At 42.0% G+C, this 248,657-nt stretch overlaps 5 protein-coding genes, 2 long non-coding RNA genes and 1 pseudogene across 7 annotated transcripts in view; 3 read left to right on the top strand and 5 right to left on the bottom strand.

The window, feature by feature from the left end:
- Positions 1 to 5,673: 5,673 nt before the first annotated feature.
- LOC145866976 (uncharacterized) lies at positions 5,674 to 20,050 on the bottom strand. Its single transcript, XM_082971032.1, has 3 exons — positions 20,047 to 20,050; positions 18,941 to 19,728; positions 5,674 to 6,528 (listed from the first exon to the last, which is right to left on the bottom strand). The coding sequence occupies exons 1-3, from the start codon at positions 20,048 to 20,050 to the stop codon at positions 5,674 to 5,676; spliced, it is 1,647 nt and encodes a 548-aa protein (XP_082827158.1).
- A 26,959-nt stretch (positions 20,051 to 47,009) lies between these two features.
- On the bottom strand, positions 47,010 to 58,548 carry LOC145867021 (uncharacterized). The gene is made up of 2 exons (XM_082971066.1): positions 58,015 to 58,548; positions 47,010 to 50,591 (listed from the first exon to the last, which is right to left on the bottom strand). The coding sequence occupies exons 1-2, from the start codon at positions 58,343 to 58,345 to the stop codon at positions 49,630 to 49,632; spliced, it is 1,293 nt and encodes a 430-aa protein (XP_082827192.1). The 5' UTR covers positions 58,346 to 58,548; the 3' UTR covers positions 47,010 to 49,629.
- A 5,031-nt stretch (positions 58,549 to 63,579) lies between these two features.
- On the bottom strand, positions 63,580 to 67,465 carry LOC123733288 (uncharacterized). The gene is made up of 2 exons (XR_006763723.2): positions 66,838 to 67,465; positions 63,580 to 65,025 (listed from the first exon to the last, which is right to left on the bottom strand). It is a non-coding gene; the product is annotated as an uncharacterized LOC123733288 (long non-coding RNA).
- Positions 67,466 to 78,188: 10,723 nt separating this feature from the next.
- Positions 78,189 to 223,420, top strand: LOC145867019 (uncharacterized). Its single transcript, XM_082971065.1, has 2 exons — positions 78,189 to 78,762; positions 223,246 to 223,420. The coding sequence occupies exons 1-2, from the start codon at positions 78,405 to 78,407 to the stop codon at positions 223,296 to 223,298; spliced, it is 411 nt and encodes a 136-aa protein (XP_082827191.1). The 5' UTR covers positions 78,189 to 78,404; the 3' UTR covers positions 223,299 to 223,420.
- On the bottom strand, positions 111,783 to 168,372 carry LOC145866959 (uncharacterized; annotated as a pseudogene).
- LOC145867016 (uncharacterized) lies at positions 133,933 to 137,049 on the top strand. The gene has a single exon (XM_082971060.1). It carries the CDS (start codon positions 134,125 to 134,127, stop codon positions 135,436 to 135,438), a length of 1,314 nt encoding a protein of 437 aa, XP_082827186.1. The 5' UTR covers positions 133,933 to 134,124; the 3' UTR covers positions 135,439 to 137,049.
- Positions 198,434 to 200,583, top strand: LOC145867011 (uncharacterized). Its single transcript, XR_014383192.1, has 3 exons — positions 198,434 to 199,129; positions 199,288 to 199,382; positions 199,611 to 200,583. It is a non-coding gene; the product is annotated as an uncharacterized LOC145867011 (long non-coding RNA).
- A 23,619-nt stretch (positions 223,421 to 247,039) lies between the features above and the next one.
- Positions 247,040 to 248,657, bottom strand: part of LOC123740285 (E3 ubiquitin/ISG15 ligase TRIM25-like) — a 159,326-nt gene continuing 157,708 nt past the window's right edge. The window contains exon 4 of the transcript XR_014383191.1: positions 247,040 to 247,101. The gene's annotated coding sequence lies outside the window, so the exon portion shown is untranslated. The remainder of the gene's footprint in view (positions 247,102 to 248,657) is intronic.

The raw sequence follows: 248,657 nt of genomic DNA, 5'->3' as shown, positions 1-248,657 counted from the left end.
TCCTCTGGGTAACCCCGCTGTCTGAAACACTCATCCAGCCATTCCTCTGAGTAACCCCGCTGTATGAAACACTCATCCAGCCATTCCTCTGGGTAACCCCGCTGTCTGAAACACTCATCCAGCAGTTCCTCTAGATAACCCCGCTGTCTGAAACACTCATCCAGCCATTCCTCTGGGTAACCCCGCTGTCTGAAACACTCATCCAGCCATTCCTCTGGGTAACCCCGCTGTCTGAAACACTCAACCAGCCATTCCTCTGGGTAACCCCGCTGTCTGAAACACTCATCCAGCCATTCCTCTGGGTAACCCCGCAGTCTGAAACACTCACCCAGCCATTCCTCTAGGTAACCCCGCTGTCTGAAACACTCATCCAGCCGTTCCTCTGGGTAACCCCGCTGTCTGAAACACTCATCCAGCCGTTCCTCTGGGTAACCCCGCTGTCTGAAACACTCATCCAGCCGTTCCTCTGGGTAACCCCGCTGTCTGAAACACTCATCCAGCCGTTCCTCTGGGTAACCCCGCTGTATGAAACACTCATCCAGCCGTTCCTCTGGGTAACCCCGCTGTCTGAAACACTCATCCAGCCATTCCTCTGGGTAACCCCGCTGTCTGAAACACTCATCCAGCAGTTCCTCTAGATAACCCCGCTGTCTGAAACACTCATCCAGCCATTCCTCTGGGTAACCCCGCTGTCTGAAACACTCATCCAGCCATTCCTCTGGGTAACCCCGCTGTCTGAAACACTCATCCAGCCATTCCTCTGGGTAACCCCGCTGTCTGAAACACTCATCCAGCCGTTCCTCTGGGTAACCCCGCTGTCTGAAACACTCATCCAGCCATTCCTCTGGGTAACCCCGCTGTCTGAAACACTCATCCAGCCATTCCTCTGGGTAACCCCGCTGTCTGTAACACTCATCCAGCCATTCCTCTGGGTAACCCCGCTGTCTGAAACACTCATCCAGCCATTCCTCTGGGTAACCCCGCTGTCTGAAACACTCATCCAGCCATTCCTCTGGGTAACCCCGCTGTCTGAAACACTCAGACAGCCATTCCTCTGGGTAACCCCGCTGTCTGAAAACACTCAGACAGCCATTCCTCTGGGTAACCCCGCTGTCTGAAAACACTCAGACAGCCATTCCTCTGGGTAACCCCGCTGTCTGAAACACTCATCCAGCCATTCCTCTGGGTAACCCCGCTGTCTGAAACACTCATCCAGCCATTCCTCTGGGTAACCCCGCTGTCTGAAACACTCATCCAGCCATTCCTCTGGGTAACCCCGCTGTCTGAAACACTCATCCAGCCATTCCTCTGGGTAACCCCGCTGTCTGAAACACTCATCCAGCCATTCCTCTGGGTAACCCCGCTGTCTGAAACACTCATCCAGCCATTCCTCTGGGTAACCCCGCTGTCTGAAACACTCAGACAGCCATTCCTCTGGGTAACCCCGCTGTCTGAAAACACTCAGACAGCCATTCCTCTGGGTAACCCCGCTGTCTGAAAACACTCAGACAGCCATTCCTCTGGGTAACCCCGCTGTCTGAAACACTCATCCAGCCATTCCTCTGGGTAACCCCGCTGTCTGAAACACTCATCCAGCCATTCCTCTGGGTAACCCCGCTGTCTGAAACACTCATCCAGCCATTCCTCTGGGTAACCCCGCTGTCTGAAACACTCAGACAGTCAGCTTGTTTGTCATAGTCACTCTGTGTACTACAAATCCTGTGTATGCGACTTTATTGGTTGATGGTGAGGATCTCTTTTAGGGGTGTAGGGTGGAAGCTGTCTACGTGTAACAGGGAAGTCCTGTCCATCGGCTTCCTGTATAGGTCTGTGCTAAAACCACCCCCCTCCCTCTTAGTCAAAATGTCCAGATAACTTGTTTCATGCACATGGAAGGTGAGGGTGAATTTCAGATGTTTACTGCTTGTATTGATGAAGGAGTGGAATCGATGAAGTTCCTCTGCTGTCCCCTGGAATAGATGGAACACGTCATCAATGAAGACTTTTTCAGAGCCTGATGAGGTGCTAGAATGGATTGTTAGGGCTGACAATCACATTTAACCATTTTAAATGTCAACTTCAATGGGCTAGGGACGTCCCAAGGATGTATCTCTACCTAAAAATACATGATCTAAGTGATTGATCGTTGGTATTCAGCAGTCATAAAGCCTTATTTACTTTAATGAACTACTAAAATAGTGATTTTGGCAGACAGCAGCTCTACACTTTATTGACTGACTGATCCATTCATCCTTCCATCCCTCCTCAGCCTTCCTCTCCTCTGAAGACCCAGTGAGGGTGGAGCTAATCTAATAGGAGAGTCAGTCAGAGAGCTGGTTAGGAAGAACACTTCTACAGCCAGATAGGTGAGAGGTCACACATGGTTTAGATGGTAAATATTTATGTCCCCTTAGTGGTTCATCACGTCAGCAAAAGGGAATATGTTCCATCATCTATGTTTATTTACATTAGTGCAAATTGTTCACTGATATTGGTATAATTTCTCACCCCTTTTGGCTGTATGAAGTTAATTTCCCCTCAGACACACACATTTGTTCTTTGATATTATGAAGGTCATTTGTGTCAAATGTACTTTTCCCCACTCATTCACCCCATCTCTTTACATTGCTTATGCATATTCAGTGGCCTGACTGCATCCAGACTATCAAAGGCCCATCCTGGTAGATCTGAACCTAATGCAGCTTGGAGTGATCGGTTGACAGAAGTCATTTAGGTGCCAGGTGTAACTGAGGCCATAGATGCTCCATATCCATTACTTTGAGTGTTTTATATAATATGACTAAATGTGTTTCTGTGTTGCAGGGACAGTCAATAAATGGAACAGCAAGGCCACAGAACATGACATAAGCAGAGCTGTGGGAGACCACCTCAAGCCCCTGGTAGAGCCGGGGGTGGTGTTTACCACTCCACCACGCCTTCAGCAGGCTGAAAAAGTGGGATTGATCTGGTTGATCCATTTGTTTGTTTCGGTTTGCAGTAGTTGAATCCTTTGACGTATTGTTTAATTAAACATTTATCTTCAACAAATGCACTGGGTTGGTTGAAAAGTGATACTAAACGTACATACCAGCACTATTTTGACATAGTGGGAGATATACTGAATTTATACTTTTTTCATAATAAGATGGACCAAGATATGTATTGGTTTTCCAAGAGTCTGTTGATTGTCAGTCATTGGGTTAATTTCTTTTGCAATATGTTCAAATCAAGCTTTATTTATACAGCACATTTCAGACATGGATGCTTCACAGGAAAAAAAATTAAACAATGAAAATAAACAGAAATATTTACCACAACAAACAGAAGATTAACAACTGAAAGACAGATTAGCATTCTAAGGAAAATCCATTGATTAAAATATTAATTGGATGCAACATCCAACCCAAAATATAAGCTTGTTTTATAGGAGGGGCTCTGAAATACACTATGGGGGTGTCCACTGGAAGTTGACTAGTAACAACAACTGGGACCTAAAAGACACCCACCATGAGACCCACTAAATCTGCCCAAGAAGAGGAAAACAAAAGAAAAACCCACACCAAACTTAAAGACAGGAAGCAAACCAAAAAGGTGGAGCAACTAAAGGTGTTGACTCTCCACATGTATCAAGACAACTGGAGCACTGGGCCAGACACTCTTAAATAGAACCTGGACCAGCTCAGGTGAAACACCTTCCCACTAACGAGATGGACAAGCCAGCACAGGTGTAACACATACTGACTAACGAGGTGACACCAATCAGTGCGTCCTACGTGCTAACGAGCTAGACGGGCTAACCAGCTAGACGTGCTAACGAGCTAGACGTGCTAACGGGCTAACGAGCTAGACGTGCTAGACGGGCTAACGAGCTAGACGGGCTAACGAGCTAGACGTGCTAACGGGCTAACGAGCTAGACGTGCTAACGAGCTAGACGTGCTAACGGGCTAGACGGGCTAACGAGCTAGACGTGCTAGACGGGCTAACGAGCTAGACGGGCTAACGAGCTAGACGTGCTAACGGGCTAGACGTGCTAACGGGCTAGACGTGCTAACGGGCTAGACGTGCTAACGAGGTAGACGTGCTAACGGGCTAGACGGGCTAACGAGCTAGACGTGCTAACGAGCTAGACGGGCTAACGAGCTAGACGTGCTAACGGGCTAGACGTGCTAACGGGCTAGACGTGCTAACGAGCTAGACGTGCTAACGAGGTAGACGTGCTAACGAGCTAAAGTTCAACCTCAAAACATAAATGGAAAAACCAAAGCCTGTAACACCTTCCCCCTTAAGACAACAAATATATCCTATATTTCTTTTGGACAAGTTTGCTCACCACCAACAGAAAACAACTTCCATTTCACATTATAATCAACTAAAATGATTCCCTTCTACAATATAAACATGGTGTCTACTGGCTTTCAACAATTAAAAACAAGAAAAAAAATGTCTAAATAATATACAGCATCTTTTCTCCTTCATCTTTCGTTCTATACAATCCTTCCTTAGCTTCTAGAACTCTCGTCCTCTTGGAACGAGCCCAAACAAAACTCATCTCCAATAGGACACAGACATGTCTGATTTCAAGAGGAAACTCCTGCAATATCTGTACTAACTTTCCACCTCACTGCAGAGCTTCTCTCTCTTTTCAGGGTTCACTAGATAGGCATGTTGTTGGATCGGGGCCCAGTCCCCAATGTCATGCTCCAGTACATTTGGGTTGGCACATCTGGGAATGAACCCTGATATTCTAAAAGCAGGGCAACAATGTCAATATAATTGTACCAAAAAAATTGTCAGTTGGTTGAATAATCATGATTACTAAATGTTACATGAAATGAAAATATGAAATAGCCCCAATGTCAAAACACAGTTTTAACGTGTCCAAATCAATAACCAATATGCAGAAACAGTTTGGGATGAATTGAAAACCTAAACATAAAATGTGCTATATACACAAACATCTGCCACAATAATCATATTACTTGTATTTTTTTTAAACAAGCACCTTGTTTTGACAAGTAGCAATAAATCACTGATAATCGATTAGGGGGGAAATCAGGTTGTACGTGCTGTTGAAACTAACACAACTAAAAAAAACACATGGAAATGGGAGATATGTTTTACCTCACTGATTAGAGGACAACCTGCAGAAGACAGTCAGCTACATTTTGGAGTGATGCATTTAAATGTAGGGGTCACTAAACAAAGGAACACTTACTTGTCATAACTCATCGATATCATGTTGAAATCAATTGTGCGAGAGGAGGGAGATGAGGTTGCACGTCCTGTTAAACTAACAGCTCAAAAACCACACGGAATCTGGGAATAATGTGTACATCCCTGGTTAGAGGACAATTTGTAGAAAACAGCCAGATACATTTTGAAGTGTTGCATTTTGATTCAAGTGGGTCACCAATGCTGTAAATGTAACACAGCTCTTTTTTTGTTAGTCACTTTTTGTTAAATCACATAAATAGTAACTCTTCCAATTCAGAGCCTGGATTTCCCCCCTGAGGCTAATATCCATATCATGTTGAAATCAATAGAACAGGGGACAAACGTTCAGGGTTCTACATTGTGACATCATTAAAATATATTGATATAATTTAACAACTCCTTCATGTATTTTCTGATATTTGATCAGAGGTCTTTTATCAGATTATCTCTGGTCACAGCTATAAGGCTGTGTGTGTTCTCTGGTGTACAGTCAGAGAGCCAGATCGACCAAAACTCTTCCCACATTGATTACAGCTATAAGGTTTCTCTCCTGTGTGTATTCTCTGGTGTACTGTCTGCTCTCCAGATCGACCAAAACTCTTCCCACATTGATTACAGCTATAAGGTTTCTCTCCTGTGTGTGTTCTCTGGTGCACTGTCAGAGAGCCAGATCGACCATAACTCTTTCCACACTGATCACAGCTATAAGGTTTCTCTCCTGTGTGTATTCTCTGGTGTCGAGTTAGTGTGCTAGGTGCAGCAAAACTCTTCCCACATTGACCACAGCTATACGATTTCTCTCCTGTGTGTGTTCTCTGGTGTAAAGTCAGAGAGCCAGACATACTAAAACCCTTCCCACATTGATCACAGGTATAAGGTTTCTCTCCTGTGTGTGTTCTCTGGTGTGATATCAGGCTGATTGACTGAGTAAACCTCTTCCCACATTGACCACAGCTATAAGATTTCTCTCCTGTGTGGGTTCTCTGGTGTAAAGTCAGAGAGCCAGACGTACTAAAACTCTTCCCACATTGATCACAGCTATAAGGTTTCTCTCCTGTGTGTGTTCTCTGGTGCACTGTCAGATCTCCAGATTGACCAAAACGCTTCCCACACTGATCACAGCTATAAGGTTTCTCTCCTGTGTGTGTTCTCTGGTGTAATGTCAGCTGGCCAGATTGAACAAAACTCTTCCCACATTGACCACAGCTATAAGATGTCTCTCCTGTGTGGATTCTCTGATGAATTTTAATGCCTGATGAGGTGAATCTCTTCCCACAGTCAGAGCAGCAGTGAGTTCTCTTCCCTGTGGATGTCTGCAGGTGTTTATTGAGGTGTTCTGATCTGGAGAGACTCTTCTCTGCCTCTTCAGCATCATGAGGTTGTTGAGGCTCCCCAGAGGATCCACGATAGTCCCGTATCTCTCCTGTGTGAACAACAAAGTCAGACAGATGATTAAAGGCCCACAACAGCGGAAATCCACTGTAAAAGGTGATGCCAACAGCGGAGCCATGATGTTGGACAACAATTGACGTCTGTAATGAATGTTACAATTATTTGATATTTGCCTTAAAATGAGCAAGAATAGTCATATTTTGTCTTGTTTTCACATTAGTAGTAACATCAATGATTGTAGGCTAGAAATAAGTTATTCATGTTGTTGAAACTCTAAGCAGTGTGCCAGACGACTTTTGGTCTCCAATATAGGCCCCTTTCTGTGTTTGCTAAAATTGCGGCACGAGGGCAATTTGATTGCAGAAACTCCTCCCTGCTAATGAGGAAACCACTAGTTATGGATGTAGTATATCTGGTAATGAGGAAACCACTAGTTATGGATGTAGTATATCTGGTAATGAGGAAACCGATAGTTACGGATGTACTATATCTGCCTGGAGCAAAAATGGTGAGCAAAGATTTTAGTTTTTCACAATGTATTCTGAATGTGAATGGGGGAAACTCAGGGGAGTAACCTCCATTTCCAGGTTGCTTATGAATGCATTTCACACTACCTTGGATTAAAATTGTAAGGATATTTGAATGTCCTGTTTAATATAATGCTTGCTAAAGCATTAAGAATTATGTGTAATTATTGAAGAACCACGTTAATGACAGTATCCATTTGGGTGTTGTCAATAAAGTTAAGATTTTATTTATTTATTTAACCAGGTAGGCCAGTTGAGAACAAGTTCTCATTTACAACTGTGACCTGGCCAAGATAAAGCAAAGCAGTGCGACAAAAAAACAACAGAGTTACACGTTGGATAAACAAACGTACAGTCAATAACACAATAGAAAAATCTACATACAATGTGTGCAAATGGAGTACGGAGGCAAGGCAATAAATAGGCCATAGTAGCGAAATAATTAAAATTTAGCAAATTAACACTGGAGAGATAGATGTGCAGATGATGATGTGCAAGTAGAAATACTGGTGTGCAAAAGAGCAAAAAAACGTAAATAAAAACATGGGGATGAGGTAGGCAGTTGGATGGGCTATTTACAGATGGGCTGTGTACAGCTGCAGCGATCGGTAAGCTACTCAGATAGCTGATGCTTAAAGTTAGTGAGGGAGATATATGTCTCCAACTTCAGCGATTTTTGCAATTCGTTCCAGTCATTGGCAGCAGAGAACTGGAAGGAAATGCGGCCAAAGTAGGTGTTGGCTTTGGGGATGACCAGTGAGATATACCTCCTGGAGCGTGTGCTATGGGTGGGAGTTGCTATGGTGACCAGTGAGCTGAGTTAAGGCGGAGCTTTACATAGCAAAGACTTATAGATGACCTGGAGCCAGTGGGTTTGGCGACGAATATGTAGCGAGGGCCAGCCGACGAGAGCGTACAGGTCGCAGTGGTGGGTGGTATATGGGGCATTGGTGACAAAACGGATGGCACTGTGATAGACTGCATCCAGTTTGCTGAGTAGAGTGTTGGAGGCTATTTTGAAAATGACATCGCCGAAGTTAACCTGTTAGGGCTAGGGGGCAGTATTGACACGGCTGGATAAAAAACATACCCGATTTAATCTGGTTACCACTCCTACCCAGTAACTAGAATATGCATATACTTATTACATATGGATAGAAAACACCCTACATTTTCTAAAACTGTTCCATACAGGCCACTTCCTGTATGGAATCTTCTCAGGTTTTTGCCTGCCATATGAGTTCTGTTATACTCACAGACACCATTCAAACAGTTTTAGAAACTTTAGAGTGTTTTCTATCCAAATCTACTAATTATATGCATATTCTAGTTTCTGGGCAGGAGTAGTAACCAGATTAAATCGGGTACGTTTTTTATCCGGACGTGAAAATACTGCCCCCTATCCCAAACAGGGTAAACTATCATTATGACATCATGGATGAATTCTAGAATATACTATATAGCCTAGAAACCTGGTTAAACTATCATTATGACATCATGGATGAATTCTAGAATATACTATATAGCCTAGAAACCTGGTTAAACTATCATTATGACATCATGGATGGCCAGTCCTTGTATTCATAGTGTAGTGAATTCAGGGGGAGGCCCTGAGCTGAACTCAAACCTGGGTCCAGTGACTGTCAAGCCAACACCTTATAACTGTTACGCCAAGATGTCTGAACTTCTTGACGAGGTCCCTATGAATTTGAGAGTGGTTACATTTCTCCTTCCCCCATCCCTCAGCTGTTTACCAAACCAAGTCTCTGGGCAGCCATTTTGTTTCTGTTTTAAAACTAGGTTGCCCCTTTAAAAAAGCCACACAACAATCAACCAATCTGCAGTTCATACAACAACAAAGCTGTAATTCCACCACTGTTTTGGTTATAAGATGATTATGGGGTTGGAGAAATGTAACTACTCTCAAATTCATAGACTGACCTATGGATGCAAGGACTGACCATCCATGATATCAACATTATAGTTTTAACCATGTTGAGGCTATACAGTGTTGGTTTACATTGTTTCTAAACATTGGAGTAAAAAAAGTTTCTTTGGGGGTTCTGATGGGGTACAACAGTTGAACTAAGCTCATGAGGCATGTGTTATATTCTTCAAGAATCAATGGCTATAAATTAATAATTATAAAGTCACAATATGGATGTAGCAATTGCAGATTTCCCCTTTAACACCACACATCAGTTCAACAACTGCAGAGTTTGTGACTCTGTATTTAAGACAGTACTTACTAGTGTTTATCAGGGCCCGTTCATTGTTAAAACCATTGGATGCCTTAACATGCCTTTGGGAAACCGGGCCCAGATATACAGTTTCCTCCTCTTCTTCCTTTTTCGATGTGACAGTCATCTCCCCCTCCTCTTCCACTCCATAAACTGCATCTTCCTCTTCTTCTTTTACTGTAACATCCTCTTTCACTCTGAACGCATCTTCCTCTTCTTTTACTGAAACGTCTTTCTCTTCTTCTTTCACTGTAACAGCCTCACCCTCTACTTGTTTTTGTATTGAAACAGCCTCCTCTTCCTCCTCCTCTTTGACGAGAGCTTCTTTCTCCGTCCAACAGACCTCTTCTTTAGCAGGAGGAGAGTAGCTTAGTGAACTCATGGTCGGAGATGTTAGCTAGCTAGGCTAGTGCTAACTTAACCAGCCCGCTAGCTGAATAATAACAACAACACCGTAAATATGAAATTAAATCGGATAACTAACTAGACGACAGAAGTGGGTTTAAAACACAGTGGCTAATATACACGAAAGCATCTAAAGAGCTTTATTGGTTTGGCTATTTTGTCTAGCAAGCTACTGAGGTGGCTGACTAACTGTTGTTGCTGTTGAAAGAAGCGTTCCGTCCACTAGATTTTACGTCACAACAACAGCATTACCTTAAATTCCCACACCGCCATCTGCTGACTGGAGTGGGTAACATAGTTGAGTAAAATGTTTATTTTATTGTCAGACAAAAAGTTAAACGGTAGGAACTTCCTGAATTGGAATTACCCCTCTACACATGTACTGCACTGGAATTATCCCATTGGCTGGCAGAAACGTGCAGTTTCGTTTTTTTTGGGCCATCAAAGCTGTGTCAGGGATTTTTGTGATTGGTTCCATTTCAGTCACATGTGCATAAGGGAGAGGTGGTGTCTGATGTCTGCAGGTCAATGCAACTGAGAAATATGATCCTTGTAATTACTCTCTGTGAATATCAGCAGTGGGAATGATTGTGAAATATGATCCTTGTAATTATTCTCTGTGAATATCAGCAGTGGTAATGATTGTGAAATATGATCCTTGTAATTATTCTCTGTGAATATCAGCAGTGGGAATGATTGTGAAATATGATCCTTGTAATTATTCTCTGTGAATATCAGCAGTGGTAATGATTGTGAAATATTTAGTTCATTTCATCAGAGCAACATGATAATTAATGATTTCTGAACAACCATTTTTTATTTAATGTCTATTAAGAATATCTGATCAACTTTATTTCACTTGGTGATGTTTCATTATAGAGAACATAACAATACATGACATCTACAGTGGTGATGTGTCATTATAGAGAACATGACATGACAATACATGACATCTACAGTGGTGATGTTTCATTATAGAGAACATAACATAACAATACATGACATCTACAGTGGTGATGTTTCATTATAGAGAACATGACATAACAATACATGACATCTACAGTGGTGATGTGTCATTATAGAGAACATAACAATACATGACATCTACAGTGGTGATGTTTCATTATAGAGAACATAACAATACATGACATCTACAGTGGTGATGTTTCATTATAGAGAACATAACATGACAATACATGACATCTACAGTGGTGATGTTTCATTATAGAGAACATGACATGACAATACATGACATCTACAGTGGTGATGTTTCATTATAGAGAACATGACATGACAATACATGACATCTACAGTGGTGATGTTTCATTATAGAGAACATGACATAACAATACATGACATCTACAGTGGTGATGTTTCATTATAGAGAACATAACATGACAATACATGACATCTACAGTGGTGATGTTTCATTATAGAGAACATGACATGACAATACATGACATCTACAGTGGTGATGTTTCATTATAGAGAACATGACATGACAATACATGACATCTACAGTGGTGATGTTTCATTATAGAGAACATGACATAACAATACATGACATCTACAGTGGTGATGTTTCATTATAGAGAACATAACATGACAATACATGACATCTACAGTGGTGATGTTTCATTATAGAGAACATGACATGACAATACATGACATCTACAGTGGTGATGTTTCATTATAGAGAACATGACAATACATGACATCTACAGTGGTGATGTTTCATTATAGAGAACATAACAATACATGACATCTACAGTGGTGATGTTTCATTATAGAGAACATAACATGACAATACATGACATCTACAGTGGTGATGTTTCATTATAGAGAACATAACATGACAATACATGACATCTACAGTGGTGATGTTTCATTATAGAGAACATGACATGACAATACATGACATCTACAGTGGTGATGTTTCATTATAGAGAACATAACATAACAATACATGACATCTACAGTGGTGATGTTTCATTATAGAGAACATGACATGACAATACATGACATCTACAGTGGTGATGTTTCATTATAGAGAACATGACATAACAATACATGACATCTACAGTGGTGATGTTTCATTATAGAGAACATGACAATACATGACATCTACAGTGGTGATGTTTCATTATAGAGAACATAACAATACATGACATCTACAGTGGTGATGTTTCATTATAGAGAACATGACAATACATGACATCTACAGTGGTGATGTTTCATTATAGAGAACATAACATGACAATACATGACATCTACAGTGGTGATGTTTCATTATAGAGAACATAACATAACAATACATGACATCTACAGTGGTGATGTTTCATTATAGAGAACATGACAATACATGACATCTACAGTGGTGATGTTTCATTATAGAGAACATGACATGACAATACATGACATCTACAGTGGTGATGTTTCATTATAGAGAACATGACAATACATGACATCTACAGTGGTGATGTTTCATTATAGAGAACATAACATGACAATACATGACATCTACAGTGGTGATGTTTCATTATAGAGAACATAACATGACAATACATGACATCTACAGTGGTGATGTTTCATTATAGAGAACATAACATAACAATACATGACATCTACAGTGGTGATGTTTCATTATAGAGAACATAACAATACATGACATCTACAGTGGTGATGTTTCATTATAGAGAACATAACAATACATGACATCTACAGTGGTGATGTTTCATTATAGAGAACATAACAATACATGACATCTACAGTGGTGATGTTTCATTATAGAGAACATGACAATACATGACATCTACAGTGGTGATGTTTCATTATAGAGAACATAACATGACAATACATGACATCTACAGTGGTGATGTTTCATTATAGAGAACATGACATAACAATACATGACATCTACAGTGGTGATGTTTCATTATAGAGAACATGACAATACATGACATCTACAGTGGTGATGTTTCATTATAGAGAACATAACATGACAATACATGACATCTACAGTGGTGATGTTTCATTATAGAGAACATGACATAACAATACATGACATCTACAGTGGTGATGTTTCATTATAGAGAACATAACATAACAATACATGACATCTACAGTGGTGATGTTTCATTATAGAGAACATAACATGACAATACATGACATCTACAGTGGTGATGTTTCATTATAGAGAACATAACATAACAATACATGACATCTACAGTGGTGATGTTTCATTATAGAGAACATAACATAACAATACATGACATCTACAGTGGTGATGTTTCATTATAGAGAACATGACAATACATGACATCTACAGTGGTGATGTTTCATTATAGAGAACATAACAATACATGACATCTACAGTGGTGATGTTTCATTATAGAGAACATAACATGACAATACATGACATCTAAGTAGCTGAATATGATTATGGACTAACAGTCTAAAGGACACAACTCATGTTATTCTGGTTAAACAGTGGGAGACTAGTTTATTATGGACTAACAGTCTGAAGGACACAACTCATGTTATTCTGGTTAAACAGTGGGAGACTAGTTGGACTAACATTTTGGACACACTTATTCCATTTTTTACATTTTTTTTTAAACTATTTTCTACATTGTACAATAATAGTGACAACAATAACACTATTGGCATTCTCTCAACCTGCTTCATGAGGAATTCATCGGGAATGCTTTTCCAACAGTCTTGAAGGAGTTCCCACATATGCTGAGCACTGGTTGGCTGCTTTTCCTTCTTTTCCTTCTCTGCGGTCCAACTCATCCCAAACCATCTCAATTGGGTTGAGGTCGGGTGATTGTGGAGGCCAGGTCATCTGATGCTACATATCGCTGTCCTTCTTGGTCAAATAGCCCTTACACAGCCTGGAGGTGTGTTGGGTCATTGTCCTGTTGAAAAACAAATGATAGTCACACTAAGTGCAAACCAGATGTGATGGAGTATCACTGCAGAAAGATTACAGGTAACTTATTAGATATTTTGTAGTCATGTTGGGCGAGTTGGAACCGGTGTTTTTCTGGATCAAACACGCCAAATAAATGGACATTTTGGAGATATAACGACGGAATTAATCGAACAAAAGGACCATTTGTGATGTTTATGGGACATATTGGAGTGCAAACAAAAGAAGATCTTCAAAGGTAAGGCATGAATTATATCGTTGTTTCTGAGTTTTGTGTCACGCCTGGCGGGATGAAATATGATTGTCTGTGTTTGTTTGATGGGGTGCTGTCCTCAGATAATCGCATGGTTTGCTTTCACCGTAAAGCCTTTTTTGAAATATGACACCGTGGCTGGATTAACAAGAAGTCAAGCTTAAATTTGACATATTGCATGTGTATTTTCAAGAATGTTAAATATTTACAATTCTGTAGTTTGAATTTGGTGCCCTGCACTTCACTGGATGTTGGCCAGGTGGGAGGCTACCGTCCTACGTACCCTAGAGAGGTTTAAATAGCCATCACGTCAGCAAAAGGGAATATGTTCCATCATCCATGTTTATTAACATTAGTTCAAATTGTCCACTGATATTGGTGTAATTTCTCACCCCTTTTGGCTGTATGAAAGTTAATTTCCCCTCAGACACACACATTTGTTCTTTGTTATTACCCGAGCCACTGCCTGTTCAGCCTGCTATCATCCAGAAGGCGAGGTCAGTACAGGTGCATCAAAGCTGGAACTGAAAGACTGAAAAACAGCTTCTATCTCCAGGCCATCAGACTGATAAACAGCTTCTATCTCCAGACCATCAGACTGGTAAACAGCTTCTATCTCCAGGCCATCAGACTGTTAAACAGCTTCTATCTCCAGGCCATCAGACTGTTAAACAGCTTCTATCTCCAGGCCATCAGACTGTTAAACAGCTTCTATCTCCAGACCATCAGACTGGTAAACAGCTTCTATCTCCAGACCATCAGACTGTTAAACAGCTTCTATCTCCAGACCATCAGACTGGTAAACAGCTTCTATCTCCAGGCCATCAGACTGTTAAGCAGCTTCTATCTCCAGGCCATCAGACTGTTAAACAGCTTCTATCTCCAGGCCATCAGACTGTTAAGCAGCTTCTATCTCCAGGCCATCAGACTGTTAAACAGCATCACTAACACAGAGGCTGCTGCCTACAAACACAGACTTGAAATCATTAGTCACTTTAATAATGTTTACATATCTGGCATTACTCATCTCATATGTATATACTGTATTCTACACTATTCTACTGTATCTTAGTCTATGTATTACTCATCTCATATGTATATACTGTATTCTATCCTATTCTACTGTATCTGTCTATGTATTACTCATCTCATATGTATATACTGTATTCTATCCTATTCTACTGTATCTGTCTATGTATTACTCATCTCATATGTATATACTGTATTCTATCCTATTCTACTGTATTTTAGTCTATGTATTACTCATCTCATATGTATATACTGTATTCTATACTATACTACTGTATCTTAGTCTATGCATTACTCATCTCATATGTATATACTGTATTCTATACTATTCTACTGTATCTGTCTATGTATTACTCATCTCATATGTATATACTGTATTCTATACTATTCTACTGTATCTGTCTATGTATTACTCATCTCATATGTATATACTGTATTCTATTCTACTGTATCTGTCTATGCAGCTCTGACATTGCTCATCCATATATTTATATATTCTTATTCCATTACTTAGATTTGTGTGTATTAGGTATTTGTTGTGAAATTGTTAGATATTGCAGCACTGTGGGAACTAGGACAAGCATTTCGCTACACCCACAATAACATCTGCTGAACCCCTGTATGTGACCAATAAGATTTGATTTATTATGAAGGTAATTTGTGTAGAATGTATTTTCCCCACTCATTCACCCCATCTCTTTACATTGCTTATGCATATTCAGTGGTCTGACTGTGTCCAGACTATGTCAAAGGCCCTTCCTGGTAGATCTGAACCTAATGCAGCTTGGAGTGATCGGATGACAGAAGTCACATGTAGGTGCCAGGTGTAACTGAGGCCATAGATGCTCCATATCCATTACTTTGAGTGTTTTATATAATAAGACTAAATGTGTTTCTGTGTTGCAGGGACAGTCAATAAATGGAACTGCAAGACCACAGAACATGACATAAGCAGAGCTGTGGGAGACCACCTCAAGCCCCTGGTAGAGCCGGGGGTGGTGTTTACCACTCCACCACGCCTTCAGCAGGCTGGAAAAGTGGGATTGATCTGGTTGATCCATTTGTTTGTTTCGGTTTGCAGTAGTTGAATCCTTTGACGTATTGTTGAATTAAACATTTATCTTCAACAAATGCACTCGGTTGGTTGAAAAGTGATACTAAACGTACATACCAGCACTATTTTGACATAGTGGGAGATATACTGAATTTATACTGTTTTCATAATAAGATGGACCAAGATACGTATTGATTGTCAGTCATTGGGTTAATTTCTTTTGCAATATGTTCAAATCAAGCTGTATTTATACAGCACATTTCAGACATGGATGCTTCAAAGGAAAAAATAATAAAACAAATGAAAATAAACTGAAATATTTACCACAACAAACATAAGATTAACAACTGAAAGACGAATTAGCATTCTAAGGAAAATCCATTGATTAAAATATTAATTGGATGCAACATCCAACCCAAAATATAAGCATGTTTTTAGGAGGGGTTCTGAAAGACACTATGGGGGTGTCCACTGAAAGTTGACTAGTAACAACAACTGGGACCTAAAAGACACCCACCATGAGACCCACTAAATCTGCCCAAGAAGAGACAAACAAAAGAAAAACCCACACCAAACTTAGACAGGAAGCAAACCAAAAAGGTGGAGCAACTAAAGGTGTTGACTCTCCACATGTATCAAGACAACTGGAGCACTGGGCCAGACACTCTTAAATAGAACCTGGACCAGCTCAGGTGAAACACCTTCCCACTAACGAGATGGACAAGCCAGCACAGGTGTAACACATACTGACTAACGAGGTGACACCAATCAGTGCGTCCTACGTGCTAACGAGCTAGACGGGCTAACGAGCTAGACGTGCTAACGAGCTACACGTGCTAACGAGCTAGACGGGCTAACTAGCTAGACGTGCTAACGAGCTACACGTGCTAACGAGCTAGACGTGCTAACTAGCTAGACGTGCTAACGAGCTACACGTGCTAACGAGCTACACGTGCTAACGAGCTAGACGTGGTAACGAGCTAGACGTAAAGTCCAACCTCAAAACATAAATGGAAAAACCAAAGCCTGTAACACCTTAAGACAACAAATATATCCTATATTTATGTTGGACAAGTTTGCTCACCACCAACAGAAAACAACTTCCATTTCATATTAAAATCAACTAAAATGCTTCACCTCCTGTCAACAATTAAAAACAAGAAAAACACACTTATTTCTAAATAATAATATACAATTGAAATATTTTTTTCTCCTTTTTCTCTTCTTTCTATAGAATCCTAAAACTCACTAGCTTCTAGAACTCTCGTCTTCCTAAAACTCACTAGCTTCTAGAACTCTCGTCTTCCTAAAACTCACTAGCTTCTAGAACTCTCCTCTTCTTAAATCCCACTAGCTTCTAGAACTCTCGTCTTCCTAAAACTCACTAGCTTCTAGAACTCTCGTCTTCCTAAAACTCACTAGCTTCTAGAACTCTCGTCCCCTTGGAACGAGCCCAAACAAAACTCATCTCCAATACGGAAAAAGTCAAAATAAATTGTGATCAAATGTACACCCCTTGGTTAATATGTATTGGCAATAATTAACTTAATGGTGAGGCATGGAATAATAAAACATGTATATTTTGTTTGAAATATGAGGTGATGTGAGACATGCTTCTTCAGTAGTGGAATAAAGACAATTAACGCTTGAATGTTGTGAAGAAATACTGGAGTGATGTAGGATTGTTAATAAAATTGATTACAGACCAAATGATTATACTGCGTCCATGTGTATTTATTTCTTTATTTTAACCTTCATTTAACAGTAACCGAAAGGTTGCTGGATTGAATCGCGAGCTGACAAGGTAAATCTGTCGTTCTGCACCTGAACATGGCAGTTAACCCTCTGTTCACCGGTAGGCAATAATTGTCAATAAGTCAGTTATGAACAAATTCTGATTTACAATGACGGCCCAACGCTCTAACCACTAGGCTACCTGCAACTAAAGTTGAAATGAAGTTTTTTTCAAGTCACTGAAAAAACGGGGCATAGTCTTCTTTTCAACGTCTTTTCAATTACATGTTGCTAGATGGGATAGCCCGATGTCAAAACACAGTTTTAACGTGTCCAAATCAATAACCAATATGCAGAAACAGTTTGTGATAAATTGAAAACCTAAACATAACATCTGCTATATACACAAACATCTGCCACAATAATCATATTACTTGTAATTTTTAAAACAAGCACCTTATAAACTGCACCAGAAACGCTGTTGTTTTGACAAGTAGCAATAAATCAATGATAACGATTAGGGGGGAAATCAGGTTGTACGTGCTGTTGAAACTAACACAACTAAAAAAACACATGGAAATGGGAGATATATTTTACGTCACTGACTAGAGGACAACCTGCAGAAGACAGTCAGCTACATTTTGGAGTGATGCATTTAAATGTAGGGGTCGCTAAACAAAGGAACTTATTTGTCATCACTCATCGATATCATGTTGAAATCAATTATGCAAGAGGAGGGACATGAGGTTGCACGTCCTGTTAAAACGAACAGCTCAAAAACCACATGGAATCTGGGAATAATGTGTACATCCCTGGTCAGAGGACAACTTGTAGAAAGCTGCTAGCTACATTTTGAAGTGTTGCATTTTGATTCAAGTGGGTCACCAACATGGTAAGTGTAACACAGCTCTTTTTTTGTTAGTCACTTTTTGTTAAATCACATAAATAGTAACTCTTCCATTTCAGAGCCTGGATTTTCCCCCTGAGGCTAATATCCATATCATGTTGAAATCAATAGAACAGGGGACAAACGTTTAGGGTTCTACATTGTGACATCATTAAAATACTCCTTCTACAATGTTAAAACATTCTACATTGTGACATTAATTCATTGATATCATGAAACAATTCCATCAATTCCAATTCCAAAAAAAAACTCCATGTATTTTCTGATGTTTAATCAGAGAACGTTTTTGAGAGTATCTCTTCCCACATTGATTGCAGCTATAAGGTTTCTCTCCTGTGTGTGTTCTTTGGTGTCTGGTCCACATGCTAAAGTAAGCAAAACTCTTCCCACATTGAGCACAGCTATAAGGTTTTTCTCCTGTGTGTGTTCTCTGGTGTGCTGTCAGGCCGCCAGGTGAAGCAAAACTCTTCCCACATTCATCACAGCTACATGGTTTCTTTCCTGTGTGTGTTCTCTGGTGTGATATCAGGGCGATTAAAATAGGAAAACTCCTCCCACATTGATCACAACTGTAAGTTCTCTCTCTTGTGTGTGTTCTCTGGTGTATAATAACATTCCTAGATTTATAAAAACTCTTCCCACATTGATCACAGCTATAAGATTTCTCTCCTGTGTGTGTTCTCTGGTGTGATATCAGGCTGGTTGACAGAGGAAAACTCTTCCCACAGTCAGAGCAGAAGTAAGGTTTCTCTTTTGTGTGATTTCTCAGGTGTATTTTGAGTTCTGATGAAGATTTAAAAAATGTCCCACAATCAGAGCAGCAGTGAGAATTATCCCTTGTGTGAATTCTCCGGTGTAGTTTAATGCCTGATGAGGTGCATCTTTTGCCACAGTCAAAGCAGCGGTGAGATCTTATCCCTGTGGTTCTCCGCTGGCGTTTCTTGAGGTGTTCTGATCTGGAGAGACTCTTCTCTGCCTCGTCAGCATCATGAGGTTGTTGAGGCTCCCCAGAGGATCCACGATAGTCACGTCTCTCTCCTGTGTGAACAACAAAGTCAGACAGATGATTAAAGGCCCACAACAGCGGTAATCCACTGTAAAAGGTGATGCCAACAGCGGAGCCATGATGTTATACAACAATTGACGTTTGTAATGAATGTAATGATTACTTGACATTTGTCTTAAAATGAGCAAGAATAGTCATATTTTGTCTTGTTTTGACATTAGTAGTAACATCGATGATTGTAGGCTAGAAATAAGATATTCATGTTGTTGAAACTCTAAGCAGTGTGCCAGACGACTTTTGGTCTCCAATATAGGCCCCTTTCTATGTTTGCTAAAATTGCCAAAACTGACCCATCTTGCGGGGTCAGGTGAAAAATGGGTGTCTGATTATTTCTGGCTGGGTACTCTCCTGACAATCTAATGTTTTGCTTTCGTTGTAAAGCCTTTTTGAAATCGGACAGTGTGGTTAGATAAAGGAGAGTCTTGTCTTTAAAATGCTGTAAAATAGTCATATGTTTGAAAAATGGAAGTTTTCGGATTTTTGAGGAATTTGTAATTCGTGCCCTATCATTGGATATTGGAGCGGTGTTCCGCTAGCGGAACATCTAGATGTAAGAGGTTAATATCTCAATGTTCAAAGTTTAGCCCGAATCCAACAATAGTCATAAAGTTACACTCCCTTTCAACTTCGGTACAACATACTATGGGGAAATACAATCATTCCTCAACTGACCCAAACAGATACTAAATTAAACGGCCCCTGGCAGACCACCCAGACCTGACCCCGTAAGATTGTTGTCAATTTATTAATTGTCTTTTGTTTGAAACACTCCTGTCAATGTTGAGTAAGGACGCACACCTGAATACACATATAGAAGTAGGACTAGTCTACCTGGTTACCCATATAGAAGTAGGACTAGTCTACCTGGTTACACATATAGAAGTAGGACTAGTCTACCTGGTTACACATATAGAAGTAGGACTAGTCTACCTGGTTACCCATATAGAAGTAGGATTAGTCTACCTGGTTACACATATAGAAGTAGGACTAGTCTACCTGGTTACACATATAGAAGTAGGACTAGTCTACCTGGTTACACATATAGAAGTAGGACTAGTCTACCTGGTTACCCATATAGAAGTAGGACTAGTCTACCTGGTTACACATATAGAAGTAGGACTAGTCTACCTGGTTACACATATAGAAGTAGGACTAGTCTACCTGGTTACACATATAGAAGTAGGACTAGTCTACCTGGTTACACATATAGAAGTAGGACTAGTCTACCTGGTTACACATATAGAAGTAGGACTAGTCTACCTGGTTACACATATAGAAGTAGGACTAGTCTACCTGGTTACACATATAGAAGTAGGACTAGTCTACCTGGTTACACATATAGAAGTAGGACTAGTCTACCTGGTTACCCATATAGAAGTAGGACTAGTCTACCTGGTTACACATATAGAAGTAGGACTAGTCTACCTGGTTACACATATAGAAGTAGGACTAGTCTACCTGGTTACCCATATAGAAGTAGGACTAGTCTACCTGGTTACACATATAGAAGTAGGACTAGTCTACCTGGTTACCCATATAGAAGTAGGACTAGTCTACCTGGTTACCCATATAGAAGTAGGACTAGTCTACCTGGTTACACATATAGAAGTAGGACTAGTCTACCTGGTTACCCATATAGAAGTAGGACTAGTCTACCTGGTTACACATATAGAAGTAGGACTAGTCTACCTGGTTACCCATATAGAAGTAGGACTAGTCTACCTGGTTACACATATAGAAGTAGGACTAGTCTACCTGGTTACACACATAGAAGTAGGACTAGTCTACCTGGCCTGTGTGCAAATGTAGGTCTATAAATGTGCCCATTTGGGGATGTCTGATAGTATTTCTGATTGTCTTAATGCACCACCACTAATGAGTTGTGGAGCTTCTCAAAACAAATGTTTCTTCACCTCAAACAGCAACTGCACCTCAGTGACGCTCAAGGTCCTAAACGATATCTTAACCGCCATCGATAAGAAACAATACTGTGCAGCCGTATTCATTGACCTGGCCAAGGCTTTCGACTCTGTCAATCACCACATCCTCATCGGCAGACTCAATAACATTGGTTTCTCAAATGATTGCCTCGCCTGGTTCACCAACTACTTCTCTGATAGAGTTCAGTGTGTCAAATCGGAGGGCCTGTTGTCCCGACCTCTGGCAGTCTCTATGGGGGTGCCACAGGGTTCAATTCTTGGGCCGACTCTCTTCTCTGTATACATCAATGATGTCGCTCTTGCTGCTGGTGAGTCTCTGATCCACCTCTACGCAGACGACACCATTCTGTATACTAATGGCCCTTCTTTGGACACTGTGTTAACAACCCTCCAGACGAGCTTCAATGCCATACAACTCTCCTTCCGTGGCCACCAACTGCTCTTAAATACAAGTAAAACTAAATGCATGCTCTTCAACCGATCGCTGCCTGCACCTGCCCGCCCGTCCAGCATCACTACTCTGGACGGTTCTGACTTAGAATATGTGGACAACTACAAATACCTAGGTGTCTGGTTAGACTGTAAACTCTCCTTCCAGACTCACTATAAGCATCTCCAATCCAAAGTTAAATCTAGAATTGGCTTCCTATTTCGCAACATAGCATCCTTCACTCATGTTGCCAAACATACCCTCGTAAAACTGACCATCCTACCGATCCTCGACTTCGGCGATGTCATTTACAAAATAGCCTCCAATACCCTACTCAATAAATTGGATGCAGTCTATCACAGTGCCATCCGTTTTGTCACCAAAGCCCCATATACTACCCACCACTGTGACCTGTACACTCTCGTTGGCTGGCCCTCGCTTCATACTCGTCGCCAAACCCACTGGCTCCAGGTCATCTACAAGACCCTGCTAGGTAAAGTCCCCCCTTATCTCCGCTCACTGGTCACCATAGCAGCACCCACCTGTAGCACGCGCTCCAGCAGGTATATCTCTGGTCACCCCCAAAGCCAATTCCCCCTTCGGCCGCCTCTCCTTCCAGTTCTCTGCTGCCAATGACGGGAACGAACTACAAAAATCTCTGAAACTGGAAACACTTATCTCCCTCACTAGCTTTAAGCACCAGCTGTCAGAGCAGCTCACAGATTACTGCACCTGTACATAGCCCATCTATAATTTAGCCCAAACAACTGCCTCTTCCCCTACTGTATGTATTTATTTATTTTGCTCCTTTGCACCCCATTATTTCTATTTCTACTTTGCACTTTCTTCTACTTCAAATCTACCATTCCAGTGTTTTACTTGCTATATTGTATTTACTTTGCCACCACGGCCTTTTTGTCATTACCTTCCTTATCTCACCTCATTTGCTCACATTGTATATAGACTTATTTTTCTACTGTATTATTGACTGTATGTTTGTTTTACTCCATGTGTAACTCTGTGTTGTTGTATGTTGTCGAACTGCTTTGCTTTATCTTGGCCAGGTCGCAATTGTAAATGAGAACTTGTTCTCAACTTGCCTACCTGGTTAAATAAAGGTAAAAAAAATAAAATAAAATATCAATGTCCCTGTTTTATTAGATAGTACTCACTGTATTTACTGGTGTTAATCAGATCAATGTCCCTGTTTTATTAGATAGTACTCACTGTATTTACTGGTGTTAATCAGATCAATGTCCCTGTTTTATTAGATAGTACTCACTGTATTTACTGGTGTTAATCAGATCAATGTCCCTGTTTTATTAGATAGTACTCACTGTATTTACTGGTGTTAATCAGATCAATGTCCCTGTTTTATTAGATAGTACTCACTGTATTTACTGGTGTTAATCAGATCAATGTCCCTGTTTTATTAGATAGTACTCACTGTATTTACTGGTGTTAATCAGATCAATGTCCCTGTTTTATTAGATAGTACTCACTGTATTTACTGGTGTTAACCAGATCAATGTCCCTGTTTTATTAGATAGTACTCACTGTATTTACTGGTGTTAATCAGATCAATGTCCCTGTTTTATTAGATAGTACTAACTGTATTTACTGGTGTTAATCAGATCAATGTCCCTGTTTTATTAGATAGTACTCACTGTATTTACTGTTGTTAATCAGATCAATGTCCCTGTTTTATTAGATAGTACTCACTGTATTTACTGGTGTTAATCAGATCAATGTCCCTGTTTTATAAGATAGTACTCACTGTATTTACTGGTGTTAATCAGATCAATGTCCCTGTTTTATTAGATAGTACTCACTGTATTTACTGGTGTTAATCAGATCAATGTCCCTGTTTTATAAGAGAGTTCTCACTGTTTTTACTGGTGTTAATCAGATCAATGTCCCTGTTTTATTAGATAGTACTCACTGTATTTACTGGTGTTAATCAGTTCTCCAGTCTTCTCTTCTTCGTCCTCCTCTAATGTGACAGTAATCTCCCCCTCTTCATCCTTCATTCCAAAAACGTCTTCATTTTCTTTCACTTCCTCCTCTTCTTTCACAATAACATCCTCCTCCTCTTTCACTCTGAACGCGTCTTCCTCTTCTTTCACTGAAACGTCTTTCTCTTCTTCTTTCACGGTAACAGCCTCACCCTCTACTTCTTGTTGTATTGTGACATCCTCCTCTTCCTTCTCCTCTTTCACGACAATGTTCAGCCCCAGAGCTTCTTTCTCCGTCCAGCAGACCTCCTCTTTAGCAGGAGGAGAGTAGCTTAGTGAGCGCATGGTCGGGGATGTTAGCTAGCTAGGCTAGTGCTAACTTAACCAGCCAGATAGTTGCAACGTAAATATTAAATTAAATGGGGTAGCTAGTTGTTTACACATAAGTATGTTTAAATCACAGTTGCAATTAAACCTGGAAAGTGTCTAAAGAACTTGAATGTTCAGACTTTGTTGGCTAGCGAGCTACCGAGGTGGCTGCATTTGTTGAAGAAGCGTTCCGTCCACTAGATTATACGTCACACTAGAAACATCGCCTGAAAGACACATATCGCCATCTGCTGTCTGGAGGGAGGAAACGCAGTTGAGGAGGGAAAACTATTTTTATTCTTCATTGAATTATAATATTATAAAGCAGTTTAGGGAAACGTTTTTTTCCTCTCCATTAAATATGAATATTATATCAACACGTATAAAGAGCAACAAGTGTTGTTTGATTAGTTCAGATTTTTTTATGAGAATTTTAAACAAACTCTACATCTACTCCACATCTGTATTTCTGATTCAGTCAAATAACTAGATATCAAAATAAGCACCTAGTTATTGATACCCTTGATAATGATGAGCAAAAATTACTGTATGAAATAAATAAATTAACTTTACCCACTACCAGGATATTTTAGCCCAAAACCTGGTTACCTCTCTGCTAGGAGGCTGAAACTTGGCCATAAGTGGATCTTCCAGCAAGACACATCAACATCCACAAAGAAATGGTTAATTGGGCACAAAATCAACATTTTCAATGGCCATCTCAGTCTTCGGACTTGAACTCCATTGAAAACCTGTGGTTTGAATTGAACAGGGCAGTCCATAAGACAGACTAAATAAATCAAAGACCTGGAGAGATTCTGTTTGGAGGAAGGGTCTAAGATCCCACCCAATGTGTTCTCTAATCTCATTAAACATTTCAGTGTCGTTATCCTCCCAAGGGGAGGGTGCTGGAGTATTGAAAACATGGGCGGCAATAATTCAGACCCCAGCCTTTTGAGAATTACATGTTAAACTAAATCTCTTTCTCTGAGCAATTCTATTAGTATAAAATAATATAATTTCTTTATTTTTTACATACAATATAGCTCAGTATTTTAATTATTTATTTAATAGAGTCGTTTATCTCATCTTTATCAAGGGTGTCAACAATTTTGTCCCCCACTGACCTCCATACTGCTGCTACATGATGTAACAATACATCATGTAGATGTATATAATGAACAGACTAGGTCTATACTGGTCCTACATGGTGTAACAATACATCATGTAGATGTATATAATGAACAGACTAGGTCTATACTGCTCCTACATGGTGTAACAATATATCATGTGGATGTATATAATGAACAGACTAGGTCTATACTGCTCCTACATGGTGTAACAATACATAATGTAGATGTATATAATGAACAGACTAGGTCTATACTGCTGCTACATGGTGTAACAATACATCATGTAGATGTATATAATGAACAGACTAGGTCTATACTGCTCCTACATGGTGTAACAATACATCATGTAGATGTATATAATGAACAGACTAGGTCTATACTGCTCCTAAATGGTGTAACAAAACATCATGTAGATGTATATAATGAACAGACTAGGTCTATACTGCTCCTACATGGTGTAACAATACATCATGTAGATGTATATAATGAACAGACTAGGTCTATACGCTCCTAAATGGTGTAGCAAAACATCATGTAGATGTATATAATGAACAGACTAGGTCTATACTGCTCCTACATGGTGTAACAATACATCATGTAGATGTATATAATGAACAGACTAGGTCTATACTGCTCCTACATGGTGTAACAATACATCATGTAGATGTATATAATGAACAGACTAGGTGTATACTGCTCCTACATGGTGTAACAATACATCATGTAGATGTATATAATGAACAGACTAGGTCTATACTGCTCCTACATGGTGTAACAATACATCACGTAGATGTATATAATGAACAGACTAGGTCTATACTGCTCCTACATGGTGTAACAATACATCACGTAGATGTATATAATGAACAGACTAGGTCTATACTGCTCCTACATGGTGTAACAATACATCGTGTAGATGTATATAATGAACAGACTAGGTCTATACTGCTCCTACACGGTGTAACAATACATCGTGTAGATGTATATAATGAACAGACTAGGTCTATACTGCTCCTACACGGTGTAACAATACATCATGTAGATGTATATAATGAACAGACTAGGTCTATACTGCTCCTACACGGTGTAACAATACATCATGTAGATGTATATAATGAACAGACTAGGTCTATACTGCTCCTACACGGTGTAACAATACATCATGTAGATGTATATAATGAACAGACTAGGTCTATACTGCTCCTACACGGTGTAACAATACATCATGTAGATGTATATAATGAACAGACTAGGTCTATACTGCTCCTACATGGTGTAACAATACATCATGTAGATGTATATAATGACGAGACTAGGTCTATACTGCTCCTACATGGTGTAACAATACATCATGTAGATGTATATAATGAACAGACTAGGTCTATACTGCTCCTACATGGTGTAACAATACATCACGTAGATGTATATAATGAACAGACTAGGTCTATACTGCTCCTACATGGTGTAACAATACATCGCGTAGATGTATATAATGAACAGACTAGGTCTATACTGCTCCTACATGGTGTAACAATACATCGTGTAGATGTATATAATGAACAGACTAGGTCTATACTGCTCCTACACGGTGTAACAATACATCGTGTAGATGTATATAATGAACAGACTAGGTCTATACTGCTCCTACACGGTGTAACAATACATCATGTAGATGTATATAATGAACAGACTAGGTCTATACTGCTCCTACACGGTGTAACAATACATCATGTAGATGTATATAATGAACAGACTAGGTCTATACTGCTCCTACACGGTGTAACAATACATCATGTAGATGTATATAATGAACAGACTAGGTCTATACTGCTCCTACACGGTGTAACAATACATCATGTAGATGTATATAATGAACAGACTAGGTCTATACTGCTCCTACACGGTGTAACAATACATCATGTAGATGTATATAATGAACAGACTAGGTCTATACTGCTCCTACACGGTGTAACAATACATCATGTAGATGTATATAATGAACAGACTAGGTCTATACTGCTCCTACATGGTGTAACAATACATCATGTAGATGTATATAATGAACAGACTAGGTCTATACTGCTCCTACATGGTGTAACAATACATCATGTAGATGTATATAATGAACAGACTAGGTCTATACTGCTCCTACATGGTGTAACAATACATCATGTAGATGTATATAATGAACAGACTAGGTCTATACTGCTCCTACATGGTGTAACAATACATCATGTACATGTATATAATGAACAGACTAGGTCTATACTGCTCCTACATGGTGTAACAATAGATCATGTAGATGTATATAATGAACAGACAAGGTCTATACTGCTCCTACATGGTGTAACAATACATCATGTAGATGTATATAATGAACAGACTAGGTCTATACTGCTCCTACATGGTGTAACAATACATCATGTAGATGTATATAATGAACAGACTAGGTCTATACTGCTCCTACATGGTGTAACAAAAGTTTGGGGTCACTTAGAAATGTTCTTGTTTTTGAAAGAAAAACACTTTTTTTGTCCATTAAAATAACATCAAATTGATCTGAAATACAGTGTAGACATTGTTAATGTTGTAAATGACTATTGTAGCTGGAAACAGCTGATTGTTTATGGAATATCTACATAGGCGTACAGAGGCCCATTATCAGCGACCATCACTCCTGTGTTCCAATGGCACGTTGTGTTAGCTAATCCAAGTTTATCATTTTAAAAGACTAATTGATCATTAGAAAACCCTTTTGCAATTATGTTAGCACAGCTGAAAACTGTTGTGCTGATTAAAGAAGCAATAAAACTGTCCTTATTTAAGCTAGTTGAGTATCTGGAGCATCAGCATTTGTGAGTTCGATTACAGGCTCAAAATGGCCAGAAACAAATCATTTTCTTCTGAAAATTGTTAGTCTATTCTATTTCTGAGAAATGAAGGCTATTCCATGCGAAAAATTGCCAAGAAACTGAAGATCTCGTACAATGCTGTGTACTACTCCCTACACAGAACAGCGCAAACTGGCCTAACCAGAATGGAAGGAGGCCCCAGTGCATAACTGAGCAAGAGGACAAGTACATTAGTGTCTAATTTGAGAAACAGACGCCTCAGAAGTTTTCAACTAGGTGCTTAATCAAATTGTACCCGCAAAACACCAGTCTAAACGTCAACAGTGAAGAGGCGACTCCGGGATGTTGGCTTTCTAGGCAGAGTTGCAAAGAAAAGTCCATATCTCAGACCGTTTAAAAAAAGGAAAAGATTAAGATGGGCAAACTAACACAGACATTGGGCAGAGGAAGATTGGAAAAAAGTGTTATGGACAGACGAATCTAAGTTTGATGTGTTCGGATCACAAACAAGAACATTCGTGAGTTCCAGAAAAAATGAAAAGATGCTGGAGGAGTGCTTGACGCCTTCTGTCAAGCATGGTGGAGGCAATGTGATGGTCTGGGGGTGCTTTGGTGGTGGTAAAGTGGGAGATTTATACAGGGTAAAAGGGATCTTGAAGAAGGAAGGCTATCACTCCATTTTGCAAGGCCGTGCCATACCCTGTGGACGGCGACTAATTGGAGCCAACTTCCTCCTACACCAGGACAATGACCCAAAGCACAGCTCCATTTAGGGAAGAAGCATTCAGCTGGTATTCTGTCTATAATGGAGTGGTCAGCACAGTCACTGGATCTCAACCCTATTGAGCTGTTGTGGGGGCAGCTTGACCGTATGATACGTAAGAAGTGCCCATCAATCCATTCCAACTTGTGGGAGGTGCTTCAGGAAACATGGGGTGAAATCTCTTCAGATTACCTCAACAAATTGATAACTAGAATGCCAAAGATCTGCAAGGCTGTAATTGCTGCAAATGGAGGATTCAAAGTTTGAAGGACACAATTATTATTCCAATTAAAAATCATTATTTAAAACCTTGTCAAAGACTTGACTATATTTCCTATTCATTATGCAACTCATTTCATGAATGTTTTCATGGAAAACAAGGACATTTCTAATTGACTCCAAACTTTTGAACGGCAATGTAGGTTCAACAGGTTTGAGCACCGAATCGCATGCGCAGTGTGGCCTTTTTGTAATCTACTAAACCACTGGCCGTGTTCGAGAGCATCAAATCCATGCTGCATTGTGGGTAAATGGTCACTGGCTGACTGATTTATAAATAATAATGAGTAGTTATTTATGATGTAAGGTGATTTGTAGATCAGTCAGTCTGCAGTCGCCTGCAGTGTCGAACAAGCCCAATACCAAACCAATCAGGTGGTTGTTTGATCAAATGAAGCTTCAGACGCCATTGATGACGTGCTGCTGATAAAGTGATACAGGCATCGGTACACTGCTTTGAAGTTTACTGCTTAGCGATTTGGACGCAGGCCTCGTAGCTCCGGTATCAAACATAACATCCCTAATGAAAAGTTGTCAAAACAAAAAGTAGCAAGCAGGTTGATTTCCTCTGTCGATTTGAGCCCACAGCAAGAAGGCACCAGAGCCTACCGTGCTAACGGGTTCCCTCTAGATAACACAACCACACAGTTCATGAAAGGTATGAGGTGAAGCTTGAGCTAGATATCGACCTTCCTGTTCCCGTCCCTCAAGTCAGTGAGTCAACACAGGAAGGAGCAATGGATGGATAGTTCATTTATTTCCAAAGCTGCAATGATGGGACACACACAGTATGGATGAATGATCAGTAGTGACGGGATATAAATAGCACTCCGATAGTAATTCTCCACAAATCTGCCGTATAATATACTAACAAAAAACAATCAAGATGTCTGTCAAAGTTATTATGATCATATAGTGGATTTAACAGTTCCTAATAATTCCTAATTTACTATAATAAAATAAATACATAGTTTCCATGTGTAATCTCATATTCACAACAGAATAAACTGTCATCCATTTTAGTATAAAAATATATCAAATTAACCTGAAATATTACTCAATGTCCCCCTCTGGTGGTGAACAAGTATAATCCACCTAAACTAACAGAACCGGGGTGATAAACTGGCTGGTGTTCATGAGTTTATAAAACATATACTTTATACATGTCATAAATTACCTGCATTGATGAGACACACAGTGTGGATGAATGATCAGGATATAAATAGCACTCCTAAAGAAGATGCAGTGAGGATGAATGATCAGGATATAAATAGCACTCCTAAAGAAGATGCAGTGTGGATGAATGATCAGGATATAAATAGCACTCCTAAAGAAGATGCAGTGTGGATGAATGATCAGGATATAAATAGCACTCCTAAAGAAGATGCAGTGTGGATGAATGATCAGGATATAAATAGCACTCCTAAAGAAGATGCAGTGTGGATGAATGATCAGGATATAAATAGCACTCCTAAAGAAGATGCAGTGTGGATGAATGTTCAGGATATAAATAGCACTCCTAAAGAAGATGCATTTTCCAGTTTGCTACCAACTTGATAGAGGGAACTTTAGCATAAAACCCACATGGAAAACTGAGATTCGGCAAATAACATATAAAAAGAGGCCAAACCAACAACAGAAGTTACTAAAACATAAATTGCTAATTTATGATGTAAAAGGTGGATTTTATGATGTAATGTCAACTTTATACATTTCTATCCCAGGACCACTCAATTTCCAAATTCTCCATTAATCTGCTTTGGATTACCCAGAATCACATTGGGTTACCCAGAATCACATCCTTTATCACTGACTGTAATGTAAACACACAAACAGCGATTTAAGGTACTGCATCTCAGTGCTAGAGGTGTCACTACAGACCCTGGTTCAAAACTAGGCTGTATCATAACAGGCTGTGACAGGGAGTCCCATAGGGCAGCGCACAGTAGCCCAGCATCGTCTGGGTTAGGGTTTGGCAGGGGTAGGTCGGTCATTGTAAATAATAATTTGTTCTTAGCTGGCTTGCCTGGTTAAATAATGGTTAAATACATTTTTTAAATGTAACTTCATTACACCGTTACACTGGCATACAAACTCGGTAGCATAGAGTTGATAATACATATGACGTTGGGAAATAGTGCATTGTGGGGTTTGTAAAAGATTTCCCGAAATAAGTTAATACATTTGTAATAACGCAAAAACATAACTGTTTGTACTTATAGGGAACCATATCGTGACTACAACTAGCTTACTAAGTCTTTAACCACACTGTGTTGTTACGCTGGTGAGTAAAAACTCATGCTTCCTACACTTTAACTTTTTGTCTGAAAATAAAGTATACATTTTACTCTACTGCGTTACCCACTCCAGTCAGCAGATGGCGGTGTGGGAATTTAAGGTAATGCTGTTGGTGTGACGTATAATGTAGTGGACGGAACGCTTCTTTCAACAGCAGCAACAGTTATTCAGCCACCTCTGTAGCTTGTAGACAAAATAGCCGAACCAATAAAGCTCTTTAGGCGTTTTCGTGTATATTAGCCACAGTGTTTTAAACCCACTTCTGTCGTCTAGTTAGTTATCCGATTTAATTTCATATTTACGGTGTTGTTGTTATTATTCAGCTAGCGGGCTGGTTAAGTTAGCATTAGCTTAGCTAGCTAACATCTCCGACCATGCGTTCACTAAACTACTCTCCTCCTGTTAAAGAAGATGAGGCCTGCTGGACGGAGAAAGAAGCTCTCGTCAAAGAGGAGGAGGAAGAGGAGGCTGTTACAATACAAAAACAAGTAGAGGGTGAGGCTGTTACCGTGAAAGAAGAAGAGAAAGACACGTTCAGAGTGAAAGAGGAGGAGGATGTTACAGTAAAAGAAGAGGAAGACACGTTCAGAGTGAAGGAGGAGGAGGATGCAGTTTATGGAGTGAAAGAGGAGATGACTGTCACATCGAAGAAGGAAGAAGAGGAAGAAACTGTATATCTGGGCCCGGTTTCCCAAGGGCATCATAAGGCATCCAATGGTTCTAACGATGAACGGGCCCTGATTAACACTCGTAAGTACTGTTTTAAAAACAGAGGCACAAACTCTACACTTGTTAAACTGAGGTGTTAAAGGGGAAATCTGTAATTGCTACATCCATTTTTTTTCTTTAAAATTATTTAATTATAGCCATTGGTTCTTGAAGAATATAACACATACCTCATGAGCTTAGTTCAACTGTTGTACCCCATCAGAACCCCAAATAAGCTTTTTTTTACTCCAATGTTTAGAAACAATGTAATCAACACTGTATAGCCTCAACATGGTTAAAACTATAATGTTGATATTATGGATGGTCAGTCCTTGCATCCATAGGTCTGTCTGTCTGTAGTTACATTTCTCCAACCCCATAATCATCTTATTACCAAAACAGTGGTGGAATTACAGCTTTGTTATTGTTTGGACTGCAGATTGGTTGGTTGATTGTGTGGCTTTTTTAAAGGGGCAACCTAGTTTTAAAACAGAAACAAAATGGCTGCTCAGAGACTTGAGCTGTGTTCGAATACTCATACTAACCATACTATATATTATGCTTATTTGTCATAGTGTGGATATAGTTAGTATGCCAAAAGTTCCCGGATGTGGTACTACAGTCGCCAAAATACGAAGTATATATGCAGAGGACACTATTTCTGTGCTTTTAGGGCCCATAATGCAATTCTTCAGGAAATGGGCGGGGCTTGAACTATTTTCAGATTTGAATTTTTTTTTGGAAAATATGCAGCCGAAGTCCGACGAGAGAGTGGATACAAATGAACTGCTTTAACTAATTATGACAAATGTTAAGAGAATGTTGAGCAATGTAACGATATGTTGGCTACGTTATCCTTACAAACCGCATAGCATATCTTTACAGCAGTATGTACCAGTATGTTAGCTAGCTACGCTGTCCTTATGAACCACATAGCATATCTTTACAGCAGTATGTACCAGTATGTTAGCTAGCTACGCTGTCCTTATGAACCACATAGCATATCTTTACAGCAGTATGTACCAGTATGTCAGCTACAGTTGAAGTCAGAAGTTTACATACACTTAGGTTGGAGTCATCAAAACTTGTTTTTCAATCACTCCACAAATTGTTTGATAACAAACTATAGTTTTGACAAGTCGGTTAGGACATCTACTTTGTGCATGACACAAGTAGTTTTTCCAACAATTGTTTACAGATAATTTCACTTATAATTCACTGTATCACAATTCCAGTGGGTCAGAAGTTTACATACACTAAGTTGACTGTGCCTTTAATGTTGGGGATAGGGGACAGTATTGAGAATTTTGAAAAAAATATGTGCCCATTTTTAACTGCCTCCTACACCAACTCAGAAGCTAGGATATGCATATTATTGTTCAGGTTTGGATAGAAAACACTCTGAATTTTCTAAAACTGTTTGAATGGTGTCTGTAAGTATAACAGAACTCATATGGCAGTCAAAACCCTGAGACAAATTCTGACAGGAAGTGGATACCTGATGTGTTGAATTACTTTTAAGCCTATGCCATTGAAACACACAGGGGCTTATTAATCATTGAGCACTTCCTATGGCTTCCACTAGATGTCACCAGTCTTTACAAAGTGGTTTGAGTCTTCTACTATGAAAACTGACCGAACAAGAGACTTGGAACGTTGGTCATAAGCGGATGGCCGATACTACTCTGGCGCGCGAGTGCATGTTGGGTACCCTCGTTCCAATACGTTTTAAAAGAGAATGCAATCGTCCGCCTTGAATATTATTGAAGTTCTGATTGAAAAAGGCCCTAACGTTTTATGCTATACAACGTTTGACATGTTTGAACGAACGTACATAATTTTTTTTCCCTCTTTGGTGAAGACATGTCCGGCGGGCGACGTTCATGTTTTTGAGTAGCCTACAGGACGCGCTAACAACACGGAGCTTTTTGGACATAAATTATGAGCTTTTTAGAACAAAACTACATTTGTTATGGACCTGGGATTTCTGGAAGTGCCTTCTGATGAAGATAATCAAAGGTAAGGGAATATTTACATAGTATTTTTGATTTTAGATCTCTCCAACATGGCGCCTAGTCTGTATCGCCAAGCCTATTTTTCTGAGCGCAGTACTCAGATTATTGCAAAGTGTGATTTCCCAGTAAGGTTATTTTTAAATCTGGCAATGCCGTGGCGTTCACGAGATGTTAATCTATAATTCTTTGAATGAAAATATAATATTTTACCAATGGTTTCAAATAGTAATTATTTAATTTGTTGTGCTGATTGACTGGCGGTATTGGAGGGAAAATATTTTCTCAACATCAACGCCATTGTAAAATGCTGTTTTTGGATATAAATATGAACTTGATAGAACAAAAAATGCATGTATTGTCTAACATAATGTTCTAGGAGTGTCATCTGATGAAGATTGTCAAAGGTTAGTGCATAATTTTAGCTGGTTTTCTGCTTTTGGTGACGCCTGTCTTTGCATTGAAAATAGCTGTATGTAATGTTTTGTCAAAGTACTGTCCTAACATAATCTAACTTTATGCTTTCGCCGTAAAGCCTTTTTGAAATCGGACAACGTGGTTAGATTAAGGAGATGTTTATCTTTCAAAGGGTGTAAGATAGTTGTATGTTTGAGAAATTTGAATTATGACATTTAATTGTTTTCAAATTTGGCGCCCTTGATATTTCACCTGCTGTTGATAGGGTGTACCAGGGGTGGGACGCTTGCTAGTAAAACTAAATGTATGCTCTTCAACTGATCGCTGCCCGCACCCGCCCGTCCAGCATCACTACTCTGGACGGTTCTGACTTAGAATATGTGGACAACTATAAATACCTAGGTATCTGGTTAGACTGTAAACTCTCCTTCCAGACTAACATTAAGCATTTCCAATCCAAAATTAAATCTAGCATCGGCTTCCTATTTCGCAACAAAGCCTCCTTCACTCACGCTGCCAAACATACCCTCGTAAAACTGGCTATCCTACCGATCCTTGACTTCGGCGATGTCATTTTCAAAATAGCCTCCAACACTCTACTCATCAAACTGGATGCAGTCTATCACAGTGCCATCCGTTTTGTCACCAAAGTCCCATATACCACCCACCACTGCACCCTGTATGCTCTCGTCGGCTGGCCCTCGCTACATATTCGTCGCCAAACCCATTGGCTCCAGGTCATCTACAAGTCTTTGCTAGGCCGCCTTAACTCAGCTCACTGGTCACCATAGCAACACCCACCCATAGCACGCGCTCCAGGAGGTATATCTCACTGGTCATCCCCAAAGCCAACACCTACTTTGGCCGCATTTCCTTCCAGTTCTCTGCTGCCAATGACTGGAACAAATTGCAAAAATCGCTGGAGTTGGAGACTTATATCTCCCTCACTAACTTTAAGCATCAGCTATCTGAGCAGTTTACCGATCGCTGCAGCTGTACACAGCCCATCTGTAAATAGTCCATCCAACTGCCTACCTCATCCCCATGTTTTTATTGACTTTTTTTGCTCTTTTGCACACCAGTATTTCTACTTGAACATCTATCACTCCAGTGCTAAATTGTAATTACTTCACTACTATGGTCTATTTATTGCCTTGCCTCCGTACTCCATTTGCACACACTGTATATAGATTTTTCTATTGTGTTATTGACTGTTCGTTTGTTTATCCCACGTGTAACTCTGTTGTTTTTGTCGCACTGCTTTGCTTTATCTTGGCCAGGTCACAGTTGTAAATGAGAACTTGTTCTCAACTGGCCTTCCTGGTTAAACAAAGGTGAAATCTTAACTTTATTGACAACACCCAAATGGATACTGTCATTAACGCGGTTCTTCAATAATTACACATAACTTATAATACTGTAGCAAATAATATATTAAACATTACATTCAAACGAGCCTTACAATTATAATCTAAAGTAGTGTGAAATGAACTCATAAGCAACCTGGTAATGGAGGTTACTTCCCTCAGTTACCCCCATTCACTTTCAGAATACATTGTGAAAAACTAAAATCTTTGCTCACCATTTTTGCTCCAGGCAGATATAGTACATCCATAACTATCGGTTTCCTCATTAGCAGGGAGGAGTTTCTGCAATCAAATTGCCCTCGTGCCGCAATTTTAGCAAACACAGAAAGGGGCCTATATTGGAGACCAAAAGTCGTCTGGCACACTGCTTAGAGGTTCAACAACATGAATATCTTATTTCTAGCCTACAATCATCAATGTTACTACTAATGTGAAAACAAGACAAAATATGACTCTTCTTGCTCATTATAACCTCTATGGGCTAGGCGGGACGAATTCGTCCCACCTACGTAACAGCCACTTGAAGCCTGTGGCGCGATTTTCAAAACCTTAAAAATCCTATTACTTCAATTTCTCAAACATATGACTATTTTACAGCTATTTAAAGACAAGACTCTCGTTAATCTAACCACACTGTCCGATTTCAAAAAGGCTTTACAACGAAAGCAAAACATTAGATTATGTCAGCAGAGTACCAAGCCAGAAATAATCAGACACCCATTTTTCAAGCTAGCATATAATGTCACAAAAACCCAGAAGACAGCTAAATGCAGCACTAACCTTTGATGATCTTCATCAGATGACAACCCTAGGACATTATGTTATACAATACATGCATGTTTTGTTCAATCAAGTTCATATTTATATCAAAAAACAGCTTTTTACATTAGCATGTGATGTTCAGAACTAGCATACCCCCCCCCCCCCCCCGCAAACTTCCGGGGAATTCGCTAACATTTTACTAAATTACTCACGATAAACGTTCACAAAAAGCATAACAATTATTTTAAGAATTATAGATACAGACCTCCTCTATGCACTCGATATGTCCGATTTTAAAATAGCTTGTCGGTGAAAGCACATTTTGCAATATTCTAAGTACATAGCCCAGGCATCACGGGCTAGCTATTTAGACACCCGGCAGGTTTAGCGCTCACCAATATCAGCTTTACTATTATAAAAGTTTGATTACCTTTTGTTGTCTTCGTCAGAATGCACTCCCAGGACTGCTACTTCAATAACAAATGTTGGTTTGGTCCAAAATAATCCATCGTTATATCCGAATAGCGGCGTTTTGTTCGTGCGTCCCAGACACTATCTGAAAGGGTAAATAAGGGTCGCACGCATGGCGCAATTCGTGACAAAAAAAATCTAAATATTCCATTACCGTACTTCGAAGCATGTCAACCGCTGTTTAAAATCCATTTTTATGCCATTTTTCTCGTAGAAAAGCGATAATATTCCGACCGGGAATGTCCATTTAGCTAAACTGAGGAAAGTAAACAAAGCTTTCGGTCGACGCGGGCACGAGCCTGAGTCTCACAGTACTGTAACCAGCCACTACCCAAACGAGCTACTTTTTTTTCAGCCAGAGCCTGCAAAGCCACGATTCAGCTTTTTACCGCCTTCTGCGACCCTATGGCAGCCGTAGGAAGTGTCACGGGACAGCTAAGATCCTCACTCTTCAATAAACAGAGACAAGAAGAACGACACCTTGTCAGACAGGCCACTTCCTGCATGAAACCTTCTCAGTTTTTTGCCTGCCAAATGAGTTCTGTTATACTCACAGACACCATTCAAACAGTTTTAGAAACTTTAGGGTGTTTTCTATCCATATGTAATAAGTATATGCATATTCTAGTTACTGGGTAGGAGTGGTAACCAGATTAAATCGGGTACGTTTTTTATCCAGCCGTGAAAATACTGCCCCCTAGCCATAACAGGTTAAGACAATTGTCAAATAATTTTAACATTCATTACAGATGTCAATTGTTGTATAACATCATGGCTCCGCTGTTGGCATCACCTTTTACAGTGGATTTCTGCTGTTGTGGGCCTTTTAATCATCTGTCTGACTTTGTCGTTCACACAGGAGAGAGACGGGACTATCGTGGATCCTCTGGGGAGCCTCAACAACCTCATGATGCTAACGAGGCAGAGAAGAGTCTCTGCAGATCAGAACACCTCAATAAACACCTGCAGAGATGCACAGGGAAGAGAACTCACTGCTGCTCTGACTGTGGGAAGAGATTTACTTCCTCATCAGGCATTAAAATTCATCAGAGAACACACACAGGAGAGAAACCTTATAGCTGTGGTCAATGTGGGAAGAGTTTTGGTCGATTTTGCAGTCTGACTCAACACCAGAGAATACACACAGGAGAGAAACCTTATAGCTGTGTTCAATGTGGGAAGAGTTTTGGTCAATCTGGCCATCTGACTCTACACCAGAGAACACACACAGGAGAGAAACCTTATAGTTGTACTCAATGTAGAAAGAGTTTTGTAAAATCTACAGATCTGACAGTGCACCAGAGAATACACACAGGAGAGAAATCTTATAGCTGTGACTAGAGATAATCTGATAGAAGTACATACATGAAGGAGTTGTTTCATGATATCAATGAATTAATGTCACAATGTAGAATGTTTTAACCTCTATGGGCTAGGTGGGACGCAAGCGTCCCACCCGTGGTGCACTCCATCAACAGCAGGTGCATTTCAAGAGCGGCAAATTTGAATCCAAATAAATGTCAAAATTCAAATTTTTCAAACATACAACTATTTTACACCCTTTGAAAGATAAACATCTCCTTAATCTAACCACGTTTTACGATTTCAAAAAGGTTTTACGGTGAAAGCATAAATTTAGAGTATGTTAGGACAGTACATTTACAAGAGTTGTGTGTAATGTTTTGTCAAGTCAAAGACAGGGTCACCAAAACCATAAAACCAGCTAAAATGATGCACTAACCTTTTACAATCTCCATCAGATGACACTCCTAGGACATTATGTTAGACAATGCATGCATTTTTAGTTCTATCAAGTTCATATTTATATCCAAAAACAGCGTTTTACTATGGCATTGATGTTGAGGAAATCGTTTCCCTCCAATAACCGGCAGTCAAGTCAGCATCACAAATTAAATAATTAAAATTAGAAAACATTGGTAAAATATTATATTGTCATTTAAAGAATTATAGATTTACATCTCTTGAACGCAATCAACTTGCCAGATTTAAAAATAACCTTACTGGGAAATCACACTTTGCAATAATCTGAGCACTGCGCCCAGAAAAATACACGTTGCGATACAGACTAGACGTCATGTTGGGGAGATCTAAAATCGAAAATACTATGTAAATAATCCATTACCTTTGATTCTCTTCATCAGATGTCACTTCCAGGTATCACAGGTCCATAACGAATGTAGTTTTCTTCAAAAAAGCTCATCATTTATGTCCAAAAATCTCCGTCTTGTTAGCACATGATCTAAGCCCGCCGGACTTCACTTCATGAACGAGGGGAAAAAATATATTTACGTTCGTTCAAACATGTCAAACGTAAAGCATGTAGAACACAACTTTCACAGCAGGTGGCTGCCGTCTTTGACTCCCCCCAGGAGGGAGTGGGTCCTGTGAACAGACCTAAGGTGTCATCCTTTTCTCAATGTGGCCGTGAACCAGACCAGGCACCATCTATATCTGAGGGTGAGACATTAGAGAAGGTTTTGACTTTGTTAGAGAAGGCTCTGGTCAGCAATACTCAGTCTGTGAACAGAGGGCCCCGTAAACAGTTCCACAAACGTCAGCGTGAGTTCGCCGTCTGTGGAAGCACTAATCACTGGACCAAAGCTCACTGTCAGATGCACCAGCTGTGCTTCAAGTGCTTCTCTCCGGGCCACATGAGCTTTGACTGTAGTGAGGCTGGCCAGCGACAGAGCCCTGGATGTGGACAGACTGGCAGGTCTCAGGAAAACTGGAATGCCTCCATTCTGAGGAGGGCAATGTGGGGCAGTCTTGTTTTTCCTCCACTGATGATGATATCAAATCTGTTTATTCTTACTTTTGTGAGTCAGTACCCAAGAACAACACAGTCATTTTTCAGAACACAATGAGAATTACTCAGAATGACAGTTTGTTTTACACCTCTGTGCCAGTACAGGATAAAGTTGAGCTGAAGGGGATGTTAGATAGTGGGTCCATGGCTACTACTCTGCGCGCAGATATTGTACCTCGGTTGAGGGAGGCAGGAGTGGTAGAGGGGAACTTTCTAGCTCCTTCAGATATCATCCTGGTGGGTTGTGGTGGGAAGCAAACTAGCCCAGTGGGCATGTGTGATTTAAAAATGCAGCTTTATGGTTTCAGCTATGTAGTCCCAGTGCTTATTGTAGATGGGCAGGTTGATGAACTCATTGTGGGCACTAATGTGTTGAAGTCTTTGATTAGACAGTTCAAATCAAATGACAGCTACTGGCGGGTGGTGGGTACACCAGGTTCCTCTAGCCAGTGCGATGACAGCCACTTCCTGCGTCTCCTGTCAAATCTGGAGAGATGGAGAGGAGACTCTATCCCAGATAAAGTAGGCACCATTAAGTTGAAGAGAGCAGTAACGCTCCAACCCATGAGTGAGCATCTGGTGTGGGGCCGCCTACCCCCAAAGACAAAACTCTCTGTGGGCAGTACTGTTGTCATCTCGTTGTGTGAATCGACACATACTAGTGGGGAGAGTAGTTACGCCTCTGTGGGGGGATGGATGGCTACCTGTGAAGATAGTGAATCCAACAACATCACCAGTTACCCTGAGACGAAATGCTAAAGTGGCGGATGTGTATCCTTGCATTGCATTAGAGGATTTTGATGATGTCAAGCAGCAAGCAGCTTACCAGAACGTGGCAAAAGTTCAATGTGACAGCTCACACGGCAGTCTGACAGCTAAGAGTTCAGTTAGTGGCAGTGTAGTTCATGGCAACAGTACACTGAGCAATCTTGGACTTCAAGGCCTGTCTGTTGAGGAGTGTCCAGTTTCACAGTTCTGGAAGGATAAACTTGTCAATTTAATTGGGAAGTATGACAGTGTTCTCTAGACATAGCCTAGATTGTGGTGAGGCAAAGGGGTTCTGCCATCGCATACGGCTGACTGATGACCGCCCATTTCGATTACCTTATCGTAGGCTTTCTCCAGCTCATTACCAAAAACTCAGGGAAACACTGGATGATATGGAGGAAAAGGAAATCGTCAGAAAATCCAGCAGTGAGTATGCCTCACCATTGGTGCTGGTATGGAAAAAGAATGGGGACTTGCGCCTATGTACTGACTTTAGGTGGTTAAATGCCCGCACTGTAAAGGACGCTCATCCCCTGCCTCATCAGGCTGATGTACTGGCCGCGCTGGGAGGTAATGCCTTCTTCAGCACAATGGACTTGACGTCAGGGTATTATAACGTGCCACTGCATGAAGAGGATAAGAAATACACTGCCTTTCCTCTCCTTTAGGCCTGCATGAGTACAATCGGTTGCCTCAGGGCCTCTGCAACAGCCCGGCTACGTTCATGAGAATGATGCTGACCATCTTTGGTGACCAAAACTTTCTAAGTCTCCTTTGTTATTTGGATGATCTGATGGTTTTTGCTAAGACTGAGGAAGAGAGTCTGCAGAGATTTGAGATGGTTTTTCAGCGGTTGCAGGAGCACAATCTTAAACTGTCTCCGTCTAAGTGCAAGTTTTTGAGGAGGTCTGTTAAGTTTTTGGGTCACATCATTTCTCAGGAGGGTGTAGCCACTGACCCTGCTAAAGTTCAAACTATTTTGAACGTGACTGAGAGCGAGATGATGGAAGCTGATGGTGTCACTCTATCAACACTACATTGAGAATTGTTACATGGTTGCTAGGCCATTGTTTCAGCTAACTACAGGTTAGCTGAAACAGGAGGAGGAGGCCTGGAGGAGGAGGAGGCCTGGTCCCTCTCGCAGGCTCACTGCTGCAGACTGGACTGCCGAATGTCAACTCGCTTTTGAAGCTTTGAAATCAGCACTAGTTGACCAGGCACTGCTGGCTCATCCAGATTTTTCTCAGCCATTTTTACTTTCTGTGGATGCATCTACTAGTGGTTTGGGAGCTGTACTATCCCAAGTGCAAGATGGGACGGCAATAGCCAGGCCAATAGCTTTTGCTAGTAAATCTCTTAATCATGCACAATCCAAGTATCCTGCTCACCGGCTGGAATTTCTAGCCATGAAATGGGCCATTCATGATAAATTTAGCCATTGCCTGCGAGGGCATAAGTTTACTGTGTGGACCGACAACAATCCACTCAAATATATTCTTACAAAGCCGAGACTTGATGCATGTGACCAGAGATGGGTCGCAAAGCTGGCACCCTTTGACTTTGATATCCAGTACATACCGGGTCCCAAGAATGTCATTGCTGATGCTTTGAGCAGAGAGCCATTTGTCCGCTCCACAGTTCTGCACCGACTGACAAGAATTCCATATGATGTCCTGCTGGAGGAAGCCAGAGGTCTTCGAGTGGATGATGTTCAAGACATGTTCCGCCTCTCCTGTGAACAGCCCGAGGCTGGCTGTGGAACGTCTATGGCTCCTGGGAGTGAGTTAAGTAGAGCTGGAGACGATGTCAGTGGGTTGGTTTCCTGTGAAGAGGTGTCTGCTGTCCTCCATGCTCACCGCCGATGGGATGATGGTGCCACGGTGAGGGCCATTTCACATGCGCAGCACCTTGAGAAGTTGATGTCCATGGGTCAGAGCCCTTTACCTGTCTTTACACACAAGGAGCTGTATGATAACCAGTCACTGGATCCTGTCATCAGCAGAGTCATGTTCTTTGTAGATAGAGGCCGGCGCCCATCTAGGAGAGAGCGAGTCCTTGAAGCTAATGAAACAGTTTATACTCTAAGACAGTGGGGAAAACTCACCACGCGGTTAGGGATTCTGTATCGTGTCTCAAAACACCCAGTGAGTAAGAAGAAAATATTCCAGTATGTTGTACCTGTGTCTTTGAGAGGCCTTGTGTTGAAGGGAGTTCATGATGACGCTGGTCATCAGGGTCAGCAGCGCACATTGTGGCTTACGAGACAGCGGTTTTACTGGGACTCTATGGAAAAGGATGTCAAGGAATACGTGGCCCACTGTAAGAGATGCGTGTTGAGTAAAGCACCTGAGCCTGAAGCAAGAGCTCCACTTGTCTCCATTGTGACAACGGCACCTTTGGAACTTGTGTGTATTGATTTCTGGACTGCAGAAGATTCAAACAACAAGTCTATTGATGTGTTAGTAGTGACTGATCACTTTACTAAGCTGGCATGTGTGTATCCGTGTCCAAACCAGTCTGCTAAGACTGTGGCTCGTGTTCTCTGGAATAATTTCTTCTGCGTTTATGGGTTCGCTGATTGTATCCATTCTGACAGGGGTGCTAACTTTGAAAGTTCACTTATTGCAGAATTACTTCAGTTCTCTGGTGTTGGAAAGTCCCACACCACACCTTATCATCCCATGGGGAACGGTCAAGCAGAACGTCTAAATCGCACGCTGGGTGGGATGATTAGAGCTCTGCCAGCTAGGTCCAAGGCTAAATGGCCTCAGATGTTGAACACATTGACATTCTCCTATAACTGCACTGTTCACGAGACTACTGGGTTTCCGCCCTTCTTCTTGATGTTTGGACGCACCCCTAGGTTGCCAGTAGATGTTATGTTTGAAAGTGTGCTGTTGGATGGGGACACGGTCGATGTGGATAAGTATGTCCAGTCTTTGGGTGAGGATCTGAGAGAAGCCATGACATTGGCTCAGCAGCATGCTAGTAAGCAACAAAAGAGACAAGCTGAGGCCTACAACAGACGGTCGAAGGGTCATTCGGTAGAGAAGGGAGACAGAGTTCTACTTGCTAACAAGGGAGAGAGGTGCAAGAAGAAACTGGCTGATCGCTGGGACAGTGCGGTGTACATAGTTGTTGCGAAGAACAGCTCACTGAACACATATCGTATACAGCACCCTACCACTGGACGCATCAAGACGGTGCATAGGAACCTGATTATGCCAGTCAACTTTCTGCCTTTGCCTTCTTGGGAGGAACCTGAGAGTCACGGATATCTATCGGGTGGTGACGTGTTCTCTGGGATGTCTGCAACGTCCAGCAAAATGGATGGGAGTGACGCAAGGACTGTTCACTGGGTAGCCTTCCTGAGTCTTCTGGGAGGATATTCCAAGAGGATGGTGAAGTCCCAGTTGATGGAAGTGAAGTGGAAAGGCCATATGACGTCCCCTTCAGTGAGGTGTGCTCAGTAGAAGTGGACCAGAGAGAGATCCCCAAAGCCTACAAGAGTTCTGATGGCGAAACTCCATTCAGTGGGGATGGTGCTGTGACAGATGTTGTTAACTTAGTTGAAGATGCTTTGTCAGTGTGGTCTGTGGCAATCTACCAGGATTCTGATCAGTCGTCTGACACTACTAGTGTTGAGTCTGTAACTGAAAGTGTGCTAGCTCCGGATAGGCCGAGTTGTAGTATTCCCCAACCTGAGGTTAGACCTCTGAGCACGGTTAGTGCTGTCCGTGACATTCCTGCTAGGTTTTTGGGTGAGGGTGTTCGGACTAGACTAGGTAGATTTATTAAGCCAGTGAATAGGTTAATCCAAACTATGTCTACACAGGAAATGAAACCGTTCTTGGTTTCTCAGTGACGGTAGGATATTGCCTACCTTTTCATTTTTTGGGGTGTATATGGTAATCTAACTGGGTCTTAGAGTGATTTGTGGGTTGGTCTAAAAATTTTGACAATTCATGTAACTTTGTGTGTAGTTCATCAGCATAAAATGTATTTGGCATTTTTTGTATACGGTTGAATAAGGGATTAGCTACCTCTTATTTTTCCTAATCCTTCGCGGGATAGCTTTCCAGCTGATCGACCATTTGTGGGTCTAGATTTAAGGGACTACACTGGGTTACTCCGTCGCTCTGTGGGTGTGAATTTTTTTTTCTTTCTTTGCTTTGTTACCTTCGAGGTAATGTGTTTTGTTTTGTGCCTATAATCTAGTGTAAAACAATGGGGGTGAATGTAGTAGAGTGATGTTGTTCCCCTAGATTATGCACCAAGTTGCACGCAAGGACAGTTCAAGTAGGCCAGGTCAAGAGGGGATGTTAATAAGTTAATAACAATAATAATAATTCAATGTGTTTTCTTTATTTAATTACAGCAGCATAGTTAATGTTATTTTTCCGTGTACAAACATTTTTTGATATCTATATTGTAAATACACCTAATTGTAAAAGTTTGTATATTTTGGTTTGGTCCATCGCGGGTTATCCGTACTTACGTACCCTTTTATCGTTCTCTTTTGCCGGACCTTCAGCTAGCAAGGTGCCCGAGAGCTGTGACTGCACCGAGGGCTAACATATTGTGTGTTGTCTCTTCGTGTGCAGGACCAATAAACATGATTCAACCATCATAATTCCAGTTGTGGCAGTGTCCTGATTAAAAGTACACAACGCAGAACGAACCACGCTACAAACCGGTTTGTAGCGTGGTTCGTTCTGCGCTGTGTACTTTTATGATGGTGAGACAACCATGTCTATGTATTACTCATCTCATATGTATATACTGTATTCTACTGTATCACTCATATGTATATACTGTATTCGATACTATTCTACTGTATTACTCATCTCATATGTATATACTGTATTCTATACTATTCTACTGTATCTGTCTATGTATTACTCATCTCATATGTCTATACTGTATTCTATCCTATTCTACTGTATCTGTCTATGTATTACTCATCTCATATGTCTATACTGTATTCTACTGTATCTTAGTCTATGTATTACTCATCTCATATGTATATACTGTATTCTACTGTATCTTAGTCTATGTATTACTCATCTCATATGTATATACTGTATTCTATACTATTCTACTGTATCTTAGTCTATGTATTACTCATCTCATATGTCTATACTGTATTCTATACTATTCTACTGTATCTTAGTCTATGTATTACTCATCTCATATGTATATACTGTATTCTATACTATCTACTGTATCTGTCTATGCTGCTCTGACATCACTCGTCCATATATTTATATATTCTTATTCCATTACTTACATTTGTGTGTATTAGGTATTTGTTGTGAAGTTGTTAGATATTGCTGCACTGTTGGAGCTAGGAACACAAGCATTTCGCTACACCCGCAATAACATCTGCTGAACACCTGTATGTGACAAATAACATTTGATTTATTATGAAGGTAATTTGTGTAAAATGTACCTTTCCCCACTCATTCACCCCATCTCTTTACATTGATGATGCATATTCAGTGGCCTGACTGTATCCATACTATATCAAAAGCCCATTCTGGTAGATCTGAACCTAATGCAGCTTAGAGTGATCGGAAGACAGAAGTCGCATTTAGGTGCCAGGTGTAACTGAGGCCATAGATGCTCCATATCCATTACTTTGAGTGTTTTATATAATATGACTAAATGTGTTTCTGTGTTGCAGGGACAGTCAATAAATGGAACAGCAAGGCCACAGAACATGACATAAGCAGAGCTGTGGGAGACCACCTCAAGCCCCTGGTAGAGCCGGGGGTGGTGTTTACCGCTCCACCACGCCTTCAGCAGGCTGGAAAAGTGGGATTGATACAGTTTTTCATACTAAGGTGGACCAAGAGTCTGTTGATTGGTCGGTCATAGGGTTCATTAGTTTTGCAATATGTTCAAATCAAATCAAGCTTTATTTATACAGCACATGTCAGACATGGATGCAACACAATGGCTTCACAGGAAAAAACAAATAAAAGACAATGAAAATAAACAAATATTTAGTACACAACAAACAGAAGACGTAACAACTGAAAGACTAATGAGCATTCTAAGGAAATGCCATTGATTAAAATATTCCTTGGATGCAATATCCAACCCAAAATATAAGTGTGTTCTTTAGGAGGGTCTCTGATATGACATGATGCAACACAATGTCTTCACAGGAAAAAACAAATACTTAGTACACAAACATAAGAGGATGAAATGCCATTGATTAAAATATTAATTGGATGCAACATCCAACCCAAAATATAAGCTTGTTTTTTAGGAGGGGCTCTGATAGACACTATGGGGGTGTCCACTGAAAGTTGACTAGTAACAACAACTGGGACCTAAAAGACACCCACCATGAGACCCACTAAATCTGCCCAAGAAGAGACAAACAAAAGAAAAACCCACACCAAACTTAAAGACAGGAAGTAAACCAAAAAGGTGGAGCAACTAAAGGTGTTGACTCTCCACATGTATCAAGACAACTGGAGCACTGGGCCAGACACTCTTAAATAGAACCTGGACCAGCTCAGGTGAAACACCTTCCCACTAACGAGATGGACAAGCCAGCACAGGTGTAACACATACTGACTAACGAGGTGACACCAATCAGTGCGTCCTACGTGCTAACGAGGTGACACCAATCAGTGCACCCAAGACACATTTCAGTTGTACAATCAATAAATCAAATGTATTTATAAAGCCCTTCTTACATCAGCTGATGTCACAAAGTGCTGTACAGAAACCCAGCCTAAAACCCCAAATAGCAAGCAATGCAATGCAGGTGTTGAAGCATGTCAGTTGGCTTTTCATTCAGAGTATCACTACAACTTCCATTTCACATAATCATCTACAATGCTTCACCTTCTACAATATAAACATGGTGTCTACTGGATGTCAACAATTAAAAACAAGAAAAAACACATATTTCTAAATAATAATTTACAATAGTATTATTTTTTCTCCTTTTTCTTTCCATAGAATCCTAAATCCCACTAGCTTCTAGAACTCTCGTCTTCCTAAATCTCACTAGCTTCTAGAACTCTTGTCTTCCTAAAACTCACTAGCTTCTAGAACTCTCCTCTTCCTAAATCCCACTAGCTTCTAGAACTCTCGTCTTCCTAAACCTCACTAGCTTCTAGAACTCTTGTCTTCCTAAAACTCACTAGCTTCTAGAACTCTCGTCTTCCTAAAACTCACTAGCTTCTAGAACTCTCGTCTTCCTAAAACTCACTAGCTTCTAGAACGAGCCCAAACAAAACTCAAATCAAATTGTAATAGTCACATGCGCCGGATACAACACTGGAAAGCTTACTTACGAGCCCCTAACCAACAGCGCACTTTCAATACGGAAAAGAATAAGAGATAAAACTCATCTCCAACACGGAAAAACGTGTCAAAATAAATTGTGATCCATGGCAACTCACTGGTTAAATGGCTAAACGCAAAACACATCTTTTTGACTGCCAACCCTTGAGATAATCAGCAACCAAGTTGTCCTTACCACCGACATGTCTGATTTCAAGAGGAAACTCCTGCAATATCCGTAGTAACTTTCCACCTCACTGCAGAGCTTCTCTCTCTTTTCAGGGTTCACTAGATAGGCATGTTGTTGGATCGGGGCCCAGTCCCCAATGTCATGCTCTAGTACATTTGGGTTGGCACATCTGAGAATGAACCCTGATATTCTAAAAGCAGGGCAACAATTCCAATATAATTGTACCAAAAATTGTCAGTTGGTTGCATGAATAACTATGATTACTAAATGTTACATAATTGTAAATATGAAATATCAAAACCAAATATACACCCCTTTGTTAATATGTATTGGCAATAATTAACTTAATGGTGAGACATGGAATGATAAAAAATGTATATTTTGTCAGGCTGGATGTTTGAAATATGAGGTGATTTGAGTCATTCTTCTTCAGTAGTGGAATAAAGACAATTAGCACTTGAATGTTGTAAATAAATACTGGAGTGATGTAAGATTGTTAATAAAATTGATTATAGGTGTATAGGCTGCAAGTATGTTGAAATTAAGTTGTTTTCAAGTCATTGAAAAAAACGACATCTTTTCAACTACAACCGAACATATATTGGACTTTTAGTCTTATTTTCAACGTCTTTTCAATTCCATTTTGCTAAATGAGAATAGTGCAATGTCAAAACACAGTTGCAACGTGTCCAAATCAATAACCAATATGCAGAAGAAGTTTGGGATATATTGAAAACCTAAACATTTTGAAGTGTTTCATTTTGATTCCAGTGGGTAACCAACATGGTAAGTGTAACACAACTCTTTTTGTGTTAATCACTTTTTGTTAAATCTCATAAATAGTACTCTTCCATTTCAGAGCCTGGATTTTCCCCCTGAGGCTAATATCCATATCATGTTGAAATCAATAGAACAGGGGACAAACGTTTAGTGTTCTACATTGACATCATTAAAATACTCCTACTACAATGTTAAAACATTCTATATTGTGACATTAATTCATTGATATCATGAAACAAATCCTTCATGTATGTATTTTCTGATGTTTGATCAGAGATATTTTACGACAGTATCTCTTCCCACATTGATCACAGCTATAGGGTTTCTCTCCTGTGTGTCTTCTCTGGTGCACTGTCAGATTGCTAGATTGACCAAAACTCTTCCCACATTGACCACAGCTATAAGGTTTCTCTCCTGTGTGTATTCTCTGGTGTAGAGTCAGTTGGCTAGACTGACCAAAACTCTTCCCACATTGGCCACAGCTATAAGGTTTCTCTCCTGTGTGTGTTCTCTGGTGTAATGTCAGCTGGCTAGACTGACCAAAACTCTTCCCACATTGACCACAGCTATAAGGTTTCTCTCCTGTGTGTATTCTCTGGTGTACAGTCAGAAATCTAGATGTAGTAAAACTCTTCCCACATTGATCACAGCTATAAGGTTTCTCTCCTGTGTGTATTCTCTGGTGCACTGTCAGCTCTCCAGATTGAACAAAACTCTTCCCACATTGACCACAGCTATAAGGTTTCTCTCCTGTGTGTGTTCTCTGGTGTACAGTCAGAGAGCCAGATGTAGTAAAACTCTTCCCACATTGATCACAGCTACAGGGTTTCTCTCCTGTGTGTATTCTCTGGTGTACTGTCAGATTGCTCGAGTGACCAAAACTCTTCCCACATTGATCACAGCTATAAGGTTTCTCTCCTGTGTGTATTCTCTGGTGTAAAGTCAGCTGGCTTGATGTAGTACAACTCTTCCCACATTTATCACAGCTATAAGATTTCTCTCCTTTGTGTGTTCTCTGGTGTATTTTAAGTTTTACTGAAGAGTTGAATCTTTTCCCACAGTCAGAGGAGCAGTGAGATTTCTTCCCTGTGGGTCTCTGCTGGTGTTTCTTGAGGAGTTCTGATCTGGAGAGACTCTTCTCTGCCTCGTCAGCATCATGAGGTTGTTGAGGCTCCCCAGAGGATCCACGATAGTCACTTCTCTCTCCTGTGTGAATGACAACGTCAGATGGTTAAATGCCCACAACAAAAATCCACTGTTTATTTGAGGTAAAGGGTGATGCCCAGAGCGTACCCATGAAGTTGTACAACAATTGACGTCTGTTAAATTTGAAAATAAACACAGTCAAGATAGCAACAATAGTCATATTTTGTCTTGTTTTCACATTAGTAGTAACATCGATGATTGTAGGCTATAAATAAGTTATTCATGTTGTTGAAACTCTAAGCAGTGTGCCAGACGACTTTTGGTCTCCAATTTGGGTCCCTTTCTGTGTTTGCGACAATTGCGGCACGAGGGCAAAGCACACACAATTTGGTTGCAGAAACTCCTCCCTGCTAATGAGGAAACCGATAGTTATGGATGTAGTATATCTGGTAATGAGGAAATGTAATGGACTGCTCGCTCCACTCCGGAGCGAGCAGTCGCACTTCGCTTCGCTCCACAGGTAATACTACACTTCTTTACATTACAACGGTTTGGTTTGTTTGATCTGAGCAATTTTTCTTAGCTATCAAAGATAATTGTGTAGTTTAGAGTAATTATCGAGGTTAGCTAGCCAGCCGCGACGCGACGCCTTGTCCTGACTCCAGACTTAGTCAACACACCTAGTCATCAAACCCACTGCTAGCTAGTGGGTTTGCTAGCTAAACAACCGTTACCGATTAGCAGCGCTGTAGATACTAATACATTACAACGGAACGGTTTGACTAGTGCAGTGTTAGCTAGCTAGCTACATAGTTGTCTTTGTCATAGCTTGATAATTGTGTAGTTTAGTAATTATCGAGGTTAGCTAGCCAGCTATTTCCGTCCCCCGCGACGCCATTGTTCCATACCTAGCCAACTATTACCGACGAGCAGCATTGTAGAAACTAAATACATTACAAAGGAACGTCTTGATTAGTGTTATGTTAGCTAGCTACAAAGTTGCTTTTGTATAATAGCCAACCTCTACCGACTAGCAGCAATGTAGAAACTATCACATTACAACGGAACGACTTGATTAGTGTAGTGTTAGTGTTAGTTAGCTAGCATTTTCGTCATTTTAGTCAATAAGATTTTTGCAACGTAAGCTTAACTTTCTGAACATTCGAGACGTGTAGTCCACTTGTCATTCCAATCTCCTTTGCATTAGCGTAGCCTCTTCTGTAGCTTGTCAACTATGTGTCTGTCTATCCCTGTTCTCTCCCCTCTGCACAGGCCATACAAACGCTTCACACCGCGTGGCCGCTGCCACTCTAACCTGGTGGTCCCAGCGCGCACGACCCACGTGGAGTTCCAGGTCTCCGGCAGCCTCTGGAACTGCCGGTCTGCGGCCAACAAGGCTGAGTTCATCTCAGCCTATGCTACCCTCCAGTCCCTAGACTTCCTGGCGCTGACGGAAACATGGATTACCACAGATAACACTGCGACTCCTACTGCTCTCTCCTCGTCTGCCCACGTGTTCACGCATACCCCTAGAGCATCGAGCCAGCGGGGTGGTGGCACTGGAATCCTCATCTCTCCCAAGTGGACATTCTCTCTTTCTCCCCTGACCCATCTGTCTATCTCCTCATTTGAATTCCATGCTGTCACAGTTACCAGCCCTTTCAAGCTTAACATCCTTATCATTTATCGCCCTCCAGGTTCCCTTGGAGAGTTCATCAATGAGCTTGACGCCTTGATAAGTTCCTTTCCTGAGGATGGTTCACCTCTCACAGTTCTGGGTGACTTTAACCTCCCCACGTCTACCTTTGACTCATTCCTCTCTGCCTCCTTCTTTCCACTCCTCTCCTCTTTTGACCTCACCCTCTCACCTTCCCCCCCTACTCACAAGGCAGGCAATACGCTTGACCTCATCTTTACTAGATGCTGTTCTTCCACTAATCTCATTGCAACTCCCCTCCAAGTCTCCGACCACTACCTTGTATCCTTTTCCCTCTCGCTCTCATCCAACACTTCTCACTCTGCCCCTACTCGGATGGTATTGCGCCGTCCCAACCTTCGCTCTCCCTCTCCCGCTACTCTCTCCTCTTCCATCCTATCATCTCTTCCCTCTGCTCAAACCTTCTCCAACCTATCTCCTGATTCTGCCTCCTCAACCCTCCTCTCCTCCCTTTCTGCATCCTTTGATTTTCTCTGTCCCCTAATCCTCCAGGCCGGCTCGGTCCTCCCCTCCTGCTCCATGGCTCGACGACTCACTGCGAGCTCACAGAACAGGGCTCCGGGCAGCCGAGCGGAAATGGAGGAAAACTCGCCTCCCTGCGGACCTGGCATCCTTTCACTCCCTCCTCTCTACATTTTCCTCTTCTGTCTCTGCTGCTAAAGCCACTTTCTACCACTCTAAATTCCAAGCATCTGCCTCTAACCCTAGGAAGCTCTTTGCTACCTTCTCCTCCCTCCTGAATCCTCCCCCCCCCCCCCCCCACTCCCTCTCTGCGGATGACTTCGTCAACCATTTTGAAAAGAAGGTTGATGACATCCGATCCTCGTTTGCTAAGTCAAACGACACCGTTGGTCCTGCTCACACTGCCCTACCCTGTGCTTTGACCTCTTTCTCCCCTCTCTCTCCAGATGAAATCTCGCGTCTTGTGACGGCCGGCCGCCCAACAACCTGCCCACTTGACCCTATCCCCTCCTCTCTTCTCCAGACCATTTCCGGAGACCTTCTCCACTACCTCACCTCGCTCATCAACTCATCCTTGACCGCTGGCTACGTCCCTTCCGTCTTCAAGAGAGCGAGAGTTGCACCCCTTCTGAAAAAACCTACACTCGATCCCTCCGATGTCAACAACTACAGACCAGTATCCCTTCTTTCTTTTCTCTCCAAAACTCTTGAACGTGCCGTCCTTGGCCAGCTATCTCTCTCAGAATGACCTTCTTGATCCTAATCAGTCAGGTTTCAAGACTGGGCATTCAACTGAGACTGCTCTTCTCTGTGTCACGGAGGCTCTCCGCACTGCTAAAGCTAACTCTCTCTCCTCTGCTCTCATCCTTCTAGTCCTATCTGCTGCCTTTGATACTGTGAACCATCAGATCCTCCTCTCCACCCTCTCCGAGCTGGGCATCTCCGGCGCGGCCCACGCTTGGATTGCGTCCTACCTGACAGGTCGCTCCTACCAGGTGGCGTGGCGAGAATCTGTCTCCGCACCACGTGCTCTCACCACTGGTGTCCCCCAGGGCTCTGTTCTAGGCCCTCTCCTATTCTCACTATACACCAAGTCACTTGGCTCTGTCATATCCTCACATGGTCTCTCCTATCATTGCTATGCAGACGACACACAATTAATCTTCTCATTTCCCCCTTCTGATAACCAGGTGGCGAATCGCATCTCTGCATGTCTGGCAGACATATCAGTGTGGATGACGGATCACCACCTCAAGCTGAACCTCGGCAAGACGGAGCTGCTCTTCCTCCCGGGGAAGGACTGCCCGTTCCATGATCTCACCATCACGGTTGACAACTCCCTTGTGTCCTCCTCCCAGAGTGCTAAGAACCTTGGCATGACCCTGGACAACACCCTGTCGTTCTCCACTAACATCAAGGCGGTGACCCGATCCTGTAGGTTCATGCTCTACAACATTCGCAGAGTACGACCCTGCCTCACACAGGAAGCGGCACAGGTCCTAGTCCAGGCACTTGTCATCTCCCGTCTGGATTACTGCAACTCGCTGTTGGCTGGGCTCCCTGCCTGTGCCATTAAACCCCTACAACTCATCCAGAACGCCGCAGCCCGTCTGGTATTCAACCTTGCCAAGTTCTCTCACGTCACCCCGCTCCTCCGCTCTCTCCACTGGCTTCCAGTTGAAGCTCGCATCTGCTTGCCTACGGAGCTGTGAGGGGAACGGCACCTCCGTACCTTCAGGCTCTGATCAGGCCCTACACCCAAACAAGGGCACTGCGTTCATCCACCTCTGGCCTGCTCGCCTCCCTACCTCTGAGGAAGCACAGTTCCCGCTCAGCCCAGTCAAAACTGTTCGCTGCTCTGGCACCCCAATGGTGGAACAAGCTCCCTCACGACGCCAGGACAGTGGAGTCAATCACCACCTTCCGGAGACACCTGGAACCCCACCTCTTTAAGGAATACCTAGGATAGGATAAAGTAATCCTTCTAACCCCCCCCCCCTCCCCTAAAAGATTTAGATGCACTATTGTAAAGTGGTTGTTCCACTGGATATCATAAGGTGAATGCACCAATTTGTAAGTCGCTCTGGATAAGAGCGTCTGCTAAATGACTTAAATGTAAAATGTAAAATATGACTAAAAGTTTGACTAAATGATTTCACTCAGAAACCCTATAACCTGTTGAAATGTATTCGAATTAAGGCTATAATAATGGGTTAATACTGTGCAATACTGTGTGTGAGTAAGACACGGGTACCACTTCAAAAAATGAGCAGGGCAGAGTTGATAAGACGACCTTGGGAAGGAACAGGAGAAGAGGCCTCCTTAAGTTAGGGAGAGAAACAACGGCCTGGGAACGGATAAGGAGACAGGTGGTCTGGGTACTGCTTGGTGGAGTTCTGTACTGGTGTGTGTGTGTGTGTTAATATAAAAGGCTTAGTACATTGTAAGGATTTTCAGAGCTCTCATAAATTAACGTTTAGACCCTTGTAGGCTGGCTATCCGTCTGCTTCATTCAACCAGAATCTAACACACTCTGGGGGGGGCAGACTGAGTAGTTTAATTGAAGTTCGGATTAAGAACATTGATAACTTAATTCACGTAACAGGAAACCACTAGTTATGGATGTAGTATATCTGGTAATGAGGAAACCACTAGTTATGGATGTAGTATATCTGCCTGGAGCAAAAATGATGAGACTTTTGGTCTCCAATATAGGCCCCTTTCTGTGTTTGGACTATAAGGGCGACACAATTTGGTTGCAGAAACTCCTCCCTGCTAATGAGGAAACCACTAGTTATGGATGTAGTATATCTGGTAATGAGGAAACCACTAGTTATGGATGTAGTATATCTGGTAATGAGGAAACCACTAGTTATGTATGTAGTATATCTGGTAATGAGGAACCCACTAGTTAAGGATGTAGTATATCTGGTAATGAGGAAACCACTAGTTATGGATGTAGTATATCTGGTAATGAGGCAACCACTAGTTATGGATGTAGTATATCTGGTAATGAGGAACCCACTAGTTATGGATGTAGTATATCTGGTAATGAGGAAACCACTAGTTATGGATGTAGTATATCTGGTAATGAGGAACCCACTAGTTATGGATATAGTATATCTGGTAATGAGGAAACCACTAGTTATGGATGTAGTATATCTGGTAATGAGGAAACCACTAGTTATGGATGTAGTATATCTGCTAATGAGGAAACCACTAGTTATGGATGTAGTATATCTGGTAATGAGGAAACCACTAGTTATGGATGTAGTATATCTGGTAATGAGGAAACCACTAGTTATGGATATAGTATATCTGCTAATGAGGAAACCACTAGTTATGGATGTAGTATATCTGCCTGGAGCAAAAATGGTGAGCTAAGATTTTAGTTTTTCACAATGTATTCTGAATATTACAGCGCAAGATCAGGAGTGCTACTCAAGGAAACTCACATTAAGCTCTGTGTCTACTCACTAATTCACCACCGTGGGGGAAACTCAGGGGAGTTCTCATAGGCTGACAGCAAAAATAGCCTCCATTTACAGGTTGATGATGAGTACATTTCACATTACTTTTGGATTATAATTGTAAGGCTCGTTTGAATCTCCTGCTTAATATGTTTGTGTTATTGTCACAAATCAACTGATTTATAGTTAAACACTTCAACCAGTTAAATGCTCTTTGGCTAGCTTTTCCATCAGCCTGACAATAAGGGTTTGTACACTAAGTGTTTAACAAATTGGCCCATAACTTCACCTAACAATAACATAGACCTACTGTAGGACCCATAACTTCACCTAACAATAACATAGACCTACTGTAGGACCCATAACTTTATCTAACAACAACATAGCCGTAGGACTATAAATCATTTAATATTTCAGGTGAAACATGGAAATTAAAATGTCTTTGTCATGACATTTCATAACCTGATCACCAAATAATTTTGTGAATAATCCCACTAGGCTACTCTGTAATGTGTTGTCATTCTAAATGTCCTGAATATAGGAAAATAGCTCTGTGTGTTGAACAATAGCCTATCCATCAAGGAACAGTTCTCTACACATTATGAGCTAAGTATCTCTGTTTCCAAACGGACTAACGAGACCCTACAGTAAATCAAGCAGACAATAACACATTATAAACATCAATTTGTTAGGGGTGTTGGATCCAATGTGGAGCACGGCATAACTGTCTTTACCAGAGTAATGAATGAAGAAGCACTTTGGTTGTTGTTGCATGTCGTCATGTTTGTCATGTGACTGTCATTCAGAAAATGATTTCCTGGATCAGCTGATGATAGTTGAACATGTGACTGTAACTAAACAGCTAAAGTATTATGTATTATGTGTAATTATTGAAGAACCACATTAATGACAGTATCCATTTGGGAGTTGTCAATAAAGTTAAGGTCACTCTTGGTTAGAACCATTGGATTAGCAAACTCTGAAATGATTTAGGATTTCTGTATCCATGAAAACTGTTTTTCCAGCGTAACATAAGGAGACACTAAATGTTACGTAGGTAGAGAGCATTTCAGAGATCTGAATACAAACAACTTTCCTAACAGGACAATAACCTAAACCACAAGGCCAAATCTACACTGGAGGAGCTTACCAAGATGACATTGAATGTTCCTGATTGGCCTAGTTACAGTTTGGACTTAAATCGTCTTTAAAATCTATAGCAAGACTTGAAAATGGCTTTCTAGCAATGATCAACAACCAACTTGACAGAACATGAAGGATTTTTAAAAGAATAATGAATATTCACATGAAGATCAGTCTCCTATTGGATGACATCACGACTTCCCATCAAGCCAACTCCTTGAAGGCCTTACTATGACATCACTCACTCCTTCTAGTTTGCAGTTGTTAAAAAAGCACTATTTTGCTCAAAACATTTATTTGTTTCCCATTAGTGTGTTTATACTTTACTGTATTTATATCACTTTTCAACAGGAAAAGTGAACAATTCATACAGTACAAAAACATATTTGAGTGTAGAATGCCCTTTTAAAAATCACACATTAGTTCAACATCTGCAGAGTTTGTGTCCCTGTTTTATTAGATAGTACTCACTGTATTTACTGGTGTTAATCAGATCAATGTCCCTGTTTTATTAGATAGTACTCACTGTATTTACTGGTGTTAACCAGATCAATGCCCCTGTTTTATTAGATAGTACTCACTGTATTTACTGGTGTTAACCAGATCAATGTCCCTGTTTTATTAGATAGTACTCACTGTATTTACTGGTGTTAATCAGATCAATGTCCCTGTTTTATTAGATAGTACTCACTGTATTTACTGGTAATAATCAGTTCTCCAGTCTTCTCTTCTTCGTCCTCCTCTAATGTGACAGTAATCTCCCCCTCTTCATCCTTCATTCCAAAAACGTCTTCATCTTCTTTCATTTCATCCTCCACTCCAAAAACGGCATCTTCCTCCTCGTCTTTCACTCTGAAAGCGTCTTTCTCTTCTTCTTTCACGGTAACAGCCTCACCTTCTACTTGTCTTTGTAATGTAACATCCTCCTCTTCCTCTTTCACGACAACGTTCTGCCACAGTCCCTCTTTCTCCGTCCAGCAGACCTCTTCTTTAGCAGGAGGAGAGTAGCTTAGTGAGCGCATGGTCGGGGATGTTAGCTAGCTAGGCTAATGCTAACTTAACCAGCCAGATAGTTGACTTACAACGTAAATATGAAATTAAATGGGGTAGCTAGTTGTTTCCACATAAGTATGTTTGAATCATAGTGGCAATTAAACCACGAAATTGTCTAAAGAACTTGAATGTTCCGACTTTGTCGGCTAGCGAGCTACCGAGGTGGCTGCAGTTGTTGAAGAAGCGTTCCGTCCACTAGATTATACGTCACACTAGAAACATCGCCTGAAAGACACATATCGCCATCTGCTGTCTGGAGGGAGGAAACGCAGTTGAGGAGGGAAAACTATTTTTATTCTTTCATTGAATTATAATATTATAAAGCAGTTTAGGGAAACGTTTTTTTTCTCTCCATTAAATATGAATATTATATCAACAAGTACAAAGAGCAACAAGTGTTTGATTAGTTCAGATTTTTTATGAGAATTTAAAACAAACTCTACATCTACTCCACATCTGTATTTCTGATTCAGTCAAATAACTAGATATCAAAATAAGCACCTAGTTATTGGTACCCTTGATAATGATGAGCAAAAATTACTGTATGAAATAAATAAATTAACTTTACCCACTACCAGGATATTTTAGCCCAAAACCTGGTTACCTCTCTGCTAGGAGGCTGAAACTTGGCCATAAGAGGATCTTCCAGCAAGACACATCAATATCCACAAAGAAATGGTTAATTGGGCACAAAAATCAACATTTTTAATGGCCATCTCAGTCTTCGGACTTGAACTCCATTGAAAATCTGTGGTTTGAATTGAACAGGGCAGTCCATAAGACAGACTAAATAAATCAAGGACATGGAGAGATTCTGTATGGAGGAATGGTCTAAGATCCCACCCAATGTGTTCTCTAATCTCATTAAACATTTCAGTGTCGTTATCCTCCCAAGGGGAGGGTGCTGGAGTACTGAAAACATGGGTGGCAATAATTCAGACCCCAACCTTTTGAGAATTACATTTTAAACTAAATCTCTTTCTCTGAGCAATTGTATTAGTATAAAATAATATAATTTCCTTTTTTTGTGTTGGTGTAACAATACATCATGTAGATGTATATAATGAACAGACTAGGTCTATACTGCTCCTACATGGTGTAACAATACATCATGTAGATGTATATAATGAACAGACTAGGTCTATACTGCTCCTACATGGTGTAACAATACATCATGTAGATGTATATAATGAACAGACTAGGTCTATACTGCTCCTACATGGTGTAACAATACATCATGTAGATGTATATAATGAACAGACTAGGTCTATACTGCTCCTACATGGTGTAACAATACATAATGTTGAAGTATATAATGAACAGACTAGGTTCTATCCTATTCTACTGTATCTGTATTCTACTGTATTACTCATCTCATATGTATATACTGTATTCTATACTATTCTACTGTATCTGTCTATGTATTACTCATCTCATATGTATATACTGTATTCTATCATATTCTACTGTATCTGTCTATGTATTACTCATCTCATATGTATATACTGTATTCTATACTATTCTACTGTATTTTAGTCTATGCCACTCTGACATTGCTCGTCCAAATATTTATATATTCTTAATTCCATTCCTTTACTTTAGATGTGTGTATTTGTTGTGAAGTTGTTACATATTATTGCACTGTTGTCCTTGAGTGGTCCAGCCAGAGCCCGGACTTGAACCCGATCAAACATCTCTGGAGAGACCTGAAAATAGTTGTGCAGCGATGCTCCCCATCCAACCTGACAGAGCTTGAGAGGATCTGCAGAGAAGAATGGAAGAAACTACCCAAATACAGGTGTGTCAAGCTTCTAGTGTCATACCCAAGAAGACTCAAGGCTGTAATCGCTGTTTCAACAAAGTACTGAGTTAAGGGTCTGAACACTTATGTAAATGTAGGATTGGGCCGTTGTCATCAAACTTCCATGATTAGTAAGAATTAGGGTAGATTTATAGGACTATTGTTTTTATGATTCATACATACTTTCCTAACCCTAAAATGTACCTAAATAATCTACAAGATCAGAGTATTTTTAAATCTACCAGTTGGTGTTGAAACAGAGACGAATGATGACTTTCTTGAATTGATCCCTAGTTTCTGACTCCGTGTATTCTATTGAGTCCGTCAACAAAATTAGAATGAAAAGGTATTTAAAGGCACAACATTCTAATTAAAGGTATTACCGTATTTAAAAGAATGGCTTAAGATGAAATGGACTCTAAACCCTATTGAATGAAAACTCCATGACAAAATCTGTTGGCCAACAACTGTGAGGGTTTTCAGCAAGGTATCAACACATGCAGAGTGTGAGTAAGCAAGACATACATTCCTAAATGGGGATCGGCCCCAGTCTCCTGGTAAAACACCAGAACCCTCCCCCTACAGCATTTATGTTCATTTTGAGAAAGTAGCACTACAGTCTCCGGGTAAAAAACTACTTTTGGGTAAAAATAGATGCAACACCTGTCTATGAATTTGAGAGGTTACATTGATGCTCCAGATACTCAACTAGTCTAAAGCAGACCAGTTTTATTGCTTCTTTAATCATAACAACAGTTTTCAGCTGTGCTAACATAATTGCAAAAGGGTTTTCTAATGATCAATTAGCCTTTTAAAATGATAAACTTGGATTAACTAACACAACGTGCCATAGGAACACAGGAGTGATGGTTGCTGATAATGGGCCTCTGTACGCCTATGTAGATATTCCATTAATAATCATCTGTTTCCAGCTACAATAGTCCTTTACAACATTAACAATGTCTACACTGTATTTCAGATCAATTTGATGTTATTTTAATGGACAAAAAATGGCTTTCTTTTAAAAACAAGGTTATTTCTAAGTGACCCCAAACTGTTGAACGGTAGTGTACATCTACATCCTCCCATGTTGCTGAACCACTGATCAATAACTCCCTATTACAGGAAAAAACACTATTTCCATTGGTTGTTAGTACTGTACTGACCTCTCGTCCTCTGTCTCTCTCGTACTCTGCCTTGTGTATTTATCTTCAAAATATTCTTATAGTCCCAACATAGAACCAAATAGACTTCCCAAAAATAATATGACATTTACTTTATTTCACATTTATTTAATCAGATATGTCAATTGAGAACCAATACGCATTTACAATGACAATCTGAATGAAGAAATACTAATATCAATCTATTTAATAATTAACATGTTTGAAATATCCCAATTATATAGTGAACAACATTTAGGGGTTTACACTTGCATTCAATCAATCTTAAGTTCATAATCAAAACATTTTTTTTTTACTCTTTTAATCCGATTTTCGACATGATCATGTCTTGAGCTGGAAAAAACATGTAGACCTATTTTTCAGTATGATTTCATTCATACAATATTATTTAATGTAGAATGAACAAAAACACAATTTCTCAATCAAAAACATAAGTCAGAACACAGCCTCTCTATTCTCTCATGTGATTTCAGGTCCTCTGACTGGGAAAATGTCTTTCCACAATGAGAGCAGTGGTATGTCTTCTCCTCCTGTGTATGTGTATGTATTCTTTCATGCTCTTTCAGGTACCTTAACCGGGTAAATCTCTTTCCACTGTGGGAGCAGTGGTAAGGCTTTTCTCCTGTGTGTATTCTCTCAAGCTCCTTCAGGCTCCCTAACTGGGTGCAACTCTTTCCACTGTGGGAGCAGTGGTAAGGCTTTTCTCCTGTGTGTATTCTCTCATGCTCCTTCAGGCTCCCTAACTGGGTGCAACTCTTTCCACAATGGGAACATTGGAAAGGCTTTTCTCCTGTGTGTGTTCTCTCATGCCTTTCCACGCTCCCTAACCACCTAAAACTCTTTCCGCACAAGGAGCAGTGGTAAGGCTTCTCTCCAGTGTGTATTCTCTTATGTGTTCTCAGGCTCCCTTACTGAGTAAAACTCTTTCCACACTGGGAGCAGTGATGTTGTCCTGCTGGTTTGGACATCTCAGGGTCTGGTTCCTCTGAAGAACTCTTCCTGCTGTCAGAAGGAGAGTCTGGTCTCTCTCCTGTCAAAGACAAACAGATTATATAATTAATTAAACAGAGACCTGAATGAAACATGATAAAACTTCCTATGATGTTTAATCTCGACTAGATTCCTCAATCACCTGAAGTCAGTTTTCACAAGTATTATTAAACCCACTTCAAAATGCAGGTCTCTGGTGCTTCTTAGGATGTCCAGGCAGGTGATTCACTTCTAACCGAAGTCTTGCAGGTGTTTACATGGTTTTCACATCTGCCAGGTCATCGAAAAATCAAATTTCAGTACGAGTGTATATATATATATATTTTTTTTGTACTTTTACACCTTTTTCTCACCAATTTCATGATATCCAATTGCAACTCCCCTACGGACTCCGGGGAGAGGCGAAGGTCGAGCCATGTGTCCTCTGAAACACGACCCTGCCAAGCCGCACTGCACATCTTGACACACTGCTCGTTTAACCCGGAAGACAGCCACACCAATGCGTCGGAGGAAACACTGTCCAGCTGGCGACCGAAGTCAGCGTGCATGCTGACCACCACAAGGAGTCGCTAGATCACAATGGGACAAGGACGTCCCGGCCAGCCAAACCCTCCCCAAACATAACGCTTTGTATTCAGGATATAAAGTTTGTTTCTTTGCCACATTCTTTTGTAGTATTACTTTAGTGCCAACAGCCTCTCTATTCTCTCATGTGATTTCAGGTCCTCTGACTGGGAATGCTTCCTTCTTTTCACTCTGTCATTTAGGTTAGTATTGTGGAGTAACTACAATGTTGTTGATCCATCCGCAGTTTTCTCATATCACAACCATTAAACACTAACTATTTTAAAGTCACCATTAGCCTCATGGTGAAATCTCTGAGAGGTTTCCTTCCTCTCCAGCAACTGAGTTAGTGACTGGGTATATTGATACACCATCTAAAGTGTAATTAATAACTTCACCATGCTCAAAGGGATATTCAATGTCTGCTTTTTTTTACCCATCCAGCAATACATGCCCTTCTTTGCGAGGCGTTGGAAAACCTCCCTGGTCTTTGTGGTTGAATCTGTGTTTGAAATTCACTGCTCAACTGAGAGACAATACAGATAATTGTATGTGTGGGGAACAGAGATGAGGTATTCATTCAAATATCATGTTAAACACTATTATTGCACACAGTGAGTCCATGCAACTTATGTGACTTGTTAAGCAAAATCTTTACTCCTGAACTTATTTAGGCTTTTAATTAAATGTGTAAACATTTCCAAAAACATAATTCCACTTTGACATTATGGGGTATTGAATCCATTTAACCCCAGTATCTCTACTTGCACATTCATCTTCTGCACATCCTACCATTCCAGTGTTTAATTGCTATATTGTAATTACTTCGCCACCATGGCCTATTTATTGCCTAACCTCTCTTATCCTACCTCATTTACACATGCTGTATATAGATTTTTCTACTGTATAATTGATTGTATGTTTGTTTTACTCCATGTGTAACTCTGTGTTGTTGTATGTGTCGAATTGCTATGCTTTATCTTGGCCAGGTCGCAGTTGCAAATGAGAACTTGTTCTCAACTGGCCTACCTGGTTAAATAAAGGTGAAATAAAAATAAATAAAAATATTTTTTAAATTTAGGCTGTAACACAACGAAATGTGGGACAAGTCAAGGGGTGTGAATACTTTCTGAAGGCACTGTATATATAAAACTCCCCCCACACAGCAATCTAATAGCATCAGTAAAATCTGTTGAAATTAAACCACAGATAAATATACCTAACATAGTACATCTATTAAACAATTCATCACAACACATACATCAGAAATAGTTACACATTATAGAGATCCATTCATGGATGTACAGGTCTGTTGGATAAACGTTCAGAAATGTCCACTGCTGATTTTTTCCAGGCGTCCATAGCGGACACCCTGGCCCTATGAATCCTGGCCGTGGACAAATTCTCAGTCAGAAACACAAGTCAGAACACAGCCTCTCTATTCTCTCGTGTGATTTCAGGTCCTCTGACTGGGAAAATGTCTTTTCACAATGAGAACAGTGGTATGTCTTCTCCTCCTGTGTATTAGTATGTTGGAAAGGCTTTTCTCCTGTGTGTTTTCTCGCATGCTTTTTCAAGCTCCCCGACCACCTAAAACTCTTTTCACATCGGGAACATTGGAAAGGCTTTTCTCCTGTGTGTTTTCTCGCATGCTTTTTCAAGCTCCCCGACCACCTAAAACTCTTTTCACACTGGGAACATTGGAAAGGCTTTTCTCCTGTGTGTATTCTCTCATGCGTTTTCAGGCTCACTAACCACCTAAAACTGTTTCCACAGTGAGAACAGTGATAAGGTTTCTCTCCCGTGTGTATTCTCTCATGCTTTTTCAGGACCCATAACCACCTAAAACTGTTTCCACAGTGGGAACAGTGATAAGGCTTCTCTCCCGTGTGTGTTCTCTCATGTCCAACCAGGGCCCCTAACTGAGTAAAATTCTTTCCACAGTGGGAACAGTGGTAGGGCTTTTCTCCTGTATGTGTTCTCTCATGCATTTTCAGGCTCCCTAACCACCTAAAACTCTTTCCACAGTGGGAGCAGTGGTGTTGGTTAGGCGTCTCTGGGTCTGTTTCCCCTGAGGAACTCTTCCTGCTGTCAGAGTCTGGTCTCTCTCCTGCCAAAGACAAACAGAGTATCTAGTTAAACAGAGACCTGAATGAAACCTGCATTAAATAAAAATGTCTTCCTATGAGGTTTAATCTAGACTAGATCCCTCAATACCCTGAGGTCAGTTTTCACAACATTACATCATTAATAATAAACTTGGTGACGGTGAGATTTAAAAACAAATGATGAAGAGCTCCAAATCTAATCTCTCAGGGAATGTCATGTTTATAGGCTGATCAGAGCTCTATAATAATACATAATGTCATGTTTATAGGCTGATCAGAGCTCTATAATAATAGATAATGTCATGTTTATAGGCTGATCAGAGCTCTATAATAATAGATAATGTCATGTTTATAGGCTGAGCAGAGCTCTATAATAATAGATAATGTCATGTTTATAGGCTGAGCAGAGCTCTATAATAATAGATAATGTCATGTTTATAGGCTGATCAGAGCTCTATAATAATAGATAATGTCATGTTTATAGGCTGATCAGAGCTCTATAATAATATATATTACTATTCCAGTCAGTGTTATAGGCTGCAGTTGATCCATTGTTAATAACGTTTTGTTGGTGTCCCACTTCATCTCTAAAGTAATAATGGACATTACTATCTCTCTAAATTATATTTTTTTGTTTAGCCACACCTTTCCTTCAAAATTGTTATTTTGAAGACTTACAAACTGTCCTTTTGCTATTATGTTCAGTCTCCCCAAAACACTTGTCCTTTTGCTAATATTTTCAGTCTCCCCAAAACGCTTGTCCTTTTGCTAATATGTTCAGTCTCCCCATAACACGTGTCCATTTCATTTCAATAATGCTTCTTATTGTAACGGGCGTCGTATAGAGGGGACCAAAACGCAGCGTGTTGAGTGTTCATTATTATATTTATTTACTCAAAACACTAATGACAAAATAACAAAAGGAAATTATCAACTTACAGTTCTGTCAGGTACAGAGACTAAACAGAATGCAACTGCCCACAAAAACCCAGGAAGAAAAACCCCTACTTAAATATGATCTCCAATCAGAGGCAACGAGGACCAGCTGCCTCCAATTGGAGATCAACCCCCCAAAAAAACATAGAAATAGAAAACCTAGAACTAACACATAGAAATAGAAAACATAGAAAAACACAAAACACCGCCTGTCAAACCCTGACCTACTCTACCATAGAAAATAACCAGTTACTATGGTCAGGACGTGACACTTATTTTATGTATTTCTCCAACATTATTTAGAAATCTGCTTTTTGCGGGTATACACACTCTACGCAAGGCCTACAATGGACACACGTCAAAAATTTCATTTATAACATGTTTGCCATTCTGTGAGACAATTAAGTTGTGATTTTGTGGTGGGGGGACTCTGATGGTATACACATGTTACAGTTAAGTAATAAGGCCAGAGGAAGTGTGGTATATGGCCAATATAGCACGGTTAAAGACTGTTCTTAAGCACGACTCAACACAGAGTGCCCGGATACAGAACTTAGCCGTGGTATATTGGCCATCTATCACAAACCCCTGAGGTGTCTTATTGCTATTATAAACATGTTACCAACATAATTAGAACAGTAAAAATACATGACATACCCGTGGTATACGGCCTGATATACCACGGCTGTCAGCCAATCAGCATTCAGTGCTTTAATCATCCATTTTAAAATGTAGCTTTAACATTATATTATAACATGAATTCCTATAGTACAGAACAACATCTTCAAGTATAGAATTTCAGTAGCATGCTGCTTTAAAACAACACGTTCGTTCAAAACCTTTGGAGAGTTAGAGCCCGTTTTTAAGACAGTACTTACTGATGGTAATCAGATCTCCTGACTCCTCTGTCAATATGACCGTTATCTCTCCCTCTTTCTCCTCCTTCACTCCAAAAACTACATCCTCCTTTCTCTTCCTCCTCTTCTTTTACTGTAACATCCTCCTCCTCTTTCACTCTGAACGCGTCTTCCTCTTCTTTCACTGAAACGTCTTTCTCTTCTTCTTTCACAGTAACAGTCTCACCCTCTACTTCTTGTTTTACTGTGACATCCTCCTCTTCCTTCTCCTCTTTCACGACAATGTTCAGCCCCAGAGCTTCTTTCTCCGTCCAGCAGACCTCCTCTTCTTTAACAGGAGGGGAGTAGTTTAGGGAGCTCATGTTCAGACCTCTTCTTTAGCAGGCGAGGAATACATCAGTGAGTTCATGGTCGGGGATGTTAGCTAGCTAGCTAGTTAGCATGAGCGACTAGTTTAGTGCTAGGCTAACTTATCAAGCCAGCTAGTTGACTAACAATGTACCTATAACATTTTAATGGTGTCTATTAACTAGATGTCAGAAGTATATTTAAAACACAGAGGCAAATATGCACAGAAACAGTCTAAATGTTTCGGCTGTAGGCTACCAAGGTGGCTGACTCGTTGTTGTTGATCCGTTCCGTCCACTAGATTATACGTCACGCTGCAGCATCGCCTGAAAGACGCACATCGCCGTCTGCTGACTGGAGGGAAATGCAGTTAAGATTGTTGTTTTTTTTGCACACAAATTTATTTTTCATTCCTTTCATGAAATAATAATATTATATTGAGACGTTCAAATAGAGCACTGCATATTTTAAGTGAGAATTTAAAACATACTATCATTCACATCTGTATTTAAGGCAGTTTCATATTCATTCATTTAAAGAAACCCACTGGTCACACTGGTTGAATTATCTGTCAGACTAGGAACTCCGCAGCCTAGTTGAACAGTGATCTATGTTCTATGAACGCTGCTGGGAGCAAACTGGAGAGTAGCTACAGGAAAACAAACCTAACTGCATGTCCAGGCCCTGGTATCTGTATTTAAGGCAGTTTCATATTCATAATTTTTTTTTTTTTTATTATTATTTATTTATTTTTTATTTTTTTAGTTTACAGTAATGTATTCGCTAACTATTATTTTATTTTTTTTGTAGTTTTTTAGTTTGCACAGATCTTTATTTAACTTGTTGTAAATAACAGTAACATGCAAAACATAAACATAACATAACATAACAGCCAGAGGGAATCCAAAGAAATTAGAGAAAAAGAAAAAAAACTATTATATCAAATCAAATACAGACATATATCGAATACATTTTTTTGACATATTGTTTTGTATACGTTTTAAAGATTCTACGTACTTTTCCAAATCAGATAAAAAAATTAAGAAAAGGGGCTTTATCTTCATAAATTTTGATTTGTGGATGAAAGATTTTCCTAATAAAATAAAGAGATTTATGACATACTCACGTTCAATTGTGGAATCAGTGTAGTAAAATAATATGTCAAACTTAGTAATATCAATGGTTGTATGCAATTTGCGGCTAAGATATAGTTTTACATCAGTCCAAAACACTTCACTATATAAACAATTACAGAATAAGTGTTCAATAGATTCAGTTTCTAGTTCACAAAAACTGCATTCACTGGTAACGTCAAATATATATTTAGAGATCAAGCTATTACACGGATAGCATCTATGGATTATCTTAAAGGAGATCTCCTTTACTTTATTGGTCACCATAAATCTGTGTGGAGTGAGCCAAGCACGGCGCCAGTTTACATCAAACGATGAAGCCCAACAAAATATAGCAGAGGGAATAGACTTCCTGTAGAAAATATCCCTTATTAAACGATTGTTGAATTTCGTATCTAGTAGACCAATGCCATTCACCTGAATATCGCTTACAATCGGAGATATTCCAAAATATGCATTATTCTGAAGTAAAGTTTTTATCCCACTAGGTATAGCTTTAATAACAGTGTCATATTCCTTGCTTGAAACCTCAAAGTTGTATATTTCCATAAATTCTCTCTGTGTAAATAGATTGCCACTGTTATTAACCAATTGGCTGACAAGAACAATGTTTTTCGAGAACCATTTATGGTTAAATAACATCTTATTTCTATGTAATATTGACCCATTGTTCCAAATAAAACATTTATGAGGTGAAAAGTTGTGTTTATACAACAAAGCCCATCACATTAAAGCCTGCTTGTGAATAACTGTTGTTGCTGTTGAAAGAAGCGTTCCGTCCACTAGATTATACGTCACACCAACAGCATCGCCTTAAATTCCCAGACCGCCATCTGCTGACTGGAGTGGGTAACGCAGTAGAGTAAAATGTTTATTTTAGTTTCAGACAAGTTTAATTGTAGGAAGCATAAGTTTTTACTCACCAGTGTAACAACACAGTGTGGTTAAAGACTTAGTAAGCTAGTCGTATTCACGATATGGTTACCTATAAGTACAAACAGTTATGTTTTTGTGTTATTACATATTTATTCACTTATTTATGGAAATCTTCTAAACTACCCACAATGCACTATTTCTTAACGTCATATGTATTATGAACTCTATGCTACCGAGTTTGTATGCCAGTGTAACGGTGTAATGCAGTTACATTTAAAAAATGTATTTAACCTTTATTTAACCAGGAAAGCCTGCTAAGGACAAATTATTATTTACAATGACGGCCAAACCCCTGCCAAACCCCGGCCAAACCCTAACCCAGACGATGCTGGGCCACTGTGCGTTGCCCTATGGGACTCCCTGTCACGGCCTGTTATGATACAGCCTAGTTTTGAACCAGGGTCTGTAGTGACGCCTCTAGCACTGAGATGCAGTACCTTAGATCGCTGCTCGTGTGTTTACATTACAGTCAGTGATAAAGGATGTTATTCTGGGTAACCCAATGTGATTCTGGTTAACCCACAGCAGATTTCTGGAGAAATTGGAAATTGAGTGGTCCTGGGATAGAAATGTATAAAGTTGACATTACATCATAAAATCCACCTTTTACATCATAAATTAGCAATTTATGTTTTAGTAACTTATGTTGTTGGTTTGGCCTCTCTTTATATGTTATTTGCCGAATCTCAGTTTTCCATGTGGGTTTTATGCTAAAGTTCCCTCTTTCAAGTTGGTAGCAAACTGGAAAATGCATCTTCTTTAGGAGTGCTATTTATATCCTGATCATTCATCCACACTGCATCTTCTTTAGGAGTGCTATTTATATCCTGATCATTCATCCACACTGCATCTTCTTTAGGAGTGCTATTTATATCCTGATCATTCATCCACACTGCATCTTCTTTAGGAGTGCTATTTATATCCTGATCATTCATCCACACTGCATCTTCTTTAGGAGTGCTATTTATATCCTGATCATTCATCCACACTGCATCTTCTATAGGAGTGCTATTTATATCCTGATCATTCATCCTCACTGCATCTTCTTTAGGAGTGCTATTTATATCCTGATCATTCATCCACACTGCATCTTCTTTAGGAGTGCTATTTATATCCTGTCACTACTGATCATTCATCCACACTGCATCTTCTTTAGGAGTGCTATTAATATCCTGATCATTCATCCACACTGCATCTTCTTTAGGAGTGCTATTTATATCCTGATCATTCATCCACACTGCATCTTCTTTAGGAGTGCTATTTATATCCTGATCATTCATCCACACTGCATCTTCTTTAGGAGTGCTATTTATATCCTGATCATTCATCCACACTGCATCTTCTTTAGGAGTGCTATTTATATCCTGATCATTCATCCACACTGCATCTTCTTTAGGAGTGCTATTTATATCCTGATCATTCATCCACACTGCATCTTCTATAGGAGTGCTATTTATATCCTGATCATTCATCCTCACTGCATCTTCTTTAGGAGTGCTATTTATATCCTGATCATTCATCCACACTGCATCTTCTTTAGGAGTGCTATTTATATCCTGTCACTACTGATCATTCATCCACACTGCATCTTCTTTAGGAGTGCTATTAATATCCTGATCATTCATCCACACTGCATCTTCTTTAGGAGTGCTATTTATATCCTGATCATTCATCCACACTGCATCTTCTTTAGGAGTGCTATTTATATCCTGATCATTCATCCACACTGCATCTTCTATAGGAGTGCTATTTATATCCTGATCATTCATCCACACTGCATCTTCTATAGGAGTGCTATTTATATCCTGTCGACTACTGATCATTCATCCACACTGCATCTTCTTTAGGAGTGCTATTTATATCCTGATGATTCATCCACACTGCATCTTCTTTAGGAGTGCTATTTATATCCTGTCGACTACTGATCATTCATCCACACTGCATCTTCTTTAGGAGTGCTATTTATATCCTGATCATTCATCCACACTGCATCTTCTTTAGGAGTGCTATTTATATCCTGATCATTCATCCACACTGCATCTTCTTCAGGAGTGCTATTTATATCCTGTCACTACTGATCATTCATCCACACTGCATCTTCTTTAGGAGTGCTATTTATATCCTGATCATTCATCCACACTGCATCTTCTTTAGGAGTGCTATTTATATCCTGATCATTCATCCACACTGCATCTTCTTTAGGAGTGCTATTTATATCCTGATCATTCATCCACACTGCATCTTCTTTAGGAGTGCTATTTATATCCTGATCATTCATCCACACTGCATCTTCTTTAGGAGTGCTATTTATATCCTGATCATTCATCCTCACTGCATCTTCTCTAGGAGTGCTATTTATATCCTGATCATTCATCCACACTGCATCTTCTATAGGAGTGCTATTTATATCCTGATCATTCATCCACACTGCATCTTCTATAGGAGTGCTATTTATATCCTGATCATTCATCCACACTGCATCTTCTTTAGGAGTGCTATTTATATCCTGATCATTCATCCACACTGCATCTTCTTTAGGAGTGATATTTATATCCTGTCACTACTGATCATTCATCCACACTGCATCTTCTTTAGGAGTGCTATTTATATCCTGATCATTCATCCACACTGCATCTTCTTTAGGAGTGCTATTTATATCCTGTTGACTACTGATCATTCATCCACACTGCATCTTCTTTAGGAGTGCTATTTATATCCTGATCATTCATCCTCACTGCATCTTCTTTAGGAGTGCTATTTATATCCTGATCATTCATCCACACTGCATCTTCTTTAGGAGTGATATTTATATCCTGTCACTACTGATCATTCATCCACACTGCATCTTCTATAGGAGTGCTATTTATATCCTGATCATTCATCCACACTGCATCTTCTTTAGGAGTGCTATTTATATCCTGATCATTCATCCACACTGCATCTTCTATAGGAGTGCTATTTATATCCTGATCATTCATCCACACTGCATCTTCTTTAGGAGTGCTATTTATATCCTGATCATTCATCCACACTGCATCTTCTTTAGGAGTGCTATTTATATCCTGATCATTCATCCACACTGCATCTTCTATAGGAGTGCTATTTATATCCTGATCATTCATCCACACTGCATCTTCTTTAGGAGTGCTATTTATATCCTGATCATTCATCCACACTGCATCTTCTTTAGGAGTGCTATTTATATCCTGATCATTCATCCACACTGCATCTTCTTTAGGAGTGCTATTTATATCCTGATCATTCATCCACACTGCATCTTCTTTAGGAGTGCTATTTATATCCTGATCATTCATCCACACTGCATCTTCTTTAGGAGTGCTATTTATATCCTGATCATTCATCCACACTGCATCTTCTTTAGGAGTGCTATTTATATCCTGATCATTCATCCACACTGCATCTTCTATAGGAGTGCTATTTATATCCTGATCATTCATCCTCACTGCATCTTCTTTAGGAGTGCTATTTATATCCTGATCATTCATCCACACTGCATCTTCTTTAGGAGTGCTATTTATATCCTGTCACTACTGATCATTCATCCACACTGCATCTTCTTTAGGAGTGCTATTAATATCCTGATCATTCATCCACACTGCATCTTCTTTAGGAGTGCTATTTATATCCTGATCATTCATCCACATTGCATCTTCTTTAGGAGTGCTATTTATATCCTGATCATTCATCCACACTGCATCTTCTTTAGGAGTGCTATTTATATCCTGATCATTCATCCACACTGCATCTTCTTTAGGAGTGCTATTTATATCCTGATCATTCATCCACACTGCATCTTCTTTAGGAGTGCTATTTATATCCTGATCATTCATCCACACTGCATCTTCTATAGGAGTGCTATTTATATCCTGATCATTCATCCTCACTGCATCTTCTTTAGGAGTGCTATTTATATCCTGATCATTCATCCACACTGCATCTTCTTTAGGAGTGCTATTTATATCCTGTCACTACTGATCATTCATCCACACTGCATCTTCTTTAGGAGTGCTATTAATATCCTGATCATTCATCCACACTGCATCTTCTTTAGGAGTGCTATTTATATCCTGATCATTCATCCACACTGCATCTTCTTTAGGAGTGCTATTTATATCCTGATCATTCATCCACACTGCATCTTCTATAGGAGTGCTATTTATATCCTGATCATTCATCCACACTGCATCTTCTATAGGAGTGCTATTTATATCCTGTCGACTACTGATCATTCATCCACACTGCATCTTCTTTAGGAGTGCTATTTATATCCTGATGATTCATCCACACTGCATCTTCTTTAGGAGTGCTATTTATATCCTGTCGACTACTGATCATTCATCCACACTGCATCTTCTTTAGGAGTGCTATTTATATCCTGATCATTCATCCACACTGCATCTTCTTTAGGAGTGCTATTTATATCCTGATCATTCATCCACACTGCATCTTCTTCAGGAGTGCTATTTATATCCTGTCACTACTGATCATTCATCCACACTGCATCTTCTTTAGGAGTGCTATTTATATCCTGATCATTCATCCACACTGTATCTTCTTTAGGAGTGCTATTTATATCCTGATCATTCATCCACACTGCATCTTCTTTAGGAGTGCTATTTATATCCTGATCATTCATCCACACTGCATCTTCTTTAGGAGTGCTATTTATATCCTGATCATTCATCCACACTGCATCTTCTTTAGGAGTGCTATTTATATCCTGATCATTCATCCTCACTGCATCTTCTCTAGGAGTGCTATTTATATCCTGATCATTCATCCACACTGCATCTTCTATAGGAGTGCTATTTATATCCTGATCATTCATCCACACTGCATTTTCTATAGGAGTGCTATTTATATCCTGATCATTCATCCACACTGCATCTTCTTTAGGAGTGCTATTTATATCCTGATCATTCATCCACACTGCATCTTCTTTAGGAGTGATATTTATATCCTGTCACTACTGATCATTCATCCACACTGCATCTTCTTTAGGAGTGCTATTTATATCCTGATCATTCATCCACACTGCATCTTCTTTAGGAGTGCTATTTATATCCTGTTGACTACTGATCATTCATCCACACTGCATCTTCTTTAGGAGTGCTATTTATATCCTGATCATTCATCCTCACTGCATCTTCTTTAGGAGTGCTATTTATATCCTGATCATTCATCCACACTGCATCTTCTTTAGGAGTGATATTTATATCCTGTCACTACTGATCATTCATCCACACTGCATCTTCTATAGGAGTGCTATTTATATCCTGATCATTCATCCACACTGCATCTTCTTTAGGAGTGCTATTTATATCCTGATCATTCATCCACACTGCATCTTCTATAGGAGTGCTATTTATATCCTGATCATTCATCCACACTGCATCTTCTTTAGGAGTGCTATTTATATCCTGATCATTCATCCACACTGCATCTTCTTTAGGAGTGCTATTTATATCCTGATCATTCATCCACACTGCATCTTCTATAGGAGTGCTATTAATATCCTGATCATTCATCCACACTGCATCTTCTTTAGGAGTGCTATTTATATCCTGATCATTCATCCACACTGCATCTTCTTTAGGAGTGCTATTTATATCCTGATCATTCATCCACACTGCATCTTCTTTAGGAGTGCTATTTATATCCTGATCATTCATCCACACTGCATCTTCTTTAGGAGTGCTATTTATATCCTGATCATTCATCCACACTGCATCTTCTTTAGGAGTGCTATTTATATCCTGATCATTCATCCACACTGCATCTTCTTTAGGAGTGCTATTTATATCCTGTCACTGTCATCAATGCAGGTAATTTATGACATGTATAAAGTATGTGTTTTATAAACTCATGAACACCAGCCAGTTTATCAGCCCGGTTCTGTTAGTTTAGGTGGATTATACTTCTTCACCACCAGAGGGGGACATTGAGTAATATTTCAGGTTAATTTGATACATTTTGATACTAAAATGGATGATAGTTTATTCTGATGTTGTGAATATGAGATTACACATGGAAACTATGTATTTATTTTATTATAGTAAATTATGAATTATTAGGAACTGTTAAATCCACTATATGATCATAATAACTTTGACAGACATCTTGATAGTTTTTTGTTAGTATATTATAGGGCAGATTTATGGAGAATTACTATCGGAGTGCTATTTATATCCCGTCACTACTGATCATTCATCCATACTGTGTGTGTCCCATCATTGCAGCTTTGGAAATAAATGAACTATCCATTCATTGCTCCTTCCTGTGTTGACTCACTGACTTGAGAGACGGGAACAGGAAGGTCACACTAGGTTGATATCTAGCTCAAGCTTGCAAACGTTAACCACACCTTTCCATGTACTGTGTGATTGGGTTATCTAGAGGGAACCCGTTAGCACGGTAGGCTCTGGTGCCTTCTTGCTGTGGGCTCAAATCGACAGAGGAAATCAACCTGCTTGCTACTTTTTGTTTTGTCAACTTTTCATTAGGGATGTTATGTTTGATACCGGAGCTACGAGGCCTGCGTCCAAATCGCTAAGCAGTAAACTTCAAAGCAGTGTACCGATGCCTGTATCACTTTATCAGCAGCACGTCATCAATGGCGTCTGAAGCTTCATTTGATCAAACAACCACCTGATTGGTTTGGTATTGGGCTTGTTCGACACTGCAGGCGACTGCCAACTGACTGATCTAGAAATCACCTTACATCATAAATAACTACTCATTATTATTTATAAATCAGTCAGCCAGTCACCATTTACCCACAATGCAGCATGGATTTGATGCTCTCGAACACGGCCAGTGGTTTAGTAGATGACAAAAAGGCCACACTGCGCATGCGATTCGGTGCTCAAACCTGTTGAACCTACATTGCCGTTCAAAAGTTTGGAGTCAATTAGAAATGTCCTTGTTTTCCATGAAAACATTCATGAAATGAGTTGCATAATGAATAGTAAATATAGTCAAGACCTTGACAAGGTTTTAAATAATGATTTTTAATTGGAATAATAATTGTGGCCTTCAGACTTTGAATCCTCCATTTGCAGCAATTACAGCCTTGCAGATCTTTGGCATTCTAGTTGTCAATTTGTTGAGGTAATCTAAAGAGATTTCACCCCATGTTTCCTGAAGCACCTCCCACAAATTGGATTGGATTGATGGGCACTTCTTACGTATCATACGGTCAAGCTGCTCCCACAACAGCTCAATAGGGTTGAGATCCAGTGACTGTGCTGACCACTCCATTATAGACAGAATACCAGCTGAATGCTTCTTCCCTAAATGGAGCTGTGCTTTGGGTCATTGTCCTGGTGTAGGAGGAAGTTGGCTCCAATTAAGCGCTGTCCACAGGGTATGGCATGGCTTTGCAAAATGGAGTGATAGCCTTCCTTCTTCAAGATCCCTTTCACCCTGTATAAATCTCCCACTTTACCACCACCAAAGCACCCCAGACCATCACATTGCCTCCACCATGCTTGACAGAAGGCGTCAAGCACTCCTCCAGCATCTTTTCATTTTTTCTGGAACTCACGAATGTTCTTGTTTGTGATCCGAACACATCAAACTTAGATTCGTCTGTCCATAACACTTTTTTCCAATCTTCCTCTGCCCAATGTCTGTGTTAGTTTGCCCATCTTAATCTTTTCCTTTTTTTAAAACGGTCTGAGATATGGATTTTTCTTTGCAACTCTGCCTAGAAGGCCAACATCCCGGAGTCGCCTCTTCACTGTTGACGTTTAGACTGGTGTTTTGCGGGTACAATTTGAATAAGCACCTAGTTGAAAACTTCTGAGGCGTCTGTTTCTCAAATTAGACACTAATGTACTTGTCCTCTTGCTCAGTTATGCACTGGGGCCTCCTTCCATTCTGGTTAGGCCAGTTTGCGCTGTTCTGTGTAGGGAGTAGTACACAGCATTGTACGAGATCTTCAGTTTCTTGGCAATTTTTCGCATGGAATAGCCTTCATTTCTCAGAAATAGAATAGACTAACAATTTTCAGAAGAAAATGATTTGTTTCTGGCCATTTTGAGCCTGTAATCGAACTCACAAATGCTGATGCTCCAGATACTCAACTAGTCTAAAGAAGACCAGTTTTATTGCTTCATTAATCAGAACAACAGTTTTCAGCTGTGCTAACATAATTGCAAAAGGGTTTTCTAATGATCAATTAGCCTTTTAAAATGATAAACTTGGAGAATATAAAATATAGAATATATTTTGATTTGTTTAACACTTTTTTTGGTTACTACATGATTCCATATGAGTTATTTCATAGTTTTGATGTCTCCACTATTATTCTACAATGTAGACAATAGTTAAAATAAAGAAAAAACATTGAATTTGGAGGTGTGTCCAAACAATTGACCGGTACTGAATATGCATTGTGGAGGAGAACTGATCTTAGATCTGTACAAAAGCATAACATCTACAGCAGGAACAACTGTCTGTGTTAAAAAGGCCCAGCTGAATTGAATTGAGCTATTTAAAATGACATATTTGAATGTGAAATGATTTTCGGCTAAAATATCCTGGTTGTGGGTAAAGTTTATTTATTTTATACAGTCATTTTAGCTCATCTTTATCAAGGGTATCAATAACTAGGTGCTTATTTTGATATCTAGTTATTTGACTGAATCAGAAATACAGATGTGGAGTAGATGTAGAGTTTGTTTTAAATTCTAAAAAAAAAATCTGAACTAATCAAACAACACTTGTTGCTCTTTGTACGTGTTGATATAATATTCATATTTAATGGACAGAAAAAAACGTTTCCCTAAACTGCTTTATAATATTATAATTCAATGAAGAATAAAAATAGTTTTCCCTCCTCAACTGCGTTTCCTCCCTCCAGACAGCAGATGGCGATATGTGTCTTTCAGGCGATGTTTCTAGTGTGACGTATAATCTAGTGGACGGAACGCTTCTTCAGCAACTGCAGCCACCTCGGTAGCTCGCTAGCCGACAAAGTCTGAACATTCAAGTTCTTTAGACACTTTCCTGGTTTAACTGTAACTGTGATTTAAACATACTTATGTGTAAACAACTAGCTACCCCATTTAATGTAATATTTACGTTGTAAGTCAACTAGCTGGCTGGTTAAGTTAGCACTAGCCTAGCTAGCTAACATCCCCGACCATGCGCTCACTAAGCTACTCTCCTCCTGCTAAAGAAGAGGGCTGTTGGACGGAGAAAGAAGCTCTGGGGCTGAACATTGTCGTGAAAGTGGAGAAGGAAGAGGAGGATGTCACAATACAACAAGAAGTAGAGGGTGAGGCTGTTACCGTGAAAGAAGAAGAGAAAGACGTTACAGAGAAAGAAGAGGAAGACGCGTTCAGAGTGAAAGAGGAGGAGGATGTTATTGTGAAAGAAGAGGAGGAAGTGAAAGAAAATGAAGACGTTTTTGGAATGAACGATGAAGCGGGGGAGATTACTGTCACATTAGAGGAGGACGAAGAAGAGAAGACTGGAGAACTGATTAACACCAGTAAATACAGTGAGTACTATCTTATAAAACAGGGACATTGATCTGATTAACACCAGTAAATACAGTGAGTACTATCTAATAAAACAGGGGCATTGATCTAATTAACACCAGTAAATACAGTGAGTACTATCTTATAAAACAGGGACATTGATCTGATTAACACCAGTAAATACAGTGAGTACTATCTAATAAAACAGGGACATTGATCTGGTTAACACCAGTAAATACACTGAGTACTATCTAATAAAACAGGGACATTGATCTGATTAACACCAGTAAATACAGTGAGTACTATCTAATAAAACAGGGACATTGATCTGATTAACACCAGTAAATACAGTGAGTACTATCTAATAAAACAGGGACATTGATCTGATTAACACCAGTAAATACAGTGAGTACTATCTAATAAAACAGGGACATTGATCTGATTAACACCAGTAAATACAGTGAGTACTATCTAATAAAACAGGGACATTGATGTGAGTAATATCTTATAAAACAGGGACACAAACTCTGCAGTTGTTGAACTAATGTGTGATTTTTAAAAGGGCATTCTACACTCAAATATGTTTTTGTACTGTATGAATTGTTCATGACGTCCTCCAGGGATTTTTAAACTTTTCCTGTTGAAAAGTTATATATAAATATATAAATACAGTAAATTATAAACACACTAAAGGGAAACTAATAAATGTTTTGCGCAAAATAGTGTTTTTTTAGACAACTGCAAACTAGACGGAGTGAGTGATGTCATAGTAAGGCCTTCAAGGAGTTGGCTTGATGGGAAGTCGTGATGTCATCCAATAGGAGACTGATCTTCATGTGAATATTCATTATTCTTTTTAAAATCCTTCCTGTTCTGTCAAGTATGTTGTTGATCATTGCTAGAAAGCCATTTTCAAGTCTTGCCATAGACTTTCAAGATGATTTAAGTCCAAACTGTAACTAGGCCACTCAGGAACATTCAATGTCATCTTGGTAAGCTCCTCCAGTGTAGATTTGGCCTTGTGGTTTAGGTTATTGTCCTGTTAGGACAGTTTTTTTGTATTCAGATCTCTGAAATGCTCTCTACCTATGTAACATTTAGTGTCTCCTTGTGTTACGCTGGGGAAACAGTTTTCATGGGCACAGAAATCCTAAATCATTTCAGAGTTTGCTAAATCCAATGGTAAAAACCGAGAGTCACCTTAACTTTATTGACAACACCCAAATGCATACTGTCATTAACGTGGTTCTTCAATAATTACACATAATTCTTAATACAGTAGCTGTTTATTTACAGTCACATGTTCAACTATCATCAGCTGATCCACGAAATCATTTTCTGAATGACAGTCACATGACAAACATCACGACATGCAACAACAACCAAAGTGCTTCTTCATTCATTACTCTGGTAAAGACAGTTATGCCGTGCTCCACGTTGGATCCAACATCCCAAACAAATCGATGTTTATAATGTGTTACTGTCTGGCTGATTTACAGTAGGGTCTCGTTAGTCCGTTTGGAAACGGAGATACTTAGCTCATAATGTGTAGAGAACTGTTCCTTGATGGATAGGCTATTGTACAACACACAGAGCTATTTTCCTTTATTCAGGACATTTAGAATGACAACACATTACAGAGTAGCCTAGTGGGATTATTCACAGAATTATCTGGTGATCAGGTTATGAAATGTCATGACAAAGACATTTTAATTTCCATGTTTCACCTGAAATATTAAATGATTTATAGTCCTACGTCTATGTTGTTGTTAGATAAAGTTATGGGTCCTACAGTAGGTCTATGTTATTGTTAGGTGAAGTTATGGGCCAATTTGTTAAACACTTAGTGTACAAACCCTCATTGTCAGGCTGATGTTAAAGCTAGCCAAAGAGCATTTTACTGGTTGAAGTGTTTTTTAAGTGTAAAGCAGTTGATTTGCGACAATAACACAAACATATTAAGCAGGAGATTCAAACGAGCCCTACAATTATAATCCAAAGTAATGTGAAATGCACTCATATGCAACCTGTAAATGGAGGCTATTTTTACTCTCAGCCTATGAGAACTCCCCAGAGTTCTCCCCCATGGTGGTGAATTAGTGAATAGACACAGACCTTAATGTGAGTTTCCTTGAGTAGCACTCCTGATCTTGTGCTGTAATATTCAGAATACATTGTGAAAAACGAAAATCTTCTCTCACCATTTTTGCTCCAAGCAGATATACTACATCCATAACTAGTGGTTTCCTCATTACCAGATATACTACATCCATAACTAGTGGTTTCCTCATTACCAGATATACTACATCCATAACTAGTCGTTTCCTCATTAGCAGATATACTACATCCATAACTAGTCATTAGCAGGGATGAGTTTCTGCAACCAAATTGTGTGCTTTGCCCTCGTGCCGCAATTTTAGCAAACACAGAAAGGGGCCTATATTGGAGACCAAAAGTCGTCTGGCACACTGCTTAGAGTTTCAACAACATGAATAACTTATTTCTAGCCTACAATCATCGATGTTACTACTAATGTGAAAACAAGACAAAATATGACTATTCTTGCTCATTTTAAGGCAAATGTCAAATAATTGTAATATTCATGACAGAAGTCAATTGTTGTCCAACATCATGGCTACGCTGTTGGCATCACCTTTTACAGTGGATTACCGCTGTTGTGGGCCTTTAACCATCTGTCTGACTTTGTTGTTCACACAGGAGAGATACTTAACTATCGTGGATCCTCTGGGGAGCCTCAACAACATCATGATGCTGACGAGGCAGAGAAGAGTCTCTGCAGATCAGAACACCTCAAGAAAAACCTGCAGAGATCCACAGGGAAGAGAACTCACTGCTCCTTTGACTGTGGGAAGAGATGCACCTCATCAGGCATTAAAATGAATCAGAGAATCCACACAGGAGAGAAACCCTATAGCTGTGATCAATGTGGGAAGAGTTTTACTCAGTCAAGCAGCCTGATATCACACCAGAGAACACACACAGGAGAGAAACCTTATAACTGTGATCAATGTGGGAGGAGTTTTACTACATCTGATCATCTGACAGTACACCAGAGAACACACACAGGAGAGAAACCTTATAGCTGTGATCAATGTGGGAAGAGTTTCACTACATCAAGCATTCTGACTGTACACCAGAGAAGACACACAGGAGAAAAACCTTATAGCTGTGATCAATGTGGGAAGAGTTTTGGTCAATCTGGACATCTGACAGTGCACCAGAGAACACACACAGGAGAGAAACCTTATAGCTGTGATCAATGTGGGAAGAGTTTTGGTCAATCTGGAGATCTGACAGTGCACCAGAGAACACACACAGGAGAGAAACCTTATAGCTGTGGTAAATGTGGGAAGAGTTTTGGTCGATCTGCACATCTGACTCAACACAAGAGAACACACACAGGAGAGAAATATTTTGGCTGTGGTTAATGTGACAAGAGATACTCTGATAAAAGGCCTCTGATCAAACATCAGAAAATACATGAAGGAGTTGTTTCATGATATCAATGAAATGAAATCTCACAATGTAGAATGTTTAAACATTGTAGTAGGAGTATTTTAATGATGTCACAATGTAGAATGTTTTAACATTGTAGTAGGAGTATTTTAATGATGTCACAATGTAGAACCCTAAACGTTTGTCCCCTGTTCTATTGATTTCAACATGATATGGATATTAGCCTCAGGGGGAAAATCCAGGCTCTGAAATGGAAGAGTTACTATTTATGTGATTTAATAAAAAGTGACTAACACAAAAGGAGTTCTGTTACACTTACCACGTTGGTGACGCACAGGAATCACAATGCAACACTTCAAAATGTAGCGATCTGTTTTCTACAAGTTGTCCTCTAACCAGGGATGTACACATTATTCCCAGATTCCATGTGGTTTTTGAGCTGTTCGTTTTAACAGGATGTGCAACCTCATGTCCCTCCTCTTGCATAATTGATTTCAACATGATATCGATGAGTGATGACAAATAAGTTCCTTTGTTTAGCGACCCCTACATTTAAATGCATCACTCCAAAATGTAGCTGACTGTCTTCTGCAGGTTGTCTTCTAACCAGTGAGGTAAAATATATCTCCCATTTCCATGTGTTTTTTTAGTTGTGTTAGTTTCAACATCACGTACAACCTGATTTCCTTATTGCTACTTGTCAAAACTACAGCGTTTCTGGTGCAGTTTATAAGCTGCTTGTTTTAAAAATTACAAGTAATATGATTATTGTGGCAGATGTTTGTGTATATAGCACATGTTATGTTTACGTTTTCAATTTATCACAAACTGTTTCTGCTTATTGGTTATTGATTTGGACACTTTAAAACTGTGTTTTGACATTGGGGATATCCCATCTAGCAACATGTCATTGAAAAGACGTTGAAAATATGACTATGCAACCAAATATTTCATATTTACATTTCATGATCAGATTTAGTAATCGATTTATTGATGATATTTATTCATGCAACCAACTGACAATTTTTGGTACAATTATATTGACATTGTTGCCCTGCTTTTAAAATATCAGGGTTCATTCTCAGATGTGCCAACCCAAATGTACTAGAGCATGACATTGGGGACTGGGCCCGTTCCAACAACATGCCTATCTAGTGAACCCTGAAAAGGGAGAGAAGCTCTGCAGTGAGGTGGAAAGTTACTACGGATATTGCAGGAGTTTCCTCTTGAAATCAGACATGCGGACAACTTGGTTGCTGATTGTCTCAAGGGTGGGCAGTTAAAAAGTTTTGTGTTTAGCTAGTGCGTTGCCATGGATCACAATGTATTTTGACTGCACGTTTTTCCGTATTGGAGATGAGTTTTGTTTGGGCTCGTTCCAAGGGGACGAGAGTTCTAGAAGCTAGTGAGTTTTAGGAAGACGAGAGTTCTAGAAGCTAGTGAGTTTTAGGAAGACGAGAGTTCTAGAAGCTAGTTGGATTTAGGAAGACGAGTGTTCTAGAAGCTAGTGGGATTTAGGAAGACGAGAGTTCTAGAAGCTAGTGAGTTTTAGGAAGACGAGAGTTCTAGAAGCTAGTGAGTTTTAGGAAGACGAGTGTTCTAGAAGCTAGTGGGATTTAGGAAGACGAGAGTTCTAGAAGCTAGTGGGATTTAGGAAGACGAGAGTTCTAGAAGCTAGTGGGATTTAGGATTCTATAGAAAGAAAAAGGAGAAACAAATAATACTATTGTATATTATTATTTAGAAATACGTTTTTTTTATTGTTTTAATTGTTGACAGCCATTAGACACCATGTTTATATTGGTGAAGGTGAAGCATTGTAGTTGATTATCATGTGAAATGGAAGTTGTTTTCTGTTGGTGGTGAGCAAACTATAGGATATATTTGTTGTCTTAAGGGGGAAGGTGTTACAGGCTTTGGTTTTGAGGTTTTTCCATTTATGTTTTGAGGTTGGACGTCAGCCCGTCTAGCTCGTTAGCACGTCTAGCTCGTTAGCCCGTCTAGCCCGTCTAGCCCGTTAGCCCGTCTAGCTCGTTAGCACGTCTAGCTCGTTAGCCCGTCTAGCTCGTTAGCACGTAGGACGCACTGATTGGTGTCACCTCGTTAGTCAGTATGTGTTACACCTGTGCTGGCTTGTCCATCTCGTTAGTGGGAAGGTGTTTCACCTGAGCTGGTCCAGGTTCTATTTAAGAGTGTCTGGCCCAGTGCTCCAGTTGTCTTGATACATGTGGAGTGTCAACACCTTTAGTTGTTCCACCTTTTTGGTTTACTTCCTGTCTTTAAGTTTGGTGTGGGATTTTCTTTTGTTTGCCTCTTCTTGGGCAGATTTAGTGGGTCTCATGGTGGGTGTCTTTTAGGTCCCAGTTGTTGTTACTAGTCAACTTCCAGTGGACACCCCCATAGTGTCTTTCAGAGCCCCTCCAAAAAACATGCTTATATTTTGGGTTGGATGTTGCATCCAATTAATATTTTAATCAATGGATTTTCCTTAGAATGCTAATTCGTCTTTCAGTTGTTAATCTTATGTTTGTTGTGGTAAATATTTCTGTTTATTTTTTTCCTGTGAAGCATCCATGTCTGAAATGTGTTGTATAAATAAAGCTTGATTTGAACATATTGCAAAAGAAATTAACATAATGACTGACAATCAACAGACTCTTGCAAAACTAATACGTATCTTGGTCCATCTTATTATGAAAAAAGTATAAATTCAGTATATTTCCCACTATGTCAAAATAGTGCTGGTATGTACGTTTAGTATCACTTTTCAACCAACCCAGTGCATTTGTTGAAGATAAATGTTTAATTCAACAATATGTCAAAGGATTCAACTACTGGAAACGGACACAAACAAATGGATCAACCAGATCAATCCCACTTTTCCAGCCTGCTGAAGGCGTGGTGGAGTGGTAAACACCACCCCCGGCTCTACCAGGGGCTTGAGGTGGTCTCCCACAGCTCTGCTTATGTCATGTTCTGTGGCCTTGCTGTTCCATTTATTTACTGTCCCTGCAACACAGAAACACATTTAGTCATATTATATAAAACACTCAAAGTAATGGATATGGAGCATCTATGGCCTCAGTTACACCTGGCACCTAAATGTGACTTCTGTCATCTGATCACTCCAAGCTGCATTAGGTTCAGATCTACCAGGATGGGCATTTGACATAGTCTGGATGCAGTCAGGCCACTGAATATGCATAAGCAATGTAAAGAGATGGGGTGAATGAGTGGAAAAGTACATTTGACACAAATGACCTTCATAATATCAAAGAACAAATGTGTGTGCCTGAGGGGAAATTAACTTCATACAGCCAAGAGGGGTGAGAAATTACACCAATATCAGTGGACAATTTGCACTAATGTAAATAAACATAGATGATGGAACATATTCCCTTTAGCTGACGTGATGAACCGCTAAGGGGACATAAATATTTACCATCTAAACCATGTGTGACCTCTCACCTCTCTGGCTGTAGAAGTGTTCTTCCTAACCAGTCCCCCAAAACAGCGCTCTGACTGAGCTCCACCCTCACTGGGTCTTCAGAGGAGAGGAAGGCTGAGGAGGGATGGAAGGATGAATGGATCAGTCACTCAATAAAGTGTAGAGCTGCTGTCTGACAAAATCACTATTTTAGTAGTTCATTAAAGTAAATAAGGCTTTATGACTGCTGAATACCAACTATCAATCACTTAGATCATGTATTTTCAGGTAGAGATACATCCTTGGGACGTCCATAGCCCATTGAAGTTGACATTTAAAATGGTTAAGGTAGGGGTTAAGGTTAGGGTTTAGGGTAGTGATGTCCCAAGGATCCCAGAAAGCATTGACCATCGTGCATTATTCTGTCTCTTTTACATAGCAGGTGTAAAATAAACACAGACAAGACAAGTAGGCACGCAGTGCATTATGGTCATTGTAGTTTAAAAATAGCATCTAATTATGTAGGGTGACCATACGTCCTCTTTTTCCCGGACATGTCCTCTTTTTGGACCAAAAAAAATGCGTCCGGCCGGGATTTCTAAATCTCCCAAAATGTCCGGGATTCGGCTTTTGCTTCCTACAGTCGCCATTCATTGTGTGCGTTTTGGGGGTTTTGCATTGCTTTGACCGCTTTCAAGTGCTCGTACTAAGACCGAAACAATTGTTAACGCTGTGATAGCACCACATTCTGTCGACATAGCTCAGAAAGCACTAGAAGACATACCTTACTGTGGTGTTTCTACTGCTTATTCAGTATTTTGATTGGAAGAATGGTGGCGTGCAAAGTAAATTAGTTGAAGTTAAAAACACTCCAAATGAGACAGCTGATACGATCGCGCAATACATCAAAGAAACACTGGAAAATAATGGGATTTTTTCCAAATATATTGCATTTACAGTAGGGTGACCATACGTCCTCTTTTTCCCGGACATGTCCTCTTTTTGGAAAACTAAAATTTGGTCACCCTAAATTATGCCAATCTGTATGTGGGGTTGTTAGAGAAGAATGTGATTGTCAGCCCTAACAATCCATTCTAGCAGCTCATCAGGCTCTGAAAAAGTCTTCATTGATGACGTGTTCCATCTATTCCAGGGGACAGCAGAGGAACTTCATCGATTCCACTCCTTCATCAATACAAGCAGTGAACATCTGAAATTCACCCTCACCTTTGATGCGCATGAAACAAGTTACCCGATGGTTGGACAATACTTTTCTCGTTAATCATCTTAAATACTTAAACTGGAAATCAACCAATCCTCCATTGTTAACGCAGTGGAAAGGTCAAATGCTTTATTATCTACACATGTAAAGTGGGTGAGACGGAGAGAAATAAAATGGTTAGGTTATGGTAAAGTTTATAAAAGATCAAATAAAATATTTTTCCCAAAAATTGTTTTAAGTCCCAATGCAAAGTTACACCTCACTGTTCTATTTTTGGAGTTATTACATAAAACCAATCAGAATTCAGAAGAATGATAAAGGCAGGTGTGATGTAATATGGAAGACCGGTCTATTCCCTGTGATGTAAACAACAACAGAAAGAACTTCAAATTAAACCAATCGTTTAAACCAACGTTTTGGAAATACATAACGCTATCTAACCAAATATCAAAGAATGTTAGCTACTACTATACTAACAAAAAACTATCAAGATGTCTGTCAAAGTTATTATGATCATATAGTGGATTTAACAATTCCTACTAATTCCTAATGTACTATAATAAAATAAATACATAGTTTCCATGTGTAATCTTATATTCACAACATCAGAATAAACTATCATCCATTTTAGTATCAAAATATATCAAATTAACCTGAAATATTACTCAACGTCCCCCTCTGGTGGTGAAGAAGTATAATCCACCTAAACTAACAGAACCTGGCTGATAAACTGGCTGGTGTTCATGAGTTTATAAAACACATACTTTATACATGTCATAAATTACCTGCATTGATGAGATACACAGTGTGGATGAATGATCAGTAGTGACAGGATATAAATAGCACTCCTAAAGAAGATGCAGTGTGGATGAATGATCAGGATATAAATAGCACTCCTAAAGAAGATGCAGTGTGGATGAATGATCAGGATATAAATAGCACTCCTAAAGAAGATGCAGTGTGGATGAATGATCAGGATATAAATAGCACTCCTAAAGAAGATGCAGTGTGGATGAATGATCAGGATATAAATAGCACTCCTAAAGAAGATGCAGTGTGGATGAATGACCAGGATATAAATAGCACTCCTATAGAAGATGCAGTGTGGATGAATGATCAGGATATAAATAGCTCTCCTATAGAAGATGCAGTGTGGATGAATGATCAGTAGTGACAGGATATAAATAGCACTCCTAAAGAAGATGCAGTGTGGATGAATGATCAGGATATAAATAGCACTCCTAAAGAAGATGCAGTGTGGATGAATGATCAGGATATAAATAGCACTCCTATAGAAGATGCAGTGTGGATGAATGATCAGGATATAAATAGCTCTCCTAGAGAAGATGCAGTGTGGATGAATGATCAGTAGTGACAGGATATAAATAGCACTCCTAAAGAAGATGCAGTGTGGATGAATGATCAGTAGTTAACAGGATATAAATAGCACTCCTAAAGAAGATGCAGTGAGGATGAATGATCAGGATATAAATAGCACTCCTATAGAAGATGCAGTGTGGATGAATGATCAGGATATAAATAGCACTCCTAAAGAAGATGCAGTGTGGATGAATGATCAGGATATAAATAGCACTCCTAAAGAAGATGCAGTGTGGATGAATGATCAGGATATAAATAGCACTCCTAAAGATGATGCAGTGTGGATGAATGATCAGGATATAAATAGCACTCCTAAAGAAGATGCAGTGTGGATGAATGATCAGGATATAAATAGCACTCCTAAAGAAGATGCAGTGTGGATGAATGATCAGGATATAAATAGCACTCCTATAGAAGATGCAGTGTGGATGAATGATCAGGATATAAATAGCACTCCTAAAGAAGATGCAGTGTGGATGAATGATCAGGATATAAATAGCACTCCTAAAGAAGATGCAGTGTGGATGAATGATCAGGATATAAATAGCACTCCTAAAGAAGATGCAGTGAGGATGAATGATCAGTAGTGACAGGATATAAATAGCACTCCTAAAGAAGATGCAGTGTGGATGAATGATCAGGATATAAATAGCACTCCTAAAGAAGATGCAGTGTGGTTGAATGATCAGTAGTGACAGGATATAAATAGCTCTCCTAGAGAAGATGCAGTGTGGATGAATGATCAGTAGTGACAGGATATAAATAGCACTCCTAAAGAAGATGCAGTGTGGATGAATGATCAGTAGTGACAGGATATAAATAGCTCTCCTAGAGAAGATGCAGTGTGGATGAATGATCAGTAGTCGACAGGATATAAATAGCTCTCCTAAAGAAGATGCAGTGTGGATGAATGATCAGGATATAAATAGCACTCCTATAGACGATGCAGTGTGGATGAATGATCAGGATATAAATAGCAGTCCTAAAGAAGATGCAGTGTGGATGAATGATCAGTAGTGACAGGATATAAATAGCACTCCTAAAGAAGATGCAGTGTGGATGAATGATCAGGATATAAATAGCACTCCTAAAGAAGATGCAGTGTGGATGAATGATCAGGATATAAATAGCACTCCTATAGAAGATGCAGTGTGGATGAATGATCAGGATATAAATAGCACTCCTAAAGAAGATGCAGTGTGGATGAATGATCAGGATATAAATAGCACTCCTAAAGAAGATGCAGTGTGGATGAATGATCAGGATATAAATAGCACTCCTAAAGAAGATGCAGTGTGGATGAATGATCAGGATTTAAATAGCACTCCTAAAGAAGATGCAGTGTGGATGAATGATCAGGATATAAATAGCACTCCTAAAGAAGATGCAGTGTGGATGAATGATCAGGATATAAATAGCACTCCTAAAGAAGATGCAGTGTGGATGAATGATCAGGATATAAATAGCATTCCTAAAGAAGATGCAGTGTGGATGAATGATCAGTAGTGACAGGATATAAATAGCATTCTGAAGATGATGCATTTTCCAGTTTGCTACCAACTTGATAGAGGGAACTTTAGCATAAAACCCACATGGAAAACTGAGATTCGGCAAATAACATATAAAGAAAGGCCAAACCAACAACAGAAGTTACTAAAACATAAATTGCTAATTTATGATGTAAAAGGGGGATTTTATGATGTAATGTCAACTTCATACATTTCTATCCCAGGACCACTCAATTTCCAATTTCTCCAGAAATCTGCTGTGGGTTACCCAGAATCACATTGGGTTACCCAGAATAACATCCTTTATCACTGACTGTAATGTAAACACACAAACAGCGATTTAAGGTACTGCATCTCATTGCTAGAGGTGTCACTACAGACCCTGGTTCAAAACTAGGCTGTATCATAACAGGCCGGATTGGGAGTCCCATAGGGCAGCGCACAGTGGCCCAGCATCGTCTTGGTTAGGGTTTGGCCGGGGTTTGGCCGTCATTGTAAATAAGAATTTGTCCTTAGCTGGCTTGCCTGTTTAAATAAAGGTTAAATACATTTTTTTTTAAATGTAACTTCATTACACCGTTACACTGGCATACAAACTCAGTAGCATAGAGTTGATAATACATATGACGTTGGGAAATAGTGCATTGTGGGTAGTTTAGAAGATTTCCCGAAATAAGTTAATCAATTTGTAATAATGCAAAACCATAGCTGTTTGTACTTATAGGTAACCATATCGTGACTACAACTAGGCTACTAAGTCTTTAACCACACTGTGTTGTTACACTGGCGAGTAAAAACTCATGCTTCCTACACTTTAACTTTTTGTCTGACAATAAAATAATCATTTTACTCAACTGCGTTACCCACTCCAGTCAGCAGATGGCGGTGTGGGAATTTAAGGTAATGCTGTTGGTGTGACGTATAATGTAGTGGACGGAACGCTTCTTTCAACAGCAACAACAGTTAGTCAGACACCACGGTAGCTTGCTAGACAAAATAGCCGAACAATAAAGCTCTTTAGATGCTTTAGTGTATATTAGCCACTGTGTTTTAAACCCACTTCTGTCGTCTAGTTAGTTATCCGATTTAATTTCATATTTACGGTGTTGTTGTTATTAGTCAGCTAGCGGGCTGGTTAAGTTAGCATTAGCCTAGCTAGCTAACATCTCCGACCATGCGTTCACTAAGCTACTCTCCTCCTGCTAAAGAAGAGGAGGTCTGCTGGACGGAGAAAGAAGCTCTCGTCAAAGAGGAGGAGGAGGAGGAAGAGGAGGCTGTTTCAATACAAAACCAAGTAGAGGGTGAGGCTGTTACCGTGAAAGAAGAAGAGAAAGACATTACAGTGAAAGAAGAGGAAGACGTGTTCAGAGTGGAAGAGGAGGAGGATGTTACTGTGAAAGAAGAGGAAGTGTTCAGAGTGAAGGAGGAGGAGAAGGAGGATGTTACAGTAAAAGAAGAGGAGGAAGAGAAAGAGGAGGATGCAGTTTTTGGAGTGAAAGATGAGGAGGGGGAGATGACTGTCACATTGGAGGAAGAAGAGGAGGTTGGAGATCTGTTTAACACCAGTAAGTACCGTCTCTGCAGTCGTGGAACCAATATGCAGTAAAGGGGTTCTACACTTTAATGTTGTTCTGTAGGAATGGCTGAAGCTTCACTGTAACGTGTAGAACTGTCACATCGAAGAAGGAAGAAGAGGAAGAATCTGGATATCTGGGCCCGGTTTCCCAAAGGCATGTTAAGGCATCCAATGGTTCTAACGATGAACGGGCCCTGATTAACACTAGTAAGTACTGTCTTAAATACAGAGGCACAAACTCTGCAGTTGTTGATCTGATGTGTGGTGTTAAAGGGGAAATCTGCAATTGTTACATCCATATTTGGACTTTTTAATTATTTATTTATAGCCATTGATTCTTGAAGAATATAACACATGCCTCATGAGCTTAGTTCAACTGTCATACGCCATTAGAACCCCAAATGAGCTTTTTTTTACTCCAATGTTTAGAAACAATGTAAATCAACACTGTATAGCCTCAACATGGTTAAAACTATAATGTTGATATTATGGATGGTCAGTCCTTGCATCCATAGGTCTGTCTGTCTAGTTACATTTCTCCAACCCCATAATCATCTTATTACCAAAACAGTGGTGGAATGACAGCTTTGTTATTGTTTGAACTGCAGATTGATGGGTTGTGTGGGTTTTTTAAACAGCAACAAAATGGCTGCCCAGAGACTTGGTTTGGTAAACAGATTAGGGATGCGGGAAGGAGAAGTGTAACCACTCTCAAATTCATAGAGAATGCTATTGTAGCAACCGTAACCAAACACCTAGCGACCTCTTCAAGAAGTTCAGACATCTTGGCGTAACAGTTATAAGGTGTTGGCTTGACAGTCGCTGGACCCAGGTTTGAGTCCAGCTCAGGGCCTCCCCCTGAATTCACTACACTATAAATACAAAGACTGGCCATCCATGATGTCATAATGATAGTTTAACCAGGTTTCTAGGATATATAGTATATTCTAGAATTCATCCATGGTGTCATAATGATAGTTTAACCAGGTTTCTAGGATATATAGTATATTATAGAATTCATCCATGATGTCATAATGATAGTTTAACCAGGTTTCTAGGATATATAGTATATTCTAGAATTCATCCATGAGGTCAAAATTATTGTTTTAAACAGATTGAGGCAATTCATGAATTGGTTTGAAACCTTTGTTTTCTTCTCAAAGTTGGTGCCTCGACGGATTGGTAAAAAATGGTTTGTCATAAAACACTATTTGGCATAACGTGACAGTTTCTAGCGCTCCCATAGGCTCTCAGAAGGCGCCAGAACGTTGAATGATGACTTTGCAGGCCATGGCTGAAAAACAGTAGCGCATTTGGTAAGTGGTCGATCTGAGAACAATGAGACTGGGGCGCGCGTGCACGAGACGACTCCATGTTTACTTTCTCTCTCTTTGAACGAAAACAACGACTCCCGGTCGGAATATTATCGCTTTTTTACGAGAAAAATCGCATAAAAATTGATTTTAAACAGCGGTTGACATGCTTCGAAGTACGGTAATGGAATATTTTGATTTTTTTTGTCACGAAACGTGCCGGGCACGCACCCTTCTTTACCCATCGGATAGTGTCTTGAACGCACGAACAAAATGCCACTATTTGGATAGAACTATGGATTATTTGGAACCAAACCAATATTTGTTATTGAAGTAGAAGTCCTGGGAGTGCATTCTGACGAAGAACAGCAAAGGTAATCCAATTTTTCTCATAGTAAATCAGAGTTTGGTGAGCACCAAACTTGGTGGGTGTCAAATTAGCTAGCCTGTGATGGCCGGGCTATCTACTCAGAATATTGCAAAATGTGCTTTCACCGAAAAGCTATTTTAAAATCGGACATAGCGATTGCATAAAGGAATTCTGTATCTATAATTCTTAAAATAATTATGTTTTTTGTGAACGTTTATCGTGAGTAATTTAGTAAATTCACCGGAAGTGTTCGGTGGGAATGCTAGTCACATGCTAGTCACATGCTAACGTAAAAAGCTGTTTTTTGATATAAATATGAACTTGATTGAACAAAACATGCATGTATTGTATAACATAATGTCCTAGGAGTGTCATCTGATGAAGATCATCAAAGGTTAGTGCTGCATTTAGCTGTGGTTTTGTTTTTTGTGACATTATATGCTAGCTTGAAAAATGGGTGTCTGATTATTTCTGGCTGGGTACTCTGCTGACATAATCTAATGTTTTGCTTTCGTTGTAAAGCCTTTTTGAAATCAGACAGTGTGGTTAGATTAACGAGAGTCTTGTCTTTAAAATGGTGTAAAATAGTCATATGTTAGAGAAATTGAAGTAATAGCATTTCTAAGGTATTTGAATATCGCGCCACAGGCTGCAAGTGGCTGTTGAGTAGCCCATAGAGGTTAACAAACCTCCAAACGAGCTTCAATGCCATTCAATGCAATACCAAACTCCTTCTGTGGCCACCAACTGCTCTTAAACGCTAGTAAAATTAAACGCGTGCTCTTCAACCGATTTTGCCTGCACCCGCCGCCTGACTAGCATCACTACTCTGGACGGTTCTGACTTAGGTATTTCTTGTATTCATATTCTAAGTGTCTGATTAGACATTAAACTCTCCTTCCAGACTCATATTAAGCATCTCCAACCCATAATGACATCTAGAGTCGGCTTCTTATTTCGCAACAAAGCCTCTTTCACTCACGCTGCCAAACATACCCTCGTTAAACTGACTATCCTACCGATCCTTGACTTCTGCGATGTCATATTCAAAATAGCCTCCAACACTCTACTCAGCAAACTGGATGCAGTCTATCAGAGTGCCATCCGTTTTGTCACTAAAGCCCCATATACCACCCACCACTGTGACCTGTATGCTCTCGTCGGCTGGCCCTCGCTACATATTCGTCGCCAAACCCACTGGCTCCAGGTCATCTATAAGTCTTTGCTAGGCCGCCTTAACTCAGCTCACTGGTCACCATAGCAACACCCACCCATAGCACGCGCTCCAGGAGGTATATCTCACTAATCATCCCCAAAGCCAACACCTACATTGGCCGCCTTTCCTTCCAGTTCTCTGCTGCCAGTGACTGGAACGAATTGCAAAAATCGCTGAAGTTGGAGACTTATATCTCCCTCACTAACATTAAGCATCAGCTATCTGAGCAGCTTACCGATCGCTGCAGCTGTACACAGCCCATCTGTAAATAGCCCATCCAACTGCCTACCTCATCCCCATGTTTTTATTTACTTTTTTTGCTCTTTTGCACCCCAGTATTTCTACTTACACATCATCATCTGCACATCTATCTCTCCAGTGTTAATTTGTTAAATTGTAATTACTTCACTACTATGGTCTATATATTGCCTTACCTCCGTACTCCATTTGCACACACTGTATATAGATTTTTCTATTGTGTTATTGACTGTTCGTTTGTTTATCCAACGTGTAACTCTGTTTATTTTGTCGCACTGCTTTGCTTTATCTTGGCCAGGTCACAGTTGTAAATGAGAACTTGTTCTTAACTGGCCTACCTGGTTAAATAAAGGTAACATATATATATATGTGTAACTTTATTGACAACACCCAAATGGATACTGTCATTAATGTGGTTCTTCAATAATGAATAATTACACATAATTCTAAATACTGTAGCTGTTTAGTTAGTCACATGTTCAACTATCATCAGCTGATCCAGGAAATCATTTTCTGAATGACAGTCACATGACAAACATCAGGACATGCAACAACAACCAAAGTGCTTCTTCATTCATTACTCTGGTAAAGACAGTTATGCCGTGCTCCATGTTGGATCCAACATTCCTACTTTGGTCATAATGTGTAGAGAACTGTTCCTTGATGGATAGGCTTTTGTACAACACACACAGAGATATTTTCCTATATTCATGTAACATTTAGTAATGATAATTCTTCATGTAACCAACTGACACATTTTTGGTACAATTATATTGACATTGTTGCCCTGCTTTTATAATATCAGGGTTCATTCTCAGATGTGCCAACCCAAATGTACTAGAGCATGACATTGGGGACTGGGCCCCGTTCCAACAACATGCCTATCTAGTGAACCCTGAAAAGAGAGAGAAGCTCTGCAGTGAGGTGGAAAGTTACTATGGATATTGCAGGAGTTTCCTCTTGAAATCAGACATGTCCGTGGTGAGGACATATTGGTTGTTGATTGTCTCAAGGGTGGGCAGTCAAAAAGATGTGTTTTGTGTTTAGCCAGTGTGTTGCCATGGATCACAATTTATTTTGACTGCATGTTTTTCCTTATTGGAGATGTGTTTTGTTTGGGCTCGTTCCAAGGGGATGAGAGTTCTAGAAGCTAGTGAGTTTTAGGAAGACGAGAGTTCTAGAAGCTAGTGGGTTTTTGGAACACGAGAGTTCTAGAAGCTAGTGAGTTTTAGGAAGACGAGAGTTCTAGAAGCTAGTGGGTTTTTGGAACACGAGAGTTCTAGAAGCTAGTGAGTTTTAGGAAGACGAGAGTTCTAGAAGCTAGTGAGTTTTAGGATTCTATAGTAAGAAGAGAAAAAGTAGAAAAAAATATTTCAATTGTATATTATTATTTAAAAGTAAGTGTTTTTTCTTGTTTTTAATTGTTGACAGCCAGTAGACATCATGTTTATATTGGTGAAGGTGAAGCATTGTAGTTGATTATCATGTGAAATGGAAGTTGTTTTCTGTTGGTGGTGAGCAAACTTGTCCAACAAAAATATAGGATATATTTGTTGTCTTAAGGGGGAAGGTGTTACAGGCTTTGGTTTTTCCATTTATGTTTTGAGGTTGGACTTTAGCTCGTCTAGCCCGTTAGCACGTCTAGCTCGTTAGCACGTGTAGCCCGTTAGCACGTAGGACGCACTGATTGGTGTCACCTCGTTAGTCAGAATGTGTTACACCTGTGCTGGCTTGTCCATCTCGTTATGGTTGAATATTGCATCCAATTGTTAATATTTTAATCAATGGATTTTCCTTGGAATGTTCCGTAGTCTTTCAGTTGTGTAGTAAATATCCGTTTATTTTCATTGTTTTTTCCTGTGAAGCCATTGCGTTGCATCCATGTCTGAAAAGTGCTGTATAAATAAAGCTTGATTTGATTTGAGCATATTGCAAAACAAAGGAACCAATGATTGACAATCAACAGACTTCATTATTTTTTTATTTTATTTAACCTTTATTTAATTAGGCAAGTCGGTTAACCTCTAGAGGACCCCTTCCCGCTCTGATCCCGCTAACGGGATTTATTGATAAGATACCATGGCGGGAAATTCAAAACTGCAAGAATCTAATAATTTCAATTTCTCAAACAATCAACTATTTTTCACCATTTGAAAGATAAACATCTCCTAAATCCAACCACATTGTCCGATTTCAAAGAGGCTTTACGGCGAAGCATAAAGTTAGGTTATGTTAGGAGAGTACATTGAAAATAGCTGTGTGTAATGTTTTGTCAATTCAAAGACAGGCGTCAACAAAAGCAGAAAACCAGCTAAAATTATGCACTAACCTTTGACAATCTTCATCAGATGACACTCCTAGGACATTATGTTATACAATACATGCATTTTTTGTTCCATCAAGTTCATATTTATATCCAAAAACAGCATTTTACAGTGGCGGTGAAATTCAGAATTTTTTTTCCCTCAAATGCTTCCGGTGAAGCAGCGTTACAATTTACAAAATTACTATTCGAAAACATTGGTAAATTATAATATTGTCATTCAAAGAATTATAGATTAACATCTCATAAATGCTACCGCATTGCCAGATTTAAAAATAACTTTACTGGGAAATCACACTTTGCAATAAACCGGGTGCTATGCTAAGAACAATAGGCTAGGATATACAGGTTAGCACCATCTTGGAACCATCTAATATCAATAATACTATTGTAAATAATCCCTTACCTTTGATTATCTTCATCAGAAGGAACTTCCAGGAATCCCAGATCCACAACAAATGTGGTTTCTTTCGACAAAGTTCATAATTTATGTCCAAATAACTCCAAGTTGTTCCATGTTGTTAGCGCGTTCAGTAGGCTCCTCAAAATGTAGGGGGGGGGGGGGGAGTCACGACGAAAAGTTAAAAAAAAAATCTATTTACGTTCGTTCAAACATGTCAAACGTTGTTTAGCATCAATCTTTAGGGCCATTTTTAACGTGAAACATCAGTAATGTTTCAACCCGACCTCTCCTGTGTCTTGAAAAACGTTTTGAAAAATGTCTTGCCTCACCTGAACGCGCATGTGCGCACAATAATGAAGTGACGACATCCCAGGGACGTCAACTTCCCTTCCTTGTCATCCGGTCTCTGTTCATCATAGACGCTTCAAACAACTTTATAAAGATCGTTGACATCTAGTGGAAGCCGTAGGAAGTGCAAAATGAATCCTTTGTCACTGTGTGATCTATTAGCAATGTCTCGAAAATAGTACAGCCACAAAATTCTCATTTCCTGCTTGTATTCTTCTCAGGTTTTTGCCTGCCATATGAGCTTTGTTATACTTACAGACACCATTCAAACAGTTTTAGAAAATTCAGAGTGTTTTCTATCCAAATATGTTAATAATATGCATATCCTAGCTTCTGAGTTGGTGTAGCAGGCAGTTAAAAATGGGCGCATATTTTTTTCAAAATTCTCAATACTGCCCCCTAGCCCCAACAGAACAAATTATTATTTACAATGATTGCCTACCAGGGAACAGTGGGTTAACTGCCTTGTTCAGGGGCAGAACAACATATACTGCTCAAAAAAATAAAGGGAACACTAAAATAACACGTCCTAGATCTGAATGAATGAAATAATCTTATCAAATACTTTTTTCTTTACATAGTTGAATGTGCTGACAACAAAATCACACACAAATAATCAATGGAAATGCAATTTATCAACCCATGGAGGTCTGGATTTGGAGTCACACTCAAAATTAAAGTGGAAAACCACACTACAGGCTGATCCAACTTTGATGTAATGTCCTTAAAACAAGTCAAAATGAGGCTCAGTAGTGTGTGTGGCCTCCACGTGCCTGTATGACCTCCCTACAACGCCTGGGCATGCTCCTGATGAGGTGGCGGATGGTCTCCTGAGGGATCTCCTTCCAGACCTGGACTAAAGCATCCGCCAACTCCTGGACAGTCTGTGGTGCAACGTGGCGTTGGTGGATGGAGCGAGACATGATGTCCCAGATGTGCTCAATTGGATTCAGGTCTGGGGAACGGGCGGGCCAGTCCATAGCATCAATGCTTTCCTCTTGCAGGAACTGCTGACACACTCCAGCCACATGAGGTCTAGCATTGTCTTGCATTAGGAGGAACCCAGGGCCAACCGCACTAGCATATGGTCTCACAAGGGGTCTGAGGATCTCATCTCGGTACCTAATGGCAGTCAGGCTACCTCTGGCGAGCACATGGAGTGCTGTGCAGCCCCCCAAAGAAATGCCACCCCACACCATGACTGACCCACCGCCAAACCAGTCATGCTGGAGGATGTTGCAGGCAGCAGAACGTTCTCCACGGCGTCTCCAGACTCTGTCACGTGCTCAGTGTGAACCTGCTTTCATCTGTGAAGAGCACAGGGCGCCAGTGGCGAATTTGCCAATCTTGGTGTTCTCTGGCAAATGCCAAACGTCCTGCACGGTGTTGGGCTGTAAGCACAACCCCCACCTGTGGACGTCGGGCCCTCATACCACCCTCATGGAGTCTGTTTCTGACCGTTTGAACAGACACATGCACATGTGGCCTGCTGGAGGTCCTTTTGCAGGGCTCTGGCAGTGCTCCTCCTGCTCCTCCTTTCACAAAGGCGGAGGTAGCGGTCTTGCTGCTGGGTTGTTGCCCTCCTACGGCCTCCTCCACGTCTCCTGATGTACTGGCCTGTCTCCTGGTAGCGCCTCCATGCTCTGGACACTACGCTGACAGACACAGCAAACCTTCTTGCCACAGCTCGCATTGATGTGCCATCCTGGATGAGCTGCACTACCTGAGCCACTTGTGTGGGTTGTAGACTCCGTCTCATGCTACCACTAGAGTGAAAGCACCGCCAGCATTCAAAAGTGACCAAAACATCAGCCAGGAAGCATAGGAACTGAGAAGTGGTCTGTGGTCCCCACCTGCAGAACCACTCCTTTATTGGGGGTGTCTTGCTAATTGCCTATAATTTCCACCTATTGTCTATTCACATGCTGTTGTGCAAATGGAAATGTATTGTCAATCAGTGTTGCTTCCTAAGTGGACAGTTTGATTTCACAGAAGTGTGATTGACTTGGAGTTACATTGTGTTGTTTAAGTGTTCCCTTTATTTTTTTGAGCAGTGTATTTTTACCTTGTCAGCTCTAACCACTAGGCTACCTGCCACCCTCTTGCATAACCAATGAGCACATATCTTAGTATGAAAAACAGTATCAATTCAGTATATCTTCCACTATGTCAAAACAGTATCACTTTTCAACCAACCCAGTGCATTGGTTGAAACTGAAAAGTTTTGAAGTCAACAATACGTCAAGGATTCAACAACTGAAATCTGAAACAAACAACTGGATCAAACAGATCAATCCCACTGGACATTAGGTTTCATTCAGACCCTGCAGGGTTTAGATTCAGCCAGGACTAGTTAAACTAGGATATTTAAGTAGCTTTCGTGATCGTGTCTTAAATTTGGCTTAGTTAGTCGGAGACTGGAGTAAGGTAAGTAAGCCTGAATGAGAACACCTGGGTTAAGCCTGATTAGGTTCAGTATGAACACCTGGGTTAATCCTGATTAGGTTCAGTATGAACACCTGGGTTAATCCTGATTAGGTCCAGTATGAACACCTGGGTTAATCCTGATTAGGTTCAGTATGAACACCTGGGTTAATCCTGATTAGGTTCAGTATGAACACCTGGGTTAATCCTGATTAGGTTCAGCATGAACACCTGGGTTAAGCCTGATTAGGTGCAGTATGAACACCTGGATTAATCCTGATTAGGTTCAGTATGAACACCTGGGTTAATCCTGATTAGGTTCAGTATGAACACCTGGGTTAATCCTGATTAGGTTCAGTATGAACACCTGGGTTAATCCTGATTAGGTTCAGTATGAACACCTGGGTTAATCCTGATTCGGTTCAGTATGAACACCTGGGTTAATCCTGATTAGGTTCAGTATGAACACCTGGGTTAATCCTGATTAGGTTCAGTATGAACACATGCTGTTGGTCTAGTGGTGCTCATTAAAACCCGGAATAGAAAACACCAATACTGGTGTGAATCTGGAGACGAAACAACGGCAGAGGCAAAAATAATTTGTTCAAAAAAACGCTCCAAAACAAATGTTGTCAAACCATCCAGTTATTGAAGGTACATTTAGTCTGCTAAATTTAGTCATTTAGCAGATGCTCTTATCCAGAGCGACTTACAGTAGTGAATGCATACATTTAATTTCATTTTCATGCATTTTTTGTACTGGCCCCCCGTGGGAATCAAACCCACAACCCTGGCGTTGCAAACACCATGCTCTACCAACTGAGCCACAGGGAAGGCCAGTATGTATAACACACCATGCTGGCGTTGTAAACACCATGCTCTACCAACTGAGCCACACTGCTGCTACTGAGCAGTAGAACAAGCGGGTTGGGCTGCAATTTGCTGTGAATTCAATGGAAATGTAACCACAAGAAGAGTACAACAACTAGAGGTGAGATATCTGCATTATTATCAGGATTACAAGAAGAAACAACAACTAGAGGTGAGATATCTGCATTATTATCAGGATTACAGGAAGAAACAACAACTAGAGGTGAGATATCTGCATTATTATCAGGATTACAAGAAGAAACAACTTCAGGTGAGATATCTGCATTATTATCAGGATTACAAGAAGAAACAACTTCAGGTGAGATATCTGCATTATTATCAGGATTACAAGAAGAGTACGACAACTAGAGGTGAGATATCTGCATTATTATCAGGATTACAAGAAGAAACAACTAGAGGTGAGATATCTGCATTATTATCAGGATTACAAGAAGAAACAACAACTAGAGGTGAGATATCTGCATTATTATCAGGATTACAGGAAGAAACAACAACTAGAGGTGAGATATCTGCATTATTATCAGGATTACAGGAAGAAACAACAACTAGAGGTGAGATATCTGCATTATTATCAGGATTACAGGAAGAAACAACAACTAGAGGTGAGATATCTGCATTATTATCAGGATTACAGGAAGAAACAACAACTAGAGGTGAGATATCTGCATTATTATCAGGATTACAGGAAGAAACAACAACTAGAGGTGAGATATCTGCATTATTATCAGGATTACAAGAAGAAACAACAACTAGAGGTGAGATATCTGCATTATTATCAGGATTACAAGAAGAAACAACAACTAGAGGTGAGATATCTACATTATTATCAGGATTACAGGAAGAAACAACAACTAGAGGTGAGATATCTGCATTATTATCAGGATTACAGGAAGAAACAACAACTAGAGGTGAGATATCTGCATTATTATCAGGATTACAAGAAGAAACAACAACTAGAGGTGAGATATCTACATTATTATCAGGATTACAGGAAGAAACAACAACTAGAGGTGAGATATCTGCATTATTATCAGGATTACAGGAAGAAACAACAACTAGAGGTGAGATATCTGCATTATTATCAGGATTACAAGAAGAAACAACTTCAGGTGAGATATCTGCATTATTATCAGGATTACAAGAAGAGTACGACAACTAGAGGTGAGATATCTGCATTATTATCAGGATTACAAGAAGAAACAACTAGAGGTGAGATATCTGCATTATTATCAGGATTACAGGAAGAAACAACAACTAGAGGTGAGATATCTGCATTATTATCAGGATTACAGGAAGAAACAACAACTAGAGGTGAGATATCTGCATTATTATCAGGATTACAGGAAGAAACAACAACTAGAGGTGAGATATCTGCATTATTATCAGGATTACAGGAAGAAACAACAACTAGAGGTGAGATATCTGCATTATTATCAGGATTACAGGAAGAAACAACAACTAGAGGTGAGATATCTGCATTATTATCAGGATTACAAGAAGAGTACAACAACTAGAGGTGAGATAACTGCATTATTATCAGGATTACAGGAAGAAACAACAACTAGAGGTGAGATATCTGCATTATTATCAGGATTACAGGAAGAAACAACAACTAGAGGTGAGATATCTGCATTATTATCAGGATTACAGGAAGAAACAACAACTAGAGGTGAGATATCTGCATTATTATCAGGATTACAAGAAGAGTACAACAACTAGAGGTGAGATAACTGCATTATTATCAGGATTACAGGAAGAAACAACAACTACAGGTGAGATCTGCATTATTATCAGGATTACAGGAAGAAACAACAACTAGAGGTGAGATATCTGCATTATTATCAGGATTACAGGAAGAAACAACAACTAGAGGTGAGATATCTGCATTATTATCAGGATTACAAGAAGAAACAACAACTAGAGGTGAGATATCTGCATTATTATCAGGATTACAGGAAGAAACAACAACTAGAGGTGAGATATCTGCATTATTATCAGGATTACAGGAAGAAACAACAACTAGAGGTGAGATATCTGCATTATTATCAGGATTACAGGAAGAAACAACAACTAGAGGTGAGATATCTGCATTATTATCAGGATTACAAGAAGAAACAACAACTAGAGGTGAGATATCTGCATTATTATCAGGATTACAGGAAAAAACAACAACTAGAGGTATCTGCATTATTATCAGGATTACAGGAAGAAACAACAACTAGAGGTGAGATATCTGCATTATTATCAGGATTACAGGAAGAAACAACAACTAGAGGTATCTGCATTATTATCAGGATTACAGGAAGAAACAACAACTAGAGGTGAGATATCTGCATTATTATCAGGATTACAAGAAGAAACAACAACTAGAGGTGAGATATCTGCATTATTATCAGGATTACAGGAAGAAACAACAACTAGAGGTGAGATATCTGCATTATTATCAGGATTACAGGAAGAAACAACAACTAGAGGTGAGATATCTGCATTATTATCAGGATTACAGGAAGAAACAACAACTAGAGGTGAGATATCTGCATTATTATCAGGATTACAAGAAGAAACAACAACTAGTGGTGAGATATCTGCATTATTATCAGGATTACAGGAAGAAACAACAACTAGAGGTGAGATATCTGCATTATTATCAGGATTACAAGAAGAAACAACAGCTAGAGGTGAGATCTGCATTATTATCAGGATTACAGGAAGAAACAACAACTAGAGGTGAGATATCTACATTATTATCAGGATTACAGGAAGAAACAACAACTAGAGGTGAGATATCTGCATTATTATCAGGATTACAGGAAGAAACAACAACTAGAGGTGAGATATCTGCATTATTATCAGGATTACAAGAAGAAACAACAACTAGAGGTGAGATATCTGCATTATTATCAGGATTACAGGAAGAAACAACAACTAGAGGTGAGATATCTACATTATTATCAGGATTACAAGAAGAAACAACAACTAGAGGTGAGATATCTGCATTATTATCAGGATTACAAGAAGAAACAACAGCTAGAGGTGAGATATCTGCATTATTATCAGGATTACAGGAAGAAACAACTTCAGGTGAGATATCTGCATTATTATCAGGATTACAGGAAGAAACAACAACTAGAGGTGAGATATCTGCATTATTATCAGGATTACAGGAAGAAACAACAACTAGAGGTGAGATATCTGCATTATTATCAGGATTACAGGAAGAAACAACAACTAGAGGTGAGATATCTGCATTATTATCAGGATTACAGGAAGAAACAACAACTTCAGGTGAGATATCTGCATTATTATCAGGATTACAGGAAGAAACAACAACTAGAGGTGAGATATCTGCATTATTATCAGGATTACAAGAAGAAACAACTTCAGGTGAGATATCTGCATTATTATCAGGATTACAAGAAGAAACAACAACTAAAGGTGAGATATCTGCATTATTATCAGGATTACAAGAAGAAACAACAGCTAGAGGTGAGATATCTGCATTATTATCAGGATTACAAGAAGAAACAACAACTAGAGGTGAGATATCTGCATTATTATCAGGATTACAAGAAGAAACAACAACTAAAGGTGAGATATCTGCATTATTATCAGGATTACAGGAAGAAACAACAACTAGAGGTGAGATATCTGCATTATTATCAGGATTACAAGAAGAAACAACAACTAGAGGTGAGATATCTGCATTATTATCAGGATTACAGGAAGAAACAACTTCAGGTGAGATATCTGCATTATTATCAGGATTACTAGAAGTGAGATATCTGCATTATTATCAGGATTACAGGAAGAAACAACAACTAGAGGTGAGATATCTGCATTATTATCAGGATTACTAGAAGTGAGATATCTGCATTATTATCAGGATTACAGGAAGAAACAACAACTAGAGGTGAGATATCAACATTATTATCAGGATTACAGGAAGAAACAACAGCTAGAGGTGAGATATCTGCATTATTATCAGGATTACAAGAAGAGTACAACAACTAGAGGTGAGATAACTGCATTATTATCAGGATTACAGGAAGAAACAACAACTACAGGTGAGATCTGCATTATTATCAGGATTACAGGAAGAAACAACAACTAGAGGTGAGATATCTGCATTATTATCAGGATTACAGGAAGAAACAACAACTAGAGGTGAGATATCTGCATTATTATCAGGATTACAAGAAGAAACAACAACTAGAGGTGAGATATCTGCATTATTATCAGGATTACAGGAAGAAACAACAACTAGAGGTGAGATATCTGCATTATTATCAGGATTACAGGAAGAAACAACAACTAGAGGTGAGATATCTGCATTATTATCAGGATTACAGGAAGAAACAACAACTAGAGGTGAGATATCTGCATTATTATCAGGATTACAAGAAGAAACAACAACTAGAGGTGAGATATCTGCATTATTATCAGGATTACAGGAAAAAACAACAACTAGAGGTATCTGCATTATTATCAGGATTACAGGAAGAAACAACAACTAGAGGTGAGATATCTGCATTATTATCAGGATTACAGGAAGAAACAACAACTAGAGGTATCTGCATTATTATCAGGATTACAGGAAGAAACAACAACTAGAGGTGAGATATCTGCATTATTATCAGGATTACAAGAAGAAACAACAACTAGAGGTGAGATATCTGCATTATTATCAGGATTACAGGAAGAAACAACAACTAGAGGTGAGATATCTGCATTATTATCAGGATTACAGGAAGAAACAACAACTAGAGGTGAGATATCTGCATTATTATCAGGATTACAGGAAGAAACAACAACTAGAGGTGAGATATCTGCATTATTATCAGGATTACAAGAAGAAACAACAACTAGTGGTGAGATATCTGCATTATTATCAGGATTACAGGAAGAAACAACAACTAGAGGTGAGATATCTGCATTATTATCAGGATTACAAGAAGAAACAACAGCTAGAGGTGAGATCTGCATTATTATCAGGATTACAGGAAGAAACAACAACTAGAGGTGAGATATCTACATTATTATCAGGATTACAGGAAGAAACAACAACTAGAGGTGAGATATCTGCATTATTATCAGGATTACAGGAAGAAACAACAACTAGAGGTGAGATATCTGCATTATTATCAGGATTACAAGAAGAAACAACAACTAGAGGTGAGATATCTGCATTATTATCAGGATTACAGGAAGAAACAACAACTAGAGGTGAGATATCTACATTATTATCAGGATTACAAGAAGAAACAACAACTAGAGGTGAGATATCTGCATTATTATCAGGATTACAAGAAGAAACAACAGCTAGAGGTGAGATATCTGCATTATTATCAGGATTACAGGAAGAAACAACTTCAGGTGAGATATCTGCATTATTATCAGGATTACAGGAAGAAACAACAACTAGAGGTGAGATATCTGCATTATTATCAGGATTACAGGAAGAAACAACAACTAGAGGTGAGATATCTGCATTATTATCAGGATTACAGGAAGAAACAACAACTAGAGGTGAGATATCTGCATTATTATCAGGATTACAGGAAGAAACAACAACTTCAGGTGAGATATCTGCATTATTATCAGGATTACAGGAAGAAACAACAACTAGAGGTGAGATATCTGCATTATTATCAGGATTACAAGAAGAAACAACTTCAGGTGAGATATCTGCATTATTATCAGGATTACAAGAAGAAACAACAACTAAAGGTGAGATATCTGCATTATTATCAGGATTACAAGAAGAAACAACAGCTAGAGGTGAGATATCTGCATTATTATCAGGATTACAAGAAGAAACAACAACTAGAGGTGAGATATCTGCATTATTATCAGGATTACAAGAAGAAACAACAACTAAAGGTGAGATATCTGCATTATTATCAGGATTACAGGAAGAAACAACAACTAGAGGTGAGATATCTGCATTATTATCAGGATTACAAGAAGAAACAACAACTAGAGGTGAGATATCTGCATTATTATCAGGATTACAGGAAGAAACAACTTCAGGTGAGATATCTGCATTATTATCAGGATTACTAGAAGTGAGATATCTGCATTATTATCAGGATTACAGGAAGAAACAACAACTAGAGGTGAGATATCTGCATTATTATCAGGATTACTAGAAGTGAGATATCTGCATTATTATCAGGATTACAGGAAGAAACAACAACTAGAGGTGAGATATCAACATTATTATCAGGATTACAGGAAGAAACAACAGCTAGAGGTGAGATATCTGCATTATTATCAGGATTACAGGAAGAAACAACAACTAGAGGTGAGATATCTGCATTATTATCAGGATTACAAGAAGAAACAACTTCAGGTGAGATATCTGCATTATTATCAGGATTACAGGAAGAGTACAACAACTAGAGGTGAGATATCTGCATTATTATCAGGATTACAAGAAGAAACAGCTAGAGGTGAGATATCTGCATTATTATCAGGATTACAGGAAGAAACAACAACTAGAGGTGAGATATCTGCATTATTATCAGGATTACAGGAAGAAACAACAACTAGAGGTGAGATATCTGCATTATTATCAGGATTACAGGAAGAAACAACAACTAGAGGTGAGATATCTGCATTATTATCAGGATTACAAGAAGAAACAACAACTAGAGGTGAGATATCTGCATTATTATCAGGATTACAGGAAGAAACAACAACTAGAGGTGAGATATCTGCATTATTATCAGGATTACAAGAAGAAACAACAACTAGAGGTGAGATATCTGCATTATTATCAGGATTACAGGAAGAAACAACAACTAGAGGTGAGATATCTGCATTATTATCAGGATTACAAGAAGAAACAACAACTAGAGGTGAGATATCTGCATTATTATCAGGATTACAGGAAGAAACAACAACTAGAGGTGAGATATCTGCATTATTATCAGGATTACAGGAAGAAACAACAACTAGAGGTGAGATATCTGCATTATTATCAGGATTACAGGAAGAAACAACAACTAGAGGTGAGATATCTGCATTATTATCAGGATTACAAGAAGAAACAACAGCTAGAGGTGAGATATCTGCATTATCTGCTTGATGCTGATCATGGGAGGATCAGGACAGTCATGGGTACATCTGCTTGATGCTGATCATGGGAGGATCAGGACAGTCATGGGTACATCTGCTTGATGCTGATCATGGGAGGATCAGGACAGCCATGCTGCTTCAGGTAGTTGTGCAGCACAGCTGTAGCAATGATCACCTTGCAGCAACTTCTTGGCTTGAAACCAAGTGTATTGCGAAAACACTGGAATCTATTTTTCCATACGCCAAACACACGCTGGACCATCCCTCTCGTGTGGATATGAGGTCTGTTGTATCTTTGCTGCTCAGCTGTTGTGGGATTTATGTCTGGAGTGAATAAAAAGTTACTCTAGTAGTCCACTGTGTTGTCCTCTCTGAAACTGAGACCAATGAAGAGTTGAGGGAAATCCTTCAATGGTGAGTTGCACCTTTCCAACAGGCAACAATGTTTGAGAACTCTAAATGAGGATTAGCATCCACCCTGAACATTGATGGTTGACCAGTTGTTATGGTTATGGTACTCCTCAGCATCAGGAGTTGATGGTAAACCAGTTGTTATGGTTACGGTACTCCTCAGCATCAGGAGTTGATGGAGAACCCGTTGTTATGGTTACGGTACTCCTCAGCATCAGGAGTTGATGGAGAACCCGTTGTTATGGTTACGGTACTCCTCAGCATCAGGAGTTGATGGAGAACCAGTTGTTATGGTTACGGTACTCCGCAGCATCAGGAGTTGATGGAAAACCAGTTGTTATGGTTACGGTACTCCTCAGCATCAGGAGTTGATGTAAAACCAGTTGTTATGGTTACGGTACTCCGCAGCATCAGGAGTTGATGGAAAACCAGTTGTTATGGTTACGGTACTCCTCAGCATCAGGAGTTGATGGTAAACCAGTTGTTATGGTTACGGTACCCCTCAGCATCAGGAGTTGATGGAAAACCAGTTGTTATGGTTACGGTACCCCTCAGCATCAGGAGTTGATGGACACTTGATGGGAACATGACATCCATCTAACCAGCCAATCACTCCTGGGAACTGCCCACATTCAGATATTCATATTGCACTTTATAGTTGGCTTGGCCAGCAGCATCAGGAAACTAGATGTAAAGACTCCTCCTGCAGACTTTATAGTTGGCTTGGCCAGCAGCATCAGGAAACTAGATGTAAAGACTCCTCCTGCAGACTTTATAGTTGGCTTGACCAGCAGCATCAGGAAACTAGATGTAAAGACTCCTCCTGCAGACTTTATAGTTGGCTTGGCCAGCAGCATCAGGAAACTAGATGTAAAGACTCCTCCTGCAGACTTTATAGTTGGCTTGGCCAGCAGCATCAGGAAACTAGATGTAAAGACTCCTCCTGCAGACTTTGTGAACTATTAAACACACAGTTGCTTCACTGGCACCGACACAAATCACCAGTTTCACAATGAAAGATTCCAGATGCCAAAAACCTCACAGTGATCAGAACTTGGAGAGAATTGGGTGAAGGCCTTCCTCTTTGAGACAGAGAGGAAAGTCTAGGCTCAAGCAGAGATATGTGGGAAGGTGTTTCACCTGAGCTGGTCCAGGTTCTATTTAAGAGTTTCTGGCCCAGTGCTCCAATGCATTTTCTTTGTACATACGAAAGCGGCCTCAAAGTAATGTAATGGATTACTCCTATCCACAGGTACTGGTGTGGCTGGCCTCTGTAGTGCATGTTGGTCTTCATTTAGACATTCCACATCATCCAGGCTCCCTCACAAACAGCACTAAGTAGAAGTTAAACCTGCCTCTTTGAAAGATTCATTTAATCTTCCATTTAGTCCTGGAGTAGCTCTAATCCTCCCTCTTGCAATCGCCTTTGATTTGTCCAGAACAGTCTAAATCTACGACTATTTTAAGATAAGTCTGTGCAAGTCGCTTTGAGTTAAGACAGCTCAAACAAGCATTTTAGTCTGGGACTAAGCTTAAGCCTTCTATGTGAAACCGGCTCTGTGTTTTATATAATATGACTAAATGTGTTTCTGTGTTGCAGGGGCAGTCAATAAATGGAACGGCAAGGCCACAGAACATGACATAAGCAGAGCTGTGGGAGACCACCTCAAGCCCCTGGTAGAGCCGGGGGTGGTGTTTACCACTCCACCACGCCTTCAGCAGGCTGGAAAAGTGGGATTGATACTGTTTTTCATACTAAGAGGGACCAAGAGTTTGTTGATTGGTCAGTCATTGGGTTCATTTGTTGAAATCAAATTAAGTTTTATTTATACAGCACATTTCAGACACGGATGCAACACAATGGCTTCACAGGAAAAAATAAATAAAAATGAAAATATTTAGAACACAACAAACAGAAGACTAACAACTGAAAGACTAATGAACATTCTAAGGAAATGACATTGACTAAAATATTAATTGGATGCAACATCCAACCCAAAATATAACTTGTTTTTTAGGAGGGGTTCTGAAAGACACTATGGGGGTGTCCACTGAAAGTTGACTAGTAACAACAACTGGGATCTAAAAGACACCCACCATGAGACCCACTAAATCTGCCCAAGAAGAGGAAAACAACATAAAAACCCACACCAAACTTAAAGACAGGAAGTAAACCAAAAAGGTGGAGCAACTAAAGGTGTTGACTCTCCACATGTATCAAGACAACTGGAGCACTGGGCCAGACACTCTTAAATAGAACCTGGACCAGCTCAGGTGAAACACCTTCCCACTAACGAGATGGACAAGCCAGCACAGGTGTAACACATACTGACTAACGAGGTGACACCAATCAGTGCGTCCTACGTGCTAACGAGCTAGACGTGCTGACGAGCTAACGAGCTAGACGTGCTAACGAGCTAGACGTGCTGACGAGCTAGACGTGCTGACGGAGCTAGACGTGCTAACGAGCTAGACGCGCTAACGAGCTAGACGCGCTGACGGAGCTAGACGTGCTAACGAGCTAGGCGTGCTAACGAGCCAGACGTGCTAACGAGCTAGACGTGCTAACGGGCCATACGTGCTAACGGGCTAGACGTGCTAACGAGCTATACGTGCTAACGAGCTAGACGTACTAAAGTCCAACCTCAAAACATAAATGGAAAAACCAAAGCCTGTAACACCTTAAGACAACAAATATATCCTATATTTTTGTTGGACAAGTTTGCTCACCACCAACAGAAAACAACTTCCATTTCATATTAAAATCAACTAAAATGCTTCACCTCCTGTCAACAATTAAAAACAAGAAAAACACACGTATTTCTAAATAATAATATACAATTGAAATATTTTTTTCTCCTTTTTCTCTTCTTTCTATAGAATCCTAAAACTCACTAGCTTCTAGAACTCTCGTCTTCCTAAAACTCACTAGCTTCTAGAACTCTCGTCTTCCTAAAACTCACTAGATTCTAGAACTCTCGTCTTCCTAAAACTCACTAGCTTCTAGAACTCTCGTCTTCCTAAAACGAACTAGCTTCTAGAACTCTCGTCTTCCTAAAACTCACTAGCTTCTAGAACTCTCGTCTTCCTAAAACTCACTAGCTTCTAGAACTCTGGTCCACTTGGAACGAGCCCAAACAAAACTCATCTCCAATACGGAAAAAGTCCAAATAAATTGTGATCAAATGTACACCCCTTGGTTAATATGTATTGGCAATAATTAACTTAATGGTGAGGCATGGAATAATAAAACGTATATTTTGTCAGGCTGAATGTTTGAAATATGAGGTGATGTGAGACATGATTCTTCAGTAGTGGAATAAAGACAATTAACGCTTGAATGTTGTGAAGAAATACTGGAGTGATGTAGGATTGTTAATAAAATTGATTACAGACCAAATGATTATACTGCGTCCATGTGTATTTATTTCTTTATTTTAACCTTCATTTAACAGTAACCGAAAGGTTGCTGGATTGAATCGCGAGCTGACAAGGTAAATCTGTCGTTCTGCACCTGAACATGGCAGTTAACCCTCTGTTCCCCGGTAGGCAATAATTGTCAATAAGTCAGTTATGAACAAATTCTGATTTTCAATGACGGCCCAACGCTCTAACCACTAGGCTACCTGCAACTAAGTTGAAATTAAGTTGTTTTCAAGTCACTGAAAAAACTTGGCATAGTCTTCTTTTCAACGTCTTTTCAATTACATGTTGCTAGGTGGGATATCCCCAATGTCAAAACACAGTTTAAACGTGTCCAAATCAATAACCAATAAGCAGAAACAGTTTGGGATGAATTGAAAACCTAAACATAACATGTGCTATATACACAAACATCTGCCACAATAATCATATTACTTGTATTTTTTAAAACAAGCACCTTATAAACTGCACCAGAAACGCTGTTGTTTTGACAAGTAGCAATAAATCACTGATATCGATTAGGGGGGAAATCAGGTTGTACGTGCTGTTGAAACTAACACAACTAAAAAACACATGGAAATGGGAGATATATTTTACCTCACTGGTTAGAGGACAACCTGCAGAAGACAGTCAGCTACATTTTGGAGTGATACATTTAAATGTAGGGGTCGCTAAACAAAGGAACTTATTTGTCATCACTCATCGATATCATGTTGAAATCAATTATGCAAGAGGAGGGACATGAGGTTGCACATCCTGTTAAAACGAACAGCTGAAAAACCACATGGAATCTGGGAGTAATGTGTACATCCCTGGTCAGAGGACAACTTGTAGAAAGCTGCTAGCTACATTTTGAAGTGTTGCATTTTGATTCAAGTGGGTCACCAACGTGGTAAGTGTAACACAACTCTTTTTTTTGTTAGTCATTTTTTGTTAAATCACATAAATAGTAACTCTTCCAATTCAGAGCCTGGATTTTCCCCCTGAGGCTAATATCCATATCATGTTGAAATCAATAGAACAGGGGACAAACGTTTAGGATTCTACATTGTGACATCATTAAAATACTCCTACTACAATGTTAAAACTTTCTACATTGTGACATTAATTCATAGATATCATGAAACAACTTCTTCATGTATGTATTTTCTGATATTTGATCAGAGATTTTTTTTATCAGATTATCTCTGGTCACAGGTATGAGGTTTCTCTCCTGTGTGTGTTCTCTGGTGTTTAGTCAGACCACCAGACTCAGTAAAACTCTTCCCACACTGACCACAGCTATAGAGTTTCTCTCCTGTGTGTGTTCTCTGGTGTACTGTCAGCTGGCTAGATTTAACAAAACTCTTCCCACATTGACCACAGCTATATAGTTTCTCTCCTGTGTGCGTTCTCTGATGTAAAGTCAGATGGTCAGATCTAGTAAAACTCTTCCCACATTGATCACAGCTATAAGATTTCTCTCCTGTGTGCGTTCTCTGGTGCACTGTCAGATGGCCAGATTGACTAAAACTCTTCCCACATTGACCACAGCTATAAGATTTCTCTCCTGTGTGTATTCTCTGGTGTAGAGTAAGATAGGTAGATGCCGCAAAACCCTTCCCACATTGACCACAGCTATACGGTTTCTCTCCTGTGTGCGTTCTCTGGTGTAAAGTCAGATGGTCAGATCTAGTAAAACTCTTCCCACATTGATCACAGCTATAAGGTTTCTCTCCTGTGTGCGTTCTCTGGTGTAAAGTCAGCTGGCCAGATGTAGTAAAACTCTTCCCACATTGATTACAGCTATAAGATTTCTCTCCTGTGTGTATTCTCTGGTGCACTGTCAGATGGCCAGATTGACTAAAACTCTTCCCACATTGACCACAGCTATACGGTTTCTCTCCTGTGTGAATTCTCTGATGAATTTTAATGCCTGATGAGGTGAATCTCTTCCCACAGTCAGAGCAGCAGTGAGTTCTCTTCCCTGTGGATGTCTGCAGGTGATTCTTGAGGTGTTCTAATCTGGAGAGACTCTTCTCTGCCTCTTCAGCATCAAGAGGTTGTTGAGACTCCCCAGAGGATCCACAACTGTCCCGCCTCTCTCCTGTGTGAACAACAAAGTCAGACAGATGATTAAAGGCCCACAACAGCGGTAATCCACTGTAAAAGGTGATGCCAACAGCGGAGCCATGATGTTGGACAACAATTGACATCTGTAATGAATGTTAAAATTATTTGACAATTGTCTTAAAATGAGTAGGAATAGTCATATTTTGTCTTGTTTTCACATTAGTAGTAACATCGATGATGGTAGGCTAGAAATAAGTTATTCATGTTGTTGAAACTCGAAGCAGTGTGCCAGACAACTCTTTGTATCCAATATAGGCCCCTTTTTGTGTTTGCTAAAATTGCGATGCACACACAATTTGATTGCATAAACTCCTCCCTGCTAATGAGGAAACCGCTAGTTATGGATGTAGTATATCTGGTAATGAGGAAACCACTAGTTATGGATGTAGTATATCTGGTAATGAGGAAACCACTAGTTATGGATGTAGTATATCTGGTAATGAGGAAACCACTAGTTATGGATGTAGTATATCTAGTAATGAGGAAACCACTAGTTATGGATGTAGAATATCTGGTAATGAGGAAACCACTAGTTATGGATGTAGTATATCTAGTAATGAGGAAACCACTAGTTATGGATGTAGAATATCTGGTAATGAGGAAACCACTAGTTATGGATGTAGTATATCTGGTAATGAGGAAACCACTAGTTATGGATGTAGTATATCTGGTAATGAGGAAACCACTAGTTATGGATGTAGTATATCTGCTAATGAGGAAACCACTAGTTATGGATGTAGTATATCTGGTAATGAGGAAACCACTAGTTATGGATGTAGTATATCTGGTAATGAGGAAACCACTAGTTATGGATGTAGTATATCTGCTAATGAGGAAACCACTAGTTATGGATGTAGTATATCTGGTAATGAGGAAACCACTAGTTATGGATGTAGTATATCTGCTAATGAGGAAACCACTAGTTATGGATGTAGTATATCTGGTAATGAGGAAACCACTAGTTATGGATGTAGTATATCTGGTAATGAGGAAACCACTAGTTATGGATGTAGTATATCTGGTAATGAGGAAACCACTAGTTATGGATGTAGTATATCTGAAATGGTGAGCAAAGATTTTAGTTTTTCACAATGTATTCTGAATGGGGGAAAACTCAGGGGAGTAACCTCCATTACCAGGTTGCTTATGAGTTCATTTCACACTACTTTGGATTATAATTGTAAGGCTTGTTTGAATTTCCTGCTTAATATAATGTTTGTGTCGTCATCGCAAATCAACCGCTTTGTACTTAAAAAACACTTCAACCAGTAAAATGCTCTTTGGCTTTTCCATCAGCCTGACAATGAGGGGTTGTACACTGTTTGCTAAATTGGCCCATAACTTCACCTAACAACAATCATACCTATGTAATGAACGAAGAAGCACTTTGGTTGTTGTTGCATGACATACATAGTGTCCTCTAGGACCCATAACAATAACATAGACCTACTGTAGGACCCATAACTTCCCCTAACAATAACAGAACTACTGTTGGACCCATAACTTCACCTAACAATAACATAGACCTACTGTAGGACCCATAACTTCACCTAACAACAACATAGACCCACTGTAGGACCCATAACTTCACCTAACAACAACATAGACCTACTGTAGGACCCATAACTTCACCTAACAACAACATAGACCTACTGTAGGACCCATAACTTCACCTAACAACAACATAGACCTACTGTAGGACCCATAACTTCACCTAACAACAACATAGACCTACTGTAGGACCCATAACTTCACCTAACAACAACATAGACCTACTGTAGGACCCATAACTTCACCTAACAACAACATAGACCTACTGTAGGGCCCATAACAACAAATATAGGAAAATAGCTCTGTGTGTTGAACAATAGCCTATCCATCAAGGAACATTTCTCTACACATTATGAGCAAAGTAGGGATGTTGGATCCAACGTGGAGCGTATCTCTGTGTCCAAACAGACTAACGAGACCCTACTGTAAATCAACCAGACAATAACACATTATAAACATCCATTTGTTAGGGATGTTGGATCCAACATGGAGAACGGCATAACTGTCTTTACCAGAGTAATGAATGAAGAAGCACTTTGGTTGTTGTTGCATGTTGTGGCTTCTGTCATGTGACTGTCATTCAGAAAATGATTTCCTGGATCAGCTGATGATAGTTGAACATGTGACTGTAACTAAACAGCTACAGTATTAAGAATGATGTGTAATTATTGAAGAACTGCGTTAATGACAGTATCCATTTGGGTGTTGTCAATAAAGTTAAGGTGACTCTCGGTTAGAACCATTGGATTTAGCAAACTCTGAAATGATTTAGGATTTCTGTGCCCATGAAAACTGTTTCCCCAGCGTAACATAAGGAGACACTAAATGTTACATAGGTAGAGAGCATTTCAGAGATCTGAATACAAAAAACTGTCCTAACAGGACAATAACCTAAACCACAAGGCCAAATCTACACTGGAGGAGCTTACCAAGATGACATTGAATGTTCCTGAGTGGCCTAGTTACAGTTTGGACTTAAATCATCTTGAAAGTCTATAGCAAGACTTGAAAACGGCTTTCTAGCAATGATCAACAACCAACTTGACAGAACAGGAAGGATTTTAAAAAGAATAATGAATATTCACATGAAGATCAGCCTCCTATTGGATGACATCACGACTTCCCATCAAGCCAACTCCTTGGAGGCCTTACTATGACATCACTCACTCCTTCTAGTTTGCAGTTGTTAAAAAAACACTATTTTGCTCAAAACATTTATTTGTTTCCCTTTAGTGTGTTTATAATTTACTGTATTTATATCACTTTTCAACAGGAAAAGTTAAAAAATCCCTGGAGGACGTCATGAACAATTCATACAGTACAAAAACATATTTGAGTGTAGAATGCCCTTTTAAAAATCACACATTAGTTCAACAACTGCAGAGTTTGTGTCCCTGTTTTATAAGATAGTACTCACTGTATTTACTGGTGTTAATCAGATCAATGTCCCTGTTTTATTAGATAGTAATCACTGTATTTACTGGTGTTAATCAGATCAATGTCCCTGTTTTATTAGATAGTACTCACTGTATTTACTGGTGTTAATCAGATCAATGTCCCTGTTTTATTAGATAGTACTCACTGTATTTACTGGTGTTAATCAGATCAATGTCCCTGTTTTATTAGATAGTACTCACTGTATTTACTGGTGTTAATCAGATCAATGTCCCTGTTTTATTAGATAGTACTCACTGTATTTACTGGTGTTAACCAGATCAATGTCCCTGTTTTATAAGATAGTACTCACTGTATTTACTAGTGTTAATCAGTTCTCCAGTCTTCTCTTCTTCGTGCTCCTCTAATGTGACAGTAATCTCCCCCTCTTCATCTTTCACTCCAAAAACTGCATCTTCCTCCTTTTCTTTCACAGTAACATCCTCCTCCTCTTTCACTCTGAACGCGTCTTCCTCTTCTTTCACTGTAACGTCTTTCTCTTCTTTTTTCACGGTAACAGCCTCACCCTCTACTTGTTTTTGTATTGTAACAGCCTCCTCTTCCTCCTCCTCTTTCACGAGAGCTTCTTTCTCAGTCCAACAGACCTCTTCTTTAGCAGGAGGAGAGTAGCTTAGTGAACTCATGGTCGGGGATGTTAGCTAGCTAGGCTAGTGCTAACTTAACCAGCCAGCTAGTTGACTTACAACGTAAATATTAAATTAAATGGGGTAGCTAGTTGTTTCCACATAAGTATGTTTAAAGCAAAGTGACAAATAAACCACGAAATTGTCTAAAGAACTTGAATGTTCCGACTTTGTCGGCTAGCGAGCTACCGAGGTGGCTGCAGTTGTTGAAGAAGCGTTCCGTCCACTAGATTATACGTCACACTAGAAACATCGCCTGAAAGACACATATCGCCATCTGCTGTCTGGAGGGAGGAAACGCAGTTGAGGAGGGGAAACTATTTTTATTCTTCATTGAATTATAATATTATAAAGCAGTTTAGGGAAACGTTTTTTTTCTCTCCATTAAATATTAATATTATATCAACACGTACAAAGAGCAACAAGTGTTGTTTGATTAGTTCATTTTTTTATGAGAATTTAAAACAAACTCTACATCTACTCCACATCTGTATTTCTGATTCAGTGAAATAACTAGATATCAAAACAAGCACCTAGTTATTGATACCCTTGAAAAAGATGAGCAAAAATTACTGTAAAAAATAAATAAATAAACTTTACCCACTACCAGGATATTTTAGCCCAAAACCTGGTTACCTCTCTGCTAGGAGGCTGAAACTTGGCCATAAGTGGATCTTCCAGCAAGACACATCAACATCCACAAAGAAATGGTTAATTGGGCACAAAATCCACATTTTCAATGGCCATCTCAGTCTTCAGACTCATAAAACATTTCAGTGTCATTATCCTCCCAAGGGGAGGGTGCTGGAGTATTGAAAACATGGGTGGCAATAATTCAGACCCCTACCTTTTGAGAATTACATGTTAAATTAAATCTATTTTTCTGAACAATTGTATTAGTTTAAAATAATATAGGACTTGCTATAGGACTAGGTCTATACTGCTCCTACATGGTGTAACAATACATCATGTAGATGTATATAATGAACAGACTAGGTCTATACTGCTCCTAAATGGTGTAACAATACATCATGTAGATGTATATAATGAACAGACTAGGTCTATACTGCTCCTACATGGTGTAACAATACATCATGTAGATGTATATAATGAACAGACTAGGTCTATACTGCTCCTATATGGTGTAACAATACATCATGTAGATGTATATAATGAACAGACTAGGTCTATACTGCTCCTACATGGTGTAACAATACATCATGTAGATGTATATAATGAACAGACTAGGTCTATACTGCTCCTACATGGTGTAACAATACATCATGTAGATGTATATAATGAACAGACTAGGTCTATACTGCTCCTACATGGTGTAACAATACATCATGTAGATATATACTACCGTTCAAAAGTTTGGGGTCACTTAGAAATGTCCTTGTTTTTTAAAGAAAGCACATTTTTCATCCATTAAAATAATAATAAAATTTATCAGAAATACAGTGTAGACATTGTTAATGTTGTAAAAAAATTAACAAACAAAAAAATTAAACAAATTCACCTTTATTTAACCAGGTAGGCCAGTTGAGAACAAGTTCTCATTTACATCTGCGACCTGGCCAAGATAAAGCAAAGCAGTGCGACACAAACAACAACTTGTTCTTTAACAAAGCGTTTGTAAACAGTGTTGTTGCATAACAATCAGGCAGTAGAACAACAATAATCATCACCCTCTTGACCAATCTTCCCTCCCCTTAACATTGGGTTGATTCAGAACCTGTCAGTGTACCTGGTGGACATTGGGTTGATTCAGACCCTGCCAGTGTACCAGGTGGACATTGGGTTGATTCAGACCCTGTCAGTGTACCAGGTGGACATTGGGTTGATTCAGACCCTGTCAGTGTACCAGGTGGACATTGGGTTGATTCAGACCCTGCCAGTGTACCAGGTGGACATTGGGTTGATTCAGACCCTGTCAGTGTACCAGGTGGACATTGGGTTTGATTCAGACCCTGCCAGTGTACCAGGTGGACATTGGGTTGATTCAAACCCTGTCAGTGTACCAGGTGGACATTGGGTTTGATTCAGACCCTGTCAGTGTACCAGGTGGACATTGGGTTGATTCAGACCCTGTCAGTGTACCAGGTGGACATTGGGTTTGATTCAGACCCTGCCAGTGTACCAGGTGGACATTGGGTTTGATTCAGACCCTGTCAGTGTACCAGGTGGACATTGGGTTTGATTCAGACCCTGTCAGTGTACCAGGTGGACATTGGGTTGATTCAGACCCTGCCAGTGTACCAGGTGGACATTGGGTTTGATTCAGACCCTGCCAGCATGGCCAGAAATGTATTCCAAGGTCAGTAACTTATAACCACAGAACCACCCCAGACCTTTCATGGATGACTAAAAACACCTAAGTATTATATTTACTGTCATGGTCTAGTATGTCATCGCCTCAGACACCAGTCACAATGCTGGCTGAGGTACTAGTAAAACATGACATATTATTTCCTAACCATTCACAATGCTGGCTGAGGTACGAGTAAAACATGACATATTATTTCCTAACCATTCACAATGCTGGCTGAGGTACGAGTAAAACATGACATATTATTTCCTAACCATTCACAATGCTGGCTGAGGTACGAGTAAAACATTACATATTATTTCCTAACCATTCACAATGCTGGCTGAGGTACGAGTAAAACATGACATATTATTTCCTAACCATTCACAATGCTGGCTGAGGTACTAGTAAAACATGACATATTATTTCCTAACCATTCACAATGCTGGCTGATGTACGAGTAAAACATGACGTATTATTTCATAATTGTCAAAAAATCCCCACTCCTTAATCAACTGGTCTCTCTCTGTTTAACCAGAATAACGTGAGTTGTGACCTTCAAGCTGTTAGACTGTTAGTCCATAATCAACTAGTCTCTCACTGAGACAGCTTTGATGGCCCAATAAATGTTTCTGCCAGCCAATGTGATAATTCCAGTACAATACATGTGTAAAGGGTGTTGAGCTTGTTAAAGAAGAGATAGAGAGGTAACCATACACATTGCACATGGACCGTAAGAAATCCTGAAGGTATTGAAATGCCTGGGCTCGCAGGGGATGTGTTAATTCATAACCCATCATTTATACCTGTTAATTCATAACCCATCATTTATACCTGTTAGTTCATAACCCATCATTTATACCTGTTAATTCATAACCCATCATTTATACCTGTTAATTCATAACCCATCATTTATACCTGTTAATTCATAACCCATCATTTATACCTGTTAATTCATAACCCATCATTTATACCTGTTAATTCATAACCCATCATTTATACCTGTTAATTCATAACCCATCATTTATACCTGTTAATTCATAACCCATCATTTATACCTGTTAGTTCATAACCCATCATTTATACCTGTTAATTCATAACCCATCATTTATACCTGTTAATTCATAACCCATCATTTATACCTGTTAGTTCATAACCCATAATTTATACCTGTTAATTCATAACCCATCATTTATACCTGTTAATTCATAACCCATCATTTATACCTGTTAGTTCATAACCCATCATTTATACCTGTTAATTTATAACCCATCATTTATACCTGTTTGTTCATAACCCATCATTTATACCTGTTAATTCATAACCCATCATTTATACCTTTTGCTTGAAAGGGGCGGAGCTCCCTGACCTTACTTGGCAGGAACTAATGGGGATTCATAATAAACCCCAGGAAGAGTAGCTGCTAACTTGGCAGGAACACTGGAGCTCTGTCAGAGTGAACATCGGGTTCTTGTTCACCTCCTTGACCAAGGCCCTTCTCCCCCGATTGCTCAGTTTGGCCGGGCAGCCAGCTCTAGGAAGAGTCTTGGTGGTTCCAAACTTCTTCCATTTAAGAATGATGGAGGCCACTGTGTTCTTGGGGACCTTCAATGCTGCAGACATTTTTTGCTACCTTTCCCCAGATCTGTGCCTCGACACTATCCTGTCTCAGAGCTCTATGGATAATTCCTTTGACCTCATGGCTTGGCTTTTGCTCTGACATGCACTGTAAACTGTGGGACCTTATATAGACAGGTGTGTGCCTTTCCAAATCATGTCTAATCAATTGAATTTACCACAAGTCGACTCCAATCAAGTTGTAGAAACATCTCAAGGATGATCAATGGAATCAGGATGCATCTGAGCTCAATTTTGAGTCTCATTGCAAAGGGTCTGAATACTTAAGTTAATCAATTTGCAAAAATGTCAAACTGTTTTTGGTTTGTCATTATGGGGTATTTTGTGTAGATTGATGATGGGGGAAAATTTTACAATTTTAGAATAAGGCTGTAACGTAACAAAATGTTGAAAAAGTGAAGGGGTCGGAATACTTAACGAATGCTCTGTATATCACTGGCAGGGCTTTCTACCTCTGGCAGTGTTTTCTACCGCTGGGAGTGTTTTCTACCACTGGGAGTTTTGTACACAGTCATGTGATACGTGGTATAGAAAAGTCCAATCTTAGGAGAGTACATGGAGAGTACACGCACTTTACAGTGTGTCTGCAGGTGTCTATCTGTCAAAACCACTGATACAGGAGCCCCTCCACCCTCTGGTGGGATGGATCATGTCTACAGAGAAACCTAGATTCAAATACTTAGATTTGTGTGTATTGGGTCTATGTTGTGAAATAGTTAGATATTACTTGATAGATATTACTGCACTGTCGCAGCTAGAAACACAAGCATTTCGCTACACCCACAATAACATCTGCTAAACACGTGATGTAACCAATAAAATGTGATTTGATTTGAAATAAACGTCCTATTTAACAAAGGTGCTTTTGGCTGGAGTCAAAATGACTCCAAAGGATTTGAATTAAAAGTAAATTTTGACACAGAAACACTAAACCATGATTTATATATATTAAAAACAAGTTGTTTGACAAAGTCATTAAAAATTGGAATAATTGAATGAACCACATTTTGGCTATGATAAAAGATATGCCTCTGGGGTCAAAATGATCCATGTCAGAAGTATGGTTCAATGAAAATATGTAGTGGGTGTAAAGTTTGTATTAAATTCTCACTCATTAAAAACGAATCAATCAACACATGCTTCTCTTTGAACGACTTAATATAATATTAAACTTTCCTGAAATAAATGAAAAATAAACGTTTGGTTCCTCAACTGCGTTGCCCCCTCCAGTCAGCAGATGGCGATGTGCGTCTTTTAGGTTCAGGCGATGCTGCCAGTGTGACGTAGAATCTAGTGGACGGGACGCTCCTTCAACAACAACAGCTAGTCAGACACCTCGGTAGCTTTCTAGCAAACATAGCTACAACATTCACGCTCTTTACACTGTTTTGGTGTATATTAGTCGCTGTGTATTAAACACACTTCTTATTTACGTTGTTTGTCAGCTAGCTGGTTTGCTAAGTTAGCTTAGAACTAGGCTAGTCGCTAATGCTAGCTAGCTAACATCCCCGACCATGAGTTCACTAAGCTACTCTCCTCCTGCTAAAGAAGAGGAGGTCTGCTGGACGGAGAAAGAAGCTCTAGTGAAAGAGGAGGAGGAAGAGGAGGCTGTTACAATACAAAAACAAGTAGAGGGTGAAGTTGTTAGCGTGAAAGAAGAAGAGAAAGACGTTACAGTGAAAGAAGAGGAAGACGCGTTCAGAGTGAAAGAGGAGGAGGATGTTACTGTAAAAGAAGAGGCGGCAGAGAAAGAGGAGGATTCCGTTTTTGGAGTGAAAGAGGAGGAGGGGGAGATGACTGTCACATTGGAGGAAGAAGAGGAGGTTGGAGATGTGTTTAACACCAGTAAGTACCGTCTCTGCAGTCGTTGAACCAATATGCAGTAAAAGGGTTCTACACTTTAATGTTGTTCTGTAGGAATGGCTGAAGCGACACTGTAACGTGTAGAACATCAAGAGTGGACCATCAACAAAACGTTAACAATTGATCAAATGCATCCAATGACAATGACTGAAATACTGTAGTCCTCAATATCTCCTATTAGATTAGCCCAATATGTTCTCTTAAAGGGGCAATCAGCAGTTGTTACATCCATTTTGGGACTTATACATTAATGATATGTACCCATCTGTTTCTTGAATAAATCACTTATAAATGCCTCATGATTTTAGTTCAACTGTTGTACCCTATCAGAACCCAAATAAGCTTTTTTTACTCCAATGTTTGTCAGTAAATATAAACAAACACTGTATATCCTCAAAACATGGTTAAAACTATAATGTTGATATCATGGATGGTTACATTTCTCCAGCCCCATCCCTCAGCTTTTTACCGAAACGGGCAGGGAGTTCGCTTTGTTATTGTTTCTACTGCTGATTGCTGCCCCCGTTACTCCTCAAGGTCCAAGGACTGTATGTTATTTTCAGAGGTAGACTGGCTCTGGCAGCTAAAATAGTCAAATATTCCATCTAAATGTGAATCGATTCTCAATTGCGATACGTTTCTAGAAACATAAATTGCTGTAGTTTCATATCACATCAAAATAATTTCACACAATACTTAAATATCACATCAAAATAATTTCACATAATACTTTCCGGACTAGTCTCCCAGTCCCTGCTGCTGAAAAACATCCCCACAGCATGATGCTGCCACCACCATGCTTCACCGTAGGGATGGTGCCAGGTTTCCTCCAGACCTGACTCTTGGCATTCAGGCCAATGAGTTAAATCTTGGTTTCATTAAGCCAGAGAATCTTGTTTCTCATGGTCTTAGAGTCTTAAGGTGCCTTTTGTCAAACTCCAAGAGGGCTGTCATATGCTTTATACTGAGGAGTGGCTTCTGTCTGGCCACTCTACCATAAAGGTCTGATTGGTGGAGTGCTGCAGAGATGGTTGTCCTTCTGGAAGGTTCTCCCATCTCCACAGAGGAACTCTGGAGCTCTGTCAGAGTGACCATCAGGTTTGTGGTCACCTCCCTGACCGAGGCCCTTCTCCCCCAATTGCTCAGTTTGGCCGGGTGACCAGCTCTAGGAAGAGTATTCCATTTAAGAATGATGGAGGTCACTGTGTTCTTGGGGACCTTCAATGCTGCAGAATTTGTTTTTGGTACCGTTCCCCAGATCTGTGCCTCGACACAAGCTTGTCCTGGAGCTCTACGGACAGTTCCTTCGACCTCATGGCTTGGTTTTTGCTCTGACATGCACTGTCAACTCTGGGACGTTATATAGACAGGTGTGTGCCTTCCAAATCATATCCAATCAATTGAATTTACCACAGGTGGACTCCGAACAACTTGTAGATACATCTCAAGGATGATTAATGGAAACAAGATGCACCTGAAAGCAATTTCGAGTCTCATAGCAAAGGGTCTGAATACTTCAGTAAATAAGGTATTTCTGTTTTTTACCTGTTTTCACTTTGTCATTATGGGCTATTGATGACACCCCTCTGAAACAAGATAGCCTAACCATCAGAAAAACCTCTTCCTTAGCCTACTCCTCCCGCTGCTGCTGGCCTTCGTACATTCTGATGTTCTGCTCCTAAAGTTTCTGGTAATAGGCTACACCAGCAGTCGTTATGCTCCTATAGTTTCTGGTAATAGGCTACACCAGCAGTCGTTATGCTCCTATAGTTTCTGGTAATAGTCTACACCAGCAGTCGTTATGCTCCTATAGTTTCTGGTAATAGTCTACACCAGCAGTCGTTATGCTCCTATAGTTTCTGGTAATAGGCTACACCAGCAGTCGTTATGCTCCTATAGTTTCTGGTAATAGGCTACACCAGCAGTCGTTATCATCAAATCAAATTTATTTATATAGCCCTTTGTACATCAGCTGAAATCTCAAAGTGCTGTACAGAAACCCAGCCTAAAACCCCAAACAGCAAGCAATGCATGTGAAAGAAGCACGGTGGCTAGGAAAAACTCCCTAGGAAAAACTCCCTAGAAAGGCCAAAAACCTAGGAAGAAACCTAGAGAGGAACCAGGCTATGAGGGGTGGCCAGTCCTCTTCTGGCTGTGCCGGGTGGATATTATAACAGAACATGGTCAAGATGTTAAAATGTTCATAAATGACCAGCATGGTCAAATAATAATAATCATAGTAGTTGTCGAGGGTGCAACAAGCACGTCCGGTGAACAGGTCAGGGTTCCATAGCCGCAGGCAGAACAGTTGAAACTGGAGCAGCAGCATGGCCAGGTGGACTGGGGACAGCAAGGAGTCATCATGCCAGGTAGTCCTGAGGCATGGTCCTAGGGCTCAGGTCCTCCGAGAGAAAGAAAGAAAGAGAGAAAGAGAGAATTAGAGAGAGCATATTTACATTCACACAGGACACCGGATAAGACAAGAGAATACTCCAGATGTAACAGACTGACCCTAGCCCCCCGACACATAAACTACTGCAGCATAAATACTGGAGGCTGAGACAGGAGGGATCAGAAGACACTGTGGCCCCATCCGATGATACCCCCGGACAGGGCCAAACAGGCAGGATATAACCCCACCCACTTTGCCAAAGCACAGCCCCCACACCACTAGAGGGATGTCGACAACCACCAACTTACCGTCCTAAGACAAGGCCGAGTATAGCACACAAAGCTCCTATAGTTTCTGGTAATAGGCTACACCAGCAGTTGTTATGCTCCTATAGTTTCTGGTAATAGGCTACACCAGCAGTCGTTATGCTCCTATAGTTTCTGGTAATAGACTACACCAGCAGTCGTTATGCTCCTATAGTTTCTGGTAATAGACTACACCTGCAGTCGTTATGCTCCTATAGTTTCTGGTAATAGTCTACACCAGCAGTCGTTATGCTCCTATAGTTTCTGGTAATAGGCTACACCAGCAGTCGTTATGCTCCTATAGTTTCTGGTAATAGGCTACACCAGCAGTCGTTATGCTCCTATAGTTTCTGGTAATAGGCTACACCAGCAGTCGTTGTGCTCCAATAGTTTCTGGTAATAGACTACACCAGCAGTCGTTATGCTCCTATAGTTTCTGGTAATAGGCTACACCAGCAGTCGTTGTGCTCCAATAGTTTCCGGTAATAGACTACACCAGCAGTCGTTGTGCTCCAATAGTTTCTGGTAATAGACTACACCAGCAGTCGTTATGCTCCTATAGTTTCTGGTAATAGGCTACACCAGCAGTCGTTATGCTCCTATAGTTTCTGGTAATAGACTACACCAGCAGTCGTTATGCTCCTATAGTTTCTGGTAATAGACTACACCAGCAGTCGTTATGCTCCTATAGTTTCTGGTAATAGACTACACCAGCAGTCAGCAACCTTTTCCATTTGGTGCCAATTTATCTGACCATTTCTACTGATCTGGTGCCAGTTATGATTTTCATATTTTCATTTTCGTGGAACAGTTTCATTTTAATTCCTAATAGTATCTCAAAATCATTGTCTGTGATTAATCTACATTCTATCTAAATCTAAATATAAATTATACAAATCTAAAAGTAACTTTTATTGCCAACTATGTAAAAATAGCCAACAAATAAAAACATTGCAGACTGCAGTTAGAAAATATCCTGATCAAAATAAATACCTTATAAATCACATTGGCTGCACATGGCCTGTCTACAATGATTTTGAAACATTGTATCTACTATCAACTGGGTAGCCTGAAACTGAAGAAGGCAAGCTTGCAACATTGTATAAAATATTCTGGGCCCACAGAGTTTCCTGCGCCAGTGAGTTTGGGACAGACACAGCTGTAGGCTATTAGACTAGTCCTACTTATATATGTGTAACCAGGTAGACTAGTCCTACTTCTATATGGGTAACCAGGTAGACTAGTCCTACTTCTATATGTGTAACCAGGTAGACTAGTCCTACTTCTATATGGGTAACCAGGTAGACTAGTCCTACTTCTATATGGGTAACCAGGTAGACTAGTCCTACTTCTATATGTGTAACCAGGTAGACTAGTCCTACTTCTATATGTGTAACCAGGTAGACTAGTCCTACTTCTATATGGGTAACCAGGTAGACTAGTCCTACTTCTATATGTGTAATCAGGTAGACTAGTCCTACTTCTATATGTGTAACCAGGTAGACTAGTCCTACTTCTATATGTGTAACCAGGTAGACTAGTCCTACTTCTATATGTGTAACCAGGTAGACTAGTCCTACTTCTATATGGGTAACCAGGTAGACTAGTCCTACTTCTATATGGGTAACCAGGTAGACTAGTCCTACTTCTATATGTGTAACCAGGTAGACTAGTCCTACTTCTATATGTGTAACCAGGTAGACTAGTCCTACTTCTATATGGGTAATTAGGTAGACTAGTCCTACTTCTATATGTGTAACCAGATAGACTAGTCCTACTTCTATATGGGTAACCAGGTAGACTAGTCCTACTTCTATATGTGTAACCAGGTAGACTAGTCCTACTTCTATATGTGTAACCAGGTAGACTAGTCCTACTTCTATATGGGTAATCAGGTAGACTAGTCCTACTTCTATATGTGTAACCAGGTAGACTAGTCCTACTTCTATATGTGTAACCAGGTAGACTAGTCCTACTTCTATATGTGTAACCAGGTAGACTAGTCCTACTTCTATATGTGTAACCAGGTAGACTAGTCCTACTTCTATATGTGTAACCAGGTAGACTAGTCCTACTTCTATATGTGTAACCAGGTAGACTAGTCCTACTTCTATATGTGTAATTAGGTAGACTAGTCCTACTTCTATATGTGTAACCAGGTAGACTAGTCCTACTTCTATATGTGTAATTAGGTAGACTAGTCCTACTTCTATATGTGTAACCAGGTAGACTAGTCCTACTTCTATATGGGTAACCAGGTAGACTAGTCCTACTTCTATATGTGTAACCAGGTAGACTAGTCCTACTTCTATATGGGTAACCAGGTAGACTAGTCCTACTTCTATATGTGTAACCAGGTAGACTAGTCCTACTTCTACATGCGTAACCAGGTAGACTAGTCCTACTTCTATATGTGTAACCAGGTAGACTAGTCCTACTTCTATATGGGTAACCAGGTAGACTAGTCCTACTTCTATATGGGTAATTAGGTAGACTAGTCCTACTTCTATATGTGTAACCAGGTAGACTAGTCCTACTTCTATATGGGTAATTAGGTAGACTAGTCCTACTTCTATATGGGTAACCAGGTAGACTAGTCCTACTTCTATATGTGTAACCAGGTAGACTAGTCCTACTTCTATATGGGTAACCAGGTAGACTAGTCCTACTTCTATATGTGTAACCAGGTAGACTAGTCCTACTTCTATATGGGTAACCAGGTAGACTAGTCCTACTTCTATATGGGTAACCAGGTAGACTAGTCCTACTTCTATATGTGTAACCAGGTAGACTAGTCCTACTTCTATATGTGTAATTAGGTAGACTAGTCCAACTTCTATATGTGTAACCAGGTAGACTAGTCCTACCTCTATATGTGTAACCAGGTAGACTAGTCCTACTTCTATATGTGTAACCAGGTAGACTAGTCCTACTTCTATATGTGTAACCAGGTAGACTAGTCCTACTTCTATATGTGTAACCAGGTAGACTAGTCCTACTTCTATATGTGTAACCAGGTAGACTAGTCCTACTTCTATATGTGTAACCAGGTAGACTAGTCCTACTTCTATATGTGTAACCAGGTAGACTAGTCCTACTTCTATATGTGTAACCAGGTAGACTAGTCCTACTTCTATATGTGTAACCAGGTAGACTAGTCCTACTTCTATATGTGTAACCAGGTAGACTAGTCCTACTTCTATATGTGTAACCAGGTAGACTAGTCCTACTTCTATATGTGTAACCAGGTAGACTAGTCCTACTTCTATATGTGTAACCAGGTAGACTAGTCCTACTTCTATATGTGTAACCAGGTAGACTAGTCCTACTTCTATATGTGTAACCAGGTAGACTAGTCCTACTTCTATATGTGTAACCAGGTAGACTAGTCCTACTTCTATATGTGTAACCAGGTAGACTAGTCCTACTTCTATATGTGTAACCAGGTAGACTAGTCCTACTTCTATATGTGTAACCAGGTAGACTAGTCCTACTTCTATATGTGTAACCAGGTAGACTAGTCCTACTTCTATATGTGTAACCAGGTAGACTAGTCCTACTTCTATATGGGTAATTAGGTAGACTAGTCCTACTTCTATATGTGTAACCAGGTAGACTAGTCCTACTTCTATATGGGTAATTAGGTAGACTAGTCCTACTTCTATATGGGTAACCAGGTAGACTAGTCCTACTTCTATATGTGTAACCAGGTAGACTAGTCCTACTTCTATATGGGTAATTAGGTAGACTAGTCCTACTTCTATATGGGTAACCAGGTAGACTAGTCCTACTTCTATATGTGTAACCAGGTAGACTAGTCCTACTTCTATATGTGTAACCAGGTAGACTAGTCCTACTTCTATATGTGTAACCAGGTAGACTAGTCCTACTTCTATATGTGTAATCAGGTAGACTAGTCCTACTTCTATATGTGTAACCAGGTAGACTAGTCCTACTTCTATATGTGTAACCAGGTAGACTAGTCCTACTTCTATATGAGTAATCAGGTAGACTAGTCCTACTTCTATATGGGTAACCAGGTAGACTAGTCCTACTTCTATATGGGTAACCAGGTAGACTAGTCCTACTTCTATATGAGTAATCAGGTAGACTAGTCCTACTTCTATATGGGTAACCAGGTAGACTAGTCCTACTTCTATATGTGTAACCAGGTAGACTAGTCCTACTTCTATATGTGTAACCAGGTAGACTAGTCCTACTTCTATATGGGTAACCAGGTAGACTAGTCCTACTTCTATATGTGTAACCAGGTAGACTAGTCCTACTTCTATATGTGTAACCAGGTAGACTAGTCCTACTTCTATATGTGTAACCAGGTAGACTAGTCCTACTTCTATATGTGTAACCAGGTAGACTAGTCCTACTTCTATATGTGTAACCAGGTAGACTAGTCCTACTTCTATATGTGTAACCAGGTAGACTAGTCCTACTTCTATATGTGTAACCAGGTAGACTAGTCCTACTTCTATATGTGTAACCAGGTAGACTAGTCCTACTTCTATATGTGTAACCAGGTAGACTAGTCCTACTTCTATATGTGTAACCAGGTAGACTAGTCCTACTTCTATATGTGTAACCAGGTAGACTAGTCCTACTTCTATATGGGTAACCAGGTAGACTAGTCCTACTTCTATATGGGTAACCAGGTGTGCGTCCTTACTCAACATTGACAGGAGTGTTTCAAACAAAAGACAATTAATAAATTGACAGAACTGAAGCATCTTGTGGGGTCAGGTCTGGGTGGTCTGCCAGGGGCCGTTTCATTTAGTATCCGTTTGGGTCAGTTGAGGAATGATTGTATTTCCCCATAGTATGTTGTACCGATGTTGACCAACTGAAAGGGAGTGTAACTTTATGACTATAATTACACTTCCCTGAAGGAGGGAAACGAGGTACAACACCTGTTTGGCCCCACCCCTTCCTGGGTCTTTGAAGAGCGATATTAAATTGAATATGACCTAAGGCTCGTATTTCTGTGTGTTATTATATTATAATTAAGTCTATGATTTGATATTTGATAGAGCAGTCTGACTGAGTGGTGGTAGGCAGCAGCAGGCTCGTAAGCATTCATTCAAACTTTACTGCGTTTGCCAGCAGCTCCTGTCAACTCCTGAGATTATGCTGGCAATACTAAAGTGCCTATAAGAACATCCAATAGTCAAAGGTATATGAAATACAAATGGTATGGAGAGAAATAGTAATATAATTCTTATAATAACTACAACCTAAAACTTCTTACCTGGGAATATTGAAGACTCATGTTAAAAGGAACCACCAGCTTTCATATGTTCTCGTGTTCTGAGCGAGGAACTTAAACGTTAGCTTACTTACATGGCACATATTGCACTTTTACTTTCTTCTCCAACACTGTGTTTTTGCATTATTTAAACCAAATTGAACATGTTTCATTATTTATTTGAGACTACATTTATTTTATTTATGGTATTATATTAAGTTAAAATAAAAGTGTTCATTCAGTATTGTTGTAATTGTCATTATTACAAATATATATATAAAAATCGTCCGATTTATCGGTATCGGCTTTTTTTGGTACTCCAATAATCGGTATCGGCGTTGAAAAATCATAATCGGCCGACCTCTACCATGTTACTGTTTGTTAAACACTTACTGTTCAAACCCTCATTGTCAGGCTGGTATCAAAGCTAGCCAAAGAGCATTTTACTGGTTGAAGTGTTTTTTAAAGTATAAAGCAGTTGATTTTAGACAATAACACAAACATATTAAGCAGGAGATTCAAACGAGCTTTACAATTAGAATCCAAAAGTAATGTGAAATGCACTCATAATCAACCTGTAAATGGAGGCTATTTTTGCTGTCAGCCTATGAGAACTCCCCTGAGTTTCCCCCACGGTGGTGAATTAGTGAATAGACACAGAGCTTAATGTGAGTTTCCTTGAGTAGCACTCCCGATCTTGCGCTGTAATATTCAGAATACATTGTAAAAAACTAAAATCTTTGCTCACCATTTTAGATATACTACATCCATAACTAGCTGTTTCCTTATTAGCAGGGAGGTGTTTCTGCCCTCGTGCCGCAATTTTATTAAACACAGAAAGGGGCCTATATTGGAGACCAAAAGTCATCTGGCACACTGCTTAGAGTTTCAACTTTACTAACTTACTTCTAGTTTCCACTAATGTGAAAACAAGACAAAATGCCTTTTTGCTAATTTGACTGTCATAATTGTCAAATAATTTAACTTCTCAGGGCTGCGTCCACCTGCGGGGCACAGCCAGTGAAATATCAGATTCAAAACAAAATGTCATAATTCAACTTTGTCAAACATACAACTATTTTACACCATTTTAAAGATACACTTCTCCTTGATGTAACCACATTGTCCGATTTCAAAAAGGCTTACAGCGCATTGTCTTGGCCAGTTGTAAATGAGAACTTGTTGACTGGCCTGGTGAAATGCGGTTCTTCAGTAATTACACATAATTCTTAATACTGTAGCAAACATTATATTAAACAGGACATTCAAACGAGCCTTACAATTATAATCCAAAATAGTGTGAAATGAACTCATATGCAACCTGGAAATGGAGGTTACTCCCCTGAGTTTTCCAACATTCGCTGTTACGAGTCTAGGGGTATGATTCTTCCTTGGGGTGCGAGAGGTCCTGGGTTCAAATTCCGGATGAGCCCCCACTTATGTTACGAATCCCTTTGGCCCAGCGGTCTGGGGGGGGGGGGGGGGGGATGGATACGAGACCCGTAACATAAATCATGCAAATTATAATCGTGACAAGTAACAGTGAGAACCAAAAACCACAGACAACTGAAATCTACCGTCAAACTCAAAAGGTTTATTTTAAACACACGGTAAAGGGGTGTGAGAAAAGGGGCTGAGTTGGACCCAAGCAAAGAAACAATAATCAAAAACACCCCTAAACTAGACTAGCCTATTTCCACAACAACTAGCTAACTAAACAAAAATACAGAGGGTGGTCCGCCCAGTTCTAACTAGGGTACTTAGACACAGTATTCCTACGGGTAATGTATGCCCATGGGCGACTTGTCTTGGTACCCCCTTTTCTCACCAACAAACAGAACACTTTAACAAAACAATACTCACAGGTGGGCTGGACAAAGTGACATGTAGTTTCAAAACAAAAGAGATCAACACACAGCGAGAGAGAATGAACACAAAGATTGATCTGGGGAGAAAACAACTGACTGGGTTTTTAAACCAAGGGAAAGGGGCTGTGATAGGTTGAGGGAAAAGGAACAGGTGTCTTCTGATTGATGACTGATTGGGGAGTGATGATTGTCACCTGTGAGGAGAGAAGGAGAGAAAAGAAACACACACACAGGATACCTGTATCCGTAACATTCGCATTCAGAATACATTGTGAAAAACTAAAATCTTTGCTCACCATTTTTGCTCCAGGCGGATATAGTACATCCATAACTATCGGTTTCCTCATTAGCAGGGAGGAGTTTCTGCAATCAAATTGCCCTCGTGCCACAATTTTAGCAAACACAGAAAGGGGCCTATATTGGAGACCAAAAGTCGTCTGGCACACTGCTTAGAGTTTCAACAACATGAATAACTTATTTCTAGCCTACAATCATCGATGTTACTACTAATGTGAAAACAAGACAAAAATATGACTTCTTGCTCATTTTAAGACAATTGTCAAATAATTTTAACATTCATTACAGACGTCAATTGTTGTCCAACATCATGGCTCCGCTGTTGGCATCACCTTTTACAGTGGATTACCGCTGTTGTGGGCCTTTAACCATCTGTCTGACTTTGTTGTTCACACAGGAGAGATACGGGACTATCGTGGACCCTCTGGGGAGCCTCAACAACCTCTTGATGCTGAAGAGGCAGAGAAGAGTCTCTCCACATCAGAACACCTCAAGAAACACCTGCAGAGATGCACAGAGAAGAGAACTCACTGCTGCTCTGACTGTGGGAAGAGATTTACTTCCTCATCAGGCATTAAAATTCATCAGAGAACGCACGCAGGAGAGAAACCTTATATCTGTAGTCAATGTGGGAAGAGTTTTAGTCAATCTAGCTATCTGACAATGCACCAGAGAACACACACAGGAGAGAAATCTTATATCTGTGGTCAATGTGGGAAGAGTTTTAGTCAATCTAGCTATCTGACAATGCACCAGAGAAGGCACACAGGAGATAAACCTTATAGCTGTGATCAATGTGGAAAGAGCTTTAGTCAATCTAGCTATCTGACTATACACCGACGAGAACACACAGGAGAGAAACCTTATAGCTGTAATCAATGTGGGAAGAGTTTTGTTTCATCTAGCCGTCTGACAGTACACAAGAGAACACACACAGGAGAGAAATCTTATAGCTGTGGTCAATGTGGGAAGAGTTTTGGTCAATCTGGCCATCTGATATCACACCAGAAAACACACACAGGAGAGAAATCTTATAGCTGTGGTCAATGTGGGAAGAGGTTTGCTGCATCTAGCACTCTGACTCAACACCAGAGAACACACACAGGAGAGAAATCGTATAGCTGTGGTCAATGTGGGAAGAGGTTTGCTGCATCTAGCACTCTGACTCTACACCAGAGAACACACACAGGAGAGAAACCTTATAGCTGTGGTCAATGTGGGAAGAGGTTTGCTGCATCTATCACTCTGACTCAACACCAGAGAATACACACAGGAGAGAAACCTTATAGCTGTGATCAATGTGGGAAGAGTTTTGGTCGATCTGGAGAGCTGACAGTGCACCAGAGAATACACACAGGAGAAAAACCTTATAGCTGTGGTCAATGTGGGAAGAATTTTGCTGCATCTAGAACTCTGACACTACACCAGAGAAGACACACAGGAGAGAAACCTTATAGCTGTGATCAATGTGGGAAGAGTTGTACTACATCTTGCTATCTGACTATACACCAACGAACACACACAGGGGAGAAATCGTATAGCTGTAATCACTGTGGGAAGAGTTTTACCACATCTGGCTCTCTGACTTCACACCAGAGAACGCACACAGGAGAGAAATCTTATATCTGTGGTCAATGTGGGAAGAGTTTTAGTCAATCTAGCTATCTGACAGTGCACCAGAGAACGCACACAGGAGAGAAATCTTATATCTGTGGTCAATGTGGGAAGAGTTTTAGTCAATCTAGCTATCTGACAATGCACCAGAGAACGCACACAGGAGAGAAATCTTATAGCTGTGATCAATGTGGGAAGAGTTTTAGTCAATCTAGCTATCTGACTATACACCTACGAGAACACACAGGAGAGAAACCTTATAGCTGTAATCAATGTGGGAAGAGTTTTGTTTCATCTAGCGGTCTGACAGTACACAAGAGAACACACACAGGAGAGAAATCTTATAGCTGTGACCAGAGATAATCTGATTAAAGACTTCTGATCAAATATCAGAAAATACATACATGAAGGAGTTGTTTCATGATATCAATGAAATGAAATCTCACAATGTAGAATGTTTTAACATTGTAGAAGGAGAATTTTAATGATGTCAGAATGTAGAACCCTAAACGTTTGTCCCCTGTTCTATTGATTTCAACATGATATGGATATTAGCCTCAGGGGGAAAATCCAGGCTCTGAAATGGAAGAGTTACTATTTATGAGATTTAACAAAAAGTGATTAACAAAAAAAGAGTTGTTCCACTTACCACGTTGGTGACCCACTTGAATCAAAATGCAACACTTCAAAATGTAGCTAGCTGTTTTCTACAAGTTGTCCTCTAACCAGGGATGTACACATTATTCCCAGATTCCGTGTGGTTTTTGAGCTGTTCGTTTTAACAGGACGTGCAACCTCATCTCCCTCCTGTCACACAAATGATTTTAGCATGATATCGATGAATAAGTGTTGTGTTCCTTTGTTTAGCGACCCCTACATTTAAATGCATCACTCCAAAATGTAGCTGACTGTCTTCTGCAGGTTGTCCTCTAATCTGTGAGGTAAAATATTTCTCCCATTTCCATGTGTTTTGTTTAGTTGTTAGTTTCAACAGCACCTACAACCTGATTTCCCCCCTAATCGATATCAGTGATTTATTGCTACTTGTCAAAACAACAGCGTTTTTGGTGCTTGTGCAGTTTATAAGCTGCTTGTTTTAAAAAATGCAAGTAATATGATTATTGTGGCAGATGTTTGTGTATATAGCACATTTTATGTTTACGTTTTCAATATATCCCAAACTGTTTCTGCATATTGGTTATTGATTTGGACACGTTAAAACTGTGTTTTGACATTGGGGATATCCCATCTAGCAACATGTCATTGAAAAGACGTTGAAAAGAAGACTATGCCCCGTTTTTTCAGTGACTTGAAAACAACTTAATTTCAACTTAGTTGCAGGTAGCCTAGTGGTTAGACCGTTGGGCCGTCATTGAAAATCAGAATTTGTTCATAACTGACTTATTGACAATTATTGCCTACCGGGGAACAGAGGGTTAACTGCCATGTTCAGGTGCAGAACGACAGATTTACCTTGTCAGCTCGCGATTTAATCCAGCAACCTTTCGGTTACTGTTAAATGAAGGTTAAAATAAAGAAATAAATACACATGGACGCAGTATAATAATTTGGTCTGTAATCAATTTTATTAACAATCCTACATCACTCCAGTATTTCTTCACAACATTCAAGCGTTAATTGTCTTTATTCCACTACTGAAGAAGCATGTCTCAAATCACCTCATATTTCAAACAAAATATACATGTTTTATTATTCCATGCCTCACCATTAAGTTAATTATTGCCAATACATATTAACCAAGGGGTGTACATTTGATCACAATTTATTTTGACTTTTTCCGTATTGGAGATGAGTTTTGTTTGGGCTCGTTCCAAGTGGACCAGAGTTCTAGAAGCTAGTGAGTTTTAGGAAGACGAGAGTTCTAGAAGCTAGTGGGTTTTAGGAAGACGAGAGTTCTAGAAGCTAGTGGGATTTAGGAAGACGAGAGTTCTAGAAGCTAGTGAGTTTTAGGAAGACGAGAGTTCTAGAAGCTAGTGAGTTTTAGGAAGACGAGAGTTCTAGAAGCTAGTTAGTTTTAGGAAGATGAGAGTTCTAGAAGCTAGTGAGTTTTAGGAAGAGGAGAGTTCTAGAAGCTAGTGAGTTTTAGGAAGACGAGAGTTCTAGAAGCTAGTGAGTTTTAGGATTCTATAGAAAGAAGAGAAAAAGGAGAAAAAAATATTTCAATTGTATATTATTATTTAGAAATAAGTGTGTTTTTCTTGTTTTTAATTGTTGACAGCCAGTAGACACCATGTTTATATTGGTGAAGGTGAATCATTTTAGTTGATTTTAATATGAAATGGAAGTTGTTTTCTGTTGGTGGTGAGCAAACTTGTCCAACAAAAATATAGGATATATTTGTTGTCTTAAGGTGTTACAGGCTTTGTTTTTTCCATTTATGTTTTGAGGTTGGACTTTAGCACGTCTAGCTCGTTAGCACGTCTAGCTCGTTAGCCCGTCTAGCTCGTTAGCATGTATAGCCCGTTAGCCCGTCTAGCTCGTTAGCATGTATAGCCCGTTAGCCCGTCTAGCTCGTTAGCATGTATAGCCCGTTAGCACGTCTAGCTCGTCAGCGAGTCTAGCTCGTTAGCCCGTCTAGCTCGTTAGCATGTATAGCCCGTTAGCCCGTCTAGCTCGTTAGCATGTATAGCCCGTTAGCCCGTCTAGCTCGTTAGCACGTCTAGCTCGTTAGCACGTAGGACGCACTGATTGGTGTCACCTCGTTAGTCTGTATGTGTTACACCTGTGCTGGCTTGTCCATCTCGTTAGTGGGAAGGTGTTTCACCTGAGCTGGTCCAGGTTCTATTTAAGAGTGTCTGGCCCAGTGCTCCAGTTGTCTTGATACATGTGGAGAGTCAACACCTTTAGTTGCTCCACCTTTTTGGTTTACTTCCTGTCTTTAAGTTTGGTGTGGGTTTTTCTTTTGTTTTCCTCTTCTTGGGCAGATTTAGTGGGTCTCATGGTGGGTGTCTTTTAGGTCCCAGTTGTTGTTACTAGTCAACTTCCAGTGGACACCCCCATAGTGTCTTTCAGAACCCCTCCTAAAACCCCACCTGTTTAGTTGTGGTTGTTGTCAGTGACTTTGTTAGTCCCTCTTCTGTTTGAGCAACATTTGAGATTTTTCTTGGTGGGGAACGTAACAACAAACAATGTAGTAAAACAAGCTGGTATTTTGGGTTGGATATTGCATCCAATTAATATTTTAATCAATGGCAATTCCTTAGAATGTTCATTAGTCTTTCAGTTGTTAGTCTTCTGTTTGTTGTTTACTAAATATTTCTGTTTATTTTCATTTTTTTATTTTTTCCTGTGAAGCCATTGTGTTGCATCCATGTCTGAAAGGTGCTGTATAAATAAAGCTTGATTTGATTTCAACAAATTAACCCAATGACTGACCAATCAACAGACTCTTGGTATGAAAAACAGTATCACGTTTCCAGCCTGCTGAAGGCGTGGTGGAGTGGTAAACACCACCCCCGGCTCTACCAGGGGCTTGAGGTGGTCTCCCACAGCTCTGCTTATGTCATGTTCTGTGGCCTTATCGTTCCATTTATTGACTGACCCTGCAACACAGAAACACATTTAGTCATATTATATAAAACACTCAAAGTAATGGATATGGAGCATCTATGGCCTCAGTTACACCTGGCACCTAAATGTGACTTCTGTCATCTGATCACTCCAAGCTGCATTAGGTTCAGATCTACCAGGATGGGCCTTTGACATAGTCTGGATGCAGTCAGGCCACTGAATATGCATAAGCAATGTAAAGAGATGGGGTGAATGAGTGGAAAAGTACATTTGACACAAATGACCTTCATAATATCAAAGAACAAATGTGTGTGTCTGAGGGGAAATTAACTTCATACAGCCAAAAGGGTTGAGAAATTATACCAATATCAGTGGACAATTTGCACTAATGTAAATAAACAATGATGGAACATATTACCTTTTGCTGACGTGATGAACCGCTAAGGGAACATAAATATTGACCATCTAAACCATGTGTGACCTCTCACCTCTATGGCTGTAGAAGTGTTCTTCCTAACCAGTCCCTCAACAGCTCTCTGACTGAGCTCCACCCTCACTGGGTCTTCAGAGGAGAGGAAGGCTGAGGAGGGATGGAAGGATGAATGGATCAGTCAGTCAATAAAGTGTAGAGCTGCTGTCTGACAAAATCACAATTTTAGTAGTTCATTAAAGTAAATAAGGCTTTATGACTGCTGAATACCAACTATCAATCACTTAGATCATGTATTTTCAGGTAGAGATACATCCTTGGGACGTCCCTAGCCCATTGAAGTTGACATTTAAAATGGTTAAGGTTAGGGGTTAAGGTTAGGGTTTAGGGTAGGGATGTCCCAAGGATCCCAGATAGCATTGACCATTGTGCATTCTTCTGTCTCTTTTACATAGCAGGTGATGGGTTCTGACTTCTGAACTTGAAAATATTAAATATCCTTATTATGTGAAATTGAATTGAAACAATAATGTTTCTTGATGCTAATATGATGTACAATATTCCATGATGTTTCTATATGATAACAATAGCCTAATATATTTAATATGATGTACAATATTCCAATATGATAACAATAGCGTAAAATATTTAATATGCCATATCATTTTTTTTTAACAGTTTCACTAATTCATTTTAATTAACTTAATCATTATGATTCAACATCAGTTCACCGTCTCACCCCATACTGTATTGGAGCAGCAGCAGCTGACTGCCCAGTTCAACATCAGTTCACCGTCTCACCTCATACTGTATTGGAGCAGCAGCAGCTGACTGCCCGGTTCAACATCAGTTCACCGTCTCACCTCACACTGTATTGGAGCAGCAGCAGCTGACTGCCCGGTTCAACATCAGTTCACCGTCTCACCTCATACTGTATTGGAGCAGCAGCAGCTGACTGCCCAGCTCACCGTCTCACCTCATACTGTATTGGAGCAGCAGCAGCTGACTGCCCAGTTCAACATCAGTTCACCGTCTCACCTCATACTGTATTGGAGCAGCAGCAGCTGACTGCCCAGTTCAACATCAGTTCACCGTCTCACCTCATACTGTATTGGAGCAGCAGCAGCTGACTGCCCAGTTCAACATCAGTTCACCGTCTCACCTCATACTGTATTGGAGCAGCAGCAGCTGACTTGATCGTTGATACTAATCATCATGTTTGAATCTGAGAGTAAATAGAGCCGACTACACTCTAAAAATGAAGGGTTCAACTGGAGTTGTTCTCAGATCCCCTAAGAACCGTAGGGTTCTTGGTCAATGAAAAACAGCCCCAAAAGGTTCTTCAAAGAACTTGTTAGAAGGTGGGTTCATCGAGGAACCTCCGTTGTTGCTGGACTTCTTCCGGGAACTTCGCAATTACAACTAAAAACGATGGTGACAAGTTTGGATGCGACAACAGTTAAAAAGGTTAAGTTGGGTTGATGTTTGGCTCTGAATATGTCTCGAAATCATTTATTATAATAATATAACACACTAATAATGAATAACGAAGACAATGATGGTTTTCTGTGAATATCTTCCATAACGTTACGATAGTTAATGAACGTAAATATTAGAAAGCCGGGTTTGATCGTCGGCGTTGTATGAGCTACAGTACAGTACCGTTAGCTAGCTAGCTAACGTTATGTCCTAACTAGGCACAACTAGGTTTGGATTATTTCCTCAACTATATTCTTTCCCATATATTGTATATCGTTTCCATAAAGCCAACATGGCTTTACACTCATTAACGTAAGTTTCCAATCTAAAGCAGTTCTCACTTTTGTGTTAATAAACTAGCTAACGTTAGCTTCGTTAACTAACTAACTAACTAAGGACGGTGACCTGTCCAGACGAGATGTTACAACGAACTGAATCGTCAATGGAGGTCTTCCTCTTTATATAGGCTGCTACAGCATGCAATACTATTAACTCACAAGGGGGCTTAACGTTACATGTACAATACTATCCCATTTAGGAAACGTTACATGTACAATACTATCCCATTCAGGAAACGTTACATGTACAATACTATCCCATTTTGGAAACGTTACATGTACAATACTATCCCATTTTGGAAACGTTACATGTACAATACTATCCCATTTTGGAAACGTTACATGGACAATACTATCCCATTTTGGAAACGTTATTGTACAATACTATCCCATTTTGGAAACGTTACATGTACAATACTATCCCATTTTGGAGACGTTACATGTACAATACTATCCCATTTTGGAAATGTTACATGTACAATACTATCCCATTTAGGAAACGTTACATGTACAATACTATCCCATTTTGGAAACGTTATTGTACAATACTATCCCATTTTGGAAACGTTACATGTACAATACTATCCCATTTTGGAGACGTTACATGTACAATACTATCCCATTTAGGAAACGTTACATGTACAATACTATCCCATTTAGGAAACGTTACATGTACAATGCTATCCCATTTAGGAAACGTTACATGTACAATACTATCCCATTTTGGAAACGTTACATGTACAATACAATCCCATTTTTGGAAACGTTACATGTAAAATACTATCCCATTTTTTGAAACGTTTCATGGACAATACTATCCCATTTTGGAAACGATACATGGACAATACTATCCCATTTTGAAACGTTACATGTACAATACTATCCCATTTTGGAAACGTTACATGTACAATACTATCCCATTTTGGAGACGTTACATGTACAATACTATCCCATTTTGGAAACGTTACATGTTCGCCCCCTTGTGGAGGGAAATTAATATCTTAGATGGTAGCTGTAGATGGGATTCAAATGCATAATGGTATTAATACAGTGTCTAGACTACCTCTTTTGTATAAATACCCTTCAGAATCCAAACACAGTATTGCCACGCAGCAAAATGTTGCGTATGATCTTTCAAGTCAGCCTGATAAAATATTGAACAATTTGTGTACAAAGATATCTTGAAATGTGATATTAGGGCTGTATGGCAGTACTGTTACTGTATGGCAGTACTGTATTGGCTAGTGCTTTCTCCAATATGTTCTTCTATTTTACATTACATTGTATGTTGATGACATTTATCTTTAAATATTGATGTAGTACATTTACCATTACGTAATTTAGCAGACGATCTTATCCAGAGCAACTTACAAATTACAAAGTATATATATATATATATATATATATATATATATATATATTAATGCTTGTAAGACTATTCTTTGACACATTTTCTCTTCCTTTGAAACTCTTATTGTAACGGCTGTCTTTAGAGAGAGTGGACCAAAATGCAGCGGAGTTAGTGTTCATCGTATATTTAATGATCAAACGGACACTATACAATACAAAACAATAAACAGACAACCAAAACAGTCCTGTCACGTTTAACACAGTAACAAGAACAATTACCCACACCACACAACGGAAACGTAGGCAACTTATGTGTGACTCCCAATCAACCACAACCCTCTACAGCTGTGCTTGATTGGAAGTCACACGGCCAAAATTAAATGAAACAATAAAACACTTACTCCCTTCTGCCACGTCCTGACCCAACTACACCCTCTACTGGTCAGGACGTGACAGTACCCCCCCCTCAAGGTGCAGACCCCGGGATGCACCTAAAAAAAGGAAAACACAAAAAAAATCCCCAACAAAAAGGAACACCTAAACAATAAGGGAGGGAAGGGAGGGTGGCTGCCGTCACCGACGGCACTGTGCTACACCCTCCCTCCCCAACCCACCTATCCTGGAGGTGGCTCCGGTGCAGGACGTGGACCCTGCTCCACCCTCGGCGTCGCCCACTTTGGTGGAGCCGATAGCTGCACCAGGCAGACGGACCCCCCGAGCCGGGCCGGAGGACAGGAGGGCCCCTCGGGCCGGGCAACAGGAGGGCCCCTCGGGCCGGGCCGGAGGGCAGGAGGGCCCCTCGGGCCGGGCCGGAAGGCATGCGGGCCCCTCGGGCCGGGCCGGAAGGCATGCGGGCCCCTCGGGCCGGGCCGGAAGGCATGCGGGCCCCTCGGGCCGGGCCGGAAGGCATGCGGGCCCCTCGGGCCGGGCCGGAAGGCATGCGGGCCACTCGGGCCGGGCCGGAAGGCATGCGGGCCACTCGGGCCGGGCCGGAAGGCATGCGGGCCACTCGGGCCGGGCCGGAAGGCATGCGGGCCACTCGGGCTGGGCCGGAAGGCATGCGGGCCACTCGGGCTGGGCCGGAAGGCATGCGGGCCACTCGGGCTGGGCCGGAAGGCAGGAGGACCACTCGGGCTGGACCGGAGGGCAGGAGGACCACTCGGGCTGATCCTGACAGGCCGGGCACCCTGGCAGATCAGGGCAGGCGGGCACCTCTGGCAGAACCGGGCAGTCTGGCCACTCCGGCAGAACAGGGCAGTCCGGCCACTCCGGCAGTTCAGGGCAGTCTGACCTCTCTGGCGACTGTTGACTGGCGGGCAGCTCCGACGACTGTTGACTGGCGGGCAGCTCCGACGACTGTTGACTGGCGGGCAGCTCCGACGACTGTTGACTGGCGGGCAGCTCCGACGACTGTTGACTGGCGGGCAGCTCCGACGACTGTTGACTGGCGGGCAGCTCCGACGACTGTTGACTGGCGGGCAGCTCCGACGACTGTTGACTGGCGGGCAGCTCCGACGACTGTTGACTGGCGGGCAGCTCCGACGACTGTTGACTGGCGGGCAGCTCCGACTCAGGATTCACCAGGCTGGGGAGACATAACGGAGGCCTGGCTTGAGGAGGTGGCACAGGAGAGACCAGGGTGGAGAGACCCACTGGAGGACCGGTCCGTGGAGGAGACACGGGCTTGACCAGGATAGGGAGATCCACTGGAGGACTGGTCCGTGGAGGAGTCACGGGCTTGACCAGGATAGGGAGATCCACTGGAGGACTGGTCCGTGGAGGAGACACGGGCTTGAACAGGATAGAGAGACCCACTGGAGTACTGGTCCGTGGAGGAGGCACGGGCTTGACCAGGATAGGAAGACATGCAGGAGGCTTGGTTCTGGGCGTAGGTACAGGATGTGCAGGGCTGGGAAGACATGGAGGAGGCCTGTTTCTGGGCGCAGGCACAGTCTTTACCAGACAACCAGCACGCACCTCAGGACGAGTATGGAGAGCTGCCTCAGGTGACATCATACCCACGACACGCTCATTAGGGCGAATGCCGTACTTTATGCACCACACTAGCAGCTCTCTCATCTCTCTCTCTCCTAATTTTCCCATTAACCCCGTCACAGTCTCTGTCTCATAGCCCTCGCTCACCTCCAATGTCATCCCGACTGGCTCTGGTTCCGACCTCAGCTCCACCGACTGTCCCGTGTGCCCCCCCCCAAAAAAATATTGGGGCTGCCTCTCGCGCTCGTTGCGCTCTCTCTCCTCGTAGTATCGCCTCTCCGCTCTCGCCGCTTCAATCTCCCACTGCGGGAGGCGATAATCCCCAGCCTGAGTCCATGGTCCCTCTCCGTCCAGGATCTGTTCCCATGTCCATTTGTCCATAACGCTGTAGTCCTGCAGCTCCTTCCTCTTCCGCCGCTTGGTCCTGGTTTGGTGGGTAATTCTGTAACGGCTGTCTTTAGAGAGAGTGGACCAAAATGCAGCGGAGTTAGTGTTCATCGTATATTTAATGATCAAACGGACACTATACAATACAAAACAATAAACAGACAACCAAAACAGTCCTGTCACGTTTAACACAGTAACAAGAACAATTACCCACACCACACAACGGAAACGTAGGCAACTTATGTGTGACTCCCAATCAACCACAACCCTCTACAGCTGTGCTTGATTGGAAGTCACACGGCCAAAATTAAATGAAACAATAAAACACTTACTCCCTTCTGCCACGTCCTGACCCAACTACACCCTCTACTGGTCAGGACGTGACACTTATAGGACAGAACATGGACACAATGCAATTGGGATCAAGAAGAAGGTACAGATATGTTGTAGGACAGCTGCATTTGAAGTGTACATTTAACCTACATAGCAGTCAATACAAACTGACATCTATTAGCATACAAATGTGTGCAAATGATCTTTTCAGATCTTCTCAGAAATGAATCAAGTCCATGGAATGGATATAGACAAAAAGATAATTCAAGGACTATTAGAGGTAGAGAGGCGAGGCAGGGGTGAGGACATCATCCTGCTATTTTGACAGTCCCTGAAGGACAATACAGAAGAGGGATTTGCTCTTATTCCTTCCCTTTCTCTAATGTATTTGGTAATAAAATGAGCAAGTGTAGTAAGATCATTGCTTTACTTTACTAGGACTGGAGACCACAGCAGTGATTCTGCTCTTGCCCTACCTCTTCAATGAGGACCCGAGTGGCCTTTATGTCCGTGACAAGGTATGCCTATGCACCAATCATCTGTTTCTTCATAAACATAGGTGTGCATACTTATATAAAACTACAGCTGAACATTTGTTATGTTCTTTGTTAATTGTATGTGTATCAATCTTTTCTTACTTTTGTTGACACAGATTTCACCGCTCTTCACTCCTTTACTGCACATCGGCGGAAATCCATTTCACCATGAGAGTGAAATCCCGCTGGCCTTTGATGGGGAGAACATCCACGCCCTCGAGGACGTCCCCATGGGACTTGGGGCTCTGCTACGGCTGGATTTTTATTTTTCCTTCAATTTCCCAAAAATGTCAGAAAAACAGTTATGTTGTGAAGTTACTGTGTTCTGGGGATCAGAGAAGTTGGGGTGAAGTTACCAGGGCCGGTCATAAAGATGGAAAACTTCCTAACATAACTAAGTGGATACGATATACACACTAAAGCTGAAAAATCTGTATTTAACATCAAGTCTACAATGTTGTTAGTTTACCTGTGATTCATTTTCAATGTTGTTTTTATTTTACATCATTATTTTATACATTTTAAATGTCATGAAAATCACTATACCAAGTAAATGTATTATTTATTATGGTCTGACATGTCTGCAGAAATGTTGCAATTTGGTAATGTGTTTTGCTTGGTAAGTGGTTTTGTAAATATTAATTCACAGTTGTGGTGCCACTAAATAAACAATGAATTATTTAAATCAATATTGTGAATATTATTATTATTATTATTATTCAAATGTTTTTATAATGGAGGGAGGGTGGACAGGGAGTTAAAAAAATTAACCCCAAAAGGTTCTTTGAGGAACCATGATAAGGGGTTCTTCAAAGAACTTTTAGGGGTTCCCACAAAATGTTCTTCAAATAACTTATAGGGGTTCCCCCACAGTTCCAATTTGAAGAACCCCTAAAGGATACTCCAGGAACCTTTACTTTTTAGAGTGTATATTGATAAAAGTCTCCTGGTCCGAGAGACATTTACATAGTTATACACAGCCCAATTTGGGATGACTCTTTTAGGGCGAAATAGCGGCCACAACAGACAGACCTGATATCGACCATAATTCAACGTCCTTTGGACGTCACGTGCTGACTGGGTATGACCAAAGTTATTATATTTATCTACACTTTGAAGTACATTTTTACACTATAATTAATGTTTATGATGCCACATCGCCCGTTTTCAAAGGGAGTCGTTGGTTTTTAGGGGCAGTCGCTTTTAAGCTTTTTGTCTGAAAGTATTTTCTCAACTGCGATACCAACTCCAGTCAGCAGATGGCGATGTGCGTCTTTCAGGTGATTCTGCCACTGTGACGTATAATCTAGTGGACCGGACGATTCTTCAGCATCAACAGCTAGCCAGACACCTTGGTTCACTCTAACTTTATGGAAAAAGGTTTATTCAATAAATCTAGCAACTCCTCTCATACTGGGAAGAACCCCCCCCCCCCCGGCCTTAAGGGCAGTTTATTTCAAATGTAGTACCTGGACGGAGAAAATCCAATAAGCGTTTTATAGTTACATTGTTAGGGTAAAATAACCTAAAGTGGACACACTCCCATCAGTTTCTGAGACAATTGCCCAGACTTTGTAGACAGTTTAATAACGCTTAACCCTCATCTTTATCAAATGATCCATTAAAGATACCAACTCAAAACCTACGTTCGTCTACATATGGGTTGTTTAAATTGTACCTAATTATATTCCCAGTATTACTTCATCAAATCTCTAGTAATCGATTATACACACATACAATTCATCATATATTCATATATTCACAGAATCCATATAAAACGTAAGAAATTCTCAGGTAGTCACGACAACCATTCCATTTGCTTTTTCAGGGACTCTCCATAGCTACGAAGCATCTCTCCAAACATCCTCCCAGCAGAACCAAAAATAAACTTTAGTTTCCAGGACAATGACCATGGGATCCTCAACGGTTCTCTAACCTCCCAGAGACCACGGCAAAATCAAGCCTCCCAGGAACTATAGACCTTCCGCTGCTTTCTAAAATATCATCCCGCTTATTATCCACATTTCAATCATCTGATTCAGCATATTTCTATGTGTTACTATCCAGACGACAGATTAAGACTCATATCACAGTCACACAACTCGCATATCACAGTCACACAACTCTCATATCACAGTCACAACTCTCATATCAGTCACACAACTCTCATTTCACAGTCACACAACTCTCATATCACAGTCACACAACTCTCATATCACAGTCACACAACTCTCATATCACAGTCACACAACTCTCATATCACAGTCACACAATGCTATTCTCAAACATACCTAATCAATTAGTTGTTTTTCAACAATATTTTAACCTGCAGGAATATTTCCACATTTCTATCTAATGGTTAGTTCCTAGGATAATGAAACTCATACATTTACATCTTTCAATACTTCTAAAATGGGGTCCAGGTTTAAAACAATTACAGGTGCACCTTACTATCTTATACTATATCATAAATGGTCATAACTAGTAAACACAGATTCTAGTTCTCATCCAGTTTACAGAGATAGCTGACTCAGCCTCAGAGCCTCCTGACTGGGCCCTGTTTACACCTACACACAGGAATACACACTCAGAGCCTCCTGACTGGGCCCTGTTTACACCTCCACAAAGGAATACACACTCAGAGCCTACGAGGATTTTCTAAAAACTCAACTTTGTGTTTCGCTCACCTCTTTCTTTTTTTAAACTACGTTCGAGATGTGGTATCCACTCGGCTCACTGCCTCTCAGATCAAAGGTGGGTCCATTTGCTCCGTTCTCTAAGTGTGGTCTCCCTGAGATCCCAAGTTAGAGGAATCCCTTGTGGACCATTTACCCAGGTCACCAGGAGCGCTCACCAAGTCAAGATTCACATCCCCATACGTGGTGGTTAATTTCTTTAATATCAATTGAGACAAACTTATCACACAAGTCAGAGTTATTCTAAAACTAAATCTTTATTCACTTACTAATAAGGTAGCAGGTCAAAACAACACACACATATAAAGTGAATCAATTGAGTGTTCTACGATAATGATGGCTGGTAGACGAATCACCCCCAGATGATTCATTGAGAGATGAATCACCCCCAGATGATTCATTGAGAGATGAATCACCCCCAGATGATTAATTGAGAGATGAATCACCCCCAGATGATTCGTTGAGAGATGAATCACCCCCAGATGATTCGTTGAGAGATGAACCACCCCCAGATGATTCGTTGAGAGATGAACCACCCCCAGATGATTCGTTGAGAGATGAACCACCCCCAGATGATTCGTTGAGAGATGAACCACCCCCAGATGATTCGTTGAGAGATGAATCACCCCCAGATGATTCGTTGAGAGCCATGAGACAAAAGTACAAAGGTCTTTTAAAGCCAAGATGCACCCCTTTCAACCTACATGACCAACAACAGATGTATAGAACGGGTCACAAGGTTAAGATTTGTATGAAAGATACTTATAATTCTCAGCAGACAGTATCTGCTGTAGAAACAGTACTCTTTGTGTAGAGACCAGGGTCTGGCCCTGGGGTCATCTCTCCCTGGTACCATATAGAACAGAAACATTAACTCATGCTCTGGAATGCGGTCTCTTTAGGTTTTATCACCCAAAAGACATTGTAAATCTCCTGTCAGTGTTTTCTCCCAGAGGCCCATCCTCAGTAGAACACAGACACAATAGTTCTAAGAACCCTCCATTCTGTTGCATAAAACAACCATTTGATGCAATAAAAGTATAATAACATAATCTTGCAATTTTGCTCTCAGTGTCCACTGAAAGTTGACTAGTAACAACAACTGGGACCTAAAAGACACCCACCATGAGACCCACTAAATCTGCCCAAGAAGAGACAAACAAAAGAAAAACCCACACCAAACTTAAAGACAGGAAGTAAACCAAAAAGGTAGAGCAACTAAAGGTGTTGACTCTCCACATGTATCAAGACAACTGGAGCACTGGGCCAGACACTCTTAAATAGAACCTGGACCAGCTCAGGTGAAACACCTTCCCACTAACGAGATGGACAAGCCAGCACAGGTGTAACACATACTGACTAACGAGGTGACACCAATCAGTGCGTCCTACGTGCTAACGAGCTAGACGTGCTAACGCGCTAGACGTGCTAACGCGCTAGACGTGCTAACGCGCTAGACGTGCTAACGCGCTAGACGTGCTAACGCGCTAGACGGGCTAACGCGCTAGACGGGCTAAAGTCCAACCTCAAAACACAAAATGGAAAAACCAAAGACTAACACCTTAAAAGTTTGCTCACCATCAACAGAAAACAACTTCCATTTCACATTATAATCAACAACAATGCTTCACCTTCACCAATATAAACATGGTGTCTACTGGCTGTCAACAATTAAAAACACGAAGAAACATATTTCTAGAACCTTATATTTTTCCCCCACTAGCTTCTAGAACTCTCGTCTTCCTAAAACTCACTAGCTTCTAGAACTCTCGTCTTCCTAAAACCCACTAGCTTCTAGAACTCTCGTCTTCCTAAAACTCACTAGCTTCTAGAACTCTCGTCTTCCTAAAACCCACTAGCTTCTAGAACTCTCGTCTCCTTGGAACGAGCCCAAACAAAACTCATCTCCAATACGGAAAAGCCGTCAAAATAAATTGTGATCCATGGCAACACACTGGATAAACGCAAAACACAACACTTTTTGACTGCCTACCCATGTGAGAATGAACCCTGATATTCTAAAAGCAGGGCAAGAATGTCAATATAATTGCACAAAAAAATTGTCAGTTGGTTGCATAAATATCATTACTAAATGTTACATGAAATGTAAATATGAAATATTTGGTTGCATCGTCTTATTTTCAACAGCTTTTCAATGACATTTTGCTGGGTGGGATAGCCCCAATGTCAAAACACAGTTTTAACGTGTCTAAATCAATAACCAATATGCAGAAACAGTTTGTGATATATTGAAAACCTAAACATAAAATGTGCTATGTACACAAACATCTGCCACAATAATCATATTACTTGTATTTTTTTAAACAAGCTCCTTATAAACTGCACCAGAAACACTGTTGTTTTGACAAGTAGCAATAAATCACTGATATCGATTAGGGGGGAAATCAGGTTGTACATGATGTTGAAACTAACACAACTAAAAAAACACATGGAAATGGGAGATATATTTTACCTCACTGGTTAGAGGACAACCTGCAGAAGACAGACAGCTACATTTTGGAGTGATGAATTTAAATTTAGGGGTCGCTAAACAAAGGAACGCAACACTTATTTGTCATAACTCATCGATATCATGTTGAAATCATTTTTGTGAGAGGAGGGAGATGAGGTTGCACGTCCTGTTAAACTAACAGCTCAAAATCCACATGGAATCTGGGAGTAATGTGTACATCCCTGGTTAGAGGACAATTTGTAGAAAACAGCTAGCTACATTTTGAAGTGTTGCATTTTGATTCCAGTGGGTCACCAACATGGTAAATGTAAAACTATTTTTGTGTTTGTCACTTTTTGTTAAATCACATAAATAGTAACTCTTCCATTTCAGAGCCTGGATTTTCCCCCTGAGGCTAATATCCATATCATGCTGAAATCAATAGAACAGGGGACAAACGTTTAGGGTTCTACATTGTGACATCATTAAAATACTCCTACTACAATGTTAAAACATTCTACATTGTGACATTATATCATTGATATCATGAAACAACTCATTCATGTATTTTCTGATGTTTGATCAGATGTCTTTTATCGGAGTATCTCTTGTTACATTGACCACAGCTATAAGGTTTTTCTCCCGTGTGTGTTCTTTGGTGTGATACTAGGCTGGTTAGCCAAGCAAATCTTGTCCCACATTGATCACAGCTATAAGATTTCTCTCCTGTGTGTGTTCTCTGGTGTGATGTCAGCTGGCCAGATTGACCAAAACGCTTCCCACATTGACCACAGCTATAAGATTTCTCTCCTGTGTGTGTTCTCTGGTGTATCTTCAGTTCGCCAGATTGAACAAAACTCTTGCCACATCGAGTACAGCTATAAGGTTTCTCTCCTGTGTGTCTTCTCTGGTGTATCTTCAGTTCGCCAGATTGAACAAAACTCTTCCCACATTGATCACAGCTATAAGGCTTCTCTCCTGTGTGTATTCTCTGGTGTCTTGTCAGATTGCCAGATTCTGTAAAACTCTTCCCACATTGATCACAGCTATAAGATTTCTCTCCTGTGTGTATTCTCTGGTGTAGAGTCAGATTGCTAGATACAGCAAAACTCTTCCCACATTGATCACAGCTATAAGGCTTCTCTCCTGTGTGTATTCTCTGGTGTACAGTCAGCTGCCCAAATTGACCAAAACTCTTCCCACATTGATCACAGCTATAGGGTTTCTCTCCTGTGTGTATTCTCTGGTGTTGAGTCAGATTGCTAGATGCAGCAAAACTCTTCCCACATTGATCACAGATAAAAGGTTTCTCTCCTGTGTGTGTTCTCTGGTGTAATGTCAGCTGGCGAGATTGAACAAATGTCTTCCCACATTGATCACAGCTATAAGGTTTCTCTCCTGTGTGTGTTCGCTGGTGTACAGTCAGCTGCCCAAATCGACCAAAACTCTTCCCACATTGATCACAGCTATAAGATTTCTCTCCTGTGTGTATTCTCTGGTGAAGAGTCAGATTGCTAGATGCAGCAAAACTCTTCCCACATTGATCACAGCTAAAAGGTTTCTCTCCTGTGTGTATTCTCTGGTGTAATGTCAGTTTGCTAGATCTTGTAAAACTCTTCCCACATTGATCACAGCAATAGGGTTTCTCTCCTGTGTGTATTCTCTGGTGTAGAGTCAGATTGCTAGATGCAGCAAAACGCTTTACACATTGATCACAGCTAAAGGGTTTCTCCCCTGTGTGTATTCTCTGGTGTAGAGTCAGATTGCTAGATGAAGCAAAACGTTTCCCACATTGATCACAGCTAAAAGGTTTCTCTCCTGTGTGTGTTCTCTGGTGTAATGTCAGCTGGTGAGATTGAACAAATGTCTTCCCACATTGACCACAGCTATAAGGTTTCTCTCCTGTGTGTGTTCTCTGGTGTACAGTCAGATTGCTAGATGCAGCAAAACTCTTCCCACATTGATCACAGCTATACGATTTCTCTCCTGTGTGTATTCTCTGGTGTAATGTCAGTTCGCAAGATCTTGTAAAACTCTTCCCACATTGATCACAGCAATAGGGTTTCTCTCCTGTGTGTATTCTCTGGTGTTAATGTCAGCTGGTGAGATTGAACAAATGTCTTCCCACACTGATCACAGGTATAAGGCTTCTCTGTGTGTATTCTCCTGTGTACAGTCAGCTTCCCAGAATGAACAAAACTCTTCCCACAATGATCACACCTATAAGGTTTCTCTCCTGTATGTATTCTCTCATGTTTTTTAAGGTCTGTTGACTGGGTGCATCTCTTCCCACATTGAGCACAGCTATAAGGTTTCTCCCCCGTGTGTATTCTCTCGTGTGATTTTAAATGTCCTGGAGAAACAAACCTCTTCCCACAGTCAGAGCAGCAGTGAGTTCTCTTCCCTGTGGATCTCTGTGGGTGTTTCTTGAGGTGTTCTAATGTGGAGAGACTCTTCTCTGCCTTGTCAGCATCATGAGGTTGTTGAGGCTCCCCAGAGGATCCACGATAGTCACGTCTCTCTCCTGTGTGAACAACAAAGTCATACAGATGGTTAAAGGCCCACAACAGCGGTAATCCACTGTAAAAGGTGATGCCAACAGCGTAGCCATGATGTTGTACAACAACTGACATCTGTAATGAATGTAAAAATTTGACATTTGCCTTAAAATGAGCAAGAATAGTCATATTTTGTCTTGTTTTCACATTAGTAGTAACATCGATGATTGTAGGCTAGAAATAAGATATTAATGTTGTTGAAACTCTAAGCAGTGTGCCAGACAACTTTTGGTCTCCAATATAGGCCCCTTTCTGTATTTGCTAAAATTGCAGCACGAGGGCAATTTGATTGCAGAAACTCCTCCCTGCTAATGAGGAAAGCGATAGTTATGGATGTACTATATCTGCCTGGAGCAAAAATGGTGAGCAAAGATTTTAGTTTTTCACAATGTATTCTGAATGTAAATGGGGAAAATTCAGGGGAGTAACATCCATTTCCAGGTTGCTTATGAGTACATTTCACACTACCTTGGATTATAATTGTAAGGATATTTGAATGTCCTGTTTAATATGTTTGCTAAAGCATTAAGAATTATGTGTAATTATTGAAGAACCGCGTTAATGACAGTATCCATTTGGGTGTTGTCAATAAAGTTAAGATTTTAGTTATTTACTTAACCAGGTAGGCCAGTTGAGAACAAGTTCTCATTTACAACTGTGACCTGGCCAAGATAAAGCAAAGCAGTTCGACACAAACACAGAGTTACACGTGGGATAAACAAATGTACAGTCAATAACACAACAGAAAAATCTATATACAGTGTGTGCAAATGGAGTAAGGAGGTAAGGCAATAAATAGGCCATAGTAGCAGAGTAATTACAATGTAGCAAATTAACACTGGAGTGATGGATGTGCAGATGATGATGTGCAAGTAGAGATACTGGGGTGGAAAAGAGCAAAAGAAGTATATAAAAACATGGGGATGAGGTAGGCAGTTGGATGGGCTATTTACAGATGGGCTGTGTACAGCTGCAGCGATCGGTAAGCTGCTCAGATAGCTGATGCTTAAAGTTAGTGAGGGAGATATAAGTCTCCAAAGTCAGCAATTTTTGCAATTCGTTCCAGTGATTGGCAGCAGAGAACTGGAAGGAAAGTCAGCCAAAATAGGTGTTGGCTTTGGGGATGACCAGTGAGATATACCTCCTGGAGTGCGTGCTATGGGTGGGTGTTGCTATGGTGACCAGTGAGCTGAGTTAAGGCGACCTTAGCAAAGACTTGTAGATGACCTGGAGCCAGTGGGTTTGGCGACGAATATGTAGCGAGGGCCAGCCGACAAGAGCATACAGGTCGCAGTGGTGGGTGCTATATGGGGCTTTGGTGACAAAACGGTTGGCACTGTGATAGACTGCATCCAGTTTGCTGATTGGAGTGTTGGAGGCTATTTTGAAACTGACATCACCGAAGTCAAGGATGGGTAGGATAGTCAGTTTTACGAGGGTATGTTTGGCAGTGTGAGTGAAGGAGGGTTTGTTGTGAAATAGGAAGCCGATTCTAGATTTAATTTTGGATTGGAGATGCTTAATATGAGTCTGGAAGGAGAGTTTACAGTCTAACCAGACACCTAGGTATTTGTAGTTGTCCACATATTCTAGGTCAGAACCGTCCAGAGTAGTGATGCTAGTCGGGCGGGTTGGTACGGGCAGCGATCGGTTGAAGAGCATGCATTTTGTTTTACTAGCATTTAATAGCAGTTGGAGGCCACCGAAAGAGTGCTGTATTGCATTGAAGCTCGTTTGGAGGTTTGTTAAAACCTCTTAGGGATAGGGGGCAGTATTTTCACGTTCGGATGAAAAACGTACCCAAATTAAACTGCCTCCTACTCAGACTCAGAAGGTAGGATATGCATACTATTAGTAGATTTGGATAGAAAACACTCTGAAGTTTCTAAAACTGTTTGAATGATGTCTGTGAGTATAACAGAACTCGTACTGTATCTACATACTGTATCTACTAAATCCTGAGAAAAATTCAAACAGGAGGTGGGAAATCTGAGAATTGTAGTTTTTCTTTTGAATTCCTATCAAAACTACAGTGTCTAAGGGGTCATGTTGCACTTCCTAAGGCTTCCATTGGCTGTCAACAGTCTCTAGAAACTGGTTTAAATTTACATTTACATTTTAGTCATTTAGCAGACGCTCTTATCCAGAGCGACTTACAGTAGTGAATACATACATTTGTTTTGTACTGGCCCCCCGTGGGAATCGAACCCACAACCCTGGCGTTGCACACACCATGCTGGCATTGCAAACACCATGCTCTACCAACTGAGCCACAGGGGGGCCTGCAGGGGGGTTTCATCCTTCTCCTGTTACTAGGCAGAAAACAGGAGCTCAGTCAATGAGTGGCCTGTCTGAGGACATGGGACTTGGTGAGGCGCGCCTTTCCTTCTTTTCCTTCTGGAATGAATACGCTATTGTCCGGTTGGAAAATTATCGCATTTTTACATTAAAAATACCCCAAAGATTGATTGTAAACATCGTTTGACATGTTTCTACAAACTGTAATGGAACTTTTGAGCTTTTCGTCTATTTATTTGCGCCCCCGTCTCGTGCCTTTGGAATAGTGTTCTGGACGCGCCAACAAAACGGAGGTATTTGGACATAAATTATGGACTTTATCGAACAAATGAACATTTCTTGTGGAAGTGGGAATCCTTCGAGTGCATTCTGCCAAAGATCAGCAAAGGTAAGGAAAGATTTAATTTAAAGACCCTTGCTCCCTTCGGTCTCAACATAGACTTTGATCTGAAGCCATTCTTGTGATAATTGTGATTTTGCCATTGTAATTGTTTGTTAGATACATTTTAGACTACAAATGCTATGATCGTATGCTATCCATTTGTTTGTCTTTTTGTATGTTCTTTGTATGCCATTTTTTAAATATTTGAGTTAACCAATGATATTAGGCCATACTTGGCCATGATTACAAACACCTGTGTGTCTCTTGACACTATATAAATGACTCATCTCGCAGTGTTTGATGATACCCTGATGAAGACAGCTTCGCTATCGAAACGTTGGTTATTACATTTTTGCATCTGAGCTCTTAGAGTGTGCGGCTTTCCTTTATTTTCTAAGGAAAGATTTATAACACTATTTTGGAGTTTTGCAGATGCCATGACTTGGCGGGTAACTGTATAGCTTGCTTTGATGGCTGAGCTCTGGACTCAGAATATTGAACAATGTGCTTTCCCCGTAAAGTTGTTTTGAAATCTGACACAGCGGTTGCATTAAAAGTAGTATATCTATAATTCTTTAAATAATTGTTATGTAATTTGTCAACGTTTATGACGAGTATTTCTGTAATATGTGTGCACATTGTGTGTGAACATTTTCTGAACATCACGGGCCAATGTAAAATGCTGTTTTTGGATATAAATCTGAACTTGATCGAACAAAACATACATGTATTTTGTAACATGATGTCCTATGAGTGTCATCTGATGAAGATCGTCAAAGGTTAGTGCTTAATTTTAGCTGTATTTCGGGTTTTTGTGACGCATCTCCTTGCTAGGAAAATGGCTGTGTGGCTTTTCTTGTTTTGGTGGTGTCCTATCATAATGTAATGTATTGCTTTCGCTGTAAAGCCTTTTTGAAATCGAACAATGTGGTTGCATTAACGAGAAGTGTATCTTTAAAATGGTGTAAAATAGTTGTATGTTTTAAAAAATTGAAATTATTAGAATTTTGTTGTTTTAAAATTTCATGCCATGCTATTTTGTCAAACAATCCCGTTAACGGGATCCTATCTCGAAGCAAGAGGTTAACACAGTCTCCAAAGAAGGGCCAGATGTATACAGAATGGTGTCGTCTGCGGAGAGGTGAATCAAGGAATCACCCGCAGCAAGAGCGACATCGCTGATATATGCAGAGAAAAGAGTCGGCCCGAGATTTGAATCCTGTGGTACCCCCATAGAGACTGCCAGAGGTTCGGACAACAGGCCAGGTCAATGAAGACGGCTGCACAGTACTGTCTTTTAACGATTGCGGTTATGATATCGTTTAGTACCTTGAGCGTGGATGAGGTGCAACAATGATCAGTTCGGAAACCGGATTGCACAGCGGAGAAGGTACGGTGGGATTCGAAATAATCAGTGATCTGTTTATTAACTTGGCTTTCGAAGACTTTAGAAAGGCAGGACAGGATGGATATAGGTCTGTAACAGTTTAGGTCTAGAGTGTCACCCCCTTTGAAGAGGGGGTTGACCACGGAAGCTTTCTGATTTTTAGGAATCTCGAACTATACGAAAGAAAGGTTGAACAGTCTAGTAATAGGGGTTGCAACAATGGCGGCAGATAATTTTAGAAAGAGGGTCCAGCTTGTCTAGCCCAGCTGATTTGTACGGGTCCAGGTTTTACAGCTCTTTCAGAACATCACCTATCTGGATTTTGATGAAGGAGAAGCTGGGGAGGCTTGGGCAAGTAGCTTCGGGGGGTGCGGAGCTGTTGACCGGGGTTGGGGTAGCCAGGAGGAAAGCATCTCCAGCCGTAGAGAAAAGCTTATTGAAATTCTCCATTATTGTGGATTTATCGGTGGTGACAGTGTTTCCTAGCCTCAGTGCAGATTGGCAGCTGGGAGGAGGTGCTCTTAGTCTCCATGGACTTTACAGTGTCCCAAAATTTTTTGGAGTTAGAGCTACGGGATGCACATTTCTGTTTGAAAAAGCCTTTGCTTTCCTAACTGACTGTGTGTATTGGTTCCGGACTTCTCTGAAAAGTTGCATATCGCGGAGACTATTCGATGCTAGTGCAGTACGCCAGAGGATGTTTTTGTAATGGTCGAGGGCAGTCAGGTCTGGAGTGAACCAAGGGCTATATCTGTTCTTAGTTATACATTTTTTAAAGGGGCATGCTAATTTAAGAAAATCCTTATTTAGGAAATTTCTTTTAAAGAACAACCAGGCATCCTATACTGATGGGATGAGGTCAATGTCCTTCCAGGATACCCGGGCAAGGTCGATTAGAAAGGCCTGCTCGCAGGAGTGTTTAACAGTGATGAGGGGTGGTCGTTTGACCACGAACACATAACAGATGCAGGCAATGAGGCAGTGATCGCTGAGATCCTGATTGAAAACAGCAGAGGTGTATTTGGAGGGCAAGTTGGTCAGGATAATATCTATGAGGGTGCCCATCTAGCTTGGATTGTAGGACGGCCGGGGTGTTAAGCATATCCCAGTTTAGGTCACCTAACAGAACAAACTCTGAAGATAGATGGGGGGCAATCGATTCACATATGGTGTCCAGGGCACAGCTGGGAGCTGAGGTGGGTCTATAACAGCTGGCAACAGTGAGAGACTTGTTTCTGGAGAGATTCATTTTTAAAATTAGAAGCTCGAACTGTTTGGGCATAGACCTGGAAAGTATGACAGAACTTTGCAAGCCATCTCTGCAGTAGATTGCAACTCCTCCCCCTTTGGCAGTTCTATCTTGACGGAAAATGTTGTAGTTGGGGATGGAAATTTCAGAATTTTGGTGGCCTTCCAAAGGCAGGATTCAGACACGGCAAGGACATCAAGGTTGGCGGAGTGTGCTAAAGCAGTGAGTCAAACAAACTTAGGGAGGAGGCTTCTGATGTTAACATGCATGAAACCAAGGCTTTTACGGTTACAGAAGTCAACAAATGAGAGCGCCTGGGGACACACAGGGCCTGGGTTAACCTCTACATCACCCGAGGAACAGAGGAGTAGGATGAGGGTACGGCTAAAGGCTATCAGAACTGCTCATCTAGTGCGTTGTGAACAGAAAATAAAAGGAGCAGAATGCTGGGTAGTATAGATTCAAGGCCTAATGTACAGACAGGGGTATGGTAGGGTGCGGGTACAGTGGAGGTAAACCTAGGCGTTGAGTGACGATAAGAGAGGTTGCATCTCTGGAGGCACCAGTTATGCTAGGTGAGGTCACCGCATGTGTGGGAGGTGGGACAAAAGAGTTCTCTGAGGCATGTTCAGTGGGACTAGGGGCTCCGCAGTAAAATAAAACAATGATAACTACCCTAAACAACAGTATACAAGGCATATTGACATTAGAGAGACATAAAGCGAGGCAAAAAGCAATCACAGGTGTTGATTGGGAGAGCTAGCTAAGACAACAACGGGTAAGACAACAACAACAGGTAAAGTGGTGATGAATGGGCAGAGGGTCAGTTAACTACACACAGGGCCTGAGTTCGAGGCTGGGGCCAACAGATAAACAAAACAGAGTACCGTGATTAATGAACAGTCCAGCAGGCATCAGCTATGTAGCCAAGTGATCATAGGGTCCAGTGAACAGGAATATATGAACCAGGGAAGCCGTTAGGTAGTCATTACTACGCTAGCCGGGAGATGCGCCTGGCTCGAGGCTAACTGGTGCTAGCTTCGGGACATGGGCGTTAGCCACTATAGCCACTCCGGTGCAAAGGTCCAGAGCTTACAGCAGGAATCCGGTGATGTAGTGGCTTCTAGTCGTCTTAGTGAAGAGTCCGGGAGGCGTCAGCTGTGTAGCTGAGTGATCCTAGGGTCCACTGAGCAGGCCGGGAGATGGGCCTGGCTCAAGGCTAGCTTGAGGCTAGGTCACTCGGTAGCAGCTAGCTAGCTGCGATTATCCGGTGTAATGGTCCAGAGCTTACGGCAGGAATACGGTGATGTAGTGGAGAAAAACAGTTCGATATGCTCAGGGTTGATATCGCGCTGTGCAGACTGGTAGGTATTATCCAGGCTAAAAGCGGCTGGTATCTGAGCTAAAAAGGTAAAGACATCTAGCAGTGGTTAACAATGACTAAATAGCTGCCAGCTAATTAGCTGGTTAGCTGCTGATGGAGGTTCTAGCTATAAGGCCTAAAAAATAGCAGATCCGTATTATAATGGGTGAGGCGGGTTGCCGGAAGGTGTATTTAATTTAAAAATGGAAAAAAAAGATTGAAATATATTGCAATATATTTTAAAAAAGACGAAAAAAACATAACATTTACAACACGCCATTGGATTACAAGATGAATCTCAGTTAAAAACCAGTGGATTTAGCAAACTCTGAAATTATTCAGTATTTCTGTGCCCACGAAAACTGTTTTCCCAGCATAACATAAGGAGCCACTAAATGATACGTAATTCGAGTGCATTTCAGAATTTAAAAAAAACTGTCCGACAGCAAGATCCAGTATTTAAGTTGAAGTTCATCATATGACAAGCGTAACGTTATGACTATAACTACTGTTCCCTTTCATTCGGTCAACTTCGGTACAACATACTATAGACAATCAATTCCCATGCCGACCCAAACGGACACTAAATGAAACGGCCCCTGGCAGACCACCCAGATCCGACCTCGCAATTTATTAATTGTCTTTGCTTGAAACACTCCTGTCAATGTTGAGTAAGGACGCACACCTAATACGCATATAGAAGTAGGACTAGTCTACCTGGCCTGTGTGCAAATGTAGGCCTATAAATGTGCCCATTTGGGGATGTCTGATAGTATTTCTGATTGTCTTAATGCACCACCACTAATGAGTTGTGGAGCTTCTCAAAGTAATTTTTCCTTCACCTCAAACAGCAAGTAAACAAAGTCTAATCAAAATCAATTGCGTACGACAATAGTTCCTCTAAGTATTTTCGTAAAATATTTCCACTCGGCATGAAAGGGAAAAATGTTATGCTCTGATCCAGTGGAAATGTCATAAAATACCTGATTACTTCTTTTCCTTTGCACAAATAGCCGACAGCTGTGTCTGTCCTGAACTCACTGGCGCCGGGAAACTGAGGGCCGAGAATATTTTATACAATGTTGCAAGCTTGCTATCACAAGTTTCGGAGGACCCAATTGATAGTTGATACAATGTTTCAAGTTTATTTTTACATAGTTGGCAATGGCAATAAAAGTTACTTTTAGATTTGTATAATTTTCATTTAGATTTAGATAGAATGTAGATTAATCACAGACAATGATTTTGAGATACTATTATGAATTAAATTAAACTGTTCCAGTAAAATATGCATATGAAAATCCTAACTGGCACGCAAATCGGTAGAAATGGTAAGATACATTGTCACTCTAAATGGAAAAGTTTTACGACCTCTGGTGTAGTCAATTACTGAAAAAAACTTCAGGAGCAAAACGGCAGAATTTACGAAGTCCAGCAGCAGCGGGGGGAGGAGGAGGGAAGAGTTTTTCTTGGTTAAATTGGTGACTGGCTCCCTCGAGTAACTTGTGTATCTGTAATTATTTAATCAAACAGCATGCTTACAGCATCAGACAAGTTACGTACATATAGTTGATTTTATAAAAACACATGGGGCGATTTGTAGAAAGAACAGATGACTCTTGGTTGACCAAGATGTATTTTAGTTGGGGACAGCACTAGAACATGATTTTGGGGCTCCCGAGTGGCACAGCGGTCTAAGACACTGCATCTCAGTGCTTGAGGTGTCACTACAGGCTGTATCACAACCGGCCGTGATTGGGAGTCCCATAGGGTGGTGCACAATTGGCCCAGCGTTGTCCGGGGTAGGCCATCATTGGAAATAAGAATTTGTTCTTAACTGACTTGCCCAGTTAACTTGTTGGGGATAGGGGGCAGTATTTTCACGGCCGGATAAAAAACGTACCCGATTTAAACTGGTTACTACTCTTACCCACAAACAAGAATATGCAGATAATTAGTAGATTTGGATAGAAAACACTGAAGTTTCTAAAACTGTTTGAATGGTGTCTGTGAGTATAACAGAACTCATATGGCAGTCAAAACCCTGAGACAAACCCTAACAGGAAGTGGAAATCTGATTTGTGGAATCACTTTCAACCCTTTGCCTATGAAACACACCGTGAGTTAGGATTCATTTAGCACTTCCTAAGGCTTCCACTAGATGTCAACAGTCTTTACAAAGTGGTTTGAGTCTTCTCCGGTAAAAACTGACCGAACGAGAGGCCTGGAAAGTTTGTCATAGAGGGAGGGCCATTACTACTATGATGCGCGTGCCCGTGGGTACTCTCTCGCTCTGAAACGTTTAGTAAGACAATGCAATCGTCCGCCTTGAATATTTTTGAAGTTCTGATTGAAAAAGGCCCTAAAGATTTATGTTATACAACGTTTGACATGTTTGAACGAACGTAAATACATTTTTTTTTGCACATTCGTGAGGACAAGTCCGCGCGCGCTTCGTAAATTATGAGTAGCCTTCGGAACGCGCTAACAAGAAGGAGCTATTGGGACATAAATTAACAACTTTTTCTAACAAAACTACATTTGTTGTGGACCTGGGATTCCTGGAAGTGCCTTCTGATGAAGATAATCAAAGGTAAGTGAATATTTACAATAGTATATTTGATTTTAGATGGTTCCAAGATGGCGCTAACCTGTATCGCCTAGCCTATTTTTCTGAGCATAGCACCTCGTTTATTGCAAAGTGTGATTTCCCAGTAAAGTTACTTTTAAATCTGGCAATGCGGTTGCATTCACGAGATGTTAATCTATAATTCTTTGAATGACAATATTATATTTGATTCACCGGAAGCATTTGAGGGAAAATATTTTCTGAACGTCACGCGCCGATGTAAAATGCTGTTTTTATATATAAATATGAACTTTATCGAACAAAAAATGCATATATTGTGTAACATGATGTCCTAGGAGTGTCATCTGATGAAGATTGTCAAAGGTTAGCGCTGCATTTAGCTGTGTTTTGGGGTATTTGTGATGCATGCTAGTTGCTTTGAAAATGGCAGTGTGATTATTTTTGGCAGGGTACTCTCCTAACATAATCTGTTTTGCTTTTGCTGTAAAGCCTTTTTGAAATTGGACAACGTGGTTCGATTCAGGAGAGGTGTATCTATAAAATGGTGTAAAATAGTCATATATTTGAGAAATTGAAGTGATAGCATTTATGAGGTATTTGTATTTTGCGCGACATGATTCCACTGGCTGTTGACTAGGGTGGGACGCAAATGTCCCACGTTGCCCAGACAGGTTAAATAAAGGTAACATTTAAATAAGTGTTTTTTGACAAACCGTCTTTCACAAATCCGTCAAGGCACCAACTTTGAGAAGGGTTTAAAACAAAGGTTTCAAACCAATTCATGAATGTTATTGAATCTAGGAATGTTTCGCCTTTTATGTAATGGCATGAAAAAATTGTCTGAATATTATACAATGACTTATCAACAGCTGTAATAATTTGACCCCCACAGGAAATCTACACTGGTAATTCTAGAATATACTATATAGTCTAGAAACCTGGTTAAACTATCATTATGACATCATGGATGAATTCTAGAATATACTATAAAGCCTAGAAACCTGGTTAAACTATCATTATGACATCATGGATGAATTCTAGAATATACTATTTAGCCTAGAAACCTGGTTAAACTATCATTATGACATCATGAACAGCCAGTCTTTGTATTCATAGTGTAGTGAATTCAGGGGATAGCCTGAAGGTTGCTACAATAGCTTTCTCTTTCAATTTGAGAGTGATTACATTTCTCCTTCCCCCATCCCTCAGCTGTTTACCAAACCAAGTCTCTAGGCAGCCATTTTGTTGCTGTTTAAAAAAACTCACACAGCAATCACTCAACCAATCTGCGGTTCAAACACTGTTTTGGTAATAAGATGATGGGTTTGGAGAAATGTAACTACTTTCAAATGCATAGACAGACCTATGGATGCAATGACTGACCATCCATGATATCAACATTACAGTTTTAACCATGTTGAGGCTGTACAGTGTTGATTTACATTGTTTCTAGATGTTGGAGTAAAAAAAAGCTTATTTGGGGATCTGATGGGGTAAACTAAGCTCATGAGGCATGTGTTATATTCTTCAAGAATCAATGGCTATATATAAATCATTTAAAAGTCCAAATATGGATGTAGAAATTTTATATTTCCCCTTTAACACCAAACATCAGTTCAACAACTGCAGAGTTTGTGCCTCTGTTAAGACAGTACTTACTAGTGTTAATCGGGGAACGGTTTCTCAAAACCATCTTATGGCTAAGTTCACCGTTAGAACCATTGGATGCCTTAAGTTGCGTTTGGGAAACCGGGCCCAGATGTCCAGTTTCCTCCTCTATCGATGTAACAGTCATCTCCCCCTCTTCCTCTTTCACTCCATAAACTGCATCCTCCTCTTCTTTTACTGTGACATCCTCCTCCTCTTTCACTCTGAACGCGTCTTTTTCTTCTTTCACAGTAACGGCCTCACCCTCTACTTCTTGTTTTACTGTGATGTCCTCTTCTTTAGCAGGAGAGTAGCTCAGTGAACGCATGGTCGGAGATGTTAGCTAGGCTAATGCTAACTTAACCAGCCTGCTAGTGTGGTGGAAAATTGTCTTAAGAATAACACTTCTTACAAGAACTTGTAAATTTAATATAGTCTTTAATACAGAGTAGTAAAGCCGAGCCGGTCCGCGGAACAACGACTCCCTTCCTTAGGCCCCGGCTCTGCTTTTATGCACATACAATACATAGGTCCACCCTTTATGTAAATGAAGTAAAACCATGCGTTCTGCCACCATTTTCTTTCAACCCAATGGATAACGCCCTCATCTGCTTTTAGCTCTAACATAGTAGTGGCTGGATAACGCCCTCATCTGCTTTTAGCTCTAACATTTTGGTGGCTAGATTCTCCTCATATGGATATGAAAATAAGGCATGCTTTGCATGCTTACGCTTGGCATATATTTAGTCATGGCCATACATTCAGCTTGCCTGGCCGTTGCGTGGTTCCTACTTGGGGATGTATGGCCACCTGTTATCTCCACTCAGGGCCAGCTGCCAGTCTCCTCTTTCGCTAGCTAATGTATTTATATTTCTTTCCCTCAGCAGTCTCCCACATAAATCCCTCCTCTGGGACTAATTAGTCCCACATCAAACCTGATTAAACTAGAGACAATAAGGATGGAAGCAAAATAATAGATACATAGAATAGTAAGTGTGTTGAACGAAATGTGAACAGATAAAACATAATCATATACTGGACCAAACATCTCAAACATGGGTAGGAGTAAAAGATCCAGTCAGGCTTAAAATAGTAAATGAGGATACACATAACAAATTAGTATACTATGAAGAAGCATGAGCACGTAGTACATAGCCTTGTCTGAGGTTATCTCAGTTATGTAGAGTATAGAATATAACAAGAATTTAAAAGAATAATAAACATAATAGACCTAATTAAAGTTAATATTCTTACTATGAATCTGAACAAGGCCTGAGTGAGCAAAAATAAAAGTTACAGACAACATTCCAAATTGACACGATTCTTCCTCGCGGACCCCTTTCTAACAGAAATTAAGCATACATCACTCATTACTGCTAGAAGATTAAGGGCATGGTCCGTAGACACTTGTAACCGGAATACCTTCTGTTACCTAGCGTGTAATAAATGATCCTCATTTTAGGAAGGCAAAACTGGCTTAAATTTAAAAGAAAATGCATACATTTATATATGTATGAAAACCATAAAACAAACATAAAATACGACATACACTTAAGGTTTGTTCAAAGTCATACCAGAATTTACATCATAGGGGCACATTCCTTATTTCCACATATAGGGCAATCCTCTCTTTGACACATTGCACATAATAAGGGTTCAGGATGATGGTAATGTCCATCATTGTCCTCTTGGGAGCACCACTTGCAACGCCTGGGTTGCAGACATTTTTTGTGTACATGGACAAGCACTATCTCATCTGAATCAGGGTCTTTGGCATACACAGGAAACCCACCAGGACGCCAATCATGGCACTCATAACCTCCCCCAAGAATTACCCCATGACGACAGTTAGGATTACCAAAAGGTCAATCAAGGGGTCCTCCAACAGCATTGCAAGGTTTTCCATACTTGTCCGTATAATGTCCAGGGTTACCAGGGACAGGATTGATTATGAGAGGTGGATCCAGTATATGTTCCTTAAACTTCTTTCTTGACCCCCCTCTTATGTCTAGGGTCTGCTCCATGTACTGCCATCTGTTTTTAACAGTGGTTTTGACCACAAGTGATTTAACCAAAGGCACCACACAGCAAAATACAATGCCCAATGCTACTAGACCTCCACCCATCATAATGGCCAGCCTAGTAAACATAGCACCCCATTTTCCCAAAGCCAGGTCCAACCAATCCCAGACATGAGAATCAAACCCCGCATTCACCTTTACTTCTGCTCTTAAGCCTTTAAGTTTATTCATAGCTAGGGAAAATGTTCCATTAGGTGCAGTGTTGTTGGGAATAAAAGTACAACAAGCATCTCCATACATTACACAAACTCCCCCTTTCTCTGCCAAAAGCCAGTTGAGAGCTTCCCTATTCTGCCATGTCATCTGGCTTGTGGCCTTTACCTGTTCTCCTAAGGCTGTCAAGGCAGAGTCAGTATAATTAATACATCTTTGTTGGTTATAGTATATATAATTAATCCACTCTAAGTTCTTATTGGGTGTTACCCACAAAAATATAGATTCAAATCCAGATTTAATCTCATCTCTGGCCTTAAACTCGTTGGGCACACCTCTGGGTTGTCCAATTGAATCAAGGTACACTCTAGGATCTGGTTCGTACTCCCTCCTAGTTCTAGTTTTAACATGTTCCTCCTGTGGTGTTTTGATGACGGTAACCTGTTGGACTGCTCTGACTAAAGCACATAATCCAGTCCATTCTTCAGGAAGAACATTCAGAAGTTTGTTTTTCCCACACATCCAAAAGCTATCAGCAATACCTCTATCTTGGTTCTTTAACATAGTAAGAGATGGTGCAACCTGAGTGATGTGGCCACATGAACCCCTCCTATTGGTAATTAATCCTTTCTCATCAAATTTGCTAATCCCCGCAATCTCTAACACCCAGATAGTGTCACATTTAACAGTTGTGTTTCCTACGTTAATCCCACCAATACCATAGTTATAGAAACATTAATATTTTCCCTTAACCACAGTACTTTTTTCTATGTGAGGTCTAGTTAAATCAGTTTTAATGTTGTATGCAGCACATTCCTTATTAGCCAGTACAGTCTAATTTAACATAGTTTTACCCCTAGTACTACCCAAGGCCATTCTGCATTCAATGTCACAAAGGAATATGGTACTTTCCCGGTTTACAATTAGCATTTTTCCAATTAGCACAACTGTCAAATGATGCAGGTTCAGGTACTATTAACACTTCAGACAAGGGTGATTTGCTGCACAAGATACAATCGTCCATTCAATGTCTGTCCGCCGTATACCTAGCCCATTTATACTAATCATTCTTTACCGCTTCTTCCAATGTTTTGTCCTTGAGCGGTTCTGGTTCTAACATATTTGCTGTTTCATCCGCGTCGTTCTCTTGAGGTGGACTGTTGGGTTTTGTCAACAAGTTCCAAATGTCAGTAAAGAACCCTGCTGTTTCTGATGCTTTTGGTTTTGTTGTAGGTATAGTGGATTTTTCACCCAGAGTAGTAGTTGGTACTCTGGTGGTGACCACTGTGGTGTGTACAGCAGCTGCCACAGTCGTCGTGGTTCTAGTCGTTGTAAGCACCTCTAGATTGGGTGCCGGTGTGAATTCGATTTTCATGGTGGTTGAACTGCTCCCTTCAGTCAGTCCTGTACGTGCCAGTTCAACTATAAATTCTTCTCCTTCAACGGGTTCAATGTTATTTATGCTGAGCACCCATTCATTTTCTTCTTTGGTTATTGTTAAGTCACATCCTTTCGGATCCCAAATCACTTCTCCCTTCGTCTGATGATGAGTCCATCCACAGTACGCGACATCAGGTAGGGGTTTTACCCTGTATATCGTGACCGATCTTTGTTCTCCTGTTTCCGTTATGATCTGAGGTGGGACTGGAATGCTAACCTTGTTTGTCCTACCCGGTTGTTCGGCAGGTTCCTCTCTTTTTTTCCTATTCAATTGTTCATCAAGGGGACCGGGTGAGTGTCGAGAAGTCAATTGTGGGAAAAGTCCCTTGCCCTTTGGCCCGTGGAACGTCTCCCTCTTTTCTCCATTGGGAAGTTTCTCCTCCTGCTGTTTGAGTAGTTTCTCCTTCGGCAGCTCCTGTTGGGCTCGTCTCTCCTTCAGTAGCTTCTGTTGGGATATTTCCTTCTTCAGTGGCTCCTGTAGGGGTATTTCCTTCTTTAGCTTGTGGATCTCCCTCCTCTGACCCACCTGGCTCCCCATCTGGGTAGTCATTAATTCCAGGGAAGAATTGTTCCCATTCTCTGGGGTGTACTTCTGGGTCCCATTGTATTGGGCTTTCGCCATAGATATCTGCCACAGCAGGCATATCACCAGGAGTATCAGGCATATCGTTCCCCCCCTCCCCTTGGAGTCTCTGGTCCCACAGGTTTGAATATTGTTGGTTGGCAGGTTTCTTCTCCCGCCCTGTTTCTTCGTTTACTTCTTCTGAGAGCAGTTGGTGGTGTATCAGTTGTTTCTTGGCTTCCACTTGGCCTGTTAGCTTCCTGGCTTCCTTTTGGAGCCACAATTTCTTCCGCTGCTTCTTCTCCTGTCGCGTCCCCGTTTGGTGTATCAGCATCCTCTTTTCTATCCGGTTGTTTCTTCCTTTCTGTTGGGACTCTGGTGCAGTGGTTGAGATGATACCACGTCTTGCTTCCTTTCACCTGGACGGCTGTTGATGTTGCTTCGGCCACCTCGTAGGGTCCTTCTCTCCTTGGTTGATCCCACTTTCTCCGGAACACCCGAATGTAGACCAGGTCCCCTGGTATTACCTGGCGTGGCCCCTCTGGTCTCTACTCCGGTTCCTTCTTTTTCTCCTGTGAATATATAACTTCATGTATCTTGGTTAGGTGCTTTACATATGATTTTAGTTCTGTTTCTAGTATGTCTAAAGAGGGACCTTTGTACAGTCCCCCTAGTGATGGCACAGGCATGGGTCGACCCGTAAGCATTTCATGCGGTGACAAGTGCGTGTTTCTGTTAGTTTCCATGCGACTGCTCATTAGTGCAAGCGGCAAAGCATCTACCCAGTTAAGCCCTGTGGATAGGCAAATCTTTAATGCAAGGCTGCCAATCCCTGATAACAGGGTGGGTAGCCTTGGGCTACTGGATCTAATTTAGTACTGTAGCACGCAATAGGCTGTTTCTTCCTACCACTACATGTTTCCTGCATGAGAATAGCAGCCGCACAGTTGTCACACCTATTTGCTACGTATAACAAAAATGGTTTAGTGTAGTCGGGGGCCGCTAGGGCCGGTGCTGTCTGCATCTCTTTTTTAAGTGTTTCAAACGCAACTACAGCATCCGCGTTCCACTCCAGCGGTGCTCTTAGATTAAGCTGTCCTGCTTCCTTCATTATTTCTCTCAGAGGAGCTGTCTTGACTACATACTCCTTTGTCCAGTCAGGTTAAGTCCTGTCATTCCTAAAAAGGTCATCATTTGCGCTACCGTTTGTGGTAATGGTGCTTTGCTAATTCCCTCTAGCTGTCCTGGAGCTATGGCTTTGGTTCCATGGGCTATTGTTCTGCCTAAGTACTCAACCTGGGGTTGACAGTACTGTCATTTTGTTTTAGAGACCTTGTGTCCTCCGTCTGCTAACCGCTGCAGTACTTTTAGTGAGTCTGAGTGGCACTGTTCTACTGTGGAGGCACAGATTAACAGGTCATCTACATATTGGATCAGAGTGCCGTCAAGCATTAATTCTTCTAGATCTGCTCTCAATATTTGATTGAACAAGTGCGGGCTATTTTTAAATCCTTGGGGGAGACGAGAGTAAGACAGAGTTTTTCCTCTGTACCTAAATGCAAACAAGTACCTACATTCCTCCGCCAGGGGGACACTAAAAAATGCTCCACATAGATCAATCACGGTGAAGTATTTGGCATCTGGGGGAACGTTAGTCAACAGCGTGTGAGGATTGGGAACTTCCGCTGGACAATCTTGTGCTATATCATTAATAGCCCTTAAGTCATGTACCAATCTCCATTTTTTACCATCGGCTTTAAGCACAGGTAGCAAAGGTGTATTGCAAACACTTGGCATCTCAATCAATACTCCTGTCTTGATCAATCCTTCAATTGTTGAATTTATTCCTTCTTCAGCTTCAGGCTTCATAGGATACTGGGCTTTCCAGGGGAGTTTGGCGTCTGGTTTTACTTTTATGTTGATCGGACTTGCTGATTTGACAAGCCCCACGTCGGTGTCATGTTGTGACCATACTTCTGATGGTATGGTTTTTTTCCATTTCTTCTCTAAGCTCCCTAAGTAGCCCTATCCCTTCACCTAACACTACTTGTTGGCCTGCACTGACCTCTATCTCCCTAGAATCGCCAATCATCATTGTAGTGGTTACTATCTTGATAAATGCTTTATCTTCGGAATGGAAGATCAATGGATTGTCTGTTTTGTCCCATATTGTCTTTTTAGCTTTCCTCATCATGGGTCCTAGATCTTTTGATGTGAAACCTTGATTCACCAGCAATGTGATGTGAGGGATAGAGTCAGAAACATTGAACCATTTTTGTACAAATTCAGATCCATCTTCGTCCATCACATCCATGGCTGCTCCCTGTTCTCCAATGATTATATATTGGGACATAATTGGTGCTTTCCTACCATTTGCCCCCATAACCCAGAGCTGTTCTAATAATGGGTCCTGATGAGGGTCAAATTGCATTGTGCAGTGATATTCAGCTTTTGCTCTAACGGCTTTAGGTATTTGGGCCTGAATAAATTTACCCCATCTCCTCGCTGTTCTGTCTACATCTGTCTCAATTCCTCCTAACCAATATACGTTGGCCATGACTCCTGTGCTTACCACTGGTAATTGTAGTCCTATTTTTTCTATTATCACCCCGTCGGGGGAACATTTAATTTGTATACCCATTTTGCATAGGGCATCTCTTCCTAAAAGATTAACTGGTGTTTGATCTGATACCAGTATTGGGATTGTGGCTGATTTACCATTGGCAGTAAGATGAACTGGAGCGGTCATTGGAATTAGCTGCGTATTTCCCGAGAATCCTATTGTTTTGGCATATTTACCAGACATGGGGAGATGAGAGGCATAATTTGAACTCACACATGTGTAAGTGGCTCCAGTATATATCATCATGGGTATGTCTTTATTCTCTATTTGAACCTGCAACACAGGTTCTTGGTCAGCTCTTGTGGTTAGAATTGGGAACTGACCCTCCCCTTTAGGATTCTCTGGGCACCCCTAGTACGTCTGATTGGGTCCTGACCATGGGTTCACAGGGCCCGGGGGTGGGTTTTGGCTGCCCTGCCATCCCCCAGTAGGGCCCCAGCCATTATGGTTTCCACCAGCAGGTGGCCGCCAGCCACCGGAGCTGTTGTTTGTTGGTGGACGCCTATTGTAGGTGTTATCCCCAGTCCGATCCTGCCATGGGTTTGTGGGACATTCACGTCTGGTGTGTCCTGGTTGGTAGCAACCCCAACACACACCAGGCGACCCCCGCGGGTTCCTGGGCCCTCTCCCTTGATCCACCATGTTTTTCTGTTGTCTATTCCCACCATTCCAATTCTGGGGCTGTGCATACACATTTGCTACTGGCAATGGGGCAGGCACTTGGGCCCGCCCGGGGGTTGACGGTTGCGTCCCTCCTGGGGAAACAGCAGCCATTGTTCCAATCTCGGGCACAGGAGTGGTTACCGAGGCCTGGACTTTCTTCTTTCCCTTGGTCAGTTCTTCCAGCTGCAACTGGGCCAACCTTCTCTGGATTTCCTTTCCTTGTTCAGCTTGTTTCCAGTTACCATGGGGGTTCGTTCACTTCCCACTCTGTGCCGTTGATTCCTCCCTCCTGCATGATTTCTCCCATTCTCTGCACGCTCGTTACCCATGCCAACAATGCCCTTATGTCGCCCACCGCCAGCAATTTCCCCATTGTAAATTATTCAAAGGTCCTGATCCACTTTCCAGCTCCCTCATGGAGGTCCGGCAACCGGGCAACCAACCCTTCCAGGTCCTGCGTAGCCCATGGTATGTAGTGTTCTTGATTTCCTTTAATCAGGATTGGACATTGTTTATTCGGGACTATAGTGTCCTGCTTTCTTCTTTGCCCCTTCTCTGAGTACTCTGCGATCTGTTTCTGTGGGCTCATATCTCAAATAGGGGACAGTCTTGGTGAAGAATCTGAAGAAGAGGAAGAAAGTGGTAGACTTGGTATAAATCAACTAGAAAGAAGAAGTAAACTATTAACACAACAGATACAAGAGGAGTATGAACGAGCACAGGAAGAATATGTACAAGAGCAAGAAAGACAAGATGAGGCGATAGCTCGCAACCTACAGGAGAGCCTGAGATATGAGCCCACAGAAACAGATCACAGGTGGGGGTTCGTTCTCCCTTTTCCTCATGGGAATCTGTCCATGGGAGTAAGGTGGGGGTTCGTTCTCCCTCTTCCTCATGGGAATCTGTCCATGGGAGTAAGGTGGGGGTTCGTTCTCCCTTTTCCTCATGGGAATCTGTCCATGGGAGTAAGGTGGGGGTTCGTTCTCCCTTTTCCTCATGGGAATCTGTCCATGGGAGTAAGGTGGGGGTTCGTTCTCCCTTTTCCTCATGGGAATCTGTCCATGGGAGTAAGGTGGGGGTTCGTTCTCCCTCTTCCTCATGGGAATCTGTCCATGGGAGTAAGGTGGGGGTTCGTTCTCCCTTTTCCTCATGGGAATCTGTCCATGGGAGTAAGGTGGGGGTTCGTTCTCCCTTTTCCTCATGGGAATCTGTCCATGGGAGTAAGGTGGGGGTTCGTTCTCCCTCTTCCTCATGGGAATCTGTCCATGGGAGTAAGGTGGGGGTTCGTTCTCCCTTTTCCTCATGGGAATCTGTCCATGGGAGTAAGGTGGGGGTTCGTTCTCCCTTTTCCTCATGGGAATCTGTCCATGGGAGTAAGGTGGGGGTTCGTTCTCCCTTTTCCTCATGGGAATCTGTCCATGGGAGTAAGGTGGGGGTTCGTTCTCCCTTTTCCTCATGGGAATCTGTCCATGGGAGTAAGGTGGGGGTTCGTTCTCCCTCTTCATCATGGGAATCTGTCCATGGGAGTAAGGTGGGGGTTCGTTCTCCCTCTTCCTCATGGGAATCAGTCCATGGGAGTAAGGTGGGGGTTCGTTCTCCCTCTTCCTCATGGGAATCTGTCCATGGGAGTAAGGTGGGGGTTCGTTCTCCCTCTTCCTCATGGGAATCTGTCCATGGGAGTAAGGTGGGGGTTTATTCTCCCTCTTCCTCATGGGAATCTGTCCATGGGAGTAAGGTGGGGGTTTGTTCTCCCTCTTCCTCATGGGAATCTGTCCATGGGAGTAAGGTGGGGGTTCGTTCTCCCTTTTCCTCATGGGAATCTGTCCATGGGAGTAAGGTGGGGGTTCGTTCTCCCTTTTCCTCATGGGAATCTGTCCATGGGAGTAAGGTGGGGGTTCGTTCTCCCTTTTCCTCATGGGAATCTGTCCATGGGAGTAAGGTGGGGGTTCGTTCTCCCTCTTCCTCATGGGAATCTGTCCATGGGAGTAAGGTGGGGGTTCGTTCTCCCTCTTCCTCATGGGAATCTGTCCATGGGAGAAAGGTGGGGGTTCGTTCTCCCTCTTCCTCATGGGAATCTGTCCATGGGAGTAAGGTGGGGGTTCGTTCTCCCTCTTCCTCATGGGAATCTGTCCATGGGAGTAAGGTGGGGGTTCGTTCTCCCTCTTCCTCATGGGAATCTGTCCATGGGAGTAAGGTGGGGGTTCGTTCTCCCTCTTCCTCATGGGAATCTGTCCATGGGAGTAAGGTGGAGGTTCGTTCTCCCTCTTCCTCATGGGAATCTGTCCATGGGAGTAAGGTGGGGGTTCGTTCTCCCTTTTCCTCATGGGAATCTGTCCATGGGAGTAAGGTGGGGGTTCGTTCTCCCTTTTCCTCATGGGAATCTGTCCATGGGAGTAAGGTGGGGGTTCGTTCTCCCTTTTCCTCATGGGAATCTGTCCATGGGAGTAAGGTGGGGGTTCGTTCTCCCTTTTCCTCATGGGAATCTGTCCATGGGAGTAAGGTGGGGGTTCGTTCTCCCTCTTCCTCATGGGAATCTGTCCATGGGAGTAAGGTGGGGGTTCGTTCTCCCTTTTCCTCATGGGAATCTGTCCATGGGAGTAAGGTGGGGGTTCGTTCTCCCTTTTCCTCATGGGAATCTGTCCATGGGAGTAAGGTGGGGGTTCGTTCTCCCTCTTCCTCATGGGAATCTGTCCATGGGAGTAAGGTGGGGGTTTGTTCTCCCTCTTCCTCATGGGAATCTGTCCATGGGAGTAAGGTGGGGGTTCGTTCTCCCTCTTCCACATGGGAATCTGTCCATGGGAGTAAGGTGGGGGTTCGTTCTCCCTTTTCCTCATGGGAATCTGTCCATGGGAGTAAGGTGGGGGTTCGTTCTCCCTCTTCCTTTTGGGAATCTGTCCATGGGAGTAAGGTGGGGGTTTGTTCTCCCTCTTCCTCATGGGAATCTGTCCATGGGAGTAAGGTGGGGATTCGTTCTCCCTTTTCCTCATGGGAATCTGTCCATGGGAGTAAGGTGGGGGTTCGTTCTCCCTCTTCCTCATGGGAATCTGTCCATGGGAGTAAGGTGGGGGTTCGTTCTCCCTCTTCCTCATGGGAATCTGTCCATGGGAGTAAGGTGGGGGTTCGTTCTCCCTTTTCCTCATGGGAATCTGTCCATGGGAGTAAGGTGGGGGTTCGTTCTCCCTTTTCCTCATGGGAATCTGTCCATGGGAGTAAGGTGGGGGTTCGTTCTCCCTTTTCCTCATGGGAATCTGTCCATGGGAGTAAGGTGGGGGTTCGTTCTCCCTCTTCCTCATGGGAATCTGTCCATGGGAGTAAGGTGGGGGTTCGTTCTCCCTCTTCCTCATGGGAATCTGTCCATGGGAGTAAGGTGGGGGTTCGTTCTCCCTCTTCCTCATGGGAATCTGTCCATGGGAGTAATGTGGGGGTTCGTTCTCCCTTTTCCTCATGGGAATCTGTCCATGGGAGTAAGGTGGGGGTTCGTTCTCCCTTTTCCTCATGGGAATCTGTCCATGGGAGTAAGGTGGGGGTTCGTTCTCCCTCTTCCTCATGGGAATCTGTCCATGGGAGTAAGGTGGGGGTTCGTTCTCCCTCTTCCTCATGGGAATCTGTCCATGGGAGTAAGGTGGGGGTTCGTTCTCCCTTTTCCTCATGGGAATCTGTCCATGGGAGTAAGGTGGGGGTTCGTTCTCCCTTTTCCTCATGGGAATCTGTCCATGGGAGTAAGGTGGGGGTTCGTTCTCCCTCTTCCTCATGGGAATCTGTCCATGGGAGTAAGGTGGGGGTTCGTTCTCCCTTTTCCTCATGGGAATCTGTCCATGGGAGTAAGGTGGGGGTTCTTTCTCCCTCTTCCTCATGGGAATCTGTCCATGGGAGTAAGGTGGGGGTTCGTTCTCCCTTTTCCTCATGGGAATCTGTCCATGGGAGTAAGGTGGGGGTTCGTTCTCCCTTTTCCTCATGGGAATCTGTCCATGGGAGTAAGGTGGGGGTTCGTTCTCCCTTTTCCTCATGGGAATCTGTCCATGGGAGTAAGGTGGGGGTTCGTTCTCCCTCTTCCTCATGGGAATCTGTCCATGGGAGTAAGGTGGGGGTTCGTTCTCCCTTTTCCTCATGGGAATCTGTCCATGGGAGTAAGGTGGGGGTTCGTTCTCCCTCTTCCTCATGGGAATCTGTCCATGGGAGTAAGGTGGGGGTTCGTTCTCCCTTTTCCTCATGGGAATCTGTCCATGGGAGTAAGGTGGGGGTTCGTTCTCCCTTTTCCTCATGGGAATCTGTCCATGGGAGTAAGGTGGGGGTTCGTTCTCCCTTTTCCTCATGGGAATCTGTCCATGGGAGTAAGGTGGGGGTTCGTTCTCCCTCTTCCTCATGGGAATCTGTCCATGGGAGTAAGGTGGGGGTTCGTTCTCCCTTTTCCTCATGGGAATCTGTCCATGGGAGTAAGGTGGGGGTTCGTTCTCCCTTTTCCTCATGGGAATCTGTCCATGGGAGTAAGGTGGGGGTTCGTTCTCCCTCTTCCTCATGGGAATCTGTCCATGGAAGTAAGGTGGGGGTTCGTTCTCCCTTTTCCTCATGGGAATCTGTCCATGGGAGTAAGGTGGGGGTTCGTTCTCCCTCTTCCTCATGGGAATCTGTCCATGGGAGTAAGGTGGGGGTTCGTTCTCCCTTTTCCTCATGGGAATCTGTCCATGGGAGTAAGGTGGGGGTTCGTTCTCCCTCTTCCTCATGGGAATCTGTCCATGGGAGTAAGGTGGGGGTTCGTTCTCCCTCTTCCTCATGGTAATCTGTCCATGGGAGTAAGGTGGGGGTTCGTTCTCCCTTTTCCTCATGGGAATCTGTCCATGGGAGTAAGGTGGGGGTTCGTTCTCCCTTTTCCTCATGGGAATCTGTCCATGGGAGTAAGGTGGGGGTTCGTTCTCCCTTTTCCTCATGGGAATCTGTCCATGGGAGTAAGGTGGGGGTTCGTTCTCCCTTTTCCTCATGGGAATCTGTCCATGGGAGTAAGGTGGGGGTTCGTTCTCCCTTTTCCTCATGGGAATCTGTCCATGGGAGTAAGGTGGGGGTTTGTTCTCCCTCTTCCTCATGGGAATCTGTCCATGGGAGTAAGGTGGGGGTTTGTTCTCCCTCTTCCTCATGGGAATCTGTCCATGGGAGTAAGGTGGGGGAATCTGTCCATGGGAGTAAGGTGGGGGTTCGTTCTCCCTCTTCCTCATGGGAATCTGTCCATGGGAGTAAGGTGGGGGAATCTGTCCATGAGAGTAAGGTGGGGGTTCGTTCTCCCTCTTCCTCATGGGAATCTGTCCATGGGAGTAAGGTGGGGGTTCGTTCTCCCTCTTCCTCATGGGAATCTGTCCATGGGAGTAAGGTGGGGGTTCGTTCTCCCTTTTCCTCATGGGAATCTGTCCATGGGAGTAAGGTGGGGGTTCGTTCTCCCTCTTCCTCATGGGAATCTGTCCATGGGAGTAAGGTGGGGGTTCGTTCTCCCTCTTCCTCATGGGAATCTGTCCATGGGAGTAAGGTGGGGGTTCGTTCTCCCTCTTCCTCATGGGAATCTGTCCATGGGAGTAAGGTGGGGGAATCTGTCCATGGGAGTAAGGTGGGGGTTCGTTCTCCCTCTTCCTCATGGGAATCTGTCCATGGGAGTAAGGTGGGGGTTCGTTCTCCCTCTTCCTCATGGGAATCTGTCCATGGGAGTAAGGTGGGGGAATCTGTCCATGGGAGTAAGGTGGGGGAATCTCTCCATGGGAGTAAGGTGGGGGAATCTGTCCATGGGAGTAAGGTGGGGGAATCTGTCCATGGGAGTAAGGTGGGGGTTCGTTCTCCCTTTTCCTCATGGGAATCTGTCCATGGGAGTAAGGTAGGGGTTCGTTCTCCCTCTTCCTCATGGGAATCTGTCCATGGGCGTAAGGTGGGGGTTCGTTCTCCCTCTTCCTCATGGGAATCTGTCCATGGGAGTAAGGTGGGGGAATCTGTCCATGGGAGTAAGGTGGGGGTTCGTTCTCCCTTTTCCTCATGGGAATCTGTCCATGGGAGTAAGGTGGGGGTTCATTCTCCCTTTTCCTCATGGGAATCTGTCCATGGGAGTAAGGTGGGGGTTCGTTCTCCCTTTTCCTCATGGGAATCTGTCCATGGGAGTAAGGTGGGGGTTCGTTCTCCCTCTTCCTCATGGGAATCTGTCCATGGGAGTAAGGTGGGGGTTCGTTCTCCCTTTTCCTCATGGGAATCTGTCCATGGGAGTAAGGTGGGGGTTCGTTCTCCCTTTTCCTCATGGGAATCTGTCCATGGGAGTAAGGTGGGGGTTCGTTCTCCCTCTTCCTCATGGGAATCTGTCCATGGGAGTAAGGTGGGGGTTCGTTCTCCCTATTCCACATGGGAATCTGTCCATGGGAGTAAGGTGGGGGTTCGTTCTCCCTTTTCCTCATGGGAATCTGTCCATGGGAGTAAGGTGGGGGTTCGTTCTCTCTCTTCGTCATGGGAATCTGTCCATTTGAGTAAGGTGGGGGTTCGTTCTCCCTCTTCCTCATGGGAATCTGTCCATGGGAGTAAGGTGGGGGTTCGTTCTCCCTTTTCCTCATGGGAATCTGTCCATGGGAGTAAGGTGGGGGTTCGTTCTCCCTTTTCCTCATGGGAATCTGTCCATGGGAGTAAGGTAGGGGTTCGTTCTCCCTCTTCCTCATGGGAATCTGTCCATGGGCGTAAGGTGGGGGTTCGTTCTCCCTCTTCCTCATGGGAATCTGTCCATGGGAGTAAGGTGGGGGAATCTGTCCATGGGAGTAAGGTGGGGGTTCGTTCTCCCTTTTCCTCATGGGAATCTGTCCATGGGAGTAAGGTGGGGGTTCGTTCTCCCTTTTCCTCATGGGAATCTGTCCATGGGAGTAAGGTGGGGGAATCTGTCCATGGGAGTAAGGTGGGGGTTCGTTCTCCCTTTTCCTCATGGGAATCTGTCCATGGGAGTAAGGTGGGGGAATCTGTCCATGGGAGTAAGGTAGGGGTTCGTTCTCCCTCTTCCTCATGGGAATCTGTCCATGGGCGTAAGGTGGGGGTTCGTTCTCCCTCTTCCTCATGGGAATCTGTCCATGGGAGTAAGGTGGGGGAATCTGTCCATGGGAGTAAGGTGGGGGTTCGTTCTCCCTTTTCCTCATGGGAATCTGTCCATGGGAGTAAGGTGGGGGTTCGTTCTCCCTCTTCCTCATGGGAATCTGTCCATGGGAGTAAGGTGGGGGTTCGTTCTCCCTTTTCCTCATGGGAATCTGTCCATGGGAGTAAGGTGGGGGTTCGTTCTCCCTTTTCCTCATGGGAATCTGTCCATGGGAGTAAGGTAGGGGTTCGTTCTCCCTCTTCCTCATGGGAATCTGTCCATGGGCGTAAGGTGGGGGTTCGTTCTCCCTCTTCCTCATGGGAATCTGTCCATGGGAGTAAGGTGGGGGAATCTGTCCATGGGAGTAAGGTGGGGGTTCGTTCTCCCTTTTCCTCATGGGAATCTGTCCATGGGAGTAAGGTGGGGGTTCGTTCTCCCTTTTCCTCATGGGAATCTGTCCATGGGAGTAAGGTGGGGGAATCTGTCCATGGGAGTAAGGTGGGGGTTCGTTCTCCCTTTTCCTCATGGGAATCTGTCCATGGGAGTAAGGTGGGGGAATCTGTCCATGGGAGTAAGGTAGGGGTTCGTTCTCCCTCTTCCTCATGGGAATCTGTCCATGGGCGTAAGGTGGGGGTTCGTTCTCCCTCTTCCTCATGGGAATCTGTCCATGGGAGTAAGGTGGGGGAATCTGTCCATGGGAGTAAGGTGGGGGTTCGTTCTCCCTTTTCCTCATGGGAATCTGTCCATGGGAGTAAGGTGGGGGTTCGTTCTCCCTCTTCCTCATGGGAATCTGTCCATGGGAGTAAGGTGGGGGTTCGTTCTCCCTCTTCCTCATGGGAATCTGTCCATGGGAGTAAGGTGGGGGTTCGTTCTCCCTCTTCCTCATGGGAATCTGTCCATGGGAGTAAGGTGGGGGTTCGTTCTCCCTCTTCCTCATGGGAATCTGTCCATGGGAGTAAGGTGGGGGTTCGTTCTCCTTTTTCCTCATGGGAATCTGTCCATGGGAGTAAGGTGGGGGTTCGTTCTCCCTTTTCCTCATGGGAATCTGTCCATGGGAGTAAGGTGGGGGTTCGTTCTCCCTCTTCCTCATGGGAATCTGTCCATGGGAGTAAGGTGGGGGTTCGTTCTCCCTATTCCACATGGGAATCTGTCCATGGGAGTAAGGTGGGGGTTCGTTCTCCCTTTTCCTCATGGGAATCTGTCCATGGGAGTAAGGTGGGGGTTCGTTCTCTCTCTTCGTCATGGGAATCTGTCCATTTGAGTAAGGTGGGGGTTCGTTCTCCCTCTTCCTCATGGGAATCTGTCCATGGGAGTAAGGTGGGGGTTCGTTCTCCCTTTTCCTCATGGGAATCTGTCCATGGGAGTAAGGTGGGGGTTCGTTCTCCCTCTTCCTCATGGGAATCTGTCCATGGGAGTAAGGTGGGGGTTCGTTCTCCCTTTTCCTCATGGGAATCTGTCCATGGGAGTAAGGTGGGGGTTCGTTCTCCCTTTTCCTCATGGGAATCTGTCCATGGGAGTAAGGTCGGGGTTCGTTCTCCCTCTTCCTCATGGGAATCTGTCCATGGGAGTAAGGTGGGGGTTCGTTCTCCCTTTTCCTCATGGGAATCTGTCCATGGGAGTAAGGTGGGGGTTCGTTCTCCATTTTCCTCATGGGAATCTGTCCATGGGAGTAAGGTGGGGGTTCGTTCTCCCTTTTCCTCATGGGAATCTGTCCATGGGAGTAAGGTGGGGGTTCGTTCTCCCTTTTCCTCATGGGAATCTGTCCATGGGAGTAAGGTGGGGGTTCGTTCTCCCTCTTCCTCATGGGAATCTGTCCATGGGAGTAAGGTAGGGGTTTGTTCTCCCTCTTCCTCATGGGAATCTGTCCATGGGAGTAAGGTGGGGGTTCGTTCTCCCTCTTCGTCATGGGAATCTGTCCATTTGAGTAAGGTGGGGGTTCGTTCTCCCTCTTCCTCATGGGAATCTGTCCATGGGAGTAAGGTGGGGGTTCGTTCTCCCTTTTCCTCATGGGAATCTGTCCATGGGAGTAAGGTGGGGGTTCGTTCTCCCTCTTCCTCATGGGAATCTGTCCATGGGAGAAAGGTGGGGGTTCGTTCTCCCTCTTCCTCATGGGAATCTGTCCATGGGAGTAAGGTGGGGGTTCGTTCTCCCTCTTCCTCATGGGAATCTGTCCATGGGAGTAAGTTGGGGGTTCGTTCTCCCTCTTCCTCATGGGAATCTGTCCATGGGAGTAAGGTGGGGGTTCGTTCTCCCTCTTCCTCATGGGAATCTGTCCATGGGAGTAAGGTGGGGGTTCGTTCTCCCTCTTCCTCATGGGAATCTGTCCATGGGAGTAAGGTGGGGGTTCGTTCTCCCTTTTCCTCATGGGAATCTGTCCATGGGAGTAAGGTGGGGGTTCGTTCTCCCTTTTCGTCATGGGAATCTGTCCATGGGAGTAAGGTGGGGGTTCGTTCTCCCTCTTCCTCATGGGAATCTGTCCATGGGAGTAAGGTGGGGGTTCGTTCTCCCTTTTCCTCATGGGAATCTGTCCATGGGAGTAAGGTGGGGGTTTGTTCTCCCTCTTCCTCATGGGAATCTGTCCATGGGAGTAAGGTGGGGGTTCGTTCTCCCTTTTCCTCATGGGAATCTGTCCATGGGAGTAAGGTGGGGGTTCGTTCTCCCTTTTCCTCATGGGAATCTGTCCATGGGAGTAAGGTGGGGGTTCGTTCTCCCTCTTCCTCATGGGAATCTGTCCATGGGAGTAAGGTGGGGGTTCGTTCTCCCTCTTCCTCATGGGAATCTGTCCATGGGAGTAAGGTGGGGGTTCGTTCTCCCTCTTCCTCATGGGAATCTGTCCATGGGAGTAAGGTGGGGGAATCTGTCCATGGGAGTAAGGTGGGGGTTCGTTCTCCCTCTTCCTCATGGGAATCTGTCCATGGGAGTAAGGTGGGGGTTCGTTCTCCCTCTTCCTCATGGGAATCTGTCCATGGGAGTAAGGTGGGGGAATCTGTCCATGGGAGTAAGGTGGGGGAATCTGTCCATGGGAGTAAGGTGGGGGAATCTGTCCATGGGAGTAAGGTGGGGGTTCGTTCTCCCTTTTCCTCATGGGAATCTGTCCATGGGAGTAAGGTAGGGGTTCGTTCTCCCTCTTCCTCATGGGAATCTGTCCATGGGCGTAAGGTGGGGGTTCGTTCTCCCTCTTCCTCATGGGAATCTGTCCATGGGAGTAAGGTGGGGGAATCTGTCCATGGGAGTAAGGTGGGGGTTCGTTCTCCCTTTTCCTCATGGGAATCTGTCCATGGGAGTAAGGTGGGGGTTCGTTCTCCCTTTTCCTCATGGGAATCTGTCCATGGGAGTAAGGTGGGGGTTCGTTCTCCCTTTTCCTCATGGGAATCTGTCCATGGGAGTAAGGTGGGGGTTCGTTCTCCCTCTTCCTCATGGGAATCTGTCCATGGGAGTAAGGTGGGGGTTCGTTCTCCCTTTTCCTCATGGGAATCTGTCCATGGGAGTAAGGTGGGGGTTCGTTCTCCCTTTTCCTCATGGGAATCTGTCCATGGGAGTAAGGTGGGGGTTCGTTCTCCCTTTTCCTCATGGGAATCTGTCCATGGGAGTAAGGTGGGGGTTCGTTCTCTCTCTTCGTCATGGGAATCTGTCCATTTGAGTAAGGTGGGGGTTCGTTCTCCCTCTTCCTCATGGGAATCTGTCCATGGGAGTAAGGTGGGGGTTCGTTCTCCCTTTTCCTCATGGGAATCTGTCCATGGGAGTAAGGTGGGGGTTCGTTCTCCCTTTTCCTCATGGGAATCTGTCCATGGGAGTAAGGTAGGGGTTCGTTCTCCCTCTTCCTCATGGGAATCTGTCCATGGGCGTAAGGTGGGGGTTCGTTCTCCCTCTTCCTCATGGGAATCTGTCCATGGGAGTAAGGTGGGGGAATCTGTCCATGGGAGTAAGGTGGGGGAATCTGTCCATGGGAGTAAGGTGGGGGTTCGTTCTCCCTCTTCCTCATGGGAATCTGTCCATGGGAGTAAGGTGGGGGAATCTGTCCATGGGAGTAAGGTGGGGGTTTGTTCTCCCTTTTCCTCATGGGAATCTGTCCATGGGAGTAAGGTGGGGGTTCGTTCTCCCTTTTCCTAATGGGAATCTGTCCATGGGAGTAAGGTGGGGATTCGTTCTCCCTTTTCCTCATGGGAATCTGTCCATGGGAGTAAGGTGGGGGTTCGTTCTCCCTCTTCCTCATGGGAATCTGTCCATGGGAGTAAGGTGGGGGTTCGTTCTCCCTATTCCACATGGGAATCTGTCCATGGGAGTAAGGTGGGGGTTCGTTCTCCCTTTTCCTCATGGGAATCTGTCCATGGGAGTAAGGTGGGGGTTCGTTCTCTCTCTTCGTCATGGGAATCTGTCCATTTGAGTAAGGTGGGGGTTCGTTCTCCCTCTTCCTCATGGGAATCTGTCCATGGGAGTAAGGTGGGGGTTCGTTCTCCCTTTTCCTCATGGGAATCTGTCCATGGGAGTAAGGTGGGGGTTCGTTCTCCCTCTTCCTCATGGGAATCTGTCCATGGGAGTAAGGTGGGGGTTCGTTCTCCCTTTTCCTCATGGGAATCTGTCCATGGGAGTAAGGTGGGGGTTCGTTCTCCCTCTTCCTCATGGGAATCTGTCCATGGGAGTAAGGTGGGGGTTCGTTCTCCCTTTTCCTCATGGGAATCTGTCCATGGGAGTAAGGTGGGGGTTCGTTCTCCTTTTTCCTCATGGGAATCTGTCCATGGGAGTAAGGTGGGGGTTCGTTCTCCCTTTTCCTCATGGGAATCTGTCCATGGGAGTAAGGTGGGGGTTCGTTCTCCCTCTTCCTCATGGGAATCTGTCCATGGGAGTAAGGTGGGGGTTCGTTCTCCCTCTTCCTCATGGGAATCTGTCCATGGGAGTAAGGTGGGGGTTCGTTCTCCCTTTTCCTCATGGGAATCTGTCCATGGGAGTAAGGTGGGGGTTCGTTCTCCCTTTTCCTCATGGGAATCTGTCCATGGGAGTAAGGTGGGGGTTCGTTCTCCCTCTTCCTCATGGGAATCTGTCCATGGGAGTAAGGTGGGGGTTTGTTCTCCCTCTTCCTCATGGGAATCTGTCCATGGGAGTAAGGTGGGGGTTCGTTCTCCCTCTTCGTCATGGGAATATGTCCATTTGAGTAAGGTGGGGGTTCGTTCTCCCTCTTCCTCATGGGAATCTGTCCATGGGAGTAAGGTGGGGGTTCGTTCTCTCTTTTCCTCATGGGAATCTGTCCATGGGAGTAAGGTGGGGGTTCGTTCTCCCTCTTCCTCATGGGAATCTGTCCATGGGAGAAAGGTGGGGGTTCGTTCTCCCTCTTCCTCATGGGAATCTGTCCATGGGAGTAAGGTGGGGGTTCGTTCTCCCTCTTCCTCATGGGAATCTGTCCATGGGAGTAAGGTGGGGGTTCGTTCTCCCTCTTCCTCATGGGAATCTGTCCATGGGAGTAAGGTGGGGGTTCGTTCTCCCTCTTCCTCATGGGAATCTGTCCATGGGAGTAAGGTGGGGGTTCGTTCTCCCTCTTCCTCATGGGAATCTGTCCATGGGAGTAAGGTGGGGGTTCGTTCTCCCTTTTCCTCATGGGAATCTGTCCATGGGAGTAAGGTGGGGGTTCGTTCTCCCTCTTCCTTTTCGGAATCTGTCCATGGGAGTAAGGTGGGGGTTCGTTCTCCCTTTTCCTCATGGGAATCTGTCCATGGGAGTAAGGTGGGGGTTCGTTCTCCCTTTTCCTCATGGGAATCTGTCCATGGGAGTAAGGTGGGGGAATCTGTCCATGGGAGTAAGGTGGGGGAATCTGTCCATGGGAGTAAGGTGGGGGAATCTGTCCATGGGAGTAAGGTGGGGGAATCTGTCCATGGGAGTAAGGTGGGGGAATCTGTCCATGGGAGTGAGGTGGGGGAATCTGTCCATGGGAGTAAGGTGGGGGAATCTGTCCATGGGAGTAAGGTGGGGGAATCTGTCCATGGGAGTGAGGTGGGGGAATCTGTCCATGGGAGTGAGGTGGGGGAATCTGTCCATGGGAGTGAGGTGGGGGAATCTGTCCATGGGAGTGAGGTGGGGGAATCTGTCCATGGGAGTGAGGTGGGGGAATCTGTCCATGGGAGTGAGGTGGGGGAATCTGTCCATGGGAGTGAGGTGGGGGAATCTGTCCATGGGAGTGAGGTGGGGGAATCTGTCCATGGGAGTGAGGTGGGGGAATCTGTCCATGGGAGTGAGGTGGGGGAATCTGTCCATGGGAGTGAGGTGGGGGAATCTGTCCATGGGAGTGAGGTGGGGGAATCTGTCCATGGGAGTGAGGTGGGGGAATCTGTCCATGGGAGTGAGGTGGGGGAATCTGTCCATGGGAGTGAGGTGGGGGTTCGTTCTCTTGCCGTTTTCATGCTTCGTAATAGGCCCATTCCTTCTTCTTTAAACATTTTTAATATTTCATTTTCTCTTTCCCGTTTGTCCTTTCTTTTCTGTCTTTTGTCGTTTGGTTTATAGTTCTTTATTAAAATCTCCATTTCCTCACACACAGAGACATCCAATGTCCCCACTGCAGGCCACTTAGTGTTAAATTTTCTGGTGCGTTTTTTTCCCATTTTTCAGACGTTTTCTTTATTTCATCTTTACTTAAGGGGTGTCTGGCCCCCAAGGTTTCTACTGGCGTCCTATTCATTTTGAGGGTTATCTATACCTCAGCTTTACTTTATTCAATCCTTTTTTTTTTCCTTATAATGTCTATTATTTTCTTTTTATATTTATTGCTTCTTATTGCTTCGTTCCTATTTTATTCTGTCTATTTTATTATTCTATTTTATTATTCTGTCTGTTTATTTTATTCTGTCTATCTTAGTCCTGGTTCCTATTTTTCAGGGTTTTTCCAGCTCCTCTCTGTCTCTCCTAGTTATCGTAATCTGATCCTTTTTCCCCTAGGCTGCGGCCCCCTAGGGAACCAGCAGCTCTATGGTATTTTATTCTTTACTAGTGTTTCTACTGCGCTATGCTATAACTTTATATCGCGGTTGGGTGTTTTATCTTAGAATAAAATAACTTGGCTTTATTTAACTACTCTCTGTAGTTTATATTTTATTCTTTACTAGTGTTTCTACTGCGCTATGCTATAACTTTATATCGCGGTTGGGTGTTTTATCTTAGAATAAAATAACTTGGCTTTATTTAACTACTCTCTGTAGTTTATATTTTATTCTTTACTAGTGTTTCTACTGCGCTATGCTATAACTTTATATCGCGGTTGGGTGTTTTATCTTAGCTAGAATAAAATACCTTTATTTAAATCTGTAGTTTATATTTTATTCGTATGTTTTTCCTGCCTACACACTATGTGTATGCGTTTACTGCTTTTTATTGTATCCTATGTATTTCCCAGGTTTATCAGTTCAACATACTTTATTATATCAATGTTCTATTTTTACATATAGCTTTCCTTATCCGTTATCTATTGGTTTTGTCGCCTTTTCCCCAACGAGAGTTTAACCCCACTCTCCCTCCTATATCATATATCAAGCGGCTGACAAATTGGCCCATAACTTCACCTAGCAACAACATAGACCTGCTGTAGGACCCATAACTTCACCTAACAACAACAACATAGACCTAGAACTATAAATCATTTAATATTTCAGGTGAAACATGGAAACTAAAATGTCTTTGTCATGACAATTCATAACCTGATCACCAGATAATTTTGTGAATAATCCCACTAGGCTACTCTGTAATGTGTTGTCATTCTAAATGTCCTGAATAAAGGAAAATAGCTCTGTGTGTTGTACAATAGCCTATCCACCAAGGAACAGTTCTCTACACATTATGAGCTAAGTATCTCCGTTTCCAAACGGACTAACGAGACCCTACTGTAAATCAAGTAAACAATAACACATTATAAACATCAATTTGTTAGGGATGTTGGATCCAACATGGAGCACGGCATAACTGTCTTTACCAGGGTAATGAATGAAGAAGCACTTTGGTTAATTTTTTTATTTCACCTTTATTTAACCAGGTAGGCTAGTTGAGAACAAGTTCTCATTTACAACTGCGACCTGGCCAAGATAAAGCAAGGCAGTGCGACAAAAACACAACAACACGTGGGATAAACAAAAGTAGTCAATAACAATAGAAAAATCTAAATACAGTGTGTGCAAATGGAGTAAGGAGGTAAGGCAATAAATAGGCCATAGTAGTGAAGTAATTACAATTTACAAATTAACACTGGAGTGATAGATGTGCAGATGATGATGTGTAAGAAGAAATACTGGTGTGCAAAAGGGAGAAAAAAATATAAATAAAAACAATATGGGGATATGGTAGGTAGTTGGATGGGCTATTTACAGATGGGCTATGTACAGCTGCAGTGATCGGTAAGCTGCTCAGATAGCTGATGTTTAAAGTTAGTGAGGGAAATATAAGTCTCCAGCTTCAGCAATTTTTGCAATTCGTTCCAGTCACTGGCAGCAGAGAACTGGAAGGAAAGGCGGCCAAAGGAGGTGTTGGCTTTGGGGATGACCAGTGAGATATACCTGCTGGAGCGCGTGCTATGGGTGGGGGTTGCTATGGTGACCAGTGAGCTGAGATAAGGTGGAGCTTTTACTAGCAAAGACCTATAGATGACCTGGAGCAAATGGGTCTGGCGACGAATATGTAGCGAGGGTCAGCCGACGAGAGCATACAGGTCGCAGTGGTGGGTGGTATATGGGGTTTTGGTGACAAAACGGATGGCACTGTGATAGACTGTATCCAGTTTTCTGAGTAGTGTTGGAAGCTATTTTGTAAATGACATCGCCGAAGTCGAGGATCGGTAGGATAGTCAGTTTTAGGAGGGTATGTTTGGCGGTGTGAGTGAAGGAGGCTTTGTTCCTCTGAGGAGATGGGAGAACCTTGCAGAAGGACAACCATCTCTGCAGCACTCCACCAATCAGACCTTTATGGTAGAGTGGGCCAGACAGAAGCCACTCCTCAGTAAAAAAACTGTGTTCTGCCCCTCCCAAAAGATAGAATTTGTAGATAATTGGCCCTCTTTCTGGGACTCACCCACAAACAGGACCAAGCCTGGCCTGTTGAGGAGTGACGGTCTCCATCCTAGGTGGAGGCGTGCTCTCATCTTATCTACGAACATAGACAGGGCTCTAACTCCTCTAGCTCCATAATGAAATAGGGTGCAGGCCAGGCAGCAGGCTGTTAGCCAGCCTGCTAGTTTAGTGGAGTCTGCCACTAGCACAGTCAGTGTAGTCAGCTCAGCTTTCCCCATTGAGACCGTGTCTGTGCCTCGATCTAGGTTGGGTAAAACTAAACATGGCGGTGTTCGCCTTAGCAATCTCACTGGAATAAAGACCTCCTCCATTCCTGCCATTATTGAAAGAGATTGTGATACCTCACATCTCAAAATTGGGTTACTTAATGTTAGATCCCTCACTTCCAAGGCAGTTATAGTCAATGAACTAATCACTGATCATAATCTTGATGTGATTGGCCTGACTGAAACATGGCTTAAGCCTGATGAATTTACTGTGTTAAATGAGGCCTCACCTCCTGGTTACACCAGTGACCATACCCCCCGTGCATCCGGCAAAGGCGAAGGTGTTGCTAACATAAACAATGACGTTTTCGTCTTTTGAGCTTCTAGTCATGAAATCTATGCAGCCTACTCAATCACTTTTTACAGCTACTGTTTACAGGCCTCCTGGGCCATATGCAGTGTTCCTCACTGAGTTCCCTGAATTCCTATCGGATCTTGTAGTCATAGCAGATAATATTCAAATTTTTGGTGACTTTAACATTCACATGGAAAAGTCCACAGACCCACTCCAAAAGGCTTTCGGAGCCATCATCGACTCAGTGGGTTTTGTCCAACATGTCTCTGGACCTACTCACTGCCACAGTCATACTCTGGACCTAGTTTTGTCCCATGGAATAAATGTTGTGGATCTTAATGTTTTTCCTCATAATCCTGGATTATCGGACCACCATTTTATTGCGTTTGCAATTGCAACAAATAATCTGCTCAGACCCCAACCAAGGAGCATTAAAAGTCGTGCTATAAATTCTCAGACAACCCAAAGATTCCTTGATGCCCTTCCAGACTCCCTCTGCCTACCCAAGGACGTCAGAGGACAAAAATCAGTTAACCACCTAACCGAGGAACTCAATTTAACCTTGCGCAATACCCTAGATACAGTTGCACCCCTAAAAACATCTGTCATAAGAAACTAGCTCCCTGATATACAGAAAATACACGAGCTCTGAAGCAAGCTTCCAGAAAATTGGAACGGAAATGGCGCCACACCAAACTGGAAGTCTTCCGACTAGCTTGGAAAGACAGTACCGTGCAGTATCGAAGAGCCCTCACTGCTGCTCGATCATCCTATTTTTCCAACTTAATTGAGGAAAATAAGAACAATCCGAAATTTCTTTTTGATACTGTCGCAAAGCTAACTAAAAAGCAGCATTCGCAAATGGAGGATGGCTTTCACTTCAGCAGTAATAAATTTATGAACTTCTTTGAGGAAAAGATCATGATCATTAGAAAGCAAATTACGGACTCCTCTTTAAATCTGCTTATTCCTCCAAAGCTCAGTTGTCCTTTGTCTGCACAACTCTGTCAGGACCTAGGATCAAGGGAGACACTAAAGTGTTTTAGTACTATATCTCTTGACACAATGATGAAAATAATCATGGCCTCTAAACCCTCAAGCTGCATACTGGACCCTATTCCAACTAAACTACTGAAAGAGCTGCTTCCTGTGCTTGGCCCTCCTATGTTGAACATAATAAACGGCTCTCTATCCACCGGATGTGTACCAAGCTCACTAAAAGCGGCAGTAATAAAGCCTCTCTTGAAAAAGCTGAATCTTGACCCAGAAATTATAAAAAACTAAATCGGCCTATATCGAATCTTCCATTCCTCTCAAAAATGTTAGAAAAAGCTGTTGCGCAGCAACTCACTGCCTTCCTGAAGACAAACAATGTATACGAAACGCTTCAGTCTGGTTTTAGACCCCATCATAGCACTGAGACTGCACTTGTGAAGGTGGTAAATGACCTTTTAATGACGTCAGACCGAGGCTCTGCATCTGTCCTCGTGCTCCTAGATCTTAGTGCTGCTTTTGATACCATCGATCACCACATTCTTTTGGAGAGATTGGAAACCCAAATTGGTCTACATGGACAAGTTCTGGCCTGGTTTAGATCTTATCTGTCGGAAAGATATCAGTTTGTCTCTGTGAATGGTTTGTCCTCTGACAAATCAATTGTAAATTTCGGTGTTCCTCAAGGTTCCGTTTTAGGACCACTATTGTTTTCACTATATATTTTACCTCTTGGGGATGTCATTCGAAAACATAATGTTAAATTTCACTGCTATGCGGACGACACACAGCTGTACATTTCAATGAAACATGGTGAAGCCCCAAAATTGTCCTCGCTGGAAGCCTGCGTTTCAGACATAAAGAAGTGGATGGCTGCAAACTTTCTATTTTTAAACTCGGACAAAACAGAGATGCTTGTTCTAGGTCCCAAGAAACAAAGAGATCTTCTGTTGAATCTGACAATTAATCTTGATGGTTGTACAGTTGTCTCAAATAAAACTGTGAAGGACCTCGGCGTTACTCTGGACCCTGATCTCTCTTTTGACGAACATATCAAGACTGTTTCAAGGACAGCTTCTTTCCATTTATGTAACATTGCAAAAATCAGAAATGTTCTGTCCAAAAATGATGCAGAAAAATTAATCCATGCTTTTGTTACTTCTAGGTTGGACTACTGCAATGCTCTACTTTCCGGCTACCCGGATAAAGCACTAAATAAACTTCAGTTAGTGCTGAATACGGCTGCTAGAATCCTGACTAAACCCAACATTTTTATCATATTACTCCAGTGCTAGCCTCCCTACACTGGCTTCCTGTTAAGGCAAGTGCTGATTTCAATGTTTTACTGCTAACCTACAAAGCATTACATGGCTTGCTCCTACCTATCTTTCCGATTTGGTCCTTCCCTACATACCTACACGTACGCTATGGTCACAAGACGCAGGCCTCCTAATTGTCCCTAGAATTTCTAAGCAAACAGCTGGAAGCAGGGCTTTCTCCTATAGAGCTCAATTTTTATGGAATGGTCTGCCTACCCATGTGAGAGATGCAGACTCGGTCTCAACCTTTAAGTCTTTACTGAAGACTCATCTCTTCAGTAGGTCCTATGATTGAGTGTAGTCTGGCCCAGGAGTGTGAAGGTGAACGGAAAGGCTCTGGAGCAACGAACCGCCCTTGCTGTCTCTGCCTGGCCGGTTCCCCTCTCTCCACTGGGATTCTCTGCCTCTATCCCTATTACAGGGGCTGAGTCACTGGCTTACTGGTTTTCTTCCATGCAGTCCCTAGGAGGGGTGCGTCACTTGAGTGGGTTGAGTCACTGACGTGGTCTTCCTGTCTGGGTTGGCGCCCCCCCCTTGGGTTGTGCCGTGGAGGAGATCTTTGTGGGCTATACTTGGCCTTGTCTCAGGATGGTAAGTTGGTGGGTGAAGATATCCCTCTAGTGGTGTGGGGGCTGTGCTTTGGCAAAGTGGGTGGGGTTATATACTGCCTGTTTGGCCCTGTCCGGGGGTATCATCGGATGGGGCCACAGTGTCTCCTGACCCCTCCTGTCTCAGCCTCCAGTATTTGTGCTGCAGTAGTTTATGTGTCGAGGGGCTAGGGTCAGTCTGTTATATCTGGAGTATTTCTTCTGTCTTATCTGGTGTCCTGTGTGAATTTAAGTATGCTCTCTCTAATTCTCTCTTTCTCTCTCGGAGGACCTGAGCCCTAGGACCATGCCTCAGGACTACCTGGCATGATGACTCCTTGCTGTCCCCAGTCCACCTGGCCGTGCTGCTGCTCCAGTTTCAACTGTTCTGCCTGCGGCTATGGAACTCTGACCTGTTCACCGGACGTGCTACCTGTCCCAGACCTGCTGATTTCAACTCTCTAGAGATAGCAGAAGCGGTAGAGATACTCTGAATGATCGGCTATGAAAAGCCAACTGACATTTACTCCTGAGGTGCTGACTTGTTGCACCCTCGACAACTACTATGATTATTATTATTTGACCCTGCTGGTCATTTATGAACATTTGAACATCTTGGCCATGTTCTGTTATAATCTCCACCCGGCACAGCCAGCAGAGGACTGACCACCCCTCATAGCCTGGTTCCTCTCTAGGTTTCTTCCTAGGTTCTGGCCTTTCTACGGAGTTTTTCCTAGCCACTGTGCTTCTACACCTGCATTGCTTGCTGTTTGGGGTTTTAGGCTGGGATTCTGTACAGCACTTTGAGATATCAGCTGATGTAAGAAGGGCTATATAAATAGATTTGATTTGATAAATTGGTTGAGAACTTGTTGGAGGCTATTTTGTTGCAATACCCATCTATGTTTAAAACCTGTTTTCTCTACAGGATGTTTCTGATCTGCCAATGGCCTGGGGGAATGAGAATGGCCAAGACCATTGTGTAAAAGGGGAGGAGTTGTGGTTTGTATGACTAACAATGTAGGCAGAGGAAGGTTGAGACCGGATTGTCATAGGTAACAGTAATGCCTCTGGCTCGGATGTACATGCATGGACGTGCGCATCGTACCCCCTGGTTTAGCACCTCATGAAATACTCACAGAAAGACCCATGGGAATCCTAAACACCCCGTTCCCACAGAACAGTTTGACACTGACGGGTTGCGAGGATCAAATGGTAAGCTACTGTGCTGCACTCAACAATGTTCTGAAGTCTATTTTCCCCAGGATAAAAGTGGCTTTGCCTGAACCAAAAGGAGGACAGCTCCAAAAATTGCAGCCAGGAGATTGAGTGATCAACAAAGACCTCCGCAGAAAGACTTGGCACCAACAGCGCTGGACTGGTCCATTCCAGGTGCTCCTGATGGTTGCAGAGCGGTTGACGTGGGTTCACGCAAGCCACTGCAGGAAAGTGCCCCACAACCCAGACGAAGATGCACCAGCCGATGAATCGTCATATGTGACCCCAGTGGCCATAGAAAGACCAGGACCGGACTCTATGCATCATTTCTTTTGCTTTCGTGGTCAGTCTTTTCATTGTTAGCTGTTGTCTGGGCCCTTGGACAAGTGACAACAATACAACTGAAGTATACAACACCAGCATAGTCCCACGGTGGGACTTAAATAACAGCCGCTCCAGCTCAAGCCAATGGCTCAGGACGGGAGTCCAGCTAATAATAGCTGCCCCGTTGTTTAACCTCTATGGGCTAGGTGGGACGCTAGCGTCCCCCCCGTGGTGCACTCCATCAACAGCAGGTGCATTTCAAGAGCGGCAAATTTGAAACCAAATAAATGTCAAAATTCAAATTTTTCAAACATACAACTATCTTACACCCTTTGAAAGATAAACATCTCCTTAATCTAACCACGTTGTCCGATTTCAAAAAGGTTTTACGGCGAAAGCATAAAGTTAGATTATGTTAGGAGAGTACATTGACAATAGCTGTGTGTAATGTTTTGTCAATTCAAAGACAGGCGTCACCAAAACCATAAAACCAGCTAAAATGATGCACTAACCTTTGACAATCTCCATCAGATGACACTCCTAGGACATTATGTTAGACAATACATGCATTTTTAGTTCTATCAAGTTCATATTTATATCCAAAAACAGCGGTTTACTATGGCGTTGATGTTCAGGAAATCGTTTCCTTCCAATAACCGGCAGTCAAGTCAGCACCACAAATTAAATAATTAAAATTAGAAAACATTGGTAAAATATTATATTGTCATTTAAAGAATTATAGATTTACATCTCTTGAACGCAATCAACTTGCCAGATTTAAAAATAACCTTACTGGGAAATCACACTTTGCAATAATCTGAGCACTGCGCCCAGAAAAATACGCGTTGCGATACAGACTAGACGTCATGTTGGGGAGATCTAAAATCGAAAATACTATGTAAATAATCCATTACCTTTGATTCTCTTCATCAGATGTCACTTCCAGGTATCACAGGTCCATAACGAATGTAGTTTTGTTCAAAAAAGCTCATCATTTATGTCCAAAAATCTCCGTCTCGTTAGCACATGATGTAAGCCAGCCGGACTTCTCGTCATGAACGAGGGGAAAAAATATATTTCCGTTCGTTCAAACATGTCAAACGTTGTATAGCATAAATAATTAGGGCCTTTTTTAACCAGAACATGAATAATATTCAAGGTGGACGAATGCATACTCTTTTATAACGTATTGGAACGAGGGTACCCAACATGAACTCGCGCGCCAGGTGTCTAATGGGCCATCATCGTTCCATGGCTCTTGTTCGGTCAGATCTCCCTCCAGAAGACTCAAAACACTTTGTAAAGGCTGGTGACATCTAGTGGAAGCAATAGGAAGTGCCAAAATATTCCTCAGCCCCTGTGTTTTTCAATGGGATAGGTTTAAAGGTAATACAACACATCAGGTATCCACTTCCTGTCAGAAAATGTCTCAGGGTTTTGCCTGCCAAATGAGTTCTGTTATACTCACAGACACCATTCAAACAGTTTTAGAAACTTTAGAGTGTTTTCTATCCATATATAATAAGTATATGCATATTCTAGTTACTGGGTAGGATTAGTAACCAGATTAAATCGGGTACATTTTTTTTTATCCAGCCGTGCAAATACTGCCCCCTAGCCTTAACAGGTTAAAGGTAATTCAACACATCAGGTATCCACTTCCTGTCAGAAAATGTCTCAGGGTTTTGCCTGCCAAATGAGTTCTGTTATACTCACAGACACCATTCAAACAGTTTTAGAAACTTTAGGGTGTTTTCTATCCATATATAATAAGTATATGCATATTCTAGTTGCTGGGTAGGATTAGTAACCAGATTAAATCGGGTACATTTTTTTATCCAGCAGTGAAAATACTGCCCCCTAGCCCCAACAGGTTAAAGCATTGGGGGGGATTTTTCTTACACTAGTACATTATCTGTGTAAATGGCTTCTGTTGAGCCACTGAGTGTTTTACCTTCACATGGTGCAAAACAGGGAATCATTAAACAATGAAAACAGTTCTACAGAAGTACACTCTTCATCTGTACAAAGAGGACAATCATCACGCCGATGCATCAATCTCCGTCTTCTTAACCTGTTAGGGCTAGGGGGCAGTATTGACACGGCTGGATAAAAAACATACCCGATTTAATCTGGTTACCACTCCTACCCAGTAACTAGAATATGCATATGCTAGTTCTGAACGTCACATGCTAATGTAAAAAGCTGGTTTTTGATATAAATATGAACTTGATTGAACAAAACATGCATGTATTGAATAACATAATGTCCTAGGGTTGTCATCTGATGAAGATCATCAAAGCTTAGTGCTGCATTTAGCTGTCTTCTGGGTATATGTGACATTATATGCTAGCTTGAAAAATGGGTGTCTGATTATTTCTGGCTGGGTACTCTGCTGACATAATCTAATGTTTTGCTTTCGTTGTAAAGCCTTTTTGAAATCGGACAGTGTGGTTAGATTAACGAGAGTCTTGTCTTTAGAATGGTGTAAAATAGTCATATGTTTGAGAAATTGAAGTAATAGCATTTCTAAGGTATTTGAATAACGCGCCACAGGATTCCACTGGCTGTTACGTAGGTGGGACGATTTCGTCCCACCTACCCTAGAGAGGATAAACCGCAGCCGTCGACACAGCAGTTCTTAAAATTGGATGTAAACATAGACAACGCTGTATTAAAATTGTCAGTGTAGAGCACCAGTGAAAGGGATTTCGAAATGGGAGAAGTTAGGAGCAATTTATATAAGGACGGTATTTGGTATCATGAGAAGTTACCAATACTACCTAAGTCATTGTTTAGAGATGCGGCAAGATTGACACATGGGCAGAGCCATGTGTCAACAGGGGGATAGTAGAGCAGGTTCGGAAACACTTTGTGGCCTATTGGATAACGAACTACTTTAAAAAAACATTTTTTATAATAGATAAGCATATTAAATGGGAAGAAGTGGTCACAACTTACTGGGTGGACACGATTAGGGTAGTTGGTTTACTACGGGGGGCCAGCACAGAAAAAAATGTATGAAATTGTATGAAATGTATGCATTCACTACTGTAAGTCGCTCTGGATAAGAGCGTCTGCTAAATGACTAAAAATGTAAATGTAAAATGTAGGATCTCTCTCTTAAATAATGGATTACATTTTAGCTGATCAGGTAAACCATATAGAATGCCAGAGTTAGGGAGGCCAGAACAGGTAGACATAGAAGTTGAAGATACACTAACAGAACACATGGTTAACCAAACCCGTATGTCCGAGACTTTGTGTCCAACAGGTGAATTACAGGAGAAGATGATTCACTCAATCCAACCAGGAGACTGGGTGTGGATCCAGTCCCCGAGGAGAAAAGAACTGGAAGCAGCCACGGTGGGAGGGCCCATACCAAGTGTTCCTGGTAATAGCCTTTGTGGTGAGAATAGCTGAAAGAGCTACCTGGGTTCATATCACACATTGCGGGAGGGTAAGACACACTGACACTGTCGAACAATCACAGAGTTAGGAGAAGAACCGAATACCAATAAGGTTCGGGGGTTACCTCTCTAATGAAGATTCCCAAACCCGCCCGATCCTCACTGTGTGCGTTCATAGAAGTGAAAGTGTGGGTTGGCCTCTAGCCGGTGATATATTCTCCGGGAGGGGGTGGGGCTTTACAGGGGTACTGGTCAGTCTGAGCTGTCTGATTGTGGGAGCCATATTCCTAATACACCATGAACCACTCGAGAAGTCAGAAAGTTGTAACTTGACCCATAGTGTAGAAGATGAGGAGTTTTTATGGCCTAGGTACAAAAGGTCACTCGATCTGGATAAAAAGGAAGTGAGATTAGAGTTAGGGAAGGATGTCTCAATAGAGTTCTATGCAGACCAAATGGGGTCCCTAACCTCCTGGCAGTCTAGGACTCGGACTTCATGGGGAAGATATCTGTGTAGATCCCGGTGTAACTCATGGAATCATAGCTCACACAGAGAGAGAAGGCTATGTCAATCCACACACCCAATATAGAAACAGATGGAATATAGTGAAGGCCAGGGTTTTTGACTGCAATCCAGAGCAAGGGAAGTATTGCTTGAAGATAGGAATGACCATTAAAAGCATAAAGAAAGAGGATTTAGGGTTATGGTATGTTGGCCTTGACCAGACCATTGTCGACACTGCGGTACCATTCCGAGTAGTAGAGGTTAGGACAGGAGATAGTTCTACCGCCAGCCAGAATACCAGTAGTACCCCTGATAAAACTGACATTACCCGTGTAGTCATCCAGAGCCAAGGACCGGTGAGGATAGTTCAGACGAAAGATCTTAACCTGTTGGGTCTAGGGGGCAGCATTTGCACGTCTGGATAAAAAAAATTTACCCGATTTAATCTGGTTACTAATCCTACCCAGTAACTAGAATATGCATATACTTATTATATATGGATAGAAAACACTCTAAAGTTTCTAAAACTGTTTGAATGGTGTCTGTGAGTATAACAGAACTCATTTGGCAGGCAAAACCCTGAGACATTTTCTGACAGGAAGTGGATACCTGATGTGTTGTATTGACTTTAAACCTATCCCATTGAAAAACACAGGGGTTTAGCAATATTTTGGCACTTCCTATTGCTTCCACTAGATGTCACCAGCCTTTACAAAGTGTTTTGAGTCTTCTGGAGGGAGATCTGACCGAACAAGAGCCATGGAACGATGATGGCCCATTAGACACCTTGCGCGCGAGTTGATGTTGGGTACCCTCGTTCCAATACGTTATAAAAGAGTATGCATTCGTCCACCTTGAATATTATTCATGTTCTGGTTAAAAAAGGCCCTAATTATTTATGCTATACAACGTTTGACATGTTTGAACGAACGGAAATATATTTTTTCCCCTCGTTCATGACGAGAAGTCCGGCTGGCTTACATCATGTGCTAACGAGACGGAGATTTTTGGACATAAATGATGAGCTTTTTTGAACAAAACTACATTCGTTATGGACCTGTGATACCTGGAAGTGACATCTGATGAAGAGAATCAAAGGTAATGGATTATTTACATAGTATTTTCGATTTTAGATCTCCCCAACATGACGTCTAGTCTGTATCGCAACGCGTATTTTTCTGGGCGCAGTGCTCAGATTATTGCAAAGTGTGATTTCCCAGTAAGGTTATTTTTAAATCTGGCAAGTTGATTGCGTTCAAGAGATGTAAATCTATAATTCTTTAAATGACAATATAATATTTTACCAATGTTTTCTAATTTTAATTATTTAATTTCTGACGCTGACTTGACTGCCGGTTATTGGAGGGAAACGATTTCCTCAACATCAATGCCATAGTAAAACGCTGTTTTTGGATATAAATATCAACTTGATAGAACTAAAAATGCATGCATTGTCTAACATAATGTCCTAGGAGTGTCATCTGATGGAGATTGTAAAAGGTTAGTGCATCATTTTAGCTGGTTTTATGGTTTTGGTGACCCTGTCTTTGACTTGACAAAACATTACACACAACTCTTGTAAATGTACTGTCCTAACATACTCTAAATTTATGCTTTCGCCGTAAAACCTTTTTGAAATCGTAAAACGTGGTTAGATTAAGGAGATGTTTATCTTTCAAATGGTGTAACATAGTTGTATTTTTGAAAAATGTGAATTTTGACATTTATTTGGATTCAAATTTGCCGCTCTTGAAATGCACCTGCTGTTGATGGAGTGCACCACGGGTGGCACGCTAGCGTCCCACCTAGCCCCAAGAGGTTAAGAAGGTAGAGCAGGGCTTTATTATGGACAGACTTCTCCCATTCTTAGCTACTGTCGTATCAATATGTTTTGACCATGGCAGTTTACAATCCAGGGTTACTCCAAGCAGTTTAGTCACCTCAACTTGCTCAATTTCCACATTATTCATTACGAGATGAACAGGTGAGCAGTACGCGTCTATGTAATGAGAGCATGAACAGTGTGAGGACCGTTAAAACGTCTTAGGGCTAGGGGGCAGTTTTCGGAAGTTCGGAGAGTCTGGCGAGCCCAAAGTAAAATGCCTGTTACTCAGGCCCAGAAGCTATGCATATAATTGGTAGATTTGGAAAGAAAACACTCTGACGTTTCCAAAATTGTTAAAACTGTATGTGGTACTGTATGTGGATGATCAGGGCTTTATTCAGAAAAAGTTTCTTGGGCTACTTTGATTTGCCAAGTGGGCGAGATGTGAATTCCGTGTTTAATTTCATGGACAAACTTGTTGTTCAAACCTACGATGGCTCACCTTCAAGGGAACGTATCTGCTATTTGTATTTCCAGCTAAGTCCCCTCCTGTTCCATGGTTTAACAAGCGATGACCACTCTACTTCCATTGTCAACTAACTCCTCACATGAACTGGAAGCCACGTCTCATGTGGCCCACTCAACCACTGGCACATTGAATGTTTCCTCTCCAAGCACGGTGAGGGAACCCCTGTTAATTTTCTCTCATTACTTTATGTAGAGTCAATCACAAACACAATCACATTATTACACATCTATGATTTGACTCCTTGCTTGGACTAACTCATTCTTAGCTCTTTTGTCTCACTGTGTAGTGTTTTTGTGTTGTCTTCCCAGTCAAACCCTGCCCTGCACTGGTCAAGCCTCTGAACACCTCAACTCATGCCTCATACCCTCATTCAATCACTGCTGTGATCCCTTCCCAAAATGGTGTAGGTAGCCCTCTCATTCCTATTCCCCATAATATTGTACTATAAGTGTCTTTATTAAATGCTTTAGGTTAAAATAATTACTCTTTGACGATTTTTGAAACACATTTTTGACATCTCTGTGCGTTCTGCTCCTATACTGTGGGTCTCCCATCCTCCTCAACAACAGACATGTCTAATAACGTGTAATACAATTCATCATTAATAATTCTGCAAGTTTTCTGTTTTCAGAAGCCTGATTCTACTCACTGTGGTAGTGTGGAAGTGTTGAGCTGTATTATTTGGCCTGTGGTCCTGTTGTCCCCAGTCCCAGTGGTGAAGATAATGTCTTAATTGAGCTTCTTGTCTGTGACTGAGATACGTAATCTGCACATTTACTAAAACGTCAGCTCTCATCTCTCCCAATGTTCTCAATGTCAAACAATGAAGGCCGGGTAGTTTTTTTTCATGATTGCAACCCAGGTCATTTTAGTCGGCTGGACCTCGCTACATATTCGTCGCCAGACCCACTGGCTCCAGGTCATCTACAAGTCTATGCTAGGTAAAGCTCTGCCTTATCTCAGCTCACTGGTCACGATAACAACACACACTCGTAGCAAGCGCTCCAGCAGGTACATCTCACTGGTCATCCCCAAAGCCAACACCTCCTTTGGCCGCCTCTCCTTCCAGTTCTCTGCTGCCAATGACTGGAATGAATTGCAAAAATCGCTGAAGCCGGAGACTTATTGCTCCCTCACTAACTTTAAACATCAGCTATCTGAGCAGCTAACCGATCGCTGCAGCTGTACATAGTCCATCTGTAAATAGCCCAACCAATCTACCTACCTCATCATTGTTTTTATTTACTTTGCTGCTCTTTTGCACACCAGTATCACTACTTGCACATCATCATCTGCTCATCTATCACTCCAGTGTTAATCTGCTAAATTGTGATTACTTTGCTACTATGGCCTATTTATTGCCATAAGTCCTCACGCCATTTGCACAACCTGTATATAGACTTTTTTTAAATTTTGTGTTGACTGTACACTTGTTTATTCTATGTAACTCTGTGTTGTTGTTTCTGTCACACTGCTTTGCTTTATTCTTGGCCAGGTCGCAGTTGTAAATGAGAACTTCTCAACTAGCAACCTTGTTAAATAAAGTTGAAATAATAAAAATAAAAATATCCTATATCATAATGAGTCAGATTACATGGAGAGGGGGGACCTGATCCTAGATCATAATGAATCAGATTACATGGAGAGGGGGGACCTGATCCTATATCATAATGAATCAGATTACATGGAGAGGGGGGGACCTGATCCTAGATCATAATGAATCAGATTACATGGAGAGGGGGGACCTGATCCTAGATCATAATGAATCAGATTACATGGAGAGGGGGGACCTGATCCTAGATTATAATGAGTCAGATTACATGGAGAGGAGGGACCTGATCCTAGATCATAATGAGTCAGATTACATGGAGAGGGGGGACCTGATCCTAGATCATAAATAATCAGATTACATGGAGAGGGGGGGACCTGATCCTAGATTATAATGAGTCAGATTACATGGAGAGGGGGGACCTGATCCTAGATCATAATGAATCAGATTACATGGAAAGGGGGGGACCTGATCCTAGATTATAATGAGTCAGATTACATGGAGAGGGGGGGACCTGATCCTAGATCATAATGAATCAGATTACATGGAGAGGAGGGACCTGATCCTAGATCATAATGAATCAGATTACATGGAGAGGGGGGACCTGATCCTAGATCATAATGAATCAGATTACATGGAGAGCCGGATATATATAATATACCCTACTATTGTTTAATATTTAATATGCCATAAACTATTGTTTTTTTAACAGTTTCATTAATTCATTGTAATTAACTTAATCATTATGACACACCCCTCTCTATTGTCATTGGTTGCACTAATTGCACTGTTTGTCAACATAACCTGGTTCAAGTATTGATGACATCACCCTGAAGACGGCACAGTGATGCTGAAACGTTGGTAAATATCCAATAAATTACTGGGAGTTTATATATGGAGTGTGGGATTCTCTTTATTTTGATAGTTTATAACTCTTATGTAGTTGCCATCTTTTTGTGTTTTTCAGGCAGCCTGGGAAAGAACTGAAAAAACTCACTAAAGAGTCAAGACAGAGACACCAGAAAGACCCAAGAAGACTTGGACGCAGCATCAGAGGACAGAGAGGGATGTTCAGAACTCACTCAGTCTGGTCAGTTGGTGAGGGTAGACTTGGAGGCTGCTTACCTGACACGAAGTCTGGAGGACATGGAGGAAGTCCCCCCTCCTCTCCCCTACCTTCCCTATACCCCCTCCTCTCCCCTACCTTCCCTATACCCCCCTGTCCCCTACCTTCCCTATACCCCCCTCCTCTCCCCTACCTTCCCTATACCCCCTCCTCTCCCCTACCTTCCCTATACCCCCCTCCTCTCCCCTACCTTCCCTATACCCCCTCCTCTCCCCTACCTTCCCTATACCCCCCCCCTCTCCTCTACCTTCCTATACCCCCTCCTCTCCCCTACCTTCCCTATACCCCCTCCTCTCCCCTACCTTCCCTATACCCCCCTCCTCTCCCCTACCTTCCCTATACCCCCCTCCTCTCCCCTACCTTCCCTATACCCCCCTCCTCTCCCCTACCTTCCCTATACCCCCCCCTCTCCCCTACCTTCCCTATACCCCCTCCTCTCCCCTACCTTCCCTATACCCCCTCCTCTCCCCTACCTTCCCTATACCCCCTCCCCTACCTTCCCTATACCCCCCTCCTCTCCCCTACCTTCCCTATACCCCCCTCCTCTCCCCTACCTTCCCTATACCCCCCTCCTCTCCCCTACTTTCCCTATATCCTCTCCCCTACCTTCCCTATAACCCCCTCCTCTCCCCTACCTTCCCTACACCCCCCTCCTCTCCCCTACCTTCCCTATACCCCCTCCTCTCCCCTACATTCCCTATACCCCCTCCTCTCCCCTACATTCCCTATACCCCCTCCTCTCCTCTACCTTCCCTATACCCCCTCCTCTCCCCTACCTTCCCTATACCCCCTCCTCTCCCCTACCTTCCCTATACCCCCTCCTCTCCTCTACCTTCCCTATACCCCCTCCTCTCCCCTACCTTCCCTATACCCCCCCTCCTCTCCCCTACCTTCCCTATACCCCCTCCTCTCCCCTACCTTCCCTATACCCCCCCTCCTCTCCCCTACCTTCCCTATACCCCCTCCTCTCCCCTACCTTCCCTATACCCCCTCCTCTCCCTTATACCCCCTCCTCTCCCCTACCTTCCCTATACCCCCTCCTCTCCCCTACCTTCCCTATACACCCTCCTCTCCCTTATACCCCCTCCTCTCCCCTATAACCCCTCCTCTCCCCTACCTTCCCTATACCCCCCTCCTCTCCCCTACCTTCCCTATAACCCCTCCTCTCCCCTACCTTCCCTATACCCCCTCCTCTCCCCTATCTTCCCTATACCCCCTCCTCTCCCCTACCTTCCCTATACCCCCTCCTCTCCCCTACCTTCCCTATAACCCCTCCTCTCCCCTACCTTCCCTATACCCCTCCTCTCCCCTACCTTCCCTATACCCTAATCCTCCTCCCCCCTACCTTCCCTATACCCCCTCCTCTCCCCTACCTTCCCTATACCCCCCCCTCCTCTCCCCTACCTTCCCTATACCCCCTCCTCTCCCCTACCTTCCCTATACCCTCCTCCTCTCCCCTACCTTCCCTATACCTCCCCTCCTCTCCCCTACCTTCCCTATACCCCCTCCTCTCCCCTACCTTCCCTATACCCCCTCCTCTCCCCTACCTTCCCTATACCCCCCCTCCTCTCCCCTACCTTCCCTATACCCCCCTCCTCTCCCCTACCTTCCCTATACCCCCTCCTGTCCCCTACCTTCCCTATACCCCCTCCTCTCCTCTACCTTCCCTATACCCCCTCCTCTCCCCTACCTTCCCTATACCCCCTCCTCTCCCCTACCTTCCCTATACCCCCTCCTCTCCCCTACCTTCCCTATAACCCCTCCTCTCCCCTACCTTCCCTATACCCCCTCCTCTCCCCTACCTTCCCTATACCCCCCTCCTGTCCCCTACCTTCCCTATACCCCCCCCCCCCCCATTATGTTGGACCATCATGTTTATTTGTTTGAATCTTGTCTTTGTTTGTGATCAGGTTAGAAGAGAATGACTCCTCAACCCAAGAGGCCCTGGAGCAGCTGTGATCAGGTTAGAAGAGAATGACTCCTCAACCCAAGAGGCCCTGGAGCAGCTGTGATCAGGTTAGAAGAGAATGACTCCTCAACCCAAGAGGCCCTGGAGCAGCTGTGAGAGAGCAGCAGTGTGGAAACATTTGGGGAAATTTAAGGAAGGTTTCCTGGTAAAGAGGATTGACTGTTACGTAAAGGGTCAGAGCCACTGAGTGGACAAAATATTAAGGATACCTTCCTAATACTGAGTTACGCCTGGTCAGTTTGTCATGGAAAGAAAGGTGTCCTTAATGTTTTGTGTAAATTACATAATAACTATACATTTATGGATTGATTTATATAGCCTATTGTTTTCTATTTATTCAACCTGCCATCTACCCACCTGGGGACTGAGGGTTATGAGAGAACCCCCACATCACTAGCTTCTCTTTATTCAACCTGCCATCTACCCACCTGGGGACTGAGGGTTATGAGAGAACCCCCACATCACTAGCTTCTCTTTATTCAACCTGCCATCTACCCACCTGGGGACTGAGGGTTATGAGAGAACCCCCACATCACTAGCTTCTCTTTATTCAACCTGCCATCTACCCACCTGGGGACTGAGGGTTATGAGAGAACCCCCACATCACTAGCTTCTCTTTATTCAACCTGCCATCTACCCACCTGGGGACTGAGGGTTATGAGAGAACCCCCACATCACTAGCTTGCAGGTTCTGCAGCCTTGTAAAGATAAGGAGGGGATGACTGGGAGGCAGGTTGGCATTTATTGTCATGAATCTTGCCCTGGAGGCAGGTTGGTATTTATTGTCATGAATCTTGCCCTGGAGGCAGGTTGGCATTTATTGTTATGAATCTTGTTCTGGAGGCAGGTTGGCATTTATTGTCATGAATCTTGTTCTGGAGGCAGGTTGGCATTTATTGTCATGAATCTTGCCCTGGAGGCAGGTTGGCATTTATTGGTATGAATCTTGCCCTCTAGGCAGTTCAGCAAAGTATTCACTAGCTGGCACAGGCACAAAGTAATACAATCAGATTTTAATCCTTACCTCAACCCTAACCACACTGCTAATCCTTCCCTTAAATTAAGACCATAAAACAACATTATTTTCCACAGCCAATTCTGACTTTGCAGCTGACATATCTAGAGGAAATCGCACAGTTCTGCCTCCAGGTCAAGATTCATGACAAACGTCAACATGAGACAGGGAGAAGCAATGTAAAAATCAATAACGAAATTGTTTTCACAATTAACATGCTTTTTCTTGTTTCAAGTATGTTTTATTATGAAAAGTACAATATATCCATGTATACTTGTACAACTATGGAGCGTATGTCCACATATAATTGTACAATTTGTTTTTCCAACATAAAAAGACAAGAAATGATCACATTGGTATTTTAACGGTGTTATTGTAAGAGTTTAAATGTTTAAACAGAGGATACATCTAAAACAGGATAAAACAAGTGCAGTATGTTGTGAGAATGTTACTTTAACGTCGACTCATAACGTCACACTATAACGTCATGGGAGTCTTGTGGAAAGACTAACGGTGTTATTGTAAGAGGTCATGGGTCAAGGTCCTCACAATTATAGGAAGATGCGCATGTGTGTGTGTGAGAGTGTGTCCTGTGTGTGTGTATGTGTCCTGTTTGTGTGTGTGTGTGTGTGTGTGTGTGTGTGTGTGTGTGTGTGTGTGTGTGTGTGTGTGTGTGTCCAGTGTGTGTGAGTCCAGTGTGTGTGTGTGTGTGTGTGTGTCCAGTGTGTGTGTGTGTGTGTGTGTGTGAGTCCAGTGTGTGTGTGTTTGTTTGTCTAGTGTGTGTGTGTGTGTGTGTGTGTTTGTCCAGTGTGTGTGTGTGTGTGTGTGTGTGTGTGTGTTTGTCCAGTGTGTGTGTGTGTGTGTTTGTTTTTGTCCAGTGTGTGTGTGTGTGTGTGTGTTTGTCCAGTGTGTGTGTGTGTGTTTGTCCAGTGTGTGTGTGTGTGTGTGTTTGTCCAGTGTGTGTGTGTGTGTGTGTTTGTCCAGTGTGTGTGTGTGTGTGTGTTTGTCCAGTGTTTGTGTGTGTGTGTCCAGTGTGTGTGTGTGTGTGTGTCCAGTGTGTGTGTGTGTGTGTCCAGTGTGTGTGTGTGTGTGTCCAGTGTGTGTGTGTGTGTGTCCAGTGTGTGTGTGTGTGTGTCCAGTGTGTGTGAGTCCAGTGTGTGTGAGTCCAGTGTGTGTGTGTGTGTGAGTCCAGTGTGTGTGTGTGTGTGTGTTTGTCCAGTGTGTGTGTGTGTTTGTCCAGTGTGTGTGTGTGTGTGTGTGTGTGTGTTTGTCCAGTTTGTGTGTGTGTTTGTCCAGTGTGTGTGTGTGTGTGTGTGTGTGTTTGTGTGTGTGTTTGTCCAGTGTGTGTGTGTGTGTGTGTTTGTCCAGTGTGTGTGTGTTTGTCCAGTGTGTGTGTGTGTGTGTGTGTTTGTCCAGTGTGTGTGTGTGTGTGTGTTTGTCCAGTGTGTGTGTGTGTGTGTGTGTGTTTGTCCAGTGTGTGTGTGTGTGTGTGTGTGTTTGTCCAGTGTGTGTGTGTGTGTGTGTGTTTGTCCAGTGTGTGTGTGTGTGTGTGTGTTTGTCCAGTGTGTGTGTGTGTGTGTTTGTCCAGTGTGTGTGTGTGTGTGTGTCCAGTGTGTGTGTGTCCAGTGTGTGTGTGTGTGTGTGTCCAGTGTGTGTGTGTGTGTGTCCAGTGTGTGTGTGTGTGTCCAGTGTGTGTGTGTGTGTCCAGTGTGTGTGTGTGTGTGTCCAGTGTGTGTGTGTGTGTGTCCAGTGTGTGTGTGTGTCCAGTGTGTGTGTGTGAGTCCAGTGTGTGTGTGTGTGTGTTTGTCTAGTGTGTGTGTCCAGTGTGTGTGTGTCTGTGTGTATCCAGTGTTTGTGTGTGTGTGTGTCCAGTGTGTGTGTTTGTCCACTTTGTTTGTCCAGTGTGTGTGTGTGTGTGTGTGTCCAGTGTGTGTGTGTGTGTGTGTGTATTTTTGTTTGACCAGTGTGTGTGTGTGTGTGTGTGTGTGTCCAGTGTGTGTGTGTGTGTGTCCAGTGTGTGTGTGTGTGTGTGTGTGTGTGTCCAGTGTGTGTGTGTGTGTGTGTGTGTGTGTCCAGTGTGTGTGTGTGTATGTGTGTGAGTGTGTGTGTGTTTTCGTTTGTCCAGTGTGTGTGTGTGTGTGTAAGTGTGTGTGTCCAGTGTGTGTGTGTGTGTGTGTGTGTGTATGTTTTTGTCCAGTGTGTGTGTGTGTGTGTGTGTGTTTGTGTGTCCAGTGTGCGTGTGTCCAGAATGTGTTTGTGTGTGTTTGTTCAGTGTGTGTGTTGAGAGTGTGTGTGTCTATTTTGTGTCCAGTGTGTGTGTGTGTGTGTGTGTCCGGTGTGTGTGTTGAGTGTGTGTGTCCATTTTGTGTCCAGTTTGTGTGTGTTCAGTGTGTGTTCAGTGTGTGTTCAGTGTGTGTGTGTGTGTGTGTGTGTGTGTGTGTCCAGTGTGTGTGTGTGTGTGTGCCCAGTTTGTGTGTCCAGTGTGTGTGTGTTTGTGTGTGTGTGTTTGTGTGTGTGTCCAGTGTGTGTGTGTTTGTGTGTGTGTTTGTGTGTGTGTGTGTGTTTGTGTGTGTGTCCGTGTGTGTGTGTGTGTGTGTGTGTGTGTGTGTGTGTGTGTTTGTCCAGTGTGTGTGTGTGTGTGTGTGTGTGTGTGTGTGTGTGTGTGTGTGTGTGTCCAGTGTGTGTGTGTGTGTGTGTGTGTGTGTGTGTGTGTGTGTGTGTGTGTGTGTGTCCAGTTATTATTCCAGGGACACTGAAGAGCCAACATCCCAAACCCCAAACCCTGGATAGAGGGGCTCAGTGAATGTGGAGGTGAATGTGATCAGGTGGGTCAGTGTGTCAGAGGAGGCTCTATAGAAGGACAGAGTGCCGGCTGACCAGTCCAGATACACTCCTACTCTGTGGGACCTGGAGGGGCGGACGGCTATGGTAGTGGAGTTATTATTATGCCAGGCAATGTATCTGTCGTCATCGCAGAACAGACTCCAGGACTTGTCATTGTATCCAATCAGACAGTCATTTCCTCTCCTGTTGATTCCTTTATATGTCACTCCTATACCAGCCCCCATTATCCCACTCCACTCTACCTCCCAGTAACAGCGCCCAGTCAGACCCTCTCTACACAGCACCTGTCTACAGACCTCAAATCTCTCTGGGTGATCAGGATACGGCTGCTTCTCTCTCCTACATGTCACCTTTCTGTTCTCCTCAGACAGAGAGAGGAGTCTGTTTACTGTGTTTAGGTCCAGTGTGAGATCACAGACATCTGATGGATGAAACCAGACACAATATTAGAAATCATCATCATTCACATTAGAATGTTAACTCACTTTTCACTAATTCATTTAATGTAGATGTTTCTAGGTATCAAAAGGAGAAGTTAAGGTAACTTGAGACTTGTTGAATGATCATATGTTATACTGTATGGTAATATAATACACACTTATTCACATTAATTACACACACACACACACACACACACACACACACACACACACACACACACACACACACACACATTGTCATATCAACTCTTTGTAAACGTTGGTCTCCCTGATTTGTGCTTCTGTAGAACTACAGATGATATTTAACATGACCAAGTCAGTAATGATGGTCTTTGACTTAACTTGAATTAAGACTTATTCTTAGTCATATTCTTCACAGCAGTCAACACTCACATTTTCTAAGTCCAGGTTTCATTCTGTTCTCTCCACCATGTTCCACACTGTAGCGGTAAGCAGAAGAACAGACAGTCAATGAGGGATACACCTGAACACACACACACACACACACTGGACTCGCACACACACACTGGACTCGCGCACACACACTGGACTCGCGCACACACACACACTGGACTCGCGCACACACACACACACTGGACTCGCGCACACACACACACACTGGACTCGCGCACACACACACACTGGACTCGCGCACACACACACACACTGGACTCACACACACACACACACACACTGGACTCACACACACACACACACACACTGGACTCACACACACACACACTGGACTCACACACACACACACTGGACTCACACACACACACACACTGGACTCACACACACACACACACTGGACTCACACACACACACACACTGGACTCACACACACACACACACTGGACTCACACACACACACACACACTGGACTCACACACACACACACACACACTGGACTCACACACACACACACACACACTGGACTCACACACACACACACACACTGGACTCACACACACACACACACACACTGGACTCACACACACACACACACACACTGGACTCACACACACACACACACACACTGGACTCACACACACACACACACACACTGGACTCACACACACACACACACTGGACTCACACACACACACACACTGGACTCACACACACACACACACTGGACTCACACACACACACACACTGGACTCACACACACACACACACTGGACTCACACACACACACACACTGGACTCACACACACACACACACTGGACTCACACACACACACACACTGGACTCACACACACACACACACTGGACTCACACACACACACACACTGGACTCACACACACACACACTGGACTCACACACACACACACTGGACTCACACACACACACACTGGACTCACACACACACACACACTGGACTCACACACACACACACTGGACTCACACACACACACACACTGGACTCACACACACACACACACTGGACTCACACACACACACACACACTGGACTCACACACACACACACACACTGGACTCACACACACACTGGACTCACACACACACTGGACTCACACACACACTGGACTCACACACACACACACACTGGACTCACACACACACACACACTGGACTCACACACACACACACACTGGACTCACACACACACACACTGGACTCACACACACACACACTGGACTCACACACACACACACTGGACTCACACACACACACACTGGACTCACACACACACACACTGGACTCACACACACACTGGACTCACACACACACACACACACTGGACTCACACACACACACACACACTGGACTCACACACACACACACACACTGGACTCACACACACACACACACACTGGACTCACACACACACACACACACTGGACTCACACACACACACACACACTGGACTCACACACACACACACACACTGGACTCACACACACACACACACTGGACTCACACACACACACACACTGGACTCACACACACACACACACTGGACTCACACACACACACACACTGGACTCACACACACACACACACTGGACTCACACACACACACACACACTGGACTCACACACACACACACACTGGACTCACACACACACACACACTGGACTCACACACACACACACACTGGACTCACACACACACACACACTGGACTCACACACACACACACACTGGACTCACACACACACACACACTGGACTCACACACACACACACACTGGACTCTCACACACACACACACTGGACTCTCACACACACACACACTGGACTCTCACACACACACACACTGGACTCTCACACACACACACACTGGACTCTCACACACACACACACTGGACTCTCACACACACACACACTGGACTCTCACACACACACACACACTGGACTCTCACACACACACACACTGGACTCTCACACACACACACACTGGACTCTCACACACACACACTGGACTCACACACACACACACTGGACTCACACACACACACTGGACTCACACACACACACTGGACTCACACACACACACTGGACTCACACACACACACTGGACTCACACACACACACTGGACTCACACACACACACTGGACTCACACACACACACTGGACTCACACACACACACTGGACTCACACACACACACTGGACTCACACACACACTGGACTCACACACACACACTGGACTCACACACACACACTGGACTCACACACACACACTGGACTCACACTGGACTCACACACACACACTGGACTCACACACACACACTGGACTCACACACACACACTGGACTCACACACACACACTGGACTCACACACACACACTGGACTCACACACACACACTGGACTCACACACACACACTGGACTCACACACACACACTGGACTCACACACACACACTGGACTCACACACACACACTGGACTCACACACACACACTGGACTCACACACACACACTGGACTCACACACACACACTGGACTCACACACACACACTGGACACAAACACGCACTGGTCAAGCGTTGGTAAGAGCGTTTTCAGTGTTTGTGTCCAGTGTGTGTGTGTGAGTCCAGTGTGTGTGTGTGAGTCCAGTGTGTGTGTGTGCGTCCAGTGTGTGTGTGCGTCCAGTGTGTGTGTGCGTCCAGTGTGTGTGTCCTGTGAGTGAGTGTGTGTGTGTGTGTGTGTCCTGTGAGTGTGTGTGTGTGTGTGTGTCCTGTGAGTGTGTGTGTGTGTGTGTGTGTGTCCTGTGTGTGTGTGTCCTGTGTGTGTGTGTGTGTCGTGTGTGTGTGTCCTGTGTGTGTGTGTGTGTGTGTCCTGTGTGTGTGTGTGTGTGTGTCCTGTGTGTGTGTGTCCTGTGTGTGTGTGTCCTGTGTGTGTGTGTGTGTGTGTGTCCTGTGTGTGTGTGTGTGTCCGTCCTGTGTGTGTGTGTGTGTGTCCTGTGTGTGTGTGTGTGTCCTGTGTGTGTGTGTGTGTCCTGTGTGTGTGTGTGTGTCCTGTGTGTGTGTGTGTGTGTGTGTGTGTGTCCTGTGTGTGTGTGTGTGTGTGTCCTGTGTGTGTGTGTGTGTGTGTCCTGTGTGTGTGTGTGTGTGTGTCCTGTGTGTGTGTGTGTGTGTGTGTCCTGTGTGTGTGTCCTGTGTGTGTGTGTGTGTCCTGTGTGTGTGTGTCCTGTGTGTCCTGTGTGTGTGTCCTGTGTGTGTGTGTGTGTCCTGTGTGTGTGTGTGTGTCCTGTGTGTGTGTGTGTGTCCTGTGTGTGTGTGTGTCCTGTGTGTGTGTGTGTCCTGTGTGTGTGTGTGTGTGTGTCCTGTGTGTGTGTGTGTGTGTGTCCTGTGTGTGTGTGTGTGTGTGTCCTGTGTGTGTGTGTGTGTGTGTCCTGTGTGTGTGTGTGTGTGTCCTGTGTGTGTGTGTGTGTGTGTCCTGTGTGTGTGTGTGTGTGTCCTGTGTGTGTGTGTGTGTGTCCTGTGTGTGTGTGTGTGTGTCCTGTGTGTGTGTGTGTGTGTGTCCTGTGTGTGTGTGTGTGTGTCCTGTGTGTGTGTGTGTGTGTGTGTCCTGTGTGTGTGTGTGTGTGTCCTGTGTCCTGTGTGTGTGTGTGTGTCCTGTGTGTGTGTGTGTGTGTGTCCTGTGTGTGTGTGTGTGTGTCCTGTGTGTGTGTGTGTGTGTCCTGTGTGTGTGTGTCCTGTGTGTGTGTGTCCTGTGTGTGTGTGTGTCCTGTGTGTGTGTGTGTCCTGTGTGTGTGTGTGTGTCCTGTGTGTGTGTGTGTGTCCTGTGTGTGTGTGTGTGTCCTGTGTGTGTGAGTGTGTGTCCTGTGTGTGTGTGTGTCCTGTGTGTGTGTGTGTCCTGTGTGTGTGTGTGTCCTGTGTGTGTGTGTCCTGTGTGTGTGTGTGTCCTGTGTGTGTGTGTGTGTCCTGTGTGTGTGTGTGTGTGTGTGTCCTGTGTGTGTGTGTGTGTCCTGTGTGTGTGTCCTGTGTGTGTGTGTGTGTGTGTGTGTGTCCTGTGTGTGTGTGTGTGTGTGTGTCCTGTGTGTGTGTGTGTGTCCTGTGTGTGTGTCCTGTGTGTGTGTGTGTGTGTGTGTGTGTCCTGTGTGTGTGTGTGTGTGTGTGTGTGTGTCCTGTGTGTGTGTGTGTGTGTGCTGTGTGTGTGTGTGTGTGTCCTGTGTGTGTGTGTGTGTGTCCTGTGTGTGTGTGTCCTGTGTGTGTGTGTGTGTGTCCTGTGTGTGTGTGTGTGTGTGTGTGTCCTGTGTGTGTGTGTGTGTGTGTGTCCTGTGTGTGTGTGTGTGTGTGTGTGTGTGTGTGTGTGTGTCCTGTGTGTGTGTGTGTGTGTGTGTGTGTCCTGTGTGTGTGTGTGTGTGTGTGTGTCCTGTGTGTGTGTGTGTGTCCTGTGTGTGTGTCCTGTGTGTGTGTGTGTGTGTGTGTCCTGTGTGTGTGTCCTGTGTGTGTGTGTGTGTGTGTGTCCTGTGTGTGTGTGTCCTGTGTGTGTGTGTGTGTGTGTGTCCTGTGTGTGTGTGTCCTGTGTGTGTGTGTGTGTGTGTGTCCTGTGTGTGTGTGTGTGTGTCCTGTGTGTGTGTGTGTGTGTCCTGTGTGTGTGTGTGTGTGTCCTGTGTGTGTGTGTCCTGTGTGTGTGTGTGTCCTGTGTGTGTGTGTGTCCTGTGTGTGTGTGTGTCCTGTGTGTGTGTGTGTGTGTGTGTCCTGTGTGTGTGTGTGTGTCCTGTGTGTGTGTGTGTGTGTGTCCTGTGTGTGTGTGTGTGTCCTGTGTGTGTGTGTGTGTGTGTCCTGTGTGTGTGTGTGTGTGTGTCCTGTGTGTGTGTGTCCTGTGTGTGTGTGTGTGTGTGTGTGTGTCCTGTGTGTGTGTGTGTGTCCTGTGTGTGTGTGTGTGTCCTGTGTGTGTGTGTGTGTCCTGTGTGTGTGTGTGTGTCCTGTGTGTGTGTGTGTGTCCTGTGTGTGTGTGTGTGTGTCCTGTGTGTGTGTGTGTCCTGTGTGTGTGTGTGTCCTGTGTGTGTGTGTGTGTGTGTCCTGTGTGTGTGTGTGTGTGTGTGTCCTGTGTGTGTGTGTGTGTGTGTGTCCTGTGTGTGTGTGTGTGTGTCCTGTGTGTGTGTGTGTGTGTCCTGTGTGTGTGTGTGTGTGTCCTGTGTGTGTGTGTGTGTGTCCTGTGTGTGTGTGTGTGTGTGTGTGTGTCCTGTGTGTGTGTGTGTGTGTGTGTGTGTCCTGTGTGTGTGTGTGTGTGTGTGTGTGTGTGTGTGTGTGTGTGTGTGTGTCCTGTGTGTGTGTGTGTGTGTGTCCTGTGTGTGTGTGTGTGTGTCCTGTGTGTGTGTGTGTGTGTCCTGTGTGTGTGTGTGTGTGTCCTGTGTGTGTGTGTGTGTGTCCTGTGTGTGTGTGTGTGTGTCCTGTGTGTGTGTGTGTGTGTCCTGTGTGTGTGTGTGTCCTGTGTGTGTGTGTGTCCTGTGTGTGTGTGTGTGTCCTGTGTGTGTGTGTGTGTCCTGTGTGTGTGTGTGTGTCCTGTGTGTGTGTGTGTGTCCTGTGTGTGTGTGTGTGTCCTGTGTGTGTGAGTGTGTGTCCTGTGTGTGTGTGTGTGTGTGTGTCCTGTGTGTGTGTGTGTGTGTGTGTCCTGTGTGTGTGTGTGTGTGTGTGTCCTGTGTGTGTGTGTGTGTCCTGTGTGTGTGTCCTGTGTGTGTGTGTGTGTGTGTGTGTGTCCTGTGTGTGTGTGTGTGTCCTGTGTGTGTGTCCTGTGTGTGTGTGTGTGTGTGTGTGTGTCCTGTGTGTGTGTGTGTGTGTGTGTCCTGTGTGTGTGTGTGTGTGTGTCCTGTGTGTGTGTGTCCTGTGTGTGTGTGTGTGTGTCCTGTGTGTGTGTGTGTGTGTGTGTGTGTGTCCTGTGTGTGTGTGTGTGTGTCCTGTGTGTGTGTGTGTGTGTGTGTGTCCTGTGTGTGTGTGTGTGTGTGTGTCCTGTGTGTGTGTGTGTGTCCTGTGTGTGTGTCCTGTGTGTGTGTGTCCTGTGTGTGTGTGTGTGTGTCCTGTGTGTGTGTGTGTGTGTGTGTGTGTGTGTGTCCTGTGTGTGTGTGTGTGTGTGTGTGTGTGTGTGTGTCCTGTGTGTGTGTGTGTGTGTCCTGTGTGTGTGTGTGTGTGTGTCCTGTGTGTGTGTGTGTCCTGTGTGTGTGTGTGTCCTGTGTGTGTGTGTCCTGTGTGTGTGTGTCCTGTGTGTGTGTGTGTCCTGTGTGTGTGTGTGTGTCCTGTGTGTGTGTGTGTGTGTGTGTGTCCTGTGTGTGTGTGTGTGTCCTGTGTGTGTGTGTGTGTCCTGTGTGTGTGTGTGTGTCCTGTGTGTGTGTGTGTGTCCTGTGTGTGTGTGTGTGTCCTGTGTGTGTGTGTGTGTCCTGTGTGTGTGTGTGTGTCCTGTGTGTGTGTGTGTCCTGTGTGTGTGTCCTGTGTGTGTGTGTGTGTGTGTCCTGTGTGTGTGTGTGTGTGTCCTGTGTGTGTGTGTGTGTGTGTCCTGTGTGTGTGTGTGTGTGTCCTGTGTGTGTGTGTGAGTCCAGTGTGTGTGCGTCCAGTGTGTGTGTGCGTCCAGTGTGTGTGTCCTGTGAGTGAGTGTGTGTGTGTGTGTCCTGTGAGTGTGTGTGTGTCCTGTGAGTGTGTGTGTGTGTGTGTGTGTGTCCTGTGAGTGTGTGTGTGTGTCCTGTGAGTGTGTGTGTGTGTGTGTGTGTGTCCTGTGAGTGTGTGTGTCCTGTGTGTGTGTGTCCTGTGTGTGTGTCCGTGTGTCCTGTGTGTGTGTGTCCTGTGTGTGTGTGTGTGTCCTGTGTGTGTGTCCGTGTGTCCTGTGTGTGTGTCCGTGTGTCCTGTGTGTGTGTCCGTGTGTGTGTGTGTTGTGTCCGTGTGTGTGTGTCCTGTGTGTGTGTCCGTGTGTGTGTGTGTTGTGTCCGTGTGTGTGTGTCCTGTGTGTGTGTCCTGTGTGTGTGTGTGTCCTGTGTGTGTGTGTGTGTGTCCTGTGTGTGTGTGTGTGTGTCCTGTGTGTGTGTGTGTGTGTGTGTCCTGTGTGTGTGTGTGTGTGTGTGTCCTGTGTGTGTGTGTGTGTGTGTGTCCTGTGTGTGTGTCCTGTGTGTGTGTGTGTGTGTCCTGTGTGTGTGTCCTGTGTGTGTGTGTGTGTCCTGTGTGTGTCCTGTGTGTCCTGTGTGTGTGTGTGTCCTGTGTGTCCTGTGTGTGTGTGTGTGTGTGTGTCCTGTGTGTGTCCTGTGTGTGTCCTGTGTGTGTCCTGTGTGTGTCCTGTGTGTGTCCTGTGTGTGTCCTGTGTGTGTGTGAGTGTGTCCTGTGTGTGTGTGAGTGTGTCCTGTGTGTGTGTGTGTGTCCTGTGTGTGTGTGTGTGTCCTGTGTGTGTGTGTGTGTGTGTCCTGTGTGTGTGTGTGTCCTGTGTGTGTGTGTGTGTGTGTGTCCTGTGTGTGTGTGTGTGTCCTGTGTGTGTGTGTGTGTCCTGTGTGTGTGTGTGTGTCCTGTGTGTGTGTGTGTGTCCTGTGTGTGTGTGTGTGTCCTGTGTGTGTGTGTGTGTGTCCTGTGTGTGTGTGTGTGTGTCCTGTGTGTGTGTGTGTGTGTGTCCTGTGTGAGTGTGTGTGTGTGTCCTGTGAGTGTGTGTGTGTGTCCTGTGTGAGTGTGTGTGTGTCCTGTGTGAGTGTGTGTGTCCTGTGTGTGTGTGTGTGTGTGTGTGTGTGTGTGTCCTGTGTGTGTGTGTGTGTCCTGTGTGTGTGAGTGTGTGTCCTGTGTGTGTGTGTGTGTGTGTCCTGTGTGTGTGAGTGTGTGTCCTGTGTGTGTGTGTGTCCTGTGTGTGTGTGTGTGTGTGTGTCCTGTGTGTGTGTGTGTGTGTGTGTGTCCTTTGTGTGTGTGTGTGTGTGTCCTGTGTGTGTGTGTGTCCTGTGTGTGTGTGTGTGTCCTGTGTGTGTGTGTGTGTGTGTGTGTGTGTGTGTCCTGTGTGTGTGTGTGTGTGTCCTGTGTGTGTGTGTGTGTGTCCTGTGTGTGTGTGTGTGTGTCCTGTGAGTGTGTGTGTGTGTCCTGTGAGTGTGTGTGTGTGTCCTGTGAGTGTGTGTGTGTGTCCTGTGAGTGTGTGTGTGTGTCCTGTGTGTGTGTGTGTGTGTGTGTGTCCTGTGTGTGTGTGTGTCCTGTGTGTGTGTGTGTGTCCTGTGTGTGTGTGTGTGTCCTGTGTGTGTGTGTGTGTGTGTCCTGTGTGTGTGTGTGTGTGTGTGTGTCCTGTGTGTGTGTGTGTGTGTGTCCTGTGTGTGTGTGTGTGTGTGTGTCCTGTGTGTGTGTCCTGTGTGTGTGTGTGTCCTGTGTGTGTGTGTGTGTGTGTCCTGTGTGTGTGTGTGTGTGTGTCCTGTGTGTGTGTGTGTGTGTCCTGTGTGTGTGTGTGTGTGTGTCCTGTGTGTGTGTGTGTGTGTCCTGTGTGTGTGTGTGTGTGTCCTGTGTGTGTGTGTGTGTGTCCTGTGAGTGTGTGTGTGTGTCCTGTGAGTGTGTGTGTGTGTCCTGTGAGTGTGTGTGTGTGTGTCCTGTGAGTGTGTGTGTGTGTCCTGTGAGTGTGTGTGTGTGTCCTGTGAGTGTGTGTGTGTGTCCTGTGAGTGTGTGTGTCCTGTGAGTGTGTGTGTGTGTCCTGTGAGTGTGTGTGTGTGTCCTGTGAGTGTGTGTGTGTGTCCTGTGAGTGTCCTGTGTGTGTGTGTGTGTCCTGTGTGTGTGTGTGTGTCCTGTGTGTGTGTGTGTGTGTGTCCTGTGTGTGTGTGTGTGTGTGTCCTGTGTGTGTGTGTGTGTGTGTGTGTGTCCTGTGTGTGTGTGTGTGTGTGTCCTGTGTGTGTGTGTGTGTGTGTCCTGTGTGTGTGTGTGTGTGTCCTGTGTGTGTGTGTCCTGTGTGTGTGTGTGTGTGTCCTGTGTGTGTGTGTGTGTGTCCTGTGTGTGTGTGTGTGTGTCCTGTGTGTGTGTGTGTCCTGTGTGTGTGTGTGTGTGTCCTGTGTGTGTGTGTGTGTCCTGTGTGTGTGTGTGTGTGTGTCCTGTGTGTGTGCGTGTGTGTCCTGTGAGTGTGCGTGTGTGTCCTGTGAGTGTGCGTGTGTGTCCTGTGAGTGTGCGTGTGTGTCCTGTGAGTGTGCGTGTGTGTCCTGTGAGTGTGCGTGTGTGTCCTGTGAGTGTGCGTGTGTGTCCTGTGAGTGTGTGTGTGTGTCCTGTGAGTGTGTGTGTGTGTCCTGTGAGTGTGTGTGTGTGTGTGTGTGTCCTGTGAGTGTGTGTGTGTGTGTGTGTCCTGTGAGTGTGTGTGTCCTGTGAGTGTGTGTGTGTGTCCTGTGAGTGTGTGTGTGTGTGTGTGTCCTGTGAGTGTGTGTGTCCTGTGAGTGTGTGTGTGTGTGTGTCCTGTGAGTGTGTGTGTCCTGTGAGTGTGTGTGTCCTGTGAGTGTGTGTGTCCTGTGAGTGTGTGTGTGTGTGTGTGTCCTGTGAGTGTGTGTGTGAGTGTGTCCTGTGAGTGTGTGTGTGAGTGTGTCCTGTGAGTGTGTGTGTGAGTGTGTCCTGTGAGTGTGTGTGTGTGTGTGTGTGTCCTGTGAGTGTGTGTGTGTGTGTGTGTGTGTCCTGTGAGTGTGTGTGTGTGTGTGTGTGTGTCCTGTGAGTGTGTGTGTGTGTGTGTGTGTCCTGTGAGTGTGTGTGTGTGTGTGTGTGTCCTGTGAGTGTGTGTGTGTGTGTGTGTCCTGTGAGTGTGTGTGTGTGTGTGTCCTGTGAGTGTGTGTGTGTGTGTGTCCTGTGAGTGTGTGTGTGTGTGTCCTGTGAGTGTGTGTGTGTGTGTCCTGTGAGTGTGTGTGTGTGTGTCCTGTGAGTGTGTGTGTGTGTGTGTCCTGTGAGTGTGTGTGTGTGTGTGTCCTGTGAGTGTGTGTGTGTGTGTGTGTCCTGTGAGTGTGTGTGTGTGTGTCCTGTGAGTGTGTGTGTGTGTGTCCTGTGAGTGTGTGTGTGTGTGTCCTGTGAGTGTGTGTGTGTGTGTCCTGTGAGTGTGTGTGTGTGTGTCCTGTGAGTGTGTGTGTGTGTGTCCTGTGAGTGTGTGTGTGTGTGTCCTGTGAGTGTGTGTGTGTGTGTCCTGTGAGTGTGTGTGTGTGTGTCCTGTGAGTGTGTGTGTGTGTGTCCTGTGAGTGTGTGTGTCCTGTGAGTGTGTGTGTGTGTGTGTGTGTGTGTGTGTCCTGTGAGAGTGATTGTGTCCTGTGAATGTGTGTGTGTGTGTCCTGTGAATGTGTGTGTGTGTCCTGTGAATGTGTGTGTGTGTCCTGTGAATGTGTGTGTGTGTCCTGTGAATGTGTGTGTGTGTCTCCAGTGTGTCCGTGTCCTGTGTGTGTCCTGTGTGAGTGTCCTGTGTGAGTGTCCTGTGTGAGTGTCCTGTGTGAGTGTCCTGTGTGAGTGTGTGAGTGTCCTGTGTGAGTGTGTGTGTGTGTGTGTGTGTGTGTGTGTGTGTGTGTGTGTGTGTGTGTGTGTGTGTGTGTGTGTTCACTGTGAAACACACACACACAGGACACACACACACAGGACACACACACACAAGACACGGACACACAAGACACGGACACACAAGACACGGACACACAAGACACGGACACACAAGACACGGACACACTGGACACACACAGGACACGGACACACTGGAGACACACACACACTCTCACAGGACACACACACACACACACACACACACACACACAGCATATAACTTTGTCCAAGTGGTGGTCAGAATGTTTGTCTTAACTAGCCTGAAAAGTCCAACATGTCTGATGTGAACATTGACATAAACCCTCTACATACTTGAGTTTCTCCAGTCTGCAGTGTGGATCCTCCAGTCCAGCAGAGAGCAGTCTGACTCCTGAGTCTCCTGGGTGATTGTAGCTCAGGTCCAGCTCTCTCAGGTGTGAGGGGTTTGACCTCAGAGCTGAGACCAGAGAAGCACAGCCTTCCTCTGTGACTAGACAGCCTGACAGCCTGCAAAGAGTCAAATCATATTAAAACCACACTGCTATTCTTTGGTGGTGAAAATAGTGGCAGTATATTTCTTCAACATATTCAGATATATCAGTGTCCTGAAACCTTCCATATCTATTCATAAATTAATGTATCATAATATAAATTACAAATGATCAAAGTTTTGCATGCAGATAGAAACATGTATTTTTATTTGAGGATATTTTCATACATATCTGTTTCACCATTTAGAATAATAAAAGCACTTTATCTATCTAGTCCCCCTATTTAACCTGTTAGGGCTCGGGGGCAGTATTGACACGGCCGGATAAAAAACATACCCGATTTAATCTGGTTACTACTCTTACCCAGTAACTAGAATATGCATATCATTATTGGCTTTGGATAGAAAACACCCTAAAGTTTCTAAAACTGTTTGAATGGTGTCTGTGAGTATAACAGAACTCCTATGGCAGGCAAAAACCTGAGAAGATTTCATGCAGGAAGTGGCCTGTCTGACAAGGTGTGTTTCATCTTGGCTCTTTTTATTGAAGACTGAGGATCTGTGCAATAACGTGACACTTCCTACGGCTCCCATAGGCTCTCACAGCCCGGGAAAAAGCTGAACGATATCGAGGCAGCCTCTGGCTGAAACACATTATCGCTTTTGGCAATTGGCCGATCAGAGTACTATGGGCTTAGGCGCGTGCCCGAGTCGACCCCATGCTTTAATTTCTTTCGTCTGTTTACCTAAACGCAGATTACCGGTCGGAATATTATCGCTTTTTTATGAGAAAAATGGCATAAAAATGGATTTTAAACAGCGGTTGACATGCTTCGAAGTACGGTAATGGAATATTTAGAATTTTTTTGTCACGAATTGCGCCATGCTCGTAACCCTTCTTTACCCTTTCGGATAGTGTCTTGAACGCACGAACAAAACGCCGCTGTTTGGATATAACGATGGATTATTTTGAACCAAACCAACATTTGTTATTGAAGTAGAAGTCCTGGGAGTGCATTCTGACGAAGACAGCAAAGGTAATAACATTTTTCTTATAGTAAATCTGACTTTGGTGAGTGCTAAACTTGCTGGGTGTCTAAATAGCTAGCCCTGTGATGCTGGGCTATCTACTCAGAATATTGCAAAATGTGCTTTCACCTAAAAAGCTATTTTATAATCTGACATATCGAGTGCATAGAGGAGTTCTGTATCTATAATTCTTAAAAGAATTGTTATGCTTTTTGTGAACGTTTATCGTGAGTAATTTAGTAAATTCACCGGCAGTGTTCGGTGGGAATGCTAGTCACATGCTAGTCACATGCTAATGTAAAAAGCTGGTTTTTGATATAAATATGAACTTGATTGAACAAAACATGCATGCATTGTATAACATAATGTCCTAGGTTTGTCATCTGATGAAGATCATCAAAGGTTAGTGCTGCATTTAGCTGTGGTTTGGGTTTATGTGACATTATATGCTAGCTTGAAAAATGGGTGTCTGATTATTTCTGGCTGGGTACTCTGCTGACATAATCTAATGTTTTGCTTTCGTTGTAAAGCCTTTTTGAAATCGGACAGTGTGGTTAGATTAACGAGAGTCTTGTCTTTAAAATGGTGTAAAATAGTCATATGTTTGAGAAATTGAAGTTTTTGCATTTTTTAGGTTTTTGAATAACGCGCCACAGGATTACACTGGCTGTTACGTAGGTGGGACGATTTGGTGCCACCTGCCCTAGAGAGGTTAAAGAAGTCATATGTTTCCTGACCAATTCACTCATAGTGTATTAAATTAGTCAAAAGTTTACTATTTGGTTCCATATTCTTTGACTGCATCAAGCTTGTGACTGCCATGATTGAGAAAGATCATGAACAATAATTAGTGAGAAAGTTACAGAGGCTTCAACAAAACCTGCTAACCTCTCACCATTACCAATAACAGAGGCTACAACAAAACATGCTAACCTCTCACCATTACCAATAACAGAGGATACAACAAAACATGCTAACCTCTCACCATTACCAATAACAGAGGCTACAACAAAACATGCTAACCTCTCACCATTACCAATAACAGAGGCTACAACAAAACATGCTAACCTCTCACCATTACCAATAACAGAGGATACAACAAAACATGCTAACCTCTCACCATTACCAATAACAGAGGATACAACAAAACATGCTAACCTCTCACCCTTACCAATAACAGAGGCTACAACAAAACATGCTAACCTCTCACCATTACCAATAACAGAGGCTACAACAAAACATGCTAACCTCTCACCATTACCAATAACAGAGGCTACAACAAAACAAGCTAACCTCTCACCATTACCAATAACAGAGGCTACAACAAAACAAGCTAACCTCTCACCATTACCAATAACAGAGGCTACAACAAAACATGCTAACCTCTCACCATTACCAATAACAGAGGCTACAACAAAACAAGCTAACCTCTCACCATTACCAATAACAGAGGCTACAACAAAACAAGCTAACCTCTCACCATTACCAATAACAGAGGCTACAGCAAAACATGCTAACCTCTCACCATTACCAATAACAGAGGCTACAACAAAACATGCTAACCTCTCACCATTACCAATAACAGAGGCTACAACAAAACATGCTAACCTCTCACCATTACCAATAACAGATGCTACAACAAAACATGCTAACCTCTCACCATTACCAATAACATAGGCTACAACAAAACATGCTAACCTCTCACCATTACCAATAACAGAGACTACAACAAAACATGCTAACCTCTCACCATTACCATTAACAGAGGCTACAACAAAACATGCTAACCTCTCACCATTACCAATAACAGAGGTTACAACAAAACATGCTAACCTCTCACCATTACCAATAACAGAGGCTACAACAAAACATGCTAACCTCTCACCATTACCAATAACAGAGGCTACAACAAAACATGCTAACCACTCACCATTACCAATAACATAGACTACAACAAAACATGCTAACCTCTCACCATTACCAATAACAGAGGCTACAGCAAAACATGCTAACCTCTCACCATTACCAATAACAGAGGCTACAACAAAACATGCTAACCTCTCTCCATTACCAATAACAGAGGCTACAACAAAACATGCTAACTTCTCACCATTACCAATAACAGAGGCTACAACAAAACATGCTAACCTCTCACCATTACCAATAACAGAGGATACAACAAAACATGCTAACCTCTCACCATTACCAATAACAGAGGCTACAACAAAACATGCTAACCTCTCACCATTACCAATAACAGAGGCTACAACAAAACATGCTAACCTCTCACCATTACCAATAACAGAGGGGGTTTGATCTTTGTGCCTCCGTTTCTCATTTATCATCATTCACGATTCATTCATGGTTATTCATAATCATGGTAGCATCCACATGAATGTAGAAGTCACTGACAATAGAAGTGAAGTGACTCCAACATGACAGGACATTATTTACTATTCAGTTTCTATTAGGAAAAACATCATCCAAAACACAACCAAGACCAACTGCAAATGAATTCAACAAGTTAGTAGAATCACAAGCCTCACTGCAGGTGTCAGGAATCCTGCTTCCTGAGTCTGTTTCTGCCTGAGCTGACTGTTTTCTGTTTGGAGTCTAAGGGTGCGTTCAGAAACCTATCTGGTTGCCAGGCGACGAAGTTAGGCGGGAGATCTAGTGATTACCCTACACCTGCATCTCATCAACCTTCTGCACACCTGGTCCTGATCATCACCTCTTCATAAGCCCTGAGCTGACATCTATTCCCTGCTGGATCGTTAGCAACGAACAGCCTCATGTTTCCTGAGCTAGTCTTGTTGTTTTGTTCTTGTTACTGGTTACTCCCCCCCCCCGTTTACTCTGTCTACAGTCATCCTCCCGGAACATTCAACTCCCTTGCCTGGCCGTCGGTGGATACAGTGACGTCATTGAATCCACCCATCTACTCTCATCAACTCACCTCCGCTGCCGCTCCGTCTCCTGGATCACTCAAATTACACATCAAGACTACCAATAAATACTCACCTTCATTTTACTCACCTTGTCCTGGTCTGCTTCTGGGTTCTGTCTTAGAGAAACGTGACAGCGGGCATGGAATATGGGACAACATGCTAAACTTATGACTACTTTAATACACTATAAGTAATATGTCCGAATAATTACGACTTTTTCAAATGGGAGAACTACATGCATAAAGTACTTTCATATCTGATAATACTGACCTCAGAGTCTCCAGTTTACAGTGGGGATTCCCCAGTACAGCAGAGAGCAGCTTCACTCCTGAATCCTTCAGGTCATTGTTACTCAGGTCCAGCTCTCTCAGGTGTGAGGGGTTTGAACTGAGAACTGAGGCCAACACTTTACAGGATGTCTTTCTGAGTTTACAGCCTGACAGCCTGCAAAGAGTCAAATCATATTAAAATCACACTGCTATTCTTTGGTGGTGAAAATAGTAGCAGTATAATTTTTCAACATATGAAACCTTCCATATCTATTCGTAAATTAATGTATCATTAAAAATGACAAATGATCAAAGTATTGCCTGCAGATAGAAACATGTATAGTACAAATATTTGAGTAGACTGACCAGACCAGTTTAAAAGCAGTATCAGTCAAAAGACAAACAGTGAGGTATCAGATTTAGATTGTATTGAGTATACAGTCCACACCATATCTATTTTGACAGTGAAGATAACATTTTAAATGACGCTCTAAACTCCAACATTTTGGATTTCAGATCAAATGTTTCATATGAGGTGACAGTATATAATGTCACCTTTTATTTGAGGATATTTTCATACATATCTGTTTCACCATTTAGAAAAATGAAAGCACTTTATGTATCTAGTCCCCCTATTTAAAGAAGTCATATGTTTTCTGACCAATTAACTCATAGTGTATTAAATTAATCAAATGATTAGTATTTGGTCCCATATTCTTTGACTGCAATGACTACATCAAGCCTGTGACTGCCATGATCGAGAAAGATCATGAATAATAATGAGTGAGAGAGTTACAGAGGATACAACAAAACATGCTAACCTCTCACCATTACCAATAACAGAGGATACAACAAAACATGCTAACCTCTCACCATCACCAATAACAGAGGCTACAACAAAACATGCTAACCTCTCACCATTACCAATAACAGAGGCTACATCAAAACATGCTAACCTCTCACCATTACCAATAACAGAGACTACAACAAAACATGCTAACCTCTCACCATTACCAATAACAGAGGCTACAACAAAACATGCTAACCTCTCACCATTACCAATAACAGAGGCTTCAACAAAACATGCTAACCTCTCACCATTACCAATACAGAGGCTACAACAAAACATGCTAACCTCTCACCATTACCAATAACAGAGGCTACAACAAAACATGCTAACCTCTCACCATTACCAATAACAGAGGCTTCAACAAAACATGCTAACCTCTCACCATTACCAATACAGAGGCTACAACAAAACATGCTAACCTCTCACCATTACCAATAACAGAGGCTACAACAAAACATGCTAACCTCTCACCATTACCAATAACAGAGGATACAACAGAACATGCTAACATCTCACCATTACCAATGACAGAGGGGGTATGATCTTTGTACCTCTGTAAATTTCTCATTCCTCATTATTCACGACTAATTCCTGATTATTCATAATCATGGTAGCATCCACATGAATGTAGAAGTGTTCAGAAAAATCTTCTATTCTTACTGACAATACAAGTGAAGTGACTCCAAAATGACAGGACATTATTCACCATTCAGTTTCTATTAGGAAAAATATAATCCTAAACACAACCAAGACAAACTGGAAATGAATTCAACAAGTTAGTAGAATCACACGCTTGATGTAATCACTGCAGGTATGGAATATTGGACCCAACACTAAACTTTTGACTAAATTAATTTGTCCAAATAATTAAGACTTCTTCAAATGGGAGAACTAAACTCAGCAAAAAAAGAAACGTCCTCTCACTGTCATTTGCGTTTATTTTCATCAAACTTAACATGTGTAAATATTTGTATGAACATAACAAGATTCAACAACTGAGACATAAACTGAACAAGTTCCACAGACATGTGACTCACAGAAATGGAATAATGTGTCCCTGAACAAAGGGGGGGGGTCAAAATCAAAAGTAACAGTCAGTATCTGGTGTGGCCACCAGCTGCATCAAGAACTGCAGTGTATCTCCTCCTCATGGACTGCACCAGATTTGCCAGTTCTTGATGTGAGATGTTACCCCACTCTTCCACCAAGGCACCTGCAAGTTCCTGGACATTTCTGGGGGGAATGGCCTTAGCCCTCACCCTCCGATCCAACAGGTCCCAGATGTGCTCAATGGGACTGAGATTTCGGGCTCTTCGCTGGCCATGGCAGAACACTGACATTCCTGTCTTGCAGGAAATCACGCACAGAACATGCTGTATGGCTGGTGGCATTGTCATGCTGGAGGGTCATGTCAGGATGAGCCTGCAGGAAGGGTACCACATGAGAGAGGAGGATGTCTTCCCTGTAACGCACAGCATTGAGATTGCCTGCAATGACATCAAGCTCAGTCCGATGATGCTGTGACACACTGCCCCAGACCATGACGGACCCTCCACCTCCAAATCAATCCCGCTCCAGAGTACAGGCCTCGGTGTAACGCTCATTCCTTCGACGATAAACGCGAATCCGACCCTCACCCCTGGTGAGCCAAAACCTCGACTCGTCAGTGAAGAGCACTTTTTGACAGTCCTGTCTGGTCCAGCAACGGTGGGTTTGTGCCCATAGGCGACGTTGTTGCCGGTGATGTCTGGTGAGGACCTGCCTTACAACAGGTCTACAAGCCCTCAGTCCAGTCTATCTCAGCCTGTTGCGGACAGTCTGAGGACTGATGGAGGGATTGTGCATTCCTGGTGTAACTCGGGCAGTTGTTGCCATCCTGTACCTGTCCCGCAGGTGTGATGTTCGGATGTACCGATCCTGCGCAGGTGTTGTTACACGTGACCCTGCCACTGTGAGGACGATCAGCTGTCCGTCCTGTCTCCCTGTAGCGCTGTCTAAGGCGTCTCATAGTACGAACATTGCAATTTATTGCCCTGGCCACATCTGCAGTCCTTGTGCCTCCTTGCAGCATGCCTAAGGCACGTTCACGCAGATGAGCAGGGACCCTGGGCATCTTTCTTTTGGTGTTTTTCAGAGTCAGTAGAAAGGCCTCTTTCGTGTCCTAAGATTTCATAACTGTGACCTTCATTGCCTACCATCTGTAAGCTGTTAGTGTCTTAACGACCGTTCCACAGGTGCATGTTCATTAATTGTTTATGGTTCATTGAACAAGCATGGGGAAACAGTGCTTAAACCCTTTACAATGAAGATCTGTGAAGTTATTTGGATTTTTACGAATTATCTTTGAAAGACAGGGTCCTGAAAAAGGGATGTTTCTTTTTTTGTTGAGTTTAGATGCATAAAGTGCTTTCATATCTAAACGGTAAAAAATACAGTCTTGGCCAAAAGTTTTGAGAATGACACAAATATTAATTTTCACAAAGTCTGCTGCCTCAGTTTGTATGATGGCAATTTGCATATACTCCAGAATGTTATGAAGAGTGATCAGATAAATTGCAAATAATTGCCAAGTCCCTCTTTGCCATGCAAATGAACTGAATCCCCAAAAAACATTTCCACTGCATTTCAGCCCTGCCACAAAAGGACCAGCTGACATCATGTCAGTGATTCTCTCGGTAACACAGGTGTGAGTGTTGACGAGGACAAGGCTGGAGATCACTCTGTCATGCTGATTGTGTTTGCATAACAGACTGGAAGCTTCAAAAGGAGGGTGGTGCTTGGAATCATTGTTCTTACTCTGTCAACATGGTTACCTGCAAGGAAACACGTGTCATCATCATTGCTTTGCACACAAAGGGCTTCACAGGCAAGGATATTGCTGCCAGTAAGATTGCACCTAAATCAACCATTTATCGGATCATCAAGAACTTCAAGGAGAGCGGTTCAATTGTTGTGAAGAAGGCTTCAGGGCGCCCAAGAAAGTCCAGCAAACGCCAGGACCGTCTCCTAAAGTTGATTCAGCTGCGGGATCGGGGCACCACCAGTACAGAGCTTGCTCAAGAATGGCAGCAGGCAGGTGTGAGTGCATCTGCACGCACAGTGAGGCGAAGACTTTCGGAGGATGGCCTGGTGTCAAGAAGGGCAGCAAAGAAGCAACTTCTCTCCAGGAAAAACATCAGGGACAGACTGATATTCTGCAAAAGGTACAGGGATTGGATTGCTGAGGACTGGGGTAAGTCATTTTTTCTGATGAATCCCCTTTCTGATTGTTTGAGGCATCCGGAAAAAAGCTTGTCTGGAGAAGGCAAGGTGAGAGCTACCATCAGTCCTGTGTCATGCCAACAGTAAAGCATCCTGAGACCATTCATGTGTGGGGTTGCTTCTCAGCCAAGGGAGTGGGCTCACTCACAATTTTGCCAAAGAACACAGCATGAATAAAGAATGGTACCAACACATCCTCCGAGAGCAACTTCTCCCAACCATCCAGGAACAGTTTGGTGACGAACAATGCCTTTTCCAGCATGATGGAGCACTTTGCCATAAGGCAAAAGTGATAACTAAGTGGCTCTGGGAACAAAACATTGATATTTTGGGTCCATGGCCAGGAAACTCCCCAGACCTTAATCCCATTGAGAACTTGTGGTCAATCCTCAAGAGGCAGGTGGACAAACAAAAACCCACAAATTCCGACAAACTCCAAGCATTGATTATGCAAGAATGGGCTGCCATCAGTCAGGATGTGGCCCAGAGGTTAATTGACAGCATGCCAGGGCAGATTGCAGAGGTCTTGGAAAAGAATGGTCAGCACTGCAAATATTGACTCATTGCTTCAACTTCATATGATTGTCAATAAAAGCCTTTGACACTTATGAAATGCTTGTAATTATACTTCAGTATTCCATAGTAACATCTGACAAAAATATCTAAAGACACTGAAGCAGCAGACTTTGTGAAAATTAATATTTGTGTCATTCTCAAAACTTGTGGCCACGACTGTATATGTATGAACACCTTTAAACAAAAGGTGACGTTCTGTACTGTCACCTAATATCCAACATTCTATCTCAAATCCAAAATGCTGGAGCATAGCACCAAATGTAAAACTGTAAGCTTCACTGTCCAAACACATATGGTGTGGACTATGTGTGTCTGGTAAACACATGTGGATCTGGTGAACAGTTATCACTTGTTGACCAACTACAGGAATACTGACCTCAGAGTCTCCAGTTTACAGTGGGGATCCTCCAGTCCAGCAGAGAGCAGCTCCACTCCTGAATCCTTCAGGTCATTGTTACTCAGGTCCAGCTCTCTCAGGTGTGAGGGGTTTGACCTCAGAGCTGAGACCAGAGAATCACAGCCTTCCTCTGAAACTCCACAGCCTGACAGCCTGCAAAGAGTCTAATCATATTAAAATCACACTGCTATGCTTTGGTGGTGAAAATAGTGGCAGTATCATTTTTCAACATATTCAGATATCAGTGTCCTGAAACCTTTCATATCTATTCGTAAATGAATGTATCATCATTAAAAATGACAAATTATCAAAGTTTTGCCTGCAGATAGAAACATGTATAATACAAATGTTTGAGTAGACTGACCAGACCAGTTTAAAAGCAGTATCAGTCAAAAGACAGACAGTGAGGTATCAGATTTAGATTGTATTGAGTATACAGTCCACACCATATCTATTTTGACAGCGAAGCGAACATTTTAAATGTGGCTCTAAACTCCAACATTTTGGAATTGAGATCAAATGTTTCATATGAGGTGACATTATATAATGTCAATTTTTTATTTGAGGGTATTTTAATATATACAGTTGAAGTCAGAAGTTTACATATACCTTAGCCAAATGCATTTAAACTAAATTTTTACAATTCCTGACATTTAATCCTAATAAAAATTCCCTGGCTTAGGTCAGTTAGGATCACCACTTTATTTTAAGAATGTGAAATGTCAGAATAATAGTAGAGAGAATGATTAATTTCAGCTTTTATTTCTTTCATCACATTCCCAGTGGGTCAGAAGTTTACATACACTCAATTAGTATTTGGTAGCATTGCCTTTAAATGGTTTAACTTGGGTTAAACGTTTCGGGTAGCCTTCTAAAAGCTTCCCACAATAAGTTGGGTGAATTTTGGCCCATTCCTCCTGACAGAGCTGGTGTAACTGAGTCAGGTTTGTAGGCCTCTTGCTCGCACACGCCTTTTCAATTCTGCCCACAAATTTTCTATAGGATTGAGGTCAAGGTTTTGTGATGGCCACTCCAATACCTTGACTTTGTTGTCCTTAATCCATTTTGCCACAACTTTGGAAGTATGCTTGGGGTCATTGTCCATTTGGAAGACCCATTTGTGACCAAGCTTTAACTTCCTGACTGATGTCTCGAGATGTTGCTTCAATATATCCACAATTTTCCTGCCTCATGATGCCATCTATTTTGTGAAGTGCGCCAGTCCCTCCTGCAGCAAAGCACCCCCACAACATGATGCTGCCACCGCCGTGCTTCACAGTTGGGATGGTATGACGGCTGTGTGGTCCCATGGTGTTTAGACTTGCATACTATTGATTGAACGTATTACCTTCAGGCGTTTGGAAATTGCTCCCAAGGATGAAGCAGACTTGTGGAGGTCTACAATTTTTTTTTTCTGAGATTTTGGCTGATTCCTTTTCATTTTCCCATGATGTCAAGCAAAGAGGCACTGAGTTTGAAGGTAGGCCTTGAAATACATCCAAATTATGTCAATTAGTCTATCAGATGCTTCAAAAGCCATGACATAATTTTCTGGAATTTTCCAAGCTGTTTAAAGGCACAGTCAACTTAGTGTATGTAAACTTCTGACCCACTGGAATTGTGATACAGTGAATTATAAGTGAAATAATCTGTCTGTAATCAATTGTTTCAAAAATTACTTGTGTCATGCACAAAGTAGATGTCCGAACCGACTTGCCAAAACTATAGTTTGTTAACAAGAAATTTGTGGAGAGGTTCAAAAACACGTTTTAATGACTCCAACCTAAGTGTATGTACACTTCCGACTTCAACTGTATGTGATTGACGATTAAAAATTAAATTCTGATGATGCCATGATTAAGAAAAATCATGAATAAATCATGAATCAGAATGAGTGAGAAAGTTACAGAGGCCACAACAGAACATGCTAACCTCTCACCATTACCATTAACAGAGGCTACAACAAAACATGCTAACCTCTCATCATTACCAATAACAGAGGCTACAACAAAACATGCTAACCTCTCATCATTACCAATAACAGAGGCTACAACAAAACATGCTAACCTCTCACCATTACCAATAACAGAGGCTACAACAAAACATGCTAACCTCTCACCATTACCAATAACAGAGGCTACAACAAAACATGCTAACCTCTCACCATTACCAATAACAGAGGATACAACAAAACATGCTAACCTCTCATCATCACCAATAACAGAGGCTACAACAAAACATGCTAACCTCTCACCATTACCAATAACAGAGGCTACAACAAAACATGCTAACCTCTCACCATTACCAATAACAGAGGGGGTTTGATCTTTGTTAGTAGAATCACAAGCCTCACTGCAGGTGTCAGGAATCCCGCTTCCTGAGTCTGTTTCTGCCTGAGCTGACTGTTTTCTGTTTGGAGTCTAAGGGTGCGTTCAGAAACCTATCTGGTTGCTAGGCGACGAAGCTAGGCGGGAGATCTAGTGATTACCCTACACCTGCATCTCATCAACCTTCTGCACACCTGGTCCTGATCATCACCTCTTCATAAGCCCTGAGCTGACATCCATTCCCTGCTGGATCGTTAGCAACGAACAGCCTCATGTTTCCTGAGCTAGTCTTGTTGTTTTGTTCTTGTTACTGCTTACTCCCCCCCCCCGTTTACTCTGTCTACAGTCATCCTCCCGGAACATTCAACTCCCTTGCCTGGCCGTCAGTGGATACAGTGACTTCATTGAATCCACCCATCTACTCTCATCAACTCACCTCCGCTGCCGCTCCGTCTCCTGGATCACTCAAATTACACATCAAGACTACCAATAAATACTCACCTTCATTTTACTCACCTGGTCTGCTTCTGGGTTCTGTCTTAGAAACGTGACAGCAGGCATGGAATATGGGACAACATGCTAAACTTATGACTACTTTAATACACTATAAGTAATATGTCCGAATAATTACGACTTTTTCAAATGGGAGAACTACATGCATAAAGTACTTTCATATCTGATAATACTGACCTCAGAGTCTCCAGTTTACAGTGGGGATTCCCCAGTCCAGCAGAGAGCAGCTTCACTCCTGAATCCTTCAGGTCATTGTTACTCAGGTCCAGCTCTCTCAGGTGTGAGGGGTTTGAACTGAGAACTGAGGCCAACACTTTACAGGATGTCTTTCTGAGTTTACAGCATGAGAGTCTGCCAACACAGAAGAAATATAATGACAGACAGGTTGTATTAAAATGATACGCTTAGCTTTCTCGTTTACACTGTTACCCATATGCAAATAAAGTGTTGGGTTTCACATTAGAGCTGAGACCAGAGAAGCACAGCCTAGAAATGACACATTATTCAAGTATTGCTTGTAGATAGGAAGATGCATATTAACAAATATTTGAGTAGACTGACCAGACCAGTTTAAAAGCAGTATCAGTCAAAAGACAGACAGTGAGGTATCAGATTTAGATTGTATTGAGTATACAGTCCACACCATATCTATTTTGACAGTGAAGATAACATTTTAAATGTGGCTCTAAACTCCACCATTTTGGATTTCAGATCAAATGTTTCATATGAGGTGACAGTATATAATCCTCCTGTGAATGATAGTTTTTGCCTGCCTCACTAATGATGCCTTTTGCCGTTTCCCTGCCTGTACTGTTGCCTTTTTGGACCCCCTGTGTATGACCTTCTGCCTGCCCCTGGACCCAGCTACCTGCCTCCTCCTGTGGTCCTTTACAATAAACACCTGCTGAGCCCTGCGCTTGAAACCAGGGGCCTGTTGCACAAAAGTAGAATTAAGACATCCGGGATAAATGACTCAGCTGAGCTCAATGAAGCCAAAACATGTGCGTCCAGGCTTAATTGGTTGCACAAAGACCAAGCCAGGATGAGCAGACACGGATTCATTAAGCCAGGTGAAACCAATCCTGGATAGGTGCGCGCTCACGGCTCACTCAAATAGACCCCGCCACAGATCACAGATTAACTGATTTACCATGGCAACTAGAGCCGCGTACTTTTCCCCGTCGGAAGCACAAATCCTCATGGAGGCATACGAGGAGGTAAAATATATAATTAAGAAGAAAGGCAACACCGCCACAGTGATAAAGCAAAGAGAAAAAGCGTGGCAAAGTATTGCAGACCGCCTGAATGCGTAAGTAGTGCACAATTACACAGTCACCGCTCCGCTGAAACATCACAATTACAATTCAAATATTTAATTCACAACTCCAAAAATGCAGTTGTACTGTAATTATGAAACGGTTAAATTTTTAATTGAAATGCACTGCAGATATGAGTGAAATTGTGTAAAGTAACTCCATCACACTGTATAAAGCTATGATAGATTTTTTGATATTTTTACTGAAAACAAGACAAAAATACCAAGTAATTTTTTGCAGTGTGACTCCATTAAATGTGTGTGTGTGTGTGTGTGTGTGTGTGTGTGTGTGTGTGTGTGTAGATTAAACATGAACGGGCCAAAACGGACATGGCAGCAGGTCAAAATCAAATACAAGAACATTCTGCAGAATGGTATGGTCCCTGACTAATATTTAACAAAGCACAAGCATATATTGTACCCAGAAGGTGCCTGCTCACACATTGTCTGTACTGTTTTAGCAGTGAAAAAGAATACCCACAGACAAGGCACGGGTGGTGGGTCACCAAAGGCTGACCTTACCCCAGCAGAGGACATGGCCTTGGAGCTAAATAAAGGCAGGCCCGTCTTAGAGGGGATCCCTGGGGGGAAAGAGACGAGCATAGGTTCCTCCCAAGATGCCACCCGCTTCATTCAAGGTATGTCCTTCCATCTCTACATGGGATACAACCACATTCATATTGAATCAATTTGGACTGTCTGACTTTGGTTTACCTATTGCCTTGCAGTGTCTGGCAGCACTGTGTTCCTGTTAGAGCCACCAGCACAAGCACCAGACGATGCTGATCCAGTGAGTACTCCATCAAAGGCATACTGTAGGCCTGGCATGTCTTGTCTACTAGCTTCAATATGAATCCGATTAAATGTGATAGGGTGAAGGCCCCAGTGCAGCAGCAACAGCACATGATGGAGACGATGATGAGGAGGAGACCATCTCTCTGGATTCCAGAAGGCATGAGGTATCATGTTAAGACTGTGAAAGTACTATTTACTCTACAATGGTGAGGAGTCCTCATCAAAATCAAAAAATCTAATTTATTTTACAGGACCCAGATGCTATACAGTGGGAAAACCAGCCTGGCAACATAGTGCGTATTAATAAAAGGACACCACATCCTGCCAAATTCCAGCTGCGCTAATTGTATTGTGTTCACAGAGCTCACAAGCTATCAGAAAGTTGTATGGCAACCACCTCCGGCGCCAAATAGAACTGGCAGACATAGACATTCAGTACAAGAAGAAAAAGATGGAAAATCTTGCACTGGAGTCCGAAATAAAAAAGAGGACAATTAGGAAACTGGACCTTGAAATAAAAAAACTTGAGAGGGAGGTGAGATATGCCTTCAATGTACACTGTATGCTAACTGTAACACAAATGTATTAATCATTATTTTTCTTTCCTCCCCAGCTCCAAGAAGATGACACAGCTCAAAATAAAAATTAGGTATATTCTCGTAAAGTCAAGTGAGCCATGACATATGAGCTCTTATTGTGAGCACACAGGACGGTGGCATCTTTCTAAGGTTTTTTTTATTTTCCCAGCAATCAGTACAACCAAGTCATCGTTATAAGGCATCGCCCTCTTTTGCCCACCCCCCCAGCACCAGGTGTGGCCACTAGCCTATATGAAGGCCCAAAATTGTGTGTTCCTTTCTGCTCTGACAATGGCATGCCCATTCGTGCGAGATGTGGTGGATGAAGAAGCACTTGTGCTGAGGAGAGCCTTCAGGCGAGAAAGGGTCTTCAGGGACCGGTTGGACCCACTGGCCTTCCCTGATGACCATCTATATGAAAGATACAGGTTTTCTGCAGATGGCATCAGGTATCTATGCAGACTACTGGGTCCCAGGATTAAGCACCGCACTGCACGGAGCCATGCACTGAGTGTGGAGCAAATGGTTTGTGTGGCCTTGCGCTTTTTTTCTAGTGGAGCCTTCCTGTACTCAGTGGGGGATGCAGAACAGCTGAACAAGGCCACAATTTGCCGCACAATAAGGAGTGTGTGTCTGGCTATCAAAGCATTAGCAGATGTCTTCATCTCCTTCCCTGGCCACAGAAGACTCTGTGACATCAAAGAGGAGTTCTATAGGATTGCAGGTAAGAGGATCTACAAATTACAGGACAACTGTTAACACATAGTAGGATACTCATTACTTTGTGTGACAGGTTTCCCCAATGTCATTGGTGCAGTGGACTGCACACACATAAGGATAAAAGCCCCCTCAGGTGCCCATGAGGCCGATTTTGTGAATAGGAAATCCTTTCACAGCATTAATGTTCAGGTGAACATAACTTTTTGATATTGTCCATTGACGAACACTCTGCATTGCCAGTGATGTGCATTGATTGGTGTAATATTCCTCATCTTATGATTTCAGATGGTCTGCAATGCTGACTGTGTGATCAGCAATGTTGTGGCAAAATGGCCTGGCTCAGTCCATGACTCCAGAATCTTTCGGGCCTCTGAAATCTATCAGTGCCTATCACAAGGTAAGCCACACAACCCCTATTTATAACCATCATGGCTGTGTCAAGAATATCACTGTGTTTATGAGGTAGTAATGATGAGATTTTGTGTTGACAGGTGAATTCTCTGGTGTGCTGCTGGGAGACAGGGGGTATGGCTGCCAGCCTTTTCTCCTGACACCTTTCACAGACCCCCAGGAAGCACAGCAGGCCTACAACCATGCCCATGCCAGGACCAGGGCCAGAGTTGAAATGACCTTTGGCCTCCTGAAGGCACGCTTTCACTGCCTTCACAAATTAAGGGTCAGCCCTGTTAGGGCATGTGATATTACTGTGGCTTGTGCTGTCCTCCACAATGTGGCCTGCCTGAGGAAGGAGAGGGCCCCCAGAGTGCCACCAGCCATGGACTGGGACAATCCGGCAATCTTCCCTGATGACGACAGTGGTCGGCTGCTGAGGGACCAATATGTGTTGAATTATTTTAGTTAGTATGTGTGCTTTCAATTTTGGTTAAATATGTCCTGCGGTGGCAGAGGAATTGGGTTTTTTTTGGGTTCGTTTTTTTACGAATTTGGCCTCTTATGATGTTTGTGCGGTATACTGTGTGTAATACAAGGGTGCAGGGAGGCTACTGCATCCATTCATTTGTCTGTTCAGTTGATGTGTATGGATTTGTCCTGCATTTATTTTAGTGTGCAGACATGCAGGGTGTGTTATATACAGACCTTTGAATGTGTATGTATCATTTTGTATAATATGCTTGGATTCTGTGCTTTCCATCTTGTAGTCACTGTGACTTCAGTTTCGAAAGGAGCTGATGGTTTACCTGCTTTGTTTTGTCCTTATTCAATAAAGGAACATAATGTTACACATTGTGTTTTTATATTCATATGGAATGTGTATTTGTTTATATGACAGAGTACTAGGGCCACACTGAAGAAAAAGGATAAAGTCATAAATTTATGAGGCTGGTTCTTTCTGCAGAAAAGCTACATATTGTTTTTACAGTTTTGATACTTATGACAATGTGATACTTAATATTCTGGCACATCAGCATGTCTTTGTTTATGAAACCATACTGAAGTACAATTTCACGAAATGCCCCACATCTGTCATTTTAACAACTGTCCTCCTTTAAAACAACCGGTTACAATATTATTACTTGTGTTTTTTTCCCCTCTGTGGCCCTAATATTCTATCATTTTATATATAGCCTTATAGTCTATGGGAAACTGTAAATTATCTAATGATAGCAACATAATCTAAAAATTATTTTTTATCCAAAATCATTGAAATTAATGATCACAAACGTTTAAATAATGACAGTGGGTCTAGTTATGTGATAACAATGTATAGTGAGCAGTGAAATAACTATTGGTTTCCATTTGTGGTGACTGCTGACTGACATTAGGGATGAGATTAAATAGATCCTGGAATTTAGCCTGGTCTGGAGCAGGCTAGCTCCACAGAATAAATCTCCATGGTAATTTATACCATAACATATCCTCCTGCCCCCTATCCATCTTTAGTGCAACCGGATTACGGATCAATTGAGCCAGGATCACCAAGATATCCTGGCTTAATCCCTTATCCTAGTTTTGTGCAACAGGCCCCAGCTCTCTGTCTCCCATCGTGTTCATTACAGATGGTGACTGGAGTCATTTTATTTACAAGTGAGTAGATAACATGTTTCTAAACACTACTAAAAGCATCCTGATGATGCCATGATTAAGAAAAATCATGAATGAATCATGAATAATAGTGAGAAAGTTACAGAAGCTACAACAAAACATGCTAACCTCTCACCATTACCAATAACAGAGGATACAACAAAACATGCTAACCCCTCACCATTACCAATAACAGAGGCTACAACAAAACATGCTAACCTCTCACCATTACCAATAACAGAGACTACAACAAAACATGCTAACCTCTCACCATTACCAATAACAGAGGATACAACAAAACATGCTAACCCCTCACCATTACCAATAACAGAGACTACAACAAAACATGCTAACCTCTCACCATTACCAATAACAGAGGATACAACAAAACATGCTAACCTCTCACCATTACCAATAACAGAGGCTACAACAAAACATGCTAACCTCTCACCATTACCAATAACAGAGACTACAACAAAACATGCTAACCTCTCACCATTACCAATAACAGAGGATACAACAAAACATGCTAACTCCTCACCATTACCAATAACAGAGGATACAACAAAACATGCTAACTCCTCACCATTACCAATAACAGAGGATACAACAAAACATGCTAACCTCTCACCATTACCAATTTCACAGAGGCTACAACAAAACATGCTAACCTCTCACCATTACCAATAACAGAGGCTACAACAAAACATGCTAACCTCTCACCATTACCAATAACAGAGGCTACAACAAAACATGCTAACCTCTCACCATTACCAATAAGAGGCTACAACAAAACATGCTAACCTCTCACCATTACCAATAACAGAGGCTACAACAAAACATGCTAACCTCTCACCATTACCAATAACAGAGGCTACAACAAAACATGCTAACCTCTCACCATTACCAATAACAGAGGCTACAACAAAACATGCTAACCTCTCACCATTACCAATAACAGAGGCTACAACAAAACATGCTAACCTCTCACCATTACCAATTTCACAGAGGCTACAACAAAACATGCTAACCTCTCACCATTACCAATAACAGAGGCTACAACAAAACATGCTAACCTCTCACCATTACCAATAAGAGGCTACAACAAAACATGCTAACCTCTCACCATTACCAATAACAGAGGATACAACAAAACATGCTAACTCCTCACCATTACCAACAACAGAGGCTACAACAAAACATGCTAACCTCTCACCATTATCAATAACAGATGCTACAACAAAACATGCTAACCTCTCACCATTACCAATAACAGAGGATACAACAAAACATGCTAACCTCTCACCATTACCAATGTATTTATTTATAAGCACCTCACATTGTGCTTACTCACTACATGGTAGATATTCCCTCAGCGAAGTATGGCAGTTCCATGCAGGTTTCCTCACCAAGTCCAAGGCAGCACAGCTACCCATGCAGACAGTACTCCTTAGTAACCGATATCCCCATGGCAACACGAACTCCTTAAGATTCCCAAGAAATTATCTCCCGGTGTCACACGATGCTAGGCTAACCTCTAGCTGGCTAATACCTCCACAACGAGACGGTAGCTTCAGTCTTTACTAAGTTTTAACTAAATTATAACAACTCTTTTATTAAATAAAACATGTATTTCCCTTCATGTCTTAGTAGCTATGGGTTTTGTTGTAGTTCTGTCGTCTTCTTTTATAATTTTTCTTCACCAAGCGTCCTGAGGTAAAACGTCCATCCTTTCATCAACGTCTTTTTCCCTCCCGTTAACCAGGTCAACTCCCATTGGCCACAACTTAACAAGCGACCTTATTGGTCAAAACTTAAACTTCAAAGTAAAACAAACTATTCACTTATACATTAAATAAATATTTCTTCAAAAAGCATAATGCATTAACAACATTACAGTTTAGGAGCAATTCAATCATCTTTTAAATATAATACCAATTAATTATAACAAATAAACTCAATACTTGGTTCAAACAAGGGTATTACACAAACATACAGTCAATAATACAGTAGAAAAATAAGTCTATATACAATGTGAGCAAATTAAGTCAAATAAGGGAGGTAAAGGCAAAAAAAGGCCATGGTGGCAAAATAAATACAATATAGCAAGTAAAACACTGGAATGGTAGATATGCAGTGGAAGAAAGTGCAAAGTAGAAATAATGGGGTGCAAAGGAGCTAAATATATAAATACAGTAGGGGAAGAGGTAGTTCGGCTAAATTATAGATGGGCTATGTACAGGTGCAGTAATCTGTGAGCTGCTCTGACAGCTGGTGCTTAAAGCTAGTGAGGGAGATAAGTGTTTCCAGTTTTAGAGATTTTTGTAGTTCGTTCCAGTCATTGGCAGCAGAGAACTGGAAGAAGAGGCGGCCGAAGGAGGAATTGGCTTTGGGGGTGACCAGAGAGATATACCTGCTGGAGCGCGTGCTACAGGTGGGTGCTGCTATGGTGACCAGTGAGTGGAGATAAGGGGGGACTTTACCTAGCAGGGTCTTGTAGATGACCTGGAGCCAGTGGGTTTGGCGACGAGTATGAAGCGAGGGCCAGACAATGAGAGCGTACAGGTCGCAGTGGTGGGTAGTACAGTGGGGGAAAAAAGTATTTGATCCCCTGCTGATTTTGTACGTTTGCCCACTGACAAAGAAATGATCAGTCTATAATTTTAATGGTAGGTTTATTTGAACAGTGAGAGACAGAATAACAGCAAAAAAATCAAGAAAAACGCGTGTCAAAAATGTTAGACAATTATTCGCATTTTAATGAGGGAAATGAGTATTTGACCCCTCTGCAAAACATGACTTAGTACTTGGTGGCAAAACCCTTTCTTGTAGTTGGCCACCAGGTTTGCACACATCTCAGGAGGGATTTTGTCCCACTCCTCTTAGCAGATCTTCTCCAAGTCATTAAGGTTTCGAGGCTGACGTTTGGCAACTCGAACCTTCAGCTCCCTCCACAGATTTTCTATGGGATTAAGGTCTGGAGACTGGCTAGGCCACTCCAGGACCTTAATGTGCTTCTTCTTGAGCCACTCCTTTGTTGCCTTGGCCGTGTGTTTTGGGTCATTGTCATGCTTGAATACCCATCCACAACTCATTTTCAATGCCCTGGCTGAGGGAAGGAGGTTCTCACCCAAGACTTGACGGTACATGGCCCCGTCTATCGTCCCTTTGATGCAGTGAAGTTGTCCTGTCCCCTTAGCAGAAAAACACCCCCTTAGCATAATGTTTCCACCTCCATGTTTGACGGTGGAGATGGTGTTCTTGGGGTAATAGGCAGCAATCCTCCTCCTCCAAACACGGCGAGTTGAGTTGATGTCAAAGAGCTCCATTTTGGTCTCATCTGACCACAACATTTTCACCCAGTTGTCCTCTGAATCATTCAGATGTTCATTGGCAAAGTTCAGACGGGCATGTATATGTATTCTTGAGCAGGGGGACCTTGCTGGCGCTGCAGGATTTCAGTCCTTCACGGCGTAGTGTGTTACCAATTGTTTTCTTGGTGACTATGGTCCCAGCTGCCTTGAGATCATTGACAAGATCCTCCCGTGGAGTTCTGGGCTGATTCCTCACCGTTCTCATGATCATTGCAACTCCACGAGGTGAGATCTTGCATGGAGCCCCAGGCCGAGGGATATTGACAGTTCTTTTGTGTTTCTTCCATTTGCGAATAATCGCACCAAATGTTGTCACCTTCTCACCAAGCTGCTTGGCAATGGTCGTGTAGCCCATTCCAGCCTTGTGTAGGTCTACAATCTTGTCCCTGACATCCTTGGAGAGCTCTTTGGTCTTGGCCATGGTGGAGAGTTTGGAATCTGATTGATTGATTGCTTCTGTGGACAGGTGTCTTTTTTTACAGGTAACAAGTTGCGGTTAGGAGCACTCCCTTTAAGAGTGTGCTCCTAATCTCAGCTCGTTACCTGTATAAAAGACACCTGGGAGCCAGAAATCTTTCTGATTGAGAGGGGGTCAAATACTTATTTCCCTCATTAAAATGCAAATCAATAACATTTCTGACATGAGTTTTTCTGGATGTTTTTGTTGTTATTCTGTCTCTCACTGTTCAAATAAACCATTAAAATTATAGACTGATCCTTTCTTTGTCAGTGGACAAACGTAGAAAATCAGCAGGGGATCAAATACTTTTTCCCCCACTGTATATGGGGCTTTGGTGACAAAACGGATGGCACTGTGATAGACTGCATCCAATTTATTGAGTAGGGTATTGGAGGCTATTTTGTAAATGACATCGCCGAAGTCGAGGATCGGTAGGATGGTCAGTTTTATAAGGGTATGTTTGGCCGCATGAGTGAAGGAGGCTATGTTGCGAAATAGGAAGCCAATTCTAGATTTAATTTTGGATTGGAGATGCTTATAGTGAGTCTGGAAGGAAAGTTTACAGTCTAACCAGACACCTAGGTATTTGTAGTTGTCCACATATTCTAAGTCAGAACCGTCCAGAGTAGTGATGCTGGACAGGCGGGCAGGTGCAGGCAGCGATCGGTTGAAGAGCATGCATTTAGTTTTACTTGTATTTAAGAGCAGTTGGAGGCCACGGAAGGAGAGCTGTATGGCATTGAAGCTCGTCTAGAGGTTAGTTAACACAGTGTCCAAAGAAGGGCCAGAAGTATACAGAATAATACCAATAACAGAGGGGGTCTGATCTTTGTGCCTCTGTAAATTTCTCATTCATCATCATTAATGATTCATTCATGATTATTCATAATCATGGTAGCATCCACATGAATGTAGAAGTGTTCAGAAACATCTTCTATTCTTACTGACAATACAAGCGAAGTGACTCCAAAATGACAGGACATTATTCACCATTCAGTTTCTATTCGGAAAAACATCATCCAAAATTACAACCAAAACAAACTGAAAATTAATTCAACAAGTTAGTAGAATCACAAGCTTGATGTAATCATTGCAGGCATGGAATATGGGACCAAATACTAAACTTATGACAACTTTAATACAATATAAGTGAATTTGTCCTTAATATGTACAACTTTTTCAAATAGGAGAACTAAATACATAAAGTGCTTTCCTTTCTTAATAACAGTAACACAGCTATGTATGAAAATACCCTCAAATAAAAGGTGACATTCTGTACTGTCACCTAATATGAAACATTCTATCTCAAATCCAAAATGCTGGAGCATAGCACCACATTTAAAACTATAAGCTTCACTGTCCAAACACATATGGTGTGGACTATGTGTGTCTGGTAAACAGTTATAACTTGTTGACCAACTACAGGAATACTGACCTCAGAGTCTCCAGTCTGCAGTGTGGATCCTCCAGTCCAGCAGAGAGCAGCTTCACTCCTGAATCCTTCAGGTCATTGTTACTCAGCTCCAGCTCTCTCAGGTGTGAGGGGTTTGACTCCAGAGCTGAGACCAGAGAAGCACAGCCTTTCTTTGTGACTCCACAGCCTGACAGTCTGCAACGAGATCATCATGACTTCACAAACACACTGTTAATTTAACACCAGTAGTATAGAAGGACAGCGGTAGATGCATTTGGTTCATATTCCCAAACAACATATAGATTCATCTTCCATCAATGCATTTATTCAATATGTTTTTCAATATACATATTATAATACATATTTTTCACTAAACATAATATTTCTTCCTGATGAATACTTCTTATATGTCATTTTATTTACTCACAGAGCAGCTCTGGAGGCTTTGACCACTGGCAGCAGCCTCAGAAGACCTTCCTCTGATCTGGAGAATTTCTTCAGGTCAAACACATCAAGCTCCTTTTCTGAAGTCAGCAACACAAAGACCAGAGCTGACCACTGTGCAGGTGACAGATTGGGTTCTGAGAGACTTCCTGATCTCAGGTAGCTTTGGATCTCCTCCACTAGAGAATGGTCATTCAGTTCATTCAGACAGTGGAACAGATTGATGCTCCTCTCTGGAGAGGGATTCTCCCTGATCTTCTCCTTGATGTACTTTACTGTTTTTTCATGGGTCTTTGAGCTACTTCTTGTCTTTGTCAGTAGACCTCGTAAGTGCTTCTGATTGGACTCCAGTGAGAGTCCCAGAAGGAAGCGGAGGAACAGGTCCAGGTTTCCCATCTCACTTTGTAAGGCTTTATCCACAGCACTCTTGTAGACAGTAACTTCAGACTTGTCTCTGTACAGCAGAGAAAAGATACTGGACGTTGTTTGCTGTTTGTCCATGAGATTCTCATTGTTGTTGATGAATGAGAGGAACACATACACAGCAGCCAGAAATTCCTGAATGCTCAGATGAACGAAGCAGTACACCTTGTCTTGGTACAGAACACATTCCTCTTTAAAGATCTGTGTGCACAATCCTGAGTACACAGAGGCTTCATTGACATCAATGCCAGCCTCTTTCAGGTCTTTTTCATAGAAAATCAGATTGCCCTTCACTAGCTGTTGAAAAGCCAGTTTTCCCAGTGACAGAATGGGCTCTTTATTCCAGTGTGGACCTGTCTCTTCTTTCCCAAGATACTTTTCATTCTTGTGTTTGGTATGAAACACCACAAGGTGTGTGTACATCTCAGTCAGAGTCTTGGGCATCTCTTCTGTCTTATGTTTCAGCATGTGTTCGAGGACTGTTGCAGAAATCCAACAGAAGACTGGAATGTGGCACATGATGTGGAGGCTCCTTGATGTCTTTATGTGTGAGATGATTCTGCTGGCCAGGTCCTCATCACTGAATCTCTTTCTGAAGTACTCCTCCTTCTGTGGGTCATTGAACCCTCGTACCTCTGTCACCTGGTCAACACACCCTGAAGGGATCCTATTGGCTGCTGCAGGTCGGGTAGTTATCCAGAGGAGAGCAGAGGGAAGCAGATTTCCCTTGATGAGATTTGTCAGCAGAACATCCACTGAGGTTGACTCTGTGACGTCACAACAGATCTTGTTCTTCTGGAAGTCTAGGGGCAGTCGGCACTCATCCAGACCATCAAAGATGAACAGAACTTTGTACTTGTTGTAGTTGGAAATTCTTGATTGTTTGGTTTCCATTGAGAAGTGATTGAGGAGTTCAATGAAAGTGTGTTTGTCCCCTTTCATCAAATTCAGCTCCCGAAAAGGGAATGAAAATACAAATTGAACATCCTGATTTGCTTTGCCTTCAGCCCAGTCCAGAATGAACTTCTGCACAGAGACTGTTTTTCCAATGCCAGCGACTCCCTTTGTCAGCACAGTTCTGATGAGTTTGTCTTGTCCAGTTAAGGGTTTGAAGATGTCGTTACATTTGACTGCAGTCTCTGGTCTTGCTTGTTTCCTGGTTGTTGTCTCAATCTGTCTCAGCTCATGTTCATTATTGACCTGTCCTGTTCCACCCTCTGTGATGTAGAGCTCTGTGTAGATCTTATTGAGAAGTGTTGGGTTTCCTTGTTTAGCGATCCCCTCAAATACACATTGAAACTTCTTCTTTAGATTAGATTTGAGTTCACGTTGGCAAATCACAGCAAGCTCATCTGAATGAAGAAATAACACAGAGGATATTAATATTACGTCTGTTTTAATGCCTACAGTATTGTAGGACTGTTATAAAATTTTAAATTATAATCATTTATTCTCTTAACTGACTGTATAAATGTGTAAATGTTTTCATAATGCATTACAGACTGGTGTGACTGATTATATTATTATTGGTATTATTGATGGTATTATTAATGTTGTCTCTCTCTCTCTCTGTCTAAATTAATCAACACAACACATCCCTGCTGCTACTTGATGTAGTCACTAGGTGTTGTGTTAAGGATGCTGCAATATCATTGAGTTACATAGCTACTTTAGCTGTACTTTAGCTACAGCTTTTAAATGTTATAAAACAGCATTCAACATGAGGCAGACAGATCTTACATTTCTCCAGTGTGTCAGCAAGCTCCTTCTGGTTCATTTTCCTCAGGACGTGCAGTGTGATCTTCAGAGCCCCCTCTCTGGCACTGCTCTCCTGCTTCTCATCTTCAGCATCCACCACTTCCTCATCCTGCTTCTGACTCTCAAATCCTTCTGGGAGTTCAGGACCAAGAATCCTCTTGAACATCTTCAGCTCGTTCTTCACAAATGTCATAATTTTCTCTTCAAGCAACTGAAATAAATCAAGTAAATAAGTTAAGCAAGAGAATAAATGCTTTCTCATTAACACATTAATGAATGATTGACACATCAACTTTACTTGAGGTAAACTAAAACAAATGTACATAACAGGTTCACATACACTGAATATAGAGTCCAGGTCTGTTTGATGACTCTGGGAAGACTGACCACTGAGAATCTCTGACTCTGATCTCTCCTGTTGGTTTCTGTGGACAAAACATGAGATTACATCTCCTCATCCAGGGAGTACACACACACACACACACACACACACACACACACACACACACACACACACACACACACACACACACACACACACACACACACACACACACACACACGTGGAGGAAACGTTGTGTTTGTTTAATGTTGTTTTAGGACTATATAAATGGATAAAAGGATTAGCCTATGGATTATGAAAACAACAAAAAGATATGGGAAAATGGGAGAGGAGAAATGACTCGAGACAGTGTTGTTTAATTCACTGACCATGACCCATGAGATCTTCTTACCTTTGTTCAGTAGAAAAGTCTCCCTCTCTAAACTCTATAGGTCGAATCATAGACAGGTCACTCTTCATGGACACACAGCTGGGTACAGGGGAGGCTGGTCTCTCCTGCTTGATTGGACTTCAACACAACAGAGACAAACATTACATCTCTCATCTACTCTGATCTCAGATGGGGAAACATAAGATGAGTTTCATTACAAAATTCTAGATATCACTTTCAGAAACATTCATATGTTAACTTTTATTGTTTAAAGAAATTATAAATGAGATAGGTGTTTTTTAACTCCCTAATCATGGCATGCAATTTTTCAATGACAGACATGTATATGTTTATAATGTATCATTTGATGTTTTCATTTCAGAGTCAAATGTTTTTATTTTCAAAATGCTTTACGTATATCTGCCTCACTCTCAGAGAAATCAGTAGTACTGCTAGGTTTAATACAGTAATAATATATATCTGCCTCACTCTCAGAGAAATCAATAGTATTGCTAGGTTTAACACAGTAATAATATATATCTGCCTCTCAGAGAAATCAGTAGTACTGTTAGGTTTAATACAGTAATAATATATATCTGCCTCTCAGAGAAATCAGTAGTACTGCTAGGTTTAACACAGTAATAATATATATCTGCCTCTCAGAGAAATCAGTAGTACTGCTAGGTTTAACACAGTAATATTATATATCTGCCTCTCAGAGAAATCAGTAGTACTGCTAGGTTTAATACAGTAATAATATATATCTGCCTCACTCTCAGAGAAATCAGTAGTACTGCTAGGTTTTACACAGTATTAATATATATCTGCCTCTCAGAGAAATCAGTAGTACTGCTAGGTTTAACACAGTAATAATATATATCTGTCTCATTATCAGAGAAATCAGTAGTACTGCTAGGTTTTACACAATAATAGTATATTTCTGTCTCACTCTCAGAGATCAGGCTATACGGAGTACCAGTACTGAGTCAATATGCAGGGGTACCAGGTAGTTGAGGTAATAATGAGACTATAAGGAGTACCAGTACTGAGTCAATGTGCAGGGGTACCAGGTAGTTTAGGTAATTGAGGTAATATGTACATGTAGGTAGGGGTAAAAGTGACTAGGCAATCAGGATAGAGATTATATCTCTTCATCCAGGGAGTGCGCAAACACACACACACACACACACACACACACACACACACACACACACACACACACACACACACACACACACACACACACACACACACACAGGGAGGGAACGTTGTGTTTGTTTAATATTGTTTTAGGACTATGAAAATGGACTAAAGGATTAGCCTGTGGATTATGAAAACAACCAAAAGAAATGGGAAAATGGGAGAGGAGAAATGACTAGAGACAGTGTTGTTTAACTCACTGACCATGACCCATGAGTTCTTCTTACCTTTGTTCAGTAGAAAAGTCTCCCTCTCTAAACATTATAGGACGATACATAGACAGGTCACTCTTCATGGACACACAGCTGGGAACAGGGGAGGCTGGTCTCTCCTGCTTGATTGGTCTTCAACACAACAGATACAAACATTACATCTCTCATCTACTCTGAGCTCAGATGGGGAAACATAAGAAGAGTTTCATTACAAAACGCTATATATCACTTTCAGAAACGTTCATGAATTAGCTTTTAGGGTAGGGGGCAGAATTTTGAAGTTTCGATGACAAACGTGCCCAAAGTAAACTGCCTGTTACTCAGGTCCAGAAGCTAGGATATGCATATGCATGGTAGTATTGGATAGAAAACACTCTGACATTTCTAAAACTGTTTAACTTCTATGGGCTACGTGGGACGCTAGCGCAAAAATCTAATAATTTCAATTTCTCAAATATATGACTATTTTACACCATTTTAAAGATACACTTCTCCTTGATGTAACCACATTGTCTGATTTCAAAAAGGCTTTACAGCGAAAGCAAAAGATTAGATTATGTTAGGAGAGTACATAGACAAAAATAATCACACAGCCATTTTCCAAGCGAAGACATGTGTCAATAAAACCCAAAACACAGCTAAATGAAGCACTAACCTTTGACGATCTTCATCAGATGACACTCCTAGGACATTATGGTACACAATACATGTATGTTTTGTTCGATAAAGTTCATATTTATATCCAAAAACAGCATTTTACATTGGCACGTGATGTTCAGAAAATGTACTCCCACCAAAACTTCCGGTGAATGTGCACATCAATTTACAAAAATACTCATCATAAACGTTGACAAAATATATAACAATTATTTAACTTCTTGGGGCTAGGGGGAAGTATTTTCACGGCCGGATGAAAAACGTACCCAATTTAAACTGGTTACTACTCTTGCCCAGGAAATAGAATATGCATATTATTAGTAGATTTGGATAGAAAACACTCTGAAGTTTCTAAAACTGTTTGAATGGTGTCTGTGAGTATAACAGAACTCATATGGCAGGCAAAAACCTGAGAACATTTCAACCAGGAAGTGTAAGTTCTGAGAATTGTAGTTCTTATTTCTAGTCCCATTTCGAAACTACAGTATCTGTGGTTCAGGACGTGCACTCTGCCTTCTCGAGGGGCATGTTGAGGTAATTTTCTAACCACGAGGGTTGTACGATGTCATTTATTGGCAGGATGGAAGATGCAGTCTTGTCTTTTCTATTCCGAGGTTGTTTACTCACAATATCAGATATTTAAAATGATTTTTTATAATGCATCCTAATCTCAATGCTAAGGTTGAGGTTCTGACTAGTGATTATTTACCCGGGGTTCAATACCTGCTATAGTCACTGTTTATTTGCTCTCCCAAAAGCAACACAGCCCAAATACGAGATATATAGCTACCTAAAGTAATGAGTGACCATTTTAGAAAATCATGGGACATATAGTTTGGGGTTGCATGCTATTTTATGTCAATCATATTGCTGCTTGTAGCCTATAACTGATGCTTCGTGGTCTTATGCTGCCATCTATGGGAAATATTTAGCATTTAAAAGTTATTAATTCACATAAAGACGTAGGTGAGGCAGCTGAGAAATAAAGTGTATTTTTCTTGTAAATTCATTAAATCAGTCTCAAACCTGCC

Source organism: Salmo salar, unplaced genomic scaffold (assembly GCF_965601325.2).
Source record: "Salmo salar unplaced genomic scaffold, fSalSal1 ptg000152l, whole genome shotgun sequence".
NCBI lineage: Eukaryota > Metazoa > Chordata > Actinopteri > Salmoniformes > Salmonidae > Salmo > Salmo salar.
This window is presented reverse-complemented; position numbering and strand designations above follow the sequence as displayed.

Coding starts and splice junctions, on each gene's coding strand:
- LOC145867021 (XM_082971066.1), bottom strand. CDS start 58,345: ATGCGCTCACTAAGCTACTCTCCTCCTGCTAAAGAAGAGGTCTGCTGG. Junction 50,592..58,014: donor GATTATTACCAGTAAATACA/GTGAGTACTATC, acceptor TCATTCACACAG/GAGAGAGAAGTGACTATCGT.
- LOC145867019 (XM_082971065.1), top strand. CDS start 78,405: ATGCGCTCACTAAGCTACTCTCCTCCTGCTAAAGAAGAGGGCTGTTGG. Junction 78,763..223,245: donor GATTAACACCAGTAAATACA/GTGAGTACTATC, acceptor CTCTGTCTACAG/TCATCCTCCCGGAACATTCA.
- LOC145867016 (XM_082971060.1), top strand. CDS start 134,125: ATGCACCAGAGAACACACACAGGAGAGAAATCTTATATCTGTGGTCAA.
- LOC145866976 (XM_082971032.1), bottom strand. Junction 6,529..18,940: donor AACATCAGAAAATACATGGA/GTTTTTTTTTGG, acceptor AAACACCTGCAG/ACATCCACAGGGAAGAGAAC.